The sequence below is a fragment of the Larus michahellis genome, chromosome Z (assembly GCF_964199755.1).
Source record: "Larus michahellis chromosome Z, bLarMic1.1, whole genome shotgun sequence".
NCBI lineage: Eukaryota > Metazoa > Chordata > Aves > Charadriiformes > Laridae > Larus > Larus michahellis.
The window spans coordinates 35,281,290-35,569,647 of NC_133930.1; the positions used below are offsets into that span (position 1 = coordinate 35,281,290).

At 39.2% G+C, this 288,358-nt stretch overlaps 3 protein-coding genes across 9 annotated transcripts; 2 read left to right on the forward strand and 1 right to left on the reverse strand.

Annotated features, from left to right (window-relative positions):
* Positions 1 to 609: 609 nt before the first annotated feature.
* On the forward strand, positions 610 to 20,169 carry SNAPC3 (small nuclear RNA activating complex polypeptide 3). Its single transcript, XM_074571161.1, has 9 exons — positions 610 to 1,141; positions 8,642 to 8,719; positions 9,913 to 9,997; positions 11,874 to 11,978; positions 12,182 to 12,331; positions 13,616 to 13,698; positions 14,832 to 14,996; positions 16,034 to 16,141; positions 17,934 to 20,169. The coding sequence occupies exons 1-9, from the start codon at positions 915 to 917 to the stop codon at positions 18,079 to 18,081; spliced, it is 1,149 nt and encodes a 382-aa protein (XP_074427262.1). The 5' UTR covers positions 610 to 914; the 3' UTR covers positions 18,082 to 20,169.
* A 1,344-nt stretch (positions 20,170 to 21,513) lies between these two features.
* On the reverse strand, positions 21,514 to 63,459 carry PSIP1 (PC4 and SRSF1 interacting protein 1). 4 transcript variants are annotated; one of them, XM_074571156.1, is made up of 17 exons: positions 63,169 to 63,459; positions 62,535 to 62,700; positions 61,422 to 61,498; positions 56,818 to 56,956; positions 52,796 to 52,912; positions 46,533 to 46,640; positions 45,888 to 45,950; positions 43,605 to 43,719; positions 40,584 to 40,659; positions 39,464 to 39,689; positions 38,688 to 38,806; positions 36,130 to 36,185; positions 34,813 to 34,883; positions 28,306 to 28,407; positions 27,365 to 27,584; positions 25,055 to 25,166; positions 21,514 to 22,276 (listed from the first exon to the last, which is right to left on the reverse strand). In XM_074571156.1, the coding sequence occupies exons 2-17, from the start codon at positions 62,604 to 62,606 to the stop codon at positions 22,213 to 22,215; spliced, it is 1,737 nt and encodes a 578-aa protein (XP_074427257.1). In that variant the 5' UTR covers positions 62,607 to 62,700; positions 63,169 to 63,459; the 3' UTR covers positions 21,514 to 22,212. The 4 variants fall into 4 exon arrangements, with proteins under 4 accessions (XP_074427257.1, XP_074427261.1, XP_074427258.1 ...); XM_074571160.1 differs by having other exon boundaries at positions 63,142 to 63,403; XM_074571157.1 differs by lacking the exon at positions 63,169 to 63,459 and adding an exon at positions 62,927 to 63,053.
* A 9,066-nt stretch (positions 63,460 to 72,525) lies between these two features.
* CCDC171 (coiled-coil domain containing 171) lies at positions 72,526 to 227,335 on the forward strand. 4 transcript variants are annotated; one of them, XM_074570479.1, is made up of 25 exons: positions 72,526 to 72,580; positions 75,595 to 75,757; positions 82,220 to 82,358; positions 84,362 to 84,536; positions 85,367 to 85,548; positions 89,814 to 89,960; positions 100,843 to 100,935; positions 102,309 to 102,469; positions 110,170 to 110,308; positions 118,639 to 118,741; positions 123,725 to 123,828; positions 126,676 to 126,765; positions 128,660 to 128,860; positions 130,741 to 130,908; positions 132,824 to 133,012; positions 138,590 to 139,094; positions 139,836 to 139,952; positions 144,768 to 144,994; positions 145,652 to 145,834; positions 147,561 to 147,746; positions 164,677 to 164,822; positions 167,517 to 167,571; positions 179,645 to 179,776; positions 201,836 to 201,988; positions 225,078 to 227,335. In XM_074570479.1, the coding sequence occupies exons 2-25, from the start codon at positions 75,711 to 75,713 to the stop codon at positions 225,117 to 225,119; spliced, it is 3,684 nt and encodes a 1,227-aa protein (XP_074426580.1). In that variant the 5' UTR covers positions 72,526 to 72,580; positions 75,595 to 75,710; the 3' UTR covers positions 225,120 to 227,335. The 4 variants fall into 4 exon arrangements, with proteins under 4 accessions (XP_074426580.1, XP_074426581.1, XP_074426582.1 ...); XM_074570480.1 differs by lacking the exon at positions 179,645 to 179,776 and having other exon boundaries at positions 225,078 to 227,329; XM_074570481.1 differs by lacking the exons at positions 164,677 to 164,822; positions 167,517 to 167,571; positions 179,645 to 179,776; positions 201,836 to 201,988; positions 225,078 to 227,335 and adding an exon at positions 150,230 to 150,366.
* Positions 227,336 to 288,358: the final 61,023 nt, after the last annotated feature.

Genomic DNA, 288,358 nt, shown 5'->3' on the forward strand with positions numbered 1-288,358 from the left:
AAATGCGAAGGCTGTGGTTCAGCTGGTACGTGCAAGAGGTGTATCAGGTTAGCACCATCCAGAATTACTGCTGCCTCTTTCTTAACAGGTTGTGCTTATGGCAGCTTTGTCACAGTTCCAGAGGGGCATTCCCAGGTGCTCTAACACAAGAATATTCTGCAATTGTCCACTGTGTCATTCTTTGTGTATTCCCTGAAAAATTGCTCCTGGAGTAACGGGAGCGCATCATTAAACTCACATGCCTAGGAAGAAAGGTGGAGGACAACAGATATATTTCTTTAAAGCGATGGCACAAGCGGTGCTAGAAAAATATGCTGTTACATATCTCAGGAACCCTGATCACTGTATGATTAAACACCCTAATGCTATAAAAGAAAAGCGTTGGCAAAGCAGTAAGTTTTCACTTTGGTAAGACAAAAAAATGCAATTTTTCAATAAAGCACGATGAAAGACTTCATACCGCTGTAACATCACGGGCACGGTACATTTTTAATGACTTGAGATCATTTTATTTTCAGGATTGTTTACGGCGGGGCGCCGGGCACCCTCCAGCACGGCAGGAGGAGCCCCGCAGCCGCTCTTCCCTCCCCTGACGGCCAGACACAGCTCCCCCCAGGCTCGGCGGCCTGACTCCCGCCGCGCAGCCTCCCCCGCTTCCCCCCCGGCCGCTCGGGCCCTACCGTCTGCTGGGGGCGGCGGCCTGCCCGCCATCACCCCCCGCTCCCATCACCCGGCAGGCACCGGCAGCGCTCCGGCCGGCGGCCCTGCACCTCCTCGGCGGCCTCCCCGCCTCCAGCCACCCGCCGCGCCCGGGGCGGCCCACGGGGCCTGAGGTCGCCATGACGCGTTTCCGTGGCGGCCGTTAACGGCCGTCGGCGGCGGGACTACAGGCCCCAGCGGGCCGCGCGCCGGCCATGGCGGCGGTGGAGGCTGCGGGGCAGGCGCCCGACTATGAGGCGGCGGAGCTGTACACCCGCGCCTTCCACCTCGGCACCCTCGGCCGCTGCTGGCGGCAGCAGCTGGGGCCGGCCGACCTCTCGCTGGCGGCGGAGGCGGCAGCGGCCGAGGCGGCGGAGGCGGCGGTAGCGGCGGAGCTGGGCTGCGCGGAGGAGACGGTGGCCGAGCTGCGGGCCGTTTGCAGGTGGCGGCCGGGCCGGCGGGCGGGGGGTGGAGGGGCGCTCCTGGCGGGGCTGCTTAGCCCAAGGAAAGGCTGGAACCACCTGGTATCTCCAGGCGGGGATTTGCGGCCCTAGAGGGAAGCTGTCGGCCTTGCTGGGTGGCGGGGAGGGGGAGGCCGCCCCGGGCCGGGGGTGCAGCCGTTCCTCAAGGGAGGCGGGAGGTGCCCGGGCAAAACCATTCCTGAATTGCCTCTCCTGGGTCTGTGCCACCTGGGGTTTTTATCTCCCGGGTAAATAGGCAACAGAGAAGGAAAACAGCGTTCTTTAGGAGGGTTGGTGCTCCACTGGCGGAAGCTTTATGTTATGGCCTTGAATTCATGAACAAACAGTGCCGTGCAGCATCTTCATCAATGATTTAGAGAGTGGGATCAAGTGCACCCTCAGCAAGTTTGCTGACAACACTAAGCTGAGTGGTGCAGTCAATGTGCCAGAGGGATGGGATGTCATCCAGAGGGACCTGGACAAGCTAGAGAGGTGGGCCCAAGCAAACCTCATGAAGTTCAACAAGGCCAAGTGTAAAGTCCTACACTTGGATTGGGACAATCCTCATTATCAATACAGGCTGGGGGATGATATGATAGAGAGCAGCCCTGTGGAAAAGGACTTGGGGGTACTGGTGGATGAAAAGCTGGACATGAGCCAACAATGTGCGCTTGCAGGCCAGAAGGGCAATCGCATCCTGGGCTGCATCAGAAGAACCGTGTCCAGCAGATCCAGAGAGGTGATTCTCCCCCTCTACTCTGCTCTTGTGAGACCCCACCTGGAGTACTGTCTCCAGCTGTGGAGCCCACAGCACAAGAAGGACATGGACCTGTTCATTGGGTCCAGAGGAGGGCCACAAAGATGATCCGAGGGCTGGAGCACCTCTTCTGCGAAGACACGCTGAGAGAGGTGGGGTTGTTCAGCCTGGAGAAGAAAGGCTCTGGGGAGACCTTATAGTGGCCTTCCAGTACCTGAAGGGGGCCTACAGGAGAGCTCTGGAGGGGCTGTTTGCAAGGGCGTGTAGCGATAGGACGAGGGGCAATGGTTTTAAACTAGAGCAGGGTAGGTTTAGATTAGACCTAAAGAAAGTTCTTTACACTGAGGGTGGTGAGACACTGGAACAGGTTGCCCAGAGAGGTGGTGGAGGCCCCATTCCTGGAGACATTCAAGGCCAGCCTTGATGAGGCTCTGAGCAACCTGATCTAGTTAAAGAAGTCCCTGCTTGCTGCGGGGGGGTTGGACTAGGTGACCTTTCAAGGTCCCTTCCAACCCGACACATTCTATGATTAACTTCCCAAGTTAATTAAGTAAATACTTAGCTACATATTACTCGTTAGGTAAAACTTAAGGTATCTGAACGTGTATGTAGTTTTAGGAGGCCCCAGTTGCAAAATGAAAGGCATGCCTTATATGAAGAAAAAGAGCCAGGCAGCTGGTTTTTGTGAACATCATTTAGATGAGATCCGACAACATACATTGACTGTTGAGCTTGTTGGGATCCTTAGCCTCTGGTTTGTCAAGGCTGGTTGGTGGTGAAGGCAAAGTTATGCAAGTGCTTCTTTGTGTGAGGGATAGTGCTGTTTGCCCCAGCAGCTGGGGTGGCACTGGGGATGGGAAAGAAGAAATGTTCTCTTGTTTTGCACTGGTAACTTCGCTTACATTTGCAGACCAATGAATTGCAAACTTGTGTTGAAAGAGGAAGAGAACCATCTAGGGGTTGCGGCAGCGGGGTCTAACATGCTAAAGCTGGAAGGCTTTCAGGTCACATGAATAGTGAGAATTGTCTCTCACCTGTAGAAAAGGCATGATTTCAGACTAATTCCTGCAGAAGGCATCACAGTTGATGGTTTGTAGCTCATCAGTAAGGAAGATGTCACATGACAGAGTTCTCCTGCTATCTGTGTAGCAACTTTAGCAGAACTTGTGCAAGTTCTGTCCTTCAGTTACTGTTTCTTCAAAGACACAGAAGTATTTACGAGCCATTTCAAATGCAAGATGGAGATTATTCACTTTCATACACTGAATAGAATGAACATAATCTCGGATGTGATGCAGAAGGCATAATTTGTTAAATGTAGCTAGAATTGCACTATATATCGAGCTCTTCTTGATGGCTTTTCCTGCGGTGCTCCACATGCAAGATGCATATGAAAAAATGCAGGGGGTATGTCAGGAGCATGCTCTTCTAATGTTTTCAGAGTTATATCCCAAATTAGGGGGATAACATGACAGCAAACCCCAAAATTTTAAAAAAGGCTTTATTGAGACACTGCCAGCTATTCTAACTTTTTCTAATGCTAACTTAGCTAAAACAATGCATTGCTTCAGCTGTCATAGTTCTGGTCACTAGGATAGTTTTTTACCATTACTAGGCTTAGTAAAAGTAGAGACTGACGTTTGTATTAAAAAAGTATTAAAAACATATTAAAAACATGTATTCTGGTGTGGCAGCAACTGTGGGAAATACTCTGCAAGTTTTCCCAGGGCAGAGGTAGTCTCTGGTTGCTCCTGTGCTGTGGCTTGTTCTCTGGGTAACCCTGTTGCTTGAGCCTGTCTGTTGCTGTCTTCATTTGAATTCCAAGCATATTTTCTATGCTTTATTTATTTTTCCCTTCATTGATTCTGCTTTTTCTTCTCTTCTGCTTTCTTCAGTCTACAACTGCTACACTTCACCTGCTGTCTGAGTTTGCTGGTGATACAGAGCAGTGCTGTCTGCTGCTGACTGTACTGTGGAAAGTGGTGCTGTGTAGGGAGAAGGTTTGGGAAAGAAAAAAAGGACAGGCAATCTGTGAAGGGGAGGGAACAGATCATCTGGCAGCTGCTTGTTGGCTTTGCAGGAGAATGAAGATAAACCTGCGCATCCTGGTGTGACCTTTCCCCTGTGCAGGCTGGAAATCCCAATCCCTAATCTCCATGTGCTTTTCCTTTTAAATTAAATAGTCCTAGCCTCTTGAGTCTCTCCTTAACATTGGCCAACCTCAAATCTCTACCTCTGATCACTTTCACTCGCCTGCTCTCAGCTGTTTGTATTCTTCCCTTGAGAAGAGCTGAAAACACTGGGCTGCACCAGGATCTGTTCTGTGGTGCTTTGGGGTCACACTGTCGTAAATACGGTTTTCTAGGCACTGAAATGAACACATCCTGCATATAAACACAGATTTTTTTTCTGGCTGTGAACTGCTTGTAAGGGGACTTCTGACAAGTTAAGGAGATTTTCTTTGGGCAGAAGTCAGATGGGAAGACGTGGATACTCCGCCTATATCTATTTTTAAAATAGTAATAGGTTAAGAGAATCTTTCATAGACTCAGGATGAAATTTTTCAATATCCATAGTTAAATCTTTTTTAGCATATAGTGACATAGCGTACTTTTAAGTATTCTTGATGATTTAGAGTCTCCTGGTGAGGAGAAATGGTGTAATGTTTAAATGTGGTTTAATTCTGTGCATTTCAGTGTGTGTGGTTGATTTTTTTTTTCTATTTTTTTTCTGTAATACATTCCTGCAAACAATGCAGGAAAGAAAAATCCATCTTCACTGACTTGAATTTGACTTAGTAAAGGTGCTTTGCATACTGCAAGTTGTACGCAGATAGTTGTTACACAGATTGCCTGGGTTTTCATCAGATTTTAAACAGCTGTAAAAATGGTGTTCATAGCTAGGAGATTCCATCATTAGTTCTCTTAAATGACCAAGGCGTCAGAAGGGTAAGGTTTTAAGTTTTGAACAAACACCTTAGCAGTCTGTGAGCAAAGAGGTTTACCTTGGGATTCATTATTTTTTAGTTTTGAGTGACTGAAGTACTTGAACGTTGGAGATGCTAAATTATGTTATTCTGTTTTGCCTTCTGGGTGATTTGTTGTGTGCATGTAGGGCAGGCTAAGATTCAAATCAATGTGGATTTTTGGTAGGTCAAGGAAGGTGAGGCTTGCAGATACCTTATTCCACTTCAGCCCTAATTCACCTTCTTGTTTTATTAGGAGGGGTATTTGTAAATATCTCTAGGGATGTGTTATAAAGCTGCATTAAGCTAGCATTAGCGTCTTAACATATTAGTATTTAGCGTCTTGTAGTATTAGTGTCTCAAAGGTGATGAAAGTACTGCCCTTAAAATGTATGCAATATAAGCACTGTATCTGCTTGCTATGAAATTATCAGGCAAAATACTAAAGCATCTTCTAATTTCTAGAACTGAGAAAGCTCGTGCTACAGGAATATTCTGAGAAAAGTAAAGTCACGGTGATTAAAGCCTTCACTGATTGTCTGTTTCCGTGTCCAACTTTCCACGGACTTGCCTTTGGCCTTTTTATTTCTAGCCACCTTAAAATATCTTTCTAGGGGACATAAATTTCATGTAACACTTTTCATGCTTTTTTCAAGCGAGACCTTCAACTATTGTTCCTCAAGACTCTCCTGCAGTTCACCTCAGTGTCCATTAAATATTATGGCCAGTGTTTTCCCCTCTACCATAACTGAGTGCACTGAGTGTATTTGTCTTGCATGTAGGGAATATTCTGCGTGGGGACATGGTGGAATCCTGTGCTTGTGGCTGTCAGGAGTGAGGTGTGTGCCTGGTGCAGACTTCTGTTGTTTGCCCTTTGATCTCTTAGGTGTATGACGCTACTTAGCTTTCATTTCTGGAGGGATTAGCATATATTCTACATTTGTAAAGCCTAGTTTCCCCAGGAGCATGGACCAAATATTAGTGATGTGGTTCAGCTGGCTGCAGTGGAGTTACCCAGAAGGAGGTGCAGCATGGCCTGTGTAAAAGGCCATACAGCAAAGCCTTTCAAGGCTTCAGTGCATGTGATACAATGACATATGTCATGAATTGTTAGTCTAACTGAAAAATCTGAAAAAGGTGCTCTGCGTGTAACATTCCTTTAGAAATTGAGGGTTTCTGACTTTCCAGGACTGAGAAGTGGTGGTGTCTGGGCTTGCAAGGGTCCGTGGAACTTGTCAAGGATTCAGTGTCAGTTTCTCTTTGTACTAGGTACCTTTCTGTCCTTAAAAGGAAAAAGGGGAAGCAGTTTACATGCCAGCTATTTTACACGCTGTCTGCTTGGAGATGTTTTCTGGGGAACGTTCGTTTTTTTTTCTTGCAGCAGGCAATTAGTGGGCATAGTGTGGATACCAGAGCCCTAGTGTGGATCCCTGGCGTAGAACTGTGTGAGTGAAGGAAATAAAAGTATTGTTGGTGAGTTCTGACACTGTATGTATGAATAGAAGGGAAATGGGAAACTGTCACTTTTGATGTAGGTGAAACTTCACAGTGGTAGGTAATAGACGTTTTTGCATCTTGCAAATAACATGTGTGGTGTTTAAAGAGTAAAATACACAGTCATTTCTTAAAAATGTCAGATCTTCAAGTGACCCGGGGCATTTTAGTGAATGGGGTCACAGGAAGACTTAAATAGTCTGGTCATGCAGGTGGGTTGTCTGTTCCACACGAGGGTCAGGTGTGAGTTCCTTTACCTCTCAGGGGCTATACATTTCTTCATTAGGTGGGCTATTCATAACACTAATCTACATTGAATGGAGAACAGTCCCATCTAAACGGCTAATGCTTGCTCTGTGTTCTCCAAAGTGCTGTTCTTCTCCTTTATGTTAGTTAAATTACTACTCCCCAGCGGTGGTTCGGTCTGCACTTGATACAGGATTTACTCAGTTGTCTCTGCTGCCACTTCCTCAAGTGGGAACCTAAGGGTAAGGTTTATTCTCTTTTCAGGAGGTTGTAACTAATTCCTGCATAGTTTATTTTAAAATGGTGCTTCTGAAGGAATCCCCCTTTCTCAGTAACTTGAAAAGAATGGGTTTCTGTTTGGGACGAAATTTGTAAGACAGGAAGGTTAAAACTCTTTGTGTGCTGCTAGATGGTAAGAAACTAACTTAACAATAGTAAATTCAAATTATCTTTAATACAGAGTGACTTTATTGGGTCGTCAGCACTAGGCCATCTACCCCCAGCCAAAATTTTGTGTCTGACTCTTGCTTATGGTTAACTGATACAAGTTCATTCCAGACTTCTATTTCTCAATTACTGTATACTCCTGTCCGGTTCCACTCTAAAGGCTTATTCATTACTGCAGTGATAGTATTACTTAGCTAAGTATTGTTGACATGGGGAACATTATCAGACTATGGGGAACATTATCAGATTATAATGAAAAAGAATAGAATCAAATCATAAATTACATCGAGAATAAATGGTACACTCCAGAAATTTTTCCTGGACTTTACCAATGGTAAAGAGCACAAGAGTTTGCTGGGATTCAAACTGCCCATGGACTTGGGTGGTGGACTTAGGCAGTGTTACAAACCCTGATGTTACGTGGTCCGCAAACAGTACAGAGACAAAAGAGATCAAGTCTGATTCAAAGCAGGTGATATTACTCTGTTTTAAATAGTGTTTTCTCAGACTTTTTTAAAGTTAGATAAAATTCTTTTGTGGTTAATACAAAATTATTACTGTCTTTGAGTCAGCATTATTCTATAGGTTTCTAAAATGGTAATTGACACTGTTAGCCCCTATTATAGTGTTAGCCCCTATTATAGTGTCTAATCTGGTGCCTTCAGGTGGATCGTTTGGTCTGTTTGCGGAATGGCGTGGGGGAACTTTATATTATAAAACTGTGGCAGGAGAGTGGATATGGTATTCCATAAGGTTCACTTATTTTTAGCGTGTTTATGAGAAATTACATCTTCATTTATGTTATGAAAACCTAACATTTGTATGATCAGTTTAAATCATTGCTGCAGCCAAAACCAGTTCCGCTTTTCCTTCCCACATCCTGCAGTGACTTCTTCTGCAGCAGAAAACTATGGTTAGCTTTACTTTGGTTTCTGTGCGAATACAAGAAGAGTGAGGCTGAAAAGGGTTTCCGGATGGCAAGAAGGATACAAGGAAGAATGGGCCTGTCACTTCTAGCAGAAGTGTTGTCTTACTCCCACTGGAAGAAGTGTGGCATAAAGTAATGCCTTAAAACAGCAATGACAGCTCATGTAAATGTGGTGGCTCGCCCAGGTTCATACCTATGGGGGTGTGTGTTAGCTTTACCGTATAAGTTGATGATTCCTTTTGGTTGAATCTGTTTTGCGATGTGTCATCAGAAAATCAGAGTAGGTGGATAACATTTGAAAAAGTCAAGTGGTGTTTTTAGTTTATAGTAAGTATTGGACACACATTTTGAATGGGGCTTGTTAAACTTCTCTAGACAGCTATGCTCCATTAGGCAGAATGCAAAATAAAGATAAAATTTACCCAGTCTCTGTGAAAGCCAGGTATAAACTCCAGGACTCTTTGTCTTCTGGTTCTTTATCTTAACAACGGTACTGCCCTTTTGCCCTGAATTAGGCTATACAAACTATATCTTGTTTATTCACATTTTGCTTTCTTTGTTCCTTTTAAGAATAGCTCAACTGATTTTTCATTATGAAGTAAGTATGAAAAAATGTATAATAGTTATTTTCTTTGTTGCTCTAGCATTGATATGTTAATGTCTTCTGATAAAGAAAAGGACCCAGATGTTATTCCTGAAGATAGCAGTCTGCAAACTCTTCGGTATGTCATTATGGTACACTCACAGTATGCTGATCTGAGGTGGGGTGGCAAACAAGCACGCACAAAAGCCTGGCTGGCTGCTTGTTCTTTTTCCCGGAGGTGGTGCACTTTCTGAAGCAGAAATACCCTCAGGGCAGAAACACCAGCTAATGACAGGGTAATTGGTATGAGCCTCTGCTTGAATGCTATTATGAATTTTTTATTAACATACACAGAATGTGCCATCTTTCTTATTGGATTAATTTAGGATTTCTGCACGTAGGTACTTTTGGATTAGCGCCTAAATTTTGAGCGTGCAGGGCACTTCTCATAATCACATGTAGGAGGTTTCTCCAAAGCGTTGTGAAATAGATCTGTAGCTCTTACCTCTAGTAACCCACAGTCACAGCCAAAGTGTAAGTACTGAAGTTGTAGCCAGATACCTCTTTATCTGAACCCACTCCTTATACAATTCTATAAAGATACTACTGGTGCATATCTATGAATATACTACTAGTGGATTTCAGAGGTTGGGCAATATGTGTTAAGTTTCTATCAGTTAGTGAACTTTGAATTCGACCAGTTCAGGCCTTTGCTGTACTTGAATTTCAGTTTGAGTAGTTTCAGTCTTAACACAAGAAATGTGTTAAGGTTGTGATCAGTGTTAAGTCCAATTGTTACTGAAAACCTTCAGGAAGGTCTGGAGGGTAAATAGACTTGTCCCAGAAGTTAAAAAGGATTTGGTATTCATGCAGTGGTTAAATACATGTATTTTAGTAGCTATTCTATGTATGATACTCTTCCTTCATCAAATGATATTGAAGTTGTTTTGGGAAAAGTATCGATCTCATGGGGTTAATGGTATTTGTGGGTTTTTTTCTTGAACATGAATTGAGTTTCTCTGAAGTGGGAGGGATAGTTGAAACAGGTTCCTCAAAGGTACCAAAGTGTTCTTTCTAGGAAAGCCTCTTCAAACCACATGTAATTTGCAGATTAGGGGACAGAAAAACACAGTCTGAAATCCACAAGCCGGCCTGTGGTTTTATGGGTGTCAGGAGACTAGGCTATTGTAAGTTAGTCTGTCATATTAAGACGGCCAGAAGTCCGTCTCCTTGAAAGCTGTACTGTAGTAGCTTGTGTCATGTAAAAATACACCTAGAGATTCTGCATGGAAGTTGCTGAATGAAATTTTGTCCTGTGTTCCTGCCCCGCAGAATTAGAAAGAAGGCATTAGACAGGAGAGAAGAAACAATCCTTGTGGATCGGGCTTGCAGACAAGAAACTCTCGCCTATGAGATGGTAAGTTCCCCGTCATCTCGTAGGATCTCAAGAGTTCAGCACAGCCAAAATCTAATTTCTGGTTGCCTTTTTTTTTTTTGATCACTGTGAATCTCTATGCACTTTAAATGTTTGCAGATATGAGTTTGCAGGTAATGATTAAAGACATTTTATAGAAAGCTAGGACAGGAACTCTGCTCTTACAGTTTGTTACTACCGGTTGTAGTGAGGAGGAGCTCCAGCTCATTACCACTTTTACTTGGTTGCTACTAAAGCATTGTGTAGGAGATCAAGTGTACTGAGCCTCATGTGAACTTATTTCAGAACTAGACAAAATGCATGAAGTTTTTGCTCCATGGACTCTAAGCTTTAGTGTGCAACTGACTGTGAGCTAGTTTATGTAGGGCTTAAAGAGGAAGACTAAAGAGGAGCATGGTGGCATAAAGTTCCTAATTCTGAGCTTTGTAACCCAAGTGTCTCAGCCATTCTGAGTTGGCAAGAACCAGGAGTGTAGTGATCAGCTCCTCATAAGCCATCTTGGAACTCCTTTAACTATGCTTAGTACCTCTTTTTTAATTTTTCCTGTTTAGGACTTTAATGGTTGTGAAGAAATCTTAAAGTTCATAAATTCTGCAGTGCTGTAGTCCGTGGCTTGAACGAGCAAGCCACAAACTACTGTAAAAATTAGGGATGGAGGTATAGTGAGGAAGGAGCCTAACTTGTGACTGTTGAACATTTTTTCCCCTTGAAGTTTCCTCGTCTGTCATGAGTGATCTTGTTTCAACTGTCCAGAGGCCCAGGCGCATGACTTATCAGTTGAGATGCAACAGCCGTGTTGGACTCTTAGGCTAGGGTATATCTGAGAAAATATTTGCAATAGAAATCTTCATAAAGAGTTTCAATGAGTTGTATCTTATTTCGGTTCCTGAAGAATGAGCACATAGTCAGTTACTGCATCCTTTAAGTAAGCTGTGGTAACTGGTTTCTGAGTTAGAGCTAGGGGAGCATGGTGTCCTAGAGCAGGATGAGTGCAGTAAGAAACATGAGTTTGGAATGTGTCATGTGAAGAAGGAAGGTGCAAGGGACAGAGCACAAGTGTCTCTGAACTGAAGTCTCACAGCAGTCCAGGCTTCTGTTATTAAATCTAAAGAACACTTTGTGCTGGTACGAAGTGTTTGTGTCGTCAGTATTCTCTTTTGATTTGTTGAAAAAGGAGGAAACTGACTGCCACAGAAAAGTGCCCTCCCTCATTCTCACATCTGGGCTACATCTTAAGCACAAAGTAGGATGGAAATGTGGAAATGCTTCCATTTCTTTTCTAAAACTTAGTAATGTGGCAAGGGCAGTGCTGGATTTTGACTTTGGATTTTGGAGAAATTGAGACCTTAGCTATGTCAAGCTTCCCAAATAAGAGGAAGTGTTGCACTAATTTTGATTTTCATATACTTCATCCTATGGCTGGTTTCTAGGTCAGTCTTTCTCAAGTTGAGCGTTGCAATCCCCCTTGACACATGAAAGCATTCGAAGAGCATTTCAAAGCATTAAGCAATGTAAGTTGGTAGCAGCTGGGTTCCATGAGGGCAGAGTGGCAGCAGGCTTTAATTCCTTTATGCAGGGCCTCTCAATAGCCAAGGAGTACCCAACAATCTCGTACTTACTGAAAGGATCTCAGCTTCTCCAGAACTGAGAAATGAAGGAAAATGCTTGAAATCAGTAATTACAGCAGTTTCTCACCTTTCCATCTTGGAGGAAGTAGTCTGTTATCAATTCAGTAGGCTGCACAGTTATAAACAAGTTACAGTTAGAACAGCATTTCTCAAACTTTTATCCAGGGGCTATGATAAATAAGTGATTGCCAATATAATAAATGTATATATATGTATCTTGATTTTTCCAGGAGTCCCATGCAATTGGAAAGAGGCCAGAAAATCCAACAGATCTAGTTGAGGAGGGAGAACTGCTTTTAACTCTGAACATCTTCTATCCTGTCATATTTCAGAAGGTTGGTACTAAATTCTCTAGGTTGTATTCTGATGTCTCTTCCCTACCTGGATAATAAATAACTTGCTTTCCCAAGCAGTTAAAATCAGTGAGTCCACTGAGGAGCTGAGGCAAAATGCTGTTAAAAATCTCGTACAGAGAAATAATGTGCCATATGCTGACAAGTGATTTTTATTTGAAGCTTGTATGTGCTTTTCTTCATAGCATAAAGATCACAAACCATATCAGACAGTCCTTGTACTGGGCAGCCAGAAGCTCACCGAGCTGAGAGACTCTATTTCCTGCGTCAGTGACCTCCAGATAGGTGGTGAGTTCAGCAGTCAGCCAGATCAAGCACCAGAGCACATCAGCAAGGTAAAACCTTCTATGTGGAACCCTCTACATGTGTAGGAGTTTTGAAAACCTACAGGAGAGAGGGAGGCAGAGTTCTGTTTTTTTTTTTTTTAGTTCAACACTAAATTCAGCTGCATTGGTTCTGCCTGCGGGTTGCACTGCCAATAAATACTTCCTGGTGGTGTTACCAAGCTGACTTATTTTGTGCAAAAATTTTGCACGCACATGTGAAGGGGGCAGGACTGCAATAATTCTCTGTCATTTCAGCAAAAAGTATTTTGTGGTGTGGTCTGTCCTGATCAGGTGTACTGGGTCTGGCTGGGATGGAGTTAACTTTCCCCACAGCAGCCCATGTAGTGTGGTGCTTTGCATTTTTGGCTAGACAGGGTTGATAACACACCAGTGTTTTGGCTATTACTGAGCAGTGCTTGCAGAGCCTCAAGGCTGTCTCTGCAGGGTCTCCCCAAAGCTGGCGTGCTGGGGGTGGGCAAAAGGCCAGAAGGGGACATAGCTGAGATAAACAGGGACATAGCTGAGATAAACAGGAACAGCTGACCCAAACTGGCCAAAGGGACGTCCCAAGCCATGTGATGTCCTCAGCGATAAGAGCTGGAGGAAAGGAGGGTGAAGGCCATTCATGGTTAAGGCATTTGTCTTCCGAAGCAACCACTACTCATGCTGAGGCCCAGAGGAAGTGGTTGGACATTGCCTGCTGGTGGGAAGTAGAGAATAAATCTCTCTTTGCTTTGTTTCTGTGTGTGGCCATAGCTTTTCTCATTAAACTTTCTTTGTCTCAACCAACAAGCTTGCCCGACTGATTTTCTTCCCCCTGTCCTGTTGAGGAAGGGGAGTGAGAGAGCAACTGGGTGCAGGGTCTGGCAGTCAGCCAAGGTCAACACACTACATCTTGCTAATTTTTAAAATATTATTAAGCTTTTTTTAAGTCAGTGCTGTGCAGTTAGTTAATTTGTGCAATTTGGGCAATGATGCTTGTGTTCCAGTTCTGTGTTTGTGTAGAAATCCGTGACTGGTATGATGGGGATGGAAATAAGAGAAGAGCACTAAAATAACCTGTAATGGCTTGAGAATAATATCAGCAGAGGAACTGCATAGCCAGCAATCATATAAGCCTCGTTGTCACATCAGCATCTAAAACCACTGCAAAGCTTTTTTTAGAAACCTGTAGAATGAGGTCTCTTAATGTAATTTAGATACCTAAATTGCTTGTGTTTTGACATGTTCTTGTTTAAGGTGTTCAGTCTCTCATAACAGTAATGCAGACTTCTTTCTCTGTCTCTCTCTCAGGATCTCTACAAATCTGCTTTCTTTTATTTTGAAGGCATCTTTTATAATGATAAAAGATACCCAGAGTGCAGAGATCTGAGCAGGTACAGTATTTGTAGACATTGACTAAGGAAAATCTTAAGGTACAGGAAATTTATTTCGTTTATGATTTGTGCTGTGTTAAAGACTGGAATGTCTAGAGTATGAAGCTAGAATGGACTTCTCGTACTATCTTTTCATGTTGAATTGGTTTTTACATAGAAGTTTAAATTTACCTGCTGTACTTCTTTCCACTCACTTCCCTTCTGAAAAGGCCATGAATGCATTTTTTCCCTGCAAATCCCGGTTTGCTCTGTTGGGATGGCATTGCTGTGGAAGGTGACAGGTGCCAATCTGTACTGTGCCAAAATGCCCTCTCTAGTTGTCATGACCACCAAAAGACTTGCCTGTGAGGTAGAAGATGGGTCAGAAAGGCAAGAAGCTCAGCTGCGTGGAAGTCAGTTGTTCTGCTCAGTCTTGCAAATACGCTGAATGTCTTCATGGGAGAGTCAGCAAGGGGACTGTGTGACTGTTGGGAAAAGAAATCTGAGATGACGTTGCCAAGAGTCTCAGGTATCTCTTGTTTGGAACTGGAGCTTACACTGGTTGAGCACAAATAATATCCATTTAAACTACACATAGTAGTTTATTTTATGGAAGTATGGGGTTGTTGACACACTAGTGAGATTTAGGACATCAAGATATTAAAATGGATGGTATGGAAGAGCTGTGAGTTTGGACTCTGTTATGCCAGACTTCGTGTGTGACTTCAGAGAAGTTAATTATTTTGCACCTTCTCTTTCTGTCTGTGAGCAGCAACGATGTTCATGGAAGGGCTTGTGATAATATGTGCAGTTGTAGAAGTGAAATGCATTGTACGTAGGAGTGTGCTGAAAAGCCAAGAAATAATTGCAACAGTCACCAGTGCCCTTCCAGTGCTAAATTTTGGAAATGTAACTGTACAGTTGACAGCTTTGTGTTTCTGTTTGGCATAAACAAAAAAAGCTTTTTAATACTTTAAAACAAAGTTAGTGACCAAGGGAGCAAAAATGACCTGCTGGTAACTTGAATTATTAGAATGCTGATTTCCATCTTTTTAACCGTGTCCCAGTGAAGAATTTTGCATGTGCCTCAAGGTCTTCCTTTTCTGTGCATTCAGTGTATAGCATTGCTACGCTGATGACCTTTCTGTTTTCAGAACAATTATTGAGTGGTCAGAATCTCATGACAGAGGCTATGGAAATCTTCAGTCTGTTAAAATGGAGGACTACAGGTTTAATGATTTGTTCCTCAAAATCGGCTTTCCATACCTTTTCTGCCACCAAGGGGACTGTGAGCACATCATTATCATCACAGATATAAGGTAAGTTACTGCTCTTTGGGCGTCCTAAGGCAGTTGAAAGCAAGCCCTGTGTGGACATTAAATGTTTCAGACACTAAATGCTGAATATTTGTTAGACTAACTTTAAGATTATCCTGCCGCCTTCTGCAGGGCTTATTTAAGATTTTATTCCGTATACACATGACTACCTCTGCAAGGCAGAAAGTAATTTCCCTTGCATTTTTTTTCTTTTAATAATTTGCCCACATAAAAAGACTGTTTTCTAACCAGCATGGCATGGCTGTTGTAGTGGCAGCCACAGTGAAAAGCTCTTCCTGTGCAGACCCAGCGTGTGGCAGATTTACATACTGATTCTGGAGCACTGGGAGCAGAATGCTGTTAAAGACGCTGACGAGTCAACTGGACTTGTTAGTTTAGACTTGGTGCTAAGGGGCAGGAACTGAAAAGAGAACAGATGAGTGGAAATAGTGGGCTGCAGTGGATAGGGAAGGGAGAGAAGGAGGTGGTGACGGTGGCTGTGAGGTGGCAACCACATCAACAGCAGAACTATTGTGTATACTCTGCCAGGGCATAATGTGTAGAGAGAGCACTCCTCTGATTGTCTGTAGTGGGTGACACATCATTTTCAGTTCCCAGAAGCCTGACGTACCTAAGCATTGTTAATAAATGGTGCCTCCCAAGAAGAATACAACCCAAAGAAGGGCACAGATGTTACAAGTAGATGATCTCAGGATAATGAGCCTCTAAACATTCATCTGGTGATGTTTTTGCCTATTAGTCTATGTAGGAGATAAAAGCTTTCAAAAGACGCTCTAAAGTGGGTGGTTTGAAAAATTCTGAGTTACTACACAAACTGAATTACTCCTGACCATAAAATCCACAGATGGTACAACTAGCTGTCTATCTCAAGGTCTTCTATCTGTGTTAAGAAATGCTAAGCATAGTTTACACAGGAATTTAAATCATTGTTTATCTTCAGTGTCCATGCTTATGTTCAGATAAATTCCAATGTGGCTGAGTCTTTATTGTTTTTTATGTATTTATTTATTTCCCTCAAGGCTCATTCATCACGATGACTGCCTGGACAGGAACCTCTATCCCTTGCTAATCAAGAAACACTGGTTATGTACCAGAAAATGCTTTGTGTGCAAAATGTATACAGCCAGGTATGCTACATTCTCAATCCTTTTATCTTGCCTTCTTAAATAAGTCTTTCTGGGTGCTGCTACTAACTTAAAAAAAAATAAAAATCAAAGCTCTGTATGTATTTGATAAGCTGCGTGAATAATCTTCATGCAAGTATTCTGAAATCTTACCCTTCAGGCAGTTGTCCTCTCTCTCCCTAGGAAAAGGCCTCCTGCAGGTAGTGTTCATATGGAGATGATGATTAAGGATGATCAAAAGAACTGAAATGATGAAGAGGTTAATTATTTGTCTCATGTTCTTTTCCATACATAGAGCTCGGCTCTTGATCAGTTACTTTTGAAAATCTTACTTTTTGGGGAAAACGTTGCACTTTTCCCCAAACATGATTCAAAGAACAAGACATGATTCAAATTCATTTGCCAGAAGTCATACAGAGCTTTCATTAAATCTAGCATCTATGAAGAGGGACGTATGGACTGGTCCAACTTTAATATAGTAAAATCTAGAGATTTTTAAAAGGCATGTAGCTTTCCCCATAGGTAAACTCATAACCTCTACCTGAGAACTCTGTGCTGTGGAGCTGTACTTGAAGGAACTTTTTGTGATGCACAGATTTTCTGCAGTTAAGATAGCAGCAGGTGAATTCCGTACTCTTTATTATACAGTTTAGTGCTGTTTACTTAGACATGAGAAAGCTTTTCAGTAGACATAGTAGAAATTTCTCTAAAGAAGTTCTATAGGCTAGGCTAGGCTAGGCTCCCTGATTTTGTAGGTCTGAATGGTTTATTTACAAAAATACCCACAGCTCAGTTTTTCCCCCAGGGCAGCTTACACTCTTAGCCTCAGTTTGACACAGCAGCTGTGTCCTTGTTTTCCTGCTTGTTTGGCCTTTGACTTCCCTGGAATCAGGCAAAGAGCCAATTCTGCTTGTGATGGGAGCCCATCCTTGTGTTCCTAGCAGAGCCCCGAGGATGCCTTCACAAGTGGCTATAATGTGTGAGGCATAAGGGGAGGTGGAGCCAAAGGATCAATATGGGGGAAAGATGGGATGGGGAGGGCATTACCAGAGGTGATGTAAATGCATTAAATTAAAACCAGGATTAAGCACTAAGCTTAAGTGGGGAGATGCTAAACCATGGATAGCAGAACTGCTTTGGCTGGCTGTCCTGCATGTTCTAATCTGTGCCGATAGCATCTTTAATCACTAGAGGCTTCGAGCTGTCATGGCCTCTGAGTGCTACCATAAATTAATTAATTTGGTGGCATGGCAGGCCCTCCTTGTACTGGCAGCAATGTTCACGTTAACTTCAGTGCTTGCTGGAGTGAGCGGCAATCCTCTCCTTGTCTTGTCTGCATCATCCAGGCCCTTCTTTTAGACTTGTAACTGGATTTGGGTGTTACTCAGAGTAGTTTGGGTCAGTCACATGTCTGCTCTGTATCACAGTTTATTACCTTAAGGGAAAATTAGATTTATCTTTTGTGACTTAAAATAGCCATAGGGTAGACAGAAGATTCCTATTAATTATTTTTTTTGTTATGCACTGTACCATCTACTCAGGTTTCAGGAGTTCCTCAGGAAATGCTGCTGTACTGATATAAGGTGGCAGCTGGGATTGACATGGAATGGGGCTGGAGTTTGGAAAAGTGCTGGATGCCTGGGGTGGGAGACAGGCAGTATAGGTAGTATCTGATCAGTATAGCATTAATACCGAAGTTTATTGCTGCCATCCCCACCTCTGAGTAAAATGTTGAGATGTTTGTCACAAATGTGTTGGATTCACATGGAAAAAACTTGTATTTTGTAATTTGCAGGTGGGTAACCAACAATGACAGTCTGGCACCAGAGGATCCTTGTTTCTTCTGTGATGTTTGTTTCCGGATGCTCCATTATGATGCAGAAGGCAATAAACTGGGGGAGTTTCTTGCATATCCTTATGTTGATCCTGGGATTTTCAACTGAAACTGACATGAGGCAGAATGAATTCAATGAACTATGTTGGTGAACCTGTTGCTCTGTCTGCTACAACCACCAGACACCTTGAATTTTGAGTGTACTACTGGGTTTTGGGTTATGCTTTTAATCCTCTCCCCTGAGGTGGAAGGATCCCTTGGAAATTCTGCCAGCTTGTTTGATGGCTCCTTATGCTGAATTCTAACATGGCAATTGGCAGGGGGGTTGTGTGGGTTGTTTTTTTTTTTTCCTTTCTTTAGCAGCAGAAGGGAGTGGCCAAAATGTGAATTTACTCTTTCATTTAACTATTTCTCCTTCCATATGCTATCTTTCACCCAGCCCCTTACTTCTTTCCAGTAAAAAGTTATGGTCAAATATATATTTCAAAACTGCTGTCCCTGCAGATTAAGTAATTTTGCTAAGGCCAGTCCGATACTTCCAATAAGGCAAAGAGAAGCTGGCCACAATCTGGCTGTGGGAGTTGATCCTGTGCTTAACTACAAAACAGAGAACTCCTCGTATTAGAAGCTGCTGTTTGTTGGCAGTAAAAGCCCAAGCAGGTGAATGGAGACTTGCAGCATACAACTATGTGTTTACACTTGCAGCCTAGAAAGCCAACCCTATCCTGGGCTGCATCAAAAGAAGCATGGCCAGCAGGTCGAGGGAGGGGATTCTGCCCCTCTACTCTGCTCTCTTGAAACCCCAGCTGGAGTACTGCGTCCAGCTCTGAAGTCTTCAGCACAGGAAGGACATGGACCTGCTTGAGTGGGTCCAGCAGAGGGCCACAAAGATTAGCAGAGGGCTGGAGCACCTCCCCTGTGAGGACAGGCTGAGGGAGTTGGGACTGTTCAGCCTGGAGAAGGCTCCAGGGAGACCTTATAGCGGCCTTCCAGTACCTAAAGGGAGCCTATAGGAGAGACAGGGAAGGGCTTTTTATCAGGGAGTGGTGCGATAGGATGAGGGGTAATGGTTTTAAACTGAAAGAGGGTAGATTTAGATGAGATATTAGGAAGAAGTTCTTTACTGTGAGGGTGGTGAGGCACTGGAACAGGTTGCCCAGGGAGGTGGCGGATGCCCCTTCTCTGGAAGTGTTCAAGGCCAGGCTGGATGGGGCTTTGAGCAGCCTGGTCTAGTGGGAGGTGTCCCTGCCCAGGGCAGCAGGGTTGTAACTACATGATCTTTAAGGTCCCTTCCAACTGAAACCATTCTGTGATTCTGTGAACCAGGGGCTTCATCTCTGCATCCATCCCATTTAACGCTTTGATGTAGTGGCATGGTTGACCCATTATCTCTGAAACAGTTGTGAAAGACAGACGCATGTTAGCTCATCAATACTTGTGTGAAAACAAGGTGGATTTGACGTACTTGCTGAATACACAGTACCTCTTTGTTCGGTCAAAGGGGTTTTGCTACAAAGGAATGGTCAAAATCAGGAAATGCCTATGTGAGAATACATGTTTATTTTGAGTTAATATCTTTACAAAGAGACTTTTGAGGGTGAAAGTGGAACATTAGTTTCCTAAGGCAATAAAATAGATTTTGTGCCTAGAAGTATGTAGAAATATGCAAAATCCAGTGCAGAGTAACTGCCTGCATCTGGAAGATGAATGAGAAAGCTGCTGTTTGATGGCCTAGCTGTATGGCCATGCTTGTTAAGTCTCTCCCCATAGCAGCAGGCTGTTGTGAAACACTAGAGTGCTGAAACTCAGGATCTCTGGCGGCCAAGCATCATGGTCATCTGCTGAGGACAATTTCATACTGGGAGCTGCCACGGCTATTGATCTTTCAGGTTTAACCTGAGGTACTGTCTTTAAGATCTCAAAGCTATTCGGTTTTGCTAAGTAAACACCTTCCATTTCATTACAGAAGTACATACCCATCATGCATATGAAAAGTTTCATAAGCAATTGTAGCGTGTAGTCATTACTTGTGTGTTTTTACCTTTGTGCAGGACATTGCTGTATTCAAAATCTTAACTATATTGCTGTGAGCTAAAACTTCTTTCTGTGCTGAGTTTTAACTTCCAGTAACCACATAAGTGGATTCTGCGTTGTAAATACAGGCTTCAATATTTAATCATTAAACTTTTTAAATGCCTGTGGCTTGTTACTTTAATTTCCCAAGGCAGCCAGTGTGTTACTACAAAGTGCTACTGTAACTGAGTGCCCACTGTGTTTTGTGCAAAAAGTCATTTACCAGTGTGGAGGCCTTGCCCCAGGCACTTTTCACATCTCTTCCCCCTTTGCTTGCAACTTCGGGCAGGAAGGTCGGGTGAATTTGTAAATATGCACAAATAATGTTTTTAAATCGATACATACGCAGACGTGTGCATGTGCCTCTATCCATTGACATAAATGATAGCAGAGTAATACAGAATGGTAAAAAAGCATTCACCATGATGGATTCTGGCAAAGTTACATTAAGAAAAAATAACTAGTGCAAACCAGCAAAGGTGACTAAACACAATTTGAACACAATAAACGTAATACTGCTTGCACAAGGAGTATCAGATACTTGAGTTCTGATTTCAGGCTTTTTATGCTTTTTTCTGTGCCTCTGGTCACTAGCGAGGAATTTTTTGTTGCTACTTAAACCATGGATGTGAAGAGGAGAGGTTATGCCTATGATCCTAAAACTATTACGCAGTTTACTATTCTAGAATGAAAAAAAAAACAAAAAACAAACAGCAAAAAGGCAGTGCTAAGGAAAAAAGTTTTCATCTCTTCAGAATTAGGAGATGGAGAATAAGGTGGAGTTAATTCATAGTAGTGCATGATTTCAGTGGGGAAAAAAACCCCAGCATTATTCTCAAGATAAATCTGTCACTTTCAGATTCCGTTGAAGAGGGAAGTTTGAAAGCAGTGCTGAAGTTAACTGACCTTCACCTGGCTGCGAGTGTTGAAGCTGCTTTTTCCTATTACTGAACATCTGGCTGCTTACCGTTACTGCAAGAGCAGAACTGCAAACAAAAGTAAAGATTGTAACAAGTTATTGAACTTGAAATAGGGAAAAGCTGAAAATACTGAAAAACTCTTCCTTGTTGAATGGGGTGAGTTAAGGTTTCAGAAGCACTGGTCTCCACCAGGCTGTAATCGTGTTTTTCTGGTGCTGCCTTGAAGGTGACACAGTACAAGGTTATATGTACACCTGGAATACCGTCACCTTCCCTGTCACAATCGCCCTAACAAGATTCTTAGGATATTAAACTCTAATTTCTAACCTGGCTGGCCTCTGTCAAATACCATTTTCCAGTCGCACACAAGTTGTTCCCAGTTCTGATGCAAGGCAAAGCACATGTTTCAAGACCAGTGTTTCTCTTAAAATTCAAGTTAGAAATCCCCAAGTTAATGCCAAGTCAATAAAATCAAAATAGTACTAAAATCAGACACTTTTTCCTATGAATGTTTTTGTCTATACAAGTTAGTATTAAGAAGCAGTCTCTTTATCAGTTTTAAATCTTTAATTTCAGAAATAGTTCAAGACAGTGTTTTCTAACCAGTGTGCATCAACAGGTTCTGCGAAAACACAGTTCATTCTAGTATACTTATTATACCAAAAGCATACCATAAAGTCACATTGCAGTAAATTGGCACAATGAGTTTTGCAAGAACAGGACTAGACTTGTTTAGAAAAAGTGATTAAGTATACTTGTACATTAACATTTTAATAGCTATAAAAATGCTGTTTTCAACTCCTACAAAACACAGTGAAAAGACATCCCCACAAGAGTTGAAAAACTATGCACAAACAGAGGTCAGTATCATAGGAAGAGAGTGGGCTTTATACAAATGAAGCAATTGGGCAGTTAAAAGTATTTACACTTTTTCCTGCTATTAGCTAGACATACGGTAGTCAGGTAAAAATATACTACAACTCTAAGTCCTGTAACATGTAAGGATTTGTCTTCTAGACGGAATTTTCTTATTTTGAAATGTGTTACCTGTTAATACTGGACAAAACTATTGGCAAAAGTGTTTAAATACTTTTAGAACAAGATTGAAAGGGCTCTTATTCCACAAATTTTAACTTCAAAATACTATGCTTATAAAATTATTTTAAACTTTCAGCAGTCTATAGATTTCAAATGCAAAACTTAACAATCCTCTTTAATTTGTATTTTAAAAAAAGACTCCAGTGGTATCATTTGCTTTCAAAGGCAGAATCTTTTGCTGGCTTTTCAAGCTCTCTCTCTTCACCACACGTCCTAGAAACAGAATAAAGCAACATTAATGACCAAATAAAAATGCAGAGAGCAAGACTTACTCCAGATGAATGCACACTGTCTGGAGTAAGCGATGCTGCTGTACATTCAGCAGAGCATGAAAGCTGGAGAACTGAAGCCGGTAGCAAGGTAGCAATGCCAGCTGTGTCTCCATTCTTTCTCTGACTGGCAGCAAATGCAAAGCTGAGCTGGTAGCAGTTAACATCACAGTAATGTATGTGACCAGCTGTAAACAGTGGTCATTCAGAAGTCAGTTTCTGTTCCATTCAGCCCTCCCTATACGTAGGTAAAGTCACATTGCAGTAAATTGGCACAATGAGTTTTCCAAGAACTCATATACATGAGTTTCCCTCGTGTGTGCATCTATACAGCACAGGGAGTTCCCTCCCTGTACATACAGCCAAATGTGTGTCAGCTCAGGTGGAGAAGCACTCTGGCTTAACACACCTTACCAGAAATGAGCCACTATGCGTCCCAAACACTAAGGTAACCTCAAGAAACAGTACATATTTTTACCAAACGAGAACAGAAAGATGTTCTTCAGTGCCAAGAAGTATTACGTTACACAACTTCTGTTTCCCAAATTTTCTGAAGTACACCTTCAGAAATGTAGATGTGTCAAAGGGAGCAAAGTTTAGAACTGAATAGACAGCCTTATGCTTTGAGAGGTTTACGAATTAATTACTTAGAGTCAGTAGTGGGAACTGCAGGATGATTTGTTCACATTTTTTTGCTTACTAGTTTCTCACTTCTAAGAAACTGAATGTTGCAAATAAAAATTTATGAAAAAGACTGAATGAAAGGAAGTTTGTATGGTGGAGAGACACCAGTTTGCACCTTGCTTGAATTTAGAACGGTATGTGGATGCATTTCTCAACATGCAAGGTAATTGCAGCAGGTATTATAAAACCTATTTGTAGCTGTTAGATAATGATGAGTGTAAGTCCATAGCAATTGCTCCCAGGGAGCTGTATAAGTGTTTTTGTAAAGTGGTGGTGTTTCAAAGAATGTGTTAGAGTGCAGAGTTCAAGGCCATAGCAAACACCACACACACTTAAAGAGAGAAATATTTATTAGCAGAACATGACACCTCCACTAGCTCATTCATGGAAGATTTATTTGCAGGTTTTACAGATACAATCACAATTACTGAAGTATTAAAAATATAAATTGTCTTGCCTCAAAGTTGCATTTTGAGACACTCTTATATTCAACAGCCGTTTCCCAGCACGTTGCATAACTATCTGAATTATCTGCCTTAAATTTCTTTTGAACAGTGTCCATTGAGGTGTCATGCATGCACCCAAATCTTCTGAATTCTTTTAATCACACGTATAGAGGGCAATCTAACTGAGACTGTCTCTCTGCCACTCAAAAATATAAGTGCTGTCAGGTTCTCCAGGAAGAAGGAAAGGAGCAGGCCATGAAAAAATTCTACCTTGGAGGACCAGTTTAGTAGTCACTTATTTTTAAATACTTGGCCAAGTATATTCTGTTATTACTGAACTGCCTTGCTACTGATTTCAAGTAACTCAGGTGTTGTGATTTGGGCAAGTCACCTATTTAAGCCGTGTGCTGGGTTGTGTAACCTGTGTTTGGAACCTACACTTCTTGTTCCCGTAACATGTTCATTGTGTTCCCGTAACATGCAGCTTGTTCAGACCAAATGAGCATTTGGCACCACTGTCTGAAAACTCCCAAATGTCACTTCTGGAAGCTGTGTAATCAGAAGCCAATAATTCTAAAGCTACCTCTCAGCAAATATCAAATTCATTTTCATCTAAAGGGGTTTTTTTTGTTTTGTTGTTTAAGTTTACCTTATTGTAAATAACAGTCAAAATTCCGCTCCTTTGTACAGTTTTAACTTGGCAGACAGCTAAAAGAATGCCAGGCAACTGCAGTTTGTCCTGGCCTGCATGAAGACAGCGATGAAAGAAAAGCTTGCTTCCACTGCATTCTGCTGGACAAGAAGAATCCTTGAGCACAAGGTGCAGAAGTGCTCAGAGAAAGCAAAGTGGTACTCTTCAACAAAACAATTCAACTCAAGGATAATTTTAAGGCCTTTTCCTCATCGTTTACTAAATTCTATTAAGTACTTCTCATATTCGATGAGAGATTCACTGCTTGTTGTCATTGTTTACCAGACAGCATTTTTCAGTGAGGCTAAGGTTTATGTACTTACCTCCTGATAAATTCAAGCATTCTTAGGGCTTCTTGTTTGGAAAAGGTAAATGCATCAGCCTCTATAAAGCATTCAGAGTTCTGAAGTTCCACAGGTCTAACTTCTAGACTGCAGTTTACCTGCGTTTGGGCAATTCTATAGCTATACTGTACAACCCTAATTAACGTGGCTTGGCTATTGATTAGAATACATGATTTCAGAAAAAACTTGATAAATCCCACTAGTTTCTATAAGACTTGGTTCAAGCTTCCTTTGCTTCCAACTTAACAGCATCGGGTAGTCCAAAACATAGGAGAAAGCTTGTACTTTGCCCTGTCTCACCACATGCTGATTTTCTCCTAACAGGACATCCTGTATATTTTTTCTTTAAGTTTCCACCATAGCAGTGAACGAAGTAACTTTTAAAATGTTCATTCAAAAGTTTAACAGAATATTTGTGTGCTATTATCATTCTCTAAAGTTGAGAGTAAATTCTGTAAAGAAAACAGTACCTCAACATGGTTAAGTAACTTCCATCCGCTGGTCTATTTACATCATTTTATTAGAGCAGAACAAACTCAATAAGGTTAACAACTCACTTTATCTTACTGCCAGCTTCAAGCCTATCTTTCTTTTCCCCAGCGTTCTCTCCATCACGTTGTGTCTGGTTGGTGTCTTGAGCTTCAGACGCTCCATTCAGAACCTTTGAACCTTTAAAATGAAAAGGCAGGGAAAGAAAAAACAGTACCGCAGGCAGCAAATCTGTGCTGTAAAAAGCCCCAGATGATTTCTTTACTGTCATCAACTCGAACACTTATAAATGTTTTCCCCTCACCTTGATACCCAGCAGCTGAAACAATACAGAAAGCAGTAACTGATACTGCTTCAACTTCTGAAAATTCCACGCAATGAGCCTCATCCCGTAATGTTAATAACGGGAAGTGAACAGTCTATGTATTTCATACACTTTTGAGTTGTTCTTCTGCTTGCTCGGCCACAGATAATAGGACTAGTCCATATTTATATTCTGAGCAGTGAGACAATATACTTCAGCAGTAGCTTCCATTTCCCACTCTAACCTGGCCAGACAATTTTGGGGGATTTCTGATACTTTAACTGGAGAAGTTACTAGTTCCATGGCTTCTCGTTTACTCTCTAATAAATATATATATAACCAAAACATGACAAACAGTACATTTAAGTAGAGTAAAAGTGCTTAGTTATAGCATGGAATTGTCAAGCAGGAAAACAAAGCACTATGTAGAAGCTGTATCTAGTGAAATCAAAGCAGGAGTATTTAACCTCTTTAAAATTTCTGTGATGAATACATGTTTTGCTCTGGTATTACAAGCCAGTGCATTCTGAGTGAATCGTTGAGGAATGTCACTTTAAGTCAGAATTGACAGTCCATTTTATTTGAAGTTACAGGTTTACTAAAAACCCCCTCTATTAAACTACTGTGCTACAGCAAGAAAAAATTACAAGATATTACTCATCTGAATACTTAACAGGCTAAGAGATACTAAAAAGCAGACAAGATTTAAGATGACATTCTAATAGCTGATCTATTTAGACTCACTCAGAATCCGTTGTGAACTTGAATGCCATGGGAGGAATTCAATGCAACAATGAATGCTGTAATCCCTCATTACAAACCAGGTAGTCTGAAGCTGTACTTCAGCTGAAGTACAAACTGCAGTAATTGTCCTTCGTAAAGATGGTAAGAGTTCAGCAGTTCAGTTTTTAAAAGGCAAAAGTACGAATGTAGGGAACCAGAACTTCTCTTTGTAGCAAATGGAAGAAGTTCTGCTGACACCTGGTGCTAACCTTATCCAGAGTAGCTCTCTTAGTCAGACTGTGTGTAGGAAATCTTTCAGTTTAGATTCTCTGTTAAAGTATTAGCTGTGCTGATCACTGGGATGGGGAAAGATCTGTGTGGAACACTTCTTTCACCGTTAAATGGTTGGATTTTATCATCACCCTTGCATTCTTAGCAGGTACAAATACAGTGGCATTTCAACTACAGTTATTCTGAATCCTTGGGATCCTCAATCACCTCAGTTACAGTAACTTCTTTACTCCAGATCCACGTGGTGTAAATTTCAGTTTCCTGAAACAGTTTTGCTCCCAGGATTCAAGTTCAAAGCAAATACAATTTCTCTCCAGTGCTTGTGGAGATGAAGGATCTAAACAATTTTATTAGATGGGTAGAACTCCTGTGTCTTAAAGGATTTGAATTTGTTTCCAACACAGCTTTCCAATGTCTCTGTCTCATTTTATTCCTCTATTTAAAAATGAAAGTATCTATTTTACTACATTTCTTTCATACTATTTTTAAATAACTGACCTAATTTATTATAGAGCACACTTACTACAGAAAGCTTTCAGTATCATGCTGTATTTGTACAAGCGCTCAGAATAACCTGGGATGGTACTGCTAAGAACATAAGGCTTATTCTCCCCTAAATTATGATTGTTTCTGTACTGTTAGACTGAACTACTAAAGCTGCCTCACAGAAGTAGCGTGTAAGTGGTTAAAAGCTGCGGCCACGCATAGCAGCATGCACGATACAGGAAGAGGCTAGTAAAGGAAATCAAGCAGTTAAAGCATAGCTAGAAGTCTAGGCATCAAAAGGCTACCTGAGGAAAGAAAGGTAGTATGTTATTCTACCTTATGTTTAATTATTTATTTTTTTATTCCACAAGGTAATAAAGTTAGAAAATTTACAAACAAGTAAAAAATGCTAAACTCACTTCTTGGAATAGCAGTATTATCCTTGATTATTTCAGATATGTAAAGGTTTTAATAGATGGGTATAATTCCTACATCAAGGATTTATTGAAACTGGCTCAGAAACTGATAGACCACGTCTTTTATATGACAAGAATGTAAAAACACAGTGACTTACCTGTTTGGTCCTTTTCTTTTTCCATTTTTTTGCTTGCTCCTTTCTTCCACTGTTCTTTGGTTTTGTTGGCTTCCTCATGCTGCTTCTGCTCAGCAAGTGATTTATTTAGTACTTGGGAAAGAACAGAATCTCCTTCCCCAACCAGAAACATGGTCTTGAACTTGTTATATAGCATTGTAGATTTCTCCATGATAACTTGGCTAACTTTAAATTTCCGTATCTGAAACCAAAGTAATAAAACAATGAGCTCCACTTCGGTATTTAAGTGCCTATTTAGTTTCATCACATGCTAGATGAAATTCCTAATTTAACTTGAAATGAGATCATAGACTTTAACACTCTCTGAAGTATTACAGAATTACAGAACAGCCAAGGTTGGACGGGAGCTCAAAAGATCATCTGGTCCAGCCCTTCATGGGAGAGGGAGCCTGGATGAGATTATGGAGCACCCCGTCCAATTGCATCTTGAAAGCCTCCAGCGATGGGGACTCTACCACATCCCCAGGGAGCCTGATGCAGTGAACAACTGTGTTCACTGTGAAAAATTTTCTTTCTTATATAAAGATGAAACCTCTCCCAGTGCAACTTGTACCCATTGTCTCTTGTGTTCTCCATGTGGCTCCTTGTGAAAACAGAGCCTCTGTCCTCTTTGTAGCTGCTCTTCAAGTGCTGGAATACTGTGATGAGGTTCCTCCTGAGACTTCTATGGGAAGAAAATACCTAACCCCTTCAAGTCTCCCCTTATACGGCAGATTCTCCAGCCCTTTGATCATTTTCATGGCCCTCCTTTGGACCCTCTGGAGTCTGCCCACATCGTTCTTGGATCGTGGGGACCAGAACAGGACCCAGTACTCCAGCAGTAACTAGCGCTGATATGAATTTAAAAAAAAAAAACCAACAAGAACCACACAGGTTAATTTGAGTAACATTGCAGATCTCACCTTCTTTAGAGTCAGAATCATCTCTGTATGTTTCTGTGCTTGTTGCATTGTGACTTGAAGAGATGCAAGCTCATCAAGAGCCTCAATACACCTGTTCACATCCTGTATATCAACAAGAAATTAGATTGAAGACTTAACTTACATGTTAATAATCCTTAATTAGCCATATTGAATTCACTTTCATGCTCAGAGATACCTTCCTATAATAGCCTTAATTTGACTATGTGCTTAATTTTAGAACGATTTACACAGTCCAACTTGCAAACAAAAATTACTATCAGTTGCCTTTCAGCTGCTTCCACAATAAAAAGGCAGATGCTGTTTGAGTAACTTACAATTTTTAAAAACGATGTTATACTGTCAAAATAGAAACTCAAGCTTTATGCCGCTTTCACAACTCTAGCAATTCTAGTACTTCCTTGCTTGAAGCTGTTCTCCATAATCAGCCTTTTCCATACACAATTTTTCCCAAGCGACTTGCTGCTGAGAAGGTAGCAAAGCATCTAAGGGGACTGCAGTTAATGTAGGGACTGCAGTTAATGTACAGAACTGTATCTTTGTAGATTCATCAGTTAAAAGTTTGATGAATGACGCCCTATGGAGGACACCCAGAAGTAATGATGTGAGCTTCTAGTCTTTTTCTAAGAACCACTGTACTAAAGTCTTCTTTCTGTCATACTTAGCTCTCAATTTCAGCTACTCTTCCTCATTTTACTTCCTCTTTAGAACTAATAAGATTCATCACTGGTACAGGTCATAATAATATTCTGCATCTTGTATAAAGTTGTAGAGACTGTTCTCAAGGGAAACTGGTATTAAAAAACCCCAAACAAACATATCAGGACTATGCTCAGCAGAATTCTTATTATCATGTTTACTTGATAAATACAATTATGATAAACTAAGCGTCCTTGCTGTAGGCTCTACAACCAATGTTCTTCACAGTATTGTAAGATACTTGCTCCCTTACACCTCTGAATCAGATGTTTGGGGGGGTTTGCATTTTTGTTTTTTACTTTTTATTTATGGGGTATTTACTATCTGGCTCAGGACAGAGTGATTTATTTAAGCCAAACCATTAAGTTGTGAAGTAAAAGCTTTCTAAATTTTATTTAAGGTGAACTATTTATTTGAGACAAAGTATTGGCGTAGACTTAAATAAAATAATTTAAGAACAGGCCATACTGGAAATCAGTGTTTTGTATTTTAACACTGTGGTGGGTTAGCCTTGGCCAGCAGCCAGATGCCCATCCAGCCACTCACCTCTCCCCCTTCAACAGTGTGAGGGGAGAAAATAGGATGAGAAAGCTCGTGGGTCAAGATAAAAGACAGGGAGATTGCTCACCAATTACTGTTGTGGGCAAAACAGACTCTACTTAGGGAAAATTAATTTAATACCAATTAAGATAGATTTGGGTTATGAGAAACAAAGACAAACATAAAATCCACACTTTTCCTTCCCTCCTCTCCCATGCTCAACTTCACTTCAGACCGCTCTCCCCAGCCCACCCCCAAGCAATGTAGGGGGGGCCACTGGTCAGTACACCACCCTCCCTCTCTGCAACTCCTCCCCTCACATGCTCCTCTGCTATAGCTTGGGCTCTCCCCACAGGCTGCAGTCCTTCAGCAGAAATCTCCAGCACAGGCTCTCCGCAGCGTGAACATTTGCTCCTTTGTGGTCGTGGTCTCTTCCACAGGCTGCAGAGTAGAATACCTGGAATACCTGCCCCAACAACATGGAGCAGCTCCTACCTTCTTCCCTCACCTTGGTGTTCCCTCTGCTGTTTCTCGTTCTTTCCTCCTCTCCTCCTCTTTCTGACCAACGTGTTTTGTCCTTTCTTAAGTAAGTTTTCACAGAAGGGCCACCACCTTGGCTGAGGGGCTCAGCCCTGCCCTGCGGTTGGTTCGCTGGAGCCAGCTGGAACCTGACTTATCCATCACAGGGCACCCCCCTGCCCCCACTACCAGAACCTTGCCTCTGACACCCAACACAACGCTGAGTTCCCAAGTTGGCACAGCTTGCTCCTTCCCATGCTACTGTACTTCTTCACTGACATTCATATTTTCTCACTGTGCAAGTGGCACTCACAAAACGAAGATACTAAACCAAAGGCTGAATCCCTTTCAGCACCACCCACGCAATGGCACTCCGTAATCAGGTAGGGAAATCCTCAAACTGATGTCACTCCCACACCTTTCCTTGGCCAGTTAATAGTGGTAGCAAGAATGTTCTTGTCTTCAGCAGTACATAAAGGCAGAGATGGAATGAAGCCTTTTACTTGCTTTTTCAGTTGTGTAAATGGAAATCGCCTTTTGAAGATTTGCATCCCCTTCAGGACTTCGAGTAAGAAAGAGACGAGTAAAGTATTTTTGGTCTGGTCTCATGATCTGAGGTTTCAGTTAGAGAAAAAACACTAAACCAAACCAACAGAAGCACAAACAACCTTGAATTCAGAAAACCTGGTAGTATGTCATAAATCACCAAAGGCGTAGAAATATTTGGCTTAAAAAAAAAAAAAAAAAGATACAGCTCTGGTCCTTCCCTGTCTGTTTTCACTGCCCAACCTTAACAGTGGATTCCAAGGTGTAAGAATTTAGATGAACATATGCCAGTGCTTGATGACCCTCTCTGTAAAAAAGCTTTTTCTTACGTTTAAGCAGTATTTCCTGTATCGACATCAGTATTCATTGCCTCTTGTCCTTTCACTGAGAAGGGTCGGGCTCTGTTGTCTTTCCACAGTCCATTCAGGTATTTACACACATGGTGGTGATCCCCCTCTCAGCCTTCTCCTCTCCAGGCTGAACACTCCCAGTTCTCTCAGCCTCTTTCTATGACAGACGCTCCAAGCCCTTAATTCGTCTTCGTGGCCCTTTATTGGGCTCCCTACAGTATGTCCATGTGTCTATTGTACTGGGCAGCCCAAAACGGGATCTGCTGCCTCGCCAGCGCTGAGTAGAGGGCAGGCATCACCTCCTTCCATGCTTTGGCAACTCTTTCTAATGCCACCCCGGATGCTGCTGGCCACCTTTGCCGTAAGAGCACAGTGCTGGCTCATGGTAAGCTTGGTGTCCACCAACACCCCCAAGGTCATTTGCTGACAAGCTGCTTTCCAGCTACTCTGTCCCCAGCCTGTGCTGGTGCATGGGGTTATTCCTCCCCAGGTGCAGAATTTGAACCTTTGTTGAACTTCATGAAGTTCCTGTTGGCCCACTTCTCCAGCCTGTCCAAGTCCCTCTGGATGGCAGCACACCCATCAAATCTTTCCTTTCAAGTTTTGTATCATCTGCAAACTTGCTACGGGTGTGGTTTGTCCCATCATCCCAGTCATTAACGAAGGTGTTTTAACAGCATTAACTACTAGTGACTGGCCTTTAGCTGGACTCACTGCCACTGATCAGTTTTTTGGGCCCTGCAGTTCATCCAGTTTTCAGTCCACCTTGCTATCCACTTATGTAGTCCAGACTTTTGTCTGATCAAACCAGATCAGTTTGTCTATGAGGCTCTTAAGAGAGCCATTGTCAAAAGCCTTTTTAAACTCAATATAAACAACATCCACTGTTCTCCCACATCCACCAAGCCAGTCATCTCGCAGAAGGATGTCAGTTTGGTCAAGCATGATTTTTCCTCCTCATTAACCCATGCTGACAACTCCCAGAGGCCTTGCTGTCCGTCATATTATTGGAAACAACTTCCAGGACGATTTGCTCCATCACCTTCCAAGGGATCGATGTGAGATGCACCAGCCTGCAGTTGCCCGGATCCTCCTCCTGGAAGATGAGGGTGATGTTTGTTTTCTTCCAGTCTTTGGGAACCTCCCTGTGGTTCGCCCTGAACACCAGCGCGGAGGATTGTAAACATGCTCGAGTGACTTGCACCTGGGTGCTGGACAACACCTATATCACACCAATTGTTTAGACCTGTGTGCTCAACAAGTAGAACATCTGCCCTTGGATAGCACAGGCCTGTGATGGACTCAGAAGCACCTTATCAAACATGCCTGAGATTCCTGCCCTGCTGTGGGAGAAGAGCACAGTGGAAAACTAGACCTGCCTGAATCCCTGAAATACAGGTGAGAACAGCAGGTTCGGACTCTCTTACACTCTCTTGCTAACAAGGGCTCTCGTTCTCCGCAGTGCCTGCATCCCCTGTGTGCCTCTGCCCTGGTGCTGCTTCAGAGATCCCCCAGTCTGCGAGGTATTGAGATTAAATTTCTTCTTTGTCTTTCATCCATGGTTTTGTTGTTGTTCCTACATCCTGCCTGTGTCGGCTCACACACTCCTCGTTATCACAACTTTTCAAAAATAAAATGGAGTGGAGCACAATGACATCTTCCAGCTCCCTCAGTGCTCTTTGGTTTATTCTGCATCAGGTTCAACTTTAAGTGTTCCCCAATTTAATCCTTGTCCACTGAGCACCAAGTCTTTCCTGTTCTGGGCCTTCCACTGTTCTCAGGGACCTAAGATTCCTGAAAGGAGTTTTGTATGAGCAAACTGAGGTCAAGAAGGCATTGAGTACCTTGGCCTTCTCCTTGTCCTTTTTCACTAGATCCCCTACCCCATTCAGCAGCAGGCCCATGTTTTCTCAGTCTTCCTTTTGCTGGTGAGGTACTTGAAAAAGCTTAATTGTCCTTCGTTTCTCTCCCCAGATTTAACTCTAGATGGATTCTGGCTTTCCTAAGCACATGCCGCCGTGCTCAGACAGTGTCCGCATATTCCTCCCAGTTCACCTGTCCCTGCTTCCACTTCCTGTATGCTTCCTTTTTTGCATCCTGACTATAGTCAGGAGCTCCTTGTTTATCCATGCAGCCCTCCTGCCACGACTGGTTATTTCCCTGTTTGTCAAGATGAATCAGTCTCGAGGAGGAGGTAATCCATAAAAGTGAGCCAGATCTCCTGGTCCCTTTTCCTCTCCATCATGGTCTCTCAAGAGATTCTTCTAGGCAGATCACCATAGAGGCCAAAGTCTGCTCTCCCCAGCCCAGGGCTGTCTTCCTTTTTGCCCTGCTCCCTCCTCTCAGGATCCTGAACTCCACCATCTCAGTCATTGCAGCCAAGCTGCCTCCAACCTTCAAATCCTTGACCAGATTTTCCCTGTTTATAAGAATCAGGTCGAACAGGGCGTCTTCCCTTGTCAGCTCCTTGGTCACCTGTTTTAGGAAGTTATTGCACTCCAGAAGGTTCCTGGATCACTGTATAACCCCCATGTTGTCCCTTCAGCAGATACCAGGATGGTTCAAGCCTCCAATGAGAACCAGAGCTTTTGAAACGGAGGTGTCTCCCAATTGCTTTAAGATGACTTCATTCTCTACTTCTGCCTCATCAGGTGATCTGCAGTAGACATCCTCAGGATGTCACTCATATTTGTCTGCCCACTAATCCTGACCCATAAACTCTTAACTGGCTTATCATCTGTCCCCATGCAGAGCTCCAGACATTCCCACTGTTGTCTCACACAAAGAGTTATCCCACCTCTTGTCTCCCCAGCACTAGTCTTCCCTAAAGAGCCTGAATACATACATGGCAAGGCCCCCAGTCCCACAACTATCCCACCAAATCTGTGACGCCAAGGAAACCATAGCTCTGCAGCTGCAGACAGATGTCCAGTTCCTCTGGTTTGTTCATCATGGTTGTCAGAGCTTTCTTCATAATGCTGTGCTGCCAGCACTTCCTGATTTCTGTGCATACGCTTGAGGCGATGCTACTTCAGTCCTGGTCTGTTGAGGAAACTGTTGATTACAAGGCCAATTCTGTTTACATAATCCTGCATCATTTGATTGCCATCACTTCCTCACTTTCTCCTCTGCTACTATTCCTAGTTTAAAGCCCTTTAACCAGGTTGGCCAGCCTCTTGGCAGCACAGCTTTTGGGTGGATCCTGCCACCTCCTAGCAGTCCTATCCATACCTTTACAAGTCCTTTCCTCAAGAAAGGGACCACCACCTGGGTCCCCGTACCTTGACCATCACCCTCAGAGTCACGCAGTCATGCTTGATACTTTGCAGGTCTCCCCTGACCATATCATTGGTGCCCAACATAGAAAGCCAGCAGCCGTTAATGAATAGTCTTAAGGCCAGACAAGCCTCAACCATCTGCCAGTAATGTTCCAAATCTGAGGCCCCAGCAGGCAGCAGACTTTCTGCAACAATGAGTGGGGTCAGCAGATGGGGGCCTCCATCCCCTGTGTCAGGCAGTCTGCCACTACTACACTCATTGCGTCCTTCTGGTGCTTCTGGATGGCTCAGGCTGAGCTGGCACAGATGCTTCATTTCACAGAATTCTGTCCGAATGTTTCCATTAAATAATTCATTATCAAGTATCTTCAAACAAACCCAGTTTTACTTGCTGACATTGATCTTTTAATGTCCTTAGTAATCTCACTTAAGCAGCAGTTATCTTTCAAACTGAAAGATTTCCTTCATCCTCAGAACATTAATTAAAAAACAAACACACATGCCAAGTATTTCCTACTGGAATTATACACATAAATCACTTTAAAAAAAGTACTTACAAGATTATCAATTTTCAGGGAGTTCTTAATTTCTGCATGTATCCTTTGAAGCCTAGAATCCATTGATGTTTCTGAAGATTAAAAATAATATGCATGAATATTTGATAATCACATCAGGTTTGTTCCTGTAGAAACCTTTCCACTAACCTGAACTTCATACAGAACGCAGAAAAATATGGGCAGGCACTCTGCATCAGATAATGATGCAGGTGCACAAATAAATACACCACAGGGCTTACTATCAGAAATAAAATACACATCTTTTTAAAATTAGACACTATTAGCAACCTAGATAGTTTCCTCCTTAGGAGCTACAAACTGAAAATAATTTTCTATTTCAACATCCAGCTGCCACCCTCTGCTTCTGGGCCAACTTAAAAGGAAGTTTCAATAAATACTAAGAATTACAAAGCTGGAAAACCTTTAATGCCAGGACACCTAAATATCGATGGTTTTGTTTTCAGTAAGTTGGACACAATTCAAGTTACAGTCCAAATCCATCCAAACAAAATGTTCCCAGTACACATGTTCCAGCAGGTGTGCAAGATGAATGAACACGTCTGTCTCTAGTTCACATGCTGAATGCCTGTTTGAATTTTTTCATACACAAGTGGTATGTACTCCGAACAATGCTGCAAGGAAACAGAGTTTCCTTCAAGTCCAATCCATCTTGGATGGGTCTGGGTGGTTTATTTTTTTCCCCTGCCAACATTGGGTCAGTTGGAGTCCACGCCACGGGATGTGTACTATACCACAAGTAACAGCCAGTGGTTTGAACTGCCCTTAAAGATGGGAGTACTAAAAAAGGAATGACTGATCCCTATGAAGGTCAGTTTGCAAGTGTGGGTTAGTAGATAGGACCACAGTAATCTGAATCTAAGCCTCTTGCTTAGGAAGAGCAAGCCTTTTCTTAGCAAGCCTCCTACTAAGTAAGAGGTAGTATCTATATACTTTCAAGAGGTCCCTCAGATTATTGTGTCATAAAAAGGAAAAAATGAAGGGAAGAACTAAAGTGATTCGATTCAAAGAATAGGATCTTTTGTTTCTTACTGACAAACAGAAGGGATCATTGAGGTTAAAAGCTTGAATGACAGTAAAATAGGAATAGTGAAGACCTGTTCTCATGCACTGAAGAAAGAAGGAACGTAGAAGAACAAGAACACACTGTTTCACAGACCTGAGGGAAGCAGTCACAGATCAAACATTTCTGACTGAGACCCCACAGCCAGCTTTAGCGGTAAATTATCTTATCCAGGAAGATCATTCTGTTCAAAATTTAAGATGACCAAAAATACTGTTTAGCTTCTTTAAACTAACCTCTCTTCTTCTCCATCTTCTTAACTTCTGCTTTCTTGCCTTCTTCTTTACTCTGCCTATCAAAAACGTTAAAGTATTTTTATAATGTTGTAAAGTCTGGTTTTCAGTCTTTTTTTTCTCCCCAATTTTTAGATGAGATGCAATTATTTTGAAGTATTATCTCAGTAAAACATTAGCATGCAAAAACCACAAAGAGCCAAACTCTGGTTTTTGAAACCAAAATAAGTTAAAAAAAATAGTTAACTGAGATACTGCTGATAAGTCCTCCACACTGACAGACAGTTCTCCCTAGAAGCTGCACATTAAAGTATTTTAAAAACAAGTCGCATTTCCAAACTGTGTTTTGTTTTGGTTGCATGTACAAATTGGTGAAGTGGCATTGCATGGAACTATGTTATGAAAAAAGAAAATATTTCTATTATGATGACAAAGAGAGTAAAATTATTAACATTACCACAGGGAATTATGGAGATACCAATTAGTCATAATCAGTTCCTATATGACTTATTTTCTCATATAATTAATTATAACAGTAGAAGTATCCTACAACTGACCACAAATGTATCACTGATAATTTAAATATTCTTGAAGCAAATAGTAATATAAAGAAAAAATATTTATTACAAGTTCATTGAAATCTGTCTCTTTCTCTAATTGTATCACTAAAAATAAAACTGAGACTCACGAGAAACGAAAACTTGCCTCCATCTCAGTTACAGGATGAAAACAGGCAGAAGTCTTTTCAGCAAGCTTTTGAACTCTTTATTTAAGAGAGAGTCATGAACCAATGTTTAGCAATTCCTCAGTCTTGTCTTACTGAGGGGTTTCAAAGCCTCATTTTAGAATTTACATATTTCAGCACATCACGACTTAATATTCTGTGACTGATTTTCTTCCTGTCATAGTAACAGGCACCTATAAAATATCCAGGCCTGCAGCTCTGTCATTTTCCATGTTCCTTTCACAGACTCATCTAGGTTGGAAGGGACCTTTAAGATCATAGTCTGTCCAGTTACAGAATCAACAGGTTTAAAGTACATAAGACTACTTTATTTCAACTGGCAGCACAAGCTCATGCCTTTTAAATGGTACATGTAAATTTTGTATATGTACAGAATGGTGTAAAAGGCACTGTTATTAGACATAAATAAATACTATTGAAGTAGCTACGAAGACCAGAAAATGTAAACTATGCTGATGCGAAATGTAAACAAAAAAAGGTATCGGCCTATATTCAGTGTATTAGTAGAGGAACTTGGAAGACAGACAGCACAAAAAGACGACTTTTTACTTTCTATCAATATTGAGTTTTGTGGGATTAGTCATCAGCTATAATTAAATTCATTATGCATTCATTAACTATTACTCCTTTATCTTACTGAAACAAAGCTCTATCTACCTTCCAACACATAAAATATGACAGCTATTTAAAAGTAGAGGAGATCTGATTGTTAAATCAATATGACAGTTTCATTGCAGAAATCAATCAGCATATGTCAGATTTTAATAGTGATATATTAAGAGCTGCAAAGATGCTAAGGACAATTTAGTATCTCTGGAGTTGGAAATGCTTAGGTTCGCTATGGGCAAGTAGAGTAATTAGGTTAGGTTTCCAGAGGAGGAGTGACAGTAAGAAGAGGAGAAGAAAGGGCTAGAGGGTAAAAAAACCCAAACAAACTAGGTTTTTGTTAACAAATGTGAAAAAGGTAGAATTTTGTTGTTACCAGTGAAGGGGACCATTATCTTCCTCCTTCTTCTACAAATTTTTACCTTGTTCTCCCTTTCTTCCGCCCTCCCACCAATTGTGGGGATGGGAACATCGTGGTCTCGTGGCGGCGGCTTCTTCACCCATTTGCAGAATAGCTCTTGAGAATGAGTCATATTTCTTCCTATTGTCCCACCCCCCCAGTTTCTGGCAGGATCTTCTCTCCATTCTTATGCTTGATTCATTTATGATAATTTATCTTCCAAATGCAGACTGCTCTTGGTATCACTCAACTAGCTTTGCAGTGCTAGAGTAGAATAATTCTTAATTTTTTCCTTGTTCTGTCTGACAGCATGTGCTCCAGCTGCCAGACAGAGAAAGAAGTGTTCTCCAGGTAACCCTATGCATTCCACAACCCGATCAAAAATCCATGACCATGGATTAGTAGGTCCTACCAGTTCTCAACCTAATTTTTCCAAAAATTAATGAAAAACATATAGCTATCCTGAACAGTTTTTCACACTGATCCCTTTTCACAAGGATATTCTTAGGTTACTTCTAAAAAGAACCCACCAGCTGTCTTCTGCTAGGAATTCTAAATCCCTGAAAGACTGACATAATGTAATTTCTAGGTTCAATTCTTCCCATCCCCCCACCATAGAACGTATTGCTTTAGAGGAGCTTTTTACTCTCCACTTAAAAAGAAGTTAAAATAGACCCAAAAAAAGCATGGAGGGAGAGAACAACAGAACACAGTGCAAACCACTTCGGTATTTTTTCAGATACTGTCTCCTCCTGTTGGTTTCGAAGTACTCCTACAACTTGCAGACATCACATGCTAAAACACACTCACGATTCAGATTCTGTCTGTTCCTCTTGCTTACGCTTTCTTTCTGTTACTTCTCTCTCATGTTGGCCTCTTACAATGTTTCTTCTATGAGCCGCCTGAAAGCTTCTTCCTCCTTTTTTCTTCTGTTTTTGTTTTTAGGATTGGAAAGGGAAAGGCAAGATTATTAAATCATTTTTTGTGTAATTTTTGTGTAAAGAGGTAGGTGTAAACCTACCTACACTATCTTTGAAGCAACTCTGCTCCATGGAACAACCTGACAAAAGCTGGCTTTCCCTGCAACTAAATACAATACCTCCACATGTTGGTAAATTCTGAATTTCTTTAGTCCTTTCTCCATTTTTCCTTTTCTGACAGAAGGCAAATATCCTAAGAACCAGAAAAATGAAGACATTCCAAATGATTGGCTAGGGATAGCTTTATACCTTTCAAAAACTTGTTTTCAAGACCAATGTTCTCTTAGACACACCCAAAGAAAAAAAAGTCCATGTTCCAAGGAAAATAGATGGAAAAAGTCTTTTCACAAAATAAGTAACTGCCACATTTAAATACTTGGTTAAAAAAAAAAGTGTCTTAGAAAAGACGCTTTTCTTAGAAAATACTGGAGAAGTTCCTGAAAGAATTATTTGACAAAATGAAGTCCTGGAACTTTTATTCTATGTATCTATATCAGGCACCCACAGGGCTCCACCCTTTACTAAGACCTAGCATTAACTTCAGGAAAAGATCTTCAGTGATACTACTCCCTCTACAACAAATATATCAGGAAAGCAAAATTATACCTTGTCACCTTCTTGTTCTTCTCCATCATCTTCAGAATCAGAAGCTGATGCAGAACCCACTTTTGCAGCATTTTTCCTTTTTGGTTCAGTCTCTTTCTTTCCTTCCTTTTTGTCAAATTCCTTCTTTGATTTCTCCTCTTCCTTCTGACTCTCCTCATCTTTTTTCCCTTGCTTTTTGGCCTTTTCTTCTGGTCCTTTTTTCTTTGCCTTCTCCTCCTCATTAACACTAAAAGACGAACAGTATTTAGACACCATATCCATTATCTACAGTGAATTTTAAACATCACATTCTAACTCAGGAAGTTGATTTTCTTTTTTACCACAGAATATTAAAAATTATGAAGTTAATTCACCCTCGGTTTATTTAATGACTATTCAAAAAATAGTCAAACTCAAGTCTTATTCCAAAATGATAGCCCACTACCTATGCAAGAAACACGAAATAATAGCATGGAGGCCCTAATGAGGCTAACGTTAATATATTTGCATATCTCCAAAACAAAAAAGTTAACGTTCAGAAGTTCTCCATGCACTTATGTGCCTGCAGGACCAAGACTACACTGTAAACTAATTTTATGAAGTATACTTAAGGTGTACATATACTGAAACGCTGCATCTGCTAATCTATAGAAAACTATGCTAATGCTCAACTTTTCCTTCAGTTACTAGAACCACTAAAGACTTGACACAAGAACTGAAGCGGGTAAAACCAAAATTTAGTTAACAAATGGTGTTGGAATTCCATCAGAAGAGATTTCTGAAACAAAAATGTATATTCATTTCAGTAGTTCTGTTTTGCATGATCTTGTCATTTCTTTTAATGAATACCTTTTTCTCTTCACTTGGCATACGATTGTGTAAGGAATTTTGCACAGATTTTACAAGTTAGGACGGTTAAGATCTTCTGTCTCTTGTTCCAGAAATGTACTACCTTGAGTTACTACGTATTAATTACCTGAGCTGTAAATAGCAACATCAAAGCAAACAGTAACTCACACTGCATACCAAAGGGGCAAAAACCTGTCAGGAACTCAGTACTAACGAGGAAGTCTTAACGTAAGGAACAATGTGGTTTACAATGAAGAAGCTTTATATTAATAAACAAAACAGAACAACTCACGAGTCGCTCTCTGGAAGACAAGGTGGTTTCACCAACTTGGGTCTCCCTCTTGGTTTTGGGACCTTTATTTCAGAAGCTAGTATTTATATAGAAATAACAGGTTAGTCCACAGCCAGAGCAACCATCTGCTCCTTGTCTATGTAAAAAGATTCTTACTCAACAGAAAGAAGCTATACTTAAATCAAAATGTATACCCTAACTCTGTTGTTATACAAAATTCAAGTGTTAAGTGAGTACCAAACTTTAATCAAGACCTCTGAAAAATTAAAGTGTTGGTAGGTTTTTTCACCTGATTGGTAAATTAAAAACTTTGGTGTTTCTTTTTAGCCTCAGGCTACAACTACCAATTCTTGTGTTTTTGCACTATCTGCAGTTACGATTTGTTTCACATGTTGCATAACTAATATGAACAAGTCTCAAATGAGAGAATGAGAAACTCTGAAATTAGAGAACGGAAAGAAGTCATTTAGTGTCCACATTTACGCAGTCAGTTTGCCATTTTTTCTGGATGTATCACGGGGCTTTCATCACTTTTCTTGATAACAAACCACTGTCAAGAAGTTCTACCACCACACTACAGTACAGAGCAAAACTTGGCACTTCCTCACATTCACTGTATTGTAAGGAGTAAGACAAATAGTGTATCTGCCTTCTTGGCACTTATATCCTTCAAATGCTTGTCCGATGCAACAGTGAATATGTGGTTAGGAAACCTAATACTCAATGTTTAAACTCCTGTTGGTGGTAGCAGGGAGCACCGTTAAGCAAGAGAGGTATGCATCACATCCAACACCAGAACAGGCTGCACAGGACATCTTATAAAAAGGTATTTATACAGGCGGTGAATGCATCTCTTAGATCCTTTTCTGCTCTTACAGACAGTATTTAGTTAAAAAAAAAAAAATTAAAGATAAACACGTACAAAAATTAGAAATGTACATTTAACGAAACGGGGTGGGGAAAAGGGGAACTAAAGTAATACTTAATTTCCTCACAGCTTCCAAGGCAAAAGTAATTAAGTCCTATTAACTGTGGCTGCACTTTGTAAAAGTTATTTTCGTGCTGTCAGCAGATACAGACGGAATCACGGAATCTTCAGAGTTGGAAGGCACCTCTAGAGATCATCTAGTCCAACTCCCCTGCTACAGCAGGAGTGCCTAAAGCACATCCCTCAGGGCTGCATCCAGACGGGTCTTGAAAATCTCCAGAGAAGGGGACTCCACAACCTCCCTGGGCAGCCTGTTCCAGTGCTCTGTCACCCTCACCGTAAAGAAGTTTTTCCGTGTATTTGAACGGAACTTCCTATGTTCTAGCTTGTGCCCATTGCCCCTCATCCTGTCACTGGGAACCATTGAAAAGAGCCTGGCTCCGTCCTCCTTAAACCCACCCTTTAGATACTTGTAAACATTAGTAAGGTCTCCCCTCAGCCTTCTCTTCTCCAGGCCTAAAGAGTCCCAGCTCTTTCAGCCTTTCCTCATAAGGGAGATGCTCCAGTCCCATAATCATCTTGGTTGCCCTTCGCTGGACTCGCTCCAGTAGTTCCCTGTCCCTCTTGAACTGGGGAGCCCAAACCTGGACACAATACTCCAGTTGTGGCCTCACCAGTGCAGAGTAGAGGGGGAGAATGACCTCCCTCGACCTACTGGCCACAGTCTTCCCTATGCAGCCCAGGATGCCATTGGCCTTCTTGGCGACAAGGGCACACTGCTGGCTCATGGATAATTTGCTGTCTACCAGGACCCCCAGGTCCTTCTCCTCAGAGCTGCTTCCCAGCATGTCCGCCCCTAACCTATACTGGTGCTTGGCATTCTTCCTTCCCAGGTGCAGGACCTTACACTTGCTTTTGTTGAACCTCATTAGGTTCTTCTCTGCCCAGCTCTCCAGCCTGTCCAGGTCACGCTGGATGGCAGCACGGCCCTCTGGAGTGTCGGCCACCCCTCCCAGCTTGGTATCATCAGCATACTTGCTGAGGATACACTCCGTCCCCTCATCTAGGTCATTAATGAATATATTGAACAGAATTGGACCAAGTATTGACCCCTGAGGGACACCACTGGTTACAGGCCTCCAACTGGACTCTGTGCTGCTGATCACAACCCTCTGAGTTCTGTCACTCAGCCAGCTCTCGATCCACCTCACTGTCACCTCATCGAGCCCATAACATCATCATTAGGAAGCTGAGGAAGTATGGGAGACAGTGTCAAAAGCCTTGCTAAGGTCAAGGTGACATCTACGGCTCTCCCCTCCTCCAGCCAACCCGTTATAACATCATAGAAAGACGAATATAAATTATTTGCTTCACAGACTAGATGCTCATACAGTGTACTTAACTGCAGCAAGAACTTTTTTCCAATGCAGCAGTTAATGAGGAATTCAAGAATATCTGCAAGCTTACCACAAAAATTCCAATTAATTAGATCATTACCACTTTAAAAGAAACAAGTGCTGCAGAGCTATCACCAAATGGTTCTAATTACACTTTTTTTTTTTAGGAAAGTTATATCTTCTTTTCATCTGCCTATGAATCTACACAGGTTGCCTTAAACATCTTTTTAAACAAGTCTCTCCATCTCTCTGTTTCTGCTGTCCTCTGAGCTCCACCTACAGGCTCTGTGTCCCCCCAGTTCTCTTCCTTATGTTTTATGGATATTCCAATGCAAAGTATTTTACAGATCTTTAATGAATATAGATCTCTATGGAGCAACAATGCACAAAGAGCTCTTATTGTCTATCTATAGTTTAGCAGGATTCTATGAAGAAGGCTTTTCTAAAGGCGATACCTGTACACCAAAACAACTCCTCTTATTTAGAGGACTGATCATTTGTGCTAACAATTTAAAGCCATTTACATCTTAAATTTGTCAGTTTCAGATGAGGTGTTTCCTCATTAAAATCTATTAGCAAAGATTGCTTTTAACATAAGAAAATACTCCGTAGTACTTTAGGGGAAAGAGACAGCTCCCTGGCTAATTCTACAAAGGTATTTCTGTGGTGAAAAAAAATTCTTTCTGTTAAAGTTACCTGCTGGTCTTCCTCTTTTGGGGCTTACTTTTGGAGACACTGGCACAGGAGCTGCTGCTGCCACAGCCGCTGTTGCCACTGCTGCTGCTTCCTCAGCTTCAGCTTGTTTTTCAGCCTAATTTAAAGAACAAATTTCACAAGTGAAAAAACACAGGGCACCAACATCTCAGTTACTTTCTCAAACAACAGTTTTAAACTTCTAGAAATGCATTATTATGCAATTGCTTCTACATATGAAAAAAACGTTTCCAAATTTAGTAACAGATTACATTTAAGTACTAATTTCACCCTCTCCATACCATCACTACCTGATATAGTAATGTTTCATGTAATTTCAACCAGTCCATTCATCTTCAGAACAATATCTTGACACAAGAAAGGAAAAAATTCTTTATAAGTACTTTTAAGATCACCATAACAGCATGCCAAAACACAGTTTTTTAAGCAGCTACGTTCATATTTTTTCCGCCTATATACGAATACTCCTGTTTTAGATGCTACCATCTCCCCTAGCTCCATCAAAGTATCAAGCCAGTAGATGGAGCTATTCAGAAAAAAACACCCGCTTCTAGCTCTATAGCCAATTATTCACAGTGAAAAACTGTGTGTTGAACTGCACTAACTGGACATAATGACCTTCATCTACATAGTAATTTTAAGGGGGCTGGGTTGTAATTACAGATAGAACTTGTGGCAATATAAGATCTTCATGAAAGGATACATATCTCCCTGCAGAAACATTCCATATCCATACAGACAGATAAAAAGAATTCAGAAAAATCCCAACTGGAGAAAACATTTACGGTATTTAGTGTCCTGGATGCAAGAGCATCAGACAGCAGCAACAGAAAATTTATGGCAAAATATGTATTTATCTTAATATTCTTTGTGGACTCCTATAATAAAAGGCAACTTTAAAGAACAAACAAATCTAGAACAGAACAGAGGTAGATCTCACATTAACTGTGCTTTCCATGAGCCTACAGAAAGACTGTTTAAATGAAGACAGAAAAGTACCTGTTAGAATGCTTTTTTGTAATCCCAGGAAAAGAAAACACCATGTTTCTTAAGGCAAGTAAGAAACACATTCAAAGCCATATAACTGCATAGCCAACCCTCTTTTCTGACCCACAAGCACACACTACATCCCTTTAAATACTATTTTTCTGTTCAGCAATGGCCTGTAGTAATGCAAAGTTCTGGTTAAACCCCTTGCAGCATGTGCCGAACACAAGTCTGTCAGCTGAAGCTAGTAAACGTGACAGAGGAAATCTTAGGCCTGCAGTGTCTTATGATGCCAAAAGAAACCCTACCTCAAACAAAACAGAAGAAAAAACACCACAACCACAGGATTTCAGTGCTTTTTGAAAAAGCAAAGAATGAGATTTATTTTTTGGGTGTGTGTCATCTGTGAGGCTTCTCTCCCATTCACAAGCTGAAGTCACAAGTATGCATAGTCACAGACATTCTTTCAAGTTCTTGCTGTTTCAGACTGAAAGCTTTCCTTGAATCTTAGTTTAGATTTTTATAAAATTTACTTTGTTTTTTAATATGGTATTCTTTAAGTTCTATTTTTCAAATATTCAAATTGGTTTCATAAGAGCATTTCAAACACGTATCTTTCTTTTTTTGTGAAGCAAATGACATTCCGCATGCTACTAACTGGTGACAAACATACTAAGGTCACAGTTACTTCACACTCATCCCATTCCTGCTGTCAGCACTAATGTTACAAGTTAAATGGTTTCAAATTAAAATTAAACTTTGCCCCACTTCAGTCTGGTTTTTGGTTGGGTCAGTGGCCTGATCTGGCTTGCTGTGTGACCACCTGAACATTAAGGCTGGAGCATGCTGAGCAAGCAGCTGGAGCTGCCTGTTTCAAAGTAACTCCAATTTTTCCCAGGTTGAAGAGAACACAAAATCACAACCTCATGAAAAGGGAGAGTATTTCAAGCGTTAGTTCAGTGTGCTGAAGTTGTTAAAAGAAATTTTTCTGAGCTTCAAAGCATACTACTTTATTAGCAGTCTAGCAACAGTTTATATCTTAGTTTTTCTGACTTGCAAAGGACTGTTTGGGAAAAGATAGGAACTCCCTACTCTAAGTTCAAACATAATTAAGACTTGGGAAAACTTTCATTCCTACAAATCTTTCAGCCATTCGAAAGGGGGGAGGAGGGTGTCAAGCACTTCAACTTATGCATAATTTGTCATTAAAGAAAATAACACCCAGTAACATCACATCGAAAAATTCCAGTAAGGTGAAGTAATTAAACATATTGTTACCTTTCTTTTTCTTCCTCTTCTAGCAACTTTAGGCATAGAAGCATCACTTGTTTTCACCACATCCTATGAAGATTAAAAATGATGCTAAGAGTCTTAACAAAACAAAGATATATTTTAAATTATTCTAAGTTTTTTCCACAACTGAAGCGTCTGGCACACAATTTAGACAAAAATCCTGTAATATAGATGAAGACACCTCCTCCTGCTTTTAAATTATTAAAATCCTGATCATCTGCTAATCAGGATTTTTTTCTGAAAGGTAAGAAATAATATAAGTACTAAATAATATCCTGTTTTAAATAAAGGTACGTAGTCATGTTTTAGTCTGTCTGAACTCTTCATCTGGTCCTTTAAAAAAGTACACTGGCAATCCAGAATAAGTGATAAAAACGACACTGTTCCACCTGTTTTGACTAAACTTAAACAAGCCAGACTTAAAGTGTGCTCTCAATGAAAGCTTTAATTCCCGTTAGCTTCAGTGAGAGGTATGAATATGAGTGAACACACAGAAAGTTTTATGTAATTAAACAGCTCCCAAGACTGTCAATAGTAATAAACGTAGCTTCTTAGTACTCAGTAAGAGATATACATCAATCAACATAATATTAAGATGTTCTTTGGTACATAGAAAAACCTTTCACATACTTCTTTACTGTTTTTTTCAGAAGGCAGATCATCTTCCTTTGAAGCATCCATCTCTTTTTCTTCTGTTTCAGCTTCTGTAGGTAAGTTGTTATCCCCTTTAGAGGATAACTGCAAAGGGAGTCAACATGGAGTAAAAAAATTTGCATTAAGAAGTACTTCACAGTGAAAAGAGAACTCGCTAATAAACATCAGGCTGCTTTTCACTTTATATAGTTTAAGTCTGTAGATATACTCCTTTCTTCGGTACACATTAAAATCTTACAGCAGACCACTTTCTCCAGTCCACAACTGCGAACAGTTGTCAGAACAGGTCAAATACAGCAACGTATCAGGGTGGAACTTAAATTCCACTTTGTGTTGATGATAACACTCAAGGTTCATTTAGATCACTTTATTTGTTGCATACAGATGGATGTCCGAGTCACAGACAACATTTAGCAGAGTATCATTCTACTAAACAAAGACTTAATGTAGTAAACAGACCACAAACAAGTTGTTTCATCGTTTGTGAGATATTAATTGGTGATAATTGGTGTTATCTAATCTATACCTTTTTTTCTGTTTTGTTGTTGTTTTTTTTTAAAACCTTAAAATACTAGGTTTTGTTGTAGGTGAGCAGTTAAGATTTGGAAAATCAAGAGTTTGTAGTAATTTACTTGAAAATAATCAACATTTCCTTGCAGCCTATGCCCATGCATGTTTTCTAGACCTTCAATTCATTCTCTGAACTTTGATGCTATTGCCTTGCACCACTTACAAGCACCTTTTGTAAAATTCCCTTTCAAAATAGCTACAGTTCTTAAAAGTTCAACACTGAACAAAAGCAACTCAGGCACAAGGCTATCATGTAATTGAATACATGTAATTCACCAAGTCTTTTTGGAGAATACAACTTTAAGACAGATCACCGTTACACTAAACCCAAGAATGTTATAGTGTCACGGTTTTGGCCAAATTGGCCAATGCCTGGTGACAGATGCTCCCCCCCAACCTCTTATACACAGAGAGGAGGAGGAGAGGTAAAGAGAAATTTACGAGTTTAGAAGAAACTAAACTACTGTAATGAAATATTAATAATAAAATATAAAGGAAATAACGAAATAGATACAGTATATACAAAATCGTATTAAGTTCCCAGGATGATGTCACCGGCAGGCAGTGGGGAAGTCCCAGGCTGGACTCGGGAACAGGTGGGAACTGGATTCCAGAGCTGGAGTCTGGAACCCACAGGTTGGGATTAAAAGCAGATGAACAGACAGGGTCGGCCATTGAAGAAAAAAAGCTGACCCTTTGATCCCTCAGCTTTTATATTGAGCATGGGGCAGATGGGATGGAATACCCCTATCGGTCAGTTTTGGGTCACCTGTCCTGTCCACTCCCGCCCTGCAGGTTGGACCCCTCTATGCTTTTCTGTTTCCAACCCTCCAACAGGGCAAATAATTAAATTAGCTGACCTTGGTTGTTTCAGCAATAAGTACAAGCAAGAGCCTCTCTGCATACCACTCCTTGGCACGAGCTGTAAACATTGGTCTTATCACTCTGGAACAAACCGTTTCAGACACAACATGCTGTTGTGAGAGTTCAAGCATGTTCAGAGAGTTAGAAGAAGCCTAGCTAAGAAATAAAATTACTGAACAGAGAGTTGGTTCTGTTTTACCTCAAACTAGGACATATAGCTACATTAGTATCAAAAGAAAAGAAGTAAATTTGCTCCACGTTTTGCCTTAAACTGATTAACTGACTGAGATTAATAATAGAAATCTATGTAAAAGGACACATTCTGCATCTTCCGTTTCACCTTTTTATTTAAAAGGCTCTTCTGTCTTCCTGTTTCTCTTTCACAGTGCCAGATCAGGACAGCCTGAAAGCACTTGGCAGGAGAAACATGAAGCTTAAGTCACTGCCATCCCCACTAGCACACGCTGCTTGCTGCCTAAGTTCACAGGGAAGCAAACTGATGAACCAGCCCAGTTTAAAAGAAGTTAGACAAAACCACGACAGATTTATTGGTGCCCAACATGAGGCACGAACAGAGCTCTGATTTCCTGAACGGGCAACTGAATTCCAGCTTTTTCAGGGAGAATAGACAGTTCACATCATGTCATTCTTATGTGAAATCTTGTATCGTGTCTTTAGAGAGCTTTGTATGAAGTTAATTGATGCAATGGGGTTTAACTGGTTGAATATATTGCATGGTCTATTTCTTCTTTGTGTTTGGATGCAGTTTGCATGCTATATTGGTGTGGATTTGCCTTCAGATGTGTAATCTTGTGCATCTCATGATGGAGTCTTTTACTAATTACACTTTTGGGATGGATTCTTTTACTAATTACACTCTTGGTCTTACCTGGGGAAAGCTTACTTTGCCCTTTGATGATGATGCCAAAGTGACAGTAACAGAATTAGGGAATGAGAAACCTTTGGGCTGTTTGGAGAGTGAATGTTACTTTCATTCGTACGTGGTTTTGTTGTTGGGTTTCCTGAATGTGTTGCAGGGTTGGTTTATTGTTAAATATCAGTGCAGGAGTGAGTATTATGTGACATGTGATATTGCTACTCAAACCCCATGGCCAAGTCAGAGATAGCAGAAATTCAGACAACCCCACCTCCAAAAGCCACAGCAGAAATTCAGACAACCTTGCCACCGAAAGCTGCAGCAGGAATTCAGACAATCGTCTCACTGAAAGCTACAGCAGAAACTCAAAACAACTCAGATTACTGCCCAAGCCACAACACAGACACAAACAACCAACGGCCCCGACATCAGCCATGCCTCCGCCTTATCAACACCAGCGCCAATGGCTACCCCCCCCACAGACCCCGGCAAAAGCCAAAGTTACCCCGCTGCCTGCCCCCCGTCCCCGGCCTGTATTGCCAGCCCCTGCCCCACCCACAGCTGCACCGGCCACTCCAGCCCAACAAGGAGCACAGCCACTGCTCCAGCTGCTCCAACAACGAGCGCTGCTGCTACCCAAACTCCAGCAGAACCAGCACAAGCTGCCCCGGTGACCAGGAAGCAGAAAAGATTAGCTCCTTCCTTGCCCCTTGCCTCTGACAACAAAGACCAGCCCCAAGCCAGACAGCATAGGAGAGGGTTCCTCTGAGGGAGATCCAGGAGAGGGTCCTTCTCAGCCAACATTAACAGAGGATGAGGACTCAGATGCAGACCCTTTTCTATGAAGGATTTGTGAAACTTAAGAAAGGACTTCAGTCATCACGAAGGGGAGACACTTGTCTCCAGGTTGCTCCGATGCTGGGACAATGGAGCTGTTACCATAGATTTAGATGGCAGAGAAGCTAAGCAGTTGGGACACCTGTCCAAAGATGGAGGTATTGATAAAGCAACTGGGAGAAAGGCAGATGTCCTCAGTCTCTGAAGGCGACTGCTATCAGCTGTGAAGGGCAGGTATCCCTTTAAGGATGATATCCAATGCCATCCAACAAAATGGACCAGCATGGAAAAAGGTATTAAGTACCTGAGGGAACTGGCTGTGCGAGAGGTGGTTTATAGCAAGTGATTATAGACCCTGATGAAATGCCATCCAAACGATCTTTGTTGAGAAAATTTGTGCAGAGTGCACCATCAAATTATTCCCACACACTGTCAACAACGATCTAGGGAGGATCTGGTACTGATACACCAGTTGTAAATGAGGTGGCTAACAAGGTGCGACAGTATGAACACAGTCTCTCGTCCCCTTCATGTAGCAGCTGTGGAGAAAATGGCTGAGCAAACTAAAACCATGGTTGATCAAACTAAGCCCATGGCTGATCAAACCAAGGCAAAGGCTGAAACAACCGAGAAAGTAGCTCAGAATACCAAGAAAAGGGCTGAGACAATAGCTGAGCAAAATGAGAAAACTATCTGATAAACTGCTTCATGAACTGCTTGAAGAACTGTCTGAGAAGGGGAAAGAATCCCACTCTTCCCCTGAACAGAACGAGGTTGCAGTCATTAAGAAAAAACGCCCTCCTATGAAACCAATTCAAGGGAAACAGGATCCACTCTGACATTTCCTGTGGCTTTGCCTCTGCAACTATGGAGAGGACATGAGTAAGTGGGATAAAAAAAACCTACTCTGGCCCTACAGGCACAAGCGCTTGAGTTGCAAGGTAAAGCAGATGGAAGAGAGAATTTCTGCAGGAGGATGGCTTCTCCAGTCCATGGTAAGCGATGCTCCGATCCTTGTAGAAACTCATCTAATTGTAGATGTTGTTCTCAACATTAGGGCTGCTCTGCCTCCAGCCAGGAGGAGGAGAGGGATAACTGAGTTTATTGGACTGTGTGGATTTGATGGCCTGGCACATTAGAGCCACAAAAGTATAAATCCCTTGTGGGCACTGGTGCACAGTGTACCCTATTGCCATCGAATCATAAAGGGACAGAAGCCGTTACTATTTCTGGAGTGACAGGTGGGTCTCAAGAACTGACTGTATTAGAGGCCGAAGTGAGCCTGAATGGGAATAAATGGGAGAAGCACCCTATTGTGACTGGCCCAAATGCTCCGTGCATCCTTGGCATAGACTACCTTAAGAGAGGGTATTTCAAAGACCCGAAAACGTAAGAGTAGGCTTTTGGTATAGCAGCTGTAGAGACTGAGGACATTACACAGCTATCTACCTTACCCAGTCTTTCAGATGACCCTTCAGTTGTGGGACTGCTGAAGATTAAAGAACAGCAGGTGGCAACTGCTACTGCCACAGTGCATCGGCGACAGTATCGCACCAACCGAGACTCTCCTCCAATTCCCATCCAGAAGCTGATTTGTTGGCTCAAGACCCAAGGAGTGATCAGCAAGATTCGCTCACCCTTTAACAGCCCAATATGGCCACTACAAAAGTCTGATGGAGAATGGCGGCTAACAGTAGACTATCGTGGCCAGAATGAAGTCACACCACCGAGTGCTGCTCTGCCGGACATGCTAGAACTCCATATGAACTGGAGTCAAAGGCAGCCAAATGGTATGCTACAACTGACATTGCTAATGCATTCTTCTCTATTCCTTTAGCAACAGACTGCAGGCCACAGTTTGCTTTCACCTGGAGGGGTGTCCAGTACACCTGGAATCAACTGCGCCAGGGGTGGAAATGCAGCCCTACTATTTGCCATGGACTGATCCAGACTGCACTGGAGAAGGGTGGAGCTGCAGAACACCGGCAGTACATCGATGACATCATTGTGTGAGGTAATACAGCACAAGAAGTTTTCAAGAAAGGTGAGAAAATAATCAAGATTCTTCTGAAAGCAGGTTTTGCTGTAAAAAGAGGTGAGGTCAAGGGATCTGCATGAGACATCCAGTTCTTAGGAATCAAGTGGCAAGATGGTCATCACCAGATCCCAATGGATATGATCAACAAAATAACATCTGCGTTCCCACCTACTAACAAAAAGGAAACACAAGCCTTCTTAGGCATTGTGGGTTTCTGGAGAACGCACATTTCAGGTTATAGTCAAGACTGTAAAACCTATATATGAAGTGACTCAAAAGAAAAATAATTTTATGTGAGGTCCTGAGCAATGACAGGCCTTTGAGCAAATTAAACAAGAGACTGTGCATGCAGTAGCCCTTGGACCAGTCCGAACAAGACAGGACATTAAAAATGTGCTCTATATCACAGCCGGGGACAATGGCCCTACCTGGAGCCTCTGGCAGAAAGCACCAGGGAAGACTCGAGGTTGAGCCCTAGGATTCTGGTGTCGAGGCTATAAATGCTCTGAGGCCAACTATACCCCAACTGAGAAAGAAATCTTGGATTTCCATTACTCCATTAAAAGTATGACCTAATTCAAACTGATTCTTATAATCCGTTCAAGCAAATACACTGAAAAACCCTTTCAGCCCAGGCAGAACCTAATGATCTGTTAAACTTTTCAACAAAAACTGTCATAATTGAAAGAGATAGTCATACCTATCCATGATACGAAAAAGGCTTCAAAAACATAAAGGGAAACTTAAAGCTAAATCTTGGTGATATTTCCACCTTCTCTGGCCTAGGAAGTACTGTATCAACTTAGTTTAAGTGCATTATGATTTAGAAATATAGATCAGTAAAGAAATTAATTTTCAAAAGCATGTACAGCACCTTAAAAGGAACACAGAAGGACAAAAATATTACTACGTGTATGTCTGAAAAGAAGCAAAGGCAAGGCAGTTACAACAGTAAAACACCATTAGTTTAAAGTATTTAAGTAAAAAACTTGGCAATATAGTTTTGACTTAAAAATGTTTCTGGCAGAACAAAACACAAATTCATTCACTTACTTTTGGGATGGAAGCCTTTTTTTTTTTGGCTCCTGCTTTTTCTTCACTCCCCTCAGCAGGTTCCTGACCACTTTCTTGACCAGCTTCTTTGATAGGAGCGTTAACAGCTGGATGGGACTGCAATATAAAAGCATCAAAACTGAGATCTAATTCCCTTCCTGAACTACAGAGTAACAATGCTGAGAGGTGGTTCTGCCACCTCTATGTTACTGAAGAAAGCATCATGCTAAGAAACCCCTTATTAGAACGACAAGAATATTAACATATATCTTATTTCATTGATTTCCAGACTTTTCAGTTTAAAATGCATTTTCATTATCAGACTTTCAAGCTCTAATGCTATAATAACTTATTTTCACACTAAAAATACTGCAATGTAAGGTTGTTCTTATGTATAATTTAAAAACAAACAAACAAACAAAAAACCTGTCTTTGGTCAAATACAACTTGTGATACTACTACCAAGAAGTGCATTTTTAAATGAGCAATCAATCCTAAGGGAGAAAACTACCTGTTCCTGAAAACACGTGCAGAAAAAGAGATTATAATAAAGGCTGAAGAATTAAAGTTAAAAATATGGCAATAGAGAAGGCAAAGCAAAAATTACTCTTTTTTTATTCCATTGCATTGTGGATAGCATTCTCACTCTTAAATATGAGCTCCTTCAAACAAAGCTGGCAGACTCCCTTGACTCTTTAATTTTTCCCCCACTGAGGAAATTGTTTTGGATTTAAGCCCAAACCACAAGCTCCCTTCTGCCCTCCACCTCCCTTACTAGCAGTTACAAGAACATCTGCAAAGTATAAATACTGCTTTCAGAACATTCCAGCCAGCTCCAGCAGTTAAACAGAAAACACGGCCTTGAGAAGGACTTACCAAGACAAAATATGCCCAGTAAAAGGACAGGACAAAAAAAAAAAAAAAAAAAAAAAGAGACATGTGAATGCCTCTATATAAATAGCTGACAAGTCTGCCGCTTTAATATTATCTTGTATGCAGAATAAGAGCTCCAATTTGCCAACATCTCCATGAAACTATCCACTCCTCTCTGACCTTACTTGCTGTGGGGCCAAACACAGTTACCTACTCACCCTGAATTTTTAGGCTTTGATGACTGAACTGTCTTCCCTCCTACTGTCCAGTACCTGTGCTTCACTTAGCTCTAAGAATCTTAGCTAAAATCAAAGAATTTTATGTAGGTCAAGGAATATCTTGAGATACGTTTGTCTCCCCAGATGGCAGCTAAAAGATCTATCCATTCACCAACGTGTATGGAATACTGTAACGTATTAACAGGCTGTAAAACACTATTCTATTTTAAAACACTGTTGGAAAAAATACTGTCTTCACTTACCAGTATACTTTTCAGTATAGCTTTCCCCTCAGTCTTCACAACCAACTACTTGTCTTCCCTTTCGGGATCACTCGCCCCAGGCACCTCCACCAACACAGCTACAGGGAAGAGGGTCACTGAGGAGAGCAGCTGCCCGAGAAGGGCTGGGGAGATGCTGCTGATGCACAGAGGATGCATGAGGGACACCGAGGCCAAAGAGATGCCCGGGTAGAAGGGATGCTGGAAAGAAGAGTTGCCCAAGCCAGGCTCCAGCCCAGAAGAATTTCCTGAGCAGGGGGGGAAAAGGGGACAGGACAACCCTGAGGGAACCGCAGCCCGTGGAGGATCCCACGTCCAAGCCCCTGAGTTAGAGGCAAGGAACAGCAAAAGCAAAGTCACCACTCCACACCGGCTTCAGCCTCCCGCCCCGCCATCGCCTCACACCAGGGACTGACAGTGGTGTGGCGTGGGGGGACTGGAGACCAGCAACGGGGGAGCAGACGTGGCCAGAGGGAAGCCGAGGCACATTTCTCTAAGTGGTTTTTTGTCATTGTTTTCCCTTACCAGATTTAGTAACAGAAATCTTGTGTCATTTGGCTAAATTGTGGCAAACTCCCTGATGTGAGTTGACACTGGTGAGGCCGCACCTCAAATACTGTGTTCAGTTTTGGGACCCTTACCACAAGACATTGAGGTGCTGGAGCAGGTCCAGAGAAGGGCAATGAAGCTGGTGAAGGGTCTACAGAACAAGTCTTATGAGGAGCAGCTGAGGGAACTGGGGTTGTTTAGTCTGGAGAAAAGGAGGCTGAGGGGAGACCTTATCGCTCTCTACAACTACTTGAAAGGAGGTTGTAGTAAGATTGGGGTCGGTCTCTTCTCCCAGGTGACAAGCAACAGGACAAGAGGAAATGGCCTCAAGTTGCAGCAGGGGAGGTTTAGATGGGTATTAGGAAAATATTCTTCACTGAAAGGGTTGTCAAGCATTGGAATAGGCCTCCCAGGGAAGTGGCTGAATCACCATCCCTGGAGGTATATGCAAAGTGGGTAGATGTGGTGCTTAGGGACATGGTTTAGTGGTGGTTTCTGCAGTGTTAGGTTTACAGTTGGACTTGATGATCTTAAAGGTCCCTTCCAGCCTTCTATGATTCTATTAAATAAAGCTCATTTCAACACATAATCTCAAACAAGTAAGAGCAAAACAAAAAACAAGTATCATAGTACAATTTTCTTATTCTTGGAGAAGGGGGATGTTCCTCTGTCTTATCTATCTTTGGCAGAACAGTGACATAATACCTCAATTCTACAAATTAAACCCAAAAGGCAGTGCTTTGTGAAAAAATATGCAAGATCCATGACTGACATGACGTCAATAAAGATGCTCAAAGAACTAGACCCTTACTGGCAATTTTATTTCACATCAAGCAACACTCTGCCTGATTTATTAATCTGATACTAATCTGATTTATTTTACAGAATGTCAAATCTAGTCAGCTGTTTGCAGAAGTACTCCTTTAGAAGCAACAAGAACTGCCTGCAAGTAAAAACAAGAGCTGGCTAAATTCTAAGGGCTTGACTTGCTCCAAATAAAACTTGCTTTTAACAACACATAGCACAGGACAGAAAGCGAAGGCTATCAAAAGAAACACCTTCTAAAGTTAAGGTGAAAATTCAGAAGAAAGTTTGTGCAAGTCTACGTTACTTCATTTATTCTGGTCCAGCTCTCCTGTTGAAGCAGGGCCACCGAGAGCCAGCTGACCAGGATGGTGTCCACATGGCTTCTGAATATCTTTGAGGATGGAGACTTCACAGCCTCCCTGGGAAACCTGTGCCAGTGCCTCATCACCGTCATGGTGGAAAAATGCTTCCTGATGTTCAGAGGGAACCTCTTGTGTTTCAACTGGTGCCCATTGCCTCTGGTCCTATCACCGGGCACTACTGAAAACAGCCTGGCTCTGTCTCTTTGCACCATCACTTCAGGTGTTTGTATACATTGATGAGATCACCCCTGAGCCCACCGGGGATGAACAGTCCCAGCTCTCTCAGCCTCTTCTCATAGCAGAGATGCATCTTTATGGGACTGTCTCTCCAGTATGTCCATGTCTCTTGTACCAAGTAGCCCAGAACTGGACACTCCAGTTAAAACATCCCTACTAAGAAGAGTTTCTTCTTCCAGTAATTTTATGGATAACTTACAGGGACAGATTTTAAACATGACTTGTGGGAAGAAAAACTTGTTTGTTTGTTTGTTTTTTAAATGAAGAAATAGTGGGGAAAAAATGGCAAAGAACAACCCAATGGCTCTAGACACAACCTGACCAGTTCACAGAAAGACCCAGTGAAAGAGCTATCACCAAAGCTGAAGCAAAACATCTGAATGGAACTCAAAAGGTGGGAAGGACTACCCCATACAAAGTCTCCTAGACTATTAAAACAGCCTGTATGTAGCTCTTGGCAGTTATGTTTTGTATATTTCCAATTGGAAATGTATTTAGGAATATCTGAGATGCTACAAAACAACACAGAGCACTGCTTAATTGAAGTTACTGATTCCTGCTGTGAAACAAAATATTAGACAAGCTTGTTACTGTTGATTGTTTATACGCAGATTTTCACCTTGTTAGAATGACTTGAAACATACAACTCAGTTATGGTTCACAACAAAGATTTGCAGACTCCACATAAAACTTACCTGCGGATGAGAGAACTTCACTTTAGGATTGTTGTCAATTTCCCACAGCCCTTCATTAAAACCCTTTCTTTTATTTGGTTTGCCATATTTATCTTTATTTTCAGAGTAGGGAAATATGTCCTTTGGTCCCAAAAATGCCCTTAAAGTGAGAAAGAACAAAACCAACAAAATTCCATGTTTTAAATGGTTAGTGTTTTCAAAGAAGTAGGCACCACGTTACTACGATATGAAATTCATTACTGCTGCAACAACTAATTCTGCTACATAAGCATCTTTAGTTTTCTCAGCTTTTGCTTTCAACAGCCCAAACTTTCCATTACTACCACCACACATAAGGACCCCCACCTCCCCAGGTTGTTGAGTGCCTGGGCAAGAAACAGCTGATGCTGCATCTTAGGATTGCAGCTGATAGGACAAACAAGTATTGTGAACCAGAATAATTAAAAACTGAGTAGCTTGCAAACAAACAAAAAGAGCGATTGCTTCCTTAGAAAAAAAAAAAATCAGGCTTAAATGTTAAGAATAAAGACTCCTTCTATCTGGACAATGTAAGGCAAGAGAACAATTTAAAGAAGAAAGGGCTCAATGCTAACAAAGAAAGTCTTTCAAAATTACCAAATTAAAAAAAATCCAATTAAAATACAAAATTTAAGAATAATTTTTAGTGTATTGGAGACGAAAAAGCAGCACTTGAATACATTGACTCCTCACATCTGTGTAAGAATGCATGTAATTCTGCATTAATTCAGTAGTTTTTCAGCGTGTGACAACAGGACCTCATAACTCGATTTACCAAAATTAACCAATAAAAACTTCAAACTGTTCCTTATTTCAAGTTTCTCCCCCGATATTTGATGAAGTAAACATTAAAAATATTTGATTTTTATTTAAGCCACCATTGTAGTAGAGGATACACTGCTTGTGTATCTTTGTCAGACAAACAAACAACACTCCAGCACAGCACTACCCCTACTGTAAGCTGTGTAACTAAAGCTTTTAGCCTAGTAGCTTTTCTCATATGTCAAAGTCACAGTATCCACACTACTCACTTCTCCAAGTTAGACTTGGGAAAACAAGGTAGCATATTACTGAGAGACAGTATTTTGGTTTATGCTGCAGAACATCAAAGACAGCTTAATTCCTGCTCTACTTCCATGACCTTTCAAGTTTGGATTTCAACGCAGCAATACATATGCTGCTAACAGAAAAAGACAACACTTCGGTGGTACATTCTTAATTTCACTCTGTGCCGAGACACAGCTTTGTCTGACTGCGTATATGTTAGATCCAACTATTTGAAAAGTTGCAGATACTTGCTTTCTAAAGTTTCGGCTCATGGAAGAGTTAAATAGATACCTCTAAGCTCCACTCTATTTTCTTCATCATGTTTAAAAAAGAGCTATTTGAGACATATACCCTACTAAACAAAATAAAAAAAAAAGCTTAAGCATTTCCTACTCCAGCAGTAAAACACTCAGCTATGTGTGTTTGCAAACACTACAAATTATTAAGTAAGCTACTGTGACAGACTAGACTGCAAGAAACGGTTAGAGAGGATTCAGCCAGTGTGGGAAACATGCACCTGCAGAGCCCACATAACAGGCCAAAAAGATGGGGAGGGAGACAACAGAAGAAACCAGGAGAGACAAAAATAGGAAACATTGCCTCCCTTCTTCCTTATCCCCTGAAGGGAAACATTTTTCCAAGGTCTGTAAGCCTCTACCCCTACTGCTCAGGCTTTGAAAAAGACCAGAAACCAGCTACTGTGAAAAGGTCATGCAGCTTACTGGGCTGCTGCAGTTCAATCACCATGTACCAAAAAGAAAAAGGAACAAGAAAATGGAATGAATAGAGATTACCCTAATATATAGGGTCCAGAAACCAGAGTTCAGTGTGACCTTTTGTTTATCTGTGACCAACCAAAATCTGCACTGACGTGATTTACTGGTACAACAGATCCAAATAAAGCTTTTATTAAAATACTATCTATTTTTTCACTCTCTTTTAGGAAAGGGTACTGTTGCTGCATTAAGACAGCATGGAAATAAACAAAACAAGTCTCAACCAAATTTCCAAAGCATATTTTAAGAAGCCATGTATCTGTTTACTGCGCACAGGTAGCAAAACATTTATTTGTGTTTCGACAAAACAGAGAGAAAATCAAGAATAGCAATCAAAGTTCAAGTTTATACTTGTTTATAGTAGTCTGCAAAACTGAAGTAGGATTATTCCTAAAACTCAAGTAAGAATTATTCGCAACAGTCTTGTTTTCGTTTTTCCCCATAGCTCCTCTTTTCCTACTGTAACCATCCACACAGCTAGAAGATGTGATCCTTTATACCGAAGACTTTTTAGCATAATCAAACTCTTTATCTGGATTTTCAGAGCAGCCACTACCTGCAGTAAGATAGGCTGTATACATACACACTGCTAACACGTTGAAGGTATATAGGGTCTAACTTTGCACTGGGGTGTAACTCTGAGAAACACAAGCAGAGAACAAGTTTACCAAATTTATTTTAACTCCTATGAAAGAGTACAGAAAATTGTTAGCTCTTCTTAATTCCTGACAGATCACTAAGTCAGTATTTACAGCTACAAACATAAACAAAATTACAGGCCATGGAACAGCATTCTCATTTTTTACCTGATCTGCTCCTTCCTATTGTTACGTACAGGTATCTGCTGTAAGCAACTACAAGTAAGATCAAGAAGCACAGGAGTTTCACCTGTCACCACTCTTAAGAAGCACAAGGTAAGTGACATGCTTAAAGAAAAATGCCACGAGACAGCCGGGTCATGGAACATCCTGTACGTTGCAATGTGTATGAAACAGAGAGAAGTAGTTTCTCCTGTATTCTATGGGCCTCTGAAATGTACTAACCCTGAACCTACAGCCTAACAAAAACCAGATCACAGTAAAACTTTATTTTGTAATAATGTCAATGAGAATAGAACTTTCAAACTTACCCATGTAAGCTACAAAAAAGAGAAAACTTTCAAGCATGCCTTAGGAGCCTAAGCTAAATTTAAAATCGGCCACGATGCTTCTCAAAATTTGCAAAGGTATTTTTAAAGCTTTAGATAAGGAGTTATTTCTGTCTCCCTTATATTCAATCTGTGTCCCTGAACTTATTTACAACTGCACAAAACCACAGTAAAATCCAGAATGACACAAACATTACCAAGGCCAGGATCACAGCAATATTGCTCTTTTGGCTGCCAAAAAAAATCCGGCTAGGGAAAAAAAAATTAAGCAAAAAGGCAACCTGTTGCCTTTTTAAAAGTTATAATTGAAAAAAATGGACAAGATTCAAATCTCACAACCTTGAATCGAATTCCAGGAACACCTCTTTACCCACAAAATTACACACACACACAAAAAAACCCCAAACTAAAACCAGTAAGCCACTGAAAGGTGAGAACAGTTAAAGAAACCCATAGGTGTATGAGCCAAGGATATAGAAGTCCTTTTCACAGGGAAATCACTTCTTAAAAAAAGAACCAAGTCACAAGTAACGTCAGAGAGTGAGTGGAGGATGCTTACTCTTTAATTCAACAGGGCAATGTATCTTGTCTTAGCAAGGCTTACTGAAAGATAGATGCAAAGTACCAGATTAAAGCAATTTCAACAGATATTTAATAAGATGAAGAAAAAAGCAAGGCCTTCCCACAAAATGCAAGAAACAGAGTACTTGTATACACCACTTCTGTCTCTCACCTGCTTACATACCATTTGCCATTTTATTTAAGAAAAACAACAGAACTAAAACCACGCCATTAGAAGTTTTGTTTGTTTGTTTAAAAAAAAAAAAAAAGAAAAACAACAAACAGATCAGGCAACAAATGTAGCACTGAATTTGAAGTCTTAGAAATCTATACCAGGACAAACAGCCATGCTGTAAGTAACATAATACTCAAAAAGACAGAACCGCGTAAAACCCAGCATATGTACAGTCAAATTTAGCAGTGGAAGAAACACAGTACCCAATGCAAATGTTGTACTACTGCAGAATGCTAGCATTGCTGAAAGTACCGAAGATAAATATTTCGCAGGTTAACAGGTATAAGGCTAACTGCACTTCCTCATTGTCATCTCCAGATCTTACAAAAAATCAACACCCAAAACCTCAAACCTCTCCACAAAAAAACCTTTAAATCAAATACATGATTATTCGTCCATTTCTCAAATTTTGCCTAGTTCATTGTTCTCAGCCTTCGTTCACTTTCTTTGAGAACCTACTCTTGAGAATTTTGAGCATGTACAGGGCTATAGTTAAAGACCATTACTGAAGGAAAAACCAACCTATCAGTCATACCACTGTGGGTAGGATTTTTTTCTTCTCCTTCTGATGGGGAAAATGTACATGGTACAGTTATGGTCTACCATTTCCTTGAATAGCTTAAGCAAATGTTAGAGAAGCATGTCTTGTCAAAAGAAATTAATTTAGGAAGAGCTGGTCTGCTAAGAGATTAATTTAGGAAGAGCTGGTATGCTACTGAATACTATAGTTTAAAATACACTACTCTCAGATGAACCGTTAACTTCTTGTCACAGCATTCTACAACGAAAAAAATAAGACCCTTAAATATAAAGGACTTACGTCTCATGTGTGCCAAAAAAGAAAATAGGCATTTTATTCGTAGGAGGCTTTACTGCTCCATCAGGAACTTCATCCACCTAAGGAAAAGAGAGACCGTAAGTCAAGTCAAATAACAGTTAAGAACAGTCTAGGGGGAAATAAGTAAAAGTGTTAAGCAATAAAAAACAAAAAAAAAAGCTACAGAGAAGTAAAGCAGGTCTCAAGATCTCTTTTTAACTGCATGTTAAAAAAATACAGCAGAGTCAAGGACAGTGCTTGCAACAATAGGAAACGACAACGCTTCTTGTGTTACAGCGACACTTTTCACACGGAGAAAAGGAGAAAAGGAGAGACGTGATGCGCAACAGGTAAAAAGCACAATTCAGTTCCATCCAAACACTGCCCCTCCGTCAGCACAAGCAATGGAAAGACTTCCAAGCCTTACGCTGAGCCAGTAACTTGCCCGAGCCCAAACGTCAAGGGCTACAACAAGGAAAGGTGAATAAACTTTTTTAAAAAAAACAATTCTTAAGCCAGCATCCTAGCCAAATATCTCATAATTAGTCTTTTATCTACATTCCCACAACTGTCCAGCGACCCACAGGAGCCATGGAACTTGCCAGTGCCTCTTCCAAGGGGACAGGCAAAGGGTACAGGAGGACCGGAGCCCTGATCACATACCGGTAGCTTATTCCACGAGAAGCACCACAGGAACAGCTGACTTCAAAAGTCAAGAGCGACCCTGCCATAACTTCGTGGGTTTATTTTGTCAAATAAAAAAAACGGCAGTTATGGGGGGGAATAGGGTACTGATAGGTGCTCGCACAGCTGCCTTCCCACCCAACCGCTACGTAATGCAAATTGGGGCAACTAACGACGCCTGTGGAGGGCTGCTAATTACAGGAGAAGCGACCTGCAGCCAGGCACAGGGCAGCGGCGAGCCCGAAGGCGGGATCTCGGGTGCGACCCACAAGCGGCTGCCGGCCACGGGAGCACCGCCGCGTCCTCCCTCCCTCCCTCCATCCATCCCTTTCACGGGGGGCGGCTGCAGGAGCGACCCGCTCCCAGCCCACGTTCCCCCCCGGGTGCCCGAAAGCGCTCCCGGCCCCGCGGAGAGCAGGAGGGGAGCCTTACCCTGGCCGGCCAGTGGGGATAACCTTTCATCTTGGCAAAGATCAGGTCTCCGGGTTTGAAATCTCGGCTCATGTTTTCTGACCGACGTGACGCCTGACGCCGTAGGGAGGAAGGTTGGGGGGGTGTCTGCGCCTCTGGCCCCCGCCGCCAGCCGCCCGAGGTCCCGCTGCCGGAGGGGGGAGAAGCGGAGACAAGGACAACAGAGGAAGGGACATCAGCACCGCGCTCCACAAGGGCGGGCGGCCCGCGCCAGCAGCCGGGGGACGCCGCGCCCGCCCGCCGAAACCCCCCACCCGCGGCGCGCTGGCGGCACCAGCACCGACGCCACACGCGTACCCACGCGGGCCGGGCCCCACGCAGCCAAGGGCTCCCGCCCGCCCCCTCGCACTCACGGTTCGGTTCGGTTCGGCTCGCCCACCCGCCCGAGCTCGCCCTTCCCCGGCCGGCTCGGCTCCCGCCACACGGACGCTCCGCCCGCACCCCCCTCCTCCCCGCATATATAAGGCGTGATGGCGCGGAAGCGAGACTCCGCCCGCCCTCCTTCTCGCCCGCCCGCCCTCCTTCCCTCCCGCCCGCCGCGGCGGCGGTCCGGCGCCTCGCTACCCACCGCGCTGGAGCCCGGCCCGCTGCCCACCTCTGCCTGTAGCAGCAGGAGCCGCCGCCGCGGGAGACACGGCCACGCTCCCTCCTCCCGCCAGGCCGGGCCGTACCAACCGGCACGCCGCAACCGGGCGGCGGGGGAGGGTGTCGGGGGGAAGGGGGCGGCAATCTGCCTAGGCCCTGCCGAAAACAGGAGGCTCCGGTCCCGCCTCCGCCTCTCACGGCGAACGGGAGAAGCCGCCCGCCCCGAGGCAGGGAGGAGGGAAGCGAGCCGGCCCCCTTCACGCCGCTCCCCTCGGCCGCGGAAATGGCTCATTCCGCCTTCCGCGGGGGCGGGGCGGCCGCGGCGCTGCTGGAGAGGGGGAGAGGACGAGGCGGAGGCGGCGCGGCGCGGGCCCGCGGGCCGCCCTCGGCGGCGGCAGTGGGGGGCGGGATGAGGCGAGGCCGTGGGCCGCCCCGCTTCCTTCCCCTTGCCCCGTGCTCCCCCAGGCGTGAGGCGAGGTGCCGCGGGTCACGACGGGTGGTGGCAGCGTGGCCGGTGACAGGCCTGGTTGGGGGCCATGCCCCGCTTCGGTCACCGCCGCTCGCCGGGAGTCGTTGTCACCGAGGCTGAAGGCCCGCGGCCTTGCCCAGGGGCCCTTCCCGGCCGCCAGTGTCGCCCTGTTCTCGGGCTGTAAGTAGCCGGTTACCGGCAGCCCGGCTTGTGAACGGGACGGGTGTTTGTCCCGTTTTTGCCCCTCCCGCCCAAGCGCCCCTGCAGAGGCCGCCCTTCCCCGGCCCTGCGCCGCTGCCGGCCCAAAGCTGCCCATGGTTCCCAGTGCTCCTCACTGACTTGTCTCCATGTCTTGTGTCCCCCACGGTTTCAGCCTCTTGAGCCTATACCCACAACTTAGTCGCCATTAACTCCTGTTTTGTTTTGGTTGGTTGGTTTTACTGGGATTACTGTTAATGCAGACTTCGTTACTCCCCTTGTGCTCTCCGCGCCTCCCCTTCCCTGGCCCGTTTACCTGCCAGGGTTGAGCTCACTCCTCTCCCAGCACTGTAGCCGCTGCGCCCTCCTTTCCTGCTTCTGCCCCTCTTCTCATCAGGCACCTCCAGCCTCCCCATGCTTTCCCCCACAAACACCTTTTTTCTTCAAACAGAGGACCTCGGATCCAAGATTTAATTCAGCAGCTTCCTCCCCCCCTCTTCTCGTACCCCCCCTCCAGCTTCTCCCCTGCCTGCCTGTCCTGGTGGGTCTGGTTATAGTTCTTCTCCTTCTATGTCAGGAATTATCGGCCTGCCAGCTCTCTGTGGCTTTGTCTCTATCTGATGGTCCTCACACAGCACCACCTGCACGTCGCTTGTGACATCAGTTTGTGCTAACACGGGTGCCAAAACCAGCAAAAAGCTGTTAAGCGTAGCGGCACAAAAAAAGTTAACTTAGACAATTACATTGTCTCCCGGGGGAGACCTGACCGTTTTGCGTCCGAGTGCTCATCCTCAGCCTGTGGCCTGTTTTACAGGCTGCTTTTCTGCCCGCTGCCCTCCCTGCGACTTGCACACAAAGATAAGTGCTTTGTGAGAAGAATCCTCTTACCGCTTTCAGTTTTGATACCGAAACTCAAGTCAGACCCAAAACACCCACTGCAGTTGCCACAGAGTAAGTTGTGCTTTGTTCTAGGCCTCTCCTCCTCAGATGCAAAACGGTCCTTTAGAAATGTTAACTGCAAAACTTTACTCCATCCCTGTTAAGCTGCAGTTTTCCAATGGCTTAAACCAGTCAAATTTGGTTGATTTTCTCGGAGGTGGTGAAGCCCATATCCCTGACATAAATATCCAGTTTCTACAGCATTAAACAAGAGCTCGTCAGAAAATAGTAGATCATCAACATATTAGACAGGAAAAAAAACTTTCTTCCTATGCACAAGTGGATGACCAAAATGAATAAGGAAATGTTGTTTAAAAAAATAAAAACTAAGGTAGACTGCACATCTAGAATAGTTTAGAGGAAGAAAGAAGTTTGACAGTGGTAGAAATTGTATCTGCATTGGCAGACAAATAAGTGTCTATTTTGCTGCATTGAATCATTCCTGTTTCAGCAATACATAAAGTTTGATATTTTTTCCTAAATAAGAAAGTGTTGAGTACTGCAAAAACTGTTAATATTAATATTTTGCTACGCAGGAACTGACAAGCTGCAGGGATTTCCTTAGCAAAGTCATTACTCTGTTTAATCCTATAGTTACATTTGTCTTCCGTACCAGATTAAATAAATTCATATTTTAGTTTCTAAGAAATGCTTTTGCAATCTCTCGCGGACGTTCTAATTTCCTCAGCCATTGGAAATAGTCTTTTAAATCTGACATTTCTCAGGAATCAGAAGCTTTGCACCTCGTATTAAGATCAGTGAAAATATTTCTTTTTTTCCTAATTAAGGAAGTAACTCAAGATGACTGGTTTCTTCAAAAGAGACTCATGTGACTAAAGCATACTTTAAAGTTAAAGAAAACAAAGTAAAATTGGATTTAAAGAGTGAAAAATAAAATTGTTCAAACAAATTATATGTTGTGTGCAACCGGGTTCATTTGTACATGTTAAGTAGCTGTAAGATTCAAGACAAACTGTTCAAGTACAGACGCAACAGTGACACAGTAGCTGGTGATTACAGTAGCCTTGAACAGCACAAAACACTGGGGTGGAAGGCTCCTCGGGCCTTACTGATAGAGAGTTAAAAAGAACATACAGTTCCCTCCCTACTGGAATAATGTGGCTAAGGTTGAAATGCTTCGTAAATGGATGGGTTAAACATCTGCTGAGTTTAGTTGGATAAAAGGAAGCCTTGAGACATTGTATCCTTGAGTAGACTAGAAAGGGGGACGTGCTAGAATAAGCTAGTTTTGTGAAAACAAGAGTTGCAAACTAAGCCAAAGGACAAACTGAGTCTGCATGAAGACCGAGTTCAATCAGTGGACATGGCGAGGAAGACTATCGACGACTACCAGGGGAACCTGGAAGACTACCAGTGGACAGGGATGTGCATACGTCAAGGACATTTACATATATTAATGAGCTCTAGGTGATAATATGAATATGTTAATAATTTCTGAAAATGTAATTAATATGTGTATTCTGATTGCTTATAACCTTTGTAGTTGAGCAACTTGGCACGTGCACTAGGCAGAGTGATCCCCTGTGTGCCCAGCGCTGCAATAAAGAATGCCTGCTTTCTAACACTCCAAAACTGAGTCTTAGAGAGTCCTTAATTGCCGGCTTACGGTAACAACAGAAGGAAAAAAATGTGCATTTTCCAATCCGGACATCGTACTTGAAAGACAGTAGCATTCCATACTGATGCTATTAAACTGTAAGGAACATATCAGCACTTTTTAGCAAACAGCTTCATTTTGAATGACAGAACCTGCAGAGCTTCAGCCAGACCTGCCGCCTCATGCTTGAACAAGAGCTCAGGCACGCTGACATGCACCCAGTTGTTAAAAGCTACGAATTAACTTTGGAGGTGAAAAATGGTTCTTCCTGTGAGGAGCTCTATGTCTTGAGCTTGCCTGTTTGAAACACCCGTTCCAACTGATTTCCTGCAGGTGTGGCTTAGGTCGCACTGCAAAGAAGAAGCTGGTATCCTGTCTGCAAGTGAAGCTGTTGCTTCTTGCTCTGCCGAGCTAGGCCCACGCTGAAGCATCATGTTCTCCTCTCCTTTTTCCTGAAGGTCCAATTTCTAAACACATCATGAACAGGTCTCTCTGAAGAATAAGAAATACATTAATGTTGAATTCCATGTGTGATACAACTCTGATTTGTTCCCACCTTTCTCAAAAAAAATGCCCAATAGCCTAAATATATGTACGTTTTGGACCGAAATATTCCCTGAACTGTGAAGAATTGCCTGAGACAGCATATATAGGAGATGGATTTTTCAGTGTGGGAGGAAGGAAAGGTGTTTGTTTAGCTACATGCAGCAGCAGCAGTATAATCTCTAAAGTAATTTCTGTGAATCAAGGTAAAAAAATATACATGTGTTATTTTGGGCAGACAAACTCATCATATTGGTTCACTATCTAGTAAGCTATTGCAGTGCAAATACCTGTCAGAACATGCAGACATGGTGTCTATTACAGGCCACACAATCAAGGGGAGCCTATTGACAAAGCCTTCTTACTCCAGCTACCTGAGGCATCACGCTCGAAGGCTCTCATCCTGCTGGGGGACTTCAACCACCCTGACATCTGCTGGAAAAGTAGCACAGCAAGCTGTAAGCAATCCCGGAGACTCCTTAAGATAACTTCTTAAGCCAGGTAATAGACAGCCCCAGCAGAGGGTATATTATACTGGACCTGTTGGTCACCAATGCAAATGAGCTAGTCAGTGATGCCAAGATTGGAGGCAGCGTGGGCTGCAGTGATCGTGCATGGTGGAGTTCACAGTGGTGAGGGATGTGGGCCAGGGGATGAGTAAAGTCAGGCCTGTGCAGTTTAGGAAAGCAAACTTCCAGCTCTTGAAGGAGTTAGTCAATAGGACCCCTTGGGAAACTGCCGTCAGGCACAAGGGAGCAGAAGAGAGCTGGCAGATCTTTAAGGATGCTTTCCGTAGACTGCAAAAGCTCTCGGTCGATCCCCAGGTGCATGAAATCAGGAAAGGAAGGCAAGAGTCCAGCATGGCTGAGTCGAGACTTGCTGGTCAAACTAAAGGGCAAGAAGGAACTGCACAGGCAGTGGAAGGAGGGAGAGGTATCCTGAGAAGAGGAAAGGGACGCTGCCTGGTTGTGTAGGGATGGGGTCAGGAAGGCCAAGGCGCAGCTGGAGCTGAGCTTGGCGAAGGGATGCAAAGAATAATAAGAAGGGTTTCTCCAGGCATGTCAGCCCGAAGAGGAAGGTCAAGGAAAGTGTCTGTCCCGTGATGAGCAAGACTGGCAAACTGGTAACAACGGAAAAGGACAAGGCTGAGGTACTCAACACCTTTTTTGCCTCAGTCTTCACTGGCAACCTCTCTCCCTACACTTCTCGAGTGGATGGACCACAAGACAGGGACTGGGGAAGGAAAGTCCTTCCTCCTGTGAGAGAAGATCAGGTTTGAGACCATGTGAGGAACCCGAACATACCTAAGACTATGGAACCTGATGAGATGCATCCTAGAATCCTGAGGGAATTGTCCGATGCAGTTGGCAAGCCGCTCCTCATGATATTTGAAAAGTCATGGCAGCCAGGTGAAGTCCCTGGTGACTTGAAAAAGGGAAACATTGCCCCCATTTTTAAAAAGGGTAGCAAGGAGGACCCTGGGAGCTCCCGACCTGTCAGCCTCACCTCTGTTCTTGGGAAAATCGTGGAACAGATTCTCCTAGAAGCTGTGCTATGCCACATGGAGGACAGGGATGTGATTCGAGACAGCCAGCATGGCTTCACCAAGGGCAAGTCTTGCCTGACCAACCTAGTGGCCTTCTATGAGGGAGTGACTAGATCAGTGGACAAGGGAAGAGCTGTGAATTTCATGTATCCACACTTTTGTAAAGCACTTGACGCAGTCCCCCACAACATCTTTCTCTCCATATTGGAGAGATATGGTTTTGCTGGGTGGACTGTTTGGTGGATGAGGAATTGTCTGGTACCATCCAGAGAGCAGTGGTCGATGGCTCAATGTCCAGGCAGAGATGGGTGACATGCGGTGTCCCTCAGGGGTCTGTACGGGGACGAGTCCTGTTCAATATCTTCATCAATGACATAGTGGGATTGAGCGTACCCTCAGCAAGTTTGCAGATGACACCAAGCTGAGTGGTGCAGTTGAGACACCTGAGGGATGGGATGCTACTTGGAGGGACCTGGACAAGTTTGAGAAGTGGGCCAATGTGAACCTCATGAGGTTCAACAAGGCCAAGTGCAGGGTCCCGCACTTGGGATGGGGCAAACCCCGGTATCAATATGGGCTGGGAAATGAAGGGATAGAGAGTAGCCCTGCCAAGTAGGACTTGGGTGGACTGGTGGATGAAAAGCTGGTCATGAGCTGGCAATGTGCACTAGCAGCCCAGAAAGCCGACTGTATCCTGGGCTACGTTAGGAGAAGCATGGCCAGCAGGTCAAGGGAGGTGATTCTGCCCCTCTGCTGCTCTGTGGAGAGATCCCACCTGGAGTACTGTGTCCAGCTGTGCAGTCCTCAGCACAGGAAAGACACGGAGCTGTTGGAGTCGGTCCAGAGGAGGGCCACAGAAATAATCTGAGGGCTGGAGCACCTCTGCTGTATGGAAAGGCTGAAATAGGGATAGTTGGTGTTCACCCTGGAGAAGAGAAGGCTCCAGGGAGACCTTATTGCGACCTTTCAGTACTTAAAGAGGTCTTATAAGAAAAATGGGGACAAACTTTTTAGCAGGGCCTGTTGCGATAGGACAAGGGGTAATAGTTTTAAACTAAAGGAGGGTCAACTTAGGCGAGATATAAGAAAGAAATTTTTCACTCTGAAGGTGGTGAAACACTGGCACGGGTTCCTCTGAGAGGTGGTAGATGCCTCATCCCTGGAAACATTCAAGGTCAGATTGGATGAGTCTCTGAGCAACCTGATCTAGTTGAAGATGTCCCTGCTCATTGCAGGGGAGATTGGACAGATGACATTTAGAGGTCCCTCCCAACCCATACTATTCTATGATTCTATGAAATCTTTATGATTCCTTCTATATTATCCCATAATTTGTATTTCTTCATTAGCTAAGGCCATTTTTCATCATGTTCAATTTTTGACTACTCATCAGACAAAGCAGAGGAAGCCCTGTTCAGAATAGTATTTTTGATCAGCAAAAATTATGCCATGCTGTTATTAAAAGAACTGCAACAATGAAATCTTCTAATTTTGTGCACCTGGGCAAAGAACGTGTTTGATTTGGCACAAGGCATTTAAAATAACTGCATGATTCAGAAGTAGCAAAAACACAGCTACAAGCCAATTATACAGATCAGGGCACAAACTAGAAATGAAATTTGAGACTTATGTCACAGGGTGTAAAATATTATGGAGCTCTTCACCTCTTGCAATTAAAACTTCAGTCTGTACCTTGAAGGGTATCAGCATCAAGCTATACTTCACCACAACATCTTAGAAAATCTTAGCCCAAATTGGTATTTTGCAGTTATAAGCAACTCGAAAAAACTTTGGAATAAAAAGTCATGGGGCACATTAAGCGCTATGGCAGTATTTGCAGTCATGAAGTCAGTCATGCTGACTTGTACGCCAAAGCAATTAGCTGTACTTTGAATTCAGTATGAGTGTTTTCCTGAGTGAGGACCAACTGCAGCTCTGTGGTTAAAAGAAGCTGATTTTAACTTCATAAATAACTATCTTTAGTGTAATTTTGCTTCTATTGGGGAATTCCAACTAGAAGAAAAGCCCCAATGATTTTTATGTGTTTTTATAAATATAAATATACATATATAAATGTAGAGTATGCTTCAATTTAAATTGCTAGCAGTATTTCTCTGTGGATTATTTTTGGGTTATAAAATCTGAAACCTTTAAATTCAAAAGTCTGAATTAAGGAAAGGTTAAGACTTCATTCTGCTTGTTTCCAGTTGTTGCATCCAGATTAAACAGTCATACCAGAGCTGAAGAAGTGGTTAGCAGACTGAATACAACCTAGAAAACCTGAGAACAGGTAATGCAACAGCTGCCCGTAGTGATAAGAAAACAGTACTTACATAAGGGGCAGTACAGTACACACAGCCTGACAGATTGATGGGTACTGCATACCCAGTGCTGAAGAAACACTGCACCTCACACAACTCCGAGAGTTGTGTAAACTTGCTAGAGTGTTATATATCCCATTTTCATGTGTTTCCATCTACATGATTACTTGGGGGGGTCAACTTTCATTACAGCTAAATTATGTAATCCCTCCTACAGACAAGGGTAATTGAGTTTCCCACAGAAGATTTTTTAAATTTTTTTCTGTTTACACATGCACCCATTCTGTGCAGTATCCATCCGTATATTATTGTCTCTTAAGTGACTTGTTCATCCTCTGGACTGTGTGTTCTCTAACAACCTGGCCATTTTTGGACTGTATATTTCCTAAGATTAACCTGGTCATTTGTGGATTATATATTTTCCTAGATAACCTGGTAAACTGTGGACATCGTGATACATTTTTCTTCTTCAGATGCAGACCAATGTTCTTTTAAGAGACTATCTTACTGATGCTTTTCCAGATGCGGTGCGTGATAGCTCTAATTCAGTCTTGCTTATGCAAGAGGACCCAGGTATCTCATGGCCTGTGGAAATTCAGGTCACCCATCAACATAAAAAGTAACTTTCAAATTACTTGTTACTAACATCTTAACGTGTATCTACTTATGATAGCAGTTATTGAACAGGTTACCTTAAAATTATTTTAATTCACAGAATCACAGAATGGTTCAGGTTGGAAGGGGCCTTAAAGATCATTTAGTTCCAACCCCCCTGCCATGGGCAGGGACACCTCCCACTAGACCAGGCTGCTCAAAGCCCCATCCAGCCTGGCCTTGAACACTTCCAGGGATGGGGCATCCACAACTTCCCTGGGCAACCTGTGCCAGTGCCTCACTACCCTTACAGTAAAGAACTTCTTCCTGATATCTAATCTAAATCTACCCTCTTTCAGTTTGAGGCTGTTACCCCATGTCCTATCATTACACTCCCTAATAAAGAGTCCCTCCCCATCCTTCCTGTAGCCGCCTTCAGATACTGGAATTCCCTTCAGCCTGCAACACACTTTCTGGAAGAATACCTTGTTCATTGTATATTGTAGGGTGGATTTTATTCAGTTTCTTGTGCTGGTGTTGTTTGACATCATGGATGCTTCCATCTGGGGCTTGAAATCGCTCGGCTGAGGAGAACTTTCACAAGAACCCTTGCAACGGTGCTGTGAGGCAGACAGTGACCTTGTCACCCATCTCCCCCACAGACCCTGCTATGATCTCATTCTGTGGTCTTTCAATATCGTTACCCGCTTGTTTTTCCTCGATAATTTGGGTGAAGAAGGTGCCACCCCGTATAAGAGAGCATCCCAGTCTCAATCTGGCTTCCACGTTAGTCTGCTATTCCCATTTCCTACATGTACATTCCCCTCACGCCCGCTTTAGGGCTTCCATACCCCTAAGAAGCGGCTGGGATCCGCCGGCGAACAGGCCCACAGGCCACCAGCCGTGGAGAAGGAGAGGACATGCAGCCACCCTCCTCTCCCAAACGCGACCGGTGTTCGGCGATGGGCTCCTCAGTGCCGCCCCATGCCGGTGTTCACCGGGGGGAGGACGGGACGTGCACCAGGCCACAGCGGCCTGGCTGTGGGGGGGACAACCGGGGCGACGGAGTCGGCACGGCCCGAACGCACAGCGGGCGGCGGGGGCGTTATCCGGGCTCCCCGCCGGAAGCCGCCGTTGGGGAAGGCGGGGCGGGGCCGCGTCCTTCCCGCCGAGCCCTAACGACGGCGCGGAGAGGTGGGGACGGGGCCGGCGGGGTTCTCGGCGGGGAGGGCACCTCCGGGTGTGTGGTGGGGGGGCCGCGGCGGTGAGGCACGGGCACCCGTTAGACCCCTCCGGTCCTCGCCCGCGGCGACGGAGGTCGTCGCTGGGGTTTGGGGGTGCGGCGGAGGCCCCGCGTCCTGAGGTGCCGCCGGGCCTGAGGGTCCCCGCCGGCTGCCGGGTACGGCCTCTGGGCCACGGGTGCTGTCGGCGCTGAAGCGCGGGGCATCTGTGGTGCCAGAGTGGCGAAGTCATGCTGCTGCTTTGATGTTTTTGTTTTTTTTCCAGCTTGTGTAAAATTTGTGGTCTACGTGAATGAACCTGTTTCCCAGGGAAGCTGTGGATGCCCCATCTCTGGAAGTGTTCAAGGCCAGGCTGGATGAGGCTTTGCGCGGCCTGGTCTAGTGGGAGGTGTCCCTGCCCAGGGCAGGGGGGTTGGAACCGGGTGATCTTTAAAGTCCCTTCCAACCCACACCATTCTATTATTCTATGAAAATCTGGTGATTTTTTCAGCTGAAGCAACTGCTGGTGAGCTTTTCTAGCTTCCAGTGCAGATGTGTTAGTTACATTTGACTTTGTATGTTTTAAAGTAGTACATCTTAAGGCCGTGGTTGGATTTTTTCTGAGCAGTCTCAATCACAGAACAGTTTGGATTGGACCTTAAAGATCGTTTAGTTCCACCCCCGCTGCCATGGGCAGGGACACCTTCCATTAGACCAGGCTGCTCAAAGCCCCATCCAGCCTGGCCTTGAACACTTCCAGGGATGGGGCATTGACAGCTTCTCCAGGCAATGTGTCTCACTACCCTCACAGTAAAAAAATCTCTTGTTTCTATCTAATCTAAATCAATGGCCTTGCTAAAGTTAGTTAAGCATATTCAGAAGTTCATGAAGAAAATATGATGCAAGTTTTGTGGTAACACCCATCAAGTGTATTAGCTCCTCAAACCAACACTGCCTGCACTGTTTTGTTTAGTTATGGGAGTCCTACGAGCCCTTCCATGCCATTTGAATACTTTTTTTCATAAGTGCAATAGCATGCTTTTTGGAGTATATCCGTTTGTGTGCTAGTAAACTAAACTGTTGATACATATTTTAACAGAGAAAGTTTGCATATTCAAAATCATTAGCATTCCCAGAAAACATGCTTTAGATATTATTTTTTTACCCTCTATGTGGCTTCAGAGTAGTTTCAGGAAATTTTAGAAGTGCAGAATGATGTGTATGTGACAGAGTACATTTTGATTATGTTTTCAGACTAAGATTTTTTTTCACTGCAGCTATTCAGTGTTACGTAGGCTTGGTGAATTCTATTCTTGAGGTGAAAAACCAAATTTTTTTTTTTTGTCTACTGTTCATTATGAGGTGTAGGTTGCAATAAAGCTTGAAGGGTGGTATGAAGAACCAGTTCTCAGTGTTCAGAGCCACATCTTAATGTGAAAATTGCGCACAATTGGTAGAGGTATAGTCTCCCATACCCTGATATGTTGAGTACAATACTACAAATATCCTGTCAGGATTGTTCTTCTGTCATGTAAGGTTGGAGTTTTTAGTTTGCAAGCTACTAATAATTTAAAGGGCCTTAACATGTGCCTAGCAATTGTACTGCAGGCTTGTCTTTGCTTTGAAAATAAGGTCTCCACTGTTTTCTCAGTTGAGATGGGAAGAAAGCAGTGTCACTTTCTCTAGGAGAGTGAGTGAGAGTTGTATGGTGGTTATGTGTTTTAGGGCTTATGAACATGTGTACCAAGGTGAATTCTGATGGGTAGATCTTAAAAATCACAAATTATACATCTAGGTATTCTTTATTAATAAACCAAAGCAAACTGTTAACCTTCATTGTACTTTTCTTCCTATATTACTTGATTTTGAAGATACTTTGGAACAACTGCATGTTTGAATATAAAGCAGTATGATAACCCTGGAAACCAGTTGGTATGCTTTTCTGTAAAAAAAATAAAATTAAAAATTTAGAAATAATAGGTTTATTCTTGCTGCATGTTCTGTTAAAATTATAGTTTGAGGCAGAAATGCATTTTTTTCTTTTCCATATTTCTGATGCAGATTATTAGCTATTGGAATGAACAAAATCAGTTTATAGTTAATATATTCCACCAAGTACTTCTGTGTTCATTCCAACAGAAACAGATTGTGGCAAACGCATGGCTGCGAGCCAGAGATGGTAAAGATGGGTCCAGGCTAGTTTCTTGTGTTGGACTTTAGTATGATGTCCATCTGCTGTGGAGTCCAAAAGCAAACCTTCACGGCTCATTAATCGTGACTGTTGAATAGAGCTTATTCTTCGTGTTACCTTGCTTTAATTAATGGAAAGAACTCATTTATGAGTTTACTATTCAACTTGAAGTAAATCTTGGTGTTTTTTTAAGGTCTACGTTATAAATATGTTATCTGTATTGATTTCTTTTTCTCAGTAACACTAAATCAGTGAGTTTCTTCTAAAGCTGAGCTGTCATTCAATTTAATGTTCCTCCAGTATACCCCTACATATTGTTGATACGTCTAATACAATAAAAATACATTCAAGTAGAAAATTCCAGGTTTATGAAACAGAAGATTTGCTGTGTTAAAGGCTGCTATTAGACAGCAAACCTTGGATATTGACCTCTTTAAATCATAGTACCTGCATTTATCTCCTTTAGCATTATTTTGAAGAGAAATGGAGTTTGTGATCCTCTTAGGAGAACACATGTATGGGACCAGTCTACACAAATGTAATATTTTATATTGACATCCTTCTGAAAACCCTGGCAGTGGATATTCTACAAAATATTTTTCTTTTTTTTTGTCTGTAATATTCAAGCTTAGAGGACTAGCAGCACAATTTTCTTTGTTGACTGAAACTGGTGTCAGATTATAGTTGTTGGTAATTGTTCACATGACATAGCAGTAACACTGTTGGCTAACCATGAGTGTTAACAAATGATTCTTTTATTACATTGGCAAATAAACTAAAGCAGGTCTCTGTTACAGGTTTTAATGTTTTTTTGATATGGAGAAGAGTAATCTTTGAAGCTTGTCAAGTAAAAGTTGAAGATGATGTTCATTCTCCAGAGTTTATAGACTTAAAAAGCTGCATATTGGGCATCATGAGTTTGTCCTCTCCAGTCAGCTACGCTGTCATGGAAGCTAAATGGTGAGCTCCACGTTTGTATTTTTAAGTCTAGTAACATGGTACATTGTTTTATTTTCTAGATCTCTGCAATTAGGTAATTCAGAGTGAAGAAGAACTGGATATGGTGTCATACATGCAAGCTGTGCCATGTCAATATAGTCATTAGATGAAAAGATTTCCTTGAAGGCATGCATACTGGCCATCCAATGTGCAAGAATTCTCACATAAGAGAGATAGGGGGTATGTGACTTAGAGATAGGGGGAGTTCCTGTATGCAGTTAGAAACACTGGCCTGGAGTTACAGAATGGTTTTCTGCATTAGCTGAGGTGGTAGAGGTCAGCTTTAAGTCTTGCACGTGGCTCGTATTTTTTATAACCTGATAGGTGGTTTATACTTTGGCACAATTAAAGCAAGATTTAATTAATTCTGTTTATCTTAGCTGTGGGAGCTATTTGTCACTATTTAAAGTCTGATTATACAAAACTACCAATTATATAGGAACAGCAAAATTCCACAAATATGACCTTTGATCAGGAAATCAGACTGTAGACTACTCCTTCAGCTGGGGAAGTTTAGCAAAATTTCACTGCTAGGTAATAAATGAAAGAGAATTTCTCTCTGTTACAAAATTACTCTACATTTTCTGCCAGATGCCAGAAGAAAAGCTAGAGAAAAGCTGCTTTTCTGCAGTGTTTATGTTCCCTGTTACTAGCTGATTTGTGAAGTGAATGTGAATTTAAAGTTTTTGAATTACAAAAGTCATTCTGCAATGTAGAACTCAAAAGCTATTTCGCCTGCTTATATGATTTCTTGAATAATCTTGAAGTACCACTAAAAATGGTGTCTTAGGTAGAAGTTGTAGTTGGTAAAATCTGTATTTTAGTTCAAGACCAATGATCAATGAACTACTAATATATGAAAATAGAAGTGCAAAACATTCTCTGATTCCTGTTAGACTGCAAATGATACATGCTGTGAAACTTTCCAACATTTTGTGTGTTTTTGTCTATGATTTAAGCTTCCAAGAGCTTTATGCTTGTAGCACTTCAACTTATAATACAAATGTGGATGGAAGAAGTTCCTACAATAGGTATTATGGAGCTTTCATAAAGTACTGCATGTGCTGATGACACTGTGATAACTGAAGAAAATATCGCAGAAATAAGAATTCTTAAGGCCAACCTCTGTTTTATTTGAAAACATTTAAGGAGATAAGATAATGAAGTAGTTAACATACTAATATTCCCTCGGAGTTTTTTTCTTTTTTTAAGTAGCTGATTCAATTTGATTCTATACTAAGAACAAAAATAGGGTTTTCTGCTTTATATTTTTGATTTTTCAGTCATGGCATTGTGAGTTTAGAAGCTGTGCACAAAATGGTATTTTGAAAAGGTGTTTAATGCTTTTTTCCCCAGTAGTTACTGTTGTCCTGTTGTGTCTTAATGCTTTTATGCACATTTTTCATTTTTATAATGTCCCTAATTTGCTATTACTTGTGGTATTTTGTAACTTGTTCGTGGTTTGTTTTTTCATGTTTTTTTTTCCTCCACTGGTCCCGTTAAGCAGAACAGCTAATCACAGAGTTAAATTTTCCTCTGAGTAAGTTTTATTGTATAGATATCTCCATTGTGCTCTTTTTTTTTCCTGGATAATTAATAGAGGAGTTGGAAGGAACAGTTTTCTTGAAAACTGATTGCCATACAAACCAGGGTCACTTATTTAAAGATTTAAAGGTGTTTTTTTATTTACTTTACAAAAAATATTCATTCCCTTTCTTGCATTCAGTGTGCAGTATTCAGTATTAAATATCACCAGGTTTAAAGAAGCAAAACGACCTCTCAGCTGCCTGCAAACTAACAAAATGTCCACACTTTCCATAAACCTTGTTTCTTTGCCCTGGTCCTCTCCAGTTTTCAGTTTGGATTCTGCTTTTCTCCCTAACGTGTGCTTTGCTAGCTTTGGTGCTGTCTGGCCTTTAGCCATCTTTAGTTGAGATTGATATATCTTGCATCATCTCTGAATAAGATGACTTGCCTTTCCTTCATCTCTGTTTTCCCCAGCCATGCAAAAATAAAGGTCTCCCAGACCTAATATATGATGTCCACAAACAAGCTTTTATACAGCTTACAGATGCCTCAGCTGTTCAGATCCTTCTTATTTCTTGATTTCCATATCTTCTTATTGCGGTAGCTAAGAGTTGCATAAAATAACAATATGTGATTTTACCTACCTTGTTGCTGATATTTTGCCCTTTGAGTCATGTTGGTTCCTTTGGGTACAGCTCCCGTAGTAAACACTGAAAGGTAATAATGTGCCTGTGGTTTTCTTGTCATACATGCAGGTTTTAATGATCCTTATCTCCTACATTTATTAAATATATAAAATGTGTTAAGTACATGGCACCCTGTGGAACAATTACCGATGACATACAACTATTCTCACCTCATGGATGAAGTCCATCTTGGTTTTAAATGGAAATAGTATTTAATAAATTCTAAAATATTTATAGGCTCCAGCTAAAAAACTGAATTTTCATCCTTTGTTATTGCTAATGCCTTTAAACGCACCACTTAATCTAAATTAATGTTCCCTTTGTTGATGACATTTGTGTCTTTTTTGCTAGACAACTTATGTGAGAAAACATATTATCAGGTGGAGTCCTAAGTTGTGGAAAGTGTTAATAGTGCCTATGAACAAATCTAGGGGTAAAGTGATAATTTTTTATTTAGAAAAAAACAAATTATTAAATTTACAACCTAGTTGCCATTACTGAAACCTGGTGGGAACAGTTCCATGACTGGAGTGTGGGTACTGATGACTACAGGCTGTTCAGAAAGGACAGGCTAGGAAGGAGGGGTGGAGGCATTGCCGTCTACATCAAGAAATAGATAGAGCATGAAGAGCTGTCTCTGAAGAATAGCCATGAGCAGGTTGGAAGCCAATGGGTAAGAGTTGGAGACTGAGGCAACAAAGGGAACCTAGTGGTTGGTGTCTACTACAGGCTGCCCTATCAGGGGGAGCCTGTTGATAAAGCCCTCCTTACTCCAGCTACCTGAGGCATCACGCTCGAAGGCTCTCATCCTGCTGGGGGACTTCAACCACCCTGACATCTGCTGGAAAAGTAGCACAGCAAGCTGTAAGCAATCCCGGAGACTCCTTAAGATAACTTCTTAAGCCAGGTAATAGGCAGCCCCAGCAGAGGGTATATTATACTGGACCTGTTGGTCACCAGTGCAAATGAGCTAGTCAGTGATGCCAAGATTGGAGGCAGCGTGGGCTGCAGTGATCGTGCATGGTGGAGTTCACAGTGGTGAGGGATGTGGGCCAGGGGATGAGTAAAGTCAGGCCTGTGCAGTTTAGGAAAGCAAACTTCCAGCTCTTGAAGGAGTTAGTCAATAGGACCCCTTGGGAAACTGCCGTCAGGCACAAGGGAGCAGAAGAGAGCTGGCAGATCTTTAAGGATGCTTTCCGTAGATTGCAAAAGCTCTTGATCGATCCCCAGGTGCATGAAATCAGGAAAGGAAGGCAAGAGTCCAGCATGGCTGAGTCGAGACTTGCTGGTCAAACTAAAGGGCAAGAAGGAACTGCACAGGCAGTGGAAGGAGGGAGAGGTATCCTGAGAAGAGGAAAGGGACGCTGCCTGGTTGTGTAGGGATGGGGTCAGGAAGGCCAAGGCGCAGCTGGAGCTGAGCTTGGCGAAGGGATGCAAAGAATAATAAGAAGGGTTTCTCCAGGCATGTCAGCCCGAAGAGGAAGGTCAAGGAAAGTGTCTGTCCCGTGATGAGCAAGACTGGCAAACTGGTAACAACGGAAAAGGACAAGGCTGAGGTACTCAACACCTTTTTTGCCTCAGTCTTCACTGGCAACCTCTCTCCCTACACTTCTCGAGTGGATGGACCACAAGACAGGGACTGGGGAAGGAAAGTCCTTCCTCCTGTGAGAGAAGATCAGGTTTGAGACCATGTGAGGAACCCGAACATACCTAAGACTATGGAACCTGATGAGATGCATCCTAGAATCCTGAGGGAATTGTCCGATGCAGTTGGCAAGCCGCTCCTCATGATATTTGAAAAGTCACGGCAGCCAGGTGAAGTCCCTGGTGACTTGAAAAAGGGAAACATTGCCCCCATTTTTAAAAAGGGTAGCAAGGAGGACCCTGGGAGCTCCCGACCTGTCAGCCTCACCTCTGTTCTTGGGAAAATCGTGGAACAGATTCTCCTAGAAGCTGTGCTATGCCACATGGAGGACAGGGATGTGATTCGAGACAGCCAGCATGGCTTCACCAAGGGCAAGTCTTGCCTGACCAACCTAGTGGCCTTCTATGAGGGAGTGACTAGATCAGTGGACAAGGGAAGAGCTGTGAATTTCATGTATCCACACTTTTGTAAAGCACTTGACGCAGTCCCCCACAACATCTTTCTCTCCATATTGGAGAGATATGGTTTTGCTGGGTGGACTGTTTGGTGGATGAGGAATTGTCTGGTACCATCCAGAGAGCAGTGGTCGATGGCTCAATGTCCAGGCAGAGATGGGTGACATGCGGTGTCCCTCAGGGGTCTGTACGGGGACGAGTCCTGTTCAATATCTTCATCAATGACATAGTGGGATTGAGCGTACCCTCAGCAAGTTTGCAGATGACACCAAGCTGAGTGGTGCAGTTGAGACACCTGAGGGATGGGATGCTACTTGGAGGGACCTGGACAAATTTGAGAAGTGGGCCAATGTGAACCTCATGAGGTTCAACAAGGCCAAGTGCAGGGTCCCGCACTTGGGATGGGGCAAACCCCGGTATCAATATGGGCTGGGAAATGAAGGGATAGAGAGTAGCCCTGCCAAGTAGGACTTGGGTGGACTGGTGGATGAAAAGCTGGTCATGAGCTGGCAATGTGCACTAGCAGCCCAGAAAGCCGACTGTATCCTGGGCTACGTTAGGAGAAGCATGGCCAGCAGGTCAAGGGAGGTGATTCTGCCCCACTGCTGCTCTGTGGAGAGATCCCACCTGGAGTACTGTGTCCAGCTGTGCAGTCCTCAGCACAGGAAAGACACGGAGCTGTTGGAGTCGGTCCAGAGGAGGGCCACAGAAATAATCTGAGGGCTGGAGCACCTCTGCTGTATGGAAAGGCTGAAATAGGGATAGTTGGTGTTCACCCTGGAGAAGAGAAGGCTCCAGGGAGACCTTATTGCGACCTTTCAGTACTTAAAGAGGTCTTATAAGAAAAATGGGGACAAACTTTTTAGCAGGGCCTGTTGCGATAGGACAAGGGGTAATAGTTTTAAACTAAAGGAGGGTCAACTTAGGCGAGATATAAGAAAGAAATTTTTCACTCTGAAGGTGGTGAAACACTGGCACGGGTTCCTCTGAGAGGTGGCAGATGCCTCATCCCTGGAAACATTCAAGGTCAGATTGGATGAGTCTCTGAGCAACCTGATCTAGTTGAAGATGTCCCTGCTCATTGCAGGGAGGTTGGACTAGGTGACCTTTAAAGGTCCCTTCCAACCCAAACTGTTCTATGATTCTAAATGCATCCACACTTAGAGGTCCTCAGAACTTGTGCGTTTGTGTGGAGCAACTAATTATTGCAGCCAGTCTTACATATATAAAATATCGTGAAAGCTGATATATGTATATATAAAATAATGTGAAACTGACATATATAAAATAGTGTGAAAACTGATTTTTAACTCCTGAAATAATTTAAAATTTGTCCAATTTGAAGCTACAATAGTTGCACATAAGATTATTAAACTAGTTTATTTTAATTAAATAGGTGGTTTTATAGTAATTTTTCACTCTACATATTAAAGCTTGTTTTGATTATTTTAATATTGCTTCTGGTGCTCAAGGGCTGATCCTGCTAACTGTCGCGTAGATTTTCTTTTAACTGAAGTAGTAGTGGAAAGATACTGGGTATTTCAGAGGACTAGACCTTTCATTTGTGTTATGTTTGTGATCAATTGCTTGTGTATAGTTATATGTGTATATATATATGTATATATCTTTGAAGAGAAAATGTAGAGAAGTTATTTTTGTTCCACACATATGCATTTGTTTCATGACAGACGTGGTTTTGAGATGGTAATCCATGTTAAAAAATAAGCCTTACTGCAGGAGACAAACAAATCTTGTAGACATTTTAATTTAAGTGATTGGAATGAAGTTTTTTAAGCATCCTGAAAGTTTATTGCATCAATAATAAGGATAGTGAATAATAATAATAAAAAAATTATGCTTAAATCAACTTTGATAAATCCAAAGTGCCTATCTGTTTTAAGTTCCTGCTGCTACATCTCTCATATCTTGCACAATTAGCTATTCTATATAAACCTTTTTTAAAGAGCAATAGTATGATAACAACTACGTGGCATAATTTTACTTAAGTGAATGTTTGGAACTTTGGGCTCACAATCTGATCACTGAAATAAGGGAGCACTGAAACTTAAAAGGAATACTCATGTTTTTTGAAAACATTCATATTTTGCAGCCTATGTAATGCCAAGTGTGAGTCACAGTTACTACAAAATAGCAATGAATCAGAATTGGACACTGCTGAAGATCTGCGAAGGAAACTCTGTCAAGCTAAACAAGAAAAGTTAGACTTAACCATTAAACACAATCAAGAAGTAAGGAATTTTTTGTTTGTTTTGATTTACTCTTGGAATAAATGTAATCTCATTTCATTAAAATGATGCTCTTGTGTGGTTTATCAAAAGCAGGGTCATTAGCTGACAAGTAACAAGCAAGGTGTCACTGTACAGACCTCTCATACGTGTTCATAGGAACTCTTAGCACCTCTGCTGGCATTGTTAATAGTTAAAGTTGCACCAAGCAGAGTGCAAATTTTCTGCAGAGAAAGTAGTCACTGCCACTACCAGCAGCTGGTTAGATAAAATTGCCTGGTGACACAAAGAAATAAAAGCCACAGCTTGAATCTAGCCTCATAAAAAGATCTTTTTTTTTTTTGCAGGGTATTAGAGTATTATTTTAATTATACAGAAATCATTTGCAGCTCATAAACGTAGTACAGTATTTTTGTGTGTGTATGTACCAAATCCAGCTGGGATATCCTTCAGTGGTCTTGCAATATGCAAATTTGCAGTTTTCAATTAACTGTAACAATGTATAATGTACAAATGTGGTGATGAGTTCTTCAATAACTTTATACTTGTTAATGAGAACGTCATTCATAGGGAAATAATTTACCTGCATTACAAAGGTTTTCCCTGATGCTGCTGTAGAAAACTAGTATTGAAATGAAGTAGTAGTAAGAAAATACGTAATATATTCTTTAGCTCGAATATCAGCTTTTACGCTAGGATACATAAGAAAAGGTGGGCACTGAGTACAGCAGTAGCTGTAATCAGCTTTTGATTTGTTGCTACTAGGAACACTTCCCACTCTTGCAAATGTCAGTCTGGCAGCTGATATCCTGGTTTAAACTGTGCTGGTGCAGAAGTATTATTTAGGTAACAATTCTGCTCTTAACAGTTTGCTAGGGGCAGTTGATGTGGGTGCTCATTCATCTGTTCTGGGCTAAATCCATCCAGTAAACTAAGTTTGCTGTTCTATATCCATTTATTACTGGGGTGTGTACCCAAATCAAGAGGTTCCTGCTTCTCCCACAATGACTTGCTCTTGTGCTGCACTTAATTCATTATTTTCCCATTGCCCCATCAACTGTGGGATGATTTTATAAACTGTATCCCTGGATTTAAAAAAAAACCAACCAAGCAAACCACCTCTTATGTTGAGAATTTGAAAGCTGGGTGTGTACAAGGATCTTTTGCACCATTTTGCTGTTGTGGTTTGCACCACAAAGTCAGGTTGCATTTTAGTAGATAAACTACTTAAAGAGTCTGGTTTTTTTTTATGCCCATCCATTTACTGTACAGCTACAGATAATGGTAGTGCTGAAGTTACCTACATGCGATATTATTGAAGTCAAGAGGCTACTTTGTAGATGTTCTGAAGAAATACGTATTTTACTCTTACACTTTCTTGTGTTGAAATAGCTTGAACTTCATTTTCTGGACGCAGTTTTTGGCAGCAGTGACTGGACTATGTTTCTTAATCTGGATAAGATCTCTTTTAGAAATATTTTCTGTTCTTAGTTTGTTGTCTGTTAAATTTAATAGCATTCTGTTTGACTACTGAACATTATTGGACTGAATTTTATGTTCATACATATACTTGTGAGTTATTAGATATTTGATAGTCTAGTATCACAACATGACTTTTTTTTCTAAGTGTTAAATTTACAGAAAGTTACCAGAAAATTGCCTGTGGAACATAATGTTTCTGTTGCTGTGTTTTTTCCTTTGAGGTGCAGGAAGATGACATAATTATGACTTTTATTTTTTTAAGGCAGTGTATTTTTGGAAGAATGGAAGGCTATGTTTAAGGTACATGAAATTAATCTAGGAATAGGAATAGTTTGCATAAAAAGAAGTAGAAGTACTTAAAATCTGCATAAATGTGCATTTGCAAGACTATATTTCAAATTCAAGTGGAATTAGAAGGCAACTGTAAACGCAATTCAAAATGTCTTTTAAAAATACTCTGTAACATCTTGCATTTTTTCAAGGGAGCATTGTTGCCAGTTTTCTGAAACAAATTTATTTTCTAGCTGTCCAACTATGAAAGCCAGATAGTCAAATTACGGTCAGAAATTGAGAAAGGAGAGGCTGTTCGACAAAGTCTCGAATATGAATTGGCAATTGCCAGAAAAGATGCTCGCCTGAAAATGTATGCTGCAGAAGAGGAGTTAAGTGATGCAAAAAACAAATTTGTGGAACTGCAAGGTAAGTTTCAAAAAAGCAAACACAAAATAAAGGCTAAGTCAGTTCCAAGTCAGGAAGGTAAGTGAGCAACAGTGACTTAGTTAAATTTTCTAGGTAAGTTTTTTTTTTCCTTGGATCTCTCTTATCTTTCCTGTCTCTTACTCATGTGCTTTTGTAAACTCATAAAAGTTTACAAAACTCTTGCTGTCTCATGTGTGAGTTAAAATCAACCTGCTAAACCTATCAACCCTATTTCCTCTTACCTTTTACCTTCTGTTATTCCCTCTTTCATTGCTGTCCTTGTAGAGAATTGTAATCATGGTGGCTATCCACATCCTGGTTATCACTACGTCCAGCAGTTCTTCCTTTTCCATTTCAGGGAAAAAAAAAAAAAAGAAAAGAAAAAGTCCACTCCTGTTCATTTGTTTGCACTATTTCCAACAACTTTTTTCCAGGATTTCTCATCATACTGCTTCTTTCTTTCATCTTTTCAAAGGTTTTGGGTTTTTCAGTGCTTATGTCTGGTTTCTTTTCTTCTCATCTTCTCCTCATTCTTGTTTCTCTTGTTATAGGTAATGGAATGTTTATGTTGTGACAGTAGTATGTGGAAGGGAAGATTTTACCTATTTTAAATTATGTGTGTTCTTGTGTGAAAGATGCAATAGGAACACGAAATTTGATTGTTTCTTTGTGTAGTGAAGGTGGTGCTCTCCAGTGCTGGAAGTGTTACTGTTTCAGTGTTCCAGAGCATATCGCAATACACACAATCATTATACATTTTTTTCTGAACATGCTTTGCAGCGTCACTTGTCTTCTTTCTTTCTTTCTTTCTCTTTTTCTGTAAACAATAGTATTGAATGAAAAACTTCAGCAGAAGGTTGCAGAGACTGAGAAGACATTTCTGATCGCTCAGCAGAAGTGGAAGGAACAACAGCAAAGACTTGCAAGTGAGAAGGATGATATCCGCAGAACTTGCAACAGTGAATATGAATTGCTTCTTAAGGAAAGAACCAAACTAGAAAGTGTTTTGCAGGTATGATGTTTTAATAGTTGGGAAATTGCATGAGATGATGTCTGCAACTTTTTAGTTGCAAAGCGTGTGGTGGGTTGGGGTTTTTCTGTTTTGTTTTTTTTTTTTCTTTTTAATTGACAATTGAATTGCCTTATATCTCAGCAATGCGATAATACCATCTGAGGAAAATCGACAATATATTCAGCTACAGTTATCCTTTATACTTTTAAAGACATGTAGCACAGAGGCGCTGTTAAGGCAAATGGCCATTTACTCATATGCATGACGTATGCAGAGAACCTATGGCTACTAAGATTAAATTTCTTTTATTCAGCAAGACTTCTTCTATTTTTTATATTCATGTTTTCTATTATAGGTCCTTTTAAGATGTGGCAGACTTGTTTCAGTTGGTCCGGCCATTGATCAAGCAGTAGGAAATTAGCCCTGCTTTCTTTCCACCCGGTCAGCTCCAAGCCTGGGACAGTGCCAAACAGCCTTCGCAAATGACACAAAACAATCCTTGTCTGGCAGCTTGATAGCCAAGTTCTGGCAGCAAACCTACCTGTTGTACTATGTTATGGTGCTGTTGGTCAGATTCTGTATGGCACCTGTAGGAGCAGCTCTACAAAAACCAGGGCAGGGAGAAACACTTAATTTCGTGTATTCCAAAAGTACTGTATACTGACTTCTCAGCTGCTTGTTTGAACACAAGATCTGGAAAGAGCGGTGCAATAATGAGACCTGAAGAAGAAGTCAGGTTGTGCATGGATACGTAGTGTTTCTGTGCATGGGCTGCAAAAGGACTTGCACTTTGTTGGTATCTTAATGACCAGGAGCCCTGATGGTGGAGAAGGATCCCACTAAACTGGATTTTCTCTGAATGAAGGAAAAAAAGGGAGTTCCTTCCTCTCCCCTCTCCCTAGTAATCTTGTGGATATGTTGAACAGTGCTTTGAAGGAACAGTTAGGAAAACCATAAAGGAATAGTAGTGTAAAAAAAAAAAAGAAAAAAAAAAAAAGAAAGCCGAGGAAGGAGAGGGTTTAGAGAGTTTCAGAGAAAACCGCATCAGTTGATTGACAAGTGACACCCTGAGGTCCTTCTCAAATCAACAGAAACATGATTAAGTTTTCCTTCAAAGTCCATGCTTAAAAAAGTAAGGTTAGGTATAGGCTATGAAGAAACCTATTTTTAGATGCAGTTTTCTTTTTTAAGTTGCCAGATAAAGCAGGCTAAGGGTGGAGTTTTGTCTCGTGTTCTGGCTAACAGTAGGCTGAGTTAGGTTGAGGAGGATTTGGAATGCACTTACCTTCTGTTCTATGCAGTGTTTTGTGGCAGGCATATTCACTGAGTTTAATACCGTATAAAAAGAGCAATGTTGGAGGGGTATACTCTCTCAAGTGATGTTTGGCCTCAGATCAAAAAGAGCAGTGGATTGCTTGGGACATTTTGTTCTCTGTCAATGGATGTGTATTTGGAAGTAAAGGTGATCTACAGAGACAGGTGTTTGGTTGGTAAATGTATTAAAGCTAGAAAATTGTTAATTCATAAGGTAAATGCAGTTCACTACTAGGTGTCAACTCCTAACCTGCTTTCAATACTTGAATACATGAATAAATATTAAATATGGACTTGACTGCCTTAGTTGTTGCTTGAAGGCTTGATTGATTTAAACTTGGCAGATAAATGTCAGAGGGATCTGGGTTTATAAATTATGACTTCAAATGTGTTCCAGTCTTTTACATTGTGTATTTACAGGCCTGTTTTAAATACTTTTATAGTTATTTGGAGTTATGAAATGAAAGCTAGATAAACTGGATTTAATTTTGGTCTTAATATGTACATAGGTATGAGATTCTAGGCACATACGCAAATCCTGATTGGAAAAGCTGCACTTCATGAACTGTAATTCTGAGCTTGGCCATGAAAATGCTCAGATAGACGTGGAAATGAAGTCAGCTTAACCTACTGAAATGTGTCTCTAAGCTACAGAGGGAAAGTAATCTTCTCTGCTTTCTAACAGGCTTGCAGTGTAGTCTATTGAGTGTGCTTAGCGTGCCAGCTGCTTCATAATAAAAGATGCTGGAGTTCAATACTAAGTGCAATAGCATCACCTTGTGGTTAGTCAGCATATAATACTCCTTCACAGAAGCACTCAGTTTTGCTGTAGATTACTTGTGAAATCGTGTTGTTTATATACTTTTTAAAAAAAAAAATTAGCCATGTTTTTCATAAGCAGATATATATAGTAAGTGTGTATATGATATGCCGGTATACACACACACACATAGATATATATATTTATTTTTTTTACATGGGGAAGGATGTTTCTCTTTGAACCTTCTAAGTGCAGGTGGTTGCTGGGATAATCTTGCATGGTTTCATACCAAGTCTGAAAAGTTTGAAGACTTCTTTAAGATTCTGTGTAAGAATATATATATTCTTATATATATTGTATATAATATATATATTATTGTATAATTATATACATTATATATATTTTTGTATAATTATATATATAAAAATATATATGTTATTGTATAATAAGCTTGATGTATTCATGTCAATTTTAGTCTGATTGTTAACTACATTTCCAGTATAAAATGATTTTATGTCTTGATGTAGTGTTTTCCAGCAAACTATGTAGTGCTTTTCCCAGTTCACTTTTGTTAATATCTCTTCAGATATATCTTTCAGATAAATACCTCTGTATCTTTCCAGTGTGGAGTGAGTGGGAGTAGTTGTAAAAATTTTTTTAGCATACTGATGGGAAGAAACCTCTGCATTGGCTTGATATGACAGGCAAAGTTAGAGGATTACCTTAAATTTAGTCCATATCCAGGTATACTATTTTTGCAATATTTTGATTTACTGAGGTTTCCATTTTTTTCTTCACATGTGTTTCACATGCACACTCCTTGTTATCTTTTCAGAGGATGCCAAAAAATCGTGCCATAGTGCCTCTGCATGAAAGAAAAGAGGAAATAAACTTACTTTTTTAGTTACTAATTGGTAACAGCACTGTAGAAGAGCCGTGATTCCCTTATTGTCATGTTTGAGTGGCCAAAGCGTTCTACCTTCAATCTGGAGTAACTTCTAAAAATCTTTTTCCAAACTCTGGAAAAGACTAGTATTTCTTTGATCGTCATGTATAAACATGGTTCTGTCAGACTTCAGTCTTCTGAAGAATCATTCTGTATGAATAATTAATTTTCTCCTCCTCCTCATCCTCCTCCGTGCTCTACAGATGCTTTATGATCAGTAATTTCTAGGAAGGAGATTATGTAATGTAAGAGTAATAGCAGAATTTGCAGACCAACTGGTTTATTTCCACAAAATGTCTCTTGCCATGATGTTGAATAGGAATAAATGAACAGGAGGACTTAGTGTAATCTTTCTGTGTTTTGCACAGAAAGTAATTTTAACAGATTTGGTCTCCAAACTAAATCACTGGATTTATATCTTGTTTCTGATGCTAGTTATGGAAGAGCGTATTCCTGTCCACTAGACCAAAGCTGTTCTTTTTGAGACTTCTGGGATCTCCAGCTTAAGTATGCGCTAGACTACTGCGGGTTCATTATTTGGCTACTTTCCTCTGAGCCTGGTATGGTGTGAATGTGGATTTTGTAGCAGTGACTCCACAGAGCTGGTGAGCCCAGCAGTGTTAGTAATTATCCCAGCCTGTAGCTTGGTTCAGCTTCTGAACGCAGAAATTGAAGTGAGGAACAGTTTGGTTATTTTATTCTACTGAGAACTTTGTGGTTCATGTAGATAATTTTTTAAAGTAATTTAGTTTCTAGACAGAAGGAAGTCTTTCTCAGAATAGCAGAAATGGAGATTATTTAGTCTATGGGAGTAACTGTTTCTAAAAATGTCTGTTTTGATTTTGAGTTCTAACAATCAAAACCATAACAAAATAGAACTTCTGTTCCTGTGTATCACTTCGTCAAATGCACTTAACTGTTTCCCTCTCCATCTTTGCCATTGAGCTGGGAGAGAGAAGAGGTGGGAAGAGCAGCCTTGTACGCTTTAGAGAGTAAGATTTCCTATGGGGAATTGGCTCTAATTTTAGTATTACCAAAGAAGGTCATGTTCATAGTGATTTTTGAACCAGGACATTTTACCATGTGGCGAGTAAAGAACATGTCTGCTGTTGGTTAAATGGTTCTGTTGACATGTGCTAACGTGTTAGATCGTAATGAACTGTTCTAATACAGTCTCCATTCATAAAGTATTATTCTATGAACTCTTTACTATAATACTTTATCTTAATGCTTTATTTTTTCTAGGAGCAGAATAATATACTGCAAAATATACGCAAGAAAATGAAAGATGTGGAGGTGGAACACAATGGCTGTACTGAGCTGCTGAGGCGCCAGGCCAATGAGCTTGAATACAGTGCCGAACGAGAGGAGCGGCTTAAGAAAGAACTTGAAGTAAGGATTTTTGTCTATTGCTATTAGTCTCAACAAGCACTGACACTCTGAGGATTTTCATTTTTGAGGGATGGAACCTCCCAGTTAGGCTGTCAATTTTATGTACTGGATTAACAAAATGTTGAACATCTGTTTTGCAGAAGAGGCGTGAACTGTCAAATGCCACTTAAACTTTGTGCCTAATTTGAGACTGGTGTTTGAACAGCAGATGGGAAAAGGTTTATGTGAGTGTGAAAACAAGGCTACCTTTACTTTAGGAAATTTGTGTATTTTCCCTAACTTCTTAATTTGTCTGTTTTCCTATCTCTTCAGTTTAAGAACGGATTTTGAGAATTACTGAATTTGCAATGGAAAATCTACTAGAGTTGAGAAAGTCAACAGATGCGCTAGGTAGAGAGAATAGCATATTGGAAGATCACAGTGGTGTTATGGCAGCCTCTTCCTGTATAGACTTAAGCGCTTCAGGTAGTTTTAGTTTGCCTGTCTGTTGAGTGACACCCGTTTCTGAGAAGTCCCAAGTCTTTAAGACTAAAGTCTTGTAAATGTGCTTCTCTTACTAAACTGCTAGCTCTCTCCGAAGTTTCAACATTTTTTTTGTCTACTGATAGACTTTGTAGTAACTATGTTATCCGTATGTATAGTCTGGACCAAGACTTTCTTGGTAGAACATTTGCCACTGCAGAAGGGCATAGTGACTGGATGATTCTTTATCCTGATGTAAGTTTTCTACCAACAGCATCTCTAAATATTTTCTGCAATGAATTTTAAAGAATAGGCACTTGCAGGATACTGGGAGCCCTTAAAGGAATAAGTGACATACAGTTTTCAGCTGTGTTTGTTATTTTTCCCTTAAAGGCAAAAGAAGTGTTAAAGCATTGATTGTGAGGTAGGTAGAGCCCCGCATTAAAGACGAAGTACAAAAGAAAATTCCTACAGGGAAGATCAAAGCTCATCAACTAAAAACACTGACTTATTGACCAACAAGGTAGACTTTTGTGCCCTGAAAGAGATCTACAGGAAATCTATTGTCAGGTATTGTGAGCTGCACATACTGGTCTAGCCAGAATTATCTTCAGTTGGAAAGTGCTGTGTACGGTGAAGTTCCAATAGCCCTTTTTAAAACAAAGATTTTTGCTTTAACAAGGACTTTTTTTGTGATTTCATGGCTTTTAATATATTAACATAGGAATCATGGGCTGAAAGGGGGAGGAGCAAGGCAGCAAATTATTTATCTTACTAAATATTTTGATTGGGTGTACTCACCATCTATAAATTTGAAAAGGAAGCACTCACTTCCTTGAAAATGTATAATATAATGTATATTATTAGGGAATGCTATCTATTAACCACAATCAGCTAAGATATTTTCATTGCTGCTTCATTTTTATTGAATTCTTTTAACTTATTGAATCTCTTAATAATGTTGTGAGAAAACAATGTATTCAGATGTCAGAAAAATCAATCTTATGGTACTTGTAAGTATAGTTTTTAAGCAGTGATTAAGGAAAGTATGTGGTGAAACCTCTTGCATTTGAAAGTTTAAGCAAATTAAAATTAGCACAAGTCCCTGTGAGTTAAAAAATAAAGTTTAAGTTAGACTGCAATGCATACGCTTTGATCAGCTTGCATCTCACTTTACCATCTCAAAAGCAAATTGCATGTGTGTAAGTGTCTGAAAGAGCCTACAGGGATAACTTACCCATTCTATACTTGAATTGAAAGAGAGAATAAATAATGAGCATCTCTGAAAATATCTATTCTTTAACAAGCAAAAACACTAGGTATTTTAAGCTTTCAATATTAATCACTGTAGACAGTGTTGGTTACTGTAGACTTCGTACTAGTTAATGGACTTAAACTCCAGAGTTTGTGACAGCAGCATCATCTGCATCTTACAAGGTACCAGTAATCGGTGGAGTAAAATTTGTTCTGCCTTTTCTATGGTCATGAAAGGCTGCAGGGCTTCTGAAGTTCAAAATTCAAGTTAATAAAATGTATTTTAAGTTGTGTCACCTACAATTCTCTCCTCTTACATACCAATGAACAGTTTAGTATTAACAGTGTGTGGAATGTAATTGCAACCATTCTTTGATTTATAAATTTGTCATTCCTCTTCCTCTCTTACCTTCTGGAGCTCAATCAGCCAGAGGTATTGTCTGTCCTTCATGCTGAAACAGAGTGTAAAGACATCAACCAAAGGGACCACATAAGCAGTTCTTCAGTCTGTACTCAGTTATTGGAGCTTTGGTCTTGGAGGCTGTAAGGAAATGGGGGAGTGTTCAAGGACTGACTTGTTACATAAAGGAGGGGAAAAGAGCACAATCTTCCCTTCTAATTGTGTTTGAAAGAAAGGACTATGCCCTTCTAAAATGCAGTGCTCCCAAGTAGAAAGAAGTGCTTCTGTGAAACCTGGAGATTGTTGTGATTTAAACACAGGCTGTCAGTATAATTTCCTCCTCTCTGCCTTACTGCTGCTTCACTAGCATGCTATTTTCTGTGGGTCATATTCTGAGTTGCCAGATTCTTCCCCTGTAGTGTGGAAGAGGCGTTAAAGAAGGGAACTGATGCCTGGGCAGTAGTTTTCAGTATATGCCAACGTGCCAGAGTCTCTTAGTGTTTCTGCCCATCTGGTATTACTCTCACATAGTTCTGTGATGTTTTAGCTGTCAATTTAAAACTCCTCAAAGTATGGGAATAAGTATTACCCATGTTAGAAATGCCGGTAAATTTCTGATAACCAGTCCTGTTCTTTCAGCTGTGGTTAAATACAACTCTTAATTTTGCCTATGATGTCAGTATTTGAGGTGGAATTCCATTCAGATATAGAAGCCTTAATGTAGTACACCCAGACAGAACACTCTACATTTTTTCATGAAATAGCTCTGTGTGAAATTTTTGACTTACAGGTTGAAATTTGGTTTTTGTGGAAAGATGGACGTAGGAGACACGTGTGATTTCAGTTTCGATGCAGAGTACCTTCTGTTAATGGGCATTTGGTTAGAAAATATGTACCTAAGTTCTTGATGATGATGGGAAACTTCTTAAGGTGATTTGTGTGAAGGGTAGGGTAATTCTAATTAAAGGGCAATCTTACAATCTTTTGTTATACACTACTTCTTGATATGCAATGAGTATGAACTTTTCTATAAAGCTGTTCCTTTACTACCCTCTGCTGGACATAAGGGAGAAATCCATGGGAAAATATTTGTGTTGTAGTAATGAAAGGAAATGATAAATTTATAATCGTTTTCTTTTTATACAATGGCATGTTTATGAAGAATTATGTCTAATAGACTATGTTATAAAGAAAGGAAGGTGAAAAAAGTCTTCCCCCCTCCCCCTTTTTTTTTTCTAAAATCAGTCTGGTTTTATCCTCCAGTCATTATTCTGAACATGGTCTAAAAGAAGGCATTTCTAGTTTTGGAATGAGAAATGAAGAGAAAGGATAACGGCAAGTTTCTGTGGACTCTTCAGTTGAAAGATAGATGTTGGTACAGTGTCTAACCTGATAGCTTTGCAGTTTGCAGTGATACCAATGTGGTGTACCATTGCAAGGACATGGAGTCTTTCTGAAGTTGAACACATACTGCACCAGAAAAATTTAGATTGGGAACCTTATCATTCTGCCTCTTTAGCCCAAGATTCAGTAGTCAAACAAATTCTTCGTGTATTTGTATCGAGCTTACCAGGATACTAGAATTTATGATAATCAGTTTCCTAGAACCAGCGTCTTTTATTTTAGCCTTTAGCTTCATTGCTCTGGAAAGATGATTTCTTGGGAAATATACAGCAATTTGTATGTAAAAATAGCGTTCCTTGTGATGTGTCTAGCTGCCAAAAAGCTGGGTGGGAAAGCTGTTTGACAAACAGCGGAGGAAAGGGGAATGTGGATTTTACCATGAGAAACAGAATTATTAGTTCATAAATTCCAAAGTCTTTGTCTTGTTCACAGAAAGGTAGTGATTTTCTATTGTTTAGTTTATGTGTTTGAGGCTGCCAACTGTTAGTAAGCTGGAGCTCAAGGCCTCTCAGAGTTTTTAAGCCTTTCTCATGAGGCCTGAAAAATGTCCCATAACTTGGTCAATTTTATTTCTGAGACTGAGTATGTTACCATATTTCAGATGCTTTGAGTTACCATTTAAAGACCGTTCCCTTAGCTTTCACATTGCCTTTCCTGCTTCCCTGCCTGTAAGTATATCGACCTTTTCATGTCCTGCTAAATGTGTCATCTTGTATTAGTTTGGTAATGCTTCTATGATGGGGAGATGACTGCAAAGAAGACTAGAGTGATGGTCCATCTCTATATTTGCAGAAGGTACATGTACATCGCAATAGTTTAAGGCTGTGGGTGTAACGAATTTCTGACTGTATCTAAGTCAGTGAAATGTGAAATTTAGGTCCCAGCTATAAACAAAACAAACCCCCTAAACCCACAGACCTGTTTTTGGTTTTTTTTTTTTTTTTTTTCTTGTTGTTGTTAATTTCATCATGAGCTGCAGTGGTAGGTAAGTTATAGTTCTCATAAGAAAGGCTTGAAAAAGCTCCAAGCAATGTGAGAGACGACACATTCCTCAGCCAGTTCACAGTGCTACTGGTTAAACTTTAAACTACTTCTTGTCTTCTATGACTACACAGTTCTTGATGGCTTACCCCTACTTAATCCTCTGCTTTCTAGTGTCTCCACAATGCACAGCTGGCAGGTAGGAATTCTAGCTACAGTGACTGTCTTGTATATACTCTAAGTACTGCACTTTTCATAATGGTATTGCTGCGGTGGCTCCAAAGTTCACGTTTCTCTGGTGGCAAGCTCACTGACATAATGGACTTGCTCTCTGAGGGGAGTTTCTTCTTTACCATCTCCTATGTCATCTTACTATTCCAGTCCAGTTTGAAGGCTGTTCACTCTTACCTCACTATCAGACCAAAGTTGTTTGAATACTGTCTTATGTAGCCCTCACCAGGAGTTAGTGCCAAGTCACGTGTTAATTTTGTCTATGTGCATGTATAAAGTAACAGTGTCAGTTCATGTACTGGTAAGGGGTTTACCACCTACTGAGCATAAGAACGAAAAGAGGCATCTTTTTCCCTTCAAGGTTCTGTAGAAAGGGAGAGCAGTTCAGATGGGTTTGGCAACTGCAACTCAGTTGCAGTTGGAATGGACTTGGACTTTATCCAGAGGCAACCAAACTCTCAGCTTAGCAGTCCTAGTTGTTTTTACTTTTTTTATTATTATTATTTTTTTATTTTTAACCTAAAGCCAACCCTATGACTTGTCTTGTAGCCCCCATGCCAGTTTAATTGTTTATCCAATGTTGTTCAGGTCGAGTCCGGCTCTTCTGTCAATGAGACATGTTACTCTAGACTTCATATACAGGAAATGTTTATAGTGAGGGTTGACCACACTGGGTCAAGCTGAAAGAACGTTTACTTCAGTGGTTAAGAGTTGTTTGTAGTTAAGTAGCTTTATAGTTACTAAAAGGCTGTTTATTATCCGAACAGGAGGTGGCTCCACCTTACCATGATCAAGAACCATCAGCATTTCTAACACTAGGTGGAAGTGGTCAGCACATCTCCCAACTACGTGTTTTTCGACCTAACCTCCTGATTTGTGTTATGAGTTATAGGGAAGTGCTTTAAAGTACGAAGAAGTAAGAATCTGAACACGGAAACACACAGAGTGGGTTGCTGATGATTCATATATGAGGTACCTGTGTGTCCTCTTCACTTAAAACTTTATCTTGGCTGAGCCTTTCGTGTAGGGATTGGACCTCAGCCATGGGGAAGTGTAAGTATCCTGACAACTTGTTAGTAGAGAGAAGCGGAAAAATCTTGCAGATGCAGTCTAAATAGAAGCAGAGAAGAGAAATTAATGTATCTAAGCTTTCTTTTTTTTATTGTTTTCTTTGTTGCTTATCTGATAAAGGGTACTTTGATGTAAATGCATATGTCAAACAATTGCATTTTTATGACTATGGCGTTGCACAAATGTAGGATACCGAATGACTTTTTTAGTACGGAGTGCCCCAGTAATCGCAAATATTCCAGTGCTTAGAGCAAGTGTGAGGGGCTGAGAAAAGTGGAAGCCATGAAGGCCAGTTTGGAAAATAGTATTGCAAACTTAGCATGCAGGAAATGTCTCCTAGAAACCACATTAGCATTGACATGCAACAGGACACTGGAAAAAATGACTGAACTTTAAGGGATTAGAGTAACCATAAAGGATGGTTGCCCACAAGTTCTAAGGCCAGCACTGAACTTTTCTTAGTCACTTTATTTGCTGTTTCTCAAAAGTCACAATTCTGCCTGTGCTGTCTTGGAAACAGATCCCTAATATTTTTGTTCTTTAAGACTGAAATTGACTTGGCTTGAATACCTAAGGAAATTTTGGAGATTCAATGAGTTTGTGTGTGGTATCTTACTTAAGATGTCTGCCTTCATATATCCGATTAGGTGCACGTGGAAATAACAAGTGACTGAATTCTGTTGTGAATAACTGATGTTTTCAATGTTGGATAAGCAAACACTTTGTAACCACTGGAGAACCATCTTTTTGGATCCATCTTTGAGGTTGATCTTTGGGACTTGGACCTGATGAGAAGCTTTCCAAGCTAAACCAGAAAGTATTCCCATTTGACTCCCAGTTCAGAGACTGTGGTCTGGATGTCTGTAGCCTGCAACCTTTCTCTATAACTTGTTTTCACACAACTTCTTTCTAGACAGGCCTTGTGTAAAGTTTCTGGACACGTATGGTTCAGTAAGGATACTGATTCTCACGTTTCATCTGATTCAAAGAGGTTTGCAGGATTCTGGTACTGGTGTCTTTCTGTTTGTCAGACAGGGACACAAACCTCCTCTCCTCATCCCATTTCTCCTTTTGGAATTGTTAGTATTGTTTTTATAGGTTAGATTCATCCCTGAGATTTCTTTCTTTCCCTTACAGAGTGTGAAGGGAAGTGTGTATAAGTATCAATAGAGCCTGTTTGAACCTTTAGTATCAAAATAGGCAAGATTTTCTACACAATGTTTTTTTTGCAGCTGTGTTCTTCCCAAATAAAACTTCAGGCTCAGCTTGGAATCCAGGTGTAACTTCTATGGCTTATAAGTACTTAGATAAACAGCAATTCTAAGATTCTTTTCCTTAGAGCAGTCTGAGCAAATCTGAATTTCTTTATATTTAAAAACCCTGTGTTGCTTGGCAAGGCTTGTGTGCTAATGGCTGGTTAGATGTCTGTCATGAAGTTTTCATTTTCCCACTAATTTCCCACTGATTTGGTGGCATCTGATTTGTTGGTGAACCATAAGCTTCAGCAATCAAATCATAGAACCTAGGAAAAAGAATATTCATTGCTCTACCAGAGACAGACAGCATCTGCATGGCTTCCTCAATTTACACATGCAATTTTTCTGCAAGCTCTTTTAAACATCTAAGTCTCTTCTGGATAAGACAGCTGCTTATACTGGTCAGTTAAGATTAAGATTTACATGAGTAATCTTATGGAGACTTTTGAGGAGAACATAGTTCACTCTTAAGATTTTTCTACCAATACAAAAAATTAGTGGCAGTTTCTGTCAGATCCCTGACAGTGACTTGTCTTGAATGAAAACACATTTTATTTCTCTTCCTAGGTCTTGGTTTTCTGAAGGTCCAGTGAAGGTTTTAAAAATCAAAATTGTAACAAACTACTGGCATGAAGCAGAGCTTTAAAGAATCAAACTCTAGAAGAAGATGAGCTGTGTAATCAAGAAGAGGGGGTTGAGATTTCTAGCCTAGTGAAGAAACCCGTTTTGAACAAGTCAATTTTCTCATGCCTTTATATGAGATGTAAGATGATATTTATCTGTCAAACAGATATTTTGATTTCTAGTTTCTATTTAAATTTTGCTGTGTGTACTGTCTTGAACCTATTTGAATACTTTCCATTGGATATCTGTCAGGTACATCTAGCTCTCTTCAGTTGGTGCCTACGGTTCATACCTCTTTTACAGTAGGCTAGACACACTCTCCTGCTTGGACAGGAGCCTGTTTGTCACATTCCAGAGATCATCAGGAGTCTCTGTAGCTGAAACACTATTTTTTCTTGTGCTTCTCTTTTTATAGGCATGCTAATTCTACAAGTTAATTCTTCAGTGACTTGTGACAACTCAAGCAAATGAACCATCTGCAAATATGTCTGGATTTAAATGGAATTGCTCTTACTTCAGACAGCAGAAGAGTCATGTGTTGGTACTTCTTACAGGTGTCTGCTTGCTCCTGCCTCTCTTCCCTCATTGTCCCAGAATTTTCTTAGGACTGAATTTTCTATAATTCTGGGAGTTTGTGTTTCTTTTCAAATGTGTCTCTTGTCATTGCAGTTAGTGTCCATCATGTTGGCTCAAGGCGATAGACTCTACTTTTAAAGAACGATACCAAGAACTGATACCTATGTACTCTGTTTGGAAGAATGTCATTTCTCCAATTTTTCATTCTTGCAGATGCCCTCACTCAAGCTGTTATTTATTCTTTCTGATTTTATTTTTCTTCTTGGGACTGATGAAATCTAACCCTTACAGGGGGCTCCATTTGAGTGCATAGGTTAACCGTTTTATAGTGTCTTGCATCTCTTGTTTCAGCTGAAGAAACGCTGAGGTGAAGGCATAGTTTACTTGGGCTGGTGCTCAGGAAATAAGACTTAGAAGTCAAATGCAGAGCTTGTGAATTAGTAAGTTATGCCTAAAAACTGTACTTGCAGAGTCACTTTTTTTTTTCCTTTTTTCATTTCAGTGTTTGCTATGAGACTAGATGCTTGAACAAACCAGCCAAAGACAGAAAAGCATTTTTGCTCTTGAGGGTATGCAGTGAAATATTCTCAATGAAGTTTCTATTTCTTCATTTTATTTTTTAAAAATTAAGTTTCCCACTCTAAATGTTGTGATAAGTACCTTCCTCACTGTTTCCTTTATTTTTCTCTCAGACTTAAAATAGAATTATTTTCAGGCTGACTTTTAAAATGTAATTAAAAAAGAAATGAAATCCACATCAATTATATTTATTGCTCACTGACTACTTTTACTAGGCTGGCAGTATTCTTGTGTAAAACCATCCTGTTGACAGATGTTGACCTGTTGGAGGATGCTACGGAGTCCTTCCAAACTGAAGCAGGAGGTAGTTTGCTAATTCTCCATTAAGGGCAAAGGGGAGTAGGAGCTAATGTTGGAAGGAATAATACTGTTAAGAGTCTAAATCAAGCTATTTTTGAGAATAATTTAAGCAATAGGGAAGTACAGTGGTAGTGTTTGTGCAGGATTTGTGGATTTTTGTGTTAAGTATGTTAAGTAGATAAAACGCCTGGGAAAAGGCAAAGTTTAAGACTTTTGACAGACCTTACTGTGGAGTAGACTTGGGTAAGCTCTGTGCTATTGCTGCTTTTCTCTTTAGTAGGCCTTCCATGGACATCGGTTTCAGAGGTCTTTCCTTTTGTGCGTGTGATTATACAAACAAAGTTTAAATTTATTGCCAAGAGCTTTTATTTTAATGTCTGTTAATGTTTATCTCTCTTCTTTTAAATGTTCAGAGCTGCAGATGCAGTCTCACATACTTGCTACTTTGTTTTACTTTTCCAAGATCAATAACTTTGATTGTATTTATATAACCTTAAATGTGTTATGTTAAATGACTTTTTAATATTAATTCCTTTTTCTTCATCTCCCTGATTTAACTTGAAGCCAAGAGATATTTTGGAATGAATTTTTCTTTTAAATTCAGTTGTCAGTCAAAGTGAAAAGAATTTGATAGAAAACAAGGTAGTTAAAATTGCATGTGAATTTCCATTATAGCAGATCTTTAGTTACTGCTTTTGGTAAAAATAGTTTTCTGGATGAAATTCTGTGTCCAGGCCTTTATCTGGACATACGTATCTGGTGATTGCTTTTGTGTTTATTGTAACTTGAAAGAATATTTTTCAGCTTGGATCACTTAAAAAAAAAGTTCAGTAAAACTATAGACTACTACTTCAACTTTTTGTAGGCAGTCCAAGTTTCCAAGTAGATTCTTAGCATAGTCATTTGCATTTTTGGGCTTTTCTAAATGTTGTAAGAGTGGATAAGAAAGATGCAACGGTTTAATTCGGAGAATCGCATTTTGCTCAAGCTACACATGCATGTACAGGTGTTCTTCTGTGTAATGATGTATCGTAACTGACTAAAGTAGTCATGGTATTTGTTAAAAGAGATGATGAGTATCCTGATAATTGCTGGACAAAACCATAACAGAATAGTCAAAGGTCAAGGAACACAGCATTAAAAATTACCAGGTTAGTGCTTTAAAACATTACAGAGTTTACAGATTTTTCTTGTAGGGAAACTATGTCTAGTTCAGGGCTGCAAAGCAATCAATTCTGGGTGCCTTAATTGGAAATTAGGTGCCAAAGCTAATGTATTTTTGAGGAATTCTGGGTTTCCTCTGTGCTTCATCTGTCTCGTCACTGAAATTGTAGGTAGAGTATCGATACTACATTGTACTTGGGAACATACAGGTTGTGGTTATGTTGCCTCAGGTGACAGCCTTAGTGAAAAAGCAAATAGTAAGGGAATAGGTAGAATATTTAGTTTGGTCTTTCTGCTTTCTGACTCCAGCTGCAGTTTTCCTGATTGTAAAAAATGCAGCAATAACATAATGCTACATCAATTTCTTCAAGTAAATAGAAAATAATATTTTAATATTCTAGATATGTAAAAAATATTTTTATATGTATTTCTTGGTGTGAGTTCTCACAGTTCCAAAGTAGAAGTATCTCAGATACATTGGGTTGGTGTATGGAATCCTAAGATGCTGAGTGAATAGAATAGTCTTTGTGTCATGTTTACAGTCTCTCCGGACTGAAATTTTTTCAAAATGTACTTTTAGGCAGCTACAGTGAGAATAAAGAAACTGGAAGAAAACATTGAAGCAGAGAGAGCAGCACATTTGGAATCTAAATTCAATTCAGAGATCATTCAGGTAAACTTTTTGTTAAATAATTTGTAGAAGTTTACAGTAAAGCAGTTGATGATGTTTTACAGATAAAATCTGCCAAAAATGTATAAGACCACGTACTTCCTTCAGTGAAAACAATGAATAGGTTTTTTTTGCAACAAGTGTCAAAATTGTAACAGCTAATATATAAAAGGAGAGAATAGAAAAAGATCTGCTTTTCAGAGAACATTAAAGTTATTAGAATAAATAATAAAATAAAATGTCACATTTGCAAATTTGAGAATTCCCACTAGCATTTGAACAGTGGGGGGAAAGGAAGTGTTTCACAATGGTTAAACACTATACTACTGTTTAAATATCCTGCCCTGTATGTTTTGAATGGGCACTTAGAGATTTTTTGAGATACAGTGCATACATCCAACTTCCTCAGGAGAGAGAGCTTAATGCATTCTGAAACTGCAGTTCCAAATATAGTTATTCAAAGCACATTTCATCTTCAAACAAAGTTATGATATCTGCAGTTACTAGTAAAGATTGATTATATGAAAAAATGTGGTGTATGTATACTTGAATATTAAATCTTTGTATTATTAAACTGCAGCACACGAGGTTTGACCCAGTAAGGCAGTTATGGTTTATTTTAAAAAGCATGTAAGAAAAAGCTAGATGAGGATTGGTTAGTAATCATATACTTGCTAACAAGCCATTCACACTGGATTTTTGAAAAACTAAACAAAAAAAAAAAAAAGAAGAATTTTGGTGTTTTTTTTCCTTATTTTATGAGTAACAGAAATAAGTATTGACAATCTTCAGTCAGTTATTCTCTTATTTGCATGATCTTCTCTATGTACAGGCACTTGGATTTTTTAAAGTGACAATTAAACTAGTAGAAAGGAAAGATTTAGTTTTCTTAATTTCCTTTCTCTACTTTTACAACATACAAAGGAACTGGAAGGGTAATGTTCCTTAAAGTTAGAGACTTATCTTTTATGGGTGAGTGACTGGTAAGGTTTTCTTCCTTGTTCATATATGTGAGCAAGTTTCAAGTGTGCTTTGTGCTGAGTGGAAGTGTAACTTTTACTGTTAATCCCACACTTCATGAGTCTACTTAAAAAATAGAATTCCCCTGGAAAACTTCGGTAATAACTGAAAAAGGAAAAATCCAGACAGCACCAAAGGAGAATAAAAGGTGCTTTTGATCAGCATACCTATTTGTCTCCGTTTTGAACTGTATGTATTAATATGTTTTTATAAGTGTTTAATGCTTTCTGTGTATGTAGTTCCACTTAGCAGTAATAGAATATAGTTACCTGTAAAGCAGAACAGAACATAGAACAGTGTTAAAATCATGATAGTTTTTCCTAACTTGCTTTAATTGCTTTCTAATCACTTGGTAGTTAAGAATTCGAGACCTTGAAGGAGCTTTGCAGGTGGAAAAAGCCAGCCAAGCAGAAGCTCTTTCGGATTTAGAAATGATCAAGAAAGAGTTCAAAGAGGTAGAAAATGCATATGAGAGAGAAAAACACAGTGCCCAAGAGACCTTGGAAAAACTCAATATGTAAGTTACCTTTTAAACTCATTGTAAAATGGTAGTAGACAGCTTGCGTACCACTTAAAAGGTTACATTCTTTATAGTTTTCAGTCACTAGAAGGCAATACAATCTGATGCAGTTAGACAAACCAAGCCAAGGTTAAGAACCTGATATTCCATTAATAACAGGTCCATGTCAATAATCATACATATTATGGGTAGGTAGAGAAAATAATTGATCTGTTATAGATTATTTGCCAAAGCAAAGATGTTGAAAATAATAGCTATGATAGGATCCTGTCTCCAGTAGTGTTTGGGAGGAGTGTAGGAAAATATATGTAGCAGGTTTATAACAGGTTTATATTTTCTGTATACACTTACATTATTATGAAAACATTACTTTTCACTTCAGGGAGCTAGGTGAATCTTTAAGACTTCTGTCTAGAAGGTGTGTATAATTTATAGTGGATAATCTTTGTTTTCAGCTCTTGAATAATTGTGAAAAGTTTTAACTTGGTAACAAAAAATAGGAAAAGGGGTCAAGTGTGTGAGAGCAGATGAAATTACTTGGGATTCCTTTCCTGCTCAGCACAATCTACTGTGTCTGTCAGATGGTTTTTGGAAGAATGGCTTTGTTATATTCCCCAGGCAGATACGGGTTGCACAGTACTGAGCCTTCTTCCCTGTCTGAATCAAGTGTATGTTGCAGTGACAAAATATCAGGAAGAAGAATGGTGTTGGAAGACACAGAACTGAGGAGCAGGTGAAATAAGGGATGGTAGCAGGTGAAGTTTCGTGAAAGAGGAGGTTTAAGAAGACTTAACATGGGGAGTGCACAGTGGAGGTGTGGGAAGAGCCTCAAGCTAGTAGAATGGGCTGGAAAAGGACAAAGGTGGCATTTCTTTCAGTCTAGGATTATCTGTGTCTGTACACGTAGATATTTATGTTGACTTACTCACACAAGCAATAGTGGAGAACAAAAAGAAACTGGTTTTGCTACGAGTTTGTGGGCCTGAGGGAGTCTTTCTATATGCATGGCTACAGAGATGTTTTTAGTTACATAGTTGAAACCTGTGCTGTATTAAAAACACCTTGTAGCTCGTCATTAAAATAAGGCCAAAAGAAGTCTGAATGTAAGATTGTGCATTTAGGTAAACCAGAGTCAAAATTAAAGCTTTTTTCTCAAAGCAAAGGAAATAATTTTTATGTTAAAAATCTGTAAAAACATGTGAAGTACATTATGGTACTAATCTAATGGGATGCTTCAGGAATACTGCAGTCTTCACAGATAGGAAACTGAATAAGTGTATTTCAAGATTCTCTATGGTCCTAAAATAATATCAGTTAAACTGTAATCTCATCCTGCCTGGTTGTTTTTGCTTTGAGCATGAGTTCTATGGTAGCAACATACATGGCACAAAACTAATACCAAGTTCTTTGCCTTTCGTTGAACTGGAGAAGGCCTGTACCGTGGATTTCACATTTGATTTGGTTTTTGTTGTTTTGTTTTACAAAAGCTCCTTTGTGTTCAAAACAGCCTTGTTTGGAGGAATGGCTGTTGGATCAGATTAGTAGTTTTACGTAACAAGCTACTTCTCACTGTATGAGTTTTGCTTGCATGTAACTTTGTATTCTTACAGAGAATATGGTTTGGTTTGGGTTTGTTGGCTTTTTTTCTGGTAGGTTTCCGTATTTGAGTGGTCCAGAAAATACGGGAAATTCATGTTACAGATGAAATCTTTCTCTTCTCTTCGGACATAAAAGTTTTCTTGAACTGTTGTTCTTCCAGTGCTTGTTCTTGGACCATTTCTTCAGTCCTTCCAAGGTCTAATATACCACGGTACATCTTGGTATTTGAGGTTAGAACAGCCAAATTCATCATCCTCAAGTGACACACGGGGCTTTTTTAGTTTTTTTTGGTTAATGCCTATTAAGCTGGAGTAGTTTTCGGTTTAAAAAATTTCTCCTGTCTTGGCAACATGGCTACCACAGCATGACTTTCTGTTATCATTCAGGGAGCTTAACTTTCCAAGAATCTCCAGATACCATTTAATCCTTCCTTCTGTAAGTTTCGGGAATTTTTCTCCTGTTATTTCTGTCCGGTCTCAAAAACTAGTCCTTGAATTGTACAAGCAGCTCATGTCTGTTCTCGTATCTGCATCTTGCATTCTTGGAGAAAACAAGTGCATCTGACCTGTAGCTTTTGTTTCTGAAGTTCAGGGTAGTGAGATTATTGAACCACAGACACTGTCAAATTTAAGGGTGCAGAGAGTCCATCTGGGGAGTTAATAGACTTGTAGAAATTACATCTATGACTTTTGAAAGTAGTTAACTTTTGAAATGCAGAACTGCACTGTTTTTTATCTTTATAGCTCTCTAGAAAAGGAATGTGAGTCTGAACACACGGGACATGTTCAACTTTGATGTAGTCACAAAAAAAGGGTTAAAAGTATAGCAGATTGCCTATTCTGATTTTATTATTTGATGTGAAATAATTGTGGAGTCATGAATTCTGCATAAATGAAATTTAAAAATACGATAACATATATAAGTGCTACACATGCACCAAAAATGTAAACCACACATCATACAAACATACTAGGTCCTGAAAGGAGTGTTAATGCTTTACATTGGGAGTTACAAGTTGCTAAAGCAATTTGATTTTCAGGATTTCTAGTATGTCTGGCATTTTAATGCTTTTATTTGTCTATCTTCAGTTCCTTTTAACTTTCATCACAACTGTTCTCTCAAGTACTTCTCTCTATTTTAGCAAATTATTGTTTTCACATCGCTGCAAGATGTTTTATCTTAGATATCCGTGCTCAGTAATAATTCTCAGTACAAGATCTTCTCATGAAGGTTCCTCATGGCCCCACAGAAAGGTCATAAAATATATGAGTTCCTCGCATTTTTTAGAACAATCTTGGTTGCTTGATTTCACGACACTAGACTCCAGTCCCCTAAAGTGTTCTGCATGTGCACTTACATTTCCTTAACAAACAAAGTTTGTCAGAGCATTTCATTCTAGTTTCTCAGATGAGCAAAACCCCTTTTTTCTCAAGAAGTACTCCACTCTCTTAAGTGGAGTACTGCCTGCACATGGAATAATGCTGTCCAATTGTTACCATGTGGAGCTCCACTATCCCTTTAGGTGTTGAATGTGAGTGCTCTTTCAACAACGCTGTATTTTTTTGAAACACTTAGAAATTGCAGTTTACACTCCACTAAGTTAGTGACAGAGATGTGAGTCTTTAAGGCCTGGATCATTCTATTATTAGTATGAATACATTCTGAGAATTAAGGGATGATAATAAAGTGTAAACTAATTAGAAGCATTTTAAATGGTAGCTTAAACGTCCGTTTAGGAATTTTCCAAACCATTAGAACTTTATGAGTTTTACCACGAGATCTGCTTTTTAAATTTTAAATTAGTCATTTTAGTTAAAAATTGTGAAAATCGTAAGTAGTAATTTTCCAACTAAGTCTTTGAGGGGCTCTTAGAGATACTTGTCTGTATTAGATTATTCAGACCAGCATAAGGATAATGGTTACATATTGAATTACATTGAGGCATTCAATAATGTTTTGTTCCTTGTGAGAATCTTTTATCTAGATGTATGAAGCTATTTCTTTGAGAAGCAAGGTTTTTTTGTGTTTACGGTGATTCTGGTCCACAAAAATTACCTTTTGGAAAAATGGGAACAACTCTTAAACAAAAACCTTATCCTAAAAAAAAAAAAAGACAAGGTGTTTTTTAGGAACTACATTTCTTTGTCTGGAATTGCTGTAGGAAGTACCTGAATATTTGTATTTGTTGTGGCTAAGACTAGGAAATACAGTTCTTACAGTTATAGTACCAGTTGCATTAGAGATTTTGATATGGATGCTTACACAGAAGTAAGTATTTGTGTTACTAAAATGCAACAAGAAACTTAAACAGCCTTTCCCTTTTCCTCTAAGCTGGATAATTCTGTTCAACGCTTCTTCCCAGGAAAGCAGATTTGACTTATTTTGGTAGGTTCTTTTTAGTACAAAAAAGAATTTGTGCCTACTTAAAGCACCTGTTCTGTGTATTAATTGGTTATCAGAATAGACTTTGTCTAATATCCAAACAGTACTTTTCGCTATTTGCAATCATCAGCTGATTCAGGCAATTACTCCTAGCAGTTTTTGCCAACTGAGCTTTTTGAAAACAAGTTATCTTCTGTGATTTCAGAGAATGCAAACCTTTCCATGAAAGTTAACACAGTTAAACAGTTAGTGGTTTTGTTAATTGAGCCTGAAGAAACAGAAACAGGCTATCCTTACAATTTTGTTAGTCCAGACACCTAAATTTCCAGACCTCAATAAAGATAGGTAGTGAAGGTCAAGCTTTATCTCAGATGGACATCAATATACTCAGTTCCCTTGAAGAAATTACATGGGGTGGGCGTGTACTGCCTTGTCTGTTTCCTGTGCCTTTTTTAGTCTTTGAAGCATACAAGTGTCAGTAACATTGGTGAATATCAGTGATAGCTTTCACGGGATCCCTTCAGAGAGAATACAAGAGCCTTTGATCTACTTACCTTTGAAGGCCGTGGTCCTTGGACTCCAGACAACGTCAGGAGCTTGGCTTTTTCTTTTAAGCCATGATTTGTCACCCTAACATGTTTTCCCTTTTTCTGGAGGAGTCTCACGAGTTTGTCTTTAAGCCTTAGTCTTTCGAAAGTCTTGGAGAATTTCATTTGATGTGCTAGAACACTTGTATGTCTTTTTAGCTGGACTTGGTGTAGGATGAATTATACCAAAGTTAGAAGCTATTCAAAGCTGTTAGAATTTATTTTCTCAGAAAAAGATGGTTATAATAACTGAAACCAAGCAATCAGGCTTTTCTGGGTTGCATAATTTATTAATTAGCTCTGAACCCAGTAGCACTATGTAAATTGGAAGCAACATGGGATTTGGGTCTCCATGTGAATTTACTTTTCTTGAGGAGTGATACGTAGAATAAATTGAAACTGCTTTTGCTGCGTTTCTGAAAGCTGTGGGAGTAGAAGCTACTTTGGGGGACTGAAACAGGCAAGTTTTTTCTCTTAAGAGTAAGAAGTAACCATCTACAGCTAAAAGAAAAAAAAAGTAGTCTTTCAGCTAAAAAGATGCAGTGATCTTTAAGAAATAAGTCAAAGCCAGGAAGTGACAATATTGATTCAAAAGTTTCAAAGTTGGAATAAGGTTGAGCACTTTGCATTAATTTCAGTTCTAGTGAGACGGAAATGATATGAGAAGAGACAAAGAAATGAAAGACACCTGTATGTTCCTACTGATAAGAGTTACATCAAAGAATAGTTTGCGTTGAAAGGAATTGCAGGAGATCTATAGTCCAACCTTCTGCACAAACCAGGATCAGCTATGAGATCTGGTTGCTCAGGGTTTCATACAGTTAGGTCTTGAAAACCTCCAACAATGGAGATGGCACAACCTCTCTAGGAACCTGTTCCACTGTTTGACTGTTGTTAATGTGGAAAAAGTTCCTCCTTGTCTGAACCTCTTTGGATTCTGTTTGTGACTGTTGTCTCTTGTCCTCTAGCCATACATTGCTGGGAAGTGACTGGCTGCATTTTCTTGATAACCTCCTTTTAGATATTGGGGGGCTGTTATACACTCTGGAGTTACCTCTTCTCCACCTGAACATACCAAGTTCCCTCAGTTCATATATATACTTCAGCCCCTGACCATGTTGGTGATCCTCCCCTGAGCTCACTCCAGCTTTTTTCCTGTGTTACGGCAGAGGTGTATGCTGGTCATTATCCTAGATGTGTTGTAATGAGCGCCAAATGAAAAGTGATTAATCACTTCCCTTGGTCTTCTGGCAATGCTACTGCTAATGCATCCCAGGATGCTGTTAGCTGTCTCTACTTGTGTGCTATGCTTCTCATTTGTGGCTAGCCTCCTGTCTATCAGGATTACCAGGTCCTTTTTGAACATAGCTGCTCCCCAGCCACTTACCAGCCATATTGCTTCAGGGGCTCTTGTTGCCTAAATTCAGATCTTTGCACGTGTCCTTGTTGAATCTCAGAAGGTTCATGCTGACCTGTTCCTCCTCCCTGTCTAGGTTCTAGGAAATGGCAGCCCTTCTGTTGAGTCTATCAATTGTGCATGTCATGCCCTACCCCCACCCAGTTCACTGTTAGCCGCAAACTTGGTCTCTTGGCCTAATCTGGGTGATGGATAAAGATGTTAAACAAATTCTAGTACAGAGTCCTACAGTATTCCATTTGTTATGAGCCACTACCACCTGAGCTTTGCATCAAATCATTTTTATCAATGTTGTAGTTCACATATCTAGACTGAAATCATAACTTGGCTGTAAAAATACTGTGTGAGACAGTGCCAAAAGCCTTGTCATGTTAAGTTATATTTAATCTACTTGCTTTCCTTCTGTCCACAGATCTGGTCATTTTATCATGGAGTATAACTGGGTTGGCCAGACTTGATTTGGTCTTGGTAAATCCTCACTGACTGTTCCCAATCACCTTTTTCTCTTTCTTAAGCCCAGAAATGTCTTCCAAGAGGACTTGCTTGATGACCTTCTGGGGACTGAAAGGAGGCTAACTGATCTATAATTCCTTGGCTTATACTTTTACCCTTTTAAGAAGGGCAAGGTGTGACATTTGCCTTTTTCCATTTGCCAGGGACCACCCCAATCTCTGTGACCTTTCAAAGACGATAATGAACAGCCCTGCTGTCACATTGGCCAGCTTTGTCAGAACCTTTGAGTGTAGGTGAGCTGGCCACTTCAGTTTCTATGGGTTGAGTTCTTACAAGTAATCCCGGACTCAGTTCTTACTGCTAGCAATTGTTCTCCTCTTTGAGCCTTTGTTTACTGATCATAGAGTCTTGGGAGACCGTGACAGGGAAGACTGAGGCAAAAAAGCCATAGAATGTGGTGACTTTCTCTGTGTACACTGTTGATAAATTAGCTGGTCTGTGTGGAAGAAGGTCCATGTTTTCTGTCCTACCTTCATGTAGTGGTAAAATATCTTCTTGTTGTCCTTGTCATCCTTTGGAAACATCAATTCTAGATGAGCTTTTGGCTTTCCTGACACCATGCCTACATACTCAGGCAATCTTTCTAGATTCTTCCTTGGATTCCTGTCCCTGCTTCTGTCTCCTGTTGTTTGGCTTTCCAGCTTTCTCATGAGTTACCTGTTTAGCCATGCCACGCTCTTTATTAATCTTTTCCTGAGGACCAGGAGGACTGATGCAATACAAGAACTGTTTGAAATTTTGGGAAGTCTGCTAGTGGAAAAATTTGAACTCATGCCATTCAGAGTAGAATGTAGTCAGGTATGTGGAAACTTTAAGAGCAAGCTTTGTACTTGAAATCAGGGTTGATTATGCAAGATGTGACCTGGTCTTTCTGAAGAGAGCTATTGTGTTAATTAAAATATGATGAATTCTGTTTATTATATGTAATTTGGGGGCCATATCCAAATTACAAAATGAATTTATGACTGGAAGCCTAACACAGGCATTGGTAACAGAAAAGAACAGAACTACTCCTTGAAAAGTCTTTCTTAGAAGGAGTATATAACTTCCTTCAGTTAAAAAAAAGAAAAAGTAACTTCAGAGAAGCTATATAATGTGCTGACATGATATGTGCCATATCGATTATTATCTTTAAAAGTATGCAGTGTATTTGACAAAAGTGTTTTTGGTAAAAATTTTCTAATGTTGAAACTTTACAGATTAGAAAGAGAGTATTTCTCCACAAACAAGCAAATGAATGAGAAGATTGAGGAAAAGAAGAAGGTAATTAAAGACCTCTCTGAGAGACTAGGGAATAGTGAAAAAACCTACAGAGGATTACAGGAGGAACTTGCAATGGTAAGACAAAAGGCCTGTGGCAGTCATTGTTTAGCGTTTTTTAAACATACTGTGAACATAATGCACATTTGCTGTGCTGAGTCTTGGAAGAAGTCTGACATTGTGTTATTCTGATTTTATTTATGTTACTTGGCTTTGTAAAACATGAGTAAATACAGCTAATGCACTGGAGAAGCTAATTCGAAAATGTGTTTTAAGGGGTACACCATGTATTTAACTGAAGAATTATTTGCAGCAAACAATTATTTTAAAAGTAAGGCTATGAGTAAAGAGTAACTTGTGTTTGCACTCCTAGCAAAGAAGGCAATTTGTAGATATGATTATGATTCCTTGTGGAGAATGTTCTATCTTTCTACCCAAGCTTTTTTCTTCTCCAAGCTTTGGTACCCAGCACTGTAGGCTTGTTTATTTCTATTTCACATAACATTTTGGTTTTAGTGGAAGCATTTAACTGTAAAAATTGTTGAAAATTGCTTGTTTGAAGATGACAAAGCAGAGGGAATTTTTTTTGTTGTTTTGGTGTGGATTTGGCATATTGGATGTATTTTACGGAATTATTTTCTGAAATCTTTCTCCTTTTATATGACCAATTGGGACCTTTCCACTGTCTCTACCCACCTGAACTTTGAATAACAATTTTGCCACGCTGTTGTATAGCAGTAGGGAGAAAGCAAAGGTCTTAGGATATCTAGAAAACCTTCTCTCCTTCCATTGTGTAGCGGCATTTGTAGTATTTCTATACTTAGCCAATGTAAACTTTTTTTGATACTGGCTTGCAGACTTCTCTCCTTTCTCCCTCTTGGAGCTGTGAAGACGGAGGGTAAATGTGGTCGGTTCCCTGCTGCTGACAGGCATTGTGCTAGTCAGTGAGCACGAGTGGAGACCCGCATCAGAGGATCTTCAGACTTGTTGATGTCTTCTGTTCAGTTGATGCAGTTATTCCATGCATTGTCTTAGTGTTGTGCACTTCCCAGACAGATCGGTAACTAATAAATTGAAGAAAAATCAATTCAAAATCCCCCTCTTCCTTCTGGGAGAATCACAACTTTCTTCCATGCAAGCATTAATGCATTAAAATGCATTTACTGGCTTAGTTAACTTGAAAAAGTCATCTTACCAGGCACAAAAGGAATACAAAGAGACAAAAGTAACTGTTTTCCGTAACTACAGTCAGTAACGATTGCTATTTATTAATATAAAATATAATTCCAAGCTGAAAAATTTCTACTAGGAACCTTGAGCGCGTGCTAGCTGTTCCTGTTCATTTTGTGTTCCTTAGTAAAATGTATGTTATACCTGACAAAAATTCAGGACAGCATTCTGTTCATGATCAAGATTTCTGGTAATGGCAACAGTATTAAATGGTGCACTCAAAATGAACATTACATTACTGAAAGGTGAAAAGCAGAATAGATTGTCTCAGTTGAAAGAAGTGTCTTATTCATAGAGCCGGTTGTTCTAATTGTTTTACTGGAACGATTTTGAACCACAAGGCTGTCTTGAACAGGTAATAAAAACAGTCATTTTCTGAGGAGTTGTATTAGTGGTCCCCTATGGGATTAGATTTTTATCACCTTGGATGGCTTTGTGTTTTTCCTGAAGACTTTTGTTATTTGTTTGGGAAGCAGAAGTGCCTGTGTGTGGTCGTGTTTACTCAGTCTGGGCAGCTTTTTGTTATTTTTCTTCCCAAAATGAAAAAGCAAAAGACTAGCAGAAACTAGGTATAGATAACATTTAATTTCTGTTATTAGGCTTCCCTATACCCATACTAAAATTGTGTGAAAATTACAGTGTGTTCTCTTCCCCTCATTTCCCTTTCTTGCTTTCTTGATCTATTCATCACTTTCTTATATTTTACAGTATTGTTAGATATCCTGAATATGTCCTTTCTGCTCCAGTCTGATAATGTTATATTGGTTTATCACTGTATTGCTGTAATACAAGTTATGTTTTTGTTTGTAAAATATTTGGGAAATATAACCACACCAGTGAAGGCTCTTTGTTTTTAGAGAGGCAGACTTATGCAGGGACGTAATACATTCTTCGGAAACTGTATATGAAAAAGAAGAACTTTTTTTTTTTTTTATGGCTCAGCTGAATGTATAGTAAATAGTTATGCTGCTTTTAATTTTAAATATCAGCATGTGGCAGAAGTTTGCCATAAATTTGCATGGATGAAATGTGATAGGTTCTGTTGGTATCAAACAAAACTGCTTATGAATGTTCAGCATGAGCAGGCTCTCAAGATTTTCATTATGTTTTTCTGAGGAAATTGGTCTCAGGCTTGTCATTATTTCCAGCTAGGGTTTTTAGAAATTTTTAGCTTGAAAAATAGGCATTTGGAAGAATGGCCATTGTGATTCAGAACTTGTTTTAAATTGAAACAGCCCCAGCTGTATTCTTGCCCCATGAAAAGAGTAAGAGGTGTCTTTAATAGTTTTAAAAGTTACTCAGGATATTTACATTTCTGGCACCTAGTAGTGGGTGATCTTTAATTCTTAGTACCGGACAAGTGGGAGAATGTTGAAACTTTATTTTATAAGAAATATATATTGAAATTTGGAGAACTTGCCAATTCACCAGAATGCATATAAGGAAATGGTAGTCATTAAAAATAGTCTATTTTAGTATAAATTCCTTTATTTTGGAAGAACTGTATATTAATTTCCTTCCCTTTGTATAGATACTATCAGGAAGAGAATAATTAGTGTATAAGTAGTGTAATAGATTACAACCAGAGCCTGTCTTTTTCTGTGTGGCATATAATCTCTTTTACAGCCGTGTATGCAGTCATGCACCGTATACATCTCAGCTGTATGTAACTGCCTTGTAGATTATTGTAAGCTGGAAGTCAGAACAGACGTGTTTGAGAACCTAGAGCCTGGACGTAGGCATTAACCATTGTTCTTTAACAGAACTGTCTTAAGGTATTGACTGAAGAGACATTAAAACACCCTAAGGATTTTGATTCTGTTCTACAAATTCTGTGGAGCAGAATCTGGTGCCCAATGGCAAAGACGTAAATCTCATCTAGATGATTTATTGTGAACAGAGATTTTTCTTTCAATTTAAAAAAACCCTGAGATACAGTCTTCATTAATTTTGAGCTAATATTTGTTAAATATTTTGTTACCTTAATTCTTGTTTTGCCTGCCTTGACTCAGGGGTAGGATCCCAGATGCTACTTCTGTTATTGTCCTAATTTAAGAGGACCAATCAGTCTGAAGCCTATGCTTAAATGATCTACAAAGAAACCAATTTTGCAATTTATTCTGGAAGTGGAGAGGTCACTCAAGCTGTGATGTCCCAGTGTTTGAAGACAGGCATGTAAAAAATTGACAGTTCTTGAAAAGTTTTCTGACTAAAAAAGAACCAAATGCAAAAAACCAAAGAGATACTTCGTGACATTCTTTCCTACCAAAAGATTGTTGCAAATCTCTCTTTAGGGGACTAGAATAGTTCCATATGAAATTTGAGCAATTTTGATTAATTTTATTCCAGGTGAGGTTATTTCCTCAAACCACGACAGTGAGTAAAACCGAGACAGTAAATTTCTTGAGAAATTATATTTAATTTACACATGACTAGACTCTTTTTAAAACCCCCTCTATAGACTTCGGAAAATTCTAGCTAATACAAGAAAATAAAGAAATGGTATTAAGTATTCAATAGTTAGATACCTTGAGCAAAAATAAATAGTCGTCTAAAGGAGGAAGATTGTCACTGAGGGTTTTGTTTTGTTTTTTAGAGTACAATTTATGCTTGGTTACTTAAAATTTGTGCCACTATTCTGCAAATACAGAACATAACTCAAGCAAAACTCATTTTTTGATTTTTTGTTAACTGTGGAGTAGTTATTTGAAGCTTATTTCTATAAATGCTTTGATTTTGTTCCCCCAAGGTCATGCCTGGTAAACATTCTGATGCTTTTGTAAAGAATTTACCCAAATGCTTTTCAAGGAGTATCTGAACATGCTGCTTTTTGGTGGCTGTATGGATAGTTCTGGCTTTGGCACTTGCTCTGCCATCATCAGATGGAATTTGTACTCAGGCGGAGTGGGTGGATTAGTCCGTGTTCAAGACAGCCGCACAGGAAAATCCTTGTAACTGTAAACAAAGTAGAGAAAATTCCTCTTGGAATAATGGCAGTTTGTTGCAGGACTGGACCCCAGTTCCTTGTATAATACTGCTGGGGTTTTAAAAAGTTAATTTTGAAAAGGCCTCAAGCTCCTGTCTACATGTTTATTTTTTAAACGTTATTGAACTTCAGACAGAGGCTCACATCAGGTCATGTGGGCTATTCTGGAAGTATGCATAGGGTTTGCATTTTTTCATTCAACAGTGTCCTTTGGAAGATGCTGAAAAATCAATGGGACGTCATTTCTGTCCTGGAACAGGTGATGGAATGATACCAAAATTGGATACTGGTGGTTAAGGAAAATATCTCTGCAACCAAGGTAGTAGGGAATTGCCCAGATAAATGCAAATACCCTAATTCTGGAAAATTAGTGTAATTCTGACAGTGTGTGGAATAATTTTTATAAGTAGTAGGTTTTCATAATAATTCTGGTTATCCTTACAGATAAGGATACGAAGCATTTGGAAAAAAGATTTTCTCCTGGTTGGAGCCTACAGTACTTGTAGTGAAAAATACTTGGCTTCTATTTAATTTCTTTAAAAGTGCAATTGTGTTTAAAAATTGATGGCTAAGTAAGTATGTTGCCAAATACACTTTTCTACCAAAAATTCTTTTGTCCTCAAGGGATATTTTGTGATAATAGAGGCCTTCTTAAGGATGTGAAGTTTGACTTGGGGAAGCATTGTTTATGCTACAATTCAGCATATATTCTGGGTTCAGAAAGGATGACTGTGCTCCCACATTGTTTGGTTTCTAGCCCCTATTCTGAATATTTTGTGAGGGAGAGAGTTGTGTTTGGAGGGTAGGGGAAATACTCCTAATAATTTTGTGGATTTTAAATTCTCAAGCATTTGTGCAAGCTTCATAAGAAGACTTTACCACTGATCTCAGGGACCTGGAATTCCTGAAGGCACGTTCTACCATTAAGGACTGAGGTGAAAAAGGCATTGAGAAGGCCTTTTCTGCATCCTAGTCAACAGATCCCCTGCCCCATTCAGCAGCGAGTCCACATTTTGCTTAGTCTTCCTATGGCTGATGGTGTATTTTAGGAAGCCTTTCCTGTTTCCCGTTGCATCCCTTGCCAGATTCAGCTTCAGGTGGATTTTGGCTTTCCTAAGCATATCCCTCCAGGCTTGGGCAGAATCTGTATTTCTTCCAGTCCAGGTCACCTATGCCTGCTTCTATCTCCTTTACGCTTCCTCTTATTTGAATTTAGTCAGGAGCTCCTTGTGCATCCATACAGGCCTCTTGCTGCCTTTGATTTTCAAGGTCATTTTCAAGGATGACCTCCAAGGTCAGGAATGGTCCATCACGATGTGCAGGAGGTCAAGCAAAGTCAGTAAAAGGCTTACTTTGCAAGTGTTCTTTCACCTGTTTCTACTAATTGTGGTCTGGGAAGCAAACTCTGTTTAAGTAAATGCTTTAGCACTTTGTCACCTGATTTCCCTTTTGAAGTAATTTAAGGAATGCTCACAGCAGTACCTTTCCCGTAGTTCTACAGGAATGGCATCCCCTAACACAAATATGATGATGGAGGGAGTTGCTGAGAGGGAAGTAATCTCATCTGCTGAAATAGTTGTATCTGGCAGAAGGTATCTTTCAGCAGCTGCAATTGATTATGTTTGACTTCTACACTTGTGGACTCTTTTTTTTTTTTTCAAAGTAAAGAGTTACGTATAATTGCTATGTTTGTTCAGAATGAAGAAAAGAAAACTAAGGGAGTTACAGCTACTGCCACAAACTATCACATGGGTGCTTATGGAGAAGATGGAGCTACACTCTTCCTAGAACTGTGCAGCGAAAGTATGAGAGAAAACAGAAGTTTTAGAAAGGGAAATTCTAATTACCTGTAAGGGCAAAAAAAACCCACTTCATAGTGAGCATTGTGAGATATTGGAGCAGGTTGCCTGGAGGGGTTGTTGAAACTCAATCCTTGAGGATACTCAGAACTTGGCTGGACAAGGCTCTGAGCAACCTAACCTGACTTCAAGCATGGCCCTGCTTTGAGTGGGGACTGGGACCAGATGACCTCCAGAGATCCTGTCAGCTTAAATTATTCCATGATTTTATGACTCTACACATTCTTATTAGATACCTGTCAGTGAGACATAAGAAATTAGATCGATATGTGCAGACCCTTTTGGACTCTTAAGCTGTGCTTGGATTTCCAGCACTGTAGTTCACAGTATTTTTCTTAAAGTTATGATAATGGGGACAGTGATGTAAAAGGGGAGTTAGAAAGGAAAGATGCTAAATACTTTGCAGCTGAAGTGTAGAGGAACTGGCTAGTCTAAGGAATTCCCTTTTGATCTTTATTGCTGTTGAAAAAGAGACTGAAACTGGCTTAGGGAGTGCAGATGCAGTTAGCAAATAAAGCACAGAAAGTGGTGAAGGCTGAATAAACTGGAATATACTGACTAAATTGTAGTGAATTAACTAAACCAAATGAAAAAATCGGATGAGGAGATTGAAAAAAATTTCTCACATTTGACTTTTCCATGGGAAAAGTTTTTTCTGGGAAAATTCAATCTGACCTTGTCTGTGCTGAAATGGTTCGTGTAAAAAGAGTATTTACTTTATTGTGATGCTAATCATATTGTTACATTTCCTTATTTGTAATATGTGAGGTCCTTGAGATGATATCAGTACATGAGCGTAAATTATTTTAATGTGTTTGCATCCCATAAAATATTTTTACTGGAGCTCAGCAATTACAAGCTCTATTTATATAGATAATTTTATAGAGGAAGTATTAAAACTTAGTTATTTTTGAATATGTAGAAGTGGTTTGGAAATTCTTTATGAAGTGTAGTACAGACTCTCACACAAGGAAAGGCGTGTAAATGCTACAGGGGACCTAACATTGAAATACACATATGAATAATACATTAGTTGATATACAGTACATATAATTAGAATTGAAAGAGTAAAGCAAATTTATAAAATATTTAAGCTGAATAGTGAAGAACACTGCAGAGAATTAAATGCATTTCTTGTTTTTTTAGCCTGACAGTTATATGCTACCAGTATGTAGCAATTTCCCACACTTGAGAAATTGACTGGATCCTGCACATGCAGTGAAGCATAACTAAAGCAATAGTTTATAGATATGATAGAAAACAGTAGTATTTTTCTCAATATAAAAGGGTAACCTTCCATCACCAAGTAGGAATGTAAATTACTCAAATAGGTGTTAGAATTTAGAGTAAAAATAAATGGATTAATTAAAAGAGACATCTTTGAGCATGACCTTTGTCATAAGAAAATCGTGAAGTTATTTAAATCTAGTATCCTCTGGGGGAAGGGCTGTTGGGCGCGGTTGATTTTGATTTTTTGTGTTTTCAAAGCTGCTGAGATGTATTACTTTTTGTCAGACAGCTGCTAAAATTGTACATTTCTTTGAGAAGTCAGTACTACATATGTCCAGGGGACCTTGGTCTTGTCTGGAACTATGTTTTTAAAAATTGCAAGTTTTAATATCACATATAAATTGAAGGAATGATTTGATAGAGTCTATTGTAGCGATTAAAAAATCTGCTGTAATTCGTTTTTGCTTTCAGAATAAAGCTACTGTTTTGATTTGAACAATAGGCTGTACTTAGTGAACAGCTTTCTTTAAGAAAATTCAGTGATAGGAGCTGAAGGACTCTGCTGCTCTATATTCCATGCTTAAGGAGGAGTTTTTGATATTGAAGAAATCACTATCGAGCATGGAAGGTACTAACAATTAAAAGAGGCAGGTTTGCAATGAGAATAGGTGTGGGATTTGACTGAGTGCCAAATCATGAATTTCTAGCCTGTCTGCCAGTAGTTTGGTGTCTTTCTGGATGCCCTTGTAGGGTGTAACAATAGATTTCATTGCCTGCATAGATGGGCAGCAGTTAATTAATGTTCATTAAGGTATTTTTAAAGCAGAAGAAGATCAAGACTAGGTTTTAATACAACCATTTTTTCTTTTGGCTACCTGAAGCCTTTAGTTCTTTCTTAAGTGTGTTTCAGGGTTCTGTGTTACTTATTTGTGGTGTTATGTTAGGTCTCTTGGCTCAAGGAAAGGAGTAATAAGAAATATAGCAGGAATTTAAATGTAAGGGGGAACAAAAATACCATTGTGATCTGTATTTCTTCTGTTTACTATTTTAATGGGTTTCTTTTTTTCCCCTCTTGTCTTGTCTGTATCTCCTGTCAAATAAAGGCCAAGAAACACCAGGTCTTTCTAACAGAGACGTATGAAAACAACATGAGAGAGCTGGAGTTACTCTTGGACAGCTTTGCTATGTCAGGCCAGCGGACAGCAGGTTAGTTGAAGGTATAAAATGACAGATGCATCTGTCAATGTTCCAAAGTCACTACATTGTGGGAATTCTGCAGATGCCTCTTGCATTCCCTCTTCTCAACATGCTTTGATTTGATGACATGTTAAGAGCAGTTCTCACAGCAGTCAAATGGCCTTGCTAGCTGAGAAAGGGTGACGGAATGTGGACCTGCTGTTGTCAGCCCAGAGCTTGATTTACAAATGCTGGGGTGTATATGATCGGTCAGAAAAGGGCTCACTTGCTGTGCTCTAAATCCAACTGAGAAAAAAGTCCTTACAGTATACCTGCAAAGGGAACAGATGTTTTGCCTGAACTGAGCCAAATTCTGAGGCAACCTTCAGCAACTTAAAGGTCATATATTCCAAAAGGTTGTGTAGGACACATGATATAACACAATACTTTTTACTGTTGATTGTGGACTAGTACTATATTGCATTCATTTGATCTAATACAGAACATACTTCTCTGCTTTCATTAAAATTAATTGTAAGTCAGTGGTTATCACTCTGCTGCCTGGCTTTATATGTAATTATTGTATCTAACTCAACGTAAGTACTGGCTGCTTAAACGTTTGAAATAGTGGCTAACATAAAGAAGGTAAACTTTAACATCAAAGCTAGTAATTTTTTTTGAAGGTGAAAATAGTATGCTTTTTTAAGTCTTCATTTAAAACTACCTATAAAAGTTTTCTCTATGGGGTTCTTGTTAGCAAATCACATACTAGACACAAAATGCTTCCAACTTACAGTGCAAGTAAACTGTAAAAAAAAGAGGCAAAATGTTGTTTAAAGAGCAAATGGGTTTATTTTATGTAAATTGTGATATGTTTCTGCATTTTTTAGCAACAGTAGACATAAATGGGTCATATAACATCTTTAAATGAAGATGCATTTTTTTTGTGTCTGCACAAAAATATTTTTTAGGGGCCTGGTGCTCTTAAAATTGAATAACGGAACTTATTGAGATTTCTGTTGTCCTTAAAAGACTAGCCTTTAATCTGTGATGCATTGATTTCCTCACATGGGCTATATGATATTTTATTTGGGAACTGGTATCAGTTTTATTCTGTAATTATAAATGTAATTCCTTTGGGTAATACCTGTAGGTTTACTGTAGATAAGTCAGACTGAAAAGCTCTTCAAAATGGTATGTTTTCCTCAATCTTGCAAAGTTCCGCATGCCCGGAGGGGCTTCAGCAATTCTGGGGGGAGCTGGATGCTGCTGCCAAAGTGCAGTTTCCAAGGCAGTAATTGTCTTTTGGGTAGGTTTTCTGTTCTCCCTAGTGGTAAACCTTGCAGAGAACGGCTTTGACCTGTTTCTATAATCTAGGGATTCAGTAACAGTAACTTCAGTATTAATTTGCTTTGTTTAAGGTAAACTTTGAAATTATCTTATTTAATGTGATCTTTTTTTTTAAGCTTCAGCATCTCTGCAGAGGCTCAGTTGAGCCAGGAAATCAAATTTAGCTTTGCTATGGATTGAGTCTTTATGGCTAATATTAAAATGGACACTAAGACATTTGTTCTACATATTTATTATGCTTCTAAGTGTGAAACTTAATTTTCTAATGCTATTGCCTTACTGTGTTGTACCTATGAATTTATTATGTAACACTATTACAATTTTCAAAAAAATGTTTAATGTAATCATATTTGAAATGGGAATGCCTAGGTGCCAGTAAAAGTAAAAACCTTAAATAAATTTTTGTAGTGTAATTAGCAGATGAGGGGCTACATGAGCCACAGCTGGCTGGGCAGTCTGTCTTTCTTGTTTTTCGTTTTTAATTTTCAACTCAAGTGGTTGAGAGATCTACTTAAAAATCTGTCAATATTAAAGGTCCAGCCCCTTCATTTAGGTTCTGACTGGTCTGTGATTATTGGGCTATACGGGAAAAAGAAGAGAAGACTTTATATTTTTAAGATTAAAAACCAAACTATTTTTAAAAGTTTTTTTTTTCCTCTATACATTCCAAAATAACAGGCATAAATCCACGTCTTCTCCTTTTTAAGTGACCTTTATAAATTTTCCACAGCATTGTTATTCATATTAGGCAATTTGCATTATTTGAGTTTGTCCCTGTTCATTTCATCATATTTTACAATTACTCAGCAACAGGGTTTGTACTCAAGGAAGTTTGTCTTCATTTCAGGAAAAAACCCATAATTGTCCTAGCAATCTGAAAAAAAAAGGTGAACTGAGCATAAAGTGCTAAGAGCGTTAGTTGCTTGCAGTTAGTGACACTGTTTAATGCAGGCCACCAGTACTGTTTTGGTCAAAAATCTAAAACACAGCACCATATGAGCTGCTATAAAGAAAATTAACTCTGTCCTGGCCAGCCCCAGTACTGTTAGTAGAAAGTCTGAAGCAGCAGCTTTAAGAGTTAACTCACTTGAATACCTCCTGTTAGACTCCTGTTGAACGTGGCATTTTCCCAAAATTCTTCCCCCCAAACTCTTAGGTGATACTGGGCAAATGCTTCAAGTATTGGATTTTTTTATTCCTCATTGCTGAAGCAGGCCCTCTTCAGCAAGAGGTGCGCCATTTGGATTATGTTGCATGTCTCCCGCATAGTTGCGTGAAGACAGACAACATTTGGCCAGTATTAAAGCCATAGGCTTGCTTTCAGCTAGGGCAGGATAGTGTAATGTGGTATTTCTGTTGGTGGGCTGGACTGCCTAGAAAATAGGGTTGCAGTAAAGGCAAGGAATGCCAGCATGGAAAGTTTACTGGCAAAAGTCTGGTTTGGGCAAAGATGATGTAAATTTAGATTGTTCAGAGGTGTGTTTCAGTGACAGCATTGCAGGCTGGGACTTTTGAAATGAAGATACGTTATTTATACGCTTACGAAAGGTATGGGATGGAAGACAACCCCTAGATTGACTTAATAAGTAGTATTTTAAACTGAGTGAGAACTGTGAGTTACAACTTCTCTAGAGCTAGAAGTACGGAAGAATAGTACTTTCTCTTTTCTTGCAACAAGACTGCTGCAAAACGTTCCTACAGTGGGTAGTAGTGAGAAGTCATAATTGAGAAGACAGGACTGGAGGCTTATATGTCCTTAACTAAAGCTGTGGTCAAGTGATAAAAACGATAGTAAAGTCTCTTTCTGAGAATGTGAAATCTAAACTTCTCACAAAATTTTATGATTTGTTCTTAGGTAGATTCTATGTGCAGCATTGCTATTTGGAACATCTGTAGGACCAGAGGTTTGGTTAAGGGCGCTGGAGTTTCATTAAGAAGATTTTGGGTTTCCCTGACTCTGTAGACCTTTAGAAGCTGTGGTAAATAAGCATCCACTAGACTGGCTGATAGAAGAGAGCAGAAGCCTGTCACTGGGACGTACGTTCTTTTTAAATTCACTTGCGTGCTGTAGAGCAGATCTTGCTCCTGTTACTGAAAGCAATCTTGGAAACCTGCATTGGTTTGACTAGGTGTGACTTTGACATTAACAGTTGACTGTCGAGTCAAAGTGAAAAGTTAATGTCCAATCTGGCCTTCTGGTATTACAAAAGGGTTGAGAGAGAAGAGGCTAATTAATTGAAAAAATTTTCAGAGCGGCTGTTGGCAATACTTTCTGACTTCTGCATACGTGTTATGTTTTCCTCTGACTACCATTGGTGCATTATGTATAGCCTACAGGACAAATCTATAATTTTTTGTATAACACTTTGAGTAGAGTACCATGCTTATTAGAGAACACTAACCGTAGGATTCCTGAAAAAAAACCCCAACCTGCAAGTCTGTAAGTGCACCTCCTACAGCTGAGAAAGTTTTATAGAAAGCCAAAGAAGATGCTTAGAGTTCAGTATCTGATTTGACTTTATGAGCCACCCTAGGTAAATTGCTTAGTGACACTGATCTTTCAGAGGTGATAAAAACACCTGTATCATCATTTAGTTCTGCTGGGAGTTATGATTGTTTAGTCTCTCTGGAGCTCAAATGCCACAGACTCTTTCACTTTTGCAAAATAAGGATACTATTAGCGTTGGTAAAGTTAGTTTTGCTTATAGAACATGTTAAGACTTGTGGAAGAGATTGTACTGTAATTTGTTACAAAGTAAGTTTATAAATGCAGCATACTAATATAAATAATGCTGAGAAGAAAAATCTGTCAATAACCTAGTATTTTGCTGTAACACCAGAAAAAAAAGAATAGTTTGTGCTTAGAAATTTAATATCAGCTGACATCTTGTGACCTCCTGATCAATACAGTGTTGTTTTGCTTTCTTAGCACATTGTACTACGGACTTTGGAATGCTCAAACTTGTTCATATGTCCCTAATTAAGGCAACCAGATCAGAAGTCTCTGTCTAAAGCTTTAATAAATAAGTGTAGTGTGTATATAATGGATATATCAGCTTTAAGATTTATAATTGAAACGTTATGTAGGACTTTGCAGACAGATAATAAATTTTTTTTACTATTTCCTTTGGAATGAAATTCAAGATCATTTAAAAGGTTTTTAAGACCTCTCCAAGCATAACAGTCATGTGATCTTTGGCTCGGTAAAGCTTTGAGTAAATGAAGTACTGCATTATAATAAGCATGCTTAGTCACAACAGCAAAATAATGTCAGGAAAAGTGTAACATACTTAACTTCCAGGCAACATGTTTTTCAAAGTGTGTTATTGTGTGGTTCTAAAGTTGGCTGGTCTGACTGAATGACACAGACTTGACCACAGTAGAAAATATATGTGCGACTGCATACCAAATACATTAGGTAGAAATGTAATCCAGAATTTACAGTTCTGTATCTTGTATTAAAGCTTTTATACAAATGTCTTTCAGATGTATTTGCTGTGAAAGTGTGGCTATTCAGCTGCATCTCTTGTGGCAAACAAGGCTGCGGTTCAGTGTTTTGTATTGTCATGGAAGCCCTAACTAATTTTAATACCTCTCATCTATGGTGAGTAGTTTTCTCTCTGTGGCTTTAAGGCTTAATTTTCATTCTGTATTTTTCTTCAGGCACTTGTAAGGACAAAGATAAACCTCCGAGCCTCTCTGTCCTTGAGACTTTGAGGTGTACCTTGACAGCTTACCAGAACAAGCTGGAAGATACGTCTAATGAGGTAACACTTGCACTGTTTGGCTCTATATGTATCGCCTTCGGCCAGCAGCAGTACATACGCTTTGCTTGTAAAAAAGGTCAGAAGAGTGGGAATGTCAAGTTGACAGCTTCACGTATACCCAAAGAAATAATCTCTGTCACTACAATTTCTCTAAGCTTGCCCTACAGTGAAGTTTCACTTGCATGTTACATTTGGGGGGGACAGGGAGAGAAAATTTTTTAGTTTTTTTTTTTTAAGTTAAATTTGTTTTTGTTTTCTTATTAACGCTGTTGAGGTTACTTTTTCAATAAACATTCAGGAAAACGAGCCATTTCTATCTAGGATTTCAATGAAAAGATTGTGGTTTAAGAGTTGGGCCATGTATACCACAATATTCCTAAATACGCAACACTGGAGCCTCGACAGTCGTTGGTATCAGATATGCAAATGTGCATGCCCGTGTACATTTAAAAATTGGCATAATTTTCTGAAATGAGTGTGTTTATGATGAAATCTCTTTTGGTGCTATTTTGAGGGCTTTTCGAGTAAAATAGGACTGTGACAATACTTTAAGTTATCTAAGACAATAATGGAAATATTTCAGTTTTGGAAGTCTTACCCTTGGAAAAAATCTAATGTTTTCCATGCAGTCCTACTGGCCTTTTATTTCACTGACTGAAAAGTCACAATTTTGCATTTATTTTCTCATTTGTGTTGCTAATGCGATTAAATTAATCCTCTTGGGTGTAAATGTTTTATGAATATGTGGCTTTAAAGGCTGTAGAGAGAAGTTAACTGCACTGTTAAATCATTCTGTTCAAACTCATAATTAGCTTATCTTTCAATAAAATTGGCAAATACAATAAGGCAAGATGTGATAAGATTGTAAAAATTGCAGTACTGGTTTTTTTTTGCATTTCTAGGTTTTGTCTTTTGTTTTGACAAATGCGTAGTCTAGCTAGTCACTCACAAGGTTTAAATAAATAAATAAACAAACAAACAAACAGAAGAAAAGTATATGGGCTTTTCCCCTTTTATTGGGAAAAGAATAGTCTCCCGCAAGACCTTTGAGTTTGTTCAATGGGCACAAAAATAAGTGACCATGGAGACAATTATATTTTTGTAAACAGCAAGCACTGTTAGGTCTCTCCCAGTGAGATAAGAGAACCGATGTGTATAGTCATTATGAAGCTCTTCTGAGACCCAAGTCTGGAAGCTGCAGAGTAACTAGGAACATATTACCCACAGCGAATTGTTATTTGGGAGGAGGAATGTCACGTGATATGCAGCACAGTTGAAAAGTCGACTCAGCAGGCTTTGGCTTAGTGATGTGCTTTGTTGTGAAACTGTGCCAGAGACAGCAGTGGGGAGACCAAGGGGGTGGCTGCTAAGAAAGCAAAGAGAGTATTCTGACAGAAAGAAGAATGAACTGTCAAGGAAAATAAATCGCAAGCAGAGCAGGACCAACTGATGACCTGCCACAAGACTTCCCAGTAGGACTGCGTGTGACTGACCCTGAAGTTGTCATATGGAGCCAGAGATCACCGAGCACCTTCATGGTGCACAGAAAGGGCAGTGCTCTGTCCTTCTTGATTACCCCTGCCCCCATTGATAACGCTGCTTTTGGCTTTTTATATATTAGATATGTTTAGTAATAAAACTTTTTAATAATACAATAATGCACAAAGGGACTATGAAGGGCACTGTGCAATAAAACCAGGATGTTTTAATACACAGCAGTAAGGGTTTAGTTTTGAGTAATTACGTAGTGGTTCTTTTTATAGAGAGATTTTCAACAAGACCCCACATAGTGATGGAGTTGCTAATATACGTGTACATCTGAATGTATACGTGAAATATGCTGGTAAACTTGTCATGTGTCACCTTTAACTTACTGTGTTAAACATTAGATTAAATGATCTGATTTGTTTGTGTGACTGAAAGGTATAAAAGTGTTTTGTTTTTGACATATAACAAGCCTTTAACTTTCTGTATAGTGCAGAGGCTAGAATGTGTTTGGGGAGAGGGAGAAGACTAGTAAACCAACAAAAAGACTGGAAATATTCCAGTAGCATTCTGTAATTCACTGTAATTATTTCTAAGGGTTCTGCCACGTCTCCTGATTTGATATCAAACAAAAATATAATTTCCAAAGTAATTTGTAAATTTTGTAAATGGATTATTTTACTTCTGAGCTGCTCCTTAATGCTCAAGTGCCAGCAGTAACTTGCACTATAATACGTTTCTATTCGATGCTTTCTTGCAGACATTTGTATTGCTAACCTCATCATCAGGGAACCAAAGATACAGGTTGTAATGATATGTTGTTATCTTTCTTGAAAGTGGAAAGTGAAGCTAGTGCACATTATGGTCATGAGCTACCTCTAAGGTGGTTGCTTGTAACACCACCAACGGTTCAGTAGTCACCATGCCTTGCAGGAATATTGCTGCTTTTTATGGGTATGTGAGTACTATCCAGCGCTCAGTAAAAAGTAGAGACCACGCTCGTAGCAGGACAATTTTTGCAAATGGAAACTTGGAAAACTAATTTTCTCAAGCCACTCCCCAGATCATAATCTGAATTTATTATATTTTTAAATGCATTTTGAAGTCTGTGTTTTTGTCAGATATTTTAAGAGTTAATGGAAAAGTTAATAGTGGACTCAGTTTAGGATTCTGACACTGCTATTATAAAAGAGTTATTTAGTGCTTTTGTAATGGCACATTATTTAGATTGTATGGGATATGAATATTGTCAAAGGAACTGAAAACAATTTTTTTTAACATTTTTATACAAAATTCTTCCTTTATATTCAAGTGATTATGTAGCCTTCTTGTAAAAGCCTGTTTGACCTCTATTTTTCACAGCTTGGGAAAATGAAGTCTTTGTGTGAAAAGATCACAAAAGAACTTGAGATATCCAAAGAGAAAATGTGTGCTTTAAGTCAAGACGTTAAGGTATGGTTTCAAGAACTTAATGTAAAATTTGAAAGTTTTGCAAAAAGTATCTTTGTGGATTTAGCAGAATAAGTCTCTGTATCATTGTATTCTGTTGAGCAGACCAGTTTACTTTGCAAGCTTTTGTGAAGCCATGCTACTTTATTTATTCCAGTTACCACCTTAGGTTACGTAACTGATCTTTTTAATGATTGCACTTCTGAAATAATTTGAAATGGATTTATCAATTTGCAAAGTATTGTTTTATATTGAAATCGGCATTGGTAATATTTTTTTTTGTCTTAACTGTTTTGCTCAGGAAGAGAATTTAATTACCTCTGTTCATATGGAAGCACATTTTATTAAAGATGTCCTTTTCTTTGTTAACTTTTTTGTGTTTATGTTTGTCAGAGAACTTAATGCATGTATGAAGCATCAGGTCATCCTTAACAGTTGTACAGTGTGCAGCCCAAAATTTCTTACAGTAAAATCTACCTGGGAACTGATAAAAACCATTGTGAACTCTTTTCTTCAGTTTCTGGACAAGAAATATTTTTTTGTCTCTGTTTTTGGCTGACACACTGCTTTTGTAATGTCCTGTCTGGTTACATCTGTGGCCAAGGGATCGAGGAAGTCCTGAGGTCATGGTTAAACTTAATCTCCCAACTGGCAGTGTATTATATTACTGCCAAAATACAATGTGTCTACTCCCAGTGTTTCTCAGAATCTTTTGCTGGGGATATGATGCTTTATCACTTCAGTTTAGTCACAGATACTTCTGAAACACTCATTGAATCTTCATATTAATTGATACTTTCACATGATCTGCTGTCATCTGATCTGAACTTCCTTTCCTAATTTATGTCCAGAAGACTTAAGACTTCTGCTTCTGTTGCTGCACCTTTGTAAGGCACCTAAAAATTTTGCAACCCATTGCAACAGGTACTTGTCTTCTTCATGCAAAAACTGAGTGTGCTACTCACAGACGGTGCTGTTTTTTATGCAGTACGCCAGTGTCTGATCTCTTTAAATTTTTTGATAAAATTGTATATATGAGTAAAAACTGGATCAGTCTGAAAACATTTGTGTTCGAAATTTAACTTTGCTTTAATCTTTTAATATTTCCATAAAGAAGAATAAAACTTGTCGTATGAATTTGGGAGTATCTTTTTTGTTATATTTCCTATATAAGCAGCTGTGATTTTATGAAAAACAAACAATGCTTTCAGTGTGACCTTTAGCAAACTTTAGCAGTGCTGGAATCCCAGTGCTTGTGGGAGAGGAAAGCATGTCTATCTGTCAACTCCATTTTAGCAATCTTCTGGCTGAACAGGGGTAGCGTACTAAGTTCTTTGTTTAACTTGTGAGAATTGGTACTGGTAACATAATGGTTGAATTTGTGACCATTTTGGATTATTAGTGTCTTCCCATGGTCAAACCTCCAAAGAGAGAACTCACTTTTTTTTTTTTATCATGCAGATAAAGAGTATAGTGGGTAAGAACAGCTGTCTGTGTTGCATACTGACTCAGCAGTAACAGATCAGAGATTTACTTATGAAAATAATGTATCTTTTCACTAGCTCTGAGAGCTCTCCACTCTGAAGAGGATAATTTGAGTCCCTGGATTCTGCATCTCAGCTGTGGGGGTAGAGGGGATTCTGAAGGTCACTGCATCATGGAGCTTTTAACTCTGAGATGGATTTCTGATGCTGTCTAGTTACAAGCTGTGGGGAAGGACTATTGTCAGTTTTGAAATTCTGTTACTGACAAGATTCAGTCAGTTTAGTCTGGAGTCTTCTGAATACATGTGGCTATATGACTGTTTACTTCCTCAGATGCTGAGCACTGGAATAAGGTAACATTTTATAGAGTAAAACTCTTACCAGCCTTTCTGTTCCATGCCTGTGTTCTACAGGAAGCTGAGGATAACCTAAGTGATGCCAATAAAGAGTTAAATCATCTGCACGCTAAGTGTGCAGACAGAGAGACTTTAATAGGAACTTTAAAAATGGAACTACAGAATGTACGGCAATGCTGGGAGAAGGAGAAAGTACATGCCACAGAGTCTGAAAATGAAATCCAGAAGCTTACCAGGGCTTACCAGAAGGATGTGGAGGTATTACCAGAGACAAGATGACTGTCAAAAAGGGTCTTTATTTAATCTCAACTTTATACATTTACATACATCAGATGGTTACTATTGGTCTTAACAGATTTATCCCCAAAATATGATTTTAAGATATGCATTTTGAAATATGTATTTAATATCTACAAGATCTCAGGACATATTGGTTCTCCTTCCTTCTGTATCAGAACTAATAGCTTAACCCTTCCAGTATTTTGAATTTTTTAACAACTGAATTTATTTAAAGAGCTGCGCCTGACAATTATTTCTTTCTTTCAAATTGAAAGTTGACAAAAATGTTTTACAATTGGAACATACAATAGCATCATCATCATGTGTTGTTAATTACTGATTCACATGGCAATTCATAGATAGCAAATGTGGAATTGAGGTACTTTTTGCCTGCATGCCACAAAACCTAGAAATTTTTATTTGTAACCTGTCAGCTCATTGTGGTTTGCTCTATGTGGGAATTGCTTCACGAAGTCTTATTTCAGAACTATTATCTCTCTCCTTAATGTTTGTTTACAGATGTTAATTTTGTTACTTCTTCCCCACAATGAAGCAGTTCTGTATGAGCAATAGCAATGATACTCTTTATCATACTTGTGCATATTGAGCTCATTACTTCCACAGACTTGGACATGGATGCCAACTGAGTAAAAAGGAAACATTCTTTCCACCTCTTTTACAGTCTGGTATTTAAATAGTGTCCACATGAAGCAGCTGGAATTGTTATACACATCAGATAATGATTAAAGTGAAGGAAACGAGAAGCCTGGCTATATTGTAAAGTCAGCATGTCTACAACACTGTGGTTGCATTCAACATGTGTGAATTGATTTTGGGTCTTGGGATGCCTTTTTTCACACCAAATGGATAATTATCATCTTTGATTTATCACAGCTCAAGCAAAAATTTAATAATGGTGGCACACTGGATTTTCCTTGGGGAATCAGGAGATCTAGAAACAAAGTCAAACTAAACAACAATTTTTTATTGCCTAAAATACCATGAAATAATTGTGAGAAAATGCACCTAAGTATTCTGAGAAAGGGCTCACAAAAACCATAGTTCCCTGTCTCAGTTACCCACCATTTCTTAATGTAAAGCATCATTCAAGGCCGCTGGAAAACAACGTGAACCTTTACAATGGTTTACTGACTTTGAATAAAGGTTCTCTTTCTTGTGGCTTTTGAGGTACAGCTTTCTATTGTTGTTTTAATCAAAGTTGCGCGGTTGCATGTATGTACCAAAAGGACGAAGGCTGGAATTTCTGTTGCATGCTGTTGTTGCTAAAGTGTGTTTATAACTGCATCAATTTATTATACTACTTACTAAAATCAGCTAAATGAATGAGACGTGACTTGTGGAATTTAACTGATGGAGCTATAAACCTATTTTGTCTAGCTATTTAGGCATACATAATCCACACAAAAACGACTTTTAAAAGATTTTAGAGTGATACTTGTATAAACAGTGTGCTGTGCTGCCAAGCCAATCAGACTTCTGCATGCTATGCAGTGGATACAATTTAAATGTACCTGAAAGTGTTAACATGAATGATTAACTTGCATCTAGTAACAGCATGGAAATTTTTATCTGTATCAGGTCATGGTTGTCACCGCTGCAGGATTGAGCTTTCTTTATTTATATACTATGGGTAATAAGACAAATTTTGTAAAAAGTGTTTTCTTTCTCTGGGTTTAATAGGTATGACTGCAAATATTAACAAGGAATTGAATTTTGAAAAGATTTGAGAATGAGCTTTGTGGGTCTTTTCAGCTCTGCACATTACTACACATATGATAGCATCTCTTTGGATTCTATCACTATTCAGATACAACAGTTAATTTTTCTTTTTGTCTCAGGAGAAGCTAACCTTCCTCCATAGCTTATACCAGCGTTTGGTAGCAGGCTGTGTGCTTATAAAACAACCAGAAGGCATCCTAGATAGATTCTCTTGGTCTGAGCTTTGTGCAGTCTTGCAGGAGAATGTTGATGCCCTGATCTTAGACCTCAACAGGGCTAATGAGAAGGTAAGTGTCCTTAGGCACCAGCTACCTCTATTAAATTCAGTGACATTTGTCCACATCACAGTATCATTAAAAAGGACTGACATTCATCTTATTTCAAAAAGAATTTGGACGTTAATAATTCAATACCATTAATTATGGCTTGTCTACAACTCAGTTTGATGCCATTGCTGTGGGCATGTAAATGTGACTGAAGTCTGTATGAAGTCTCTAAGCTCCACTTTCTGTGCAGGACATGCTAATAGTACTAGCCAATATTAGCCACAGGGACCTAATTAAAAGAAAATAAATTAATCTTACTGATGAAGCAATTCAAAGAACTTAGTCATTTACACTAATAAAGCAAGTCTTTATTTTAGCATAAAACAGAAACAAAATGCGCTTATTCCAGGAACATCATCTTTAAATTATATGTTTGTGATTCAGAGGTACTATCTGAAAAAATGCCAGTGTATTTTTTTCGTTTAATAGTAACTTTTGGACTCTGAAATTTGTATTCAGAAATACAATAGAAGGTACTTATTTTTATAAAACATGCCAATATTTGTTTAAGGGAGAAGCTGTGCTTTCCTGAATGATTTTAATGTGAATAAGCTTACACAGCCTTTCTTCCCAGAAATCCCTGCATTTTTAGGAAAGATAAGACCTCTTTTTAAATAACTTAAACTGGCTCCACAGACTAACGTATGGCACTCTTTTAAGATTTCAGTTCATGTTCTGGCTCCATTGATCAGGCCAGTCCTATAGTCTAGCAGAGCAATCCCAGATCTTAGCTGCCCTGACATTTTGTTCTTGAGGCATAGGAACGGAAAAGCTTTTTCGGACGTTTCTCATCTGCTGGAATTGTGACCACTATTTTGGACGCAGTAAGGGACAGCGCTGGTTACAGTGAATTGTTTTGACTTGGCCCATCATGTAGTAAATAGCCCAGCAGTCAATGAAAATTACTAAAGAGGGATAGTGTAAAATCTGGATTATGCAGATTGGAGGTACATTTCTATTTTTCTTTTGGAGTAGAGAAGGAAAGGAAATGGCAGGACAGTGTTTGGGGGCAGTTGTGTGTTACTGTTTCTTGCTTTTTAATTTAGTGTCATTATTGAGATTTGATTTTGAGGTCTCTAGGGCTCTTTTTGTGTACTTACCCGCTTTTCAGGGATTTGGGGCAGTGTTGTTACCCGTGTTGTACCTGCTTTCTGACAATGAAATTTTTCTTCTGCAGCTTTGTGTGAGCTATTTGGAAGTTAACTTGCTGATATTCTCTAGTAACAAAGTGTAGGCGTTGAGTATTTAGAGGTCATTATTTGGTTTGATTCATTCCTTCATTTAGTTTGCATGGGAGCTGCAAAGTTAACCACAGAGTGAATCCCTTCATGCTTGTTGAAAACACGTCATAAACTAATGAGCTCCTTGTGAGAAAAACATTCTGTATGCCAAAATTTCCTGAAATTTTTTTAATACTGATTAATATATGGAATGTCTTAGCTTTCCGATGAAACAAAAAATAAAATTAAGGTCTGTTTTTTCATTATTACTTGCAATCCTTGCAAACTGCTAAAGGACTGGTATACTCAAGATTACTAATTTAGCAGCACAAGATTTAATGCACTTGTTTCAAAAAACATGCGAAGTGTCCAGTTCAGGTTTCCAAAAAAGAAAGCAACAGATATCTGCGAGGTGGTCTGAAGATGGCAAAAGTGAAACCAATGAAAATTTGTTATTCCAAAATATGTCTCAGTTTTGTTGCAAGATTCAAGGAATTTGTTGTGAAAGGCTTTTACTTAGTATTAATAAATATGCTGAAGAAATTACAATTTAGATTTTATGTTGGAATAGTCTGTGCTCAAATTAATATGAAGAATTAAAGAAAAAAGGTGTTTTGAGAGGTGAAAGAATTTCTTTTTAAATGCTTGTCATGCAGATATCTCACCTAGAATATGTTTGTAAGAAGAAGTCCAATACTATGAAGGAACTTCAGCAGAGCCAGGAAGATGCTTTTAGCAAAATGGCTGACCAGATGAAAGCACAGGAAAGCTGTTGGCAGAAACAAAAAACGTATCTGGAACAGCAGTACTCAGGTCTCCTTGGGGAAGTTCATGCAAGGGCACAGGTATGGTGCTGTGAACTTTTGGTATTTTTTTTCTTGTAAATATTTAATGGATTATGTCAGTAACTTAAGCTCCTAACCAATTTAAGGTTGTTTGGGAATTTTAGTGTATCTTTAAAATAAAAACCACAACATTATGCTGGTATTAACTTCACTTATAATAAGAAATAAATTACTTTGTTAAAATATTCCACAAATTAATTGCTTAATTTGGACTAGCAGTTGCTGGTGATTTTATTTTTGAGAATGTTAAAGCTGTAAGATTGAAATTGCTTATTTTAAGAATTGTATAGTACAGCAGTTACTTTTTCAGTGTCATGCTTTCCAAAGCCTCTGTCGAGTAATAGTAATGTGGTGTTACTGGGGGATAAATTTAGATACGTACATTCTGACCCTAAGAACCCATTAGCAGTTACAGTGGTAGATTTCAACAGTATTAAAGGACTCTTCGTTATATAGATACTACAGTGAGCAATGGTTCAACAGTGTAAAACTGTCATCACTGATTGTTAGAAAAGTTATTTGCAATCTCAAATTTATACACTTGTTCTACAACCACAATTCCCTGTCTTTATGGTCACATTCCTTTGCATGTGTTTCAGTTAAAAGTGTTGTGAAATAGAGAAAATATGATACACCTTGTTATTTGTGATTGCCATCTGAGACTCACTTCATCAGAAGAATGCTGTATTTGACTTAGATTTTGGGCTTGGAGTCTTTGTGTTGCAAAAAATGTTTTTATGAAGTATTTTTAGACAGAATTTATGGTAAATTCCTGGGAATGAGTTAAAATCTTGTATATATTTTTTGCTTGATATTTACATTTCACATTGGATATTGTCAATGCTAAACATCCCTATGAGTGGAATAAATGGCATCCATACTTATATTAAGTTCCCCCAGCGTCCTGTAGTTTCACCTTGTGAAATCATTGCCAACAAAAAGAATGATGAAATAAGGGATTTAATTTTAAAAATTATGTTTTCTTATTAAAGAAGAAGTGGAGTTATGCAGTTTTGATTTCTGCCTCCTATGGATTCTGCACAAAAGAAAGGGCTGAGTCATCTCTTTCAGAACTCTAGCGTATTGTGGAGAATTGGTGCTGTGCAGTACTGTGCTGCTCTTTGGGATGGCGCTGAACCTGCCAGTCTTCTCAGCTGAATTGTGTAGACAGCAAGCAGGGCATGTATTTTTGTGGAGCATACATTAGGCATATCTTCTGGAAAAGACTTTATCTGTCAACTTGCTGTACAGGATTGCTGGGTTTCTGAAAGGGAAATGCTTTCCCTTAGAAACATCTGGGCATGTTTTCTCACACAGGTTATGTAGCGTTGGAGTACAAGCTGGTAGCGTTGTTATCTAGGCAGTACAATGTCTGTATACACTTAGATGATTCAACAAAACTTTGTCTTATCTTTTTTCCATCCCATGTTCCAGTTTGCCTTCCTTGCCCTTTCGTGTCAATCTGTGAAGAAGACAGTTTCATTTCCTGTAGATTTCTATTTTGTGACTGACTTTGGGCCTGCAAATACCAGATTAAGCCTTTCCCTTTCTGGGATCCGTAGGGTTCATGGATGTCTGCTTTTACGGCTGTCTTAATCCTGAGTGCTTGTTTTATGTAAGAGTTGGCTGCTTTTTACCTATTGCATTTTGAGCCTGTTAGCCATATTTGTCTGCAAGATCACTGCCCTGTTGGATCAGAGGTGTGCAGACAAATATTGTAGCATTATTTCTGTAGGAGACAAGGAAAAATGTGCCACAAGTTACGGAACGTCTTGAAAGGATCTTTTACATACTACTGAGTGACAGTGTTTACATAAAGATACAGAATGCAATATTTAAATTTAATTATTTTAACAGGCTTTATTTGTGAAATTTTATAGGAAACATATAACCGGTGTAAGTGGAATGTACTTTCCAGTTTTTTGTATTTTATTGTAGAACTATGGGTCTCATCACTCTAGGACATTTATTCTGTCACTACAAGGAAACAGTAGGCATTTGCTGTATTTTCCATCCAAAGATCAGAGTGTTAATTACAAGCATTTAAATGAAATAATCTCTTGTAGGTGATAGTTTCTTTCTGGAGTGGGAAGATGAGTGATTTTTCTTGTCCTACTCCAAGCTAATGGTACATCATAGGATGCATCCTTTTGTTTGTACCTTTGTCTTCAACCAGTGTTCTATGCCTTCTTCTAGACATTTTTTTCCTCAAAGCTCCTGGGTTGACAATTCTTCAGTTTTTTCAGTTGTTGCTATGTGTGCAAAGGCAAACTCAGAACTGTCAGTTCAGACTCAGTAGTTAACTGAGAGCTCTAACTGCACAGCAACATGAGTAATGTGACTTGGAAATTATTGTTCTGGTTTCTTAGAACTGCAGTAGAGAGTTGCGGCTTTTCAGAATGGTCTCCTTAGGATTGAAATGTAACATAGTAAAATCTGGAGGTTTTAGTAGCAATGACACCTGCCACTGCTTCTGTGCCCAGCCAGGACTGTTCAGGGTCCCTGACTCTAAGATGGGATCAGTGGATGTTAATAGGTACTATTTCACAGCCGTTACTGTAGGTCAGATGGATGGTGTAATCAGAAAGCAGTTTCGCTGTTTTTCTGTAGGGCAGAAGTTCCCAAAGTGGCCTTATCACAGATCAGCAATAAAAAAGGCACTCTATAGATACTGCTCTTTGTTCATGGTCTCCATGTTTGGAGAGTCAATGGAGCTTAGAATGCATATCCCTTTTCCTTGCCTTTTGTAGCAGGAGTGCAGTCCTCTTGATTTGATAGTGTGCCATGTTGAAAATGTTACTATGCTTGTTCCTTAGCCTCACACAAGTTATTTATTCAGACCGTACACAGTCTCGTAGGAAATGTCCTCTGAATTTTAACTATCAGTTGATGTTTGTTTATTATGTGGACATTTATTAATCTGTCCTCATTTTTTTTTGTGGCAACCACTTAAAATAGAAGGGTTTTGTTCTGACATGCAAAAACATGTTGTAAGAGAAAAATCCTGTAACTACTTTAAAAATGTTAATTTCAACAGAAAAATAAAAGGTTTGCTAAATAGGAAAGGGGAAGAGTCCTCTGGAGAGAAAAAAATGTCTTTTATTGGCTTTTTTTTGTTTGAAAGCCTCGCTTTGCAGCAAGGTATGTGAATTAGCAAAAAGGCTGTGGTATCTTGGAATTGTATCAAAAATCAGTTCAATCAATGCAAAAGGAGAAGTACCCATAACTATACTGTTCCTGACCCACCAAGAGTCTTTGATAGACATGTCTGGCCCATGTACTTAAAACACAGGAAAGAAGCGGAGGAAAGCGGTGCTGATGTTGTTTATTTCAATGTATGGATCTATATATTTAGAAAAAAAAAACAGCTGAAATATAGGAAAATGTTTTGAAGTCATAGTGTCATTATATTTCTAGTTTCCAATTCTGTTTTCATGCCAGAATAAAGGGTAAGGACCCAATAAGAAGTAGAATTAAATAGTGTCGCTAGTAGCACCTGATTTTTGTTAAGGATTCTTAGAATCCACCAAGCTCTACAACCCAGTGGGATGTCACTCAAAGCTCAAACACTGAAGGAAGCCGGCTTGCCAATGTTTAGAAAAGAATTCTATGTCCCCTTCAAAAACTGTGCTTTTAAGCTTTGAAGAAAAGAATAGAAACTGTCAGGTAAAACAAAAGCAATTATTAGCCAGTAAAACCAAGAAGGTATATTTTCTTACAAAACTTTTACATATCTGTAGTCAGAGATGGTTTTGTTCCCTTTTGCGTATTATGATATAACCATAAGTATTAAAACACTAATAAGCTTTTTTAAAAAATAAGTTTTAATTAGCCAGAGCACTGAATGTTAGTATTGCTGCCCAACAGCCCTGTAGGGATCACACTTTGTTTACTCAGATATTGGCCTTTCACCTGTGATGGCCAGAAACCATAAGCTGTTTTCTAAATTCAGCTTACCTTTTCAGTTCCTTCCAGTCATGCTATCAGTTTTTTTTTCCTATAAAAATCAAACACTGTAAATAATGCAGTAGCGCTGAAAGTATTGTACATGTTTATACTTAATTTTAGAGTAGCAAAGTGACATATGAGGCCTGTAAATTGCATTTTGTAATTAAATCTTTTAGTTACTTACTCTATATTTGTATCACTGAAAGTATTTTAATAACACTACAAATTCGCCCTCTTCCAAAAAAATAATAAAATATTTATTTGGTCAAAGACATTCTGAACTGACTAGGGTACATCTCTGTGGAAGCATGGAATCTTTTATTTCCATTCTAGGGGTAGGTGTATTGTTTCTTTTTTTCCCCTGTTGTGCTTGGAGGACGGATGAGGGAGAAGAAACTAAGGTGCCCTCTTCACCACTTGCTTGGGACCTGTACCAAATAAAACGCGTGGGAATGTGTCTGGATGATACCATTTTACTTCTCTTTTGGCCACTGCTAACAGGAATACCCTCTCCCCATTTTTAACAAAATGGCTTACAGCTCTGAGAGGTAGCTGAAACTTAGCATAATGCTGTCTTTTCTTCATCATATGGACTTATCATTTCAATTCATGTTTGCATTTTTGTGTCCATGTACTGTAACTGGAGCTCAAGCATGTAACAGGAGCTTGTGGATTCTTTCTGAACAGTGCCTAAAATTTATTATCTCCTTATATCACTGGATCCTGTGTAAATGTAACCTCAAGTGGTTGTTCCAATCACAGAGGACTGTCATGCATCAAGAAGCCAATCTAAGTCTCTGAGGTCCCAGCAGAGTGCCTTGATTCCTGTGCAAGAACTGCATGTTAGCCAAAGCAACCAGTCTGCATGGTCTAACCTTAGTCTTGGCATTCCCTGGCTTGTTACTCTCTTCATTTTGCTACACTGGTTTACAGTTTTAAATCTCCCTTTTGCTCTGTTTCAGGGCATATAGAGGAAAAGAAAAAATGATCTGTAAGTTGAAAAAAATCTGTAATGGTACTAATCAAAACAAAAATATCTGTATTACACTCTTCTTTTGAAAACTCAATTCTGTATGAGAGCTAATTAATCTGTGAATATATAAGTAGGGGGTTGATTACAAAGTAATTAAGAGATCACCTTTACTTCCCCTTTCCCAGCTGCTGCCAATCTGTCTAGGTTTATCTTCCAGAGTCGTCTTTCTTTTTTTCCTTTCTTACATTAACTTTCTTTTTGGCTTTGAAGAGCAATGTTCTTTCTGAATTTGGAGCATGTAATTACTTATTGTTAAGCCAACTCATAAAAGTATATTGTGGACAACCAGGTACTGTTGGGCTTTCTGTGAGCTATCACAGTACTAATGGATTATTGTCAGAAATCTGGAGTTGAAGATTGTGCAAATTTTCCTTGTGCTATTGATTTGTTTTCATTTATCTGGTTCTATAACTGTTTGCTAGGAGAGATGCTTTGACAGTCATTACTAATAACTTTTGTTCCTTTAATGTGTTATTTGAATCTGAAAAAAAATACTAATTTTCTTTTAGCTTTTATCTAGGAAAAATTATTTTGTTATTTTAAAAAATGTCTTCTAGTTATTATTTTTCTGGGCTTGTTCTTTCCCCTTACCACAGGAATACCAAGAAACAGCAGAGAAAAACAAGGAAAAAATCTATGTCCTTGAAAAAAGATGGGAGAAGCTGGCCCTTGAAAATGTTTCTGTGAAAAATACATTAATGCAGGTTCAGAAGGAGCATTCATCTCTCCTGGCAGCCTGTGCTCTATTGGCAGGTGCCCTGTATCCTCTGTATGGCCGATCATGTGCTATGTCTTCCCAAAGAAACCTCCTTCAGGATCAGGTCAACAGTTATGAATTAGTGAACCAGGAGATTAGGACCCTAGTTCATGCTCTCTCTGATGTAGAGGAAGATAATCAAGATGAAGCAAATCTGAAGAAAAGAAAATTCAGAGGCCTGATTCATGTATTCCGAAGAGGCGTGATTGCAGTCTTGGCAGCTAACAGACTTAAAGTTTTATCCCAGTCTTCTAGTTCCCTCTTCTCCTGGGTAAATGGCTTCAAAGAAGGCATTAGAATTCTAGTTTGTGTAGGAGACTCCAAAGGAAAGCATAATCTGCCAAGTAAGCTAATTGTTTTCTTCTTTGATAAGAGTTTTGGCGTATTACATGGTTAATGAGTAACAAATAGTAATGTAATTATAAATAGAGTGTAAAGATAAATTTAATGGCGTTTTGAAAAATATAATTTCTGGATTTGTAATTTCTTGATTTCTTGACAAGTGTAATTTCCCCTAAAAGGAGATGCTTAGTCTGTTAAGCACTGAAAGAAAAGTTACAGTTGCACACATGAACTCATACTGTTCAATATCCTTGACATTGGTGTTACGGATTTCAGAGCTAGGTGCTACCGCATCTTCTCTTTGTAATATTCCTAAATGATTGACCATCAACTTATTTTTTGAAAATATATTTCCTCTTCTTTTATTAATCACTTTTAATATTTATTTCTACTAAAATGCAAAAAGTTGTTTTCTGATTGAAGTAAAATATTAGTACAGGATTTCTAACTTTTTCTTTAGAGATTATGTAGTCCCCCTGTCCCTTTCTGTTACCAGACCAAGGTCATGCTTCTCCCTACAAGGATAAATGCTATCAAAAATGTTTCCCAAACTAGGAGATCCGTCTACTCTTCTGTTTCAGTAGTTCTGGAAGCATATTTAATACAGTTTAAATTGTCCTGAAAGAAGAATTAGTTTGTGGGTTGCATACTTAGTTTTGGTCAATTTCTGAAAGAGCTGGAGATGGTACTGTGTCTTATCCAAGTTATTCAGTTTTATTGCTAGCTCCAATTCTATTTCACAGGTCACGATGAGGAACAAATGCACTGCATTGAAGTACTCAACTGGTTTACTAGTTCTAACCTCCTTGCTGCAATAGTCAGTTCTGTCACAGAATTACAGGATGTTGTAAACAAGCCAGGTAATTTTAAAAGTCTATTCTCGTAGTAGAAGATTTAAAAAAATCATCAGGTGGTTACATCATTTCCATTTTTAGGATTTTATCTAAGCTATTCTGGAGCAAATCTCTGGAGAGCTGTATTTTTGGAACAGATTAATTTTCTTTAATTGGTGATATGATACTTTATCATTACAGTATATAGAGTCATGGAAACAGAAGGCTGGAGAATGCTTCTAGAAAGCATATGAACAGTTTTGTCTGCTTTGTTGTGAGATAGAAAAAAAAACATCTACACCTCGCCAGTAGATATTTGGTTAACTTGTTCTTAAAAGCTTCCAATGAAGTAATACTTACAAGCTTCTTAGTTATCTGATTCCACTGTGCTAATATTTGAGAAGTATTTTATGGAAGCTCAACCTAATTTTTTTCCATAGATAATATCTACATCATTTCTGTCTATTTGATCTGTGCATTTCTTAAGTGCAGGCCCTAAAACTGACACATATTCAACCTAGGACATTACCACTGCTGAAAGGAAATAATTTCCTGCTGTGTTTTATATGATATGAGTCTAGAATTTCCAAATCTGGAAAACAGTTGAGTTTGCGGGACACTGTTTTCATCTGGTTTACTTGCTATCTTGTGCTTTTTGAGAGAGAGATAAAATGCTGTCAATTTTAACAACATATAGCAGTCCTTAGTTTGTCTGTACTGTGTTCCCTCTCTAAGTATGCGCTTAGTTAGATTTGTGTCTAGATTCCTTAATTTTCTCAGTCTGTCGTCATATAGAATTCTACTATGCCTATGGAAAATTTTAGTGCTAGTCTCTGGAAATGTCACCTCTTTATTCCCAGCTGTTAACTATCTTCCTTAATTTCTTTGCAGTGAGGGCTGATATAAGATCTCACTTGGTTCCTCTGCATTGCTGTCATCCTTAGTTCTTTGATACCTGGTAGTTTCGAAGTCCCAACAATTCTGTCACAGAATAAAGGATATTAAAGGAAGGATAAATTTATATGAATAAAGGGAAATAGCAGGACAGAGAGAAGGTGGTATATTTCCCAGAAGCTTGAACAGTAACCTGGTAACAGAAGTCAGCCATTGAATCAAAAGTGTTTTGATACAGTTTCAGGTGCTCTATTCTTTTATCATCCTTTTTTCAGTAACTTAAATTTACATCCATACAAAACAAAGTTTGAACTGTATTTCTGAATATTTATAGGGTTTATACTGCAAGTGCTGCTGTGTATAGAGTATTGAGTAAGAACAGCAAATTGAAAAAGGATTAAGAGACGCTTTACAGCAACATTGATGTCCTGAAACGACTAGTTAGAATACCCTAAACCTCATGATACTTTGCTGGTATTGAAGTATAGGAGAATTCGGGTGGACTCCGTTTACTTGTTACCCCTGTACTCAACACAGTTTAGATTTTGAGAATTAGGAAAAGCCATGCTGAGAATGTTATGGTCAGTCAGTTTGGTGGTTCTTTCATAGTTATCTCTTTTTTAAGTCATTTTCACAGAACCTCAAGATCTAACTGCTCATGCATTACTTGGAATTCTGTTGCTTATGAGATCAAAAGTCTCCCAAGAACCTTTGGTTTGAAAAATAGTAATAAATTATTTAAAGTTTGACATGAAATTTCCAGAAGTATTGAAGTGATAAGGCTCTGAAGGAATATATTTGAAAGAAAGCTTGCATACTTAGGAAATTATGTTATGTTCTGTAAGTCATATTTCAAATAGGATTTAAACCTTCAAACTGACTTAAATTATTTTGAAATTTTATTAATGTAAATAGGCAATCTAAGAGGCATCTGCTGTCTTCAGAACTTGAAATAATGGCAGTTCCAGATTAGACTGCACATCAGAGGAGAGAGTAGGTGCTACCTGGATCTACAATATGGATTGGTTCGGTGTCTTAAACATTACTTTTAAAGATGGCTTGGTTCTGAGGAACCATTTCAGGCAGGTGAGAGAAACCAAACCCGGATCACTCAGATAACACTGGAAATATTTTGCTTGTGCACTCTGGTGATTTCAGGCACAGTTCTTGTACTTTTAACTTTTAAAAATGTGGTTTTCGTTTGACATTCACGATTATTTCTCTTCACACTGTTCATTAGTTTAGTTCTCATTCCAGCATGTCTTGGCATGATCTCTTAGCTTTAATTTGAATACAAGTTCATTGAAGTGTAGGGTTTTTTTGTTTCATGTGGCTTGTTTTTTTGTAAGGTTAGTTTTGTAAGTTTATTTGAAGAGACTCTGTACTGCGATAAACTAGAGAAAGTAAAGGTCAAGCTTTTTGAACACAAATATCATCAACTGTTACATACACAAAGCTTTTGAAGCCTTGCATGAAAATTTTAGTCTTGTGCAGTACTACTAAGTTCATCCTGCTGACTGTTCTATTTTACCAAAACAAAGAAGAATTCTTTCTTCATCTGTCAGTGACGATTTGCCACTTTTCATTCTTTTTCTTCATTTGTTCAATGTAAGAATTAATTAGTCTTTGTGATATACCTGTATTTGTGTTAATGATTTCTTATGCACATCACAATGTACATACTTTAATGCTTTAATTGTAGTTCCTTGATCCTTCCTGGGCAGGTACTTAAAATGCATATACTTAAACCGTATATTCTCTTCCGAATCATTATAGATACACTTCCGTATGGAATTGCATTATATTCTCATTTCATCTTTCAAAGCAGTCAGTAACTTACATCAACATACTTTTGTGTATTTACTCCAAAGTGCTTTTCATTAAAATTAAACAGAGGTGCTGAGTTGCTTTTTTATTCCCAATCCCAAGGAAGTGCCTTAAATTGTGGATGCTGAACTATACTGAATAACGAGAAATGGAATGGAATGATCATTTCACAACGCAATGACACAATTGCCTGAACTATTATTATTAATTCATTTTTAATACAGTTAAGCTGGAGGTTCTAGAAGTAAGGAAAGGGGCTGCCATCCTAGGTACTGCACATATGGAGAAATACTGTGTTTTCTGCCAGGAAAATTATCTCGTGTAAAATGAGATACCAGGTGGAAATATTAGGATGTTCATTGACATCCTTGTTTCGTTATTTACTGAAATAACATCAAAGGAGAGTTTTTTAGAAGGTTTTGTTGTCATCTTAAATGGAAGGCAGTACAAATGATGTTCTTTTAATTTTAGGTTAATTTAACTAAACATTCAAACTAGTGAATGCATCATGTCTGGAGAAAAGAGATGGTCTTTGAAACTGAAAGACAGGTAGGACAGGATAATCTGTCATAAGAGTTAAAATGATGAAAGTAGTTTATCTTTTAAGTGATCAGTAATAGAGAACCAATGTAAGGAAAAAAGAGGAGCCTTGGCAAAAGTACACAGAGCATTAGAATAGCAGTTTCTTCTGGGTACGAGAATAAAATTTTTTTGTTTTGTTGGTTGAATTGCAAGGTAACAATGCTGGATGAGATTTTTAGCTTTAAAGATTAATAGAAAGAGTGCTATTTTACACATGAGAAAAAGACAGATTTACTACTACCTGGGATTATTGAGAGCATGTACTCAAAAATGATACTCCAGTTAAGCACTGGAATCATTGGAATGGTGGTATTTTGAAACCAAGCAGGAGAATGGCTCTGAAAAAAGAATGTTTGATTTTATCATGTGCTTTTTTGGATTTTATTTTGTTTGCTTATAGATAAATTTCATCTCATATGTGTAAATAATAAATTCTTTATGATGAGAATCGTAATCTAAAAATACCAATAATCACGTTTTGTTTGCTTTGCACCTTTGTCTTTATCCTTGCAATGTATAAAAAGAAATTCTTTAACTTAAAAAAGCTACGGTTATTTTTTTCTGTTTATACTCCTAAGTAAATATTTCATTCACTGCAGCAACAGGAGATCTGCTGTACTACTGAATGTAAATAAGCTCTTCCATGCTTGTCATCTTACACTGATAGTATCATAAGACAAGTAATGACAGATTAAGACCTGCCTAGCAGAGGGAAAACTAAATTACAAGACTTTTATTAAGGCATAAATAAACCTATTAACTGTTATCTGGAATACCAATTAGTGGAAGGAGCACTGACAATTTTATTTATCAACATTAAACACAATTATTAATTACAGACCTGATGAATCTAGCAGTAAGCAGGACATGTTGGGTGTGCTGGGGCCTTAAGTCCATTATATGAGAAGGATGATTACCAAAATCCTGTGGGGAAATAAGTAATTGTAGCTGTAAAATTTTAATTGCCTTGGAATAAGGTAAATTATATTCTCTTGTCTCAGAATATAAATAGTATGGCATTAAGGTACCAAGCCTCACTAATTTTGAACAGCAAATGATTTAGACATCTATAGAGGGGAGGGAAGAGGAGTCAGGAAACCCTCAGAAATTTGCATTGTAAATATTGCGATAAAATTATTTACCATGTGCCATCACATCTGACATACTTGACCTGGCTTGCATCCATCTTACATGTTTTCTGAATTACAAAATTAGAGCACCCAAGAAAGACTTAAGAAAGTACAGTATTGGAGGACAACATTAAAACAATTGGAAAATTATTCTTTGACAAACAAATCATACTCTTTTGAATCCTATCCTACCCTTCCATTTAAAGATTGATAGGAGTGCTCATTGTTAAATACAGAATTTGTCCCAAAGTCTCTCTGAGATATTCCGGTGAGCTCGATCTTCCACTCTTTAATGGAAATTTCCTCCTGAGTATTTTGAAGATGCTGTTTGTTGTTCTTGCTTGTTTCCCACTGAAAACCCTGCAAACTAATAACCTACTTGATGTTTCTTTTTTATTGTTTCTTAAAGATCCAAATCCCTGGCTTTCTGGACACTTACTTGTAAGTGCAGCCAGGAACTCCTTTTCAAAACTTATGGACAAGCTGAATGTAATAATGGAGACTGTTCCAGCAGACAGCATCAGGAGCATTACTTATCTGGAGAAAGACTCCTTAATACAGAGGCTGGCTCATGGACTTCAGAGAATAAATACCCAGGCCCTGGAAGCTGGACTGTGTGACAGACTACCCATTATGGTATGCATATTTATAGTGCTACTTCACGTAAACAGTAGGTTCACAGCGTAAGTGTTATAGTGAAGCTCTCTTCATAGTACTGTTAATTTTGTTTCAGATTGTTTATGAGTCCATTACATTGACGTCAACTATATAGAGAATCAGAAGTTCATTTGCAACACCCAAAAGTGTTAGGGTGTGAATAGATCTTTAATTGTCAAAGAATTTCAAGATGAGATTTGATATATCCAAGAAAAAGATTTTTTGAAGGTCTATCAAAATTGTATTTACTTTATAAGAACAAACTTGCTTTCGGCTTTAACTAAACGTTAAGGTTGGTTTTTTTTTTTTTTTTTTTTCCCTCCTTCCCACTGTTCTGTCTCTCGGTATAGATACCCTTGTTTCCTTTAACCAAAATGAAAGGATAAATGCTTTCTCACCTAATCTGTCTTTTATTGTGAGTCTTACGTGAAAACAGGTACTTCCTTAAAAACAGAATTTTCTGTAACCCTCAACACTAGGTGAAACAAGTTCACATTTTTTAACTCATGTGTGTCTTTTAGAAATGGAGGACAAAATGGCAGCTTTGTCTAATTTGCTTGTGTATTAAATGTTATTGATTTTATTGCTAAAGTAGCACATTTTATAGCACGTGAATTTGTTTCTGTTTATTAACAGAAAAGCATAGCATCTTTGCAGAAGCAAATATTTGAATTTACACAAAGACTTCATACAGCAGAGGTGGAACGCCGCTCACTGCGCCTAAAACTTGCAGAATTCAAATGGAATTTCAGTGAGTTGAAGAAAGAAGCTGATAAAGCCCAGAGCCTGCAAGAGCAAGTAAATATGTTTAAGCAATCTGTAAGTATATTTGATTTAAAGGAGACTGCTTACAAGACATCCTCCTTCTTACACATTTTTTGATTTGTGTTCTTCTGAAAAACAAGTATGAAATCAATCTACCATTAATGAATTTTCCAGAAAACTTACCTTGTAAATGTCACTAAACTATAAGTCAGATGTATTTAGAAGTATCTCCTTACTGCAGGAGTTTCTCTTTGATTTGTAAAAGAGGTACTCTGTGTAAATTACATGTTTGGTCTTCATCAGTCCAGGTTTTCTTCCATATGTTGAAAGTACCGGTGTGTTTTATATATGTCGAAAGGATTTACAGAGTTCACTTCAACAGAGTAAAGACAGGTGGAATGAGGGTATGCAATAAGCACGTTCATGAGAAGTTCATAAAGCATAAATGTAGTATTTTAAACTCTGCATGGATATTCCTCAATATTATGCTAGACATTTGACTGTATCTTTGAGTATGGGTGATATCCTCAGCCAATCAGTGCAAATTTGAGTGTGGATGCTCAAAGGGAAGGAGTAAGGAGTAAGTTTATGGCAAGGAAAGTAAGGAGTAAGTTTATGGCAAGGAAAAAAAAAGCCCTCCTCTACACTCTCAGTAGCACATATATACCAAATTCCTTGGACCCTTTGCTGTCACTGATTGATTTATTAAAATACTATGGGTTTACTAACCTTTAAATAGCACTTTCCGACAGGAATGAGAAGAGACAAAGGTTCCTCAACAATATGAAGCCATAGTATAGAAAGTAATGGATACAGTGTTTGAGGGATTTATGCCATTTTGTGTCTTCCCTGTCATACTCGTGGAACTGTGCCTTCAGCCCTTCCTTCTTCAGGGAAGAAACTTGTCTTGCTTTTAGCCTGCTGGAGGTTCGCTGGGTACCCTTCCTCCAGTGCTTTTTTTCTGCATTCAGAATTGAGCTCACATTTGAGCTATCTGAGAAAGTGAATGGATAAGGATTCTTACACATGCTTCACAGGTGGGCCGTATAACTGCAACAGTCATGTCCCAGAATGAGCAGCATTTTCTGCAGCTGTGCCCAGTGTTGATCCTGAGGCCTAGTTGGTAGGCCAACTTGTCAGTATATCCCAATCAAAACATTTCCAAGCAAAGAATATATAATGGATGGTTTCACATCCATCCTCCTTCCTGTTCCTAGCTGGTAAAATGGATTTTTTTTTTTTTTTTTTACTTAAATTGAAAGGTTATATCTAATCATCTGCAGTTTTGTTTAGATGTTTTTTTCCCTTACAGTTCTGGGACAGTTAGATGAAATTGTTACGTTCTAGATTGTTGTTCAAACGTAGATGATGATTTTCCTTGAATAATTATTTCTTCTTTCTGGAACACTTTGGGGAGGGGAGAAAGAGTCCAGGAAGACGTTTACAAGATTTAATAAGATATGCACTGAAATGTGGGACATTGATCTGCTTATTTGCTTCTAAATATTGATTCTTTATAACCTGGGGTGCTAATTTGAATACAATGATGAATGCATACTGTTTACAGTACCCTGAATACTTTTTTGAAAAATACAGTGGACAAAGTTGCCTGACATTTTATTGTTCGGTGATCTGTCTTCATGTTAAAAAACCGAAGTATTCATCTTTAGCATGCTTTTGTTTTAGAATTTGATATGTTTGCAAGTGGAACTCTGAAAGTCAAGCATGTAAACAAGTGAATTCAGTTACACAATCAAACACAATTTATTTCCCTTATCAGAAATTGATCACCCATGAGAGGTTGGAAAGTGCATGTGAAGAATTAAATAATGCATTACATCGGGAGCATCAAGCACAAGTGCTTTTGAATGAACAGGCACAACAACTCCAGGAGTTAAATAATAAGCTAGAATTGCACTCCAGTGAAGAAGCAGATAAAAACCAAGTCTTAAGTGAAACTGTAAAGGTAAGATGATTATCCTTCTGAAACAGGCACCAGCAATTTACCTTTTGGTGAATAAGCCAAATATTGCACTTGTGCAAATACAATTATAGGAGTAAATGCACACATACTACTCACTCCACTGGAATTTTAGAGTACTCAGAAAACACTTTCAGGATGAAACTTAGAGGTATAACTTCACTTTTCTGCTTTTGGGACTGGGCAGTGTACACCAGTATGTGTAATCTTTGAAGTGTCTGGTTTTTAAATGATACGTAAGAGACAGCAGTTCTAGCTATCATGAGGTGTTTGCAGACTCTAGGTAAAATGAAGGAAAAAATACAGGAATACTTTATTTTTTGATAGAGATCATAAGAATACTTTAAAACCTGGATTAGCTGTTTCCTGAATATAATCTTAGGGTAGAGAATGCCTCTGTTAGTTTGGAATATGATAGGTGAGAGTACAGAAAGATCCTTTTTCATCAGGATTTAGAATATTCCCCAGACATTAGAAAGATTAATGAGGAAAAACATGATGTTATTAGCATCTCTGATCGCAAATCAAGGAGCAAAGAGAGAATAAAACGTTTGAAACCAGGTGGTAGCTCACATGGGAAGGGAAGGAACCTTGTGATGGCAGGCCAGTAATGTGTGGTGACCTGAGCTCTGCATCTTTCATTTATTTTTTACTTAAAGCAAGCTTTACTGCCTGTGTCTGCTCTTCAGCCCTACTACTGTCTTTACACCTCCCAGTATTATTCTGTGAATTGATAGTTGAGCAAAAGAGACTGCTTCACTGGTATTTTGAGAAATGAAAGCACTTGTGATTCTGAGGAAAATTTAGGAAGTGATAAGAAATGTCAAGAGGTGGGAGGAGAACCAAAAAGATACAAGCTACAAAACTAGTAGGAATGTCAGAAACCATTGTTGAAAACGTAACAGTGAAAATGGATGTCAAGAAGGATGACTTGCAGCAGAGTTGAAGTTTGAACTGATATACACTGGAGGAAGCTGAAGGATGTTATTAAATTTATTAAGGAGGGTTTTCATTAACAGTATTATTTACTAAAAACACCTTACCTCACTAAGGGTGAAAGACAAAGACATTTCCGATTTACCTGTTGGTTTTTATGGTTTTTTTCCCTCCCTGTCCCCTAATTTTGGTTGTTTCATTTCAATGTAAGAATAAGCTTGTCTACTGTTTAAGTTAGGTTTCTTGTTAATGCTATTGCTTTTTTATTTCAGTTATAATTACAGTATGTATAAGCCATTAGATTTGTGTTTGATTTCTTTGGGAAATACTTGATTCAAGACTTTTAAGTGGATATTAGGATCATAAAGAAGGGAAGGAATAGAAGACAAATATTATTTGAAATTTTCATTAGGGTCTACTCTTTATACATTAATGCATGATATTTCACCATGTTTTACTTCCTATATAAAACATACCTTCACATTTGTTCAGAGGAAATGAAACAAAAAGTCACTTGTAGGGCTTTAAAATATAGGATGGGGTTTTAAACAAATATATTACATGGATCATTGGATACTGAATTAGATTTCACAGCTTCCTTTTTTTATTAATTAAAGGCTAGATAGAAAATTTTGAGACAGCAGTGATCCTAAATGGCATCCTAATTCTGCAACCCGCTAGCAGTTATTTGCTACTGGAACAGCTTGATATCGTGTAAAATGCTTGCTTATAGCTGAAAGCTGTAAAGATACAATACAATGTAATAATATAGCTGTTGTACTAGGATGGAGGCTAAGAAAGTTGATAAAATAAGCCTTAGAGCTGAAATTTACCACTTACAGTTACACTGATTTGGTTTTCTAAATGTATTACTCCATAATTCTCAGTCTTTTCCATGGAGGAGACTTGGGCCAAATTTAAGTTGTAGATTTGTTGCCGTCTACTCTCCCTAAACTTCTGTTTAAATTCCAGAAGGTTGATTAATATCTATTGATTCCTTCATGACGTTTATTACAATAGTTAGCCCAAAATGGCATTGTAGTTGTAACAGTCTGTATCTGTGACTGTATCAAGGAAAGAAACAAGATCAGTTGTGGTAGCAAGGCAACACACATTCATGATCTAGTGTTTCTTGATTTTTTTCTCATCATGCATAGGTGATTTTATAATGTGTACTTCCTAAATCATGATCTCGCCTTCAATTTTTATTGTTGTTTTTTTACGGTTCTGAACCTGTGATGAATAAGTGCTTCCTAAATTCAAGTAGCAGTCTAACACAAACTACTTTGATACGAAGGGGTAAAAGGACTTTCTTTTATTTTGAGCTCTACATTTGGGTTTTTGAAATTGAAGAAGTCTTTCATAAGCTTTTTTTTTCCCCACAGTTAACCACAATCCCACTTTATTCATGGCTTCATTCATGAGAGGCAGAAATGCTCTCTGCCTTGGCGTTTTAACTGACAGACCTTTTTCTCTTGTCTCATCTTGGGTTTTGTGCCTTAAAATTGTTTTGGTTTTTTTTTTTTTTGTAGCTCTTGTTTTGCAGTACAGTGGAACAATCTCATCTCTGCAATAATCAACCTTGACCTTGTAAAACAGTGTTCTTACAGTTGCATAAGCTTTAAAAATCTTAAATAGTACAGAAGTATGGGAAAAAAAGAACTGCTGCACTGAAAAAATGGACTAGAAAAAACTATGCCTTCATCTTCATCTTAACATACAAAATAATCTGTTGGTCTAGACTAAGTATATATAAAAAGTTGGAGAATGTGGTGGTGTACAAGCAATATTGGATGGAGTAGTGTGTCATGGAGTAAAAAAACTTGCTTTGAATTCTTTATTCATAGTTTTTAAAAAGGTAAGAAGGGGAAAAATAAAATATTGGGTACTTTTTCTTTTGGTAACTTATTTTTAAACTTGTTCACACTTCAACAGCAATCAGTAAGGAGATACTTTGGTGTTCACGTACTTTCATAAAGTAGGCTTATTAAAGGAGTAATACTTAATTTCTTAGCTTTATCGGTTCAGATTTTAATCCTGTATATTTTTATCTTCTTAATGGCATATACCATAGAGACATCCAAGGTAGCCAATTACATGCAAGGTCAGCTGGAACTAAGCAACTCTTTTATACCACTTTTTTTATTAGAAGAGGTAAATCAGTAGCTCTGATTCCCCTGCCTTTCAAGAGAAACTTTTAAACAGGCATCTATAGCAGACCTAATTTTTAGTCCTTATAGAAAATATGTCTTAATTCCAGTAAAATACTTTTTCTTTCTATTGACAGGCACTGTGTGTATATTTACTTCATTTTAGTATTTGTAATAAAAACAGTATCTTTTAAATAAGCTTTAATTTATGGAGCGTGTCCTATAAATTGTTAATAAATAACTCTGTGTGCATTTCAAGTGCAATATATGTTAAATCATGTAACTTGCTACTGGTCTGCCTCAAATAGTCTTCAATACATGTTTTAGAAGAAGATACCCTAAATTTTCTGTTTGTTTACTCTTCCGAGTTTAGTGAAGCTGCCGTTGATTTATGACAGCATAAGTGAGAAAAGAATCTCATCCAGGTGCTTTGATAACACTTACAGAAAAACAGTTTTCTGATGGGAAGGTTTGGAGTATTTATTTTCACTAGCTATTTAATTTAAATAATTATATTCATATTCTGTTTTCAGAAAGTGTAGTATCCTTTGCTAAACAGACACATCCGAATTAATTAGATTCTGGTGGAGACTGGAATTTCCAGGTTTTTTAGAAGTGGATGATTTCCCTGACGAGGCTTTTCATTCTTAGTGTGGGTATCAGATGAAGGTGCTGCACAATTTGCTGCTGTTTGTTGCTTTTTCTCTTCATACATTTATAGCTACATATTTTTCCCCTGAAAAATAATTCTAATTATTTATGCAATTTCTTTTATTAATACCATTGCAGACACTTTGCAAGTCAGTTTTGTAGTTGGCTATTTCTGCAAAGGATGCAGTATTCTAACTTATGGAAAGGTTAAAAGGCCTCACTTACCTGAGGAAGACTAAGTGATTTGCATGGTTCTCAAACAGAACAGCAAAGATAACAGTCACTAGAAGACCAAAAAAGGTTTTGGCTTTTTTTTTTTTTTTTGGTAAACTCTATGACCTCTTCAGTTGGAAAGACTGTTAGGGTTTGGGTGCACTGAGGAATACTGTTGATTCGCAAAAACTTGTTTGTCACTTTGTCAAGAAATGCCATTTCTGTGCATTGCTCAGTTAAATTAAAAGCTGTTCTTTAAAGAAAGCTGTATAGCTGATTACCATTAGCATCTAACTTAATAGAGAATTTGTATTAATCAAGTTTAGCATGTTAAAGAGAAGCAAGCTCCCCTCTGAATAGGTTAGAAACTAAAATTCATAATTCATTAATTAAATGATTTTTTTAAGTTCTCATACTCTCTATGTTCTGAACACCTAAATAATTCACAAAGTAGGTAAGAATGGATTATCATTGCCATCTGCTGCATTCGTAGTAAAAGGAGGTCATAAGTTTTCTTATTGCAATAAATCGCAGGTTAAACAGTTTTGTCATGTATTTCAGTTTGCGTTAACGCTATTTGTAAAATAAGTAAGCCTGCTCATTCTCCTTCTCTGTTAAATAACTTCTACTACTGATAACTTCTTAGGTAGATAGTCTTCAAAGACTTAGGTCAACTAAAGACTTCCCCTGGAGCTGATCCTTTGTGCTTTCTTGTTTAAAGATTGCAATGCACTGTACATGGCATTTAGGTATATGAGTAGGGATAGTCTTCCCAGGCATCCTTCTGGCAGCTGCTGCCTTACGTAATAGGAGAGACAAATAGGAAAGCATCCTGTTGTGGGCTGCACCTGAGAGCTTCTCTTCACAGAAGGGAAGAGAAGACGACTGTGACAAAGTCCGCATTCTATTACTCAATCTCCACTTCAGATATCTAAAACTTAAACCTCACCTTAGATTTCTCTCTTCTGTGGTTTGTCTGTGAAGTTTGTTTTATTGTCTGTCTGCTTTATTATCTAACTTTTTTTAAAGTCACAAACCTGTGCATTAAATCTTCTCTTGGAGATAAATAATTGTACTCTTATTCTTTTTAGCACTTTGAAAGCAGCTCTTTATGTTGTGGTGCACAGCTCTCCTTGCTTTGCTTCTCTGGTTAGCCTCTACGATTCGGGGTCTAAGGATTGCCCTGTTCTTTTTCCACTTTAGAGATCATGTCATTAGGAATATTGATCCCTCCGTTTCCTCACAGAACGAACTTATTTCCAGGCAGGTTGTTAGGTCTGTGTATTTCCTTTGTTCTGTGCTGAGAACATTCATCAGTAAGTATCAGCATGAGTAGCCTGGAGGGACTGAGGTCAGTACATGGCCTTTAGAAAAGTATTGTATTTGCTCCATAGTCATCAATGAAGAAACCACACAACTAGCAACCAAGTTGTTGAAGGTCTGCCTTAACTTTTCTGAGATAGGCTTTCTGTAAAATATGTAAGTAATAAGCAGAACAGGAGAAAGAATACAGTTAAAATTTGTAGTTATGCACTAGTTACGTGTTTGCACTAACCTGAAGTTCAATAAAACAATAAAATTTTTGTGTTACTGTTTCATTTATCTGAAGTTCCTCTTTTATCCACTTTTCAAGTTGAATGTCAGTAATAGTTCATAGTAATTTGTGCAATGTTAAGATTTTATATTGAAATTTGAACACTTCTTCATACCAGATGAACATTTTTTGTTACTTTTTAAATTATCCTTCTATAAAATATTTGATTGGTTAGTATTAAGAATATTACTCAGGCTGGTTTTGTCAGGCAAATTCTTTACTGTCTTTGTATAGTAAGAAAATAATAAAATAATCTCCAAAATTCCTTCTACTTTACATTGAGAGAAGAGTGAAAGGAATTGTCAGTTTATTACATGTATGTTCAATCTGTTCAGGTGTAAACATTATTTCTGTAATAAGAAGAGACATCTCTATGTTAGAAAAATTCATATTTTAACATGTCAGAGAGTTTAACTGAGGAAGATGCTCTCACCGTTACAGCAATTTGGGTGTAATTTAGGTACTGAGAGAGAACACTGCAGTAAGTCATGATTACGTAACATCACTTTAGTTAATTTTTGAAAGCTAATTATGACCAGGAGTTAATTTCCAAGTAAAAGTAGGTTTCCCCTTCTTTAGAAAATTATGGAGTAAGTTTGATCATGCTAGTCTGATTCAGTAGTATAATTTCAATAGTCATTTTACTAGTCACGCACTTAAGTGCACTTCTGGTAGTTTGCAGAGGAATGCAAGTGATGAAGACAGGTAGAATTGTGCCCAGGAATAAAGAAACTAACGTGGAAACGAGAGTCAATTATTTGGTCTGTTAAGTTCCTTCTCAACAGATGGGCGGGACCTTGGGTTTTTTGATCTAACATATCGATGAGTGGCACACAGTGAAATCTAGAATGCTTTAGTTATGTCTTTACAGTGTAGTAATGTTGCCTATTTCAGAGAATACTTTTTATCTTGAGTCTATTTGCTGCACTGTACTGTTAAAAAAACAAAAAGAAATTCTGACATTCTGTCAAAGATTAAATAAAGAAAAGTTGCGTGAAACAGGGCATTTTTATAGTCTTTTAAAAGTAACTTCCAATATTTTCTGGGTATTCCACTTGTAGGAACTATTTACCTCACTTAGGGTGAGCAGAGAATAAATGGAACAATATTGGGATCTAAAAGCTTAATGGTTTTATTGCTGCATTGTAATTGTACTAATAAACACCTCTGTCCATGACCTTGGAATTTATAGTGCAGTGAGAAAGATTTATTGACATCTAATTTGGAAGAAAAATGGGATTATTGTGTAATTACAGTGTGTGGTTATTAAGCGTATGTACTTACATACTGTTTATCCCTGTTATTTCAAGACCTTCAACTATGTTTTTAGTTTTCACTCAAAAATACAGAAGGCTTCTTGGTAAATCCAGTGCCTGGGAGATCTTCGTTAAATTACTGGGTCAACTACAAAGTAACTTCGTTACCTTGAGATGTGCAGAGGGGATCAATAGATCTTTAAAACAGCATGTGATGTTTTTAAATAAATGTTCTAAACCCTATTTTTCCTAGTAGTTTAGGTATCAATGTATAGGACTTTCTGCTATACAGGTTCTTGATATACAAGTCCTTTATACATAGATTTGCTTCTTGCTTCTGTTTATCTAGGATGTCTCTAGGGCCCCATCATTTTTTCACCTTAGTCAGGTTTTCCCGTGATCTCCTGTTCTGTTTGTTGTGAAGCTAACTCTGTAAAGATCTTTTATATCTTCTTGTGAAACCACAAGTAATTAACTCTCAAATACCTATTGGAATATAATTATGTGTCTAACTGGCATAAAGCTAAAGCAAGAGATGCATTCCTTTGCACTTTGGTTCCCTTTCTTGGCTTACATACGATGATTGCAGCCATGCCTGACTTTGATGTAATTTGGTTTTTGAATTTAATTTGACACTTTAGTTTCATTAGGTATTCAATGATTTTCAAGGGCAGGTTTTTTTTTTTTAAATTAATACGACTTTCAGTTTCCAAAATCTATAGCTATGCTATCCTTCTTTTAATCATGAAAAGCATGGAAGCTCATTGAGATTGTAGCAGGGTAACAACCTCAAAACAGAATTTATTTTTTTTTATGTTGCCTTAGCTTTTGTGTTGACTTTTACAATATGTATTTATGAAAAACCCACTGAAGTTCTTGTTGCTACACAAATCTTTTTACTGTCTCAGTTCAAAGGTCTTTTTAAAAATTTATGAAAACTTTCCAGCTAAAGTAAACCCACTTTAATTGTTGTTTGAATTTGGTTTGATTTGTTGGGGTTTTTTTTGTCTGTGGACTATACAATAAGTAATTTAAACATTATGTATTTAAGATTCTCAATTCTAAGTAACAGTCCCAAGATTTTATTTATAAATAGTACTTTGCTGTTGTACAAGAAAATTTCTCAGGTGCGAGAATGAAGACATAAATGTTCTTCAAAAAAAAAAAGTTAACTTACTAAAATAATTAGTTGTGTGGTATTACCCAGTGTGTTTGATAACAAGGCATATTTATTACTGTTGCTTCTGTAGGTGGGTGAAGCAGGTAATTTTATGGTAGTTTTATGGTGACATTTTATCTTATACTTAGGAAACGTACCAAAAGTGAAAAATATGAATTCAGTTCAGTTTAACAGTTGCAGTAATGTATTGCTGTCAGTATTTACCATTACCTGCTTCGGTATTTGTGTGTGCTGTGCTCAGAAAAACGTATTTCTTGTTTAAGTTTTGTGCTCTCAGTTGGTACTTGATATGACACAAAGCATATCCAGAGGGAAGTGAGACACCCAATCAATATGCCTTTATAGCACTTTGATCTGCTTGCTGAATATTGGGATGTAATATATCCTTGATGCTTTTTCAACAGAATGATTTAGAAGTTGCCTTTTTTATTAGTTAAATTATGCTTTACTGTATCTATTCTTTCTGCTAAGAAGACTACTCTCCAGTTTTTAATGAAGGGAGGGTTAGGGGTGACCTGTATAAAAGAATAGACCTTTTAGTATGAAATTACATATTTATCAATTCATTCCTACTTTACTGAGGTTTAAGGAGTAAAAGGGATAAAGAGAATCATGTATGCTTTTTTTTCCCCTGCAGATACTTCATGCAGCAGGATGTGGATGGCATAATATTAAAATAAAATATGCATACACTAAACATCATTTGGGGCTGTCTGTGGAAACACGTATAACTGAATACAAATGTACGGTTTGGTCAGAACTCCTCTGAAGGAGAGCGCAGTATTTGAATGTAACCTGTATAAAGTGATAAATCTGCTGAAGCGTATGTTAATGTGCCATGTTAAAAAATTATTTGTCCAATACACTAATTAAAGAAAACTAAAAAGTCTTGCTGAAGCAAGATCAAAACTTCAGGTGGCATAAATTGGCACATTTGGCATTGTTCATAACTGCTTAATGTGATGGGTCGTAGTAATGCACTAGTGTCTGGTGGAATTGTGCAGCAGCCTCTTCCAAGAAACTGCTGCAGAATGACATGCATCACTGAAACAACTTAACTGGGACCACCAGTATATTGAGGTTATGAAGAGTATATTTTCTTACTGAGAACTGAACCTAAAGTTCTGTTTCAAAAATTTCTTGAAATTTTTGACTTTTAGGGTTCCTATTTTTTGAACCAGTGACTGAAGTAAAGACATATAGCCACTGTACCATAATACTTGTTTTTTAAATTTAGTTCTGAAGCAGAATTCTGTGTGATTTTATCTGTCTGTGATGACTTTTTGGTCTGTGTCCAGATTCCCACTGACTTCAAATTGTGTGCTTTTTTAAATAAACAATGGGAATGAAATTGTGGTTATTTAGTTTGTAGGTAACATTTCATTGTCATTGTTAATGATTTTATTTCAGTTGTTTCTCCTTCCTGAACTATCTTATGTAACTGTATGGTTTAGAAATGTTCCAAACAAATTGAGTGATGCAGATACAATGGAAGAATATTTTTTTTGAATCATAGTCTGTTCCTGGACTTAGAAATGTCACTGGACTGCAAGATGATTAAGACTAGTAGGACATGATCAGAGACAGATGGTTTGAGCGCAGTTCACCTTTAATGAAATGCAAGAAATTAATGCAATATGTTGTGTCATCATAGATATCCAGCTAAATATTTCTGTGTATGTACATGTGATATAGTAGCACTTGTAAACCATATCAAAGATAAAGTCTAAGTGCTGTTTGTATCTTTATCTTGTACACTCTGTGCTAATATGCACAATTAGATAATGTATAGCAAAATTAAGCAGCAGTATTGCAGATGCTTGTGTATAGCAGAGAGCAGTATTAACAGAGCAGCATCAGAGTTTCCCTGTAATGTTGAGTGTCTCACTTACGTACAGGTACATGAGAGAGTTAGGAAAAGTCCTGTTTTGCAGTACCAGGTATAAACCATCTTTTTGAAATCTTCTAACTGTAACAACTATAAGACTGGGGGTCCATCAGGGTAAGAAGTGCAACAGTGGAAAAAAAGTAGAATTATTTCTCTTCTGTGGCACTTAAGTAACTGATCTGAAGGCATGACACTACCAAAGCACAGAAAAGCTGCTGCTCCTGCAGCCCTGGATCTTGTCTAGTCTGCAGTTGCACAAGGTTAAGTGTTGTGGTGGGAGAGGAATTTACTTTTCTAGGGAGAAAAAAGAAACATCCATCCTGAGGCAGCATGTCAGAGGTGAATGAGGAGTGAATGATCGTGTTCTCATGCCACTACACATGTGATTCCAAAAATTTATTCTCACTTAACATCAAGGGTTTTTCTAATACACTTAAAACTCACAATGATAAAGCCTGAGTTCTAAAATTGTCTTTGCCCCATTAAGGTGGTGTAATCCTTCTCTGCAGCTTTCCAGTAATACTAACATAATTCACTTAGCTCAGAAGATGATAAAAATTTCTAGATTATCGTGTGCATAAATTTTATTATGTACTTTAACATTTTCCAAAACATTGTTTAAAAGTAGGGCCTAATTATTATCTCTGATTGGATTAGTGTATGTCTGGAAGGCCAAATGCATCTTGGTATTGAAAGGGATTTCCCTCAACTTTTTCAATTTCTGTTTTTTTCTTTTCAGGTACAGCAGTATACCTAGCTACCACATGTTAACACCAATGCTTTTGTTTGCTAATAGTAACAGTCCATGAGGATCTAGCCTATATGTGGGCAGTTTATATTTTGTGATTATCACATATAAAAATTTTCAAAGTTTTGTTTAGTTTTACTTACTTTGAAGCAGAGTGACGTGAAAATAGGATCTCTCTTCTGGAAGAATTGTTATTATGTGGAATTATTCAGGAATTGCTACTGTGTTTAAATTAATAAACTCTTTTAATTCAGAATAACTTCAAAGCATACACAGCTCAGTGACTTCATAAAGCATTTTCAGTCATCTTTTGCTAAACATTTTGAGCTAATGCAATTGAAAAATGTGTTCCTTTCTTGTTGATCAGAATAGATTTTCTCTTGAGAAATAAGTCTGCGTTGTAGCACAGAGATATTAAATGTAGCTTTAAGTCTTTGAGGCACTGTAATCCAGGCTGAAGCACTGCAGGTGAAATGCTTATGGTACGTAAAGTTGCTTGATGTCTGAGAGCTGTGCTTCAGTCAATAAATGGACTGTTGTCTAGACATACATAGGTAATGCCATTCATATTCACAATGTGAGTACCTTCAATTTCAAATGACTTTTGTAAGAAGAATCTCTTGCAAGATGAAAACATATGCATTTTCCCCATCCAATCCATTGAGTGACTCTTGAATAAATTTTTATTGAAATGTTTCTTAACACTTAAGTTCTAGGTCTTGTAGCATAACTGTGTATAACAGCTGCTTTTTAAGCTACCTTCACCATTCTTTAACTTATAACAGTCTTCAGATAATTGCTTGGCTTTTTTATGATACTGATTTGGCTAAAGCTTTCTCCTATTAGCATAGTTTGTGCTCCAACATTATGAAGGTTTCTTATATAAAACAATCATTTTGCGTAGCAGACCCACCCGTACTCTGTGACCTCATTACACAGGGCACTTTCAAAAATTTGAAGAGCCACTTGGCAGCTTGTTAGATACACTGTGATCTGTAAGCTATATTGAACTGCTTCCATGCTACATCATGTACTTCAGAGAAGAGTCATCAGGTATGTTCTTTCTAAGAATGCCAGCATATGAAAAGATTGCCGCTGTCAGGATGAGGGTCCAGTAGCAAAGAGGTTAAAAAAATCACTTTTTTCGGCAAAGCAGATAGAGCTCATTCAAATATCCTTTTGAGTAGTTGTATTTCTTTTCCTAGGGAAGTTTAAAGGGCATGTGAAAGCATTTGTTATTGAAGGGATGTCATGGGTGGTCAGCTTCAGGTTAGCTCTGCGTTGCAAGAGCAGAACAGCCACATGGAGTTCATTTCAAACCGTTTTAAGACACTTCTGCAGCCACTATGAAATACACAGTGAATCCAGATATAATATGTTGATATTGCAGTTTGGTTTACAGTTGAGAAGTGCGAGTCCATCTTACTTGTTAACATTGGCCTAAATGTTCGGGGTTTTTTTTTTCATGTATGGATGAGAAGTCTCAGTTATGAATTTTTTTTTTGACACAGAACTGTTTTCCCTGAGATTTTTAATCTATTTTAAAAGAAGAAGTTTCATTTTGAGTTGTTCTTGATAAGTAAGAATTCTTTTCAGAAAACATCCTGTGGAAATTCAGGTGTATGGTTTGAGCTAATGTAATTTGGTTTGCATTGCAGTCATGCACAGTAAAAATACATTTGACATTAAGTCTTTAATGTAATTTCTTGTACCTTTTGGATTTGGACCTTTTTAAAATGCAAGACTTCTCTAGATTATCTGTAGACTGTCTTTTGAGGGGCACTCAGACCATCCCAAAAATTACATTTGCCAACAGGGAAATTGGAAAGTGTGTTTCAACTGGTGAAGAATGGATGTTGGCTAAACGTTGCATTCTTTTTTTCATTGCGGAATTTTGTTAGTTATGTATATAGGACAGTTTTCAGGATGCATTCAGTGTACAGATCTCTTAAAAAGTAATACTTCACATCTAAATGGGAAAAAAATATATAAAACTTCATCCTGAAGACAAAGTCTTTAATTTTGCAAATTAGTTTGTAATACACATACTGCAGTATATTTGCATATCTTGTAGTGCTGTGTTGTGTCTGCGTAATTTAAATCTAATTTACTAAGCAGTTTGATCTAGCTTTAGTTGATCTTGGAAAATATGCTCTCGGTATAAAAGTGTCACATATGCTTTGCATGAATTTAAACTTTATGACTGTCATCGTTAGTCTTAGAGTGATTGTCCATCTGTTGTCTTTTGAATAGAGTGCTTTTTTGTGTGTAAAGAATGACAATGTTGAACTTTGATTTATTTTTGTAAGTGGTTTTGAAGAAATAAAATCCTCTCCACAAGGCCTAAGCTTGTTAAAATTATTTGTGGAAGGAACCAGCCTACGGACATCCAATGAGATTTTTTTTCAGTGCTATCAGTTGCATGCTGTTCTCTCCAACAAATGGTTTTTCATGCTGTTTATGGGGGAAAAATGCCTAAATCTAAAATATCTCTAAATGGAACTCCTTTTAAGAATTCTGATGAAAACTCAGCTGATCTATGAGATTTTGGTGGACTGTAGAGGAAGGAGTGCAGTGATGTCTGAATTAGCACCTGAATGCCTAAACATCTGAACTGAACAGATAACTGGCATTTTACGGAATGTCAATAAATTGGAGTTTGGCTTCTAAGTTGGTTCAGAATCACTTCTGCTTGAAAGTGAAAGCTCAGCGTCTTCACAGAACTATGTGCAGACATAGTAGGCTTTTAAAACCTTCATTCTTCTTATCATATTTAGCCTCAACTTTCTAACAATTGTAATTGTCCACAGAAAACATTTCGAGATAAATGCATTATCGGGTTTTGAAATTTTCTTATTTTTGTAAATACTAAGACCTGGGGGGCAAAATAAGGGCTATATTGTGGATTAAGTGAAATATCTCAAGGCTGTGCTTTTCTGATAACTGAACCTGAAGTGACCTTTCTCAGACACAATTACAGAGCTGTATGTTTTTCCTTTAATTTCATCAGGGGTTTAATTAGTATACAAATAAAACTTCCCTTATCTTCCTTTCTACCTAATTGGCTTGTCTTCGCTTATATATGAAGAATGTGAAAATGGGCTGTAATTAGGGTGACCGTGTTAACCTTTTTTTCTCAAATGTACTGTTGCCTAAAGGCCTCAAGGCCTAAAAACAGTGCTTTGGATTATTGCTTTGCAATCACTATGGCTCTCCCATAGGTTTTCTCATGAGCAGAAGGGCTTTGGGTGCTGCAGGTTCCCACTGCTTAACGGGATCTTCATTCTTCTCCCCACTAAATGTTTATTGATTATCTCACTGCTCCACACTCAGCCTCCAACAACTTAATATCAGGTGACAGTCAGGAGAGTTCTCCAAGTAATTAGAGTGGAGCATTGAGGGAACAATTAGGAGCAGAGTTATTAAACTTGATTTATCCTATTCTCTCCTGAACACTTTCTTGGATATCAGAACATCACACTTTCACAATCTACCCTGGCTGAGAAATTAGTGGCTAACCTGCTGCTTATCATTGTTGCCTTGCTGCCTTGAGGCACACCCTCTTGGTTTCAGTCACTCAGCTGGAAATATTAGAGTCCATAAAGTTTATCAAGGGTTTTAATTAGATCAATCTGAAGAAGGAAAAAAAGAGAAGCTTAGCAGCCAGTACTTTAGAATACTCCACACTGTATTTGAGCAATTTCCAAGGCTTGACTTAAACCCACAGTAGCAAGGAGCTTCAAGTGAATGTTGAAACTGCTTTTAGAGCGCTAAAAACAGTTTACATTTTGCTTAAATTTTGCAATATTATTGATAGATAAAGTCTGAATCCTTCGCAGGTTTCTGTAAATACTGGTGAAAGTTTTGTATATAATAAAGCACCTCTTCAGTGAGATATTTTATTTAATCATTTCTGAATTGCATCATCACCAGCTAGTGTGGATTGCTGGCCATGCCTCTTAAAGAGTTAGGTTTCATGATTTCATCCTTGTTATTTCCTCATTAATAGGCTTGCACTTGCAATTGGTAAGCAACAATAGTTAGCAGCTCCCAGAATATTTTGACACCTAGCAGGTCTCTTCAGCATTTGTGGTCAGTGATGAAAGCTTTATATCCCTGTAGAAGGATAGCTATCTAATAAAAATTAAATAAATATACATAATGTTTCTATTGTCCTGTCTTTCTTCACTCATTTAGACCACTAGAATCCTGGGCCCAGACTCTGTTCCATCAGCCTCTACATTAAAAATTGTTTGCATCAAAATATTAGCAGAATTATCCATTCTGCATTGGCCAGAGCTCAGTCCTGTGTCTGCATCTTAAAAACAGATTTTTCAATCAGATGGGAAAGTGGAGTGAACAAAGCATTGGCACTAGAGACATTTTCTCTGTTCAATAAATTTTGTTTATCAAGAGATGGGAATATGGGTGGAAGGGGGACATCACTTAGTTTTCAGAGCTGTTTCCCCAGTGCTGATTTAGCCTAAAACAAACAAGTAGTAAACGTAGTAAGTGGAAGAAGATACTGTTCTTTGTTCTTAAATTAAAGATGTCTCCTTTTATCCTTGCTAATCCACATCTGGTTTCCTGGAAATCACTTTTCTGAAAATCTGACAGTTCACAACTTCAGCTCTTCAGACAGGGCTTTGATAGTTGCTGGTGGCATTAGGGTAGAATTTCTGAAAGCCACACTTCCGGTTTTGGATATCTTTATGCTAATAATGCAGTGGAAGAAAGAGATCTGTGTGTTTATCTTTTCTTAGGTGAAAAATGTCATTCTTCATTGAAAATAATGACATAAGAGGCAGAATAGAGTTATTCAGCCTGCAGTAATTTGAGCAAGACTAATATTAGCATTTCAGGGGTTTGGAGTTTTTTAAACTCCTGATTGGTTTTTTTCTTACAGCAGTGACTAAGCTCAGCCTGGATTTTGTAAATTGCTGAACAGAGAGTTCTGGTAGTGGTGCTGTACTTCCAAATACACTGTTGAAATAATTGGTTGCTTTTTTGTGCTGAGAAATGTTTGAAGAAAACATATGCCAATCCGCAGATTTCAGTTTATTTTGCAGGATCATGTAGTTTTATGCTGTACTTTGTTATTTTATAGAAATTTTCTCTAGCATATTATTTTTTGATGTGCCTTTGATTCTTGGCTGGGTCTGAAGCTTTTTCAGATTAGTTGAGTTGTCAGTGCCCTACAAGTTTTTACCAGCCTTTTGCATATACTGTTCTTAATACATATCCATTATATATATATATTTTTTTTTTTTTTTCTGTGTTCCACAGTCCAAGTCAAGTACTCCTGAGCACAGATTATGCAGAGCATTCTTAACTTAAGCAGAAAACATATCCATAAATTTTGAAAACAAGGTACAAGAGCTCAGTCTGGCAACTGTGGAGTCTGCTCTATTCTTCCATGTTGGTTTAGGATCTGTCAAGGAATTTGCATTTTTGTAAAAGAATGTTTATAGCCACCTGTTATAATTTCTTTCTAAAAAGGCAATTAACAGCTGTAAGTAAAATGTAACATTTAGCAAACTATGAAATCACATTATTAATACTTCAGTCTATAAAAGTATTGATTTATCTCAGCAGAAAGGAGTAGCAACTAGTCAGGTTCTGTATTAATTAGTTCTGTGTGCTATTTGTCATCTATTGCATTCATCTGAATTGATTTAAAGCATGTTGTGTTAATTCTAAGCTGGAGAAAAACATTAAAAAAATACACGTGCTATTTTGCATATTGGAAACTGATGTTAAAACAGTGAAAGCACCATGAAGTAGTGATTTATTCTTAGCAAGAATTGCAGCAAAACAGTCCTTAATGCACTAACAGAGAATATTAGATTCTTACTTTTTTTAAGCCTGAAATTTCTGAATAGTGCAGAATATTTAAATAAATGCTACTTTGTTTATTCCCTTTCTTTGTGAATTCTTTTGTGTAATATTCATGTTAAATTAAACTTTGAGAATATTCTCTTTAATGTTGTACTCTTGATTACTTCCACTCTGTTTAGATCTGGTATTTTTGAATATAGTACCTGTAGCATAGTACATGTACCTGTTTGATCAACAAATCACTTTATTTTATAAAACATATTTGTACATAGGCAATATACTAAAAACTGGGTGTTCTGGGTTAGTAATGTTTTTGCTAGAGAATTCATAAAACCTAAGTATGTAATGGTCCAAATCTACTTCACAGTCAGTCTGTTTTCCACTTTGTTTAATAGCCTATGGCATAAATTGAAGTTAATTATTTGGGCTGACAAGTAACTCTGCCTTCTGTCTGCTTGCAGAGACTCTCTGAGGCAAAGATGGAGCTGAGAAGAAAAGATCAATCTCTGCGTCAGCTCAATAGACTTCTTACCCAGCTGGAGCAGGACAAGCGTCGACTGAAAGAGAGCATCCGTGATGCAGAGAGTGCCCTCTGCATGGCAGCGAAGTGAGCGCTGGGACCTTGGGGAGATCACTTAAAACGGACAAAAGATCAATTCTTACTTTCATGCACAGGGTTTTAGGCCTGGCTAATGTAATGCTAGAAAACAAAAGTACATCTATCTCTCTTTGAAATTCAGTGGTAGTCTTCTAAAAAGAAAACTGTTAGTTCAGGATACTAGATGGTATGTTTTCTGTAGTTATTCCATAATAGTGCTGGAAATTCTGATTCCTGAAATAGCATGGGCATTTTTGTTTGCCAGTTATCTTACTGATTTGACAGCATCACTTTGGCAGATTTCTAACGGTCTGTTTATTTAGGAAATGATTGCTTGTTTTCTCTATTTCCATGTCATCTTTTTATAGAGAGAGACAATTTATTCATAATAAAAAATGAAACATCTGCTAGGTGACAGTTCTTAGCTGCCAAAGGGGCTGAAACCCATTTGGACCTAGTCTTATCTATGGAACAGGATAGATCTTTCATCTAATTTCAGAGAGCTTTGGATTTAGACATAAGACCCATGCCTTTCTATACCATAACCTGGAGAGCGGAAGGAAATGTTCAGGGACCAATCTTGAAAAAGCTTGGTAGTCAAACGGTGTTCCAGTTGAATGAGATTATTACTAAACTCTTACAGTCAAATAGTCAGATAAAAGATAAATCTTTGCAGACTCTGTTATCTATTACTCATATTGTAGTATGCACTTTGAATATTGTTGGTCCGTGGCTAAGATTTAAGAAAGTTTAATTTAAAATTAAAATTTCTCTTTATACCTGGGATACATTTGACCTCTGAAGAACAGTAGCTTAGAAACTTTAATGGTTTTATGTACAAATGAAATAGTGTAATTAATATAGCTATCAGTGAAATGTTTAACAAGCTAATTAAAATGACAAATGTTATTTAGTATGAGTGTATTAAAGCTGATGTGACCTGAAGAAGGATTTGTTCTGGAAAGCTTGCCCCTTTTCACCCTGCCCCAACATATTTTACACATTCTGGTAAAGATCATTCCCTGTGGCCATTCTTATATTCAGAAAAGGTTATTTTAACGTGAAGTGGTTTTAAAATTGGTTTTATTTCTGTAGATAGCAGTTGAATATTGACAAAGAAAAAACATATACCATTTATTGTTCTACCAACTGTTCATGACAAATGTCTTTTTTTTTCCCCTTTGGAACGTATAATCAAAGCAGGTGAAATAGATTTGACTACTGTCCAGAAAATCTTGTTTTAATACCTCTTCCATAACCTGAGTGATGGCAAGCAATGTATGGGTATCTTTCAAGTTCTTTCCTTATCTCTTGTACAGCTTTAAAGGATAGCAAGATGGCTGGCTCATTCTGAGAATTGCTATCTTGATTTTCTTGCAGTGGTCACCAGCAGTTCTGTTCCAATTTCCTCCAGAGTAGGAAGCAGTATTAATGAAAGTGTCTGATAGCAGTGAACTTGACAGAAATTTAGTAGCCTTTTGGTCATTCCTCTGCTAGATAGAAACTCTTTATCAAACCTTCACCCCAGCTATGTGTAAAAGATGATGCAAAACATGTTCCTTGTGCCTGAACTACATTTCTGGATGATAATCCTAAAGAATAGTTCTATGGTCAAAGTCCAACTTTCCTTACAACTGTAGAAGTTCATGAATATGTGAAATAAAGATTGAATGAAATGTGGATCCTGGCATGTAGGGGTACAATAGATTAATTTTAAATTTTTTTCCTAGGTGCTATAAACAAATATTACCAGAATTTTATTTTAAGATGTTATTTAAGATAGTGAATCAACTGTAGTCGGAGGGCTTTCTGTTCACAAAAATAAGAATCTGGGGACCACCTGTTACCCTGGGTCCAAAATTCCATCTAAAGATACTTTCCTTTTTATGATGAACACCTGACAATATATGGCAACAGACTGAATTCCATGCAACTAACAAACATAGAAATTAATGGTGTTGAACTGGCTGTCTAGAACTGACTTCACCCAGACAAACAGCAGTCACTACATAAATGTGGCCAGCAGAGAAGGTGAACAGCATCTCCCTGTCCGTCCAAAGAAAGGCAGGATCCTGAAAAGAGAAAGATCTATGTGACTATGTGACTATGTGACTCTATCTTTACTTGGAGTGTAAAAGCCTATCCTAATTTTCTGGCCACCTTCCTGTATTTGCAGTTAGGATAGTATGAATCAAGAAATGAGGAAGCAGTGGTCTTTCCAGACAGAAGAATGGGGTGGTTTTGACTTCTGATTTAGGAACTGTAAGAGCTCAAACAAAATACTCACATAGCTAGCAAGGTAAAAGACAGTAAAAAAAAAAGAAATTAAGGAGTATCAGCTTTTCTGGCATAGATTCCATTTTATTTCCTATGGTGTTTTGTTAGTCATGCTGTCCTGTTCTCCTTGGTCATATGGTATTATGCAACTTTAATTCCATTTCTGTCAATGCATCAGATGACACCAAGGTTTTTTATCCCTTATCAGCGTAACTGATCAAAGCTGTCTTTCTCACTGCAGTCCTACTCTACAAAAAGGCATGAGATTAGTATTTCGTTATCCAGACTTGTGTTTTGTTAGGATAGGATCCTTGATGGAACTTTATAAAGACATGATGTTTATAAAGTGGCAGAAAATGAATTTCTACATCAGTAGAGCTTCAGTTCTATTAACTACTCTGTTTTTTTTTTTTCCTCCTGTAATAGAGACAAAGAACTGATTATTAGTCATATGAAAACTGTGGAAACCATTCTTCATAAGGTAAGAATTTGAAGTGGTCCCTCTGCATCTGTATTTCGAAACACATCAGGGTTTTACAAGTGCTTATTCTCAAGGAAGGAGGGGAGTAGAAGCTGTTGTAAGGCAACTTCCTTCCCTTAGAGTTTGAGTTTCCACCTTTGACTTCTTTCATCTCCAAAAACTATTCATATTTAGCAAAATAAAATACAGTTTTGGAGTACACGGACTTCTTATTTTTAATATAAAACTTATTGCAAAATTCACCTTCCTTCCGTCAATCACGGAGCACTTTTCCTGGTTACCAAGTGAAGACTATTGATCATCCAAACAATTTGTAATTGCTGCCAAGTTAACTCTGTCTGCTGAGTGAGGCAGAGGTCATCTGGTGAGGTCACATACGTGGTGACCATAAGATATTTGGCTTTGTGCATGCTACTTTGATCTGATATATGATAAGTAAAATAATGAAAAAACAGTAAGTATTAACCTGTAATCAAAAACTGCTATTTTTTAAAAACCTTTTTTAAGTTGGGTAATAATCTTAATTTATCTCTTTGACTTGTACTATTTTGCCCTGGTATAGTATGCTTCGAAGGTCCAACAAAGCTGTATATATTAATTATTTCGAAGAAAGGGCTGTTTTTAGCTGTAGCTCTAATGGCTGATTGTTTCATACCTGTTTTTAGTCCAGAGCAACACAGAGCAAAAGTGGTTTTATTACCTGGGAGTGTTCATTTCCCTTATCACATCTTGAATTCCCAGCAACATGGGAATCTATTCCTTATTTTAGTTTCTGTGTCCACCAAAGCTGCTGTTAATTTAATTTTCAGAAACCCTTTTCAAGTTTTTTTTTCCTTCTGATGTTCACAAAGAGTGACAGTACCTCAACTGTGTATTTTAGCTGCAGCAAACTGTGTTGGTAGGTAGTGTCTTCCTTTGTGTCCCCATCTTTTTCATACTGGCTTCTTTTAAGCTTAGGAAATCTACGTAATGCAGAAAGTATTGTGCTTTTATAGTGACATGTACATGTAGTGTTCTTGGCCTTGAGAATTTATTGTTCTGGATTGTAAGTTTACATTTTGATTTAGAAAGCAGTGCTGTATATGCACAAGGATTGAAATGTTTGGGGAAAGGTTATAGGGAAGGTCAGATAGAATCATATGCTTAGTACTGATTTTCCTGATGCAGTGAATGGATCGAGAAACTGCCATCTTTCTTTAAGAATTTTAGTTCCCACATCTGTTTCTTAGTGTTTCTTAATTCTTGATGTACGTAGTTATTAGGCCTATATAGCTTATTATTGAGTAGCAGAGTAATTTATCCTTACTGGTTTGTCAACCTAAAGAGTGAGGAAAACATAAGAATTAGAAATGTCAGGATGCACCTTTCAGCAGGAACTAAAAAGAATTGATTGTAAATCATTCATAATTTGACATATCATTTCTCCTGGAAGAACAAAGGGAAATTATTGATCTTTGTTTGGGAAATACCTGAAATGTAAGCCCTACGTCATAATGGTAGCTAGTTATCTAACATTAATGAACATGGCTTATGTGTAAACAATCAAGTTTACTCTGTTATTCTTAAAGGTTTTCTCACATGGTGAAAAATCGGAACATGATGAAGTAGATGAAATACTAGTAAAGGAACCACAAGCCTTTATTTTCTCCCATAAAAATTCTGGCAACTGCTTTTGTTTTCAAAGAAGGAATCAAAAGAAAATAGATAAAGTTCAGAATCATCTGGAATTGAACAAGTATTACTAGTAGCTGCAGAGATATTTATGGGAGTTTGAAACTGAACATTGTGATATTTCTACATTGATGTATTCATGAGCAAACATCCACAAAATTCCACTGCATCGCTTGCAGGATCTGTGTTATCAATGCACAATGCTAAATTTTTGCCTATAGACCTCAGAGGGATTTTACAGACATCCTTAGTAATCTTAGTTAGACTAAGGATATGATGGTATACACTGATACCCAATAAAGCACCCTCATTCTTTTCTGTACTCTTATCACTGTAAGAATTCCAGAAGGCAGCAATGTAGGTACTAGATCATCTGCCTTTGGGTACACTTGAATGTAACATTCAGCAAACAACGCAAGAAGAAGCAGAGCTGAGGGAGACAGTCTCTGTGCATGCTTCTAATACAGCTCTAGGCAAGGGATCATTTACAAGTGCCCCCGCTGTGACTGGATGGAAAATCGAGTATCACACTTGGCTTTGTCAACAAGTGCTTGGGCATGCTTGTGCCCAGAGTGATTCTTTTAAGACCATTTCAGAGCCACTTTTTAAAATCATCATGAATATTTATGAAGAAGAACTTGAGCACGTGCTATGCTAAGAGAGAAAACATTTTTAGCAGCTAGTTCCATACCCTTCATAACCTGCAAGATATTCTCTAGAAGGTTATTTTTTGTCTTATCCTGGGTCTTGCCATGTTAGCTATCTTCATCTGAGCTGTATTATTTGCACAAGGGTTCCTACCATTAAAATAAGAACTTTCTTAGTTTTATACCATCTAAATATTGAAGACAAATATAAAAAGTGCAAAGCGAATGTTTTACCAAATTTTTAAAAACAACACCAAGGGCAAACAAAGGACCTTGAGAAGGTTGTGTTCTTGTTCAGTTTTATTCTTGTAATATTAAAGATGACCAAAAGGTAATAGCTGATTTTTTTAAAAAAATCTAGGTTTGGAAAACAGATGCTTTTTTTTCCCCCCTTCCCTAGAATCTATTAGATAGCCTTAAACTGAAAAACTTAGCAAAGTAGAACAGGTTTAAATGTTGACTGCTTAGAGGACTTGTATCCATGGCTTGACCAATTGCTTTAAAAGAAAAAAGAAAAAAAAAAAGTAAAGTGCAAAATGGTAACAGAAATAAATTAATTTTTACTGGAAGAGTTCTTAGAAGAAATTCCATCTGCTCGAAGTTCAAGCATAAAGAGTTTTCTTAAAAAGTCTTCTCATAAAGAGAAAAAGCATTTAAGTAAATGCCTTTTTTTGAAACCTATCTGCAGTCCTTTTTTATGTATTAAAAATAAATTATATCTTGAAACACTTTCCTCTGGCACCCAGCTGGCACCCACCCAGCTGCTGTCTCGCTCCCCCTTAACAGGACAGGGGGACAAAATAGGATGAGAAAGCTTGTACTGGGAGATCGTGTACTAGTTACTGTCACGGGTAAAAGAGTTGAATTGGGGGAAAATTATTTTAATCTCTTTGTTAAAATAAATTTGTACAGTGAGAAGCGAAGACAAGAAATTAGCATCCTCCTGCCTTCTAGGCTCAACTTCACTCCTGAGTCCTCTGCCCATTCTCTGAGGTGCAGAGGGGATGAGGGACAGGGCACTGTAGTCAGTTCATAAAAACTCCTCTCTGCTGCTCCTTCCTTCTCATGCTGTTTCCCTGCTCCAGCATGGGCTCTCCATGGTCTTGCGTTCCTTCAGGAACTATCCACCTGCCCTGGTGTTGGGGTCCTCTGCAGGCTACAGTGTGGACATGTGCTCCAGCATGATCCTCTCCATGGGCTGCAGGGAAACACCTGATCTGGTGCCTCAGGCACTTTCCCCTCCTGCTGGTTCTCTGACTGATGGTCACAGGGCTGTTTCTCACTCTTTCTCTTCCCTCGTCCTCTGCTTTTGTGGTGATTTTTGCCCTTTCTTAAATACATTTTCACAGAGGGGCCATGGTCTTGATTGCAGGGCTCAGCCCTGCCCTGAGGTGGAACTGGCCATGTCCAGCACAGGGTAGCCCTGGCTGCTCCTCACAGAGGCCACCTGGCTGGCCACTGTCAGGGCACTGCCCCGGTACAGCCTCCCTCTGTCTCTCCTCACTAAACCCTGCCTATGCAAAGTACCGGTGTGGGAAGTCATCCCAGTGAGTCAACCTGTACAGAGACAGAAAGCTTTTCTGTTTCCCCATCTACTCTTAAAGTCCTGACAAGCTTTATGGGCTGGCAGAGTTTTCAGCCTGTGCTAGCCCTGGCTGCCTAGGATTTGGCCATTTTAACAGATTAATAAAATGCCATGTCTTCACAAGCCTAGACTGTTACCCATTACCATGTGAGGCTGGTGAGCTGTGATAATGAATCAGTAAAAAATACAAAAAAACCCTCCCCCACAAAATTTTTTCTCTCAATTCTGGTTAGCAACCTACTCATTCTGACGTTTTGGGACAGTTCAGGGATCAAACCACCTAACTAGTGTGTCCCTGTCCTTTTGGCACTTGGTCAGAAAAATTCTTCTTCATCCGCTTCTGTAATGCACTTCATTTCTGCTGATTGAAAGGTTCACATGCCAGCTGGCAGGGCAGCTTCCACGCAGACCTATCAGCCTTGAAATCCTTCCACCATTGTGTTTCATTGCCTCAGTGCTGCTCCCCTTCCACCCCTGTTGTCTTTTCAGAAATGTCCCGAAACTGGCTGTGCATGAGATTGGGGCCCCACAGTTCTATCCATTGTAAAAAATCCGAACACTGCACAACCTATCATGTTATATACTTGTTAAATAAAGAGGCAAAATTATCTTTCTTTATCCAATTTAATGATGTTTTTAATACAGGACAAAGAGGCAGTTGGAGATGGGCTAAGGCCATTGAAGACTTTAGAATTAGTAGCATTGTAGCATTGTATTGCTATTTCTGATGTGGTCCATAGCAATAAAATGCATTTCATTATGATGGTTATTTTATGGCCTCTAAGAAATGAATTTACAATAGGTTTAAGTCCATATAAAAGTGACTACATCAGTAAAAAACCTCAGTGTAAGTGACATTAATTTTTAATTTCAGCAAGAAGACCACGATTTGATCAGGCTTTGAAAAAACAACAGTTACAAGGCTTAAGTTAGCTGCCGCAGTCAGACTTTAGTAGATGTGACCTGATACTTTTGGGTGTACTGATGACCCACATTTCTCTACCTTGGATCTATAGTCTATCATATTATTTAGTTATCTCAATAATGATTTAAAACCTCTTGGTTTGGAGATCTCAACTTGAAAATTTTTCCCTAGCCTAATGTCACTCCCAGAGCTGATTCTTCTATGTGTTTTATACACATTGACAGAGTGAAGCCTGCTTATGTGTGTATGCTCAGAGGCTATTCACTGCTGTGGTCACTGGTTGTTCTAAACTGGCCCTATCACAAGCCTATTGAAACAGTGGGTATGTGTACATGCAATAAAATCACAAAAAAAACCCCATTAGTATATTAAAATTCTAAATGACTGCTGTGAGAAGTTTATAGTAGGAATCAAGCTATTATTTCTCTGTGATAAGAAAAAAATACAGTAAAAAGATTACTTTTTCTCCTCCTCCATCTCAAATTAGCACCTCTTCATTTCAACGTTTTATGAATGACTTTTGTTTCCCCTCCCAGTAATCTGACTTTCTTGATCCTTGTTCCTAAAGATCAGTTGTGCAGGACATACAGGTGTTAGCACAGCTGGCTTGCTGATGACAACTCTGTCCATATAGCTGTCTAGTGTGTCATCACTCATATTGTTCAGTGTCATTCTGACCTAGTCAAGCTAAAAATGGTACTCCAGCTCAAGAGGGATTTAAAAACCTTGACAAACTAAAGATAAGACATCGCCGAATGTCATATCCATGTGCTTAACTGTTTTCAGTTTAGAGATATCCAAATAATTAATTTCAGGGTGCATTTGTCTTCTTTGTCTTTCCTTGTTCTTTTTTTTAAAAAGGCTGAATACTTGTGTGTACGTCGCCTTCAGTAAGGAAAAATCCTTGTTTGGAGATTTGTGGAATTACTGAATGCATTAACTGTTATTTTCTCCAGACATAGGTTCATTCTCAGCCCAAGGTCACTGCAATTCATTCATAGGGGATGTATTATAGTGCACATCCTGCAACTACAGTGAAGCTTAGGTGCAGTGGTCAATGTTTGCAAAAAACAACTCTGGATCAAATTAACATCTTATTCAACAGAGCGTGTAGTGTGTGTAGTAATATGAGAAAGCTTGAATTAAACTTATAGGTAAGCCTGGGATGGTATTCTACTCTGAAAATTAATTTCCAGAATCTTGACTAGTCTTTAAGAAAAAAAAAAAAAAGCCAAACGTACCCAAAACATCAGTTTTATGAGGAGCATGTCCCCTTACATAAATGCCATTATGCAATAATTAATGTTCTTTTAAAAGCCACCTATGAAATGGCTTGTATTGTTATTAAATACAGATTTGCATGGCAGTAATCAAAAAGGATAGTCACTAAATCTGTTTGCTAATACAGAAATTTGTAGTAGGTTTTCATTTAAGTGAAATATTTGGTATACTTAATTACATTCATGTATGGCTACCTACAGCAGGGTATGTGCAAATGTTATTTAAAACCTCCACTTTCAACAGGAGTCAGATGCTTGGGTTTAAGCAGGTATTCCTTCTTTTGATGAAAGAGTACACAACAATCATGTGGCCTTTAATGAGTACTCAAACTTAACTGTGATGGCTATATAACAGATACCCATTCGGCTGTATCACATATCTCTCTCTTCCGTTTTCCTTCCTATGAGACACTATTTTGTCTAAGCAAGATAAAAGAAAAAAAAAAGCTTTTTTGCAGTTCAGTTGACTGGTTTGCTTCCCAGCATCATTCCTCAGCTGTTTTGCTCTCTGATTGTGGATATAATTTTCCAGTTTTCAGATGTTTGATTTAAAGTGCCTTCAGTTTAAGCAATGCAGTCTCCTCACAGGCAGTCTCTCTATTTCTGGAGTGATCCTTGATTGCTGAAACTTCCTTGTGGAAAATATTGTGTCCATGATTATATAGGGCCCTCATTTAATAAGATGAATATACACTTTTTGAGTGATTTCCTTATTTTCGGGGCGGACTCAGGCTCTGGTGTTTATAAGCAACTGGTATTAACAGATTGTTTCTTGGATTTGACAGGGTGCTGTGGTATATACTTTGGATGTCATGCGTGTCAAATCCTTCAGCAAATCTTTTGGGGTGTGTATTCCCTTAAAGGAATACACTTTGTTTTAAAGGAATAGAGGATCACACTTCAGGTGTGCTGAGAGAGCCCATACACAGGAATGACAATATATGGATATATCCTTAGAAAGATCATCGGCACTGGCAACTTACTTGAAGAACTGCTGTTACCAGCACTATTCGGTACTATTCTTGGTGCAGCTTCCTTCATGTATATTCACTTACATTTTTTAGCGTAGAGTAAGAGAACATCAACAATTCATAGCTAAACATTAAAAAGTAGGAAGTCTTCATGAAGGTTTGATTTTGTCCACCAATGTATATGCTTTTTTATTATTCTCCTTAGTTCCAAGATCATTTGTGCCACTGTAACAAAGATTTGCTCATTCAAGTGATGTACTGTGTGACTTAATTCTGTTAAAACCCCTCTCATCGAAGAAGGCAAAGGCCCATGTTCAGTGCATGCGAATGTCCTTGATTTGTGCAATGTGGCCTCCATTCTGCATGCTGCCCTGGAGTTATGGACATTATGCACCTAAATCAGCCACATATTTACAAGACTGTGGTTAAGACTAAGATGTGGTTTGCATTCAAACTGCCTCCTTCTATTTTTAAAAGTTCTAAAAACATTTTTGTTAATTATATGTCACATGGAGAACGCATTACGGTGTGGTAGAAGCCATTTTGCTTGCGCTCTTTTGGAATGATTTGCATAATGTATTTGCAGCTTCTGTTATCTCAGCAATATGGTCATCTCAAAGTCAAGCAGACTAAATCATTGTTTGCCATTCATTTATCACTGAATCACTACATCATTGTAGTTTTTGTTCCACCTTTTAAATTGCAGGTGATAAGTTAATAAAAATAGTATCAGGAAATGCAAGTAAAATAAGCACAGATCTTTTACTTTCTAGGTACTGTTTTTTGTGTAGAATTGGTGAACTTTGAACTTATAAAAGGTTCTCCTATATAGCTTACATAGTGAAGTCTATACCATAAATAATCTTATTTTCTCTGCACCATAAGAAAGCATTGAATTAGGCCCAACATAAGGGACTAAAATCTCAGTTTTGTTGTACCAGTCAGACAGTAATGGGGCAAAGACATTAGGGAGGGGTAAGCACATCTTAATACCATTTACAACTGCTAGCATTTAGTACCACATCTCTGTTGGCATAACTGAACATACCAGCTCAAACCGTGCAGTGGGTAAACAAAGAAGTGAGCACAGAAGTGGACTGTAGGCAAAATTATTGTTATCTCTGATCAGCAGAGAATTTTTAATATCATTTTTGGACATGTAGAATTAGCCCATCAAATTCTACACCTTGATTCAGTCAATAACCTAACTTCAGTTTATTATTCAGTTTCAGCTTTGATCTGAATTCATCAGTGCTTTATTGATTTTAAATTGAGTGGCTATACTCTTGTCTTCTGTGTTGCTCTCTTAATTAATTAAGAAGTTAAACACTGTCATAAGTCACTACACTCCTTTGTTTTAAAATGTTTTGAGTATTGTGGTAGATTTGTGTGGCTCCGTTATGATTTTGCCTGTTTTCAGACAGCATTTATGTAAGGCTAAACTGAAAAATCTAATGAACCTACTTTGCAGCCCATTGTTGCAGTGCTTACTGTATGCTTCATATAAAATCACTCTTGCAACTTCTCGCAATGTCAGCCAAAATTATGTTTATCAAAGTCAGAAATAGCCCAAATCTTCACTAGTATTGGATATAGATACCTTTATGTATTTTTTTTTTATCTATTAATTTTTGAGTATAGGGAAGTGGAACTGGTTTTACACATTTTTAATCATTGCAATGAGCCTGATTAGCTGATCACATTTTTTTAGATTATAGCATTAGTTCTTTAGCCTAAGGAGACCTCTCAGATAAGATAGTCTTGCTTTAGATTTCATGTGGACAAAAAAAAAGTGTCATTAAATACCAAAAAGCTCTGACTGGTTTTCCTCCCTGCCGAGCTACCCAAAAAAAAAAAAAGTTTAATAAAATTACCAGTTTTACCTTTGCCTGATAGTTCTGTAATGTGTGTATGTAAGTACTGTGCTTACTTCCTTAGAGAATGAGGAAATAATCGCAGTCTCCCAACTCCTGTCATTATCTTTCTGGATCTCAAAAAGCAAATAACCGGGAAGTAATGAAATTAGTTCTCAACTAAGATTTCATATACGTATGGCCTATCCAGTGTGATTCCTGGCAGGTATGGCCATTATAGCTTTCCATTCCTTGAATAGGTAGACAACTTGAAGACTGTTTTCACTTTTAGAGAAACAATGTCATGATATTTGTACAGTATGTGCCTAGTCTTTTGTTCTTACAGTTTTTCCTGAACCCTTGTAATTTTCAAAGGAAAACTAGCTTCATTTTCTGTTTCTCAGTATGAATGTTGATAATGAGATTCACTCTTTACCATCTAAGTATTTACAAACAAAAAGAGTTTTGGGGTTGCTTTTTTTTTGTTTGTGAATCGTCATGTCAAATATCACACTCTTTAAGGAGCTAATATGTACTTTTCTGCTGCGGTGGTATTAATGGCATACGTTTACCACAATTCAGCCATTTTAAAAAATGGCTTTTGTATTTTATTGTTCAGTGAGTGTCAGGCCCCAATACTGAAAGGAGAGTTTGAAACTAATAGGGTTAAAAGGACTTCCACTGTCTGTATTGTGTGTGTATTATACCTACATTGCTTATACATTGTTTTTTTCCCCCTGGTATTAGCAATCTGCTTTTGTACTTTGACATAGGGATTTCCCTTGTGAATTTTGTCACAGAAAAAAGAGAATCATCAATATCGCAGTTAAACTTGACTTTCAAAGCTAATAGTATCTCATTTGGGGGCTGAAATTTAATAAATTTTCTTTGATTCTGGGTGAGTTTTTAAACATCAAACAATGAATTGGCCAGGGTGCAGTAAAATATTTAGATCTATTGACTACGGTTCAGAAGGGTAGAAGGCAAAACACTGGTGGTTTGATGTTGATAAATTCTTAGTACCTTAATCCACATTAATGTTTTCTTTTATCTGTGTGCATACTGGCAGCACAGACACTGAAAACTTGGGATATATAAGCTATAAAAATGTAAATCAAGCGTATGTATATGTGTGTGTGTGTGTGTGTATATATGTGTGTGTGTATTTAAAGTAATGCATTTTGTTATATTCAGTGAGGTTAACATCTGACCGGAATTACACATGCTGACAGAACACTCTAGAGATTATGTTTGTTCCACAGGACTGTATATCCTGAACCTTGTGCACTATGTGTGCAAAAAATGTGTAGAGGACCTTTCCTGTTATAAAAATTGCATCATAGTGCATATGTTTGGCAGCCACAGGTATTGACAGGAATTCTTTAGGTCAACTTGGGAAATGAAGGGCTCCCTATTCCCACAGAACAGAGCAACGAATAAAATAAAATCTTTTCTTCTTTGTACCAGTAGATTTACACATGCATACTTCTTTAATCAGAGCAGATCTCAAAGGCTGTACTATTATTTGAAATATGTTCACTCATAATCAACATTTTAAAAATATCTAATTTTGTAAGTGGTTACAAAAAAGTAATCTGGGATTTAAAATGAATGGACATATGTTTTAATTAATGTTTGCTGAGTTATGCGCAAAAGAGGCTCTAAGAAACACTGAAATTTATTTTAAATACTATTTAGTAAATGGTGTATCTATTGATTTATATGTATTTACTATATATTTAGTATAAGTTTTAGTATCAGACTGTGTATTGTTATTAGAGACAGTAAATTATTTTTACAGTAGTAGCTATTGCTACTCAATAGATACAGTCTATGCCAAATGAATGTGTTTAATCTGTTTGTTTGTACTAATAGATATTTGTATGTGTGTCTATCCATCTGTATTAGAATCTAATCCGACTGCTGGGATCTCCTGGAGGTGAACATGATAATTTTTGTATTAAATAGAATGAAAAATGGGTGCGTGGCCGTATATGGTATATGAATGTAAGGGATGTGTCCAGGGAAGTTCTGTGTTAAATACATGTAATTTCACGTCCATGCCGATAGACTAATTACATGTTCTAATATGTGGGAAAATGCTGCATTTTAAATAGTGATAACGTTATTTGTCTCGCGTGCAGCACTAGTAAATCTGGTTGCGGTTAAAGACAGAAGCGCTAATCACTTTACCTTGCGGAGAGTTTTTGCCTCTGCCTTTGCCGTCCCCTCTGAAGGCACGCGAGTTTCCCGATTAACACCATTTCCCGTCGCGGTCAGCAGGTGGCACTGTGACACCAACGGCCTTAGGATGCGTCCGGGCTGTGCCGAGAGCAGTGACACCGGTACTGCTTGGGCGGGTGGGGGGGGGTGAGGGGGGGGGTGTTTTATCCTACCGTTTGCAGGCTGCCTGCAAAACTAACTAAATATCAAACTGTCTGAATTTTGTCCAAATTGTAGCAGTTCCCGGTCCAAATTGGCATAGTTAGAAACTGTATAAAAGTCGATTAATACCAATTAGTGCATTATTTCTTTTAGTGAGTCCACAACAAGAAATCTAGAAGCAGCGTGGGTTTGGTTTGTTTTTTTTTTTTTCTCCGTCTGTTAATTGCAGAGCTACAGGTTGGTTTATTTTGCTTTGTTTGAGGATTATTCATTTTAATCTGGGTTTTAACTGAATTGATATTAAATGAACCTTATTGTGGTGGACTGATATCATCTCCTTACAGTAGACAGAACTCACATGCTGCCTTCTTGTTTGTATGATCATATGAACTTTTTAATTTCATAGCTGATGTTTGTTTGAGTCAGAAGTGCAATTAGTATTTCTTTTCTTAAGAGGTTTTTACAGGGGACAGATCTGTGAAATGTATATAGCAGGTGGGCTTGTGAGCCCTTACTGTCTCTTCTTTCCTTCTCATTTCAGACCAGGGGAAGATGCTTTTTCTTCTTAACATTCTCTCCCAGCACTCTGAATTAGAGATTTATTTGCAACGAAAAATCAATTAGTCCTAAATTTATTCATGGATTTCAGGTCCAGCGATCAATGCAAGTCCACTCAGTGGGCTCAAGGGGACCCAGTTCATCCCAGTTAATGTGTCTGAAGGGGAATTACCATTGATGCTGTTTTTTTCCCTTTAGGTCAGAGATCAGACCTTGCTGTCACGGACTGCGGCAACCAGGAATGACTTCACCCTGCAGCTACCCAAACTGCACCTAGAGACCTTTGCAGTGGAAGGGCTGAAGGGCAGGCCAGAGGTTGTAGCATTTCAGGTTAGAGTCTAAAATAATCCTCTTCCTTTTTTTCCCCTTTTTTGCATCTGAGATAGAACAAGAAGCTAGACTGCTCTGAATGTGTGGAGAACAAAAAGCTTCAAAACTATTGCAGTCAACAGTTGAAAGAGAAATAATTTCCCTGTATACTCTTGAATATGGCATTTCAGAGATGATGTGAACTTTTAATTTTGCAGTTATAATGTTAAATAACTGATGGGAATGTAACCATGGAAAAATGCAAATGTTATATTTGAAAATTAATATCACTCTATCCCACTCCCTCCTTTCCTCCCCCTTCTGCCCCACCCCCCATTTAAGCGAGACAAATAAAATAGAAAAAAAAAAAAAGGATTTTTATACTGCTTCTTGGTCAGAATCAGATTTTTCCATATTAGAGCTTTAGAAGAAATAGTCATTTTTGAGCATTCCTAATTTAAAAGAAACTGCTATTTGGAATACTTAAATATAGAAGCTGTTTTGTTCATGTAGGTTTAAAGGCTTGTATGTTTCAAAATATTAATTTCGTTAGGAGGAAACAATGCGGGGGGAGAATGAACTGAAAACGCACATATTTTCATCTCTGAAAATGGATTCTGTGCAATGCCTCATTATTGGTTTTAAGTTTGTTATGTCTTCTTATACACAAACTATCCCTTAGTCTTTATAGCTGTGCAGAATGACTTCATTCTTGTGATACATTATTGCTAAAGGCAGAACATTCTGTTTTATCAATGAGAGAACGAAAGGCAGAGCGAGTACATACTTCTTTCATCGTGCTCTTCTCTGTGAATCAGAGAGAGGAAAGCCAGTCATGTAAAGTGCAAGGAAGTCAGAGAATGCTAGTATTGCATAGTATGTGTACATTTCTGTAGTAATCCTTTTTAATTTTTTATAGATTCTCTGTTGTAGATGCCGTATGTAATTGCAGGAACAGGGTCACAAAATCAGCCGTTCAAGAAAGGCAGATTCTAAGCTGGACATTTCTCACTGTTGCCCTCTTGCATGCATGCATTTCAATATGATAAAGATTTAAATTATGTGTGTATTACCGTGTTTCCATAATAAAGTGGTAATATGTAACACCTTGAGATTCCCATGAACTTTAATTAACACAGCTGTATGCCTCTAACAGAGGCTAGAGCTGCAAATCTTTCCCTAGTACAGCGATGATCACTTTAAAGGCTGTGCAAAAGGTTCCACAGGTGGCATCTTTTCAAAGAAGTTGTCATGGAAATCACCAGCTTTTAAATACCGCTCTTTTGATTTGGTGCTTATGTAAAGATAGCTGCCTTTTTTTTTTTAAGTGACATCCAAACTCCCATTCTTTTTTGGCCTCAGAAAGATCATAGAAGCATTTGCAAGACAGCCTATTCCATCTTTCTTTCTCATAAGATGAAGAGAAACAGAAGCACAAAAAGTTGCATTTCACATTTGTACAGAGTGCTTGTGGTATAACTCACACATAGCAATGTATGCGCTGGGTAGCTTACTAGTGGTGCAGTATTGTAAACATACTTTTTCTTCACCTGTCAGCTCAAATTACACGTGGTTACTCTGTATGTACACAAATAGCATCAGTGGTTCACAGTCTATCTCACTGTGCAGTTCCTTTTCTCCTTTTCCCTCTCCCTCTCTCCCTCCTTCCTCTTCGCTTTCCTCTCCCTTCCCCCTCTCCTTGTCTCTATTTACAAAGTGCCTGTTTGATGACTTTCTAAGTACATTCTAGAGATTTTATTATGAAATTTGCCTTTTGTAGCTGGGAGTCAGCTAATTGATTTTAATTTCACTGTATGCAAAACTATATTAAGGGCAATCCTGCAATCTTGAGTGAGGCAAGCAGTTAGTAATTGCTTTATGGACACTTCTTTTTAAAACCAGTGGAATTGCTTGCATGCACGGTCTCTATAACTGCTACTACTACACGTACTTGTCACAGAGTAACTATAATATACATTTCAATTAAAGGCCCTATGATCTGCAACTGTTAGACATAAGCAGTTTTTTTCCCCAAGTTTAAATTTATTGATATTTGATGGTTTCTTTTAAAAAATTGCATAAAAATTAAGATCTTAAATTGGACAGTATGATAGGGATAAAGCACAGGCTATCAGAACTGTTGAGTGCTCGCAGAAGTTTGCATTGTTTTATTTTTATTATTCATGCATCCAGTTTGTAGTTGGTGGCTGGAATCAGTAATTAATAATGATTTTATACCCAATGGTTCAGTGTGTATCACTTCTTAAGCACACGAGAGGAAGAAAAAAAGTTAATATATTTGTACGTGCATACACATCTGCATAGGTTATCTTACAAATTTTTTGGAAAGCAAGTGGCTCTTAAAGGCATTTTGAATGAAATGTGCTATCCTTAATTTACTTTATGGGCTCAGGAATCTATATTCCTTGTCATTGGGAATATGGGAAGTCTTGGAATTTTTAAATTGCTGTTATCTCTATATGAATGTTTCTTGGGGAAAATATGCTTTCTTTATAGGAGACAAGTGGAAAGAAGATTGGCATAATGAACCTAAGTTGCTTGACTATGAACTAAGCTATCAGAGATTTGTTTTTTTGTGGCATACTTAATTAATTATCTTGTAAAACCAGAAGTGGTTTTTTTCTAACAAATGGATCCAACATTCCAAATACCATGAAGGCTTACAGGACTGATCAAGCAAACATACAAATAAAACCCCTGTCATTCCCAAATGAAATAATTGTTAAGCTGTATAGGAAGTGGTATGCATCTTTTAAAGAATTTGTTATACACTCTAGTAATAGATAGATAATGAAATGAAATACTTGGGATGCAAAGTTCTGTGTATCTTCTCTAACGTGTGCACTTTATGTAATGGCTCTTGAATTGCAAAATTACATAATAGATTGAAATGTAAGTTATTCAACAAGAATGTCCGTGCATTGCCTTCTAAAGCCCCATGCAAGTAGCGAAAGTATGACTTAATTTGTAGGCATTTGTTAAATTCTTGGAAACTGTAACAAGAATTACTATAATAGTTTGAAAATGTCACTTGAAATGGATAAGTAGTGAAAAAGTGCAATATCTCGAAGAGTAAAATTATATGATGGCTATAGCTTAGAAATACTCTCACCTGGTATTTAATTGCTGTGAAGGATGTTATATCACAAGGTTGTACTGTTTGTTACTTAGTTAAATTTGGAAGTGGAAAATATAGTGTTATTTTCAAGCATCTGAAATACATGAGAACAGGATTTAAGGTGTGATGTTCTGGCCATGCACGAATGTTACCACTGAAGGCAAGAAGTGGAACCGTATGTGAAGTCTTTAATGAATACAGAGTATAGGGTGAAAAAGAGCAACTGAAATAACATGGGATTCCTAATTCTAGTAGTCTTCCTTGGCAGATGACTATTTAAATTAATTGGTAAGGGTTATCAACTCTTTATAAAATACAAAATTGAATTGTGCTACACTTTTAGGAAGAGGATAATGTTCACTTAACTCTCTCTTCTGAAGGAGGTTTTTGGCTTAGAGAACAAGTGGTCATTCAGGAGATTAATTCTGAATTGTCTCAAGTACTTTTACATCAAATACATAATTAACAAACAATGCATAAAGTCCCCAAATAAGGTTTAAATGTTCATGTATAAATAATTAAGCATTGGTATATTCTTGCAATAAATTTCTTCTATTTGGAGATGTAGACGCAGAAGGGTAAGAACTGGTATGAAAGAATCTTCTTGAAGCAGATGTAAGTACCTCAGACTACTTTTGCAATAGCAATAGTATACGTAATGTATACTTGAGGTACAAGTGCCTGATTCCCAAACAGGGAACGTACAAATCAGTGGCTTTGCTCTGTGTGCCTGGGTTATGCTCTGTATCTACTGTTGCAGGTTGGTTTTACAGGAGGCACAGGAGCTGCTTAAACAAAGTAGAGGTGCATTGTCTTTATGGAGGATGTCCCAGATGTTCTAGTACACAGAAGTAACAGATTTATTCAGGCATTGTCAGTGAAAAACAATGGCAACAACAACTGTGGTTGTCAGAATCACATCCGCTGTGCGTCCGAAAAACATGCATATGGCTGTGTGATCAGACAGCCACTGATACAGGTAGCTGCCTGCAGATGTGCAATTAGGGAAAGTGCAGTCATTTTCCGTGTCATGGGAACTACTTTGAACTCTGTCTTCAGGGTCTGTGTTTGCATATTTTATTAATTGGCCCTGTTAATTTGTGGTGGTTGCTTTTGGTCAGTATTTGGCATCGTGGGCTTCTTCCTCCTCTAATATCTGGTTCCTAAAGAGTATGATGTGTCTTCTGGATGTTGGTTTGGAAGAGAACCGATATTCACAGATGAATTTGTTTGTGTTGCTGCTTTACAGGATTTATATGAATTAGAGAATGCAAATGGGCAAGTTTTGTGAGTGACTTTAATCAGGATGTGTATACTTAGCGCATTTATGTGGTGTATGAGAAAACAGGTGTGAAGATGAGACTATAGGCAGGCTTCTGGTGTAAAAGGGGTGCACATACATGTGTCTGTATTTGTTGGTATTTATAGGTCTCAGGAGAAAACATTTCTTTGTGTGCTACCCTTCACCTGAGATGTAAGATTGACCTGACTGTTGGAAATCCCTTGCATATTAAGAAAATTTTAGTTTATTATAACCAAGGACTTGAGTAGGTAAATCTGTATTTTTCATTACTAAGCTCTCCCTTAATTTTAAAAGATACTATACACTCGTGGTGTGCTTTCTCCCTTCCGGGTGTGTTTGAAACGGATAAGTTTTCACTTTGCCTTGTCTGTCTCCCTCCCTCGTCATTTTTGTCTGTCTCTCTGCTACATGCTCTCGTTCTGTGCTGCACGCTGTCTCTCCCTGTGCCCTGTGTGCGCGCTCCCCACAGCACACCTGCTCTCAGCTGCCCGCTGCCGCATGCCCAGTCACTCTCTGCTGCTTTGGCTCTCCTCCTCCCTGCTCTACTCACGCTCATGCTTTCCCTCGGTACATCTCTGCCTGCTGCTCTGCCTCGGTCTCTCTCTCAGTCTCTTTCCCTCTCTCCTCCCTGTGCCTGTCTTTCCCACTCTGGCTCTGTCTCACCTCTCTCTCTCTCTTTCTGTCCCCACTGTCCCTCTGCCTCTGGATCTCTCCCTCTGCCTCTCCCTCCACCCCCACCCCTGCATCTTGTTCTCCCTCTGTCTTCTCTCCTTCTGTCTCTGTCTCCAGCATGTGTCCATCTGTTCACGCAGGTTTAGAAAGTCCACATGGGATTTATATGTACTTCTTTGCGTTTTTCAGGTGTTTTGGGGTAATTTGAAACAAAAAGTGCAGTAATAACATAAAGGCTTGTAGTGTGGTAGTACTATAGACAAGTACTGACATATCTTCAGTGTTAGCATATAATCATTATAAATTTATGAAGGAGCAGGTTCTTAGCATTTATTTTATGTAAATTATGTATTCATGTATGATTTAGTCATGCATTATCTGATTGTGTTGTAGGTCCACTTTTTCTAATTAATTGGGCAAACATAAATGTAGTTTAAATTGTTAGGAGCTTCTTAATTTGTATTTATTTTCACTTGTTCATTAATTTTAGATTTATGCTTGATAGATTAGAAGGTAAAAGATATACATAATTCTGCTGATAATTTTTCTCAAAATAATGAACACTTTCTCATTCCCATGTTTACTTCTGAATAAAAAAGTTCTTACCAAATTGAGGAAGCAAGTGATTTCAAAGGTAACATTGTAATTCTGTCATCAGATTTTATCCTCGGCGTAGGGCAAGTCTTTCAAACATAAATCACTTCTGGTATGAGGACCTAATGGGATGAATTAATTGTGGAGTAGCTGCTTGAAAACTGAATTATTAGTATTTTAAATCTTGAACTTCTGTTTTAGAGACTATTTCTTTATTTTTTTAATGACGTGGCTGTTAAAATAACAAATAATTGTGGTTTTTTCTCTTACTACTTCAGAAAGGAGAAACCTTTTCAAGAGAGTCTTGAAGTCAGTGCATTTATATGCACACAATTCTAGTGTTTTCCTTTTATTTCCACCATTTCACCCACAGAAGGAACTATCCATTTCATTACAGAGGCCAGAATGTTGCCTCCTCTGGAATAGGACTGCTGTTTCGTGTGGGTAAAACTGGGACTTCGTTTTCCAGGAGTTCAACGGTTGCTATCAACAGCGCCTGGGCTGTCCTCCCCTTCTTTTCTTCTCCTCTCCAAAAGGACTAATTTCCTACCTAGTGTGAAAATGTGCTGCTTCCAGACAGACCACAAGCCTGCCAGCCCATACACTGTTTGAAGAGAGAAATGGTTCTTTATTAATATAATGATACTTTGCACTTGCACCTTGAGTGCAAGTAACTGTTTTAAACTCCTAAGAGTGGGATGACATCTCTTGCAACCCTGACCTTTTGCAAACTTCAGTTTGTCAAAAAATAAAGTTGGTGCATCGCTTAAGAAACAATAATTGACAACTAAGTAAAATCTGAATAACTAGATTGAAGAGAAGTAACATGAAGTACTCTGATTTAATCTTCTTGAATGTGTTCAGCTGGTATCTGGAGTCATGTCTCTAGATAGGTTGCATCATGATGATAAATGTTTAGAAGCTATTTTAGCGTAATTTATTTTAACTATAATTCCTTTAAAACATAACATCGATGTACGTTAGCAAAACACAATTTAAAACATGAAAAGTGAGGCATCTTCAAAATGCCAGCGATGTTGGAAATTTGCCTTTTATAATTTGAATTTCACACCCCTTCTCCTTTCTGTGGGTTAAATGTGTTCCCGGCTTTCTCTCCTCACAGCATTTCTTTTAGCAGTCTTTTACTCCCTGTCCGCTATGGGTTTTTTATTGCTCTCTCTCCTTTCCTCATTTCCCTGCTCCTTAACATTAGCCTCTTTCCCTTGCTTTCTTAGCCACGCTTTCACTTTTTTGTTTCTTCCCTTGCCTTTCTTCATTCTAATAAAGGAATAGAGACTATATTCCTTCTCTGAACACTTCTCTGAAGGCTTTGTAGTTAGCTGGTACACTGATTGCACCCAAACCCTGTTAAGTCTTTGACACTATGGGACCGTAATTATCAAAGTCAGTATCTCTAATCACCAATTAATCAATTACTGAAAGCTGTCTCTGTGTGCCTGTGAAACTACTAACTCTTGTCCAGGCTTTTTCATAAGCATTATGAAATGCTTATGAAATGCATTATGGAAGTTTTGTTTCATATAAAAAAAGAAAAAAAGTTTTGTAAAATCTTTTCAGTTAAGATCTGCTGCTGATTATCTTGCATGCCAAAGTTAGTATATAATCATTTAACCTTTCAGTAACCTTTCTTAATGGAGAATTTTCGTTCTTGACCCTGTCAAGCAATCATGTAACTATTTGCCTTTGTCCACTTAGACTTTTTCATATGTTTATATCTGTTGCATGTGGGTAATCTCTTATGTATGATATGTACTTATATGCAAGAAACCTCTACAAGAACTGTGGAAAATACAATCTTAATTCACCAAGCTTATTTGTCTACAAGTAGATTCTTCTACTTGTAATCCTGGGATGGTTTTTTTTTTCCAGCTGGTTACCAGGTTGCTGCATCTTATAGTATAAGGACCCAACAGGAAGTATCTTTATTGACTTCTAGTCACTATAATTTTATGAGAAAAATTACTCTAGAGATGTGGTGATCTCAATATGTACCCAGAGCTGCTTCAGTGAATAAGGGCAGACTCCTAAATGCTTTTAACTACAAAAGTAAAGCATTGTTCAATAGCAAAAAATAACAAATACGTTTTTACAGCACCTTCTTTGTTAGGCAATTTTTCTTACTTCAGAAATCCTATCTTTCAGATTATCTTTGCTCAGTATCTTCAGAAAAGGAGTAATTTTTACCAGATAAACACTGCATAGCTTGGAGGTGACTGTATTGTTTGATATTGTCTGCAGCGTGTACTGTTGTAACACAGATAAGCCCATTCAAAAGCATAGCTCTTAAACTGTTGATAATCATGTGGGTTATAAAAAGAACTCATGAAGTGAATACCATGTAATACTAGAACTTCTCTGGGGTCTTACTTTTTTTGTACTGGTTCTTTTAATTTCAAAAACTAAGAAGAAATGCTGAGCAAGTGAGTCTAAGCAATAGGAGTAAATAAGGCAGTAGACTTTATTACACAAAAATCATAGTAGCAGAAACAGAATCAAACTATTTTCTGTTCTTAATTACATTTAAACTGAAAAAAGAAACTTCTTCAAAGGCTGAATCTTTCGTTTAGTCTTTTTTCACTTAACTGCTTAGTATTCCATTATCATAACATATATCTCTATCTGTTATTTTTATCAATAGCTTACGGAGCAAGAAAATGTTATTAAATAATGCACTATATTAGTGCAAGAATTTTGTAATGGAATCAAGGGAGACATTTCTGCCCACATACTGCATTTGGTGGGCCTTGTAGTTAAAGACCTGGAAAAGGAAGGGTTATCTACAACTTGAGCGAGTTTATTATGGCTTAGTGATTTGCTGATTGATTTCATTTGCTGTCAGTTAAGGCTCCCTTAATGTCAGCTTTCTTTGCATAATGCCTTGAAATAAAGACTGATGAAGTTTTTCAGATTGATGCCGCTTACATAAACTGACCCTGATTTGCCCTTCTGCATGACAATATAAGTGACAGCAGTTAGACAAAAATACAGCGATGAATATGCAACTTAAGGATTAAGAAAAACACAGTGAACCTTTCAGAATATAAAACTAGGCATAAAAACCCAGGCTGTTCTGTTAATTCCACAGTTGTCCTATATTGAAGAAATAGACTGGGATAGCATCCCAAATGGTATACCACTGAAGTGAAATTCAAAGAGGATGAGTTTTGAAAGGATTAAAACTTAACCTGTTTTTTTTACCAAATTCTACCAATTTGTGATGAATTCCTTTTGGGTTTGGGTTTTTTTGGGGGGGGCAAGGGTGTAAATTGCAGTTTATAAATTCACATATATTGTTACCTACAAATTTCTTTTTTTACATTGTTATCTTGCAGGAATCATAATGAGCTACTTTGAAGCTGTTGTCTTGATTTTTCAGTTACTGAATTGATTGATGGTCTAGAGATATGTGCTACTGGAACCCTAAGGTCACAAGTTCCAACACTTAGATTGGACTGTGAAAAGCATAAATTCTTAGGATTGATAAGGTCTATTGCTGTAGGTGTTCCAGGACAAATACACTTGAAATAGGGCATTCATTTTTAACGAATACTTGTCCATTGCAGTACAGAATTTCATTTTAATCTTCTTTAACTCTCCCTTCATTATGGTCTCTTCCCTCATTATGGTCTCTTCCTGTTAGAAGCAAAAGGTGGTAAGAAATTAGGTGGTGGTGAGAAAATGGTGAGGGCTGAAGGATGCTAAAGTAATGCAAAGAGGGTGAATGTAGAACTGTTTTGTAAACCTGAATAATAGGGCCGCACAGCCTGCATGTTGGCCAGTTTACCTGCAAAGGATTGAGTCTTTCATGGCTTTTAAAAAGATAGTATCCATGGAAAGACAACCATTTGTTTATCCTCCCTGAACCTTGGTAGAACTTATACTTAGATTCCTTTGGATTGCTTCCTCATCATGATCTTTTTTGACAAAAGTGCAGTTCTGAAGTAAGCATCAGGAGGAAACAGTCACCCATTCCAGCTGTGGGGCAAACTTGCAATGCCCATTTAATGCCTGAAAACTATATTTTAGTTATGACTTCTCTCTGTTAAAAGGCAGATTGTGTGTTCTTTTCCAATACCAGCACCCACTTTTAAGTGCCCCTCTTCCTGATCTTAGAGAGAGATTAGAGAGCAAAGCATCAAGCCGTTGCTACTGCATATAGTGCCAGAGTTTCTCTCCATCCAGTTTTCCATTCTCAAAGGAATAACTTTTTTTTATAAATTACTTTAATATGGTGCAAGCTAAAGATTATAAGTTGAAATTCTGAAATGTTTAAAAATGCTTGCAAAAACCGCAACACTAGGTTTTGAGCAGAGAGCCTCCTACACATCAGAATGTGATGTTCATCTGTACCTTGTCGTCCTAGATGCTTGATTTGTTCTGCAGTTATTCCATAGACTTGCTGTAAATTTTACTCCTTTAAGAAATAGACTGTGGGACCGAGTAAACATTTAACGCCTAGAGGATACATATAATAGCCGTAAATCTGTTTGTCCCTGCTTAAAAACAGGTTGGACAGGAAAAAGAAAAGGAGTATAAGAAACAGGGCTAAAATGTCTCCAGGATTTCTCCCAGCCTCCACCATTTTAGTTAAAGCACCTCCTGAAAGAAAGTCCTTATTTTTTTTATTCAACAGCCATTTATTGTACCATTGCTTTATGAACCCATGTAAAGCTAAGCATTCACATGGCTTGTGGAAGGGACTTTTGCAGCTTAACTCTACACTTTCTGTAAAACTGTTTTCTGTGTTTGTTTTGAAAATGGTTTCTGCTACTTCATTTAATCTCAATACATTAATGTTAATAAATATTCCCAGTTTACCTTCTTTATACTAGTCATGCTTTGGCATTGTCTGTCGTAATCACCTCTCATTCTCTGCGACTCCATCAGTAGTTGGTTTTTTTCAGGTTACTTTCCTCATTTCCAACCTACAAGCAGGTGAAAAACAGTAGAAATCATCTAGATTTGGTAAGCTGTGGAAGTGATTTCTCTGTTACCAGCATTCATAGCAACAGTTGCTCATAAACAACCTAACTGGAAGTAGTGGTACAGCTCTGAAAAATGGATAAGGAAGTAGTGACCAACTAACATCAGAGGTAGTTTAGAAAATGCTGTCCTCTAGGGTGTTTATAAGTTAGGGTAGCCTGGAATCCTTGAGTAACAACCAGCCGCTTTTGGTGATCCACCATTAAAGTGGTGGAAGAACTCAAGAACATGATGTTATGGTACGTGCAGTCATTACCAAATCTGGTAAAAAAGAAAGACTAGAAAGGGCTTTCTCAATCTAGTTATGATGCCCTATGATATGGGGTATTTTACTGCCAATCCTGTTATTGAAGAATAGAGCCACAGAATCATAGAATGGTTTGTGTTGGAAGCAACCTTAAAGATCATCTGTTCTAACTCCCCTGCCATGGGCAGGGACACCTCCCACTGGACCAGGCTCCTTAAAGCCCCATCCAGCCTGGCCTTGAACACATCGAGGGATGGGGCATCCACAGCCTCCCTGGGCAACCTGTTCCAGTGTCTCACCACCCTCACAGTAAAGAATTTCTTCCCAATATCTAATCTAAATCTACCCTCTTTCAGTTTAAAACCATTACCCCTCATCCTATCCCCATCTCTCCTGTAGGCCCCCTTTAGGTACTGGAAGGCTGCTGTAACGCCTCCCCAGAGCCTTTTCTTTAAGATGAACAACACCAGCTCTCTCCACCTGTCTTCATAGGAGAGGTGCTCATCTGATCATCTTCATGGCCCTCCTCTGGACCCATTCCAACAGGTCCATGTCCTTCCTGTGCTGACGACTCCAGAGCTGGACGCAGCACTCCAGGTGGGGTCTCATGAGCAAACTCATCTCACCAGTGCCTGTCCTCCTTAGTTTTCTCCTTTCAGTGTTGCTATATTCCACTTAATGAAAAGACACTTGGTGTATTTCCTGAACACAAAGCAGAAAATCAGTGTCTTCCAAATTACTATCTGAAAAAGCCCATCAGGTAACAACACATCTTGAATTGTTGGTCTAAATGAGGACAGCCAGAGCTCTGCCAACAGAAAAGTTAGTTTCTTCTTCTCTTTGCTCTTCCCTAAGCTTTCTCACTTAGCTTGTTGACCTCATGCACAGAAGAGGCCCAGGGTTCAGTACAGTGGAGTCTCGCTCATGCACCAGTTTTTAGCATGTGTTGTTTGGGATTTATACCTTTCTGAGTTGAGCAAACCTGTCATCTATATGACAAATGCCAAGAGGACGGACAAACAGAATCAGTTTTTCCCAATAAGTGTTTTCTTCAGCTGTACATCCATTGTTAGTAGAATTAGATATTCAGAGATGACAGGGATCATTTTATTCGTTCTTCTTCCTCAGATTATGATGGTTAAAAGCAAAATTTGGGAGGAAGGTATTTTCTTTATTTCACACTAAGCTTGAGGATAGCAAATTGTGAAGCTCGGTGTCAGTACCGCTTTTGGCAGATGTTGCAAATATTCTCCAACTTTTGCTTTGGAAATAGGGATGCTGATGTGTATGCTCATTGTGAAGGTCAGTAGTAGGTGTACTGTGTTCTTTAAATTTCCTTTGACTCTTCAGATTTTGGAACAAGAGCTGTTGTCCGTGGAATTTCTAATAAAGCGTTTTCACAGCATAAATCAGGTCTTGAAAGCAAGTTTGTTTGAAAGTCTAACCGCTTGTATGTTCCTTTTTTTAAAATACAATTTTTTTTTAAAGTTCAAGAATGTATGAAGCAAACTAGTTATCTCACTAACATCTGAGTTTAGGCAGAATGAAGGGAGAACACCTGTCCATCCTGTATGTGGCAGTGGTCATTAGATTAAGGGTGTGTCCGTTTCCCTGAGGAATGCAGTTCAGATTTTCTATGTCATTACTTTCTCTATAGAGACTGACTGGTGCTCTTTCGTCTGCTGGCATCATGAATTTGGGCACATAACTGACGTTTTGGTGAGAAGCCAAAATGAAAAAATTAGTTTGCTATGCAACCTAACAGGTATACTTTAGAGTTTCCTTACAAAACTATAAAATATTGCTTTATGTAGGATGAAATATTTATGTTGAATTAAAATGTAGTGCGACCATGAGCACTTCATAAGAAAAGCAAAGGAAATGTAGTAACTATATGACAAAACTTTGTGCAGTTTTCTAGCCCCTGGGCTCCATTAGACTTGAGCATTCACCTAAAATCTGATATGAAGATTAGGACTCAGTAATGATTGTTTATGTATGAGCCACATAATCGCAGTTGTCATATCAACTAAACCTGCCAGAAGGGACCTTTGTCTCTCCTAATAAATGACAACTACAGCACAGATTGTCTTCATCTTTTTGCATGGAAAATATGAAGTGGACACATTTCCCCCTTCTAAGCATATGTAAAATATTTTATCTAATTCAGTTTGAAAATGTTTTAATCTAAAATTGAAAAGCTGCTTCTTATGGCCAGAAAGGAATAATCCTTATCGCTTCATAGCTCTACTCAAAATATTTAAGGAAATTTCTTTACTGAACACAGATTTTGTGGGGTGATCATTTTCTTCTGTTGGAGTCAGTGACAGACTTTTTCTGCACTGGTTAAAACTAAATTGGTATTTTTTCCCAAGTTTGTAAAAAGATTCATAGAAGTCTCAGTAGCATCTATTTGTTTGTAAAGCATATTTCTTTACTGAAAGTAATTTAAATTGGTCTTGGTTAATAGAGCACTCTTTAAAACAAATGAAAAAATCTTTATTTTAATTTTCAGTAAACTCATTATTTCCACTACGTTTGCAAATAGTCGAGTTAGTTACTTATGTTGGATAGTTTGTGGACAGCATTTCAGAAGAAAAGAGTTTTTCAGATCTCACATTTACCTTCCATGTGAAGTCACTTCAGATTTTTCTACTTAGTAACTTGATTATTGATTGGATTAATGTCTGCTTGTCTCCCTCCCTTAAATTGTTCTAATACACATACACCGATAATTAATCCTTTAGATTTCAGACAGTTAAGACTTTGTGTTCAGGTAACATTTGTTTATAAAAATTGGTTTGCTTATACAGGATATCCTATCCATATGTACGAGTCCCTTAAAAATAAGAAAGAATATGCTTTTTAAAATTGATTTTACTTCCATTAACTTAGTTGTGAAAACAGAATTCTATACTTCTGTTTTTGTACATCCAATAAATGTCACTCCAATAGACCAAAAGCAACATCATCCAGATACAGATCGGAGTAGTCAAGGCTGCAGGTAGCTCCTTTGCTACAAAATTCACAGAATGCTTTCTACCTGATCATAACAACAAACACATTGGTCTTAATTTATCAGTTTCTAGAAGATCAATGTTATTTTTGAAACTCTTACACTTAGTAATAATTTTCATGGCAATTGTTGTCATGCCCATCCACTGTGGTTTCCAGTAGAAGCACTTTCCCTTCAGTCTCTGTCAATTTCAATGCTCCCTTTTCAATTTTCTTGTAGGAAGTCATGTCATTACCTCTTGCAGAGAATCTAGCCTTTTATTTAGAGCTTCATTCCCTTGGGCTATCCTCTGAGACCTACAGGGTAAAGTAATTGTTATTGAAGCGAAGGGGATAGAGTTAGGCCCCGTGTGTGGCACTGAGTCAGCTTTCGGTTGAAAAAAAAAAAAAAGTTGTAACAGAACAGACCTGCTTTTTGGCACATTTAAATTGTGCGTGCCACGCTTGAATGGAACACAACAAAAAGTTTAGTGTCGAAATGAGATACAAGGAGAATAGATCATTAAAGAAGTGCCAAACAGCTGCAAAAGTGCAATTTTGCTGAATGCTGTTTCCCTTGAGGGCTTTTTCTGATGCCTGAGAAGCTGCTGTATTTACATCCTCCACTGATGTTGCCACTAGACATTTTGGACAATGGGTCAAGGCAGCCAGAATGGATTTTCAAATGCTAAAGTGTATGGGGGAAATGAATTTTAATGCTTTCTTCCCCAAATATAGCTCTCTTAAATCTATAATAAGTGTCCTGAAATCTTGCTTCTGAAAACAAAAACTAATTGATGTATGTTTTGTTTTCTGGATTCGTTTTAACTAATCTTATTTACGTCAGTTTGAAGCAAGGCAGTAATGACAGGCATTCTACATTCAGAACTCCACTCTGTGGAGTTTTGTTTTCACACCAGTTGCTTTTGCCTGAGCTGCACTTCAGCCAAATTCTGTACCATAAATGAAATTCCCATTCTTTTCAGATTCTCATCTAAGCACTTTGTTATACCAGAGTTAATATTTCATTCTTCTGAAGTCCATTCATTATTCCTTCTCTTGTTCTTTTTCATCTTTTTGTATATGTTGCCCTTAGGTAAATTTACTACCTGCTAACATTCTTTTTAGTTGAAGAATTTCCTGAAGGGAGAACCTAACAGTCAAATGTTAATTTTGACATTTTTTATACCTTTTTTTTTAAGCACTTTGTGTGATGTGGATGGTCTTGTTATTCTGGCTGCTGTATTTGATGTTACAAACTCAATGCTTGTATTGTCAGGGTGTTAGTCTGTTTGATACCTTTTAATAAGCATCATTTCGCATAAGGTCTCCTTCCTTTAGGTTTGTTCCTTCTAAACAGGAGATACAGTTCTATGATAACAGCAGGCCCAATGAGATCCTGAGTTAATGGTATAACATGGACATAACATGGTATAGCATGTATAACTTGTTAGGTTATACAGAGAGAAAATTAGGAAGGCAAAAGCCCAGCTGGAGCTCAACTTGGCCACTAACATTAAGGACAACAAAAAAAGCTTTTATAAATACATCAACAAAAAGAGAGCCAGGGAGAATCTCTATCCCTTATTGGATGTAGGGGGAGGGAAGTTGCAACCAAGGACGAGGAGAAGGCTGAGATACTTAATGCCTTCTTTGCCTCTGTCTTCAATAGTCAGGCCAGCTATCCCCAGGGTGTTCAGCCTCCTGAGCTGGCAGATAAGGATGGAGAGCAGAACAACCCACCCATAATCCAGGAGGAAGTAGTCAATGATCTGCTTCTGCACCTAGACACACGTAAGTCTATGGAGCTGGATGGGATTCACCCAAGAGTACTCAGGGAGCTGGCGGGAGAGCTCACCAAGCCTCGCTCCATCATTTAGCAACAATCTTTGTCAACAGGGGAGGTACCAGATGACTGGAGGGTGGCTAATGTGATGCCCATCTACAAAAAGGGTCGGAAGGAGGATCCGGGAAACTACAGGCCTGTCAGCTTGACCTCGGTACCAGGAAAGATCATGGAGAGGATCATCTTGAGTGAGCTCTCACGGCAAGTGCAGGGCAGCCAAGGGATCAGGGCCAGCCAGCATGGGTTTAGGAAAGGAAGGTCCTGCCTAACCAACCTGATCTCTTTCTATGACCATGTGACCTGCCTTCTGCATGTGGGGAAGGCTGTGGACGTTGTCTGTCTGGACTTTGGTAAGGCCTTTGACACCGTCCCCCACAGCATTCTCCTGGACAAGCTGGTGAATCATGGCATAGACAAGTGTACTCTTTGCTAGGTTAAAAACTGGCTGGATGGCCGTGCCCAGAGAGTTGTGATTAATGGGGTAAAATCCTCTTGGCGGTCGGTCACCAGTGGTGTCCCTCAGGGCTCAGTTTTGGGGCCAGTTTTGTTTAATATCTTTATCAATGATCTGGATGAGGGGATTGAGTGCACCCTCAGTAAGTTTGCAGATGACACCAAACTAGGTGGGAGTGTTGATCTGCTTGAGGGTAGGAAGGCTCTACACAGGGACCTGGACAGGCTGGATCGATGGGCCAAGGCCAACTGTATCAGGTTTAGTAAGGCCAAGTGCCGGGTCCTGCATTTCGGTCACAACAACCCCAAGCAACGCTACAGGCTTGGGGAAGAGTGGCTGGAAAGCTGCCCGGCAGAAAAGGACCTGGGGGTGCTGGTGGACGGCCAGCTTAACATGAGCCAGCAGTGTGCCCAGGTGGCCAAGAAGGCCAGGAGCATTCTGGCTTGTCTCAGGAACAGCGTGGCCAGCAGGAGCAGGGAAGTGATGGTGCCTCTGTACTCGGCACTGGTGAGGCCTCACCTCGAGTACTGTGTTCAGTTCTGGGCCCCTCTGCACAAGAGGGACACTGAAGTGCTGGAGCGTGTCCAGAGGAGAGCTACCAGGCTGGGGAGGGGTCTGGAGACCAGGTCACATGAGGAGAGGCTGAGGGAGCTGGGCATGTTTAGCTTGGAGAAGAGGAGGCTGAGGGGAGACCTCATTGCCCTCTACAACTACCTGAAAGGAGGTTGGAGAGAGGTGGGTGTTGGCCTCTTCTCCCAGGTGAATAATGACAGGACGAGAGGAAATGGTCAAGTTGCGGCAGGGGAGGTTTAGATTAGATTTTAGGAAGAATTACTTTACTGAAAGAGTGGTCAGGCACTGGAACAGCCTGCCCAGGGAGGTGGTTGAGTCACCATCCCTAGAGGTGTTTAAGAAACATCTAGATGTGGCACTTCAGGGCATGCTCTACTGGCAGAGATTGTAGGTTGTTTGTTTGTGGGTTTTTTGGGTTTTTTGGGTTTTTTTTGTTTTGGTTTGGTTTTTTTGGCTGTGTGTATGGTTGGTCTCGATGATCTCAAAGTCCTTTCCAACCATGAAGATTCTATGATTCTATGATAAAAATAAAGAAACTGATTCTTAGTCACTTGGTATTTTATTTGTAACTTCAGAATAGTCTAAAATTTTAAATGGAAACTTCCACTCACAATTACTTGCAATTCATAATTGAAATAAAAATTATTTTGAACTGTGTTTGTTCTCATTAGCCATGCACTGAGGGCAAGGGAGACAACATCTACAGTGTTTTAATTTGGAATTAAAAATGCCATTTTTGTAATGTATAATAAATGCATTAAAACTTCAATGAGAGGTCTTCTGCTAATTTGCATATACTGAGCTGTATATTTCTTGTCATATGTTTTTACTATAACTGAATTGAGAACAGGTGAAGTTTGAGTAACCTTTGAATTCTATAAATTCATTTTTAAAAAGGTTTATTTTCTTTTTATGTTTCATATTCATTAAAGACTGTTATGTGATTTGTCAGTATTAGTCATTTTTCACTTTAAATAAAGCACTCCTGAAGAATGGAGTCTCCCAGTCTTTAAATTTATAGCCAGTAATACATGCAAAAGCTGTTTTAAAGCATCTACAGCACTGAACACCTTAAAATTACTGGTTCTAGAAATGGTGTACAGAACAAGAAAGTGATTGGTTATTCAGAAGTACACAGAGGGAATATTAGAAAAGATTGTTTTTACATGTCCTCTGGAGGAATTTAATGTTAAATGTTCTAAGTCCTTTTAAGATTAATCTGGAGAAAGAAAGCACAGCTTAAGTTTTGCTCGTCTTCTCTGCAGTTGACATGGTTTGTAGTTTATAAACAGCATCAAATTAGTTTGTCTCATTTTTATTTTCAACTCAGGTTTCTCAGCATCACCAATTCGTAGCTTAGGCCAGAAATTTTTATGCGTACCCTTGTATTAAAGATGAGACATCTTTGAACAGGTCATAAGGACCTTCTTCCTTATGGCTGCTTTGAAATAAACCTCATCTGTTAATTTCACTTAAAACAAAATATGTTTAATTTTTGTTCAATTTTATATATGTTCTTTTTTATCTATTTAAGTGCTTATCTATGTATATTCAGGCTATGGGAGCATTGGTAGATGGCTATGCACATACATGGTTTTGCAATGCTCCTGTCTTCTGGCCTTGTTTTTACAAGCTGGGCAGGCAGGCAAAATGGTCAGATGTGCAATGCTCAGAATCTTCAGAGTCCCATTTTTTTAAACAAATAAGGATCTGAAATCTGAAACACTTTATTCCTTTATCATGTGAATGGCACTTATCTTAATTTTACAGAATTTTCTGATTTGCTTTGAATTCAAAGATAGTTAAAGTGCTCATAGGGATTTTCTAGATGGGGATACTGTTGTAAATGTATAAATAACTGTAAAAAAAGATCCTTAAAAGTACTTAGGCTTAAAATAACTTGTCCACTGAAAGTTATATTGAAAATGGGACTTGAGCACTCTTGCAAATTTTGCACCTAGTCCAGCACCTTCAGCTAAAAGCATCCTTTCTCTAGGCCAACCTTATGAATGTATATTTATCCTTTGAGTTGTAGCCAATTATCGGGAAAGTCATGCATCTGTTTTCATGAAGCTGCCTTTGTCTTGACTTTGTGTTGGAGCAAGGGTCTCCTCTCACACTGAAGGTGCTTTTGACATTGAAAACACTCCTACCATTATAATTTGCTTCTGCCATATCAGCAGCACATGATGTAGAACTTCAGATAATAGTGAAATCCTTTCTAAAATAAGGCATTGTATGGAATAAAAGGGAAGAGGTCAATGAAAAAACCATTCAGCTGTCTGATTAATTCTTTTTCTTTGATTAATGCAGAGAGTAATTCGTTACAATCTCTGCTCTTAAAATTGACAGTCCTATGTAAATTTCAATAATTTTTAACTTTCATCATGTTCCATCCTTAGGAAGACTTTGTATTCACTGAATTACAGACTGGTTGAGGTTGGAAGGGACCTCTGGAGGTCATCTGTCCAAGCCTGCTGCTCAAGTAGGGACACCTAGAACCAGTAGTGTTTAAAATTAGTATTCTTCAGCCCTACTATTGCTGAGGCCTTCTTGGTTAAGTCTTCTCCCCACTAACTTTCCTATAGTACTCATCTGTCTGGAAAGGCTTTAAGTCTTAAAGCACCCTGAGTTGCAATATAGGTTCCTATAATGTTCGGGGATCATTACATCCGGCCTTTCTGAACAGAAGTCGTTTTCTGGTGTGTATTTCTAAAACATTTTTATTTGTAACAGAAGACAGATTTTAATTGTTTTATGTTCTCTTCCCAGTTTCCATGTCACAGTATTATCAACACATCAAAATCAGAAGTGCTCGCTTAAATGCAGATCCTGCAAATGTGTATGAATGACAAATTTTATGCTATAAAAATGTATCAGGAGGGTTGCTGAAGAATCTTATTGCTATGTGTACTTAAAAACAAAAGAAAATACTCCTTATTAGCAGGAGAGGAAAAAAATTCTGCAGAACTAGATGTGCCTTCTCTGAAATTGTGTCAACAGACTGTTGATCATGGAACAGTTTCCAGAGCTGCAGATATATTTGTATCTGTAATGAGCAAATCAGGATCTAAATTAAAGTTCTGAACTCCTTTAGAGATACATTTAATCATTATGTGACAGATCTTATAACATGCAAGTGACCAGGTTCTATGCCCATTTCCTGTGTATCAAGCTTTCTAATATGTGGAACTTTTGTATTGTGGAAAAGAGATCTGTGACTCAATCTGTGACTGACATGAGTTACGTAAAATCCTGTGTAAATGAATGCCTTCCAATGGCACATCTGAAAACCTGAAGTAATCGGCTTCCTCCAGATGGCATTTAAAATAAATTAAAATAAAATAAATGAGTTTGGCACACTCATTATCAAGGATTCCATGTCACCCACTGGAAGACCAAAAAATATTGTTTTCCCTAACCTGGTCCTGAATGAGAGAAATCTAAACCGACCCTGACTCTTTGCTAGGGAGTTAGGATATGCTGGAAAGAGTGTGTACCAATGGGTGCATAAATGCTATTTTCTGCCTCGGTAATGAATCGTTAGTAGCTGAGAAATTGCTTCCTTCTGGACTACAAAAAAAATCTAGATGTCTTAGAAAACATATTTGCCATGTCAGACTATGAAAGCTTGTCAATGAATACATTTTTCTTAGATTGAAAATTTTTTAACTCATTAAAAAAGAAAGCAAATGGAATAGCTGAATTGAGCAGCAAGGAATTGGAAACTGCTGTTTCAGGTAACTGCATGGACTTAGAGTGACTCTGGAGATGCAGGATGAAGCTGTATAGGTTAGTGGCTTCACTAGCTTTGTGGTAGCCAGAGGTAAAAGGAAGAAGGTAAGGAATCGTCCCTGTGCATTCGAGTTCAGTGATACCGTTAAATATCATGTGGGAAGTAATCAAAGGAACACATAAGGTTTTTTTCTGTGAGATTTGAGACACAGCTTGTTATGACGCATTGGTATAATCCTTGTTTATGAGTCACAGGCCCAGTCCATAGACGTATTTCAACATATGTCTAATTTTTAACATGTGGGCAGTTGCCATATGAAGACTCTCAGGCAGTTTTATATGGGGTGTGAGATATATCCACGTTCTTGCTTGGTATTGTTTGTGAAGAGCTGCAGCATTTCAGTCACGTTGAATGTGGATGAAAAATTTTAAAAGCAGGATCAGAGCTGACAGTGGCAGACTTAAGAGAGCTATGTGAATACACGTTTAGGACTAGCACCATAGCATGTAAAACATTTTGGATATTCCTTCTGATGAGAAAAGATGCAATGGTGTCAATTTGCACATTTGACAATGAAATAACTTGTTTGGTTTCAGCTATGTTAACTTTTATTCTGAAAAGCAGTAGTGTGTTTGAGAACAAAGAAAAGAAAGCAATAAAAGTCTTTGTGAATGCCTGTTTCTGATAGTAAGTTTATTTTTGCCTATACCACAGACTTACATTCAAAAGGCCAATTTCATATTATCTGTAGTATGTTCTTACAGTAGAAACTCACTACAGGTCATTTCAGAAGGGAAAACTGTAACTTACAAAATGTGATTAACCACTTGTATAGAAGACCAATAATCTCAACAGTGTTATACTATTTAGGGTAGATACAAAGTTGCCAGTGCTGCCAAATCATTTGTACTCTCTTGTGCTGCTAACTTTATTATCGGTCTGATCAATATTACACGGTTGGGACATTCTTCCGCTATATACATGAAAACAATTATATTTTCCCAGCTATATTGTAATCAGATTATTTACTTTCAGAGATCTCTAGGTTTATGGTGTATCTTTTGTTTCTGCCAAATTAATTTTTTTTTTTAACGTGGAGTGGGAGGATTAGTAACTCGACTCATTTTGAAAGTATGAACATTTACCTGAAACTGTGTAGCGATTCTTTGTAAACAGAAATTGAACTTGCACTGAGTTTTGCATTTAAATACAACAAAAAAGTGGTATCAGCTGCTCAGTGCTGTACTGGATGTTTGAAAACAGCTCATCAAAACACCTTCTAATTAGGGTGCACAATAATTTGCTTTTCTTCAGTGCTATTAATACTTAAGAATTTAGAAGGAATAAAAAATCACATGTTAGACCTTTTTAGTGTTTAAGTCCTGAGACTGAAATCCAACCTTTGTTTGATTTCTCTGATTAATAGAAGTTAGGTCTTCTGTAATGAATTTGGATGTATGCTATTTGGCATTTAAATATAGCCTGCTTGGAACTGATAATTTATTTTACTTTTTAAAGGGCATGATTAAAAGTTTTATGGATGTCTACCAACTTGCAAGTTCCAGAATTGACATGTTAGTGAGAGAAACAGCATCTCATCAGCTTCACACTGCAGCCCTAAAGTCCAAGCTCCAAACAGCTTGTCTTCATGAAAGTGAGAGCGTGCAATTGGTAAGTCTGCTTTTCAAGTAATTTTTGTCATTTGGATGCGGTGTCGTAGCCACCATCTCCCTTCATACTGCGTAGTTTCTGTAGGGAAATACAATTATATTTCATTATAAACATAATAGAACAGTAAAACTAGCGTCAACAGAAACCGTCTGAGACTTTTTTAGAGGAGAAAGGGGGTGGTAAATGTTAACACAAGGATTAATTTTACTATTGTATCTTCTACAAGGACCTGTTCATTGCTGCTGTTGCTGGAGAAGTATATGTTGTGATTTCTTTGCCTTTGGCAGTACAGTAAACAGTAGAACCAGAAGAATTTAACCATGTAAAGATACAGCACCATGTTAAACCAGAATGTTATTAACTGTACATGTAAAGAAAATGTTTATTAGGAGACATGATTTTTATTTTTTTTTAGACAATTGTGGTTATGAATAATACTTCTCACTAAAGTTTCAACATTAAAATCCAATCTCAGAAATCATTTTTTGTCTAAAATGTTGTTGCCCACAAAGATACTTGGACTTGTCTAAGGCTAATAAGGCGATTCTTCAGATCTGAGATCTCTCTCTAGGGGGATTACTGAATGCAGACGTACTTGTGTCACATAGGCAGGAGGCCGGACACATAAACTGTCATAAATATGTAGCCAAGTATGTCCAGAATGAGACTGTGTAAGCTGTGCAACTTGCATACACTTGATGTATTTCTTTTCCCTCTTTCTTTACTTTTCTGCATAGGATAAAGGAGAAAGCTTTGGAGTTTGGAGGGTTTTTTTGTTCTCCTCTCCTTTGTCCTTTGTCTTCTTTTATTCTTGTGAAGCAAAGGACCATAAATAAAATGCGAATTGTTTGTCTGTCTTTTTGAAACAGAAAATCTGTAAGAAGAGAGCCATCACTAATGCAAACGACATAAACACATTGGCAAATGTATATTCAAAGGCTGTGGCTGTGGCTTTGGTTGTTTCCAACAGAATTACATTAATTTCTTATCCTGTTTCTAAATTGGATTAGCACAATGGGAAATTAGCACAAATAGAAAATACATTAATTGGTGCTGAATTTCAGTTTTAAGATCTTGAGATGGTAATTGTTGAATGAAAGCTTTGTTTTATTTGTGACTGCACATCCTTTCTAAGAAACTAAATGAAATTCCTTCACTGAAATTGCTTCTTTTCTACTCCAGCCAGGCTTCCTTTTTGTTTTTAGTAGGTTTACATGTGTCCTGGTGAGCCTGTGCCCAGTGTAATTGGGTTGCTCCTTTGCCTGTTATGATTGTTTTTGTTGTTTAAATCAAGATGACCACTTGTGTACTAAAGGATTGGGAAGTCTGCCAAACTTGCTGCAGTGAGGTTTGCTTTCACTTGGATTGAGAGAGCTTTTAGCAAAGATAATGCTAGTCCTGTCTATGAAGGGCTCTGCAGTGGCTTGATATGTTACAATGAAAACCAACAGCTTGTTCTCCAATGCCTGTGATTAAATGCAGTGCTTTTTAAGTAATTTGCATTTGTCTACAGTATGAGTGTAAAGATGATACTTTTTTGCATTGTAGTAGGATTTAGTTGGCCCTTCTGTACAACCCTCTGGGGAGACGAATAGTTCTTCCTTTAGATGCAGTTTAATTTGAACCTAAGCATAAGCCTTAATAGAAAGTGTTTTAAAATTTTAACGTAAAGGCAAAAAATTCAGAACGGTAGATTCTCAAGTTTCCATGAAAAACATATGAGTGTTTATGGTATATTTTGTAGTATTTGGGTTTTTTGTAAAGCTTGCCCCTAATATGAGCAGAAGTTGTATCAAGCATAACTTTTGGTAACTTCAGGCATCACAGCTTTCCAAATGACTTACTTACATTTTAAAGTTTCATCCGATACTGTTCCGTTCTGATTTTGAGGAATAAGTTTTGCACTAAGATTCTATCTGTATTAAAAAAGTAGAACAGTTTTTTTTTCTTTATTATTTTAAATGAAAGGGAATAATGACTTTTCTTGAGCATCTATTTGGTTTCAGAATTGTACACACTTTGTTTGTTGCAATCCACTGTGTTCAATCACATATCCGGTTCTAGTAACATTTCAGGCAAAACATTTCACGTAGGAGACAAACACGGCACCTGGACTGTATTAATTGCAGGTCTTCATACGATGTATGCTTGTGTTCCTAGAACAGTAACTTATTGCTCAGTACTGAAACACATTTTTGAAGTGTCTTTCAGGTGTATACCATGTGTGGACCTTGTAAGATTGGGTTTTATCTCACTGTATGTGGCTGGCTCTTGATGTCTTGTATGCTTATATGCATATATGCATAAGGTTCTTGTCCTCCCAACTGTCCATTGCATCCAAGTTTGGGACGTTCATCAGTATAGATCTTTTCCGCGTTCAGAAGGTATTGCTTTCCTAACTGACCTTTTTGTACTGAAATTTGCTAACTATGTCGCCTTTCTTTCTACTCACACCACTTTTTTCCTTTTCTGTTGCTGTGGGTTTTGCTGATAATTGTAAAAAGAAAATTGATGCCATAAGGCAACATCAAGTGATTCTGACTCCTTGTCTTTTATCTAAGACTCTGAATTGACGTCTCCATCCTCGTCTGCTTCTAGTCCAACCATTTTCCTTCTCATCAATAGTGTTTAGATTCTGAGGTTGCTATGTGTGCTCATGCTAATGCCAACAGAGAGGAACAGGAAGGGATATGATTATGATGGACAGAGATGAGATGAATACTGGAAACACTGCAAACAGAGAAGAGAATTATTATGTGGGGTGAAGGGGAGTCAATAGCAGAATGTCTCTGTACTCTTCATTAGTGTCCAGCTATCTGTCTGTCGTACTTGTCTCTGATGGTTCTTCCTCTGTGCAGAGAAAGGCCCTGTGCATTTTTCATTCTTGAGTCTCTTTAAAATTCAGTATGGCTGAAATGCAAATTATTGGTTTTCTACCTAAACCTTCCTTTTTTTTTTTTCCTATTGTTCTCTATTCCTGTATTTCTTTTCTGTTTTGGTTTGTTGTTCTTTTTTCTTTCTAATTTCTCCTGGTTTTGTTGTTGTTTTTTTTTTCTTTACCAAATGCTTCTGAAGTTTCCATTACATTTCTAAATGTCTTTTTCTTCTATTTCTGTTATCAAACCATTAACATTTTGTAATAGTCTTTCTTTGCAACCATAACAATTTCACTTCTGTACATTTCCTTGTTTTAAAAAAAATCTACTTTTTCTGAAGTGCAAGTACCACAGTCACAATTCTGTCCTCCATAACTTGCTGCATGCCCACATTAAGGGTCATATCTGTAATTGGTAGAGCTAATAATAATAAGAGTTCAGCTAACAAGATGTCATTGATGTGGCCATACGCAGTCTTGGCTATAAGGATCTAGGTTACCAGAGGAGGAGCAGAGAAGCCAGCAGTCAACCTCTAGCATGAAATAAGAAGGAGAATTATTTTCACTGAGCACTGAAGGTCAGTACTGGACCGGCACTGCCATTTTCTCCATGAAATTTAAGAAACTGTATTCTTTCCCTTTACACATCTCTTTCTTTATGCCTTCTTGCAATTTTCCTTAGGAAAGCTTAATGTGCTTAGAAGGTGTTTTTAGTGGAAGTACTTCACGGGTAGTAACTAACAGTACACATGATCTGTATGCAAGCAGAGAAGATACCAGCTAAAATGTTCTTGTATTTCTTTTTTCCTGCCTATTTCTTGTTCAGCAACATCTAGTAATAGAAACATCACAAACTGTGATGTGCTTCATGGTTTCCTATTAAATGAACACTTGCCAGTTACTTTAACAGTACTGGATTCTGTGCTTTGATCCATTTTACTTCTTCTTCAGATACATTAGTTTATTACTATACTTGCACTTTCATTCAGAGTTGCAGTAATAAGTAGGCTTTGAACTGAGAGCTTTTAAGTGCTGTACTGTGCAGTAGTATAGTCACAAGCAATTACTTTGCGGGTGCTGTGGGGAAACATGTGGCATCATATTAGGCACATGGCAAGCACATGAATCCATGGTGTCTGTCTGTACTGCCAAAGAGTTTGTTGCTACAAGCACAGTGTTGTAGGGAGTGGATGCAGTGACACTGTATTTTCCAGTATGACCTGACACATATAAGGAACTGACAGACTTCAATTCATTATAAAATTTCTCCAGGAAGTGTCTTTGGAGCTTTCAGCCCTGAGATTTTGTGCCTGATGTTAGTACTGCTGTCAGAATTTTAAGAATTTAAAATATTCTGGTATCAGTTTTTGCAGACAAAAGAAGTCAGGTGTTCCTCTGATTCTTAATGTGCAGCTGATCTGGTGATATTCCTTTCTTTTTCTGCTTTCACTTCAGAGTCAATAGAGAGTAGGAACTGAAGGGGAAAATACAGTCATTTATAAAGACAATGAGAGAGAAAGGCTTTGTGTACACTGGAGAAATGGAAATTTGGGAACCCAAAAGAATAACTTTAACTGAAGGGGGGAGAAGGTGAGTTTCAGATGGGTGAGAGGGGCGTAGCGAAGGTCAGTAAGAGCAGCAGAGTTCTCTCACTAACCACAAAAACAACTGTTGATTTTGGATGCTTCTCCTAGCTGAGGTTGAAAATGAAATCACTCGTTGCTTTATGTGGCTTTGCATCATCCTTACTTTTTTTTCCCCCACGGTTGTGGCTGTGTCTGTCCTTTGTCTGAAAATGGCTAACGATATCACTTAAAGTACCAAAAATATAGAAATTGTAGGTTTTGATAAGGTGAGAGAGGCAAGTAGAATGATCTTATGCATGAAAAATCTATATTTATTGTTGAGATGCTAGTAATTGACATATGCTTTCATATTTTTGTGTTGAAGAACTGCATTAAGCAAAGTGTATGCTTTTCTTCCTATTCAAAGCAGTCAGCTCTCAGTTCTCATGATCTGCTTGAATCTCATTCATGGGGGCCAGAGAGAAAAGAAATATTTAAAATGTAAACTTATCAGTTAACTACACCACTGGCAGTTTCTTCCTACTTAGCCAGGCTGGTCAGGGCAGTGGTTTTACATGTCTTTCCCCCATACCCTTTGTTTCCTTGTCACCAGTTCCATCTGTGTTTCAAGGCCGAGACCTGCATCTAACAGGGATGCAATCTCGAACATTAGAAATATGAGGACAGAACTGGAGAGAAATAAAAAAAAAAACGTATTTGCCTTTTCACTAGCTGCATAGGAGAAAGGCGCTCACTTCATCGGTGTCGTGTTAAATGTCAGAGAGCGTCTTTCATGGGCTGGAGCCATATCTCTTGTGTTAGGACATGGAATGACTGATGTAGCTGGGGGAATTCTTCCCAGATGTTTCAAGAAGCAGATAGGTCCTGGACGAAAACTCTGCTTGGCTTTTCCACTACTTCATGCTATCCTGATGCACAGTTGAACTGAAAAGATTTTTTGAAAGATTTGGAATTGAACTGGTTTTGTGAAAGATTTGGACACACTAGTTCTTAATTTGCCTTACAAAAAAGAATCAGACTTGTTATTTTTATTGTTACCCTCTGTCTTGCAGTGTTTTCTTGGAAATAGTTTGGGAGGGAATTCAGATAATTTTAACTTTTGCTCAGTACTGTCAATTACCAGTATGTGGTTTATTTACTGTGAAACATATGAATATTCTTAAAGTGATAGTAAGTACAGAAAAATCAGACAGACTCAGAAGGAGAATTTCCCAACTACTGAGTGGAAAATGGACATGGAAGTGTGGAAATATCAGTATAGGTGAAAATAGAAAATTGTATTTGTAGTATTTACTTAGCGTGAAATCTCTATCAGGCTGAATCCACAAAGCAGTAATGTCTTCCAGAAACTATTTTTTTACTGAAATATTTGCATTTCTTACCTGATTTTAAGCAATTGGGCGTCACTTGCCAACCTTACTGCCTCGCCAAGGAATGTGGGTATCCTAGTGCAAATGCTCACCGTGTCATGTGGTATTGCTTACACAAGTAGTAGTTGTAACCAAACAGTATAAATCATGTCGTTTAAATTATTTGCTTATTATATAGTACCAATAAAAAAATAATAACATGAAACCAATATTATAAATCACATTATGTAACTTAGGGCAAGGTGTTCAAAACCAGTTACAGTAATCCAACAACACACTTGCTATTTTGTAAAGAATACTTCCTTTTCTATCCAAAAATTTTTTGATACTCAATATTCTAGGTATGTGAACTTTTAACTTGTCAGACTATTGTAACATATTTGAAAATTATAGTAATTTGATTAAAATGTTGCCTATAAGGCAAAAGGTTCAGTTAATAGAATCCATATGTAATTAAAACGCAGAACTAAATGTAATCAGACCCCAGTGACTGGTGCCTTCATATTGATAGTTTTACAATGGCCTCTGGGGTTGAAAGTTTATGTTAAAGTTTGTAATGTAGCTATGCTCCAGAAAAAGAGCAAGACGGTTTAGCCCTTTTAAGGTATGACAATGTCCTAAAGTGATAGCCTTACAACAAAAATACTTGATAGTCTGAATTTTAGGGGTATCTTCCACTGGCAGGTGGTAGAAGCACAGGACTACTGGAGTGTTCTAGTCAGAGAATTGCATTCAGCAGCAACACTGATACATAAACGTCCCCAAATGAAGGATCTTGCTGTGAGCAAGTAACAGTGGATTTTTTTAATAATATAGTTACTTAATTTGTGTGCATTCATGTTTGAATCATCTGAAAGTTATAGACACAACACTATGTACCAAGCCACAAAAGAAGTTTAAAAAAATTTCCTGAACTTAAAAAAAAAAATAAAAATTATTTTCTCTGGACAGTTTTAAGAGTCGACATCCTGTGTTAGAGTTCTCTAATCATCACCAGCACAATTTACAATCAGAACACACAGAGAGCCAGTTCAGACCAGCTCATCTGTTGACTTTGGCAGAAGCCCTTAATCTCACTGTGTGCAGCTGCCACTTGAGAGCTGGGGACTCGGCAGAGAGCCGAAGGAGGGTGGGATGCAGGGTTGGTCAAGGCATGAACACATAGGCCTGCTTCATTTCAACAGCCGTACACTGCTTTTTTTATAGTCTTTTCATTTTACAGCCTTTTTTTTTTTTTTTTTTTTTTTATTTAAAACCTGAAATTAAATGAGGACCTCTCATGAGCCACTGCGCTCCAGGCATAAGAAATTGTAATGTCTGGCTTCCAGAAACTGTCCCGTCAAAATGTGCTTCTGATTAGGTGGCTTAATTACAGCTGTGAAAACAATGTTGATTTAGGCTTCAAGATTCCAGTGCATGTCAGCCGTTATTAGCTAGCCTTGGACTGAAGCCACCATTTTAAAACTCTGTACCACTAAAGTCACACACTGCCTGACAACTTTTTATTTAGGCAGAAATGTTGCCAGAAGCAACACATTTTATGCAAAATATTTTTCATTGCGCAAATTTCAAATGTGACACTGTTGATGGACATAAAATGGGTAGTTATGGGTGGACTTCACCAAGTCCAAAACCTAACTTTTGCAAAAAAAAAAAAGCCCAGCACCACCCACCCCACCCCCCCCCGTTTCAAATAATTTTTATAAAGTTTGACTGACATAATGCTTAATTTTAATTCCTTTAACTCAGTTTTATTCCAAATCCAGCATGTTGGTTTAACCACCCGATTTTATTGCATCTAAATTTTCCTGACAGTTTCATTTGCTGTTGGGAAATAAAATTGCCATTTTTGCAACATGGGAAATAATGGCTAGTTTCAAAACCAATATGTTTGAAACTTCCTTTGCCTGAAGCAGGTTAAGGCACACACTCAATTTACTTTAGGGTAAAAAAGCTCATTAAATAGTTTTTAATATTTTAATATAATTTAAGTAACTGCTTTCACAGTGGGAAGGCTTATTAGGCCCGTGTATTTACACCTGCAGAGAGGTAAATGTTTGGGTAATTAGGTGGTTTCCAATACTTCAAGTTTCCAGTGTAGTTGCAGAGTTAATGCTGTAAACACTGTAGATGGACACAATGCATTCACTGCATTTAAATATTACATTTCCACTTGTAGTATTTTACTTTCAAGTGCTTAAGAAGGAGGTATAAATGGGGTTGGGTTGGTTGGTTGTTTTTGCTTTGTTTTGTCTGTTCTCAAAGTCTCTTTAATGACACGAATTGGCTAAGGAATGTGAGCGAATGTGTGTGGGTGTTAGCTCTCGGCAGAGACCGGCGCTTTGGAAAAGCAAGATCTACATTCTCACTTCACAGTTGCCATGAAATTCCAAATGTCCATGCTGTGCAGTTTAATGGAAACCATGAAGTTCCTAAATGACCGCAGGTTTGTTCCAATGTTAAGCACAAAACAAATCTTTCAAGTCATTGGCTGAGTCGCAAAAAAGGAGGGTCGTGTTTTCAGGAAGCTAATCTCCTTTCCTTGTTTTTTTTTTCCCTTCATGGTTTGCATTTCTATGGCATTAGAAATGTGTTTCTAGTGAGGTACTGGAACTACCAGCTCACAAACAAGGGTCCTCAGTTCCCAGGACTGAAAACAAGACACTTGGAACCTGAAGCTGTATTCATCTCTTATCCTAAATGCTTGGGCCAGTGCAACAATTGTACCTCCCAGAGCAACTAATTGGAAATTGATTTAGAGAAACTAATGATTTGGATGAGGAAACAAGTCTAAAGTATAGGTTCGAGTTTGCCCTGTAAAAAAATCATCATGCGTTCATTCTCTGTGGGCAGCAGATTAACAGAGCAGAAGGAAGCGGATGCCTACGCCTCATTTTGTTCAGTTTTTGAAGGAGAAATACTGGAGTGACCTAGCCTTTTATTTGCTTAGCAAAATGGTATGTGGGGTTTCCTGAAACTGAATGTTTCAGAAAGGCCCCAGTTGCTGTGGAGGGCAACTGTGAGTTGGGAGACAACCATATGATGCCATTTTCCTTATTAGATGTTTTTGCAGTGGTGTTTCAAAATGTGTTTCATTGGTAATATGCAACGAGTTTTATTCACCAGCCGCGTCTGTTTGCTTCCTGTTTTCTACACACCCCTGTTTCTTTTGCCTTCTTCCCATGCCTCTCAAAGTGACATTTTCAGCACATCAAATTAAAAGAAACTTTAGTATATTATTACATATACCGCTAATTCTGCAGTAGAAATAAAAGTATTGGGAGTACTGGACAGGCTGTTATTTCAAGAACTGGGTATTTCAGACCAGGACGGCTAACCCTGGGAAAAAGTTTTTACAAAAGAACAGAGCCGAGGACACAATTTTACTGGCTTTATAGAAGAAAAGGAATATTCTCTACAAAGGCAGACAAATTCACTTCTTTCCAGACTCAAGGACTTTTACTCAGGCCAGAAGGTGCTTCCTCCTCCCTTTTGAAGAAGTTATTTCAAGAAAGAGAGCTGGGAAGCTTCTATTATTCCCTGCTAAACTGTGGGTTAAACATAAAGGGAACGTCTGTTTGTTCTGAGACTGTGAATTCGCTGAGAAATTTTTGTAGAGGATTAAAGCATAGCTGCACCTGAATGAGTCTAGCTCAGATACTTAAATGGCAAATGAATCCATGCAATCCAGATTGTCATCTTCCTGATATTTCCTTGTCAGTTTAAATTTAGATCCTGCGAGGTATACTGTTGTGAATAATTATTTCCGTATTCTGACACCTGTTTGGTTTTGTGTTTCAAGCTAAGTATGTAAAGCACAGTTTATAAAGAGAAAATTCAGTGCTGATGTTCAGGCATTAGCATTGATAAACAGTGCGAGATGTGTAGATGCTACCTGTGAGTTGCAATTCAATTGGTTGGGATGATAGGTGGAAGGATTTTTGTTGCCTTTTGTGGTGTTTCTCATTTACGGTGTACCACTAGCTCATTGCCCAGTTCGCAGGGAAAAAAGACAAGAGAGCAAGACCTAGGGCAGTGTTTGCAGGAGCCTGCCTTTTTCTCAGCCAGTCTCAGCAATGCCTATGTGTGCAGCATGCCCCACTTACAGTGTAACTTGGGTAATGCTACATGCACCCATTTAAAATGAAAAAATAATAATAATAAAAAATTTGTACTGACATTTAACTGGATTGGGCCTGGAGAATCTACTTAAGCATAAAACTACATTTAAAATAGTGGGGAAGTAAGCACTCCCCTCAAAAGATGCACTTGAAGTGTTTGTAAAGCAAAGTCTCACGCTTAGAGTTTTTATTTCCCTCTGGATGGCGGAGAAGACCAGTGCCCCACCACCAGAGAATTCAGTGCCAGCTAGTGGGCAAACTTTCCTCCACAGGAGACAACCGTCTCAGGTGCTGTATCTCCTCTTTGTCTCTGCTTCTGGTGTGCCAACTGGAAGGAAGGTCATGGGAGCACAAGGCTGGGTATCATCTCCACCCATGGTCCCACAGCAGATTTCTCAGCTGTCAGATCTCACCTTGGTGGTTCAAGCAGAGGAGGAGTGGGTCCTCTGCAGGCCAAAGGGAGATAATGAGAGTGATAAAGAAGGGTAGCTGCAAACCATAGCAGTCTCCTTTACTTTGTGCCTTTCTGGAATTTATAAAATCAGATTGTTTTTCTGTTGGTTTGCTCGTGCGCTTTTCCCTTGCCTTCTCCTACAGTTGTGCATGTTTGCATCCTTTTCAACTGGGAAAAAAAGAACAAACATTTGCATTCCTTTCTGTGACATATTAACAGTAGAGTAACGTGGTTTTGTAGAAATGCATGTGTTTACCTACTTCTTCTGCCTGATTGCTTGCATTTTGTACTTTAAGCATAAAAGTTAATGTGAGAAATTAAAAAAACCCCAAACCTCTAAAATATATTAGATAGTATGACTTGCAGAGATGAAAAGACAGGAAATTCAGAGTTAGGACGTAAAGCATAACACTGTTCTTAACTCATAATTTTGTTCCTGTAATGTTGACATGATTTAAGGGCATACAGTCACCAAGTTACATCTTAATGTTTGTTTTTACTGGGTTTTACATACTTAAGTCACACTGCTTAATATTTACCCAACATATATTTATTTATTTATTGTTGCTGGTTTTAAATTACATATAAAAATTTTTCGTAGAAGTCTGTGAGACCCACATTATGTAGTGAAGGCACAGTTTTTCTAGCTGATCATAGTAAGGACCTATTTTCTCCAGAGACTGGACTCCCTGAAGCAGTTTGGCCTGTTGAATAAACTGGTACTTGAACAAATTTTAAAAATGTGAAACGAGTACACAGTAGGTTAAAGAGCTGCATTGTCATCTAAAAGGATGTTATCGTGATAATAATCTTGATTTTTCAAATAACTTTCATTTTCTTCAGTTTGCATAATGGTTCAGTTAAAGAAAAGGACTTAGAAACAAATGTGTTTCTTAAACTATCTTTCCTTTCCCATTTTACAAGAGTTTGGGGGTTTTGTTGACTTGTTTCAGAAATGCTACCTTTTGGAAAGGAAGGACTCTCTTTTTGTTAAGCAATCAATTGACTGGTTTTTGTTTGGGGTTTTTTTTCCTGTTTTTTTAATGGAAGGTAGGGCACCTATAAAATGCCCAGTAAGTAATAAAAATTATTAAAAATATAGCCAAGGATAGCGTGGTTATTCACCCAGAGAGTTTCCCTGCTACATGTGATGATATTAGGAAAGCAAAGTGACATTATGATGATGCAATGATTCCATTTCATCCTTTTCAAATGGTGTAACTTTTTCAGTTCCAACAGCTTTCCAGAGAGGGACCCATGGAACCTTTAAAGCCATGTTGCTTTAAGACACCACACTTTTGGATCTGGTCCTCAGATGAAACAGGCCAATAAACCCATAGTTCACTCAATAAATGTCACCATAAAGCTGACATTACAATACTTGCCTCTCTCAAATTTGTATGTTCACCAGTATCTTGAAAGCCTTCTGTCCTATTGAGGTGTTGCAAGTAATTTGGCAAAGAAAGCCCTTGGAGGCCAGAGCCACAATAATGAAAGAATTCACAAATTTTTCAGCTTCTGTTGAGTACCAAGGATTTCATTTGATCACAAAAGGATCAGCTTATATAGTGGTTATACGATTATGGCCAGTTAGCCTTTCAGACTCTCAGTGACATCAAGTTTTCTTTCACAGGGTCTAGTAAATGCATTGCACTTGGGAGCCTGAGCATGTATTGTAACTTAACCAGGAGTTTGCAAAGCTTCCTGACTCTTAAGGTCATTCATTTCATTTTAATTCGTGCATGTCAAAACATCCTATTGCTTTAGGAATTTCTGGCTTAATTTAATAACTTGCTGAAATTAACTACACTTTAAATACGATTTTTTAGAAGAGCATAAGCTAGTTGGGAGCTCTAAATAAAGGAATTTAAGGTATCATTCTGGAGGCACACCAAATTACTGAAACATCCCTATGTAAAGTGATTTTTTTTAAATTGTGTTGCAGTGTTACAAACCAAAAAGCTGAAGACACCTCTCTCCAAGTCTCCTTCTATGTTCTCCATGACTCTTCTGATAAAAATTTTACATGCCTGATGAAAAGTTTGTAGTGTTGTATGTGGTGGGGGTGGGTTGTGGTTTTTTGTTTTGTTTTGTTTTAACTCATCTGTGCTTTTAGAACACACGTTTGGCATACATATACGAAAGGGTGAAATTACATTAGCTTTTTTTTGTGTTGATTCACATAAAATATGATTGGTATGCAGGAAATATTAATTCTATTTGCCTAGTGGACTCACTCGAACTGCATGTTCAAGCCTCAAAGAAAGTGATGATCTAGTACCTGAACTAAGAGCAGTTTTTAGAGGCTGATTGTGCTCAGGAATCTAATAAGTATAAAAAGTTCTATTGAAGTAATGATTAGATTTTTTTTATTTAATTTCAGTCTGAAGTATAACTGTATATATAAATTCAGCCAAAACCAATAGAGACAGTAAACCTAGCTCACCCACACTCAAGTTGTTTATAACTGATAAGCTTGATTCCTTGCCCAGTTAGTGTAATTTGGATCTTGCATTTACAAAAGACCTACATGTTAGCCATCAACTGAAATTGAGCCTAAAATATTTTTTTTAGGCTATTCAGATATCAACTGATATTTTATAAGCAATACTGGCAGAAAGCCAACTGTTTTCGCTGACCATTACTGTTATAAAACTACCCTTTAGAACTCTATTGAATATATACTGCTTCAGATATTGCATGCAATTTGTGGGAGAAGGAGTAATTCCCTCCTGAAATTACTTCAACTAAGTTTTACTAGGGATGAATGAACATTAACATGCTTGGTTTGGATAAGCAAACAAAAGCTTGAAAACTATCCCAAGCCTACAGGGAGCCAAATGTAAGTCCTCCCAGTGAATCTTTCTCTAAGCTAGTTTATGGGGGAGGGGGATGGAGCCCTTATCAAGGTGCACAAATCCATGGGACCTGATGAGATGCATCTGCGGGTCCTGAGGGAACTGGTCCCATTTTTAAAAAGGGAAAAAAGGAAGATCCAGGGAGCTACAGGCCAGTCAGTCTCACCTCTGTGCCCAGCAAGATCATGGAGCAAATCCTCCTGGAAACTATGCTGAGGCATATGGAAAGTAAGGAGGTGATCCAACATGGCTTCACTAACAGCAAATCTGACAAATTTGGTAGCATTCTACAGTGGGATTACAGCATTGGTGGATAAGGGAAGAGCAACAGAGATCATCTACCTGGACTTGTGCAAAGCATTTGACATTGTCCCACATGACAGCCTTGTCTCTAAATTGGAGAGACATGGATTTGATGGATGGACCACTCAGTGGATAAGAAATTGGCTGGATGGTTGCATTCAAAGAGTTGCAGTCAATGGCTAGATGTCCAAGTGGAAACCAGTGACAAGTGGCATTCCTCAGGGGTCAGTACTGGGACCGGTGCTGTTTAACATCTTTTCGACAACACGGACAGTGGGATTGAGTGCACCCTCAGCAAGTTTGGCGATGACACCAAGCTGAGTGGTGTGGTTGACATGCTGGAAGGAAGGGATGCCATCCAGGGGGACCTGAACAGGCTTGAGAAGTGGGCCTGTGGGAACCTCATAAAGTTCAACAAAGCGAAGCGCAAGGTCCTACACATGGGTCAGGGCAATCCCAGGTGCAAAAGCAAGCCGGACAGAGAATGGATTGAGAGCAGCCCTGAGGAGAAGTACTTAGGGGTGTTGGTTGATGAGAAGCTCAACATGAGCCAGCAATGTGCACTTGCAGCCCAGAAAGCCAACTGTATCCTGGGCTGCATCAAAAGAAGTATGGCCGGCAGGTCGAGGGAGGTGATTCTCCCCCCCTGCTACACTCTCGTGAGACCCCACCTAGAGTATTGCATCCAGCTCTGGGGACCCCAACATAACAAGGACGGGGACCTGTTGGAGGAAGTCCAGAGGAGGGCCACCAAGATGATCAGAGGACAGGCTGAGATCATTGGGGTTTTTCAGGCTGGAGAAGAGAGGCTCTGGGGAGACCTTATAGTGGCCTTCCAGTACCTAAAGGGGGCCTGTAGGAGAGATGGGGAGGGACTCTTTATCAGGGAGTGTAGTGATAGGACAAGGGGTAATGGTTTTAAACTGAAAGAGGGGAGATTTAGATTAGATATTGGGAAGAAATTCTTTACTGTGAGAGTGGTGAGGCACTGGAACAGGTTGCCCAGAGAAGTTGTGGATGCCCCATCCCTGGAGGTGTTCAAGGTCAGGTGTCCCTGCCCATGGCAGGGGGTTTGGAACTAGATGATCTTTAAGGTCCCTTCTAACCCAAACCATTCTGTGATTCTATTATTTTGGCTGGGAGGTAGGAGGCTACACATCTGCATTGGACAATCCAGAAAACTGCACTGCATTGTCCAGTGCAAAAGCATGGAAGTCTTTGTCCCCCTTTTAAAATCATTGGTGATTTTAAAAATAAACTTAATTTTGAGAAAATGAAGTTGACAGTAGTAATAGTTGATTTCTAAGCATGTAGTATAAGTCAGTAATTGTTTGCTCTGTCATTAGAGGATCTTTTTAAGAGGCTACTCAGTTTAATGCAGTTATTTAGATGAACTGAGATTTAGATTAGCCTGTAGCCTAATACAAATGCAGATGTTCTTACTCAGCATGCAAGTGTTTGTCTGTATTTTGGATAATACATTACAACCAGTGTGTTTTTCAAATAGGTTTAGATAGGTTGCACAAACCATGTCTGTTTCCCGTTTATGATCCTAACTCTGTTGTCTCCTGAGAACTAACATCAGTCTGCTGTTTGTTAAGGGCTGCTAAAGGCTGTTAATTCAGGAGATCAGCATTTCCCTTCTAACTTCAGTATTATAGACATCACCAGATTATATTCTTACAACCAGGTGGACTGACATCACTTTTTGCTCACTTAAAGGTTTTTGGAGAGATCTGCAATGATATTCTTGACTAAGAGGCCTCGTGTGTCTCTGGTGCTCATTTTAAGTCTGAGTCATACCATTTTCCCACTTCAAATATGAGTGAAATGTTTGCTGTGTTTTTTTTCATTGCTGCAAAACTACCCATTTTTGTATCACCAACCTCTGCCAGAGGCGTGCGAGCTCCAAGTCCTTATGACTTGCTTCTTTTCACCACCTTTCATAAAGAAAAGTTCATTCCGTGTCCTTTCCATAAAGTCCTGTTGAGAGAAGTATCTGCTTTACACCTCAATCAATGCATTTCCTTTTTATTTTCCTTCACGCTTATGTCTTCTCTTGAGCTTACACTTTCTGCAAACTGGATGCCTGCTTCTCTTTATGAAAATCAGATTTCTTGTGTGAAAAAATGCCCTTTCAATGGTTTTTAGAGAGAACTTCAAGGTAACTTGTCCCTGTAGATATGCTGGGAAAGCAAAAAGGTTACATAACCTACCTGAATTTGCTGTAGTTTAGCAAACACCAGAATCTGAAAGGGCTTCATGAGTAGTCTTTTGAGTCTTGCCTTGCTGGAGTTCTGATAGTTGAAACCCATAAGGCCACCAGAAGGCATTTGCTAGAGCAACTCTCTTAATTGCACTGTCCAGACACCAGTGCTCATCCAGACAGTTCCAGCCTTGGTTAACCGCATTGCCTCTTCAGCAAAGAGCACTTGAATATCATCAGTACCTATTGTGTATTTGATTTTTGAGGGCCTTTTCTGAACTACTTCACATGTTTAATACAAATATACTTGAGAGAAGTAGTGAGCGGATGGGAGTATTCTCAAGGCCTCTGTCTGCAAAGTAACAGTGAGTACCATGTTCTCATTCTTATGTAAGCTATCAGGAGAATCCTAAAATGTTGATTTCCATTTTTTTAATAGTTCATTTGTTTTGTTAGCTACATAGATTTGTATTTCTGAATATTATTCCTCAAAAATATTGCATATTTGGCAGAAATGTGTGGCAAAAATTAATCTTCTGAATGCCTAAAGATTTTTTAATGCAAGAAAGCTGAATCATAAAGACACTTTCATTGTTTGTAGACCTTTATCCTTTATGTTGTTAAATGTTACTATTAGAAATAATAACTAACTTTTCCCCTTGTATCCATATTGCTGATACAGTATATCTTTATTAATTATAAAGCGATTGAAGTATTTTACTGAATCAGTGTAATTTCTTTTTTGCCAAAATGTTTATGATGATTAGCTCTAGGATTCTGCATTAAAATTAGTCTTTGGTAAACCAAAGACAGATTAATGCACCACTGGCAAAGGTCTGCTGTCCTTGTCCTGTTTAACAGCAGAATACCTAAATTGTAGTTGCTCCAGTTCGGAGCAAACAGACAAAAAGGAAGGTAGCTAAGCATTTTGCTGTGCGTGAGCAGTTAGAGGGCAAGCAGACACCATGCACCTTGACCACCTATTATGAAGCTTTTTGCTGCAATGTCAAGTGAAAGCGAGTTAATTGGGTGAAGCTGTAGAGCATGTTAGGGGCATGGTAAAGGGTTGCTGTCTGACAGCTGAATGTCAGCAGAAGCTAGTGAAGTGTGGCTGAGAGACAGAGACCTGTCACAAAGTTCATGTGGACTATAGCACAGTTAGGGAGATGAAATGTGGTTCTGTCTCACTTTCTCCCTCATTGCATTCAAGCACCTTAAGATTTCACACTGTATGTGTCAACCCTTGTTCTCTAAGCTGTTTTCTCCTAACACTTCTGCATTCAAATGATTGGACAGAAGATGCTAATGTTTGGCAAAATGAATGTAAATACACTTTTTTCCTTTTTCTGCTAGAGAGGCAGTGTACATGCAACTCAGGCGAAACTTTGAAGGCTTACGTCAGACAGTCACACTGTCTAGGAATTCAGCTGATGACTGAATACATTTCTCAAGAGAGTATGGAGTTTGACACTTTAACTAGTCAGATAGGGACTGTTTTCCCACTAGCACTAGAAGAAGAAAAGGCTAAGTGGGGAGGACTACTTCATGAGCTGCTTTTGCCTCAGTATGGTGTCGTGAGTGTTTTAGTCTCTAGTTGTAGTCACTTTCTCCTCGTGTTGCTAGAAAGAATCAAAGACCTGAGAGGGAACCATAAGAGAGAGGAATACTGATCTAAGGGAATGAAAAGCTGTGGGAAAACTCACTTAGCAGGAAAAGCTTTCTTGGAAGCAAGAGGAGTGTCAGTTAAAGATAGTGACAATCTTATGCACCGATGTAAATCATGGAGACGGGTCACAACAGTTCAGTAAGAGTGCAGCGTACCTTTCAGTGTTGTTTGCAACGTGCAGCAGAAGATAAACCAATAGCCATTTGGGTTAGCTACTCAGATTAAAAATTAATAAATAAAAGTTGCTTCCGTTCTTGAGAAAGTGTAAAGACAGTGGTAGGCAGCATGGGCAAAACATACTGAAGAATTTGGAAACCTGGACTGAAATTAATACATTTCACCATGAAAATAGTGCACTCCATAGTTTGCGTAATGTTTTGTTATAATTAGGGTAGTGCAGAGAATTTGCAATGTATTCCAACGAATCATCTGGAAGAGGAATTTACTATATAGGCTGCATTATGGATTTTGGCTAAAAGGTTTAGAAATCATTAAAATTAGCCACGCAAAGCCAACAAAACATAGAAGATAAGGTGTTCATCTGATGTGATATTCCATCCAATCCATGTGTTCTTCAGACATATCAGGTTTAAGTATGTTTGAATAAAACAGGATTTTCTTTTAGAAAAACAATTACAATATTATGAAGTCTTTCTCTTAATTGTTTTTAATTCAGCCTCTAGAATGTGTTTTCACTGAATACATTAAATGCTAAAGTGTTAGAAACGCAGGACAAAAAAAAATTATTTCCAGATATTTCAGACTCATCTATTTGTTTAAAAACTCCTGGAGGTGGAAGAGAAAATTCTTTGATAATGAAAAAAGACATTAATATTGTTGGCTAGCAGCACCCAAAGTGTGTTGTGTGTCTACCTTTCTGACTTAATATGCAATGAGCTGGCAACCCATTGAATTATTCTCTGATAGCAAATTGTTTGCAGAAACCAGGCAGGAGTGCTGACAATTAAAATTTATACCGAATGTTACCGTTTTCCTACTTTGTGTCAGAGCACCAATTTAGTCCTACTGCATCAGCATACAGAATTGCAAAATCATTGACAGGGGAAGCAAACTTTACAGTTTTGGCCAGCATACATTCCTGCTTTGAAGAAGTTTGTTAACTAGCACTATACTGCACTAACACCCACTAGTAATACTTTACATTTTAAGCACCAGCTTCTAGCGTTTTCATGAGTCTGATGTTTTATTTATTTCACTGAGAGTGCGAAATGCCTGTTGGAGCTACTTTTCACAGCAAAAGAATGAGCAGCATACTGTATCTCCATTGGCATACTGTATCTCCATTGGCATTGTCTGGCAAAAGTCAACTCAGCTTTGGAAATAGCAGTCTGAGAAGAAGGTTGTGAATGATCTGAAAATGTGCATCTTTATAGGGAAATAGGTTTTCCACATAAGTACTGCAAAATGGTTATCGAAGACAGTGGTTGTTTCTTTAACACTTATTGGAATTGCTATTGCCACAGTGAAACGATGCAAGATACAATGATAGCACAGGTGGGAGAAGATGAAAAGAACATTATTGGCCATTTGATTTGCTGTCTACTGGTATTACTGTGTATATGTATGTTCTAGATTTGGGGTGAGAGGAATCAGTATCAGAAATCAATTGCAGAGAAATATATTAGCTGTTTCTCACGTTCTCCCCATCGCTCCCTGTGTCTGTGCTTACCTTGCATTTCTTCCTACTCTTGAGGAACTTTCTAGAGATTTTAGGGGGTGCTAGACTTCAGAAGAAAGTACAGGTTGCTCCTCTGTGCTTCTGTTTGCTAACAGGCATCCTCACACACCTAAGTATCCTGTAGTCTAGTGATTTCCAGATCACACTTTGGCTTTGTAATTCAACAATTGTCTTTAATTAGGCTTGAGATGTAACACTGAGCTTATAACTGGATCTGCATCATCACACAGGGAACCCCTATAACTGAGGCTTCGTATTATTTTGTAACTTCAGTATTACTCCTTCTGCCCTTTTATTTCGTCCCTTACTCAGTCATTTTCTGTTCTGATTCTAAGCCATTTTGTTACTTTCTTAACTCAGGTGAAGTTATTCACAACCCAGAAACCTTAACTCATAAAAACCTTACCACTTTTTATTTATCTGATTTTTTTTGTAATATAAAATGTTATATGTCATAAGAAAGTGGAAGGGAAGTTTGGGCTGCTGTGTTTTGAAATGTAATATTTGAAAGCAGTTTAAAGTGACTAAAATTTAGTAGTGGGAAATCCCCAAATTGGAAGGAGTTATTGTTGTGACATATTGTTGTGACATGTGTTGTCACAATATGTGACAACACATATTGTTGTGTGAAATTGAAAAGTTGTAGTGTGGTATTATAGTGAAAATTGTGATCCAGTAAAGTTATCCTTGCATGGACTTTGAAAGGCTGATTTGTGGCTTCAGCTCTGGTTATAGATTTTACTCCTACGATTGAAGACAAAACAACATACTTCTATACAGTGAATTTCTTTATGCAGTTACCTGTTTGCACCATTGTCATAACACGTGCATAGTCTTCTAATTCCAAGTGTCTAACTGTGCATATTATTCCACAAGTATTGATATATAAAAGCAAAATGGGGTGTCTTTGATTACAACATGATGCTGGCATCACAATGAAAACATATAGGAGGATATAGTACATGATGGTATTACAATATTTCCTCACAATATCATACATAATGAAGCAACCCACTATTAAATCAGTTTTAACTTTGGTGAAATGCCTCATGTATCATGAGCCAACCTGTAAACTAGATCCTAAATGTTAGGCACAGAAGAAAAACTATAGAGAAGAATTGTTTTGGAATCTTTTTCCATGTCTAATACTAAAAAATTGCTTGAGTTAACTATAGTTTAGAAAGCAATTGTTCCATAATATAGACTAACCTTTCATATTTTGATCTTTAGGAAAACATGTTTTATAAAATTAGGCTATCAAACTTTGAAAAATGACCACAGGACATGTCCAATTACTACATTACATAAATATTTTGAAAGCATATTTTTGCTAGACACGTTGTGTCCTAAATATCTATTTACCTGATGAAGTGTAACAGTTTAGATGGAATCATTTACAGCTTATCGGGTAAATAAAAGTGCTACGCTAAAGATTTACCTGAACAGACACCTTATTTAAGATACATAATTCCTCTTTTAAAAATTACCTAAATGCATATTTATATGATGGATTATCATCACAGCTCTGGCATAGTCATTTGAGTTTGTCAGTTTAATACATGTTTTAGTAAGGTGTCTAAATACAATAATGTTGAAAGAGGTCTGTTGGGGAAATTATAACTGCCTTTAAGATTCCTGCATACAGGTATGTGTTCAAACAATGAGTGTTGTAACAGTTCTGAGTATTTTTTCTTCTAAACCATAAAATCCTGTTTTCTTATTCATCATGAGTGTATATAGTGGTATTGGATCAAAACAGTTCTTATGAGTAACAGCCAAGATTTTTTTTTACATCAATCACATTGCTATTAGATCCTATTTCCCTTCTATTCAGTGAATAGTACTCTGTTCTTTGTAAGAAGTGCAGCACAGGATCTGGATAACTAAACCAGAGCTTTTTTCCCCCAACAGTGAAGCTTTTACTGTAACATAGTCTATTGACTTGCTGCCAATCAGTAAGTTTCGTACATTTTTTTTTGCAATTCTCAAAGGAAATCTGATTTCTTACCTCCTTACTGGGATTTTGATGCCATATTCTTCAAAAAAACCCTCACTACATCTGGAAGAAGAGTAATATGAGAATGTAATTGTAGCATGTGATTTTTACTCATTATGATATGCTGATTGAGATGTTGAAAGCAGTACAAACCAATATGTTTAAATTTGTCTTCAATATTTGTTATCCAGAGTGAAACTTGTTTGTAGCTTATATCTTACTGATCTCATTTTTCTACACACAGAAGTGTTTTTAGAACATCACAAGTTATTTGCTTATTTCAAAATTGTCATAATATTATTTTATGAATTACTCTTATTTTGGAGAGATTTTGGCTATGTGGTCAGCTGATTAAAGTGTATAAGTAACAGACTGTTAATTGGTGTAAATAGGTGGATGCCTTCATTGAGATCTCATTTCAGATGTGCTTATACAAGTGCAGTAAATTTCGTTTGTGCTTTGGCTTTTTAGTGGTTCCTATTCTGCATAGCATTGAGACCAGAAGGACTGAAAAGCTAGAGAGTTACACATCATGCTTTCCAGTTCTGCTGGTTATCTCATCCTCATCACCACCGTAGTTTAGAAAACCTCAAGGCACTACCTCGTTTTAACTATCTACGTGAAGTAGTCATCTAAATTTGCTACTGTATGGGTTCTTAATGAAGGTCTGACATAACCTATCTGTTTACAGTATCTGTTGTCTGGCTTACGGTGAATCAGGAAATCAAAAGAGTCCATATCAAAGGGAACTGTTGAAGTAGGTGTTGGAGGCAACCATTGATTTTTCTCCAGCAATAGTAACAGAGGAGAGGGGAATCTTTCATGCATGTGTCTTTATACATATGATGAGTTTGGATTTGTTGAAATATGAATATACACATACCCTTCTGCCTCTCTCTGGATATCTATGAGTATGTATATTGGAATCTGTGCCTCTGTATATATGCATTTCTGCCTCTATGTCTGTTTATGTATGCATGTATACCCTTCCTGAAATGCCAAAGAGAGAGTGTTTAAAACCTCACATACACTGTAACGGTCTTTCAGTATCTTAAATTTTGTCTTTTCCGTAAGTATGTTTTTCATGTGAAGTTTTCACATATTTATGACCTGATGAAATAATTGATTGTTATTTCCACAGCTATGTAAGTGCATTGGGTAAAATACCTTGCTAAAGGGCAGAAGAGCAATATGGCATTGTGTTTTCTTCAGTTTGTTTATTATTATGGATATTTAGGGGAATACAGAGTGTCTTTATTTAGTATTTTAAAAAATTATTAATGCTGATATACTGATATTATCCATAATCTTTCAAAGTAGGATGCACAATGTTTTGGTGCTGGAAGTTATTTAATGATGAATTTTAACTGGTCTAACCTTTATAACTTTGACTGAATGTCGAGACTCAATGAAATATGAATCATGTTCCCCCTCAACGTACATTCAGTGTATATTCTCTGGCTATCTTCTAACAGGCTAACATTTGAAGAGTATTAAGTGTTTGATTTCAATTGATGGTAAAATATGTTTTAGAGTAAATGAATACCTTCAACGTTTAAGTATGGCATATTTTTCCTAACAACAGTGACAGGGAGACCGTAGAGTAAGTTTGTTTGCTTGATTAAAAAACCTACACCCTAGAAATGATAATGAAGAGGAGTAAAAGTTTTCTGTAAGTATTTGTAGCACTTCAAATAAAGTAGGCTATTGTTTCCTAACACCTTACTAGTGCACAAGACTCTAGCAAATGTCCTTTGTTCCTGCTTATTAAAGATTAATATATATATTAATCCATGTATTTTAAATAAGTGTTTTAAACAAGAAGCAAACACTTGCAAATACTCCATATACATAGCTTTGTGAAAGACATAATGACATTATTTTCCTTACTTGTTTAACAGTACATGTCGGTTCTTTTTTGTTTTCTTTTTTATTATTACTTTATTTTACTCCAGGAATCAAGAGGGAGTTCAAACATCACCATGGCTTCAAGCTAGGAATTCAGCCTGACCAGAGTTGTATCCCAGATTTTTTGGCATTGCAAGCTGAACCTGACACATCCTACAGTTTTATGCACAATAGACCCAGTTCTCAGTCTTCAGTCTATTCCTTCAGCCTGAATGTCACATCCAGTCCCAAAAGAACAATGGAAAATGGATTTTCAGATTCTTTGTATCAATAATCTTTTAGAAGGAAAAAATTGCATTAATGTAAAATGATGCAATTAAAGTGCAATTTTGTTGCTACCTTTGAATTGTAGTTCAGCGTATGTATTTTTTGACATTAATTTTACGTTTTTATGAAAATGTGCATTCATATGTTCACGTTTCTGCGCTTCTCATTCTTTGCATACCGAAACAGTTATTTTTTTAACTTCTGTTTATTGCGGTTGTTCATTTTTTATGTAGTATATTTTTAAATGTTAAAGAATGACACATTTTGGGTAATTTTCCTCAGTCTTAAAAAAAAAAATCAATAAGCCATTTTAGTCTCTATCTATCAAAGTTGTTTCATACTTGTCTATTTTAAAGCAGGACTGCAATACTTTAATAGGATTGAGAGAGCTATTTGAAATGTATGCCAATGATTCCTGTCATTTCATGGCAGCCCTGCCATGGTTCACTGAGCCCCCTCTTTTCTCTTGTCAGCTCAACTGAAGACAAGCATTTAGTTGCAAACTTTAAGCAGGTTGTGCAAAACAGAAATGATGTGACTGCTTCTCTTCCTGCACAATAATGTCACTGCTGGTCAATGTGAGAAGGTCAGGTTGCTCCCTTGTAAAGCTACATGATACCACTTGCCTATTTGAACAAGTTAAGTTAACTGCTGAATCTGGTCCCTGCAGGCGCTGAAAACTCACCCTTTTATCAAGTCTGCATTTCATAAGAAAGAAGAACAATTGTGCAGGGAGGATTTCTGATGATATGTTTATGTACTTTATAAGGACAGTTCCCAAACCAGTGTTGCAGGTAATAGATTTAGTTTAAGCTGAAAGACTTTAAAGTAATGGCTGTTTTGACCTTCAAATAGACTCCTTTTTTGTTGTTGTTGGTAGGACCCAAGAGTGACGCCCATCTTTGATGCTGACAGAATTTAAAGCAAGGCCATTGCCCTGCATTTTCTGCCTTGTAGCACACAAAAGTAAAATTGTATGTCAGGCCGAGATGTCGGGGAGCTGACAAGATGCCCCAGTGACATTTCAGCTGGAAAGAGCAAGTGTCTTGCAACCAAGTGGTCAAATATCAAATAATAGGTCAAGCAGGAAGGAGCTGAGTTCTAACCACAAAGAGGTTTCTGGTAACTTACTTGACAAGCTTTTGGGCGCTTTGTGGCTTGACAAAGTGATGTTCTGTTGGGTATCGCTAGACAGACTGTTCTTTATCGCCTTCAGAAGATCAGACATTGACATTGATTAAACTCTTTAACCCTTAAAGGTTAAATCCTAGCAGTTTCATCATTGTGAATGAAGAACAAAAGAAAATTTTTAATATACCATTTGTTTTCAAATTAATCACTGAACTCCCCAGTGCTATTAACTTTTGATGTGCTATGTAGTTTTTGACAAAAAGATTGAATGCAAAATCTATATAATAGATTGTTTCTCATTATGGGCCAGTGATACATTAGAAAAATAATATTATGCATTATGGAATTTGTAATTTCTTCTAATATGTCAAATGTAGGATTTGATTTTAAAGCCTCCCAACTACTACTGGAATTCCATTTTGGATGGAGGACAACATTTGCATAGATAATACACCACTTCCAATGACCAAAGTCATACAATACCCTTGTTTTCAGGTATCAGAAAAGCTAAAATAAATTTCAAATTTACAACAGAAGAACTTTAATCAAAGATAGCTTCAAGTTTTCAGGTACTCCCCTATTGTGCAAGTCCATTGCTCACAGCCATCACGTGCACCTGTGCATGTATACTAATACAGAGCCAAGCAAAAACAAATAATAAATCCTGCAGAGCTTTCACGTGTAAGAGGTGGCTGGTAGACGAAGAACACTCCTTTATAGTGATGAATTTAGTCTTGCAAACCGAAGAAAGAAGTTTCCTTTCCCTCCAGAAGTCTTGGCTCCCCTCTTTCCTGACAGTGACTGTTCCTGGTAAAGGCACCGCAAGTACTGTATTCTGCTGTCCCAAGTACAATGTCAAAGATCTGTTATATTTGTATGAAGAATAAAAGAATATATTTTACCAAGCATTTTTCTCTCTACTATGTATAGAAGCATGTGTGTGCTTTACTTTTTAAAATACGTTCTCATGGTACTCTATAGTTGGAGAAAGAAAGTGCCTATTCTTTGCTACATGACCTCAAACTATTGAAGAAAATTTGCATCGTATTTGTCACTTTCCCGTCATTGCCAGTACATGTGGTATTGTGCATATAGTGATGGAAGAAGGATTTCTTTCTGAAATCTGTTTTTCTTTTTGAAATCAGTATCACATTTGAGACTAGGACTGATCCCCAGTTACTCCAGTTACTGCTCCAAGCATAGGTTCACGTGATTTCCCAGGGGCCATAGCAATGACAAACTGAGTATAGTTAATAGTAATGATCTGGGAAACTATAATTTCTCACAAGAACTAGCTTTTATGTTTTCATTGAAAGGGGGATGTCTACCTCATTTACTCTGTTTAAATATTGAACAACTGCAAGTTACAGACCATTTTTCTCAAACCCCTCCACTTTGAAGAAACTTTGAAATATTTTTTATTTGGCTGTCAATTGTCCCATTAATAAAGGAAAGCTCCTCTTTCTCATAGTGGAAAGAAGTTGTTGAGTAGTAAACTGGATCATCATTAGTCAAATATTTCTGTGTTGCTTTTCCAGGCATCTGATAAATTGAAGTTTGTGATAAATTCCAAATGAGTAGAAGAAATCCAGCTGGCAAGATCCCCTGTTAGTAGTTTACAAATGATCCCACCAAAGCACTTCTTTCCCTTCTTGGGGACACAATCGAAATCATGCTTGTGTAAAATGTGGCAATGCAGTTCAGTAATAGTAACTGCCAAAAGAGCGTCCTGACTGTTTTATGCCATCTGCTCTCTCTGGCTTGCTTCAAAAATTGCAGAGCCTGAGATCCTTACTATCAGAGTTTTTCATGGTTTGGGCCTGGGGTTTCAAGGGGACTGCTTCCACTTCGATATCCTCAGTTCCGTCATCAGCACTGCTCCATGAGAACAACCAAACAGTTTCCTTAGAAGAAAGCCCATGTTTGGTGGGGCTAGAATATTCTCCATGTTTTTGGAGTGTGGCACAACAAATAATTGGTCACAGATCTGCTCTCTGATTATTCTCAAAATTCATATTAATTTGTTTTCCCAACAAGCAACTTATTTCTGAAAACAGAGACTGTGAAATATATGATTTCTTCCCTGCAATAGGAAGTCTTATAGCTGTTAGTACAAATTGAATGCCTTTACCAAATTAATCCAGGGCAGCTGAGGTTGGAAGGCACCTCTGCAGATCATGTAGTCCAGTCCCCCTGCTCAGAACACAGACAGCTACAGCAGGCTGCTAAGCTTCATGTCCACTTGGGTTGGAGTATCTGCAAGGTTGGAGTCTCTCTCTCTTGACAACCTGTTCCAGTGTTCAATCACCCTCAAAGTAGAGGTGGGTTTTTTCCTTATGTTTAAATGGAATTTCATGTGTTTCAGTTTGTACCCATTGCCTCTTGTGCTAGTCGTTAGGCACCACAGAGAATAGTGTGGTTCCATCTTCTTTACTTTGCAGGTATTTGCACACATTGATAAGATCTCCCTGAGCCTTCTATTCTACAGGCTAAAAAAATCACAGTGCTCTCAACCTCTCCTCGTGTGACAGACGCTCCGGTCATTTTATTAGTTGCCTTTGTGGCCCTTCACTGGACTCACTCCGGTATGTCCGTGTCTCTCTTGTACTAGGGAGCTCAGGACTGGAGCCATTACTCCAGATATAGTATCACCAGTGCTCAGCAGAGGGGAACAATCACCTCTGTCAGCCTGTTGTCAGCTCTCTTTCTGATGTAGTCCAAGGGGGCTGTTGGCCTGCTTTGCCACAAGGGCACATTGCTGCCACACAGAGCCTATGAGGATCTCCAGGTGCTTTTCTGCCAAGCTGCTCCCTGGCCAATTGGTCACCCACCAGTCTCGTGTCCCCAGCCTGTCCTGGCACATGATGTTATTTCACTTTTCTTCTCTTTTTTCTGAACTTCGAGAAGTTCCTGTCAGCCCATTTCTCCAGCTTGTTGCTGTCCCTCTGGATGGCAACAAACCCTTCTGGGTCTATCAACCACTCCTCCCTACTTTGTATTATCAGCAAGCTTGTGGAGTGTGCACTAGGTCCCCTTGTCCAGGTCGTTAATGAAGTTATTAAGCAGTATTCGCCCCAGTACTGACCCCTGGGGTACACCACTAGTGACTGGCCTCCAAGTGGACTTTGTGCCACAGATCACAATGCTTTGAGCCCACCAGTTCAGACAGTTTTGAAACTGACTTACTGTCCATGTATCTAGTCCGTATTTCCTTACTCAACAGTGGGGCATTTTGCTGTGTAAAGGGCTCTCAAAATTCCCAAACACTGCTAAAACCCTGGATTAAGTGAAACGCAATATTTTATATAACCTATTGGTCAATTAGGTCAGTTTGATCATTTGATCACTTACAACAGTATCTGATCATACTGCTGTCATCCTATACTTGAAAGGCTTTCCAGGACTTACAAATCTGCATGTTCAGTGGTATAATGTAGCTCCTAAGAATTACTTAAACTCTCTTTTGAAATACAAAGTTGCTTTGGTAGCATTTTTCTCCTGATTTTTTTTGTTGTTTGCTTATTCTTTAATGAATAAAACCTAAGAAGCCCTTGGCAGTATCACAGGAACAAATCTTTACGTGAAGAGCACCTTTCTTCTATTGCTGGTGATGAACACCAAGTTTACGCAGTGTTTCTCTCTCCTTTTGTTGATTGGCCTTGAAATCCAAAATCACGAAATGAATCATATAGGACGTTCTCTCTTTTTTTTTCAATTTTCCTCTTGCCCAGTATGAAATTACTAGATTTTGCCTAACTTGGCCTCCCTTTGGTCTTCATAATCTGATCCATTTTGGACAATCATTTCACATCACGCTCTCTGTATGACCCAAAAATGTGTCCCAGTACTTATTTTGAAAGTATTTAAGTGTCGTCTTTGCTCTTTGCTGAATATTCACCTAGAACAGTGGAATCTACAGTGATCTTTACATATATTAAAACTAAATTATTTAGCCCCTCTCTGTACAGTGTTTTGGGATTAAAACTGGTATAATTGCATTCTCTGATAGGTTCTCTACCTCCACTGTAACTTCAATTTTACAGATGTAGAGTTGGCTTTCAATTAGGTCTTTGCAAATTGTCTTTCAATATCAATGGAAGATGGAAGGTGACATGCTCTTTGTCATGCTAACGTGGATCTGGTCGCTGTCATGGGGAGCATCATGTAGAGATTTTGTGCTGTTCATATAATTTTATGTATCATAGTTTGATGCTAATGTTAAGAAAAAAAAAGTTCTTACTTTACAAACCAGTCATTCAGCAATGCACATGAAGCTGAATCTTTGTCTGCCGTTTCTGGTGTCCAGTGACTGATGAATAAAATTGAACAAGGACAAAGAAAAATATAAGGAAGTGTCTGAAAACTAAATTGTTTCCAAGGAATGCTCAGCAGGAGGTAGGGAGGTCCACTGAATAATTTTTCTTCAGTTCTTTGTTTACCACTTCTACTTTACCATACTTCCTCTCTCTTTATTAGCTGATAGTACTAATAATCATAATATTAGATTGCTTTCTCATGGGTCTAGTGTGCCTGATTAAAGCATCAGAAGTTGTTGAATTTTGTTTTGATTAATTCAATAAAAGTCACTAATTAAAAAAATGAAGAACATTGGATTTACTTTTAAGCACAAATACTGTGAGCGTTATTGTGTAAGTATCCTTTCTTTTTCATGGTAAACAGATTTTTTGATCTCCCACTGCATAATGGTAACGGGGTGATTGTTCAAAATGGAAACAACAATACTAATTATATTTAATACATAAACATATTTACATTCCTTTTTGTGTGATAGACAGCTAACCTTACAACAGCCTCGCTAACTGTTGGCTGGTAGATGACTGGAATGTTTTAATTCACGGGAGTGGTGTGGTCCTAAAAGTCCTGGCAACGACCATCATAGACTGTATTCTTGGGAACAGTAGTCTTTTAAATCAGACATACACCTTTTACGCTTTACGGGGAAAACACTGTTAGGTGTAAGAATCTGCTATATGTGCAGAGCACCGTGGGCCTAAATGGCGGCAACTTTTGTGTGAATCAGGCAAGAGTTTCAGTAACTGTCAGTGGAAGCTGTGTTGGTTTGCCAGCGCATCATGACTTCATACATAAAGTTTTTCGAATGCATGGGATTCTGCTGGCACACACAAGAGAGAGAGAGACCCAAAGCTATACTCTCTCCTGTGGTATTCGCGTGGCACTTGAGATTTTCACTGAATAAAAAACTTTAAAAAATAATTTCCAAATCCTCAGTTCACAAGGTGATTATCAAAAAAACCCAAGGGAATTCAGAATTAAATATGAAATCCTTTCCTACGTCTATACCATGTGAAGGTTAATAAAATTTGTTTCCATAAACAATAGCATGGGAGAAGTCTTAGTTGAGATATGTTTGCACTAGAACATAAATCCTGGTTTCAGGCTTTATTCTCAATTGGCTTACTGATACAAGTTTATGTCAGACATTTTGGGTGGGAAGCTGTATATATTAAAGCACTGACCTTAGCGAGAGTCATGCCGCTAAAATCCTGCACAGTTCTTTTAAAATGTCAGGGGTTAATGTTATTTAAATGCAGTATTTGGTGGTTTAATTGAGTCATGCTTCGTTGTCTTTTACTGCACATTAATGCCAATGAAACACTGATTGTTGACAGAAAGTTCTCTTCAGCAAAGCATACACTGACATATCGTGCTGCTATAGAAAAATAGTGTGCAAGACAGAGGAGTTGTACTCTGCTGGGGTAGGATTCCTATACTGTCTGAATGGTGGCAACATTCATTATACACTGACAGGAAATGTGAACTGGGGTTTTTGTGGTTTTTTATTTTTTTTTCTCGTATATGTTTTCAGACTGCCTCTTGAGAGGACTGATGAGACAGAATTGTTAGGTCTTTAGATAAATAAATTAATCTCAAGATTTTTTTGTCGGGTGTGTTGCACAAGTTAGTAAATGTACCTTGAAAAGTACAAAGCCAACTCCATAAGGCGGATTTGTTACAGAAGCAGCTTCTGATAGCTTTTCTAAGCTTGCCTTAGGACACAACGATGGCTTTTCATCTTGTCTTTGTCTAAGTTTGGAAAAAATACGCGTTCTTTCTCTGAATGCTTCTCAGCATTAAGTCTCCATGCCAGTCTAAAACCCTCAAGAGGAAATTGGTGCTGGTTTGCAAGTGGGATATAGAAAATGATACAGTAAATGGTGGATGCAAACAAACAAAAGCTTTTGAAGAGGAATATGGGAAGCAATAAACACTGTTGAGCTTACAAGAGCTTGTGTGCACAATGGGTGGAGTGTATTTTGTATCATGCTTTTGCATGGTAGAATAACTATTCCAAAATAACTGCCCTCATATGGACAGCTGTTATATACTTCCTTATTTTGGCTGAAGTAGTCTGCATGCTGTTTGTCTAGTCCCATAGGGCTTTGTTATGCTTTTGGGCTCTGTGCTTTCCAGGATTTTTCTCATGACTGCAGGATGCTTTCTGGAAGTCATTAGAATTCTGTGTCTTGGAAATCAGTTTGCAAATGTTCATGAGTTACAACTTTTTATTTGATTTTTTTTTTTTTTTTGCAAGGCAATGTCATCTTTCAAGTTGATGTCACCCAGCCTGGTTGAAGCCTGCAACTGCAAATGGACCTAGCTTATGTGAAACTTTGGATGCATTGTGTGAACTTCCTGGTTCTTATACTATCTTATTAGGTGACACTGGGACACAACACTTGGGCTCCTAATAACTGTTTGTATCTCACATGAATGGTAAAATCACAAGGAGTTTCGGTAGAAAGTCATATAGGCAGAGCTTCTTAGAAGCAGCAGCCTCTTTTAAGTACCTGCCTTTATGGGTTTAAGTAGACATATTTAAATTCCTTCTAGTGTCTAAGACATCATGAAAGTGCTTGGAACCAGATAAACTACTTCACAGTAGGAGTTACTGGTGAAGTTTGCAGATCTATGTCTTCTTCCAAGATCTACACTGAGTCGCCTGTGTACGGTGGAGACCAGTATGGTTCAGCAGGCAGGGCCTATAGAGCTCTGACCTGTTGGAACTCAATTCTCCTGTCTGATACTGGCTGAAGGGCAAAAAATAAATCCTTCCAGCTTCCAGAAGCTCACAACTGTGCTGCAAAGAGCACTGAGCAGTACAGAGGGGTGAAGCCACAAGGAGACTTGTGGGAACCTGCGGTAACTCAAAGTCTCATTGTCCATGTGTTTGTATGTGAACACTTGAGTTGGGTGTTGGCTTTTTGAACATTTTAATGCTTTATTTTATTTAATGTATTCTTTAGCACTCTGTTGTGTATGTGCTGTTACACATATTGTGCACATTGTGCTGAACTCCTTATTTTGCCCAGAAGCACTTATAACAATCAGGCAGAACCAAATGTTGCTTGTTGAACTCTTGAGCCTCTCTTAAGGCAGAGTGTGTTAAATTATTAGCAAGAGAGAAGAGGAAACTTGATGATTAACAGTAAACCGAGAAGAATTTATTGTATTTTGTTGTAAATAAACCCCTTTGTAAAAGGGAGAGCCAAATATCACAATCTTAGGCTAACTGCAAAGCAGTGAGAGTCATTTGGTCAAAAAGCTCTAAGAAGAAAGGCATGTAAAACTGACCAATTAGAAAAACTGGGCTAATATTTTCCTAATGGACATCCTATTCCAGGAAAATTATATATAAAAGGGGAGAATAGCTAAAACCAGCTTTCATTGTGAAGGACCAGAAAGAAAGTAAGACCTGGGAATTTCTGGATAGCTTCAGAGGACATCAGGTAACTTGTAGCCTTGTTCAGTGTCAAAAGGCTCTGGTTATTTCTAAAGAAACGGTTTGTGTGATTTTAGCAATAAATTAGGATTTGGACACCAAAAGCTGTCTGTGGCTCTCTATAAGAAAAAGAGCAAAAAAACCTTTATCTTTCATGTCGACTGCTCCTTAACAAAGCAAACAAAGAAAAAACCAAACCAAACCAAAATAAAAATTTCCCAGCTTACCCCTCAAGATGGAATCCTTTTATCCAGGAGTCTGATTGTAAATTTTCTTAAGTAAGAATTTTCAGACATTTTTCTCCAGTGCTTTAAAAATATATTTTCATTCTCAGATGACAAATGTTATTTGTCTGCAAAGTCCGTTCATTGTCATCTCTACTGTATTAATGTCCTGCAGTCTGTGAAGGTATCTTTCTTAATTGAAAATGCAAATTTCCTCTAGTGTGAAACGCTTACCTTTACAACTGCAACAACATCAAAAGTCTTCATTAAGTATTTCTGGAATACTTGTAGTTTGTGTTGCACTTTTGTGCCTATATGATTGGCTGATCACTGCACAGGGAAAGGTAGGGAAATCAATAAATGTTACTACTGGGATATTGGATTTGCTAGAATTTCAAACAAATTGCTTAAAACATAGCAGAGAACACCCTCACTGAACCGACTCTGGAGCATCAGTGAATTTAAAAGGCAGTGATAAATAGGCCCTTTTATGAATGGCTTAGGCTTGTTTTTCTGTAAACTAAACTTAAAAGCTGCTGGTTTTCTACATGAATAAAATTGAATACATTTGTTAATGGATCTACTGTCCATTTTCTTTTTCTTTTCTGGAGAAATTTGGCTACAGTGGTCCCCTGTGGTCACAGGTTCTGACCAGACTACAAAAGGATGAAGATTCAGAAGCCATATAATGCCATTCTCTGCAAAGGAAAAGTAGGTTCCTTCCCCTATCAGAAGCCATCTAGTTTTACAGTGGGCTGAGCAGATTCTTCCTATTTCAGCAAAAATGTTTCTGTCTCACGTACACACACAGCTTGACTTCCTGAAGGGTACAGATTAAACGGCTGAGGTTATTTGAAAAGTGTCTGAAGTCCTCTTGCCAGCCATAAAGAATTGCACTATAAAGATTTATAATTTGAAAGGGAGGAGTTTCCTCTTTTTTGGTGCTGCACAAAAAGACTTGGTTTCTTTTAATAACTGAAATGGTTTCTACCTCTGTCTGAGTCTACAAGAACTTCTTACAAAGTTCATAGAGTAGTTACAGTTCTCCATGTGAGCTAGTCAAATACAAACTTATTCCTTTGAGCAGCTGCTAGTCATCTTTTTCATTAAAGCAATTGTCTAATTCACACCCAATTTAGAGACTATAATTTTATATACAAGCCTGAGGATCTCAGAAAGATACAAATCTTAGGGACATGAAGATGAAACGTGGAGAGCTGCTTGATGTGACTTTAGACTGGAATCTGGGCTGTAGTCCTGAGGAAAGTGTTGTGGTAGAAATTTCTGCATGGCTTCCACAAACTTCTGTTTTGTTTTTGTTTGTTTTTTTCACGATTCCCAATTCTTAGTTTCCTGTATGTCTGCTTTGTTCCTGTTATTCTGTATGTATATGTATATTTTCACAATCAAAATTCTGCCTTTTCCAGAGTGAAGGAGTTCTCCGTGAGAATGAAGAAAGGAAGGAAGTAGACCCAGGTAGTGCAGCTTTTCAAGAATTGTCTCTGTATTAGAGGAGAGTTTAAACATCCTGTCAGAAATAGAGGGTCACTCAACTGGTTTGTAAACCTGATACCCCAGTTTCCCTGTTCTGACTACCAACATAAGTAAATTCTAAGTGATATTTCAACACATTTTCTTTGCCCCAGTTATTCATATTGATTCATATTGTGATGAGTTTGTCTAAAAAGAAGTGTCCTTTCCCAGATGGCAGCGTTATTTTACCATTATTACTCAATATCGGCTGCTTTTCTTAAAACAATCAAATAAATTATGCCGTATACATGTTAACTAAAAAGTTTTAAGATGGGATCTTGGAAGATTGCAAAGGTGATAGAAAAAGGAAGGTCATTAAAACCAACCCATTCACTTGGCACATCTATGAAAAATGTAGTGTGCAATGCACAGTAATGATGAGACGCGCCAGTACACAGGTGTTCGGCTATCAGTCTCCTAACAGGTTGGAGAGGGAACTTCATCATTGTGAAGCCTGAGGTTTGTGTACCCAAGAGTGTTTGGTTTGTTAAGGAGCTGATCCTGTTTTATGATGACTACTTCACCTGTTTCATGGTGCCACCAGACAGGTGATGTGATCCATTCTCATGGATAGGCTGTGAACTGCCTGACCTTAAAACACTTTCATTTTGATGGACTTAACTGTCATCTAGAACTCCTTGGGTTAAAAAGTTAGACTATATCCCAAAATAAATGACTTAATTGTATTTGTAGCAGGAAAAATTGCTATATTTTCCTCATCTGTATTTTAGATTTAGCAGATAGATATGGAATATATCTACAGCTGAAGTTTACTCTTATCTGTCCTTTCATGTCAAACAAGAAATTCTGAGAATAATAAATTGTATTACAAAAATATTTTGTATTACTGGTTAATAGAACCTCTCTGCAGTTTTAAAAAAGAATGCCTCAGAAACAAGTGGTGAATAAGAATGGATAATATAACACATGGATGAAAGTGGAATTTATAGAAACTGCTGATGTTCAGAAAATGAAAGGGCTGGTAATAGCAATTAATGATTGTGAAGTCTGCTACTCTGTTCTGTGAGATGTTAAAACCACGTCTGAAAAGGAGAGAAGATTAAAATACATATTGATTGGCTGATGGGCAAAAGGTAAGGTTTAAAAGCAAAGAATTGACTAATATGCGTGGTATTAATTAAACTCTTCTCATCATTGTGAATAAACAAGGGCTGATAACCCATATCTGTAAATTCCTGAATTGATTCCAGATTGAGTGTACTTCAAAGGTCTATGCCATGTAAACCAGAAATCGCCTTCAGAAGGGTCTTTTCCTGCAGCTCAGGGGAACTGCAAGAAGCGATGTTTTCTGCTGCGCGATTTTCATTCTGAGTTTTCCTGCTGATTTAATAAGCAACACGTAGTGGGTGAATTGATGACACAGGCCCTAAAGTGTACAAGTTTGCCACGAATACCTAATATGTCTTCCATGAAGACAGACAACACAGAAAAGGCAAGTGTGTTAGTTTAGTCAGCTGTTGATAACTAGATGTGGCCAGTTATAAAATACTTGGATTAAACCTGCAAACATGGAGACATCAGGGTCCTGTTGAGAAAGGACAGTAAGGGTGGTGCTTTGGAAGCAGGAATAATAAACCATACACAGACGTAGGTGGGATAAGTCCTATGTAAAATCCTGACCCTATTGAAGTCAATAGGAATTTTGGCCTTTTATTCACCAAGACCTATTCTACACCCAAGATGGATTAATTGCCTGCTAGGGTGCCTGGTGCTTTAAGGAATGTTACTCGGGCAACACATGCTTCTCAGTGTTTCTCCTGTCTTGGGTGTAGATCTTTTTGCTAGGAGAAACTGTGACAATGGTCATCGTTTCTTTTCTTTTCTCTGAGACTTTGGAAGCCTTTTACAAAGTGCCTTTAGCTCATTTCAAGACTGCTGCAACTACGGCCCAAAGAGTTTTAAAGGACATGTCTAAGCTAAAACACTCCCCACTATTAGGCAAATGGACCCAAATATTTTGCCTCCTTATCATAAATTGGTCCCATTTCCCTTATCTGTGGTTCTCTCAAATTTTGTGCTGTTGTATTTCGAAGGAAACCTGGGTTACAAGAGTTCAGCGAACTCTTCAGTGAACGTGTCTGCCTCATGACTACTTGGCGTCCCCAGCTTGTATGTAAGTTATATATATTTTTCCCCCGTTTTCCTTTCTATATCTTTTCTATAAATATGTTTTACTGACATTAAAGACTGTCCTGTCATGTACTGTTGCTTGTCCAGGAAAGATCTGTAGCACAGATAGCAAAGAAATACAGTAGGAGAAAGTGTGTCATTCCGTGCCATCAGCTGAAAGCACAGAAGGATTTCTATACTTTAGCAGAGTCCTTAAGTAAAAAGATGTAATAGAAACTCAACCTGCTTAAGTAAGATCGACCCAGCTTTGTGTTCTAGCTAGTTTTGGTAGCTATTTTTTAATTTAAACAACAATTAGGTGTTTGAGAAAGTCAGAAACTGAGCAGCAGCCTGGCCATCTCCACAGCACAGGTCCAGAGAGGGCAGCAGGGCTGCAGCCTCCCTTGGCTGCCTTTGTTGGTGCACCAGCCCACCTCCCGCAGAGACCTGCCACCCTGGACATGAAGTGGCCGCTACAAGCATTGACTGGCATTTGTGACGGCCATACTCTCTGCCAAAATTATCCCTTCTTTATCCGGTCACTTTTCCAGTCAAGCCTTGATGCCGTCTTCCGTTGGGAGATCTTTGCAGGTAAGAGGCCGTGGCTGTCTTGGCCAGCTGGTCATCTTCTCTGAAGTGCTGGCTCTCCCATACAGGGTCATTTTTCTCTAGAAGCGGTGAAGCCAAAACGGTCTGACACCATTGTGAACTGCTAGTCGTTTCTTGCATTCCTGTCACATATTCAGACAGCAGTGCTATGTCATCTACAATCTTTTTCACCTGCTTCCCTTCAGTTGTATCTGACGCCCTTATTAGAGTTTTCAATTGATTTCTGTTTCTGCGTCACCCAGTCAATTGCAACACTGCACAGTGCAAGGTTTCAACAAGAAAAAAATGCTGCCCTGGTTACTCCCTGGGTTGTCTATAAGCCGGTCAGGATTCCCTGCTGTTTGTTTTCACATAAGATTCAGGGCGGTTGCTGGCAAAGCCAATGATCTCAATAGCAAAGTTGCAGTGGTAGCATCACTATGGAGATTTCTCTCTGTTTCTCTTGTCCAAACTCCTTGAAAAAAGTGAGGAAGTTGATTATCACACTGTTTTCAGTGCTTAGCACTGCTCCGTATTATGTCAAGATGGATCAAGCAGGGGAGCTTCATACTGACAGTGCTCAGGCATGTATTTCCAGAGGCATCAATTAGCAAATTAGCAAACCTACCTCATGAGACAATTGAACGGCTTTATTGTATTTTTGGTATCATAACAACGTGCATTACCTGGTGCTTTTCATTTAGAGAGCCTACTAGTACATTACAACCAGTGGAATACTGAAATCTGTCATTTGCAGAAGTAAGCTGAGGGACAGAGTGATTAAGTGACTGGCCCCAAATACTGGTCAAGAGTAAATTTTAACATAGACTTATGGGATCCAGGTTCTCAGCTCCCTTTCAAGACACCAGATTGCACCTGGGCTTTGTGTTGCTGTTTCATGTGCTTTCCACTCATTAAAAGAAATGCAACAAATTCAGTAGTAATCTATGGTTGAGACGTAAGAAAATTGAGGTCAAAGAAAATTCAGTATTTTCTTCCTAGCCGGTTTCAATCAAAATTGAATTGTAGCTGGCCTTAGGGATGAATATTTCTATTCAGCTAAATGAAAGGTGAAACCTAGCCCTGGCAATCTCTTCATCACAACAGTCCCTTTTTCTTCAGTGGTTCAGAGAATCAGGTTCTTGGCATAGTCTTGTTATAATTTGTAAAACATCTTAATTCTCCATTTATTTTTTTTTTTATGTAGTTGTATAAAGGAGGGAACTAGGATCATTTCTGTTGTGTGTTTCATAGTGCATAATTTCAGTTAGTTAGTTTCTTGTGAAAGGCATTATGAGGTATGGGTGGAAAACAGATGTGTAATCTGACTTTTATGACAAACTGCCTGAAAATGATGACTGAATAAATATTTTTGAAAGCAAGAAAAGTGCATTTATTTGCCCTTTAAATCCACTTACAAAATTGGCACCAGTTCTCCTCCTTTTTTTTGGGTTTCCTTATTCTGTCATGTTAAGAAGTGGCCCGTGCTGCTACTATCTGTCAAGCTCCCCCCTTGTACTGGAAACACACTGCAGCTTGTCCTACTGGAGGTGTTCAGGCATTGAACATACTTTTGCTGAAGGTATATACCTACAGTTCATCAGGCGAATGCAAGGAATAATTAGGAGTAATTAGGATGAAATCTAGCAAATGACTAAAACCAGACAGAGGTTGCTGTTTTTTCTTAAAAAAAAATAAAAATCAGTGTTCATAACTGATTTAGTTCTTTACCGGGCATCACTCAATTCAGAGGAAGAGACGGCTAGGACTAAATCATCTTGGCCGGGGGAAGAATAGAGAAATAAGGAGAAGACACGCAGGAATTGCTTATGGGCTCTGTGTTTCCTTGCAAAGATGCCACACATCTAGCGATTGTCTGTCTGATGGTGTGACTCAAGGTTCCCAGTCTGGTTTTGCCTTTCAGTGCCAGGCCCCCAGTCCGGCACGTTCCCATCTTCTAAGGTTTGGAAGGTGCTTTTTCCTACCTGTTACGCCCACACAGGAACCGGCCACAGTAGTGGGAAGACCTGAAGGGCGTTCAAAGTTTGTTGGCTTTGCGGCAGGATGCCAGGACTGGCCACGTGGAGTGCAGGCTGAAGAAGAGACACCGAAGGGAGACCTGCCACTAACCTGATACAAACGTTATCATTTAATGCAAGAATGCGGTGGTGCTGTGGCAGACAGTGTTTTACCGCAAGGAAAAAGCAACAGCAATGAGTTTCTAAAATTGCGCTGAGCTAAACTCAGTGTGTCTTTTTGACCTGTGACAGTTGGATTTCTGTAGCACTGAACACAACCCAACTATCTGTTTGCATACACAAGGTGCTGACACCCACAGTGCCTGGCAGGATTTTGCTAACAGGGTTTTTACACCCATTCCTCTTACAACAGAAAACACAGCAGAAGTTTTCAACTGTACAACTTTTTTTCCTCTTTTTTCCTTCTGGCCATGTACATCTAGGTCTCTGTTGCTGTAAAGCCTCTTGTGCCTTTCAACTATCATGAAAGAACTAGCCTGTTTAGCTGGTCTATTTTTGCTTTCTACTTTGGGTTTTTCAGAAATACTCTGATTTAGTATCTGTTCTCACATGGGCAAGGGAAGGCGAGCTACAAGTGCTGTAAAAACACTCCAAGATAATTATCAATTAAAAGAGGGAGTGAGAGATTGGGAAGTCACTAATCAGAAAAAAAGAAAAATCCCCAAACCAATAAATACATGAAACTGGATTGTCTTCCTCCGTGGTACTTAGAATCATAGACTCACAGAATTGCCTAGGTTAGAAGGGACCTTTCGGATCATGTAGTCCAACCATCAACCTAACTCTGACAAAAACCATCACTTACTTAACCATATCTCTAAGCACTATGTCTACATGTCTTTTAAATACCTCCAGGGATGGTGCCTCAGCCACTTCCCTGGGCAGCCTGTTCCAATGCTTAATAACCCTTTCAGTGTAAAACTTTTTCCTAATATCCAGTCTAAATTTCCCCTGATGCAACACGAGGCTCTTTTCTGCTGTCCTATTGCCCGTTACTTGGGAGAAGGAACCAACCCCCACCTCTCTACACCCTCCTTTCAGGTAGTTGTAGAAACTGATAAGGACTACCCTCAGGCTCCTTTTCTCCAGGCTAAACAACCCCAGCTCCCTCAGCCGCTCCTTATCAGACTTGTTCTCCAGACCCCTCACCAGCTTCGTTGCCCTTCTCTGGTCCTGCTCCAGCACTTCCATGTCTTTTTTGTGGTAAGGGGCCCAAAAGTGGACACAGTACTTGAGGTGGGGTCTCACCAGTGTTGAGTACTTCCCTTCCCTACTCCTGCTGGCCACACTATTGCTGTTACAAGCCAGGATGCTGTTGGCCTTCTTGGCCACCTCGGCACACTGCTGGCTCATATTCAGATGGCTGTCAACCAACATCCCCAGGTCCTTTTCCTCTGGGCAGCTCTGCAGCCACTCTTCCCCAAGCTGTAACGCTGCATGGGGTTGTTGTGACCCAAGTGTGGGACCCGGCACTTGGCCTTGTTGAACCTCATACCGTTGGCCTTGGCCCATCGATCCAGCCTGTCCAGGTCCCTCTGCAAAGCCCTCCCACCCTCAAGCAGATCAACACTCCTGCCCACTTTGGTGTCTGTCATCTGCAAACTTACTGAGGCTGCACGCGATTCCCTCGTCCAGATCATTGATAAGGATATTAAACAGAACTGGCCCCAAAACTGAGCCCTGGGGAACACCACTCATGACTGGCCGCCAACTGGATTTAACTCCATTCACCATTGCTCTGGGCCCGGCCACCCAGGCAGTTTTTAACCCAGCATAGAGTACTCCTGTCCAAGCCATGGGCAGCCAGTTTCTCCAGGAGGATGCTCTGGGAAACTGTATCAAAGGCCTTACTGAAGTCTTACTTACTTCCACAGGTTCTTCTTCTCCGCTAGGGGTGCTCTGACTAGGAGCCACAATCCTAGTAACACAGGGTATTTTCAGACACCCCAGAGTGTATCAGAAAGTGGAAGCCAAAGAATGAACCAAATTACTGAGCTTTCTCTCATGAATACCTTTTTTTCACCAGGAATGCTTGAAAATGGTCTTGCATGATAGTTACCCTTTGCCACCCCAGGGGAGGTGGATGTAACATCTCCAAGAGGCAGCCGAGCTGTTCCCGGCCTCCCCAGAAAGAGAGATCATTTTGCCGTGACAGGGCTGTTTGGAGCGCTGTCAATCCCAGCCATTTTTGAGAAGCAGATCCCCAAAATGCCATTGTCACAGTCACCGTTTGGAGTGGAAACGTGCTGTGACTTAGAGTTATCATAGGAGTGTGTGTGCGAGCTATGACAATTTAATGTTTCTACTACAGTAAATTTTAGGCAGGCTGAGGCTGTCTCTATTAGTAACTCCACAGCATCTAGCTGATAATGCTGGCACCACGGTTTTTACTACGCTTCAGGAGCTCAAGGCTTTTTTTGTCAGAATCTTGCAAAACCCAAGATAAGTTAATTATCAACCAAAAGCTGTAAAAAGGCTTTAAACTGCAAATATGGCATGATAGAGACCTTTCAAATAATGTTTCAAATAAAAACATACAGCGTGTTAATTCCCGTCAGCTGTATACGGCTTGAACCTAGATTGAAAAATAAGATAAATGGGAATACATCCCACATGCCAGGAGAATGCCATAGTGCACTCGCGTAACCAAATGTGAAAACGTACAGGTGTCACTGCAAGTACACGTGGTGACGGGTACAAGCGCATCGGCTCGGAGCACTAACCCGGGCCAGTTCGGAGGCTTCCCCTGGGAAGAAGCTGCTGTGAACACGTGGCCGTATCGTCAGGCAGCGATGTGCCGCCCGGGTGGGCAGAAGTGTTGTTTGGTCGGGGGAAGGAGCCTCAGGGTGCCCCATGCTGGGCTCTGCCTGAGGTGCCAGCGAAGCTCAGTGTGGCGGGTCCCGTGGTCCCCCGTAAACAGATGTCCATGGGATGACTCACAAAACTGTAATTACACACAATAGTGCAAATGTTTAATTAATCAGGTCTCGTGTCCTTATTATCCCCTCACTGGGTTTCACTAATAATGACCCAGAGGAAAATTCTGCTCCTGTCTCTGAATTATATTTTATTTACAAGGGTTTCATTTCTTAGATGATTTTTCTGTCTCATTCCTGGGTAGCACTACCAACAAGAAAATAAAATTCTTACGTCCTTTACAAGAAAAACTTGTGACTGGCCTTAGAATTCAAAATCAGGGAGGGCTTTGTGCTACCTCGCATAGTTCCTTTAGCAGAATAAATTAGAATAACTTAGCACTTAATATGTCTCTTGCCTCACATTCACAAGATGCATAAATATTTGGCTGTAATCCTATCACTAAAGCTGTGAGGAAAAGAAAAGAGGTCTTGAAGGAAAAGCCATTCTGGATGAGGAAAGAAAGCAAGCCCTTCCAAGTTGGTTTGTAACCATATGAAGGGTTAAATTGCAGAAGGGTAGCTGGAGCCAAGGATGGAGTTCCAGCCTCTTTGGCTGACAATGCCTCTGCCACCCCCAAACGCCAGCCGCTGGAAAGAAAGTGTTAAAAAGGATATTGTTTGCATTAAGGGGCTGAATTTTCCACTGGGTAATCATCAGTGAAACCCAGTGAAGGGCAAATGAGGATGGCAGGCCTGATTAATTAAACATGTGCTACGGTGCTAAGAGCAAGATTTATGCTATTGGTTTTACAAGAGTCATTGATATTAATACTGCTAGTAGAAATTTTGAGCTGCTGTTTACTGTTTCCATTTTTCACTGCAAAACTGGTGTTAAAAGTACAAATGTGAGTTGTGGAGTATTGCTGTAACGTTGTAGTTTTGCTCTCTAAATGTTAGAAGAAGACATGGAAGACATCTTGCAGTGCTGCTATTAGATGCTCTGTTGCACTATTTCCATTATAATCTCCAATTCTGGAGGCTTTTAAACATGATTACAAAAATTTACTTTGGGCTAAAATCCACTTTACAAAGATCTCCATCCAAGATACATGAGTTTTGCAAGATACATGAGTGCACTCCCATTTGTACGGAATATTATATGGAACTTTCTGAAAAATGTGAAGACAAATAACTGCTATATGTATTTGTAAGTTATAGGAATGCAAACAGATATCTACCAGTGGTCTGTGAAGCTGTACACATGGTGATGTGTGGCATTGCATTCTGCTAAAGCCAAATGACATGGTCTGTTCAAGCCTGAAAGAGACAAGTGTCATTACAAAGCATGGAGTAGAACAAAATAACTTTTTGGGGATAACAAAGGCTACTGTACATGGTCACTCTCTCCTCTAAGCAAAAAGAGGCTTTCACAAAGCTGTTAAGTATTTTCCTCACTTCCAGGTTGATATGAAGCACATTCAGAAGTATCTATTTCATAATGTGTTAGTAGAGTGGAAGCTGAACGCCCTTGCACTATAAACACCATTTCTGAAGTGTGTTTATAGGCAATTCTGCTTTTGTTCATTAATATGCCACAGGAAATATAGCAGTAAAATCCAAAGTGTGGGGTGTGAATGTGTGTCTTGGATGGAAGGGGGGGCTGTCTGTTGCAAATAAGCTTGCTCACGCCATGGAGAGCGTGAGTGGCAACCAACCAGGTCAGACTCAGTTCAGCTTTCATTTTCCTGATAGCGCACTCATCTGTTTACTTTTCCCATTACACTAACGTGGAGCATTTTGTTGGAATGATGCCTCTTCCTCTGGGGTAATTTTTTTCCTTTCTTGACAAGAAACTCTCAGTAGTCACGTATAGCCCGGTAAAGTCTGTAGACTTTGCAGTAACTTTGCAAGGTCTCAGGACCGAGGTAAGCTTGCCAGGCTTTTTGTGGGGTCTTCTTGGCCAGCCTGGAGCTTTGCTTCGGTTAATTTAGCTGTAGCAACAATTCTTCCAATGATCAGGTGATTGTTGCCTAATTTGTTTTGCTTGTGCTTATCTTTGCACAGTCACAGAATAGCCGTAATTTTATGCTTTATAGTATAAAAGTATTTTATACATGAACCATAATGCTGTATTCTGTAGTATAGTTACTCTGCACCAAATGCAAAATTTATGACTCTACCATAGTGATGTCACTATTACGTCATTATACGCAGGCCTGGCATGACAGCAGAGGCTTTGGGAATGGGGACACAGCATAGAGGCGTACAGGTGTGGGGTTATACGAGAGAGGGAAGAGGCTGGCACTGGCAGCCCCAGGGCTATGAACAACTTACTGCTAGAGAGGCATGGACCTGGGACTGGGGCAGAACTAGCCACAGAGGAACAAGCAACAGCTGTCTTACCTACCAAGTGAAAAATCCACCATACAGAGTAAATTGGGCCGTAACATGATCTCCAGGCCAATGAAGGCAGAGTGCAGTGCAGAAGTGTGTCACACAGGTGCTGCTGCCCACCTAAGGACGTGCAGGGGCCGTGGGAGGGTCGGTATAAAACCAGAGAAAGGGGAAGGTAGTAGAAGGTTTTGTGTAATGATTTTTAAACGGTATTATTAAGGACATTTATTTTGTGTTAATTAGATCATTTTGATGATGAGCGTTAGCATTGTTCTAGCTGGACTACTCGTTAGAATTACTTGTTGTTGCCTAGTTACACTAAGCAACTAAGGATTTTAATTACACTAACAAGAAATTCTAGGCTTCCCTTGTAAGGTGTGCTGCCCTTTTTGCCCCATACAAGTTTTAGAGTGTAACATCAAAGCTCTCCCGGCAAATAAGAAATTGCTTTTTGTTTGCTTTGTTAAGTGCTCCTGTCTCATGAGGAATAATGCAGTATTTATGTGTTCTAGCATAGATAGCACCTACCTTGAAATGGGAAACGAGTCAGGGTTTTCCTAAAGCAATGCTCTTCTTATATTTGTCTTCTTAAGGCAGATAGCAAGTGACAGCTTTGATGGAAAATTAATTATAATATATATTTAAAAATACTGAACAGGCTAAGCCAGTAACCTCACGGAAGTGTCTCCCTTGATCTAAACTGAGGAAGTTTATGGAGACCTTAGCAAAGACTAGATCTTCAAGCAAGCTCAGCAGCTCTAAGCACATGCCTGATGCTGGGGCATCATGTGAAGTTTCTGAAGTTATGGGTACCCAATATATCCACTGTTGATCCGGCAGCAGGCGCTGGCCCTTGCAGCCTCCTGGCTCCACAGCATCCTGCAGAACTCAAAGGCTCCATGGTGGTCCTGTCTGTATAACATGTCCTCATCCCATAGTCTCCGCTAGGGTCATGTCTACATTTGTTTAGGGACTCATGTGCACTCTGTTGTCAACACCCATGGGTACAGGGTGCCTTGCGCTAAACCAAAAAATCACTTTGTGAGGGACACTTGCCTGAAACCCAGCTTGGCAGCAATGCTAGTGCACCAGAACTGTCTTACGGTGATGACAGCTGGTTTTCGTGGCAGAAGCAATGAGGTGCGTCAAAGCATCTGGTGAGTGCAGGCACCTCCTGATGATAGTGCACCTCTGCTGATTGATTACCTGCAATGTACGCGAGAGGGATTTCTTCTCCCTTGGACCTTGGCCTGCCTGTCTGGGACGGCTAGGTCACTAATGAAGCTTTCCCTTTGTCATTTCCACTTATGAAACACAAAAGAAGTTTTGGAAAAGCGGTGACCTTGCCTGCCTGTAGATTAATGCAATGATTTTCATGCAGCGGGGCTTCATTTTGCAGTTTGTACGGGTATGGCATGCCTGCCTGAAGTCTTGCATCTGTCAGTTCACCATTGACAGCACATCAGTGGATAGAATAGAAGCATGACTGCTGAGTTCAAGTAGTGGGGAGACCTGTGTGAATTCGTAATTCTTGTTGTGACGGGCTTAATTCCTTGAAGAGGATTTTTGCAAATTAAGCTGCTCACTGCTGCAGAGCTGTTCTTTCAGGTGTATCGCCATTAGCCACAGGGGAAATCCAGAACCACTGAGATCAGTCACAAGTGTGGATTTGTTACGAGTGATGAGAGGACATATGCTCTCTTCATCCACCCTGTTTAGGGTGGGCACCAAATATACTACAAACTAAGCACCCTGCTATGGAAAGGTAATAAATAATGTTAAATTATATGACACCTTTCTGATGTGAAAAACGGCTTTTGGTTTTATATGGCACAAAAATATGGACTCAAAAATTTACAAACTCCACCTGCAGCGTCAAGTGCAACCTGTACTTGTTTTTCATCCCTCAAGGAGCCAGTCCTGGCATGTTGTCAACTTTGCATGGCACCATGAGGAAATAATTTAACATCTCTGTATCTTGGTTTTCCTTATTTACCTTTTTTTTTTTTTTTTAAATCTCACATACCTTTCATACGATTGTATGACTCCAACTAACAACTTGACAACAAATTTTATGTTTTCAAGGGAGCTGTTTTAAAAGAGCCTTGCACATGTAAACTTGGAACATTTTTTTTATTGTTTTATGAGTGGATGAAGAGTGGTATGTACACTTGCATCTTAGATGAACAGATTTGTTCAGGTGAATAAAGCTGCTAGGTAGAACTTTCAAGAATATTTCAGTATCTATTGTCCTGTTGAAAAACACTGCCTTGTGAAGTTTTTGATAAAATGTCATTCCTTTTCTAATTACATTTTATTATGTTTTGTAATATTTCCTTAATTTTTAAAGCTGCTATTTTCTTCACTGTTCTGACCATGGTCTGCAGCTACCAGGCCACTGCCTATACACCAGCTGCTCTGCGCACTGCCCTACCAGCTAAAAATGCACTTAGGACAGTGCCGTGGTTTTGGCCAGATTGGCCAAACAGAACGACAGATGCCCGTCCCCCCCTTCCTCAGAGAGGAGAGGAAGAGATAAGGAGATTTATCAGTTTAGAAAAAGAACTAAACTACTTCAATGAAAATAATAATAAATAAGAAAATAGTAAATAATAATAGAATAATAAAAATTAAAGAAAAAAGTATACAATATGTACAAAACCATACCCAGCTCCCAGGATGACGATCACGTCACCAGCAGACATAGGGAGAGTCCCAGACTGGAGTCAGCGACGGACAGGAGCTGAATTCCAGAACTAGAGTCAGGAATGCTTGGATCGGGATCAAAGGCAGACGAACAGACAGGGTCCTCCCCAGACATCGGCCATTGAAGAAAAGACAAGTCAGAGCCCCCCTTGCCCCTTTGATCCCTCAGCTTTTACACTGAGCGTGGTGCAGATGGGATGGAATACCCTGTTGGTCAGTTTTGGGTCACCTGTCCCCTCTCCTCCTCCCTGCGGGTGGGACCGCTCTACGCTTCCCCACTTCCAGCCCTCTAACGGGGCAAACAGCGAAGTTCGCCGACCTTGGTCGTTATAGCAATAAGTGTAAGCAAGAGCCTCTGTGCATACCATTCCTTGGTATAATCAGGTCTTGTCACTCTGAGAGTGAACAGTGCCTGAACAATATGCCGTTAATTTCAGGCTTTAGTCAGTTAGAAGAGGCCCAGCTAAAAAGTAAAATTACAAATCAGAACATTGGTTCTCTTTTACCTCAAACCAGGACAGACAGTAATGCATAGTTTTCAATAGATGGATAACTTGTGTGGGACTTTTGGTCCAGGTGACATATGCTGCCAATGTCCCAAAGCCTGTTTCTGGAATTTCCAAAAATTGTACATACTGATTTTCTACCTTAACATGTGTTATATCTAAGTCCAGGCAGTATTATGCGAGACTTCACCTTGAAAAAGAGAAGTTGATCTTAGAACTTAAAAACAGTAGTCTCGACTTGATTAAATTTGTTATGTGCATACAGAATACAATCTGAACCAGCAATAAATGCAAAAAGAGATATTAAAGGGCCAGTTTCACAGTCTTGAAAATAATTTTAAGTGAGATCATCTACAAAAAAGAATCTTGTTATTTGTTATAAAACATTTCAGTAGCTACCCAACAAACTCACAGTCTAAAGGGCTATGGTTTATGTTCTTGAAAAAAAAAAAAAAGAAAGAAAAATGCTGCTGGTTTTGTTTCTTAAAAGTTAGGCATAGAGGTGAAAATAAACTTTTTCTTTCCCAAAGATATAAAAATTATTAGAAAAATAAAAAATACCATCAGTGACTGTGAGTTAAAAAGCAGGAAAAAAACAGAAAATTGATGAGGGAAGCAAAAGTTCACAAAGGCATGTCTGTGGAAAAAGTCTACTGAGAAACAAAAGAAGCCTGCAATGACCTGCTGCTAGTTGGTACAGTTACTGTTTATAGTGCGGAAGACACCACAGTTCAATAAACATCTTTGTTACAGACTTGGTAAAAGCCCCTGCTTCTGTCATGTAATGCTAAACACTTCTCAGTTCCAGTGATAATGAAGATGATGTTAAAGAACGTCTTTGAAAATCAGATTGCTTAATCACCTCCTGAAAGAACTTATACCAGCAAATTTTAAACAAAATGGCTGAGAACTCCTCTGAGGCGCTAACATTGACTTTTTTCCCTAACATGTCTCATAACTGTTCCAAGAGAGTAAAGCAAATACTGGGCCAGAATACAAAGGAGCTACTCAGCCTGCTGTTTTGGACATCAGCACCACATAAAATAATGGAAAATCAGCATAGGCCCTGAATAAAAGGGCGATATTTCTGTTAACAGCAGTTAGCATGGGTTAAGAGACTAGATCTGGGGAAAGAACTGGTGTATTTGTGACATTTTAAAGTGCTGTTTGATAGAAGCAGCGTGTTGATCGATTAAGCTAAGAAGTCTCTGATGCATTTTATTTTGTATTAACATGCCATTTGGTTGAAAGCCTAGAATGGTACCAAACCAACATTGCACTCAGATAATGGACAAGGGGCAGGTCTCAAGAAGGTAATTACAAAGGCATCCTTTTCTCAGGCCACAGAAGTTTAACCTAGCCTTGTGCTGTTTAACGTTTGCCTCAGCAATGACTGTAACTGTTGCTGATAACTGTCCGCTCACTCCGCAAGAATAGGGGGACAGCAAATAGCGACACTGGTTACCTGGTATAGGCGGGATGCAAGAAAACAATATACGTTCCCATGGCTCTTTCATTAAAGGTAGTCATGTAATTGAGGGACTCGTGGAAAAAGCCCCACAGTGGCTGTCATGAGCAAAGAGGGTTGTGCTGTGCTCAGCCCCCGTAACTCTGACACTGAGCCTGCTGCAATACTGCCCACCACTGCTCCCACCGTCCAAGAGGGAGCTGAGATATGGAGAGGGCTCAGGGAGAGGCCCCAGGTGATGCCAGGCCCTGCGGGCCAGCTGCAGGGTGAAGCGGCACGCAGATTACTCCATGGGACCATTTTGGCTATTAGCCAAACTCCTAACAAGATTAAGAGATGGGAAATTGTAGCTAGACAAATTCTGGCTAAAATGAAGACAGTTCGTCAAAGTGATAGTCACTGAAACAACAGGGGCTATGGCTTATACCTGGGGGGAATTATTTTGGTCAAGATTTCTTTTTTTTTCCTTTTTTTTCTTTTTTTTTCTTTTCTGAGGAGTTCACTGTAGTTCAAGAGCATGCATTGGGCAGAAGCAGGCATTTCTTAAGGGAAGTTTCTTGGTCTTTGTTATGATGAGTCCATTCTGACATTAAACCCTATTGATCTTTTCATAGGGGCTAAAGTCAATATTTAGGCATATCAATTACAAGTCTGACTTTTCAAAATTCTTCATTTGATTTCATTAACCTTAAGTTCTGGTTGTTATTCTACTTCTCATTGATTACTTGTAAATATAAAAGAATGAGGATGCATTAGTGATTGTGACTACTGAAAAATTATTATCTGTACCATTATCACAAGGAAATAGAATTTCATAAGGTCTTCATGTTTTTGTATATAACAGTACTGTATTTTTTCAATTTTCTAACAAAAGAAGAGGATACTTGTAGAGGATCTTTCTTTCCTCTGATGGGTTACACCTGTACATTTAACAACAGCTATTTTGATATACTATGTATTGTTTATTTTTCCAATGGAATTGATGGAATAATACAGGTTGCAAAAAATTTCATTTACTGCTATGCTGAATTGACTTGCATTATTGTGTTCATTTTAGACACAGGCTCTTAGAACCATCAGGTCTCTGATGCTGTCTAAGACCTATTCAAATCCCACTCTGTTTCAAGCTTTCTGTCTGCCACACTTAACTTGAAGATTAAAAGTTGCTCATCTCCTGAAAACATTGTTTGTCCAGCTAAAATGCATCTTCACTTTTTCCATTTGGCCTCTCTCAGGAATGATGCTAAAACACCAAATAAAATTAAATCTATAAGTTTTAAAAACATGCTTTTAAGTGAAGGAAGAGAGTGTTTCTATCTCAGATACCATAATGTGATATGTGCCTGCCATAGCATGCCAACTATCCTCAGATGTTGCTAAAATTAATAATCAGCCTGCTCCAGGAGCAGATGTATGAATGGCAATCCTGCAGAGACCTGTGCCTGCGACTCTTCCTACCAAAGTCAATAGGACTGTGCAAGTAATTAAGGGTGTTCACATGCCTGTCTTGTAGACATTACTGTAAAGAGCAGACTTGGTGTTCACAGAGTGGAGTTGTGGTTTAATTACATTTTCTGAACGTTTTTGTTAAATGACCCAGGTATCAGACTAATTTCACTGGAAGAGGCAAACTGCTTCAATCTCCAGTTTGATTCCGGCACAGCAGTAATTTGTAATGTAAAATTGCAAAGTATGTCTTATTTAAGACACAATGTATATGAAAGGGAAACTTTATGTCACCTGTCAGAGTGAGGGAATTTTCCAAACAACGTACACTGGGTTGTTGCTTTTTAATTTGCTGCTCTTATACTTCTGGTTCCTTTCTAATGGCACAAAAAAACTGACTGGTGAAAAAACACACAAAATTGAAATCCAGAATGAAATATAAAGAATTAATAAGTACTGATATTTAATAGGATTTTATTCTTTTTCTTAAGCAAGCTACAGGACAAATTCTCTGCAAGTGATACATCCTGTGGTGGTAGGTAAATGTAATCCCCTGACAATCCAATTTATGATTTCTTGAAAAACAAGTTCAGAGACACTTAGTGATTTTGTCAATCATTTTGTCCACTTCATATTCTGGAAGTTTCCGTGATAAACAGCATTCATTATATTAGTAGAAAATAAGGCAAAATTTAGCCAGGCTAGGAAATGATTGCAATTTGGGGTTTAGAAGCCTATACCAGATACAGCACAATAGTTTGCATCTTGGATTTTAGCTCTGCTTGTTAACCAAAAGAGCTTTGTCTTTTAAATTGGCTCAGTTCAGATATGGCACGATGTCCTCATTAAGAAATGCCATTCGATTCCAGGTAGCACTTCAATTTGGGCAGATGTGTAGAGTTAGGAACCCAGTGTCCTGGTTTCAGCTGAGATAGAGTTCATTTTCTTTCTGGTGGTTGCTGTGTTTTCAGATTTGTTATGAAAGGAATGTCAATAATGCATATTGTTTTAGTTGTTGCTAAGTGGTGCTTACACTATTCGTTGACTTTTTTCAGCTTCCCATAGAGGCTGAGAAGGAGCATGGGGTTGGATGAAAGGCTGCATGGTCCTAGTTGCTGGCTTGGGTTAAACCACGACACCTAGTTAACTACTATATTGCTCAAGGACAGATGTAACAAGTTTATTGCCAAAAACCTTTGAAAGTCTCCCCTTCAGTCACATAATATTTCCACATGGGCTGAGAGCAAAAGATCCTCTCTCCTGATGCCTCAATGTCATTGTGCGACCTCTGATATCGCTGGTGATGCTTCACAGCAAGTGAGCTGGAATATCCGCTACAAAGCAAAACCAGGATTTTCCTTCTCGACATGGATAATGTCTATATTATATAATACAGCAATTGAAAGATATTGCTATCACTTAGGGTCAGATACAAGAAGCCCATGGATGATAATGTCATCAGTGTAAAGCACTGATGTTAGGAAGAAGCACCACAGGGTTTTCCTTTCAGACAGTCAAGGTGGCCATATTGATGTCAACAAGGCTTTCATCACTGCAAAGGAACCCAGCTGGAAATAAAGATGCAATAAGGCAAATTTTAAAAGAGTTACAGCCAATTACGTTGTTCAGTGTATGTCAGTTTGCCATGATCTTTGAAGTTGTCTTGGTGTGATTGAGGCTTTGGGGTAAATCTGAAGTATTTGAAGGTAGCTGTCAAGGCTGGATTCAGGAAAATTTTGCAGTTTGCATAACTGGAGGAAATTGTCATCTGACATTAACCATCAATGACATAAAATGGTATAAGAGATATGTAATATCATATATATATATTTACATACATAAAGAGTCCAAGTAACCTACATGAAATATAACTTCCTTAACTGAATCTTAATATTTGAAGATGACTTAAAAGATGACCGGTAAAAATTATTTCTTCATGTAACTCTGCTGAAGACCAAGAAGATGCAACCACAGAGCAATCAAACCTTAGTGCCATTTGGCGTTATTTAGAAGTGGGTACGAGGAGAGTCTTCCTACACAATTGAGCGTAGTCTGAGTCACCTGGGGAGGAAACAGGGAGTTAATGCTTTTTCTGAATTAGAGCTTTGCCATAGGCCTCTCTTGAACTGGAGAATGTGTTAAGTGAGGTTTTCCACAAATACTGCAAGTAGGTAAAATGAGAGCAGTTTTGGCACAGTTGTTTGCTAAAGGTAGAAAATAGGGTGTTATAGGCAGTGAATGGGATGTGCAGCCTCTTATAATGCTGTGCTTCTTAAGAAAACTCAAGCAGAATCACATTTCCTCTTTCAGAGAGACTGAAGGGAAGCTTTCTATGCTGAGGAGGAATGGGCACTAGCTCCAAGTGACAAGTCCATAAACAAGACCGCACTCCTCCATTTTAATAAGACTGTCTGAAGCTTTTACAGAGAACTCATGAGTGGTCAAGCTGAAAAAAATCCAATGACAACAACAATGAAAAAGAAGAACAACAAAAAGCAAGCAAACAAACAAACAAAAACAAATCTGGAAAAGAAATCAATATGTATAGAGAAATAAAACGAGTAGCAGCAGAAACAACAGCAAGGAAAATTCAATTAGGATAAAAGGAAGAATGAGCCAATGACCTTTTCTATGCACTCCAGTATTCAGGTTTTCTATAAACACCATCTAACTCATGCAAATATGTTGTGCCAAAAGCATTTTAGACAAAGAATAAATAAATAAATACCATATGGAGACTCAATTCGTCACCGTGCCAGAACTAACCTTTGCACCAAGCTATGGTTCTAAATATGGGAATGAGAGAGAAAAAAAAGGAGAAAGAAGAAAAGACCTTTTGTTTTCTTTATGGGAGGGAGAAAGCTCATTGCTCCAGGCAGTCTCGGGAAGAGAGTTCACTGTTCCAGGACACTTTGTCATTGTGGTGGCGTTGCTGGGTTCCTGCTCTTTGTCATATTCCATTGCAGTCTGGGACTTAACTTGACAGCAGCAAAGGGTTTCTCTGAAACGGATTCAACTGGTTAGCATTGCGTCCACCCACCCACATGCAAAAAGTCCCAAAGTGTCATCAGTCACGGATAATTTTCTGAAAAACATGAACTCCTTGACTCTCTTAGGAACCGTGACAAAAAAATGCAGCTTTTGCAGTGACTTAGTCAATGAAACTCTGTTTTTATCATGGCTATTTTATTATTTTTTCCTCACCAGTCTGAAAACACAAAAATATTCAAATGCTTTCTTGTCTGAAATGGAGTGGAAGTCAAATCTTTCCCACAGTTTTGTATACACGTGCCACATTTAGGCATTCCTCTCCTTTTGACAAGAGGACTAGTTAACTAAATGTAACCCACCATTCCCTATTAGGACATGCTATCAGAAGCTTTGTGTATGACAGAAAGATGAATGTGTATTTTCTCTTGTCACAATAGGGTTTTGACTGAGCTGCCTAACAACATGGTTTCACCCCCTGATGTAGACCATTGCAACCACAAGAATTTCCAGTAACACTGATATTTATACTTAAATATTAGTGGGCTTTATGAGAATGTGTCAGTCCGTACAAGTTCACCCAGTTGCTGATCACATTACGGATGTAATGGGAAACCTAACTCCACACGTAACGTGATAAATGTAACGGGAAACTCTTGCCCAGCTTTGTGGTCACGGATGGGGAAGAAGCTGTGTTCCCTGTTTCTTGGCCAGAATGAGCACTTTCAGGCAACAAAAAAAAAAAAAAAAAAGAAAAAGCAAACCTCACCTCATGGTTGTCCTGGTTTGAGGTAAAAGAGAACCAATTTTCTGATCTGTAATTGTCAGCGAACTTCGCTGTTTGCCCCGTTAGAGGGCTGGAAGTGGAGAAGCGTAGAGGGGTCCCACCCGCAGGGAGGAGCGGACGGGACAGGTGACCCAAAACAGACCAACAGGGTATTCCATCCCACATGCACCACGCTCAGTGTAAAAGCTGAGGGATCAAAGGGGCAAGGGCGGCTCTGGCTCATTTTTCCGTCAATGGCCAATGTCTGAGGAGGACCCTGTCTGTTCGTCTGCCTTTGATCCCGATCCAAGCATTCCTGACTCTAGTTCTGGAATTCAGCTCCTGTCCGTCGCTGACTCCAGTCTGGGTCTCTCCCTGTGTCTGCTGGTTGACGTGATCGTCATCCTGGGAGCTGGATATGGTTTTGTATATATTGTATACCTTTTTTCTTTAATTTTTATTTTTCTATTATTATTTACTATTTTCTTATTTATTATTATTTTCATTGAAGTAGTTTAGTTCTTTTTCTAAACTGATAAATCTCCTTATCTCTTCCTCTCCTCTCTGAGGAGAGGTGGGGGGGGAAGGGCCATCTGTCGTTCTGTTTGGCCAATCCAGCCAAAACCACGACAATGGTCCAGTGGAAGTCCTAAGTCAGGTAGTTACAATCACTGAAGTGTGCAGGTCATAGGCATATATAAATATATATATATGTATATATGTTAGTAGAGGAAATTTATTCTATATTCTCCTGCTGAGTATGAATACGTGAGAGAAAAACTCTCCTGTTGTGACTGATATGTTTGTGTGAGCTAGAACCAGCTGAGTAAAGATGTAAGAGGTGTGTGGAGAAGAGCACTTGGGACTGAGAACTGAGAAGGGAGCATCTGGGGACCTTCAGACAAGCCAAGGATTTCAAGACATGTAACTTCACAGCGTGTATTAAAATTAAATCAAGAGAACAAGTTGACTGATGGAGGGGGAAGCGTTAGTGTTCATAAAATACAACAAACTCATTTAAAGTATCAGGGGATATGTGAGCGGGCTGACTCCAAACCAAACAACACTTTGTCTCCTTGTTTGGCAATTACTAACTTTTAGCGTTATTAACTTTTGCTAACTCTTAGGGTTCGCAAGGCATACATCCTCCTCCTTAGCTGTGTTTATTTAAATTGATTCTGGAGGAAAAAGTTGCTGGGACCTATTGTCATATTCTAATGGCCTGCTGAATATGTATTAATGAAAATGTCTTTAGACATAAAGGTGAGCAACTCATTTAAGGGAGACATCCCAGGGGGTAAGTAGATTCTTGAAGTTCTCATTCATTTTTCCTCGATCAATTTTTGAACTTTCTGAATTGAGTGGATGCTTTTCTACTGCTAATTCAAGTTAATCTAAAATGTACTAAAGAAGGGGCCACATTATATGGAATTTGGGTGAGGTGTTTGATAAACCTGTGTATTGTTCAGCTTTGCAGAAAAGGACCTGGGGATCCTGATGGACAGCAAGCTGATCACAAAACAACAACACGCCTTTACTGAAAAGAAGGCTGATGGTATCCTGGGCTGCACTAGAAGGAGTGATCCTTTCCCTCTGCTCAGCCCTAGTGGGGCCACACCTGGAGTCCCGCGTATGGTTCTCAGTTCCCCAGTACGAGACATGGAAATACTGGAGACAGTCCAGTGAAGGGCCACAAAGGTGCTTAAGGGACTGGAGCATCTCTCTATGAGGAAAGGCTGAGAAAGCTGGGACTGTTCAGCCTGGAGAAGAGAACACTCAGCAGGGATCATATCCTTGTGTATAAATACCTGAAGAAAGGGTGCAAAGAAGATGCAGACAGGCTCTTTTCAGTGTTGCCCAGTGACCGGACCAGAGGTAATGGGCATAAACTGAAACACAGGAGGTTCCCTCTGAACATCAGGAAGCACTTTTTCCTGTGAGGGTGACTGACCCCTGGCACAGGTTCCCCAGAAATGTTGTGGAGTCTCTGTTCTTGGAGATATTCAAAAGCTGTCTGGACATGGCACTCGGCAACTGGCTTTAGGAGTTCCTGCTTGGGCGGGGGGGTTGGATAAGATGACCTCTAGAGGCCCCTTCCAACCTCAACCGTTCTGTGATTCTGCAGCACGTGTGAGATTCCTGGATGGTTATTTATTTCTTGCACAATAGAAAATCTCTTTCAACTGCCTTCAAGTCATTTGCTGTCTTCATAAGAAAGATCAATTGCATTGTGACCGGTGTTCTGTCTTTGGGAAGGACTTCTGATCGTAAGGTATTCATTTTGCATTCTGCAACATGGTTTCATTCCTAGATAGTTTATAAACGGTTAATAAGAGGTGGAAAAGAGGTATAAGCCTTCTAGTAACAAGTGGTATGGAAGGTTATAAGCATGTCAAGAGGATGTGTAATGCATGGGTTTTAATAATGGTTAGCAACCTATTGACTGACTGGATTTAAAAACAATTGGTTATTTATTATGACATCTATTAAGCATTTATCATTATTAATCATTTAGTAATTTTCCATTTGCTGCTTTTACTGAGAAACTTGATATAAAATTGTGCCTGCAATGAGAATAAAGAAACCAAAGTAAATGCAGATCATCAGAATCTGACTTACATATGAAAAGATTGAGTTTTAATTATTATATTTTGTACCTCAGCTTTTCTATATCAAGATCTGTAGACTTGATTAATTTTGACTCATGCAAAATTTATTATGTGTACAAACATATTTCAGTCTGTCAATTTAGAAAACTTAGACTGTCCCCAGTAATTGTTCATGAACCCAATTTTGTAAGGGTCTTCAGGAATTCTCTCCAGGAACAAAACCTTGAGTAAAAGTCTGGGGTTTGATCCTTTTGCTTTAGATGCTAAGAGGAATGTTTCATGAGTCTGAGCAAAAATTTAGCCAATAAGTTTGATTAGTATTCCAAGAGGTGTTAATAAGCATACCATGAGTACAATCTGAAGCTGGGCCTGAGTTAATGGGAAGCTGCTGCACAGTCCTTTTGTTAATTTCATAAAAACATTTGTTAAGAAGGACATCTAGTGGGTCATCCAGTTCAGCAGCCACAGCATCGTTATTTGTATTGAATTCCTACCAGGCTGAAAGGTAGAAGGGTGGAAGGACAAAAGGCAGAGCGCGGAGGCTGAACTGCTGCCCAGCACACCTCTTTCCCCTCCCCAAGCTCTGATATTGTGGCCACAAGGGTTTGCCTGCACACATGTTTTCCAACCTGAAACTCTTCTCTTTTGGGAGCATTTTGGGTGACATTCGTTCAGTCTGCTTAAAAGTAGTTTACTTTCCATTTGGTGCTACTTAGGTAGCAACAGTACAAAGACAAAATCCTTTAACCCACTCTCCTTCCACATCAGAATGAGTAGAATCACAGAAAAATCTTCAGTTGGCCAGGCTAAGACCTGGATGGATATTTGGAGAAGGAGAAAGTCTCTTTCTTGCCATTGTCAAGAGCTGCCCTCCCATGGTGGGAGTTTGTCTCAGTGAGGTTGTCAGCCTGTGTCCCTGGCTCTACTCTGGGATGCAGGAGAGGAGAAAAGGCCTATTCTGCACTGAATGTCTCAAAGCTGGCTCCTCTCTGGGACTCGGTTTTCAGGCCATGTACGAAGGAGACAAGGAACGGGCTATGTCTGCTCCCTGGCTGACTCCCTGCTCTGCTGTGCTGGCCCTTTCCCATGGGGATGAAGTGCACCATAGTCTGGCTGCGCTGGTGTATGTGGGGAGACTTCTCTCCATTGCTGAGCTACCGCCCCAACTGCTACCACTCATAGAAGTGGTTCTATGACTTCCTCTGCCAACAGGCTGCTAGGACCCTCACCAGAGTTTGTAGGTATATGGGATTTTTCTTTTCTCCCACTTGGCATTCAGCTGGAAGATGGGAGTGCACTTCACAGCCTGTGAGCCATCCTGCCACTGCAGGCTCAAACAAATGGCCCTACATCATATTTTCTCAGACAGTAAATGCCACAGTCTATATGCATGTTGATGAACAGTCATGGTGCAGCTAATAGAAATCCGTCATTGTTTCACAGCTTCCTGACATGTTCTCCATAAACACCAAAAGAAAATTCATCCTGCTTTTCCACAACACCATCATGACTTCACAAGTGTCTTGTTTCAACAGTTGCTATAAAGCCTCCTTCTAATCCAAGAAGATTCCTGTGTACGAAATCAGAAGATCTAGTTGAGCTGGCTATTTTTTGTAACTGCAGCAAACACAGCAACTTTAGCATTGATAGGCAGAAATCCCACCACAACCACCACCATTTCAGTTTGTCGCAGAGATCCTGGACTTAGAAACATGTCTGGAGTCTTTTGCTTTCCTTTCTGCTCTAAGTTCTAGTCACATTAGACCCCACCTCCACCATTTTGCAGTGTCAACAAAGACGACTAATGCTGCTTTAACTAATACCGTCTCCAACACCACGCTTGCTGAAGAGACTATCCATGTAACAGCCTGAATGTATGGTACTTTAAATCCAATACTAGTGTTCGACTAGAAGGGAATTATTAGCTTCTACATAGACCAGTTTCACCATGGTGGACCTATCCTTCTGTAAAGCTCAATGCACTGAGCAGTCCTGAGCTGCAGAATGCTCTTAGTGCTCTTTACCTGATTTATGCCTGGTTGCGGTCTAAATTTGCAGGGCTGGTCCTCTAACTTAAGGGAGAATACGGCCTGCAGGCTCAGAGAGAGAAACAATGAAGTAACTTGACGAAAAGCGGTGGCAAACAGAGGTGGCTTCCTGAAGAGGATGAGTCTGGCAATTTAACAGAAAAACAAAACCCCACTGCTCCTACCCTCTTACTAGGATTATGGTTCAGCTGCTTTGGCCTTAGCAGCAGTCCACATGGAGCTCCCTGTCAGCTGCCACATCACATCTCATTCACTTCTGCATTGTGTCATTGCTCTCACGGAGAGAACAGGCAAATCAGAGAATTTCCTTTGCTGCTACCTGATATACCATTATTCACCTCTTATCATTTTAGCAAAGCAGTTACGCTGCTGTCAGAGGTAATGGAGACCATGCCACTAAGAAAATTGGCTGTAATTTATTTATCAATTGTTTCTACATACCACAAAAGAGACCATCTACTTTACGGCTGGGTCTAAGGTATCTGAGAGCCCTTGAAGTTCATGGTTTTCCGGTATTCTAAGTTCTACTTATGGCTTTTCCTGTATATGACACACAACACCACCCCTGTGGTCTTCAAGGCCGATTTCTTCTTTGCTTTCTTTAGTCACAAATCATTCTGAGGCATCCCTTAAGTGCATTTGTATTGTTAAGTGCACCGGCCTGATTTGGTGTTAATTCAATTTGAGTGCCCTTAATATCTTGCGGGAGTGAGGCAATGCATGCGAGCTGTACCTTGTAAAAACAGGTTCCAGGTCTGCCTGAGAGCAAAGCACCTTTCCCACAGCAATTTACCAAAGTTGCTGATAAAATTTTCATAAGGAAACCTTTTTAGACTGACCCTATTGTGTTATTCTACCATTAAGAGTCGGGGAACTGAGACTGTATTCTGGTGACAGTTTATCACATTCTCCATTATTTTAGTGTATAGACAGCCTACTGATGGGTCACAGCCTACATCCCCTCCTCTTACAATGTGGAAATGGCTTTCAGAGCCAGAGCCCGGAGGCCCGAGTATGCCAGTTGCAGCATGTGTGTGTCAATATAACTGAAGTGAACTCTAGATAAACCAGTCACCTCTAACCTTCAAATGATGGGAGATGGGACATTTTAGTGCATTTGGGGCCAAGCGGAGAGAGGGAAAAGCAGAAATAAACCATAGGAATAGTTAGCCCTAAGGAATGTGTGGAAGAAACAATATCACATTTTGATTAAAGAAAAGGTATTTGACCAAAAAGGTATTTGATCTTTTCATCAAAGATGAAAAGCCAGTTTTAAAGTAACTGGGAGAAGCAATTGCTGTCTTCATACACAAGGATGAATTTTGCCCTCAAATGAGTGATTGTGAATCCTAAACAACTCCAGTGTAACTGAAAAAGTTTATTTTATAAAGGTGACCCAGTATATAATACCAAGAAGAGTGCCCACCTGCCTGGCAGATTGCCTCTCTACGCTACTGTCACCCACAGACTCTGGAGAGCAGGGAGCTGCAGCAAGGGAGTTGGAGCGAAGGGTCCAGCTGCTGCGCTGGAATGTGATGTTCCAGAATCTGTACGTTCTGTCATGCTGTATGAACACATTTTTTTCAGCAGTTATAGAAAGCATAACCAAACTACTCTGGATTCCATCAGAAGACACGGATGCATGTCTCCTGAATTGCTATCTAGTGTTGTGAAGCAACACTGAGAAGTGGGTTATGAAAGAAATGAGGAAAGGAAGAGAGAAGAGAGAGACAGAGAAAGTGGGGCAGGGGGAGAGAGATGGCAGAGTGAGAGAGAGAGAAAGAAAACAAGAAGAAATGAGGAAGAGGAAGAAAGAGAGAAAGAGAGAATGAGAAAGAAAGAAAGAAAGAAAGAAAGAAAGAAAGAAAGAAAGAAAGAAAGAAAGAAAGAAAGAAAGAAAGAAAGAAAGAAAGAAAGAAAGAGAGAAAGAGAAAAAAGAAAGAAAGAGAGAAAGAAAGAGAAAGAAAGAAAGAAAGAAAGAAAGAAAGAAAGAAAGAAAGAAAGAAAGAAAGAAAGAAAGAAAGAAAGAAAGAAAGAAAGAAAGAAAGAAAGAAAGAAAGAAAGAAAGAAAAAGAAAGAGAGAGAAAGGAAGAGAAAGAGAGAAAGAAAGAGAGAGAAAGAGAGAGAAAGAAAGACAGAAAGAGAGAAAGAAAGAAAGAGAGAAAAAATAAAGGAAGAGAGAAAGAAAGAAAGGAAGAGAGAAAGGAAGAGAGAAAGAAAAAGAAAGAAAGGAAGAGAGAAGGAAAGGAAAAGAGAAAAAAGGAAGAAAGAAAGGAAGAAAGAAAGAAAGGAAGGAAGAAAGAGAGGAAAAAAGAGAGGAAGAAAGAAAAAGAAAAAGAAAGAAAGAAAGAAAGAAAAAGAAAGAAAGAAAGAAAGAAAGAAAGAAAGAAAGAAAGAAAGAAAAGAAAGAAAGAAAGAAAGAAAGAAAGAAAGAAAGAAAGAAAGAAAGAAAGAAAGAAAGAAAGAAAGAAGGAAAGAAAGAAGGAAAGAAAGAAAGAAAGAAAGAAAGAAAGAAAGAAAGAAAGAAAGAAAGAAAGAAAGAATGAAAAGATGTAAAATACCTCAGTGTTTTACACTGAATTTAACTGAGGCTGAAATGGAGGTTTGGGAACTTAGCCAGTGTGTCATGGCTGTTCAGCACAGGTACCTAAATACTGAGGCCGGATAGTTTGATTATAAGGAGTATCTTCTGTAACCTAGCACACAATGGTAAATTTGTTGCACTCTAAATTGCCTTTGGGAGCCTTGCCCTCCCTACCAGCACGACTTACTGTCAGTTGCTGGTGGGCGAAAGCCTTGATCCTGCGTCCCATGGAAGTCAATGGGAGTACTGCCTTTGACATCAATGAGTGCTGGATCACACCCCAGGTGAAAAACAATAGCTTTGCTTCTGGTCGGGCCAAATTGATGAATAAATCAGAGCCTCGCCTGTGTAGAGTCGGGGCTGGTTTTGAGTGTCTCTTGCAGAGGCATTTTGCAGTCCAAGTATGTGTGACCAAGGCAATCTGATTAATTATTGGATAAAGCTTGAGGCAAGCATGGAGTTACAGATACCAGCTAGAGAACTGTGTTACAGAGGAATTTATAATACCTTTGACTATCAGCCTCTTGATCTTCAGGGGTATTCAAGGAAGATGGAGATAAGTCAATTCTTTCTCTGTGTTTTCAATAAGGGAGGAAAAAGAGACAGCAAATACTTATAGCTGTTTTTCTCTCTGGCACTCAGTATTATGCTCTAACATTGTGCTCCACTTCCAATTATTTTTGAAGAAGTATGTAAGGTCTCAGGAAAGGTAACTGAGCGCATTTAATATTATGTGCATCCCATCCACCAAATCACAAAGCTTTGACTCTGGCATTGTGTTAACATGTTTGAAAACTGCCCTGCCCCATATAAACAAGGCAGAAGCTGCAAAGGGCAGGGTAGATATCGCCATAGGCCCTGCGTGTCTGTGGCCAGTCCTCCTTCATCTCCGTGCACCACTGAGGTCAGTGACAAGGCTTGTACGGCTGGGTGCTGTGGAAATGCTGGGCCATCTGAGGAAAGTGCCTGCAAGCTTGATTCAGCCTCAGCTGGTTTGTTTTAGTCTGGGCCTGTGCTGGCCCTTCAACTGACACAGTTTCCTCCAAGTTTTTCCTTAGTTCTGCATAATGCCTTGTAACAAATTTTTGAGAGTGGAGGGAATATTGACTGACATAGCTTTCCTATTCAAAGCACTGTGAAAATGTATCCTGTAGTTGGTTTCGGGCTTGGTTTGGTGTTGGGTTTTTTTTGTTTTGTTGGTTTTTTTTTTAAGTAACAGTGAAGCGGGCACAGAGTGTTAGTGATTTCAGAAAGAGGAGCTCACCAGGATGTTCTGGATGACCTCCTGCCAGCTATGTCTCTTTGAACTCCAGTGAGCTGAAGCAGTTAGGAAGAGAAGGGTCATGACAGTAAAGGGTAGGTGATGTGCCACAGCATAGCAGGGCCAAAAACATGTGGACCTTCAAGATGCACCAGTAAATCCCACAACAGCATCTGCAGCAGCTGCCCCAGACACTGTGAGTGGATGGGTTAGGAGACCCTTTCTGATGGATCAGCAGTAGGTCAAAAAAAGGCACGGAGGAAGAGTCATAGTTTCACTCTCCTGCTCTCACACTATAAGGCGATTTTATGGACTCAGAGGGACTATTGCAATAGGTTCTGGGGTTTTTAAGAATTAATGGGTGAAGGTTATTTGCAGTGAATTGCGGAGGAGGAAAGTCTGTGTTGGCAGTATTTGTGCTACCCTTCAAACAACAGAAAGGGAAGGCTATGTGACAGATGGGACATGGCACCGTGCTCTGGAATCTTCCAGCCTTGTTTTGCTTCCATCTAAGGATAAATAAATGCCTCTGTGTTTGGTGCTTTGAGAGAGAAAACTCCAGCTCAATCAGGGAAACAGTCTTTGACTTCCTAATCCAGTGAGAAATGGAAATGCTCATCTCTCTCCCTTCCTCTTCATTAGTTTATGTACATCAGCTCTCATCATGTTTACCTGCGAAGAAGTGATTTCAGTATTACTGCTATCTTTGTAGCTTTTTCTATAAACACTTCAAGCCCCGTTGTATAGCTTAGATGGAAGCTAAATAAGCATTCAAATGAAACAAAAAACCTCAGGAGATCTCGCTGCCAGGACATAAGTTGTGTAGTCAGGAGAAAAATAGCCAAAGTAAGAAGCTGTGGGCCATGCCTCATGCTAACAGAGACACAGGTGTTTCCCCTGACTGTTTTGAAATAAGGCCTGAGCCAAGCCCTCTCCACATGGCTTCAAGTGGGAATGCGTCTTATTGCTCGAGAAGCTAAAAATTTGAGTGATTTACACACTTCTAAACCTACTCTGCACTTCCACTGTTAATCATGCACAATCCACAACAATGTCACTCTCTTTGTACACCATGATGGAAGTATCTGTGTATCATATATTCAAATTACATTGTGTGCTTGAGGGAGCTCATGATCCCTTGAAAAACTTCTGTGGCAGCACGGTTTGCAGGCTCCACACACTACCTGTGAACCATCTATTGTGTATGTGACTGCAAGCTTGAATCCCTGCCTGGGATTACCTGAAAACTCTGGAACTTGCCAGCAGGAAAATTTGCAGCTAAACAATTATATTGTTGAAACTCTGACAAATCCACCCCAGTTTATGACTTTGAAAATAGGGCTAGGTGTGAGAAACTGAATATATTATACACCGTAGCATGGCCTCCTGGGGGCTGCAATATAGAATCTGTTTACTTTGACTGACACTTTTCATTTTTCTTTTCTTCCAGACATTATTGCTGCAAATGATATCACTGCTCAATATGGATTTGTTCCTCAAAAACCTGTTTAGATATTTGGATAAACATCCTCTGAACAAGTTCTTTTATTATTATTATTGTTATGATTTTTGGAAGCAATCCAGCAATAATGCAACAGACAGGCAATGCAATGAGTAAAAGCAAGTAGACCTGCATTATTACATCAGATTGCATGGAAGTGGGATTTCCAGAACTTCTCTCCAATGTAAAGTAGTTGTAGAAACTCCAAAACTGGACACAAAGGAGAGTAGACTTTTTTTCTCCCCATCCTTCCATAATCAGAAGTTTAAATCCCCCCAAATAAACTGGTGACTTTTTGCAAAGAGTGAAATAAATCTCACTTAAGCACAGAACAGCATTTGCTCTACTTAGACCCCCATAAACAGGCAGACACATTCTTGTAAAGTACAACTGCTCAGAAGAAGGAAGATTTGTTGTTAAAGCCAATGACAGTACCTCCAGACAGAATCAGCACTAGGTCATGCAGAGTGGCAGCTTTTTTTTTCCTTTTATGTTGGTATGAGAAATCGGAAGTTCACTACAATTTTCCGGTTCCTTCAGAAATTCCAGTGTCTCTGATGTTGAATGCCAGGACAGGTGGCAGTGACTAGTGACTATGTTGGACCCTGGTACATTAGCCCGAAGAGTGATATTTTTTTTTTTTTTTCTAGTTCTAAAGGAGAAAAAGTAGAAGACCAAATTTTCTTTTCCAGAGCATTCCCTAATTGACAAATAAATAATTCTTCATCTTACTCAGAGCACCTTTTAGATAAAGAGATGGCGGGGAGATAGCAGTTTTATCAATCTGGGCTTGAGTTGTAAAACACAAAGCATATCTTTTAAGTATGATTTTGTGAACAGAAAAAGTATATTTTTGTTTGATGCATGAATTTTTTATCTACCTTACCCCTGCCATTTGTATTTCTTACCATTTGGGAATATCCCAAATGTCTCTGCTTCTTTCTTTGTTTTTTCATAGTTTCTTTTGTACAGCAGCCAATGTTAACGTTACTGTATAGTATTTGCCAAGTACTCAGGGTGGACACTGTGCTTTCTGAGATCGTTAGAGAAGACAATTCCACCTGGTTCATATTGAAGAGGGATGATTTCTGTGTTGAGATCTTGCAGGACATAAGAAATGCAGAAAAGCTGCTGAAGTAACTTCAAAGATCATATTCAGAGGGCCAATGATCTCTCTTAATAAAGGTCAATATCTCTAGTGCCTTCATGAATACCAGTAATGGCCCTTGCTGTGCAGCACAGGGGGAAACGAATGCTGCACAGGGGACTGGGCAGACACTGCCTGTCTGGATGCTGTAAAACCTGCTACGGCTGTTTCAGAAGATACTTAGAGTGGATCTCAGAGAAGCCTCAGATCCACCTGCTTACTATGCTGTGGTGTAGCTCTTGCTCTGGTACGGAAAACAGGAGTGACACAAACTAATTTACTTTTCATTTGTCTTTCTTCCCATTCCAGTTCCCCCTGTGCAGGCTCCCTCTGGCCGAGTACCAGCAGCGTGCTCTGATCTGAGGGCACGTAGCCATAGGGCTGCGAGCACTGCTCTGTACAAGGACCTGGCACTCTATTTCTGGACTAAGCGATGTTTCCAGTCCAGCATCAGTATGCCCCTCTAACTTCTCCCACTAGGAGGGAATCCCCAGAAATTAAATTAGGACAGCACTGGTACAAATGCAGAACATGCAAAAGCTTGTATTTCTTTATTTCCCTAGATATATGTTTATTTATGTTCTGTGATGTAAATGGGACTAGAGGTGTAGGTAGTAGATTGCATCTTGTAAATAAAAATATATAAGCATGTCATGCATACATCACATTTTCACGTTTATTAGAGAACATAAAACCCTGAAAGAAGAGAACAAGGGGCAAGTCTCTCAATGATCTTTTCGTGGAGTGTCTTCAACATACTTCAAGGCTGGTCATGCATTCAGAGCTATCCCTATCAGTGGTCATTTTGTGCTAAATCTAGCTGATGCTTTGCTGAGGACTGAAAAGAAAAAGATGCTAAGCAGTTCCTGTGGCAGAAGTGGCTTCCTATTTTTGGCTTGACGCTTGAGTAAATTAAAGTACAGGCTTTCCAGTAAAGGACTGTTTCACCTGAAAATATTCTACTGTCTCAGCAATTACTCTGCACTCCATGCAACATTGTAAGCAGCACAGATAATTTACTTCATACTGGAAAGAAAGGTAAAGTTGTAGGGGAACTGAGTAAACTTGCATGCTCGAGAGAGGTTGGCTGACCCTAATAGTCATTTACTTAGGGTTTCCTTGAAATTTTCAGGTTGGGAAAAAGTGAGGGTACTCAGCTGAAAAAAGAGACAAGTACCCTCAGTTATTCCCAACTTGTGACAACCTCAGATTCCCTACCATTATTTCTTTTCCCAACTTGAAGCAGTAGAAGGAGGGAAGATGGAATTAGGGACTGTATGTAATTATCATTTATCCTGCCTGCATTTCCCACAACTGCAGAAGCTCAGGCTTCATGAGTGAGTGGAATCAAAGAGGGGCCCAGTCATCACTGTCCAGTGGTTTTGAATTTTGTATATGTAATTTATGGCAACAGCTAGCAGCAGACATGGTGTGGTGATTTGCTAAGGGTGTCTATGAATGGTGTCTTGTTTTCAATGTAATCCTGAGGAAGAGGCTATGGAGAATCTACCTAAGACCTAGAGAGTATTTAAAACCTGCCATTCACCCCAGAAAGCCCCTCCTCACTTTGACATCCTGTGTCAGCTCCTTAAATCAAACCCCTCAGACTCAGGAATGAAGTAAATAAATTATAAGCTTTATTGATTGTGTCTGCTGTGTGAACGTTCTTTAGCATTGACTAGGCTGTTCAAACCGTTGTCCCAACATGGATCAGGCTCCTCGTAAAACCTGAAATGGCTACTCAAAAGGGAACAGACATGCTTTCTTCCGTTGATCCAAGGTTCTGTCAGGGAGGGTTTTGATCTCTACAACTTTACAACATCCATATGGTCGGGAATGAATTAGTTGGCTCCTTTCAGTGGGATATAGGATCAGAGTTTTAGATTGGACAGAAGCCCACTGTGATATAGTCTTTTTTAATTTTTTTTTTATTATTAAAATGAATATCAGTGAATTTCGCATGATTTTTGGAACCATGAGCCCAGTTTGTGTCTCACCTGGTCTTTTTTCCTGTCTGTATGACTCTGTTGACTTCAACTAAATCACTGGCATAAATGCATCTCAGACTTCTCTTCCAACTAATGGAGATAGTGCTGGTGGTTGCTGGTTAGGGGTTATTTTGGGGGAAGGGATTGTTTTTGCTTCTGCTTTAAAGCAAGGAGGTGTGGTAAATCACAGGCATCTTTCTTGGGATGGACATAATAAATCACTCTTCCCAGGTGAAATCTTTTATTTATGCCTTGGGATTCCATTTCATTGAGGAAAGGTATGTTCTTCTGGCTTCAGCTGGGCTGCACTTTAGCAAATGATTCAAATCAAGCTGACACTTATTAGTGAGCACGTTGAACACTTTGCTCTCAGGCACTTCACTGGGCTGCCACCATTCTCCATTCTTCACAGATGTTTGCTCTCCTCAGGTTTCATCTGGAAGCAAAATCACTGCCTGCTCCTCACGTCAGTGGGAAGTCAACTGCAAAGGGCAGCTTGATTTTAGAGACAATGGATCACTCCCACCAGTAAAAAGAAGAAAAAAAAAAACAAAACAGAAGTGCAGATGAAATAATACACTCACAGATCAACTATAATACACTCCCAGATCATCTTGAGCTTATTCTTCTGGTCTGAAAGTGACCAAGAAAACCTCTTCTTATCATTTATTACGTGTTGAGCCCTGTCACCACGCTCAGTGTTGCACAGTACACGTACAATAGTAGTGGGTGCAAAGAGAGTATCAGCAATAGCATACAGACAGTAAATAATTTAATTGCAAAGCACCAACTGTTATTGCAAGCTGGTGCTTATTTATTAAAAAACAAAACAAAACAAAACTCAAATCTTGAACAAAAAAAATAATTACACAGATAAGTAGTTCTAGATGCTGTCTTTTCTCCAGGAATAGTATAAATTAATCCCTATACACTCCATTCTTAAATTTTCTTTGCACTGCATGCACTTGGGTACCACTCTGAGAAAGCGTAATTCAGAGACAAGTGCCTGCAAGTAAGTCCTGCTGCCAAGGAAGAAGGAAGCAGTGAAGAAGCTCGCTTACATAGCTTCTTGGTCAATTTTAGGTTTATTTGTGTCTAAAAAGAGGTGTAACATCTCAACTCACAACATCACAGACAAGTGTGATGTACTTGCCATGGAGGAAAAAAGAGTCATCAGACCTAGAGAGCAGATTGGAGGTTCTGGTGGTATAAGGCATCTGCATGCAGGCTACATGACAAAACAGAGGGGTTGTTGCTGCCAGGTATGACAACCTGCATGTGTCCAGGTGACCCTGTAAGATGTCTGGAAACTCTGAGCCCTTCTGACAAAGGCAGGAGTGTGTGGTTATCCAAGCAGATATGGCAGGGACACATTGCACTGGCCATTTCTTACTGCACAAAATGTAGCTTCCTGGTTGCTTTGTAACCTAGCATAAACAGTGGAAAAGAAATGCAGAGAAATGGAGGCTACCTATTACAAAGACCTGACTATCTTCTTAATTCACTTTACCTTGTGGCCGTCATGGGGCCCTTACTACACTAAGTAGAGGAGGCAGCTTGCTGTTTCTAAAATGCAAACTTTGGCATCACTGTGAAAAATGGAATGCCTACAGTAAGGAAACACGCACTACTTGTAGCATGAGTTAGTGTGTGCTTGAGTTTGAGGGCTCAAGTCATATTTAAACACAAAGAGGGACTATGCAAAATACATGACCTGGAAAGGTGACCCTGCCATTTAAGCAGTTACGCATGGCTAATGAACAACGGAGGAAAAAACGTCCCATTTTAAAAAAAAACAGGTACTTTTCATTTAATATCATAATAATCATAAAAAGGAAACCAAACCTGCAAAGGCAAGGATACTGTGCTTGTGCTTCTTCCTTTCCTTAAACATTTTACTGTATTGCAGTATATCCAATGTCTGTCTAATATGCCAAGTGTTTTAAGACATTAATATATCTACAAAGTTTGTATAAAACAGTAACTACTAAGCCTTTCAAAACAAACTGTCCCCGTCCTTTAGCAGGGAGACAAAACAGCAAGGCAATGTTGCAGCAGAAATAGAGCACGTTCCCCAGACCAGAGCTCTCTGTGGAAGGTGCCAGCCGCAAACTCTTTCCCCAGCAAAGTCACAGGTGAGCTAGCTGACTGCATGTGCAGGGATGTGAACCAGGGGGCTTGGGTTCATGTGAACCTCGTTAATTAATAGCAAGCCGAGTAATAGGGAATGCACTGTGGAGGTAGCTGCAAACTGATCTGAGGACCTGCTGGGGAGAGAGGAAAGTGACCAACTCGTTCTCATGGACTTCTGTAACGTGCTTCTGCATATAGCTTTAGGGAAAATGGGGCAGTCAATAACCTTTAGGAATGACTGATGATTAGCTGCATGGGCTAATATGAGCCAGAATATCTTTACAAATACTAAAATTGGTTGCGTCAAAAAAGTAAAAGGATCCAGGGGCAATCTTGGCAATAAATTGCCCTACTGCTTACATGGAGGAAGCTGCTTCTTTTATACACACACACACATATATATATAAAAATAAATATCATTATGATCACAAGAGGTCCTTTAACACTTTCCCAATTCTGTAACAATACATGAACTTATTTCCTAGTGGCTCTTTATTCTTGTCTTCTTTGCTATCTTCACACTGACAACATTCAGTTGAAGTCAGTGAAGATGTGGCACCAGAATGGGTTGTATCCAAAGCAGTGGAAGATATTGCAAGTAGAAGTCTCTCAACTAGAAAAGAAAGTGCATGTTGTTATGATTACACTACTGAGAGGTCAGTTCCTTTAAATCTTTATGTTTGTGGTTTTGTTCGTGCTTTACCATTAATAGCAATATCTGTCTATATGATTGCGTTGATAGCAGTATTGTTTGAGAAAGAATTTTTACTACCAAATATAAATATAGCATGTGTTCATTTTTTTAATTATATGTAATATTCAGTAAAGTGATACATTATTAAGAAAGGTCATTGATTGTTCCTAGGATGTGGCAGTAAAATATACAGCATGTACTAAAATTAAAACTAGTTTTAGAGCATAGTGTGGAATAATGCAAAACAAAAGAAGGTGCCAAAGTTAACAATAAATATATGAATAAAAAAAGGAGTGAAAATGGTGCCCTTTTATCCGATGATATCTTGACTGGATTCAGAACTGGAGATGCAAACAGCTTTTATGAGGTTGTACTTGTTCTAGGTAAGAGAAGAACACGTTGGTAGCCTGCAAGACATTTTTAAGGTTTTCATGACTTGATGAGAAAAAGGATCACTGAGATTATGGACCTACTAAATTTACTAAGTGCCAGCTCCAATGAAAAATAATTGCTCCTAAGCTGGTTGCACTGTTTTGGAAATACTATATTAACTCTTTGAGATCCTTTCAAAAGGTAGAAATAGACTTCCCCCCTGCCCCCCACCGATCAATAACATCTGTCTGCTTCAAAAAATTGTCTCTTAATATCTCCCTGTCCTCCATGTCACATTAAGGTCCTGATCCTGCAACCCAAGTTTCAGCAGGAGATTGTTCCCACTCAGCAGCATGTGTGACCAGTATCATGAATTTGATGGGTTTAAGAATTTTTTATGGTCAGACAGCAGTCAAGGCATACATGATCTCAAAACATACCATAAGCTTCCCTAAATAGATATGATGGCTCTAAAATACTTTTTAAAATATTCCCCAAAACTTCCTAGCAAATAAATGCTAAAAACCCTTAAAAAGCCCTATTGAGATTAGTAAACGTTTGATGAAAAAAAAAAAAAAAGAAGAAGAAACATTCTCTTAGGTTTCCTTTTTTAATTGTATTTTTATTTCATATAATAGGTGAATGATTTTTTTTAAAAAAGTATGGCAGGTCACAGTTTAAATAGCATGTTTCATTGATTAGTTTCTTTTCTGTTCTTGAGTTGATGAGATCCTTGCCACAGCTACAGCATTTGCTTACATGGGCAATGAGTATTCGGAAATGTACCTTTTGCTGTTTAACATGACCAAGCAGCTGGAAGCAAAGAATTAAAGCAGTTCTGTGAGATCAGCGCGTTATCTGCAGAGCGTGTGGATAACACCTGCCAACTGGCACAAAAAAAAAAAAAAAAAATCACGTTGTGAAGTGCAGCAGGCGGCCATGGTAGAGGTTACAAAGTAGCCCACAATGCAAGAACACAAGAGAAATCTTTAATGAACGGAGAAAGTAAATTACCTGTTTCTATTAACCCTTTTCCTTTAAAAAAAAAGAAAATAAAAGAAAAAAGAAAAGTTTTTTTTATGAAGCTGAAAAACAAAACAGTGATGGAATAAACTTGTTTGGTGGAAGTTCCGATGGCAGTACTATATTGGCAATTTACTTTTTAATGACTGCTATTGTTTGTTCTGGTTGGGTTTGTTTCTTTTCCCCAGATACAAAGACTTGAAAAAATCCTCCCCAAATTCATGGGCTATTCTGTGGTCCTGGGAACGCCAGAGAGACTTTCTGGCAAGGGGAGCCAGCTGGTGCCACCACAGCTATCTGCAGCCCTGGGACCAGTTGGGGGCACTCGCGTGGTACCCAGGGCACCATGGGGCACCACCAGGCTGCCAGCTACCTTGGTGATGCCCCATAGGAAGGATGGGGCATCTCTGTGCCAGGCATTGGGGGAGCACCCTGGCCCTGGGAGGCAGCTGGAGGGAGGAGTGGGGCTTAGGAGAGGTTTCAGGGCTGTGCATAAGGCTGGAAAAAATGGCCTTTGTTCCTTTTATATAACATTTTTTGTGGCGGGGGGAAGTGGAATTCTTGTTTTGTAAAACATGAGAGCATGCATCCTAACATGGAAGGCTACCCATTATCTGGGCCAATGCAGGGTATCACTGAGATTAAGTGCGTAACGAGCTCTATTAAAGCATCAGACAGCACAGGGATAATTACAAGATCCATCGTTATTAGGCAAGAAAAACAAATGTGTCTTATAAACCCTAAAGCTCTAGAGCAAAAATCACTCACTAATTGAGCAGGGGGCTAGGAGCAAGCTTCACTGGAGGTCAGGTTATTCTAGGTTAGTTCGTTACACAGTTATTGCACCTTGCTCTGAAGCACAAGTACTCAGTGAGGTTCGTGCAGGATGAGATGGCAGGTGTCTCTCAGCCATGATCAGTGTTCCCACTTCATGCACCTGCATTGAGCAGCCCTATGGGCTCCTAGGGTTGCTTTACTGAATTCTGGTCTCACACTGAAGAAAAAGCCCTTTCCTCTCTCTAATGCTAATTGTTTTATTCTTCCCTACTCTCTCATCTTCTTCATCAGAGATGCCTTATCCCTGGAAATCATTCAAGTATTTGTGTGGAGCAAATAATTTGCCATAGTAATTGATGGGGTTGCATGAAATAGTAGTTGCTTTGTGACAAATTAGCAGAGTATTTCTGTGTTTCCCTTGAAGACTACTGTGCTGTGCGCTCACAATGGCATTCCTTGAGAACATTGGAAATCTCTTTTCTTATGTGAAGAAACTAACAAATATAGTTTGCAAATTCATCACCTACTCTCAGTTTGGGAGGCTTGAACTGAAGGGGTTCGTCATAATTTAGAGGTGAATACAAGGAGTACCAGTGGAGTTTCAGGGGTGATGGAGGAACCTTTTAAAAAATGCTAGCATACTCCTGACTCGGTCTTGCAGTTCAGCCTTCCTCTCATCTTGGGGAGGCTAGCCAAAGAGGTGAGCAGATGTACTTTGGCTTTGAAGAATTTTCTATTAGTTTTGGGTCAGTGATTGATAGATGAATACAATAGGTTGCAGGAGTGGGATGTCTGACTTGTCTTTCAAATATGAAATCAGATGTTATAATCAGGTGGCTACCTGACCCTCTCCCTGTCAATAGCAATGCTGCCCACAGGTCGGGTCTCCAGTCCTGCAAGTGTCCAACTGCAGTTCTCAAGTACCTCAGCTTTGCCTGCACTGCACACTAAGAGGAAACTCTTCCAGTATCCCTGAAAGGTCCTCCTCTTTGTCCTCCCTAGAGTGCCTTGCCACCCCAGTGGATTGACTTTGCTCTTCCTGTATCACCACATACAAGAAACTGATTTGTGTGCATAAGGTGCAGTAAAAAAAGGAGCAAGAGATCCCAGACAAGGAGGGAGGTGATTCTCTCACCCTGGGGAGAGGTGTTGCTGCATTCTGTGGTCTGGTTCCCAGGAAGGGAGACCTGCAGGAGCCTGCATGGGGTACTGTGTAGCACTCTGCTAGGCAAGCAACAGAGATGCTGGGCTCCTGGAAGTCCTGGCTGTCCCCACTGCCAGGTTTCCTGGCTCTCCACACCTCTGTTATCACTGACAGACCCTTTCTTTCCCCAGCTGTGGGCTGACCGGTAATCTGTAGAACAGTACACTACCTTCTCAGCTTTGTGTCAGCAGCTGACACTAGTCCTGGAAAGCATATCACATCAACTTTTGAAAGGGCCATTGTCTTCATCCACAAGTTCTTGATCAGCATAAAGAGTTCAGAGACAATCTTAAACTAAACCCGCCTCCCTCCCCACTGAAAACCCTCCTCGGCACCAGTGTGGAAACTGTAACTCATTCACTTCTTAACTGTAACCCAAAACCACATCCCACCATTTTCATCTCTCCAGAATATGGCTCACAGACACCTTCCTCCTGGGATGGTCTTCCCTGCACAACCCCAAATCTGCAAGAGTTCGCACTCTACTGTGTAACTCAGCACAGCAAAGCACTGTTTGCACCTGTGGGTCAAGGAAAGTAAGAAGGCAACAGGGACCTCATGGCCTCTTCAGGGAGCATTGGGTAGAGGGAATAGACACATGTAAAACTATGGTTCAAATCCACTTTATTAGTGTTCAGCACACATATCCTTTCTGTGTTCAAGTGCATACAGAGAGCACTGGTGTTACAGAAAGAGTCTCCTGGCAAGGCTAAGCCTCAAAAGGCGACTCACACTTAATGGCAACCCAGGATTGCCAGCTCATTTGGCAGGCTTCAGAAAATAAACAGCAGCAATACAAAACCAGAGAGAACATGTACCTACAGGTCAGCCCTTCTTGATGGGGTCAACTGAGATTAGGTGTGATTCTCTCACAAGACACATACCCTCCACCACCACCTTTGATGGGTCCAGCTGGAGTACCTCAGAGTTCACGCAGATTAAATGCAGATAGGCTGTGGCCTGGGGCATACTATAGGGAATGTAAACTTACGCCAAGTCTTGACCCCTGCAGGCATCTGAGAAACGAAGTATGCCCCTATAACACCAGACTGTGCCCACAGAAACTGAGCAAACAAAAAGAAGGGGCAATTCCAGGCCACAATTCCAGGGTCTGGGATGTCCGTTCCTGAATTTTCTGGTTTGTTTTGTTTTGTTTTGTTTTAATAAAAAAAGCCTGCTATGACCACCTCTGTTAAGGACATAAACAGATCACCTCACCCTGTGGGTGGAAAAATGAGGAGGGAAAGAACCCACCTTCCAACTGGTGCGAAGAATTTTGAGGGACCATGATGCCCAACAGCCCTGCCTGGTCATGTCCATGGCTTCTGGCTGGGCGAGCTCAGCCCTCCAGGCACTTGGGGCATTGTGCATCACAAGCTGCGATGGTCACAGTCATCTGATGAGCAGATGGTTGCATTCCCCCCGCCTGAGTTCCCCTTACGGGACCTCAGTGCAGCTAAGTCTCTTCTCCCAAATACTTTACTGGTCTTCCTGGAGAGGCCTTCAAAGTTGGAGGTTTCAGTGTTATTTTTCTCCTTTCTGTAGTCTGTCAACTTTGCCGAGACACTCATGGGTGATAGTGCCAGGAACATGCACTCCTAAAATAGGATTGCATTCCCACCCAGAACAGTTGTTCCCATCTTTGGCAGGGATAAACGCACGAATAAGCTTTCTTATCTCAGTGCCTCACTGGTGTCCAGCTCATTGATCCCCATGAACTTACAGCCCATAAGACTAGCTTGGACAATCTTTAAAAAATTTGTGAACCTGATACTTCTATCTATTTTGAAAAGAGAGTGCAGGAGTTTTCCCTGGTCCTGTTGCCCCTTCACGAACATCCCTTAGACAATAGATAGCTTGAGCAAGTTGGGATGATAATGCGGTTCTAGCAAAATGTTGCTTCCAAAGGTAGATGTTTGGAGTGTTCAGGGAATTTGCTTCTAGAGCCCCTGTAGCTAGGTCTGTATGCAGAGAACACATATGCTGCGAAGTTAAAGCTCAGCAAAAATGAAAATGCACAAGCTGTTCCCTTGCAGCAATTGTAAACTCTACGGAAAGCCAGATGAAAGAGAGCAAGACTAGTGCTTAACACACAGGACAGATAGGAGACTTGGCTTTCATCAGTGGCTCTGACTTCCAGCCTCCACGGATGCTTTTGAAGAGAGCATGTCCTGCTGTTGAAATGGGCAAGGGACACTGGCGATAACCTGAAGGTTTAGACATTAGCCCAGTCTTTCCAATGCAGCAGGAAAAGGAGGAGAACAGAATTTTAAGTACAGTGGTCTTGCAGTTTCTCGTGGTTCTGTATGGAGAAAAAAGTTATCCTGTTGTATTTTTGCAGGCAGGACTATAGGATATTGCAACGCCACATATATTTCCAGTGTTTACATACACTGTGAGCTGAGAATAGACTCCAGTTCTCTGGAGGATTTTAGTGCTTGATGGCATCTTCATTGTTATTATTACTCATTACAAACAGATTTCTAGGAGTGAGGTCATTCAATGGCAAACCTATCATAAGCGTTTCCCAAAAAGTGTGCCTGGATAAACCTCTTGGATGCAACCAGTTTTTGTGAACAAGAAATAAATAGAAGAAGCTGGTGGTGTTTGTGGTTTGCAAAACCAAAAACTTTATCCTTCCCCTGTTTTCTGCTGCATGTTTCACCCCTAAAATAATCAAACACAAACATCCCAAACCTCTATGAATTTCCTTTAAAAACAGCAAAGCATTTATCCAAAAGTAGACCTCATCCTGAAAAAAACCCAAACTCTGGCCTGAAAATAACTTCTGATTTACCTTTCCCTAGGACTTAAAAAATAAAAGAAAATTTAAAGAATGCATCAGCCTGAAATGAACCAAGGAACACTGAACACGAACAGCAGCACTTGCAGCTCTGCTCTGGACCCAGAACCTGTGGTTTCCAAACTAGCCCTTAACTAACACAGGTGAGCCGTACAGGCGAAAGGAGCCTTGTGCCAAACTCGCCTTCTGTTGATGTGGCATTGTTTTTCTCAAGTTATGTTTGCTAAACGTGTTTCCAAACTGAGTCTCCTCATGATATTTGCAGTTTATTTCTAACAGCTTGAAGGTTTGGCCCAGGCCTCCCAAAACATAAAGAACATTTAATAATTCATTTCTGTTAAATGAGGTTCAAAGTTGACATGGCTTTCAAATTTTGTTCTGTTTTCAGCGAAGTTTAATGACTTCTCTTTTCTATTGCTAGGATGGTTCAGATATTTTTTTTCTAGATCATCCATGAAAGTGTAAATAAGTGAGGCTTTTGTATCAAATTTTGCAATGTCCCTTTCAGCATTTACCCCTGATACTGACTCTTGTACAGCATCAGCTATGTTACACAAAATTCAGCTTTTCTGATCAAAATAATACTTCAATTTCACAAGCATATGGCTGATTTTGATTACAAAAAAATGCAGCAATGTCGTCAACTAACTTTATTATTTGAATGAGAGGCAGAATCCATATCTGTTTTGACACTTTGGTTTTGAGTGTATTTTTGTGCTTCATGTTGTCTCAAATTTTCCTTGTCCTTGTTAAGGTATTTTCCTTTTTTTTCTTTTTTTTTTTTTTCCCCCCTGAAAGGGTGGGAGTAGCACATGAAACCTCCTGACAGCAGTAGCCCTTTCCCACAAACCAGCCAAAAATTAAACGAAAGTGAGATACCAAAACAGGATGTAATTTGCAACAGATTGTATACATGTTTTGTCCAGCATGCAGTGATATTTGATACACGTTGTCCCTATTCTTTCTCACCTACTTTTTTCTTTGGTGAAATAGTTAATAATAAAGACTTACACAGAATCATCTGAAAACTTTGGACTTAAGATTCAGTGAAGAAAATCTCTCATTTAAAGAATTGTGTCTTCCCCGGGGTGTTGTTTTGGGCTGTCTGCTGGCTTGAGAAGGGAAAATGGCATTGTTTTACAGTTAAGTCACAAGCTGAAAGTTAACTCTGATCTTCTAGGAACTCAAGAGCTAGGCCAGTTTTTACTAATATAAATATTTAACTCCAGGCTACTGTAGTTAGTTTATATCAATTTCTCAACAGCTGCGTTTTAATTTTTCGATATAGTGAGCAGCCCTATCTCTGATTACCTTGCATGGGAGTGTATGCGTATGCCAGGATCTACTTTGTGATTAATAGGTCACAGAATTTAGCCCTTATTTGAGAGCAAAAGCACAAAATATCAAGAACTGCTTGGGGATACTGTGAAACCCACTGCAGTTTTAATAAGGAAACAAGTCTTTTTAGGGAGAAATCAGTTAATAGAAGTGTTTTCTAACTCAAAGACCAGTTTACACCTTCTAAAATAAAGAGAAAATAAAATTTCAGCCTTAGAATGCTCATGGCAGAGGATTTTATGGGGTTACTTTGCTTGGCTGTATTTTGCCTTTAGCTTCTCTGTACAGATACATTTTCTGTCACTGTCAGTTTTAGCTTGTCTCTTTGCTCTTGTTTTCGTCACCTCCCTGCAAACCTTGTGCCGCTGCCAGGCTCCACTCACCCTTCTTTCTTTCTTTCTTGCGCATGTTCCAGAAAAACTCCATTTCCATTACTCTCCCCTTCAAATCTGCATCCAACATTTTTACAGACTCTGTTGGTCATATTGTATGTTTTCTTCCAGACAACTGGTGGAATGGCATGTTGGGGGCAGACATTTTTTTTCTTTGACATCTCCCTCATTGCTTCCATTCATCACTGCAGACAACACTGCCATCATTTATGTGTTGTGGATGAAAACTATGTCTGAATATGTTTCCTTGTAAGCTTTGGCTGCTTTTTACATATAGCATAATACAACAGCAATAAGATACTAAAGATATACTTGAATGAGCTGTTGGTCGTGTTGGGAAATTGATTGCTTTACTGTGATTGGTAATATCACCTCTGTTTTTCACACAAATGGTGAATAGCTAACTACTGAGTTTCTGGAAGACAAACCATGTTCTGAAATGGTAACCTACATGTTGGTCCTTGTTCATCCTATCTAATTTCAGACACTTGTATAGAAGCATCTAATCTAGGGGCTTCCTCACCACAGGCTGGCTCTGTTGTAGGCAGTGAAAGGATAGCTGAGCTTCTATTAGGCCTGAATTGCCCTTTGAAAACGCCCAGTTCTCTTCACCAACTTAATATATATTTCCTGATCTTTCTGAATTTTCTCAAAGTTAAATCGTTGATACCATGGTCCAGATCCCTTGCTCTGGCCATCAGTACTGTTCGATGACCAAGACACATGAAGAAGGAACTATGAAAAGAAGGAAAGTGCAGGAGAAGTTCTGGCACTGACATGCCATTCTCCTCCAGCCAACACTAAATGAGTTTGCTGAAAGAAAACTGGCTTCTGAGTAAGTCTGCCTGTCATGTGAGCCCTAACAAAGAATTGTCACACAATCCAAAATGACCGTATTTTTTACATTTTATATTTAAAAAACTTTGTCATTCCACAGAACCTGCAGTTAACACCAAACACTGTGTCAGCAACGTAAAAATCACTGCATTGCTTTGCGTCTTTGAAAATATCTTGTAATTCTGCTTGGACAAATACATGGCAATGAACTTACCAATTGCAAACCTAGCAGGCATTTCTGCCAACAGGAATTTTGCTGGTGAGGGCATTAGAAAATTAGCAATGTGATGAAAAGAAAATAGCACTTCTTTTACGAAAGAAAAAGATGCTCAGTCTATCTGTTGTTATCAAAAAACAATCCCCAGCCTTCTGCTAAGTAACATAGTTTTCATCCAGTGCCATCTTTGCTCTTTAGCATGGTGCATCTTCTCTGTGATAAGCTCCAGAAATATTTTATGCCCTGAAAATAAGAAATACAAATTCTAGAGACTGAAAGTATATAGGCAATCCTCAGCTATTCCTCATGTTTTAATATTCATTAAACTAGCAAAGCCATGGTGTCTGACCCATACTCCATTTAAAATGAATGCTTTCTAGTACAAGCAGGAAAGTATCTAAGCCGCTTGCAGTTAAGGGAGGGTTGTTTTCTTGTGGCCTTCACTTTCCATTTTAAACCTCTCATACAGCATTTCTCTGTGCCATTAAATAGTTCCCAAGTTATACCAGAGGGGAGGCTGTATTTCAGTGTTAGATAAAATGATCCCTTTACACAAATATCTTACGGAACCACTCAGGGGACCAGGAAATACATCAGCTGTTTGGACAAGGTAGTCTTCAGTATGGGTTGCATCATTTGGGGTGCTATAAAATGATACCCGTGAAGTAGTACAAGATTACCCACTGAAAGGCCTCAAATCTCGCAAGGTGCTGAATGCTCTGTCTTTGGTGAATAAGAAATGAGGATTTTTTGCAAGTGTCTCTTAAATACTTGACATGTTCCAGGACTGCTCTGAATGCAAGTTTCACTGTAGAGTTTGTTAATCCTTTGCTAGTATTTGGGTATAGGTTTCAGCTGTGCTAACAGTAATGGGGTGTTAGTGTGTGTGTGTGTGCGGGGAGTTTCCTGAGTCCAGTTCAGCAAAATGTTCCATCAGCGAAAACTCTCCCGGGTGGGGTGACTGTAGAAATGAGAAATATTTTCAACCCCTACACTATTGAGCTTCTGTGAGGGTCCAAGGGAAGTCTGAAAATTGGCAGTGCTCACAAGTCTGAAATACCTGGGAGTGCATATAACCTTCACTGGCTTGAAACTCCAAATCTTAACACCTTTCAGTTCGGAGAAATTAAACTTCTATATGATCAAGAGACATGTGAAATGAATTCAACACAAGATTGTTATTATCATGTAACCAACTGACAAGTCATAATAAATTGGGCTGCCAATGACAGTTGCCTCCAGACATTGGTTAGGCATGAAATAATTTTTTGTTTCGCAAAGATAAAAGATGTCCAGTGAAAGTATCTTTTTTTCCTCTTATGGTAAGAAAAAAGTGGACAAGTATTTGATTTACTTTGGTGGACCTGCATGAGACAGATCCCATTTGCACTGGAAAAAGCTCATGGTGTTTTTCATCCACTTTTCTGCTGATCTGTCTCTTGGAATCACATAAAGTTGGATGGCTCACGTCATCTGAAACTGCCCCTCATTGAAACCACTGCTAATCCAGAACTGCTGGAGTTTGGCGTGCTCTGACTACTGCTGTTTTCAAATGTATTCAAAATCTCTAAGCAAATTCTAACTGAAGGATCTGAAGATCTGTTCTTGAACCTCATATTAGATACAGAAGCTGGTTTAAATTTGCTTAGAAATAAATAAAAATTCAAACTTTACAGATGAACCTCACTTCAACATTGAGCCTGGAACAAACCAGACCCTTTTTCAGATGTTATTGTCAGTAGATTTTTGTTCAGCTGTCCTAACAACCATGATACCATTTCTTTACACCAGGCACATGACCTTTTGCATACACCAGGACATTCAATCCTGTCACCAACCTAAATGGCTGCTGCAAGTTGCCTTACAGCTGACGTGACATTGTACAAACAGCCTGTGGCCTCGAGAAGTCTCTATGGCAATGCTGACATAGTAACCCCAGGCTGATGCATTTTTGTCGAGTCGTTTCCAAGAGTGCAGTTCAGTTGTTTAGTGTTTACTAAAAGTACCCAAAAGAAGCAAGCCAGGTGCAAAAGTGGTGAAACTTCTTCTACACTGAAAGATTCACTGTTGCCTCTGTGATAAACTTATTAATGCCAGCTGTTTACAGTCCAGGATTGAATGAGGGTTGATGACACCCAAGGCTTTTACAGTATTATATTATGTGAAAACTTTTTTGTTGTGTATTGTAAATCACAAGTTACATGATCCTTCTTGCAGTTCAGTTATATTTGTTTCTTCCGTAGTAAAAGCTCTGTATATGCCTCTTGGTTACATATATATTACCACAGCTTATGATCCACATGCTCAGTTAGGAGTGAAGTTTCCACTCCATGGAAAGCTAGAAACCAGCTCTTTATAAAGACAGAAAGAGAAAAGGAGGCTTGCTTTCTGTATCCTGACTATTCTAGAAACACCTGGCGTGGTAAATTTCATGCTTATTGTCAGCAAATATGTGCTTGGAAAATTATGTCCCGTGGTTTTTGGTTTTCTGTGTGTTTTTTTTCTTCTTTTGAAGCAGCAATGGCTTCCAGCTCCCCGCAGAAGGCAGTCTGCATTTACTGTTGCTCCTGTAGCTCTGAATTCTGCACTGGGTTGCTCCACTGTCAGTTTGGGTAGCCATACTGCACAAAGCACAGGGGGTGCCTCTGCTACCTCCTGTGGCAGTAGTGTTAGGCAGAGACTATGTTTTTCTCCTGGTAGTGGTATAGCATGTCTGTAATAAAACTGGGCTAAATTACGCTCCTGGCATATGGTCTTCATATTCCCTTACATTTCCTAGGAAAAAAACTACCTCAAAATGTCTGAAGCATGAGAAAGAAATTCTGTGTTTTATAAAACTTCTTAGACAGGTCATATTTTTTAATTATTTTTTTTCCCCTATAACTTCATATGCTATCTAAGCAATCCAAACAAACCTCTGTGGAGTCAAGACACTTCCTTCCCTGTACTCTCACAGTCCTGGTTGTGGTAGATGCTATGCAAATCCATAAAGGAAAGTATCCTATTCTACAAGATTACATCTTAAGTGACAAAAGAAAGGACAGCAAGAAGGAATTATTGTTATTCCAACTACACATAGAAGGAACTGAGCAACAGTCCTTAAGTGACTTGCCTGTGGTAACTGTGACCAAGAAAATCAGAGCTTTACCTGCTACCGTCCATAGAGCACAGCACATTGCATCACCGTTTTTGCCTTTTCATAGACCAAGTCACTCATATTAGTTTTACATTAATGCCTATGTATCGGTGCTGTGCTTAGAAGAACTAATTGGAAACTGTGTCCCGCTGGCTTCCAGAGTACAAACACAGAACAGAAAAGGTCCCTGTCACAGTGAGTTTGCAATCAAGCCCCCCTGCTAAGCCTGAGGAATAACAATATTTTCTGGCGCTATCTAGAGTTCATTCTCGTGCCACTCAGAGTTCATTGAAAGCCTCAATTTTTATTCCAGTCAAAGATCCCTGGAAAGACAGCTTTATTCACTAAATTCACAGATCAATGCAGCAGGATTTGCATAAAGGCAAGTATATAAATCCTACTTTGCAGTATATTTTCCTTCTCTTGCACTGTGAATTTTTTAAAGAGTCTTCTGTCAGGAAGAGGCAATAGTCTGACAGCACTAGAAAACAAACTCCTTTGTTTATCTGAAGAACAGGTATAGCCCATGCAGGAGCAGTATCAGCTTTCTCTGTCTGTGCCCACCCATTTGGCAGCAAGCAATTCAGGAAAAGCGAAGACAACTCAGACTGTATGTTTGTTCAGTCTTTGGCTGTCTTTCCAGGATTGCAGTGCTGCCAAACATGAGTCCAAACACCAGGATACAGCCCTTCTCCAACCATTCTCCCACCCATTTAAAAAAAAAAAAAAAGGAAAATGCTTACAATAATATCCTGACACAATAACATCAGTTTCTATGCTTTTGGAATATATTTTAGTCACATTTTCAACATTTTTGCAGCAATGAAAATGAAAACTTTTTTTTTTTTTAATACAGAAATCGAAAATACTCTCCTAATTGCAACCTTAACAGAAATGGGTCCTTATGAATAGCATCAAATGCACAAGAAAAACCTGTGAAGTCGGTAACTTTGTGGGTGCCACTTCTGATGCAGCACTTTTTCTCCTGAACTTGACCTAAGAACAAATGTCTACTTTGCATAGTTCATTGAAATAATTGAAATCATTTTTGGTCTCCACATCTAGAGTTGAACTTGAATTAGTACCCACAGGGTCAGCACTGCACTATCCCACTACTAGTTCCATAAATGAGGTATTTACTACTGTTTCTTCTGTCCCTGAAGGCATATTTTGCTAAAGGACTTAAAGTCTCTCCGTTTTGTTTTCCCTAATCTTGTATTCTGTTGCAGTTCACAAAGCCATCACTCTGTCCCCTTCTGAAGACCAGTAAAATCAGTTGTCTTGGTCAAAAATATACGCAGTTGCTCTCTCGGTGTAGTGTGGTCTGAAAAGGAGTCTGGTTAATTAACATTGATTACAATCCACCAGCTGCAAGTAAAAATTGATCGCCAAGGTTCCTAATTTGAATACCTCTCTGTCCTGATTTCAATATTTCTGTGACTGTCCAATGAGAGAGATAGGGAGTGAATCCACTTCTTAAAAGTCCCAGTTATTTGTAGGCTCCCCTGTGAAAGACACTGGTGATCCTTCTGGTCCTGCTTTATCACCCTGTGGGATGGTCATTTGTTAGCACAGCATCTAATTGCTGCAAATTGTCAGTGTGCGCATTTGGACCCTGCTCAACGCTCCATTTTTTATTGAGAGAGGAGCAATGGTATTGATTTTGGATAGCCAGGGAGAATGCCAGGGATATTAGTAAGGAGCTCAGAGAACACAACACATAAACTTTTATGACATGATGTCAAACTGGATTGTGGAGACATAAATGAAAAGGACAACATCTTCTGTAATTACTGCAAACATATAGCATATATCTATTAGAAAAAGGGTACATTTCAATGAAAAAGAGACCTTGCAAAGAGCAGTGTCTCAGAAAGTCTGTCTGGCAAAACGGAAAAGGGGAAAGATTTTTAAGTGTACCTCTGGAAATGACAGTGCATGAGCCAGGAGCTGTGTTCCTGCTGCTGTTTCATTGTGACTGAAACCTGCAGTTGCGTAGACTGGTGACCCACTTCCACCTTCCTTTGAGTTTGGATGTGTGTAATTCCATGCAAAGCACTGGCATTCTCCCAGAGAAGCTGATGCCAGTGCGGGGTGCAGCACAGCAACTGCCCAACTCTGCCGCGTGAGCTTTGTCCTGGTCCTCCACACCAAAATCAACTTCACCTCCATAAAGGTAAAACTGCACACCCCCCAAAAAGGGTCCAGTAATCACCTGACTTGCTGTAGCTTATGGAGTTGCCATTACGCTGAACTTTAAACTAAATAGCAATTTAACCTGCTAAGCCAACAATTCCAGGGGCCTTCAAGCACTTTATTCACAACCACAGGTGAGCTGGTGTGTGTCAGACCATGGCTTTACTCATATCTGAGTCATGGCTTTTCTGTAAAGTGGTTACACAACATTTTGCTGTAAATAATTTGTGCAAATCAATGTTAGAGCCACTAATTCTGAAGTTTTGTCTCTTTGTGTCAGCTGCCCTCCCTGACTGCTCACTATCTTTGCATGGTGTGAGTAGTGTTTTAGCTCACGCAGAATTCCGCCCATGAAATGTCAATAGCCCAATTTAAGAAAAGCAAGGATGCTATAAGCACGAACTGAAACACAGGTGGGTCTGTGTGAACATCACAGAACATTTTTGCACTGTGAGGGTGACTGAGCATCGGCACAGATTGCCCAGGGACATAGTGGAGTCTCCATCCTTGGAGATATTCAAAAGCCATGTGGTCATGGTCCTGGGCAACTGGATCTAGATGGCCCTGCTAGAGCAAGTCGGTTGGACCAGATGACCTCCAGAAGCCCCTTTCAACATCAGCCACTCTGTGAGGTGCAATTCTATGAGGCAATACATAGAGCATAAATATCTTTGCAGCTATTGTGTAATTCTATTTCTACTTCTGATTTTATTTATTTATTTTTTTATGCATTTATTTGAATTCGTAGAGTCCTGAATTCATTGATTGAATTACTACTGGATGTCATTTTTGCATAGGATCAGTTGCTTCAGGCAATAGCAAAAGGTGCAGGAGTTCCCAGAGGAATCTCCCCACTGATTGACCAGAACTTCTCCCATCTTTGAAATACAGCTTTAAACTCAGAACAGCAGTAGATGAATGGTGAAGACTGAAATGATGTCAACAATTTGTGTGGAGGCCAAAGAAAATACAAAGGGGCCCTCAATGGCTTCGTCTCTGAATTTGTTGCAATGCAGCTGTGAGTAATAAGTTTGCTTTCTTTTCAGGCACAGTACACTACATCTGAAATAGTTTCTGAACTTAGCACACAGTTTCCTGACCATCTATTATTTTCCTTGGGGATCAGGAGCCTTTCAAGCATTGCAGTGAAGAGTTTGATCTGAGCATATCGTGCAGCAGGGAGATGGGTGGTGGTCTGCTGGCCCGATCTCACAGGTTGCAGAGCTTGGGGAAAGTCACTATTTAGACATATTAATATCATTTTATTGCTGGCCCTATCATTTATTTTGACTCATCTGAACAGTGGCCAATTCTGTACTATTTTAAGCATGTGTGCAGAGAAGTTATGCAAATACATAACTTTTCTGTATGGGTGGGTTTAGAAAAAACTCAGTGGGAATAAGGAGCTAGATTAAATCTCCTTTCTTCTACAATCTGTAGAAGGTCGCTAGAAGGTCTGCATTCACAGCAGTGGCTACCATTTTTAGGAGGTGAACACGGGCAGCAGAAAGGTGTCCCTTCATAGATATATTGAAGGGTTATTTTATAAAAAAAATATTTAAAGTATATTTTATTTCATAACCCTGAAATCAGAGTGATATTCTAAAGAGTAGTATTTATTTTTCTTTGTATTTGGAGTTTTCATTACTTTCTTAACACAACCTGAAAATGACTAAGTAACTGAAATAACATCCCTCAATGTAGTTTTCATGAAGCAAATTTATAAAATAAAATCGAAAGTAAACAGCACTAAGCAGCTAAGACCAAAAAACCGATACTATTTCAAAACAGTAGTTGTGCTGCCGCTTCTACTGGCATCACGTTCTCCCAGGAAAGTGCATTGCTGGACTCTCAGGTTCATCAACTAACAGGTTTAGAATCAACGGAGTTTTTTATTTCCTATATCCAACTGAGAAGTCCTTCTTCCTGCCTCTGCCACCCATGTCTGCAAAAGGCGAGTGTAGCCCACAGCCTAAAAACACCTGGGTGTTTTGTTCAGTTAATTGCCCACTACTGCCAAGACTTTGGGGTGCCTCTGACCCCTTCCATTTTCTTCCTGTGGCATCATCTGACTTTTGGTACATTTGGTAGCTTGGAAATTTGTTGTGATGTGTTATGGTATTTTGCTGCTTGTATGTGCAGTGAATGTTTTGAGGGCCTTTCAGGGTGAAACCCATCAGTTTGGATGCAGCTTGGTTGTTCACGCTTGGTGAGTCAGGAGCTTCCTTCAAGACCTGCAAGCCCATGTTTCCTTCACCCTTT

Excerpts from the sequence above, each read along its gene's own strand:
- SNAPC3 (XM_074571161.1), top strand. The coding sequence starts at position 915 with ATGGCGGCGGTGGAGGCTGCGGGGCAGGCGCCCGACTATGAGGCGGCG. Across the intron at positions 11,979-12,181 it reads ATCCTGTCATATTTCAGAAG|CATAAAGATCACAAACCATA; the intron begins GTTGGTACTAAA and ends TTTTCTTCATAG. Across the intron at positions 13,699-14,831 it reads GAGTGCAGAGATCTGAGCAG|AACAATTATTGAGTGGTCAG; the intron begins GTACAGTATTTG and ends TTCTGTTTTCAG.
- PSIP1 (XM_074571156.1), bottom strand. The coding sequence starts at position 62,606 with ATGAGCCGAGATTTCAAACCCGGAGACCTGATCTTTGCCAAGATGAAA. Across the intron at positions 45,951-46,532 it reads CTGAAAAAAACAGTAAAGAA|GATGTGGTGAAAACAAGTGA; the intron begins GTATGTGAAAGG and ends TAATCTTCATAG. Across the intron at positions 43,720-45,887 it reads GAAGAGGAAGAAAAAGAAAG|GCTGAAAAACAAGCTGAAGC; the intron begins GTAACAATATGT and ends TCTTTAAATTAG.
- CCDC171 (XM_074570479.1), top strand. The coding sequence starts at position 75,711 with ATGAGTTTGTCCTCTCCAGTCAGCTACGCTGTCATGGAAGCTAAATG. Across the intron at positions 89,961-100,842 it reads GGCTTAAGAAAGAACTTGAA|GCAGCTACAGTGAGAATAAA; the intron begins GTAAGGATTTTT and ends ATGTACTTTTAG. Across the intron at positions 126,766-128,659 it reads CTTTAAGTCAAGACGTTAAG|GAAGCTGAGGATAACCTAAG; the intron begins GTATGGTTTCAA and ends TGTGTTCTACAG.